Source organism: Oryctolagus cuniculus, chromosome 1 (assembly GCF_964237555.1).
Source record: "Oryctolagus cuniculus chromosome 1, mOryCun1.1, whole genome shotgun sequence".
NCBI lineage: Eukaryota > Metazoa > Chordata > Mammalia > Lagomorpha > Leporidae > Oryctolagus > Oryctolagus cuniculus.
Window position 1 is genome coordinate 160786680 of NC_091432.1, and position 247743 is coordinate 161034422.

The 247743-nt window shown below is 47.6% G+C and overlaps 1 protein-coding gene and 1 pseudogene across 5 annotated transcripts; both read left to right on the plus strand.

The window, feature by feature from the left end:
• The first annotated feature begins 15463 nt into the window (after positions 1–15463).
• On the plus strand, positions 15464–228436 carry APBA1 (amyloid beta precursor protein binding family A member 1). 5 transcript variants are annotated; one of them, XM_051846428.2, is made up of 13 exons: positions 15465–15710; positions 160742–162007; positions 191850–191945; positions 196041–196080; positions 199888–200033; positions 206522–206554; positions 207583–207669; positions 208107–208292; positions 211841–212020; positions 213917–214129; positions 221886–222005; positions 224298–224438; positions 225047–228436. In XM_051846428.2, exons 2-13 carry the CDS (start codon positions 160811–160813, stop codon positions 225116–225118), a joined length of 2511 nt encoding a protein of 836 aa, XP_051702388.2. In that variant the 5' UTR covers positions 15465–15710; positions 160742–160810; the 3' UTR covers positions 225119–228436. The 5 variants fall into 5 exon arrangements, with proteins under 5 accessions (XP_051702401.2, XP_051702388.2, XP_051702393.2 ...); XM_051846433.2 differs by having other exon boundaries at positions 15465–15609; XM_051846438.2 differs by lacking the exon at positions 15465–15710 and adding an exon at positions 93414–105793.
• Positions 228437–229742: 1306 nt separating this feature from the next.
• On the plus strand, positions 229743–232963 carry LOC138846186 (cytochrome c oxidase assembly factor 8-like; annotated as a pseudogene).
• Positions 232964–247743: the final 14780 nt, after the last annotated feature.

Below are 247743 nucleotides of genomic sequence, written 5' to 3' on the forward strand. Positions count from 1 at the left end.
TAGGTGAAAGACATGAACAGAAAGTATACATATAGACCCACACACAAAAGAGGAAAGTGCTTAACATGTCAGAAAAATAGTCTTAACTAGCAAAGGAATGCAAGTTGAAACAGGAATTCAATGTATATATTTCAAGTATGCAAAGGTTTTAGGTTTTGTTTTTACTGACAATATCAGATATTTGCCAGGTTATAATGAAATGAGCACCGTTTCTCATTATTTATGGGAGTATAAGTTAGAAGCAGTTTGGTTGTTTGTGCCAAGAATTTTGATATCCTTGAGTAGTAATCCAACTTCTAGGAACCATCCTAAAGGGAAACCTGAAGAAAGAAAAAGCTTTATGCATATAGATGTTCACTGAGCTTTTTTCATAATAATGAAAACTTGGGAACAGCTTTGCAGAGTTTTAATAGGAAAATTATTAAATATTATATGAAGGTACTTCAAAAAGTTCATGGCAATGTAATGAAATGGTAACTTATTTGCTGCAAAAAGTCTTCAAATCCATGCATAGTTTTTTGGTAAAATGCATTTCTGGGAATCTTTTAAAGACCGCTCATGTAGTCATTAGAATGATGTTTACTGAAGAATTTTTATAATATGGCTAAATGTGCTAAATGATGAAAGCCAGATAAAAATTATTCATAGAACATGGTCACATATTTGTATAAAAGATAAAGAGAATTTTTTAAAAGTACATGCTAATAGTAGTTGCTCTGAATGGGAGGAGCAATGAGTACTTTTCCCCTTTTAACTCTTAACGTGCAAAATTTTCTATAAGACTTTGTTTATATTTTTTTATAATTCTATGACTCATTAGCAATTGTTACTATGTTTAGAGTAACAGAGAAATCTAACGGTGTTTACTCATCATAGGATCCAGGTTTCTGACTTAAACAAAGGAATTCTATGATTTTCAAGCCAATAATAATACTATTCCAATTCCTAGTGGTAGCAGCAGCCATTAGATAGGGTGGGTATATAATGGAAAAAGCTTGGTTGATCACAGATTGTCTTGCTAGCTTCTTCAATGCCTGAAGAAATCCAATGCTTAATTAGGCCTGAGTAGGAAAAATAATCTTTTAGGAAAAATAAAATTCTACTAAATTTTCACTGGCTCACTCCCCAAATGACTACAATTGCTGGGGTTGGGCTTTACCAAAGCCAAGAATGAGAAACTCAGTCCAGAGCTCCCATATGGACTGCAGGAACCCAACTACTTTAGCTATTGCTGCTACCGCCCATGGAACCACATTAGCAGGAAACTAAAGTCAGGAGCCACAGCCAGGGATTGAACCCAGGTACACTGATGTGTGACACAGGCATCCTTTCCAGCCTCTTAACCACTAAACCTCCACCCCTAATTTTTTTGTGTTATTGCTTTTTAAAATGACTTTTTCTATCTGTAAGAATAGTATATTCTAAAATTTTCAAGTGTTGTGAATATTTAATATGGAAAGAGTGACTATCACTATTATAGTTTCTTATACATTACTCCAAAGTTTTGGATGAGTAACATTTTAAAAAACAATAATGGGAGGGGCAGCATTGTGGCATAATGGATTGAGCCTCCGCCTGCAGCACCAGCATCCCGTATGGGCATTGGTTGGAACCCTGGCTGCTCCACTTCCAATCCAGCTCCCTGTTAATGCACCTGAGAAGTTGCAGAGGATGCTTCCTGCACCCATGTAGGAGACCTGGAAGAAACTCCTGGCTTCTGGATGTAGCCTGGCCCAGCCCTGGCCATTGCAGCCATTTGGTGAGGGAATCAGTAGATGGAAGAGACTCTCTCTTTCTCTCTCTCTCTCCATCTCTGTATAACTGTGCCTTTCAAACAAATAAAAATAAAATATTAAAAAACCCACAATAATGGGATCATTACTTTTTGTTACTTTTCAGTAACTATATTATAGACAATTTTCCTTGTAAGAACATATAGGCATTGCACAATTGTTTTAATGATTCATAATATTCTTTTTTTGATATATTGTAACTTGTTTAACCAATAGGCTATTGATAGTCAACTTGGTTACCAACTTATGATCCACAGTGCCACCTTGAATATATTTGCCTTCTGTACTAACACAACCGAAGAATGTCTGAAACACTTGAATGTTTTACAATATGCGTGCATCACTCTTAGTTATTTCTCTATTATAGATTCCTGAAATGAGATTACTAGGGGAAAACTTGTTGCTAATCAGACCTTTACAACTGTTGTTAATACTCACAAGTACTCCATAATGAGAATGCCTGTTGCCTTACATCCTCAGCAATATAGTTTTTATCAAATTTTGTTTTGTCTTATTTGGGCCAATCTAAGAGATGAAAAATATTGACATAGTTTCCTTAATTATTAGAAATGTTGATCATCTCCTCCTAAGTCCATTAGTTGCTTTTCTTGTAGGAATTGGCCATTGTTTTCCTTGACTATATTTTTATTTGTTTATCTTTTCTTGTTGGTTTATAAAAACCTCTTTGTATATAAGGAAATACAACCCTTTATTATGGACTATATACATGATATGATAAGGTTTTATTTTGGCTCTTTTTGTTTTCAATTTTTTAAAGAAAGTCTTTCATTTTAATGTAGTTATATTTACAAATATTTTCTAAATCTAAGTTTGAATCATGCTTCTCTACTTCAAGGTTATAAGTAATATTCATTTATTATGTTTTCTTCAAGGATTGTTATGATTTTATTATTTCACATTTTTATTTTTGAAGATTCTAGAACTTATTTTGCTGTAAGGGTTGAGACAGAAATCCTAACTTTTTCACAAATGGTCAGACAGTGGATGTAATACCAGTTATTAAGTATTCCATCTTTTCCACACCAATGGGAAATGCCACGTTTATGATGTGTGAAATCTTCCTATATTTATCTAGTATATTTCTGGGATCCATTTACCTCTAATCTTGAATTAAGGGCATTAGAAGTAAACATCCTCTAAGAGGAGAAGCAGCATCCTGCTGGTCTTTGGAAATGTGGTTAACATGGCTAGCAAAGTCAAATCTGGCATTATGTGCAAGTCCCTGTGAGCACCACCCTGACTTCGTGTGTCAAAGTAGGATTAATATTGTTCATGTCTCAGTATTACTGGCCAGTGAGTTCACTGAGACAAAATAATTGAATCATTAATTGAAATTCTTGTGTGTGGTACAGGTTGGCAACATCCATTCAAGGTATAGATCTTTCCCTCTTCAATACACTCTGCCTATGAATAGACATTTAGATTCGTATGGAAAAACAGGTAACTAAGAATCCATTCTTCCAGCCAGTGCATCTAACCCTGAGTAGATTTAACCCTGAAAACATTAAAAATAGGAAACAGTGTTTTAGTGTAAGCGAGCATTCTGAATGAGTAGGGTTCACACAGAATCCATAACAAGACTTGGCACTGTCCACGTTTTTGCCATTGTGTGTGTCTGTGTATGTGTAAGACTCTCCTCTTGTCTCTCAAGTTACTTTGCTATGAAGGAAAGAAGTGGCCCTGAACCCCACAACCTCACCACTTGCCACAGAAAGCCAAACTGGGCCTCTGGATTCCATTTTGTGGGTTTTGCGCAGCGACTCCTGCTTATACCTGCCTGAATGGCTGACTTTCCTATTAGAGAAAGTGCAGTGCTGAAGGTCTGCAATATGTTTAGAGACCCCCCAAAATGCACTGGTTTCCTTTAAAATCAGAAACAAAGATAAAATGAACGTTAAGGTGAACAAAAATGTTTTATTGTATAATATTGATACATTCATCTTTGTACCAACCCAGTTATAAAATAAAATCCATAATGTTTGTTTATGGAAGAAAGGACTCCAAAATCTTTTTTTTTTATTTGACAGGTAGAGTTATAGACAGTGACAGAGAAAGAGAGAAAGGTCTTCCTCACGTTGGTTCACTCCCCAAATGGCCGCCATGGCCAGCACTGCGCCAATCTGAAGCCAAGAGTCAGGTGCTTCTTCCTGGTCTCCCATGCAGGTGCAGGGGCCCAAGCACTTGGGCCATCCTCCACTGCCCTCCTGGGCCACAAAAGAGAGCTGGAGTGGAAGAGGAGCAACCGGGACTAGAACCATATGGGATGCCGGCGCCGCAGGCAGAGGGTTAACCACGTGAGCCATGGCGCCAGCCCCAGGACTCCAAAATCTTCACAGAGCTTTCCTTGTCCCTCCAAATATTTCTTACATAAGGTACACCAGCTACTTGTAGTGTTTTCCACGCCTGTTCTCATGGAAGTTCACAATCAAAAGCTCAAAAAAAACCCGTAACTGAAAACAAAAGCCTGTACAATTTTGTTTCTGGAGAGTTCTACAAATTTATTTGATCCTGGAACATTATTTGTTAATCAGTAAGGAATTCATGTTTTTTTTTTTTAATCCAATAGCTGATAATGTCCAGAAAAATCTAACAGTTATAATTGTTATAAAGTTGAACTGTTGCAGCTTGTTCATAGAAACATTCTGACTTAAATTAATGCTTTACAACCTCCTATTTATATTAGAAGTCCAAAAATAATGAAATTTTATAAACTATCAAGCCCTGATTTCTGTCCCTATTTTTCCAATTGTACTCATATCCTTAGGTGCCTTTTGACCGCATGAGGGTGAACAATTTCTCATGTTCAGAACCACCAATAAAAGCAAGAAGAGAAATATATAGATATATATAAACACATACTTTTGTTTTTGAGAATCAGACTTTTTCCATCCTAGTGGATTCTTGAGTTATGTTCCTCACTCATGCCGCCTGCTAACTGAATGTCTTTGCCATAATCGTTCCGCCTTTGGCATGGATAGCGCACAGCTAGGTGTCCTCACACAAGCGAACTAGCCAGGCCTCACTGGCCTCCCGCAGAGCACGAGTAGCTGCGCTCTGCAAGCGTGGATCTGTTTTGAAGTCCTGAGCAATTTCCTATGCCCAGATCCGTTCAGGAGACTTCTGACGAGGAATGATTTCATGCAGTGCCACAGTAGAACGGTACTAAGGAGGATTCTTCCGCTCTGCAGTGGAGAGTACACCATGTGACAGCTTTTGTAGCCAGTGGCTTCTGGCTGCTTTCCATCAGTCATTCATAGGACGCTGGCCCAGCCATGGTGTGGAGACATCCTTCCTTACCTCCCTTTGCCCTCTGCCGGAGCTTGGGGAGCTCATTGTGGAACCACCCTGTCCCCTCCCTCCTCACCTCCTTCCCCCTGGCTACTTTCCCCCAGAGCTAGGGACCCATGGAAGAACAAAAACAAAACAAAAAAAAACAAAACTTGGCTTTCTATTATAATTAGGATCCAGCCTTGATCCAAAGGGCCTATAGCTGAAATCTCTCAACTATTTTTCTTTAAATGCAAGCTGTACAAGAGCCTAAAGAACTAGTCTTTGTTCTATGCAAATAGAATTCAAGCACATACCTTGTGGTCCTTGATCAGCACCCAGCCACACAACCTTACCTGTCTGCCTGGCAAGAAAATTTTACTGTGGCGTGAGTTTCCGATGTGTGCAAGACAGCTCAGGGAGACCCATTTCAGGTCAGCTTTCTTCGTGGGTTTGCAGCAGCTTGTGGATGAAAATAATCCCCGAACGGCAAGCAAGGGTGAAAGCTGCTATCCTGAATCCCACGACATGTTATTCCTCAACCTATCAGGCCTTATTAAGAGTGACTTAAAATCTGTCAGCGCTCAAAAAGGTTTCTCCGGTAACAGATTTCTGGGTTCCATCTGAGTTCCTACAGTTCCCATAACCACGGCTTATTCACTTCAGCAGAGCTCGGCTGCATGCACACTGAAATTAAAACGGGCTTGCAGCATCCAGTCCGTGGCAGAGCTGTCCTCACGTGGAAGCAGCTCCTCGGTCAGATTTAATGAAAAGATGTGAGTTTGAGGCAGGAGGCAGAGGAAGGATAGACTTCTGGAAGAAATGAAAGTAGAATGTTGTGGGGCTTTTTATTTGGTTGTTTTTGTTTTACAGTATATGCCGACTAATACCCTCCTTTTTTTGAATCATTTTTTGATGTTTTAAAGAAAATGTCAAAATCCTTATGGCCTTTCTTTTTTAATGCTCAGAGGTTTCAGCCACGGAGATGATCTCTGTTGTCTTCTGAAAACAGACACAGTTGTCTGCCCATACTGTTTTCAAATACATGTATTTCTCATTTGGGAGAAATGTGCTTAAGGTTGGAAATCATCAGATCTAGGTGGTCATATGTCTCTTTTACAATTAGTAGCAAGACTCCTTTTAATGAGAAAAAAAAAAAAACCAACCCTGACCATTAAATACAGTCTTGACTTCTAGAAGGTAGGGTATTGATTTAATTTTCTGAACACATGTATTTAGCAAAACAGATGCTAGCAGGGGCCGGCTTTGTGGTACAGTGGGTTAAGCCTCCCATCTGCTTGCAGCGTCCTATAACAACGCCAGTGAGTCCCAGCTGCTCCACTTCCATCCCATCTCCCTGCTTTAATGCATCTAGGAAAGCAGCAGATGATGGCCCAAGTGCTTGCACACCTGCCTCCCACGTGGGAGACCCAGATGGAGTTCCAGGCTCCTGGCTTCTGCCTGGCCCAGCCCTGGCCGTGGTGGCCCTTTGGGGAATGAACCAGTGGATAGAAGATCTCCCTCTCTCTGTCTCTCCCTCCATCTCTGTAATTCTGCCTTTCAAATAAATAGATCTTTTTATTTTAAAAAATGACAACAAAGATACCATTGGCCAATACACTTCACTGAAATTGTTTACATGTTGGCCTGAATTTCTTAAACTAAAAAAAGTCTTGAAGAATAAAATTTGAGCTTTCAAATGCCCACTGTAGTGGCTAGCACCTATTAGATTAATGAAGTTGGGGATCTAACTATCTGGTGGCTTTTTAAAAATAGTATCACGCAGGTAACCAACCCTGCAGGAATTCACTGCTGGCCAAGACATTTTTGCTAAATCAACAGTTTCTAGTTCTCATTTAGTTAAAACACAATTGAAAACATTGTTTGAGGGCTGAACATTGTGGCACAGTGAGTTAAACCTCTGCCTGCAACGTGGCCAGGTTTAAGTACCAGCTGCTCTGCTTCCAGTCCAGCTCCCTGCTAATACACCTGGGAAGGTAGCAGAAGGTGGCCCAAGTAATTGGGTCCCTGCCACCCACGTGGGAGACCCAAATGGAGTTCCTGGCTCCTGACTTTGGCCTAATCTAGATCTAGATCTAGATTGTTTCAGGCCTTTGGGAGAGTGAACCAGCAGATATAAGATCTTTCTCTCTTTTTTTAAACTTTTATTTAATAAATATAAATTTCCTAAGTACAGTTTATACATTATAATGACTTCCCCCCCCATAACTTCCCTCCCACCCACAACCCTCCCATCTCCCACTTCCTCTCCCATTCCAATCGCATCAAGATGCCTTTTCAATTATCTTTATATACAGAAGATCAATTTAGCATATATTAAGTAAAGCTTTCAACAGTTTGCACCCACACAGAAACACAAAGTGTAAAATACTGTTTGAGTACTAGTTATAGCATTAAATCACATTGTATAACACATTAAGGACAGAGATCCTACATGAGGAGTAAGTGCACAGTGACTCCTGTTGTTGACTTAACAAACTGACACTCTTGTTTATGGTGTCAGTAATCACCCTAGGCTCTTGTCATGAGTTGCCAAGGCTATGGAAGCATTTTGAGTTCGCCAACTCCAGTAAGATCTTTCTCTTGCTCTCTCTCTCTCTCTAACTGATGCACTACCTTTCAAATAAATAAATAAATCTTTAAAAATATAGTACCATCTATGAGAAATATTCAATCTGTTCATGATTTAATTATAGTCTTATTGCTCATTCAGAATACTGAGACTATGCAAACATATGGAGAAAACTCCTCCAAAATAGTGCTTAAATGAAATAGAAATTAACTGGATCTCACTTATGGTGTATTTGAGGAAGAGTGGGAGAGGGAGAGGGAGAGACAGAATGTGAATATAAATGAATATCACCCTTGACTGACAGAGGAAATGGAGTTCTGATAAAACTGCCAACACTTGTTTTACTATTAATGCCTTACCCAAGGTCCTTATTTTTAATCAGTAGACATGTCTGTAACATTTTTTAGGCATTATTGAGTTCTAAGATAAAAGCAGTAACAAATTAGAGGAAATCCATTTTAATAATTTTATTGAATGACCCAAATGGAGTAATTAGAAGGATACCTTGCAAATATAAATAGCTTACTACAAATAATTCATGGAAAATGGAATTAGAAGATAAATTTATTTTGGTACAAAAACTTGTCAAATCCATGTGTAATCTTTCTCTTTTCATAATATTCATTTCCATGATCTTTTGAAGACTCTTTGTTATGTCTGGATTGAGAAATTTTTTTTGCACCAAAGTAAATTTAATTCCATTTTTCACAAATGTTTTGAACTACCTTATGTAGCATTCAGGCAACAAATATTTGAGGAGAACTTCTTAAGTACTACATGGTGTGCTAGATGTTTGGTGGAGAAAATACCAAGGGACTGTAATTGGCATTTGGTCACATATCTTTCAGGGCTGTGAACTGCTTGGAGAGGTGTGGGTTGATGCTAACATACCTAGCACAAAATCCTGAACAGAAAACACAAAGAGAGCAGTGGCTTTGAATCACGCTTCCATATGTTAGTGCTGTTATAGAAACACCACCTAGGCGGCCTCCTGCCAAAATGAATAATGGTAGCCTATTTTTGGCTGTTGTTTACAAACAGGTAGAAGAAAAAAGTTGGTTGTTAGAATTTTCTCAATTTTATATTTTTCTCCTAGTCATCTTGTTTAAGCTCTTGTGTTTACTACCATTTATGTATTAATAAGATGGCAAAAAAGGTATAATCTTGTAGCAAACACATATTGAGAAAAATATTAAATTGCTCAACACTTATTTTCAGTTTCTTCTTTTCAAGAAAATATACTCCTGGTTGTCACGCCTTATTTTGTGTGGAAATACATGGTCACGTTTTCTCCTAGTAAACGTGTCCCTGTTTGGAGGACAGATTAAGTACATTAATATTTTATGGTATTTCTACCAGATGGACATAACATTCAGGTACTTTACTATTGAAATACACTTGGAAACAAGCAAGTGTCTAAGTAAGTGTTAAACAAAATGAGCAACCAGTGTTATCGGTTTTGTCTGTTTATATCCTGACATTCCATAGAAGCTGAGAGTCTTCTTGGCGTTGCAAACAAATGCGACAGAATGGTATAGCAAATGATATCAACATTAGTATGCAAAAAGCCTTGAAAGATCAAATTTAGAAAAGGTGCTTTAGAAATACAATGTAGGGAGCTGGCACCATGGCTTAGTAAGTTAAGCCCTCATCTACAGTGCCGGCATCCCTTACAGTGCCGGTTCATGTCCCAGCTGCTCCACTTCCGATCCAGCTCTCTGCTATGGCCTGAAAAGCAGTGCAAAATGGCCCAAGTGTTTGGGCCCCAGAACCCAGGTGGGAGATCTGGGAGAAGCTCTTGGCTCCTGGCTTCTGATCAGCACAGCTCCAGCTGTTGGAGCCATCTGGCGAACCAGCAGATGGAAGACCTTTCTCTCCATTTCTCCCTTTCTCTATCTGTAACTCTACCTCTCAAAGAAATAAATAAAATCTTTCAAAAAATAAATAAATATAACGTGGGCACCAACATTGTTGTCTAGCCAGTAAAGCATCCTGTATCAGAGTGCTGGTTCAAGTCCCAGCTGTTCCACTTCTGACCCAGCTTCCTGCTAATGTGCCTGGGAAGGCAATGATGACCCAAGTGCTTCGGTCCCTGCCTCTCACATGAGGAAAGCTAGATTGAGTGTCTGGTTCCTGCCTTTGATCTGGCTCAACCCTGGTTACTGCAGGTGTTTGGGAAGTGAGCCAGCGAATGGCAGAGCTAGTGCTCTCTCTCTCATCTCCCACCCTGCCACTCTGCCTTTCAAATAAACAAATTAACCGATTTTTAAAAAGAAACATAACATGACCTGATAGCTATTTTTATGCTTATCTGGTGGCAACTGTATTAATTTTTATAACCACATTATTAATTTTTTTATTTGAAAGGCAGAGAGAAAAATAGAGAGATTGATCTTCCATCCACTGGTTTACTCCCTACATGCCCATACCACCTGGGGCTGGGCCAGGCCAGAGCACAGAGTCAGGAACTCCATCTGGGTGGTGGTAGGGACCCAAGTACTGGAGCCATCACCTCTGTCTCCCAAGGTGCACACTAGCAGGAAGCTGGAATGAAAAGCAGATCCAGGGTCAGCACCGCGGCTCAATAGGCTAATCCTCCACCTAGCGGCGCCAGCACACCGGGTTCTAGTCCAGGTCGGGGCGCCGGCTTCTGTCCCGGTTGCCCCTCTTCCAGGCCAGCTCTCTGCTGTGGCCAGGGAGTGCAGTGGAGGATGGCCCAAGTACTTGGGCCCTGCACCCCATGGGAGACCAGAAGTACCTGGCTCCTGCCATCAGATCAGCGCGGTGCGCCGGCTGCAGCGTGCTGGCCACAGCAGCCATTGGAGGGTGAACCAACGGCAAAAGGAAGACCTTTCTCTCTGTCTCTCTCTCTCACTGTCCACACTGCTTGTCAAAAAAAAAAAAAAAAAAAGTAGATCCAGGATTCAAATCTGGACACTCCAGTATGGGACGTGGGTGTTCCAAATGGTGTCTTCAGCACTGTGCGAAAAGTCTATCCTAACCACATTTATAATTATCATAGAGAAGGAAGGAGAGACAGAGAGAGACAGCTTCCATCCGCTGGTTTACTACCCAAATGGCTGCAATGACCAGGGGTGGGCCAGACTGAAGTCAGGAGCCAGAAGCTTCCTCTAGGTCTCCCTAGTGGGTGACAGGGGCTCAAACACTTGGGCCATCTTCTGTTGCTTTTTTCCAGGCCACTAGCAGGTTCAGAAGTAGAGGAGGCAGGACATGAACCAGTGCCTATATGGGATGCTGGCATCACAGGTGGCGGCTTTACCCACTATGCCACAATGTCAGCCCCCTAAAATTTTATTTTCTGTGTAGAATTACCATACATGCCCTGAAATACCTTCCAGTGCTTCAGATAAACCGAGTTGATATAATTGTGTATTCCATCTGTATGTTTTAAATCTTGTGGCAATGGGTGTACTGTACAGTAGAAAGGTTACTGAACTAAATAGCAGAACTGAAATCCTCAAGACAAGCCCCCATGGCCAAAGGTGGTTGTTTGTCATACAACCTCAGATTTAGACCCAAAGAGTGAGATAGAAACAAGGTAATCATTAAAGAGCTCACAATCAAGAGTAAGTATCTACTGCTCTCAGAAGGCCAACTTCCACTGTCCAGAACCACATCAAAGGCTGAAAGACACAGTCACACTCCTGTGATATTTGAATGAACTTCACAAATCCCAGAATCTTCACGTCTTTAACAACAAAATAAAACCTAAACGAGGAAAGTTCATGGATTTCTGCCCTCTTGTCAAGTGACAGACAGTGCTTGTCCAAGCAAAAATATAAGGACAGGTCAGGCTGAGGGTGTCTGGGACCCCAGAGATTACACTCACAGGAGTTATCTATGAGCCCGTGGCAGTACACCTGTAATACAAACTTAAAGCTGGCACACACGTGCGCACACACACACTCACGCACACACACAGACTTCTAATCCACATGCAATGCTGGATGAGGCCTTAATTTAGACCCAAGTCCCTTGACACAGTGTCTACAGTATTGTTACCTGCTACAGTGGTGGCAGGTTGCCAGTATGTTATATACTGCCTTGGGAAACATTTAGTAGTAGTGACCCTTGTTAATAAGAGTAGGTAGCAACAAATCCTTGAAACACCTTATAAGAATATCTACAATAAGGTCTAAAAATGTCAGTAAAACAGGCATAGGAAATCTGCCGATAGAACAAGACCACAGGAAGCGGAAAGACAGACCAGCCGTTGTGACCCAGCGGGTTAAGCAGTCACCTGGGAAGCCGACCTCCCATATCTGAGTGCTGCTTTGAGTCTCCGGCTACTTGGCTTCCCATCCAGCTTCCTGCTAATGCACCCGAGAACGCAGTGAAGTTGACCCATGTACTCGGGCTCTTGCCATCCACATAGGAGACCCAGATGGAGTTCCAGGCTCATGGCTTTGGCCTGGCCCAGCCCCAGCCACTGTAGTCATTTGAAGAGTGAAGCAGGAGATGGAAGTGCTCTCTCCATCTCTCTCTCACTCTCTTTCTCTCTGCCACTTTCAAATAAGGTAAAATAAATCTTTTTTAAAGAGACATATACATGCTGTATGAATTTACCCATTTCCTACAAGGATCTGCAGGACTGTGAGAAGGCACAGAGAGTGATGTGAGCCCTCCAGACAATGACCCACACTGTGCAGAAGGAATAGGGACATCTGTGTTTTTCCTGGGCCACAGGGAGGGAGGGAGATTGCCACAGACAGAATATGGCACTTAATACTTTGCAGAGTAATTTCAAAATTTCTGTTAATCTGCAAAAAAACTCATGATAGATTTGAGGGTAGGGGACCAGTGTTGTGGTGCAGCAGATTAAGCCTATGCCTACAATGCCAGGATCCCATATGGGCTCCAACTGGAGTCTGGGCCACTTCACTTCTGATCCAGCTCCCTTTTAATGCTCCTGGGATATCAGTTAAAAATGGACTGAGTGCTTGGGCCGCTGCATCCACGTGGAAGACCTGATGAAGCGCCTGGCTGGCTTCAGCCTGGCCCAGCCCTGGCCGTTGCAGCCATTTGGGGAGTGAACCAGCAGATGGAAGATTCATATTCATTCATTCTCATTCTCATTCTCTCTCTCTCTTGCTCCCTCTCTTCCTCCCTCTCTTTCAGTGTACCTCTGCATTTCAAATAAATAAAAACACATCTTTAAAGAGTTGAGGGTAAAGTATTATTAACAGCAATCCTGGGATTCTCACTCATGCACCTAAGAACCTTGTGTAACTGGGACCACAACCAAAAAGTAAAAAATAAACAGAAGGATGTCTGGGGCAGGAAACCAAATGGCACCGAGTGCATGCAGAGAAAAGGGCCCCTGAGAACCTGCACCTTCTTATGTAACCTGAAATCCTCACAAAATTAATTTCCTTCTTGAAACTCCAGCAGATGAAAAGAAACACAATAGGAACTGCCATGGAGAGGTCCTCTACAAGCTGGTAGAGCAGGTACATAGGGAAGCAAGAGGCAAGAGCCAAAAACAGGAGTGCAGTTAGCATAGAAGCTGAAAACCATAAGGACCCACCAAGTGGGGCAAGCACACCTGCCTCACGGCTCACTCTGTCCCTCTAGGAACCGGCTCTTCACACAGCTACCCCTGAGCTCTTTGGGAAGCTGAAACCTCATCCTGGTTGTCCCCTCCCAACTCTTAAAAAATATTCAGTAAGGCTGGTGTCGTGGCTCACTTGGCTAATCCTCCACCTGCGGCGCCAGTACCCCGGGTTCTAGTCCTGGTTGGGGTGCCGGATTCTGTCCTGGTTGCCCCTCTTCCAGGCCAGATCTCTGTTGTGGCCCGGGAGTGCAGTGGAGGATGGCCCAAGTGCTTGGGCCCTGCACCCCATGGGAGACCAGGAGGAAGCACCTGGCTCCTGGCTTTGGATTGGCGCAGCGTGCCGGCTGCAACGCACTGGCCATAGCGGCCACATGGCGGGGTGAACCAACAGAAAAAGGAAGACATTTTTCTCTGTCTCTCTCTCTCTCTCACTGTCTAACTCTGCCTGTCCAAAAAATATATATATATATATATATATATATATTCCGTGACTTTCTAGGATCATAAAAGAATAGCCTTGTTTTAACTGGCTCACAGTCTCCCCTACAGGTTCTGGCTGCTACTGTCTCTCCGCCTTGTGGCCCTCCAGCCCCAGCTGCTGGGGCCTTTTCACGTTTGCTGTCCTGTCCCTGGAGCGTCTCACTGCTGCCTCTCCTGGGCAACCTGGAATGACATTTCCTTAGAAAGCCTTGACCTAGTCCTGGAGTCCGATCAGGTTGCCCCCGTGCACCTTCAGCGCCTTTGCGGTTGATAACTTATCACGGTTCCTCGTAATGAGTTCTGAGTGTTTAATATCATCTACCCCAGCGAGAGGCAGTGGAACAAAGACCACGGCCGGCTCCTGTAAGAGCATACGCCAAATCAATAGTGAGGGAAAAAAATCGAACAATGTCACAGGACTAGCGTGATACATCTTCCTGGCTTAAAATATTTACATTTTACTAAAAGGCCTTCTGTGGGGGAGGGAAGAGCTCTTGTTTATTAAGGCCACTCCCCATCCCCGGCAGAGGTTCGCTGTGAGGTACAAAGCAAATTGATACGAATTTTAAATTGAAAGGATTTCCAGAAGGCTTCATGCTGTGTGCCCTGCCCCGCTGATATCTCTGCAGGAATGGTGCTTAAATAATATGGAAACACGGTGTGGTAAAAGCTCCGTTTTCCACCGTGTCTGGATAACCAAGGTTCATCGTCATACTAGACGAGAATCCGAGCTTGTGTATGAAGAGGGCTGTGTGGATCATGGGGCTTCATCATCACTGGGAAATGTGTGTCCTGGAGAGGGGGCACAACTGGACCCCGACAAAGCCAATTACAGGGGAGGCTGGCGCCAGAGTGCAAGCCCACCCCCACCGCACCCCACCCCCCGGGACCTGCCTGTCCATCAGCCCATAGCTTCTCATTAACGCACAGCACCTGCCACCCGGTCCCCTGAAAACAGTCCCCTCCTTCCCGAGCTGGGGCGGGTGGCCTCTGTCAGGCTCAGAGACACTGCAAGTTCCGAGCACCCAGAACTGACACGCGAGCGGGAAAACCGGACGTCTCCCGGCATCCTTAACCCAGAGGCTGGCTTTCTGCTCTCCTTGGTCGGACCGGGCAGTTCGCCTCCGGGGCCGCCAGCCGGCCGGCGTGGCTCAGGCGCCAGCCAACGCGCGTCGCCCTCTTGCGGCGGCAGCGCCAGGGCGCAGCGCGTCCGGAGACAGCCGCACCCGCGTTTCGGGGGCCGGGGGAGCGGGAAGCTTGGAGTAACGAGCGAGCGAGTGAGCGAGCACACGCGGCCTGGCCACTTCCTACGCGCAGAGGTTGGCCACAGCCGCTGGTCAGCAAACCGGGGACCCCCTGAGGCTGCCGCGGAGGGGCGTGGAAGTCCCTGGCAGGCCCCTCAGGGACGCAGCCGCACGTCTCCCTCCCTGCCCTCGGCCTGGAGCCCGAGTGAGGGCTGGCGGGGCTCGCCCGAGAGCGCCTTGGGCGCGACGGGCAGCAAGAGGGCGCGGACACCCGGCATGCTCACCCGCGCGGCTGTGGCCGGGGTGCAGCAGCCAGCCGCCCGCCTCGGGCTCGCGCGGCGCGCGCACGCGGGTGGGCGTGGGAGGCAGGGGCGCTACTAGCACGCGGCGAGCGCGCGCGCGGGCGCGCTCCCTCAACAGGCCGGAGCGGCCCGGCCCCGCTGCGCGTCACGAGGGGCGAGCGAGAGAGCGAGCGAACGAGCTGGCGGGCGGGCGGGCGGGAGGGGAGCAGGGGGTGGGGCCGCGGGACCGGAGGGGCCCGAGCGGCAGCTGCGGAGCCCGAGCCGGAGCTGGGCGAGGGCGGCTGTGGTCGCGGCGACGGCGGCGCGGCAGCGGGAGAAGATGGTGGCGCTCGAGGTAGGAGCGGCTGGAGCGGAGCTTTATTCCCAGGCTTGGCACCGACGCTGTCATTAGCGCCGCCTGCTCCCGCGGGCCCGCGGACCCAGCTGTCAGGCAAGGTACCACGGCCGGGGAGGGGTGGCGGAGTGGGGGTGCCCGGCGCGGATGCCGCCCAGACCTAGCCCCGGTGCCCGCCGAAGGGGCAGGAGGAGCTGCATGGAACAATAGTGCCGTTGAGAGGGGACGGCGGGCGACGTCCAGGGGGCAGTGCCTGGAGCCGGCGAGCTCCAGCGAGGCGGGGGAAGGGGGCGTAGTGGGGAGACGCCGGGTGTCCGGCGCGCGCCGAGACCCCGGGGCTTCGGGGTCAGCGCGCGGGCCTGGTGACAGTCGCGACAGGAGTGTGTGTGTGTGTGTGTGAATGTGAGTGAAAGGTTCAGCAGAGGGGATGGGGGTGGCGGACCCAAGGGGTTGGGGGATGACATTTCCAGGAATCCCCGCTAGGATCCCTCCTCTCCTGCGACTCTCCGGGAGCAGGAGCGTGCCTATGGAAGCAGTGGGGCCGGCAGGATGCACTTGGGATGTGAAGTGCGGAGGGAGGCAGAGGGGTAGGCGCAGGTTTGTACAATCCCGTGGAAGCGTGTGGTTGTCTTCTCGCTCCCGGAGCTGCACCCTAAACCCACAGGTCTGCTAGTGCCAGGACTTGGGGCCACCGGCCCAGACTGTGGGGGCAGTGTTTGCTGTTTCGACCCTGCAACTCTGAGTCCTGCGTGCGGATGGCCGCGGGCAGGGGTTCTCACTTCCCCTTTCTCTGGCCCCATGACTTGGGGATGTGGAAGTTGGCATGTCGCGTTGGGGCGCACGCCCGGGAGAATGGTGATCGTGGTTGCACGTTCAGGGCTTGCTGGTGTGCCCAGGTTGGAAGCGAGCTGCCCGCCTGTGACACTGTTCTCCTCAGCCCCTCGACTGCAAGGGTCTTGGACTGTCTCCGCCGTTTCTGTCGTTTATCTCCTGTCTGACCTGAAAGGGGGGAGGGGGCGGTCTTTAATGGTTGCTCTCCCCTTCGCCGCAACTTTGCCAATCAACCAGATCTTCTCCCTCGCGTGGCCAAGCCCTGAAAAGCTTGTGGCTGAAGGATGAGCGGCCTTTGTGTTGGCTCCCTTAGAAGGAACTCTGGAGGTGTGCACAGGGAGAGAGATGGGAGAAGAGTCTTTAAAAAGAAGAGCAAGATCCTGCTGAGAAGTGTTTGGTGCCCTTTTGGCCAGCATCACCCAACCAGGGCGTTTACTGGAGGAAATGGGACACTTTATTTCTTCTGCTGGAGACAGCCACTCTCCAGGCTCTTACAATGGCTAGGTGGTGCCCTGTGTGTCCCTTGGGTACCGAAATATCCCAAGACCCACGGTGATGAGTTCCCTGGTTGGTGAAGTCCCTGCTTTGCTACTGGATAGGGTCCCCCCACCCCCATGGCATTTGGTCAATGTCAGGCTGGGAATAACTCATCCAGCGGGAACCAGGATGCAGAGACGCCTGCAGAGACTGTAGCTGGGTGATAAAGATAGGGTTGTGTAGGGCTGAATGGAGAGAGGGAGAGAGAGGAAGGGAGATGGCATATCCATGTGTGGGTCTGCTGCAGTTTGGCTCTCCGGTGGCCGTATTTCTCCTGCAATGTTCATAGGAGTGAATGCACCTTTACACTGAATACCTTGATTCTTCGTTGTTGAAATGTTGCATGACTAGATTAACCTGCCTAGGACATATTTTAGTCACAGCACCTTAAATTCTGCTGCATTGCTGTCAGAACCCAAACTGGCAGCCCCAGTCCTCTTTGAAAAGCCTATAGCAGTCATGGCTGTAGAACTAAATACATAACGTGTTGACACCAAATGTTTCTTTTCTTTTTTCTCTTTCTAAAATTTTGCTTTGCTTTCTTGGCAAAGATTACACGATATGGTTGTTACCTTGGAAAGAGCAAAATGAAGGCGATCCGTGGATGCTTTTGTCCCTCCCCATTTGTCTTCTCTTAATTAATGATGATGTATAGACCAGGAGCTCTTGAAGCTGTCAATGTAAAGTAAATTTTCCCATGTCCTTCAACTCAAGCTTCTAAAATTTTAATGTGAGGTTGTTGGATCTTATCCAAGATTTAAGGGTAGATTTATAAAGATGAATTTTGAATCCTAGTTCTTTTTTCTCTTATTAGTTCTGCCAAATCTTTCTAACAAAAGTGCTAATGGAATCAAAAAGGCATTCTAAGAGGTTTTGATTTTGGGGGAAAAAAAGCCATCATCTTTATATTTGCAAGTAAAACCAGGATGTAAATGTCTTACGAGAAAGTTTACGAATATTAAGAATTACCCAAGGTAAATGAACTGTTCAGAGAAAGAAGAATTATACAACAGCACAGTTGATGACTCAGGAATTAATGATTTCCTTTCTAATGTAAATGTGGTAATTTCTAAAACGCAGTGCCTGGCCCTTCTGAAGATTGGGCTGGCAAGGTTCATGCTGCAGCTCAAGCCCTGTAATTCAGTCCAGTAAACAGTCGTCTCTTCTGCCCTGGCCCGCAGCAAGTCATTCGTTTTGTGTGGATGCCTTCCCTTCACTTAAAGTAACATTAATGCTTTTCTTTCTCATTTATTGGAGCACTTAAAAGTGTTCTTTTATTTCTCAGAAGACTTGGAAGTAAAAGACATTGAAAATTGACCTATGAATCCCAAAGGAATAAAATGTGGTGCTGTGGGGAGATAGGGTATTTGTCCTACAAGGAAGAGTTCGTCATTGTTGTAGTCTCTCTAAAATGGAGATCATGGCAAGCAGGGAGACACACTTCATTTTCAGTAAGTTGAGTGACGAAGAAGTTGATGGGTCAGAAGAATGACAGAGTAGAAGCAAATGAGCCCCCTTGATAAGCTGAGACGAGTCCAATCCATTGAAAGGCAGAGAAGTTGAAAATATGAGCATAGGCTACAGTGATTGAATGAAGTCTTTAAGAAAATGGGAGGGTACTGGCTGAAGGCAAAGGCAGGACTCTTGGAGCCTGAAACCTAAGAGTTTTGAGGTGGAAAGAGAGAAATTCGGCCATGATCTTCTAAGTAAATTCTTTTTTTTTTTTTTTTTAAGATTTATTTACTTGAGTGGCAGAGTTAGAAACAGAGTGAGGGAGAGACAGATAAAGAGGTCTTCCATCTGCTGGTTCACTCCCCAAATGGCTGCAATGGCCGGAGCTGGGCTCGTCAGAAGCCAGGAGCTAGGAGCGTCTTTCAGGTCTCCCACATGGGTGCAGGGGCCCAAGCACTTGAGGCATCTTCTGCTTTCGCAGGCCACAGCAGAGAGCTAGATCAGAAGTGGGGCTTCTGGAACAGGAACTGGAGCCCATATGGGATGCCGTTGCTGCAGGTGGATGCTTAACCTAGCATGCCATAGTGCTGACTCCTCTAAAGAAATTCTGAGAAGAGGTGGGCAGGTGGAAGCTGGGAGTAGAATGACGAAGGATATTATGCATTGTAGAAACCTAGTGATGAGTTGTTCTTGGTGAATAAGATTATCGCTCAGCTATGAGCCTCCAGAGTTTAAGGAGCCTGAGTTTGTAGTGGAACCAATCAGTCCTTAATAATTAGAGTTTGACAATGACATTGATCACTTTTGTGGGAGTGAGCATATACTGTTGCTAAATACAGTACTTCCCCCCTTAAATGTGATAAAAAGAATGTCTACCTTTAAACTCACTGGAATAAAGGATTCCCCCTGAAGTATTTCCTGTGAATAATCTCTCTTGGGGATATCTGAGTTAAATGTATTAAAACATATCATAAAATAACAGGAAAAGACCATGTAAGTGGTTTTAAAAAGATGAACTTTTCCTGTATATAATTGCAAGATATGGCTTAACAGTGAGGTGTAAAGTTAATTTCTCAAAAGCAAAATCAAATATACCCCCTCACCTAGTACTGTACCCATCATAGATGCTCAGTATGTATTTGTCACATGAACATATGAATAATTTTTTTAGTAAGTGAGGTATAGTATCTGAGATCTAAAATGTCATTATTTTTTCTTTACATAACAGACATTGAATGAGTTATATTCTGTGGCTGTACAGGTTTATGATAGAATTAAAACTGCTTTTTTTATACTTTCTACACATATTGAGGATTTACCCTCCCCCGCCCCCACAAAAAACATTTTTCCAAAATAGTAGTGTGCTCTTTAGACCCAGGAGTTATGTGTTTGTGTCATGATTCCAGATGAGTTTGTGGCACTTCGACTGTGTTCAGTGACAATTTTGATGATTGTGAGGTTCGAGTGATTGAAATGCATTCATTCTTTGCAGAAATATTCATTGAATACCTTCTCTGTGCCAGACAGTCTTTTAGGCGAGGGATGCAGCAGGAAGGGAAACTTCCTGATATTACAGAGCTTTTGATGGGAGGAGATTAAAAATAAATAAACAAATACATAATATCTCAGGTGTTCAGTGCTATAAGGGTGGGGAAAAGAGAGAAGGCAGTGAAGTGTGACAGTGTCTGAGCTGATGTTATTTTGCAGAGGGTGATCAGGGAAGACCCTGAGTAAGATGGCTGAAGACATGAAGGAGTGAGCCATGCACATATTTGGGGCAGCACCCATGAGGCAGAGAGGATTCAAGACTAAAAGTCTCAAGGTGGGGTCATGGACAAGGATGATAGGGGAACCTCGTGGGATCGCCTGTATCACACCTGATAGAGCAGTCATGCAAGGATTCCACAGTCAAGGCGCTTTGTTTTGGATATTGAATAGGCAGCATCCCTAAGGCTGTGTCACCATGTGCTATGTCTGGGGTGACCTGTGAGTCAGTGCTACGTTTATGAGAAGATGGATGTCTTCATCTGTATGTATTTGAATGAGAACACTTAAAGAGTGACTCTGGCTGAGTAGTGGTGAAACACTAGTCAGTTGGAAGTAGTCCCTCTCCTTGGTGCTGCCGTGGTGCTCCTCTGTGGTCTTAGTCTTCTGCATGTTCCGTTTCTCACATGGAAGGTCCTCGAAGCCAGCACTATGCTTTGTCCATCAGGGTACACCCTACAGCACATAGAGACACTCTTTGTGTTAGGAAGGGATAAGTAAGTGCTTCCTGAAAGGAATGGACAAGACATTGCCAAAGACTGAAGAAACTTGGGTGTAAAGAATGAAGGTAAAACTCTACCCTGACTTCTGCAAACAGCTGTTTCTGAGAGGACACAAAGCTGAAGTGGTTCTTGCATGGGGACCATGAGACAAAACCTGGTCCAGATAGTTCATCTGGGAAGCAAGCCTGAGAAGCATAAAAGAGAGAGTGGAGAAAACAAGTTGGGGAAGGGAAGAAAGCCAGTAAGAAGTGGATTAATGAGCAGCTTACCACTGTGGGCAAGTGGGATTTGGTTTTGCTGGTATCATGTAGGCAACATCTTAGCATTTTCCACCAGGCAATGGGGAAATGAGGGTATGTAGCCATCACCTACCTGTGGGATGATTAAATCCCCAGCACCTGAGGGCTGCCAGTGTTAGCCTGGGCAAGCTCCAGAGGTAGCAGAGAAAGCCCCTGGGTACAGTAGCAGAGAAGCAGGCTGAGCTGGCTGTCATGGGAGGCAGTCACTGTGTGAGGGAGCTGTCCGTCAACGTTATAGTTATGTGGACGCACAAGTGGGCTGAAGGGACATGGAATCTCTGCTCTACCTTCAGAGATATCATAAAGAATGGTTAAACAGGTAGGAACTGGTTTGATAACAGTTATTGGTATTTTAATTCAAGGATTTTAATGTGCTGCTATGACTGTGTACAGTTCAGTTCACTTACAAACCAACTGTTGACAAGCCTATTGTCTGAGATGCTGATTGTCCTTTATGCCACATATAAGGTCTCTCCATTATAAAGTCACTCCTAGTTTTCTCACAAGGTTTTTAGAAAGGTTCTATGTCAACTTGAGTTTGTACATTCTTGGTTTATAGGTTAAGAGTGGAATGTCTAATTACATTTAACTTAAAAGTTTACTGGATTATATTTAAAATCATATAATATTAATGATTTAAAAATACTACATCTACTCTCACATTTTATGAAATAATTATTGGAATGTTTCACAAATTTCTTCAGCTTCAGTGTCTGCCATCATTCAGCTGTTCCTGGCATGGTCATTTCCATCTCACCTGTTTCAGACATGGTACGTCTTGAATTTCTTTTTTTTTTTTTTTTTTTTTGACAGGCAGAGTGGACAGTGAGAGAAAGACACAGAGAGAAAGGTCTTCCTTTGCCATTGGTTCACCCTCCAATGGCCGCCACGGCTGGCGCGCTGCGGCCGGTGCACTGCGCTGATCCAATGGCAGGAGCCAGGTGCTTCTCCTGGTCTCCCATGGGGTGCAGGACCCAAGCACGTGGGCCATCCTCCACTGCCTTCCTGGGCTACAGCAGAGAGCTGGCCTGGAAGAGGGGCAACTGGGACAGAATCTGGCGCCCCGACCGGGACTAGAACCTGGTGTGCCGGTGCCACAGGTGGAGGATTAGCCTAGTGAGCCGTGGCGTTGGCCTCTTTTTTTTTTTTTTTTTAAGATTGATTGATTGATTTGAAAGGCAGAATTACAGAGAGCAGAGGCAGAGAGAGAGACAGAGAGAGAGAGAGAGAGGTCTTCCACCTGCTGGTTCTCTCCCCAGGTGGCTGCAACAGCCAGAGCTGCACTGATCCGAAGCCAGGAGCCAAGAGCTTCTTCCAGGTCTCCCACATGGATGCAGGGGCCCAAGGACTTGGGCCATCTTCCACTGCTTTCCCAGGCCATAGCAGAGAGCTGGATCGGATGTGGAGTTCTGGGACTTGAACCAGTGCCCATTTGAGATGCCAGCACTGTAGGTGGCAGCTTTACTTGCTACACCACAGCATTGGCCCCATGTCTTGAATTTCTGTGTGATGCTGATACTGCAAACTTTATGCCAATTGCTGTGTGTCCATTCACATCACACAAGAGCATTTGCTCTTTCCCTTCTTCCCGTAGGTGTTTATCTACAACTCTACAACTCAGAGCCTCTGCCTTATGCAAGGGCATCCAATGCAGGCAATGGGTAGATCCATCCAGTAATAGCTACTTAAATTGATGTTAAAATCTTGGCTTCCTTTACTCACGTGTTCAATCATTGGCTGTGTTTCGGTCATACCATCTCCATAAGCTTCTTCATCTTATGTTGACCAGGCTGTTTTCAGGCTGTCTCAAGGAACCTCTGAAGCCTATGCCCATTGTCATCTTACCTGCACTCTACCAGGCCATGTGTTTTTGACATAATTTTCCCCTTTAAAGTCAGTTACCATCACATCCAGTATTAATGAATTGCTTGATTTCCAATTCCTTTTATTGTGTTAGAAACAGGCTTTTTGGCATTCTTGGGAAAGTAATTAAAAGAATACCCAGGAATATGGGAGACTTTGTAAGCACTCAAACCTAAAGCAACTTTCTCTTTTCTCAAATGTGCTTTTTTGGAGAACAGATATCTTGTCTTATTTTTGTCTATGTAAAGTGATCGTGGGAGGTTGTTGAGGTATGGCGGTGGTAAAACTGTCCCTGGCCACTTAAGCTTCCTCTGCAGCCTCCTTTTATCTGTTCCATGGTGGATTAATTAGTGTACGATTAGTGTGAAAAATAGAACATGTTTTTTTGCATAGAGTAGTTCACTGGCCATCATTCCAAATAATGTAATCATTTATGCTTCTCACTTTTGATAAATTTGTATCTTGAGATCACTTCTGTATTCACTAACAGGCATACCTTATTTTAAAGAAGTATCCCTAACAAGATATGCATAAATCCTTTTATCCCCTGTAAATTGTGGCATATTTTAAATGCAGGGGAAGATCTTGTCCTTTAAAGAATTTCTACTTACCAGGAATAATTTCCACCTAACTTGGCTATTCAATGATTTAGGATTTTAATACTCAACTTAACTAGGGAAGATTATACTATATTGCAATGGTTTTTACACATTTTGACCATGGCTTCTAGGGAGAGTTTGATTTATAGCACAGCCTAGCAATGTTGATTGTGTGTAAACACACACACACATCACTGAAACAAGCATCATTCAACAACTCTTGTGTCTTACCATGGGTGCTACATCTGATATTTCTTATCCTCGTTGATTTTTTCTACTCATTTATTTTGTCAACCCATGAAACTTATTTCCCCATGAATGGGTCCTGCCATGCGGTTTCATACACACTGCTGGGTTGTCCCTCAACCATCAGATGAGTGCTTATTTTCTTATAGTATGAAATGATTTTGTGTCGAGGTGTCTTTTCTCCTCGTTTGTTTTAAATCATTAGCATGCTTGGGGACTTGGTGGTGTGGGTGTACAGTATCATAGTAATCATGAGAAACTTCACTTTGGAATATTCACTTCATTTCTGAAAGAAGAAATTATTCGTGTGGAAATTGGAGAGTGGAGTAAGATGATTGGGTGGGTTCTTGAGCCCACACCCACTGTGGCAGAGATGGTGGGAGGGGGCCGAGTCACCAGGTACCCACCCCTGAGTTCAAGGAGCTGGTTCAGCTGTTGGTGAATCATAAGGTCTCAGCAGCTTGTCACCTGCACTGGGAGGGGAGTGGGGCCAGCCTTGCAACTTGGGTCGGGTCGAGGCACAAGGTCCATCTTCTTTACAGGGCTGATTCCTCATGGGAGTCTCCCTGCTCATACCCCTCACAGCTCTTTCCTGCCCTTCTCCCTTTCTGCCTATCTCCATGGCTGTTGGCCTGTTGCCTCCAGAGTTCTAGAAGTTAACTTCAATTACTTAATTTTTAGATTTTAGCCTAATATACTTCTTTCAAGATGCTAAAGTTTCATACTTTTTTTCCCACTTACTTTTCTTTCCAATAATTTTGAAAATGTGAGAGTCTTTGTTTCCTGAGCTGATACCTAGGTGAGTCCTATCCAAAAGGAGCTAGAAGCTGTCCCACAGATGGGACGTTTCTGTAGCGTTGGGTCGTTTGACAGTCTAACCTGATTCAGGTATGATCATCTCCTTCATGGTTCTCTGGTTGTCTAATGGATGCACCTGTTAATGCCTTTGTAGAAATCTCAGCATTACAAGCACCAAGTGCTGGGCCTTGTGCTCAGTACCATCCATAGCCAGCTCATTCGCTGCTCGCAATGATCTTGTTTCCTCTTCATAGCACATCAGGAGAGAACTTACACGCAGGGCTATACATAGGCTCTCTGAGCTCCTCTCTGTGACAAAGGCACAGGGCAAAGAAAGCTCCTGGCCCCCTTGTTCACTGGCCCAGCAGCAGCCCCACACTGTACCTGTCCCAGCCGGGCTGTCTTGTGGATGCCCTCATCCCACCTGGGATATGTGTGAGTGTGTATGTCTTGCTGTGTGCTCCTGTTGCACCAGCGTCTCTCCAGCCTTTGCACCATGAGGGGGTATGGGCTCAGGATGAGTTGTAATAGGATGCTGCCATAATTAGCCTCCAACAGTGAACAAGTCTCCAGGTTGGGTTGAGCCTTGGCTTCCCCAGCTGTAAGAGGCAGAATAATGAAATCTGTCATTCCTGTGACTTCCCCCACCAGGCCAATGCAGGGTCAAATGAGACATAAAGGACTGGGGAAAAGTGATGCCGTTTGTGTCATTTCCTTTGTGAGGATGTTGAGCAGAAGTGACCCCCTACTCCTACTGTCGAGGGCCTCTTTCCTCTAAACCTGGGATCCACAAGCTTTCTGGGAGAAAGGGAGAAGGGGTAGGGCCTGATAGTGAATAGGTTTATCAGGCCATATGGTTTCTATTGCCACTTCTCTGCTGTGCTGTTCCAGTGTGAAAGCAGTCGTAGACAGTGCGTAAGCCAATGAGTGTGGCTGGATTCCAATAAAAGTTTATTTATGGACACTGGAATTTGAAATTTGTATCATTTTCTCATGTCACAAAAGTTTGACTCTTCTTTAGATTCTTTTCAACCATGTGAAAACATAAAAAACCATCCTTAGCTCTCATGCAGCGCAAAAACCAATGGTGGACTGGAGCTGTCGTGACCCCTGGCGGGAACTCCCCTGGCACTTTGAACTACTTTGAACTCCAGCAGCATCTGATGGTGACCTTTGCATCTCTCTCTCTTGTCCTTCCAAAATATACACCTTACCACCCACATTTCTTTCCTCCCTTAACCCTTGGAAGGATGATGTATTACACTTAACATAGAATGCCACCCCACACACGTGTATCCCATATGCTGAATCAATGGACACAAGAAAATCACTTGCTCTTTGGTATATCCCCTGTTCTCCCATCTTAAAAAGAAATTCTGCCTGTTCTCTGGTAAACCTTTAGGGAAGATTGAGTTAACATTATGTGATTAAATGTAAGGGCTTTGAGATTCTTGCTTTAAAATCTACCACTCCAACCCCCCATGCTATCAACCATAAAAGGAAAAGAATGTCAGGGAAGAAAGAAGGGAAAAACAAACAGACCAAGCAAACCAGCATCTCAGCATGCAAGGGGCTTACCAAAGAATCAAGCCTGGCCGAGGTCCCACGGGCTCTCTGTCACTATCAGGAGCTCTGCACTGGCTGGAGAGCTTTGGAGCTTTGGCTGCCGGCAGTCCTACTGTTTGGTGAGCTTTCCCAACAGTGTAAGATGGGGACCAGAACTCTGTGTGTTTGACTATAGAGATGAGCTGACCGAATGAATGTACTTTCTTCTTTATCTATGTTTCCCTGTGTGTGTGCACAGGGATCGTGCACATTGCCCTGAAGAGCAAAGCCTTGAACACAGCTCCTTTTGTACTTCTGAATAAGAAAAGGCTTGGAGGTTGAATTATTGTGAAATATATAAATGTAACTTTTTAAATCTCAAAATACAATGGGCAGAAACTGGTTGCTGGAATTATAGCAGGATGTATGTGTGCATATATTTTTCCAAACATTCTGTGATAAACACATATACTACTACACTTATAGTAGGGTGGAGCCCTGATAAGTCCATCGTAAGTTGAAAATATCCAAGTCAGCAGAGCACTTAATACCTATAAGCCATGCAACACCGTAGCTTAGCAACGCAGGACGGTGCAGGGCATAGTTTGTTTCCCGCCATGAGTGCCTGACTGCCAGGGAGCTGCAAGTCACTGCTGCTGCCCAGCTTCTCCGGAGACGATCGCACCGCATATGGCGAGCCCGGGAAAAGATCCAGATTCAAAATGTGAAGTACAATTTCTACTGAATGCGTATCACTTTCGCAGCACCCTAAAATTGAACCATCGTCAGTTGGTGACTGTGTGTTACCTGTACCAAGGATATTGTGTGTGTGTGTGTATATATATATGCATGTTTAAGAAAAGACTACACTAGCAAATTGAGACCAAAGTCATGACTACTGTAGACTCCTTATGCAGTGTGTTAAGGAAAGGAACCACTGAGTCCGCTTCCAAGTAAGTACTTAGCTATTTTAGCCTAAACTACATCCCTCTGCCACACGTGTGAAAGGATCCACAGTGCATGGGAAGGAAATGATAAAGTGTGCTTTGACTTGGTTTAAATGGTGAACGTTAGTAGGTGATGCCTGGGCTGGAAAACAGAGCACAAAGCCCCACATTAAAAGTACACCTGCTGGCACCGCAGCTCACTAGGCTAATCCTCCACCTTGCGGCACCGGCACACCGGGTTCTAGTCCCAGTCGGGGCACCAGATACTGTCCCGGTTGTTCCTCTTCCAGTCCAGCTCTCTGCTGTGGCCCGGGAGTGCAGTGGAGGATGGCCGAGGTCCTTGGGCCCTGCACCCGCATGGAAGACCAGGAGGAAGCACCTGGCTCTTGGCTTTGGATTGGCGCAGCACGCCGGCCAACAATGAGCCATAGCGGCCACTTGGGGGGTGAACCAACGGAAAAAGGATGACCTTTCTCTCTGTCTCTCTCTCTCACTAACTCTACCTGTCAAAAAAATTTTTGTAAAAAAAGTACACCTCACATCTGAGTCATGTGAGACACATGCAGGCTATTGGGGGAAGAGTGGAGAATGAGAGGCTCAGGGCTCTGTTTGCTGTCACTTCTGTGCTGCTGGGAGGCACAACATAGCACTTCCTGGCAGAGTGAAGACTGGTTCCAGATCACAGTCAGTGATGGATGCATAGGGGCTGGGCCCCCTGGGAGGGCAGGCTTAGGGAGGAGCACATGGTGTTGGGGAGGTAATTTTATCTATCTGTCTACAGCCTCTCGTGTGAGCTGAGGCTCCCCTTGAGAAGGAAAGAATCACGTGCTTATGCAGGTAGGAGACTCGTTTCATTTCTTACATTATCTGCACAGTGCGCTTACCTTCTTTCTGAGACTTGTTTTTCTATTTCCTACTACCCACTCCTCTTTCTTTCTTCTACTTGGGGAATTGCAGTGGGCTTGTTTACATCTTTTCTGTATTTTGATAACTCCCTTTTATGCTGGAGGTTTCCAGCAAATGGTTATCATTGATTGTCCACTCATGAAGGATGGAGACTGTGAAGCTAGCCAGTCTGTAAATATCTTAGGTCAGACTCCCTAGAAGTGGACATCAAGAAGAAGGGGTGTGTGTGTGTGTGTGTGTGTGCTGCTTTATTAAGGAGATGCTCCCTGGGGAGCCCAGGAAGGGAAGGGGAAGAAGTCAGACAAGCTATGAGCCCAAGGTGACTTCATCTTGGTCCCAGTGGAGCTCTGGAGTATAAGTCAGCCTGCCGCTGTGTCTGCCTGAGGCAGTGGGGGTTGGCATGTCAGACTCTGTGCTGTCAGCTATTGGTTAAGGGCTCCCCAGGAAGAAGGGCATAAATTTTCAGGTATTTTTGGCTTTCCACCTGAAAAGGCAAAGCTAATGCAGCCCTTCCAAGAAGAGCAACAGGTGCTAGCTGTTGGATGGGAAAGCACATTGGCAGCAGGGACCTGCACAGGAGCAGTGACACTGTCCACCTGCAGACCCAGGACCACTCTTGAAGGGGGTCAAGCAGGGAACCTTGAAGTCCCTTCTCTGGGAATCCTCAAACACCACTCCTTTTCCTGAGGGATAGCTACTGGCTCCCAGTGGTTTATGTGCATCTTTCAAAAAAAGTTTGAGGGAAAACAGAATTGAAAGGTAAGTCTAATTAGATGCAAAAAATTGAAATCTATACCTACAACGGATACTCAAAAAGTTCCATGAAAATACATATTGTTTTTAAAAGTGCATGGATTTCAAACTTTTTTGCACCAGAAAGCCCCCTTGTCTTAAAATTCTGTTTGTGAATTAATTTTCTGAAGTCCTTTTTATGTGTGTAGCAACGAGCAGAGGGCTGAGGATTGAACTGTTCTGGTGCAGTCAGTCCCCTGTTTCCTAGCCTTCTCCACCTCTTTGTTTGCTAGGCTTGGGGTTCTCAAGTACAATAATCCCAAAGAAATGTATTGAAATCTATTTGTGACTGTTCTTTCTTTCCTTCTATTTGTGGACTTATACCTGATCTATACCTTTATACTCAGTTAAGTGGGGTCATGCTGCTTTTAACCAGCTGGCTTAAGTAAAAGCTAGAGGGGGACTAAAAGTAGTGACTGCTAGAGTGTGTGTGTGCTTAAACAGCTCTGTCCCTGCAACTTCATGAAAATAGGCTGGTAGTTAGAAATTGGCCAACTTAAGTCTCAACTAGCAAACTGCTAGAGTAGTCTAAATGAATAGTTAACAATCTGTGACAACAATTAGCTGGATATTGGGTGCCTATGCTAGTGTTGATATCTTTGCACTAAGTGAGAGGACTTCTGTCTTCTCCAGGGTTTTTGAATATTAACATCAGACACAGGTCAACAAACTGCTGGTGTCGGCACAAACCATGGTTCCTATGGCACCACATCAGAGTTTAATCTTCAGAACTGAATGGTAAAGAGAAATCCAGAGTAATACATTTGGCAGGCTCAGAAAACACTTATCTTGTTGTTCAAGGAAATCTCAAAGCAGTCACCCTCTGTAACAGGTTTATTGAATGGATTAGATTCAACAGGATGCAAATACAACCGCCTCTACTTCTCTCACCCTCCTTCCTTCCCACTAAAGAGACTTATTTTCTCTTCCTGCTAAAATAAAATCTTAGGAAGTCTCTTAGATTTCCCGTTGATCCTTAGGCAGTGAAAAGTCCAATTCCATTTATTAATCATATAATACAGTCTTGGGCCGGCGCCGTGGCGCAGTAGGTTAATCCTCCGCCTGTGGTGCCAGCATCCCATATGGGCGCTGGTTCTAGTCTCAGCTGCTCCTCTTCCAGTCCAGCTCTCTACTGTGGCCTGGGAAAGCAGTAGAAGATGGCCCAAATCCTTGGGCCCCTGCACCCACATGGCAGACCAGGAAGAAGCACCTGGCTCCTGGCTTCGGATTGGCACAGCTCCAGACGTTGTGGCCATTGGGAAGTGAACCAACGGAAGGAAGACATTTCTCTCTGTTTCTCCTTCTCACTGTCTGTAACTCTACCTCTCAAATAAATAAATAAAATCTTTGAAAAAATCATATAATACAGTCTTGTGTGTTTAATAATAATTCCAAACTCCTGTCTAATTTTTGATTATTAAAACTTGTAGCATGATTTAAATATATAAAGAGCAGAAATACCAAGTTTATAGATTGTTAAATTTTTGCATATCAGGGAACCTGTGTAACTAGTACTTGCACCAAGATACACTTCCTGCCCCCAAAGAGGCTCCCTCATGCTGCTTCTCAGCCAACATCCACCACACCAAAGGTGATCACTCTGCTGACTTTGATCACTGTGGAATAGTTTTACCAACTTTTAACTTCAAATAAATGAAACCATATGGCACATAACTTTTTTTATGTCTGACTCTTTAACATGGTTTTAGCAATTAGGATTATTTTAGTGATTAAGGTGCCACTTGGGACACCTGCAACCCATATCAGAGTGCCTGCATTTGAGTCTTAGCTCCACTTCCAGTCTAACTTCCTGCTACTGGACGTCCCAGGAAGCAGCAGTGATGGCTCAAGTGCTTGGGTCCCTGCCACTTACTTGGGAGATCCAGATTGAGTTCTAGGCCCTGGCTTTGCCCTAGTCCAGGCCTGGCAATTGTGAGCATTTGGGCAGGAACCAATGGATGGAAGATAACTGTCAGTCTCTATCTCTCCACCATTCAAATAAAATAAATAAATACAAAATTTAAAATATATTATTTTAGTGATAACATTCATGTTTAATGTGTATCAGTGGTCCATTCCATTTTATTGCTGTCTTGTCATTCATTATGTGACTATACTGAGTTGATCCATTTTTCTATTCAAGGACATTGGTGTTGACTCACTGTGAACATTCATCTGCATTTGTTTTTGTGCACCTATACTCTGATTTCTGTAGGGTTTGTACTCAGGATGGAATTGCTGGGTCATAGAATTGAGGTAACTCTATCTTTAGGGATACTGCCGAACAGTTTCCAGCATGAATGTACCAACTTATCATTCCCACTAGCAATTTTTAAGAGTTGCCTGCACTCCAGTGTGTGAGCACCTGGTATTCTGCCATTCATTTAGCTTTAGCTATTCTGGTAAGTGTGGGGTGATGTTAAACTTGTCTAATTTTAAGCCTCCTCTCCTCCAGCTCAGGCAGCCTGTTTCTGTGTAGTCCACACTATGACCACAGGAAACACACACCCTGGTTCTGTCAGCAGGACCAACGCCTTTTGCTTTAGACAGCACCCAACCCTTGCTCTGCTAGCTCCTACGAGCCTTTGCATTTCTCCCAGCAAAAGTCAGATGCCCACACCTGGGTCCCCTAACCCCCAGAGGGCCTGTCTTGAAGTTTGTTGTGAAGCTTTCCTTACTTGGTGTATTGGTCTGCTTGGGCTGCCATCATGAAATACCACAGACTCAGGGGGCTTCAACACAAATTTGTTTTCTCACAGTTCTGGAGGCTGGAAGTCCAAGATCAATGAGCTTGCGGGTCTGGTTTCTCCTGGAGACGCTCTCCTTTGCTAGAGATGGCAACTACTGACCTCACATGCTCTTTCCTCTATGTGCTCATGTCCCTGGTGTCTCTCCCTCTTCTTACAGTGACACCAGTCATGTTGGGTAGAGCCTCACTGTCACGATTTCATTTAAGCTTATTGGCCTCTTTAAAGGCCCTGAGTTCAATGCAGTCGCACTGGGCAGGTTAAGACTTCCTCATAGGACTTTAGTGGGGGACACAATTCAACCCATAATACTTGGTTTGGTGTGAACGTGGTGGAGTGTTCTGCCAGTTCTCCCAACAATACGTGATGTAATCAAGCAGCAGTCAGTTTTGTTCAAAAGTACAGTCTGGCGTGATTTAAATTACTAGCTGGAAAGATGTCTTTTTTTAAATAATAAATCTAAAAACTTACAAGAAAGTGCATAAAGTCCACAAGTCTTAAGGGTATAGCTTGGTGAGTGTTACAGATACATCACCCAGTGTATAACCCCCCAGTCAATGTACAGAACACTGCCAGTACCCTGGAGGAGGATTTTGTATCCTTCCCATTCTGTGCCGGCTCCCCGTCCCCAGAAGTAGCCACTATTGTGACTTCTGTCATGATTGAGCAGTGTAGGTGATTCCTAAACTTCATATAAAGAAGATCAAATGTATGCTCCTGTCCAGATTACTTTCCTTGACATGGTGTCTGAAACAAATCCATGTCATCACATCTGTAGTTTGTCTTTGCTCTTATGGCATTGAACTGTATAAGCACACAACAATTTGGTTAGCCATTCTCCTGTTGAGAAACATCTCAGTTATCTGCAGCCTTGGGCTGTTGTGAACAAAACTATGAACATTCTTGCATATATCTTTCTGTTCTCGTTCGTATTTCTTGGGTATATATTTATGAGTGGAATGTCTTGGTGATAGGGATAGGCTTGTGTCCAGTTGGAAACATTGTAATCAACTGTTTTTATAATGCACACCTTTCTTTTGATGTAATCTTAACATATGTTCCTCATAACTCAAAGATAGATGTAGATACACATGCTGTGCTTTGAAGCAGTAATTTATTTTTGTTGACTTTTTCTGATTTTATTGTCTAATTCAGATAACTGAATGTGATTTTGTTTCCTTATATATCAGAGGTAAATGAGGTATGTGCTTGTGAATTCACTGGATAAAAAACAGGTTATTCATGCATATTTGAGGAATGTTTTGTCACACTCTGTTAAGAAACCAATAACCATCCACTAACAGACATTTTGTTTGTTTTAACTGCATCAACAAGGTTATGCTTTCAGAATATTTTCATTAAAAATCTTTCTGATTAACAAACCAGTGCATATTTTAATTTTAACATCTTAGTTGTAAACATTCTAACCAGAATATAAGTTTTAGCCAGAATGCTATAAAGTACCTTTTAAAAACACTTAGCAATAATAAAATCACAAACATTTGTGTATTGCTTACTATCAGCAGCATACGACACTGCTTAAAGCACTTGACTTCCATTAGCTCATTGAATCCTCCCAGCTACTCTATACGTGTACTGTATAGGGTTGTAGTGTATGCCCTCATTTTACAGATGAACACCCTGATGCACAGATGGCTTAAATGACCTGCCCAGCATGGCACAGCTGGTTAATGATTGAGCCAGGGGTTGAATGTAGGTTGCCAAGGTCCAGGATCTGTGCACATATAACCAGTGCACCACACTGCCTTGTAACTCAGTCTCCCAGCTCCCTGTTAATCCATGGGCGAGGAGGCCATGGAAAAGAATAGTCCTGCTTTCTCCTTACGTAGATGTCTTCTTGGTTTAGACTGAAGCAACAACAGTTAAAAACCATCATCATTATTTAATGGATTCCATGATCAGATGCTTAAAGGATGCCAACTTGCTGTCATCATCTTCATCAATCCCACCAGAATAATAACACCCTCCCCTTTTTGCAAGCCTGGAGTCATACCCGGGAGATCTGTTTAGAGGAGACTGTATGTTCTTCCACATCCTGAGAGCCTTAAACACTAATGCTTGTATGGCAAGAGGAGGCTTCTAGGCAAATTAGACATTCACCACTGTGTTCCAGATATGAGCTCCTTCCCAGTGTTACCCTTGGCCATGTCTGTTTGCCTGTCTTTGTTTTATATCCACAGTGTCAGCCCCCTGTAAGGCCCTGTGGTTGATGACAGCAGAGCCCAGGAACTCCCTTTCCTCAGGGACCCTTAGGGTTGACCACAGGAGACAGGCATTTACAGAAAACCACATAGTGTCAATGCCCCTGAGCAGGGCTGGGAGGAGAAGTGGGGCACCAATGTGTGACTGGGAGACAGATTCTGTTCAGCTCAGTCATCAAGGGCTTCTCTCTGGGCAGAAGGAAGAAGGTGTGCCAAGGTCCAGGAGGGAAAAGTGGCCATCATCTGGCTAGAGACGGAGCCAGGACGTGGTCAGGCAGGACTGCTGCGCTGCCTCTGGGGGTTTGCTCTTTATTCTGAGAATAAGAGGAAGTCAGCTTAGCACTTCAAATAAAGGAAAGGCATGCTCAGATTGGTGCTCTTCTGTGATCCTACATTGGAAAGGGGACGAAAGAGAAGGCCCAGGGTTTGTAGACATTTTGCAGAGGGAAGGTGATTCCCATTAGGAGGGAATTGCAGTGCCTTGAGGGGTATGTGGTAGTTGGAAATCTGTCAGCAGTGCTGGAGAAAAATGGGCAGACTGGAATGATATCAGCAGGTGAAGCTATCAGGCCTTGGTGGTGCATTGGGTGTGGGAAGTCAGGAAATTACAAGCATCAGGGCTGACTCCTAGGCTCTCATTCATGCTGCCAGTCATGGATGGGAGGGATGGAAGTGTCTGGTTGAGAGGATGGAAAGAAAGCAGAGAAGCTGTAAACTTGGAGGTGTCTGGGAGACCTGCAGAGAAGTGCAAGGTGGACCCTTACATACAGACCTAAAGGCCCCAGAGGAGTTCTGGAGCAGAGATGGTTTCCATCAAGCATCACAGGTTTAGAAATCATAGTAACTAACCTGGATGGATGATTTGAGCTTTCCCAAGGCAGATGCTTTAACAAGGCAGCATGGATGAGGGCAAGAGCAGGGAACCAGGAATCAGAAGAGAATCATTGGGTTTGCCCCTGTCCAAAGCCACAGACTTCATCTGAACTGCCTCTGGGGCTTACCTTGGAGTCCTAAAGCAGTAGAGCTCTCTCATAGCTGGTGGTGTGTGCTCTTAAATTGAAAACATCTCTATGGCCTGAAGAATAAAGATTTTTTTTTGTCTACTGTTAAGTGAACAAATAGACTGCAAAGAGAAATGGCTTTAGAGATGGTTTCTCAGTTTGTAAGTATTTGCTCCATTTTCATCATAGGTGAGTGGTGTGTTTAAAATGTTTGTAATGTGTCTACATGTGAACATGGCTGCCAGTAAAGGCGACAGGGTCAGCCACCGAGTCACTGGGAACCTTAGTTGGATATGCAGTGCTTTTGGTGTATCAAGGCAGCATATCCAACTCCTTATAACTTTAATGTAAAGGAAAATGCTCTCATGCGTTCTGACCTCAGCTCTAGGATAGTTTTATTTCTTACCCTTTTCTTGTCTGTCTTTGTTTTTCCCTAGGGACACCATTCTTGGTGACACATGGTGAGGCCAGGAGTCTGGTGGCTGCTCCCTGTGAGCAGCCAGCAGACAGGAATTTTAACCACGCCCTTCCCTTCCCAGCAGGTAGCCAGCATTTACCTGTTTGGGGCTGTAGATGAGGACATCCTAGGGGTGACCAGTCCTGCACAGATGGGGCTGGAATGTGGCTCCGTCTAGTTAGCAATGGCCAAAAACTTGAAGCCACACAGCTGTGACCTTCAAGCCCTGCCTTTATCAGCTAAGTGTTCTAATTCCCTGAGAAGCCAGCCACTAAAATCCCAGTCAACAGTCTGCACATTTTATTAAAAAGGACTTATCTTAGCTTCACTGTTCGTTAAGCACCTTTTGTTTGATTTCCTAGAAAACAATACTGCAGGGAACATTTTAGTTGAAGGCTTTTGAATTCTCTATACTGTAGCATTGTTCTATTTTTGCATACTTGCCTGTGCTTGTGTCTTTACATTTCATAGCATATTTTCCAGTGCATTGAGGAAGCAACTTTTAAGGACTGGTAGTTTGAGGAGGTTTGGTTTTCAGCTTCATGACATGTGTATCGTAAACTGTCGCTGTCCTGACCTTGACTCATAACTTAAGAATAAATTTGGGGAAAATACAGTCAGGAAGCCTGAGAAGGAAGTGATTGACTTGGTTATTGTCCACCCTGAAAGCTGTCTGATAGAGATTATGTGCAATATTTGGAATTTGGCCGGCTACTTTACTGTGGGTTTTTAAAGTACTTGCGGTACCCAGCTACTTTGCAAAATGCTGATAAACTCATGGGAAGATGGGTGTGGTTTATAGCTTGATTTTAAGAGTAACGGTTTATGAAACTTAGATGCTGTATCTGAGTGAGTCAAGTCATAATAAAATAGCAGCACAAAACTGCAGACTTGAGATTCCGCAATTTGCTTTCTTTTCGCTGGCTTTGTGAAGGAAAAGGTTAAGATCAATGGATAAGCTTTCTAGGCTTGATCAGAGTGTGCGCTTTCTGAACAACAGCAGCAAGAACCTGTAATCTCATTGAGGTGTCTTGCTGCTAATGAAACCTCAGGGCCCAGCTTCAGATGCTTCATCTGATGGCTGGGGTTTTCCACTGCCATTACAAGGACACTGAACTTGTTGAGGGCTTTCTGAATGTTAAGTAGTGATGCATTCTTCAGCAAGGCTTCAGGCAGAATTGCGAACATGTTAGGAATTTCGCATCTTCTCCCCAGAGTTCCAGGTGATTAAAAAGCCATCCACCAGCCTGTGCTTCCCTGTGTACCAGGACTTTGGCATGGAGGGCACTGAAAGACCCAAAGAAGCAGAGTTAACCACAGGTGCCTGGGCGTCTGGGTGTGTCTGGGACCACCTCCTTTGACTCCCCTTCTGCCTTGGTTTGAATGTCCCCTTGGAAACTCACATTGAAAGGTAATCCCCACCTTCATTTATCTATGGTGTTTGGAGAAAGGGCCTTTGGCTGTAACTGGGATGAGATAAGGCTAGGATGGTCCCCCGGGTGATGAAACCAGTACCTTTCTACGCAGAGGAAGAGAGCTGAGCTCACACACACTTGCCCTGTCTAGCTGTGTGATGCATCTCACCAAGTCACGATGCAGCAAGAAGGCTCCAGCCAGACACTAGGGCCATGCTTTGGATTTCCCAGCCTCCAGATCTGAGACCCAGATAACCTCCATTCTTTATACATTCCCTAATCAGTGGTATCCTGTTATAGCGACTGAAAATGCACTAGGACATCTCCCAACCATGGAACCACATGAGCCATAAAAAGCAGGAGACACATGGAGCCATTGCTGATAAAGCCGATGGGAAACTGTGGGTAGATATGTAGCCACCAGTGACTGTCTGGAGTTAGCGTCACTCATGCTGTCAGCCCTGGCACAGCAGGGGCAGCATGGGCCTTCAGGTGGAGAGCAGACCAGACTGCCCTCCTATGGACAGACAGGTGAGAGAGAGTGGTGGAGGCAGTGAGGAGGGGGGAGATTGAAGCTGGGAATGACCAGGACTCCCAAACTTTCCATGAGGAGGGGTGAATGTCAAGGAGTCAGGTGGAACTGGGGTGGGGCTGGGGAGGTCCGCAGTGCCACTCCCTATGAATCCTTTGTGGGAGCATCAGACCAAGCAAAGAACTTGTCCCGAAAATGTTCCGAGTGTGATCTGCATACCTGCATAGATGGGTTTTCATTTGCTTTAAAAATGACTTTTTACCAAAACATCACCTGTGCCCCATAAAGTTGTACAGTTATTATCCATCAATAAAAAATTATCATTCAAGAATGATATGCACATGGTAGAGAATTTAATCAACTGAATTTAAATAAAACAGGAAATCCATATCACTCATTATCCCAATCAGCCCAAGGTAATGGGGTAATGGCTGTTAATGTTTTGGTGTACTTTTATCCTGTTTATGTAACAGAAGTACTGAATTTATACTATATTGTATCTTGCTTTTTTCACTTAACAATATCATAAATAAGTCTTAATAAATCTAGAAAATGATTCTTAGAGGTCAAAATAAGTCATTTCCCTTTTCAGTTTATATGTTAGAGAACTCACGTTCAGCTGATTGTAAGATTAGTGAATGTGGGGCTGGTGCTGTGGCACAGTGGGTTAATGCCCTGGCCTGAAGTGCTGGCATCCCATATGGGCACCGGTTCTAGTCTCGGCCGCTCCTCTTCCAATCCAGCTCTCTGCTGTGGCCTGGGAAAGCAGTAGAAGATGGCCCAAGTCTTTGGGCTCCTGCACCCACATGGGAGACCAGGAAGAAGCTCCTGGCTCCTGGCTTCGGATCAGTGCAGCTCCGGCGGTTGCGGCCAACTGGGGAGTGAACCAGTGGATAGAAGACCTCTCCCTTTGTCTTTTTCTCTGTCTCTCTCTCTTTCTCTGTAACTCTGACTTTCAAATAAGTAAATAAATTTTTTAAAAAAATATTAGTGAATGGATATAGATGTGTGGGATTCAAAGTGAAATAAAATGTTTGTGATATTCATGTTTATCAGTCAAGGTTCTTAGATACAAGCCCCCAGAAGTGACCAGCTGACCAAGCAGAAGAGCGATTGGACAGCTGGAGAGCCCGGATGAAGGCTGAACTTCCTGGAACAACACCCAGTACTGTGCCTCGGAACTGGTCTGACAAGGGAATGCCACCTCTGCCAGCTCGCGGTGCCATGTGACTTCTGTGTCAGGAACACCACAGCTGGCTCTGCCATCATCAAAGCACTTCTGTGCTCATCCACACGACCCCTGCCTCTCCTACTAGCACGAGAGAGAGAGAGAGAGAGAGAGAGAGAGAGAGAGCATGCCAGAGATATGCCTCCTTCCGGTTTCACAGTGAGAGCTCCCGTCCCCCCTTCTGGGCAGGGTTGCCTGGTTGGCAGAGCTCAACTGTCCCTCTGCCTTTTCCCCAGCTGCAAGGGCAACTGGACAAGCAGCTATTCTAGTCTTTTCCCTCCGGCTTGGGGGAGGTGATCTTGCCTTGCCCCAGTCTGGACTCTCAGCGGTGGACTTGCCAAACACAGACCACAGCAGAGGCAGTGAGGAGCCAGGTGAAAGGAACACATTTTGCCTTTGCTGTGCTTTTGAGTCTGTGCCTTAACTGATGTCTTCAGATAGCTGTCCAACTTCCTGTCTTGATCACATTAGAGACATTGGCTTCCATTCTGTAGATTCATGTAACTGGAACAAGTTAGTCTGTCTTTCTTGCTTATCCTACAGGCCAATGAGTAACAAATACGATGAAAATACATAAAAAAACAATGAAGAACATATGGTTATTCAGCCCCTCAACCAGTGCCTTTGTCCTCTTTGCATTCCAGCCTCATCTGAAACTGTTACCCTGAGGATTATACTCCATATCAAAATAAACAAGGCTGGCCTGTCTCCTTGGAGGCTTCTCACACCTCTGTCACCTCCACCCCTTCCCCTACTCCTGTCCCTACACATACTTCTGGTTGCTTGAAAAAACTGTATGTATCCTTCCCTTCATGTTATTTACTGAGGCTGTCTCTGCTTCCAAAACCCTATTCAGGCCCTTGTCATCTTCTCCTAACAATCACAGTCTGTCAGTCTGCTCATGTCTGCCAGACATTGTCTGCCCCTGCTGAGAAAGCAGCAATGGCTCTTGAAACAAAGCATCGGGGCCAGCGCTGTGGCACAGCGGGTTAAGCCACCGCCTGCAGCACCAGCATCCCATATGGACATGGGTTCAAGACCCGGCTGCTCCACTTCCAATCCAGCTCTTTTCTGTGGCCTGGGAAAGCAGTGGAAGATGGCTTAAGTCCTTGAGCCCATGCACCTGTGTGCAGGGAAGAAGCTCCTGGCTCCTGACTTTGGATCAGCACAGCTCCAGCCATTGTGGCCAATTGAGGAGTAAACCAGCAGATGGAAGACCTCTCTCTTTCTCTCTCTCTCTCTCTCTCTCTCTCTGCCTCTGCCTCTCCTTCTCTCTTCTCTCTCTGTATAACTCTGTCAAATAAATAAATCTTTTTTTAAAAAAGAAACTTATAGCATAAACTCTGTTTCCCCATTTCCAACCAGCACACAGCTCTCAACAGACATCTCCAGGGTCCCCTTCTGGAACGAATGACTGTCACCTCCCAGATGCACCTGTCTCCAGGCTTCCCTCTTATTGGGTCCTAGCCTAGAGTACCTTTCTCCCACCTCCATATTTTAAAACATCAAACATTCTCCACTCTTTTATTTCTAAACTTCTGTTGTATCTGTGGTTATTTCTCCTTTTCCATGCTGTTTTATTGGAACCGTCTCTCATTTTTCTTGGTTGGTCTAGGCACAGGTCTATCTTAGCAAACCCTTTAAAGAACCAACTTGGTTTTGTTATTGTAGTTCTCTAATGTATTGATTTCTACCCAAATTGTTTTCTTCTTTTTGTCCCTTTGGGTTTTCTGTGGTATTGTTTTCCCAACTTTTGGATTTGAATACTTATCTACTTATTTCTAAAGTTTTGTTTTCTGATAAATATATTTAAAGCCATTCATTTTCCTTTAAAATCAATTTAGGATCTCCAGGGTTTTCACATTTAATATTTACATTTTAACCCACTTCTAAATTTTTTTCTTCTCCATTTTTCAAGGCCTTTTAAATGTTCTTCCTCCTTAACATCTTTCCTGTTATACTTGTAGCATCTATGTCGCTCCACCCTCCACGATCTGCCTTATGAATTACTCATATGTGTATATTTTAGTCTCTGCACTTAAGTCTGTCCTTTGGCAGCGGGTAAGGACTGTGGGTCATTCATCTCTTCTGTTCTGACCCTAGTACAGTGCAACGCTAACAGGTGGTCACGTGTCATAAATTACCGAGTGCAAAGGTTTTTTTTTTTTTAATTTTTAGCTTCCATGTGCTGAATGATCAATTAGTAAATACCAATCCAGAATCGTTAGTTAAGTATTTTCTACTTACAAGTCATTGTGCACAGTCCTGTGGATGAGTTTAACGGAGCTTAAATTCTTGACGTTCCAGATGAGAATGGTCAAGGTAGAAACAGGGTTGCTGGACCTCTGTAGGATTTCTTAAAAATGGAGCTCTGTGGTGAGTGTGGGTCTTTTGGAAGGGGAAAGCCAAGTGGAGGCTGCCAGAATGTGAGTGAATGGCTACAAAATAACTGAGTCGAGTGTGCTATTGAGAACCAAGAGTGACATTTTGGGGGATGGGACAAAAACAGTGTTGGCATCAAAAGAGTACAAAATAACAAAATAGGCATGGAGGGAGAGTCCCCCATGTGACATTCACAGGAGGAATAAGTGGTCTGTGATGTGGTCCTTCAGGTTAATGTAAACATTAGCACTTTGGACAGCCAGCACTTACAGAGCATCTACTCTGATGCTGCGAGTCCTAGCGATACAGTAGGGAACGTAACATTTCTCACTCACATGGAGCTTCCATTCTAGAGTAGGGGGAAAACAGATACTAAATAAATAAACAAGTAGGTCTTTTTGATTCTTGTCATGTTTCTCCAATGCTGTGAGGAAGAATAAAGGAGTGTAATGACAAGGAGTGTGATGTAGGGAGTGCCGGGTTAGACATGTAGCCCAGGAAGTCCTGATAAAGTGGGGAAGCCCTGTGAACCTCTGTGGGGAGAGCCTTCCAGGCAGAGGGAGTAGCAAGTGCAAAGGCCCTGAGGCAGGGGCATCCTGAGGGTACTTCAGAAGCAGCAATAAGCCGTGAGAGAAAGTTAAGGCACATGTGTGTAGGGAAGTAGCTAAGGACAAGAAAGAGGGTGAGAAATCAGACAGACGTGAGGGTAAAGAAAGAAACATGAGACTGTAGGGTCTTGAGGAGGAGAGGAGTACCAATTGCTGGTCCCCAGCCTTCCTGAGCCCTGCCCTGGAATTCCATAAAACGTCCACATCCTTGTTGGTAACTTCACGTACACTTACGCCAGCTGGAGAAGGTTCCTGTTTCTTTCAAGCAGATGGTTGCTGACTCAGGCGTGGTTCCGGGCCAGATAAGAGGTATGGAAAGAGGCCACTGACATTTAGGAGGACGACATCATCAGGACTAGGCAGGTGAAGAGAAGACCTCACAGGGGGCCCCTGGGCCTGGACAGTCCACCGACTGTGGACACCTGGGGAAGTGTGTTCAGTTGCAATGCTTGCTGTAGACCCTGCTGTTACCCTCTTGCATTGAGCTGTAATTACACATAATAAAATTGCCTTTTTAAAGTGGATCACAAAGTTAGAGTGTTTTCACAGAGGTATATGTGGTTTTGTGACTTCCACCACGAGGGAGATGCAGAACATTTCCCTTCCGTCCCCACAAAGCTTCCATGTGCCCATTTGTAGTCTGTCCTCTCCTCTCCACTAAGCTTTTGGCAACTTCTGGTCTGTTTTCCATCCTTCCAATTTTGCTGGGTTTTTAAAAATATATATGTGTGTGTGTAAGTGTGTACCTACTTTTAAAGATGTATATTCAAGAGGCAGACAGAGTTCCTGCTACTGGTTACTCCCTGAAGGTTTGCAATACCCAGGGCTCAGCCTGGTCAAAGCCAGGAGCCAGGAGCACTCTCCAGGGCTCCCACATGAGTGGCAGGAACCCAATTACTTGAGCCTTCACGTGCTGCCTCTTAAGGTCTGCATTAGCAGAAAGCTGGGCCAGGAGCCAGAGCTAGAAATTGGAACTAAGTACTCTTGGCCGGCGCTGCAGCTCAACAGGCTAATCCTCCGCCTAGCGGCGCCGGCACACCGGGGTTCTAGTCCCGGTGGGGGCGCCGGATTCTGTCCCAGTTGCCCCTCTTCCAGGCCAGCTCTCTGCTATGGCCCGGGAGTGCAGTGGAGGATGGCCCAAGTGCTTGGGCCCTGCACCCCATGGGAGACCAGGAGAAGCACCTGGCTCCTGCCATCGGATCAGCACGGTGCACTGGCCACAGCACGCCGGCTGCGGCGGCCATTGGAGGGTGAACCAACGGCAAAGGAAGACCTTTCTCTCTGTTTCTCTCTCTCACTGTCCACTCTGCCTGTCAAATAAATAAATAAATAAATAAAAATAAATACTCTGGTGTGGAATGTTGGTGTCTGAACCACTATGCTGAATACTTGCTCCAGTTTTGCCATTTTTAGGATTTCATATAAGTGAAATGATACAATATATAGCCATTTGTGTCTCACTTTTCTGATTTAGCCTAACTTAGAAATTAATCTAGGTTAGAAGTTAATCTATGTTGTTGCATGGATCAGTGTTCACTTACTTTTGTTTGTTTGTTTGTTTTGTTTTGAGATTTTTTACTTATTTGAAAGTCGGAGATACAGAGAGAAGGGGAAAGACACAGAGAGAGAGAGAGAGAGAGAGAGAGAGAGAGATCGTCCATCTACTGGTTCACTCCCCAGATAGCTACAACAGCCAGGGCTGGGCCAGGGCAAAATCAGGAGCCAGGAGCTTCATCCAGGTCTCCTATGTGGGTGACAGGATCCCAGGTACTTGGGTCATCTTCCTTTGCCTTCCCAGGTGCGTAGGCAGGGAGCTGGATTAGAAATAGAGCTAGGACACGAGCTGGTGCCCATATGACATGTGTTGTCACAGGTGGCAGCTTTCTCTGCTATGACACAGTGCTGACCCCTTAGTTCACTCACATTGCCAAGTATATATCATTACCACAAATCAGTTTTGGGGGATAAGCCATTATGAGAGGAATTGCTGGCTCATATGTAAGTATGTGTATAATTTGACTAAAAGCTGCTCTTTATTAAGATTCTCTATAGAAACACTGTGTGTGTGTGTGTATGTGTGTGTGTACAGAATAAACAGGCAGGCTGGAGACCCAGGATGGAGTTACAGTTCAAGTTCAGAGACTCCTTCTGGCAGAATCCCTTCTTGCTCACCAAGGTCCGGTGGTTTCCAATGGACATATTTTGTTAAATTTATTCCTGAGTGTGTCATATTTTGATATTTTCTTCTTAGTCTCAATTTCCAGTTGTTTATCATTATATGGAAAAATGCAGTTGATATTTGTATATTAACCTTGAACTTTGTGACTTTGATAAACTTAATTGATAGTTTTGTAAGTTAGATATTCCTTGGGATTTTTCTGTGTAGATAATTATAGTATCTGTGAATGAAGAAAATTTTCTTCTTCTTTTAATTCTTTTTTATTGCTCTATTGCAGCAGCTAGAGCAATGAATATTGAATAGAAGTAGTGAGAGAAGTGGTCTTTCGTCATTAAGTATGGTGTCAACTATAGGCTTTTTTCCATAGCTTCCCTTTATTAAGTTCCCTTCCATTCCTATTTTTCTAGGAATTTTCATTAGGAATGGGAATTGAATTTTGTTAAATGCCTTTTCTGCATATATTGAAATGATTTCTATGATAGCTTTTTTTCCCCAGTCTTAGACTACTTCCTCTCTTCTGAAAAACAAAGATACTAATATCTGCTAATATCGCTGTTATATATATAACATTCAGTGTAGAACCTGGCATTTGGTAAAAAATTGTCAAAAAGTTGACTCTTCATAAGGTTATTAAGCATACTAAATATTTGGTTTGTCAGATATAAACATGGTATTAATCAAGCTAGTGAAAATTTTATGACTTTCAGCAATTCTAAACTTCCCCCAGGGTTATTGTGCTCCAGACGAGCATTACCATCCTAAGATTTCCAAATTTGCTTTGTTTCCCAAGTGTGAGGACTCATGCTAAGTTTCATGATTTCCTAATTAAAAAAAAAACTCTGTACTATAAAATTGTAATTGTTCCTAGTGATTTGAAATCAACTCTTTGGTTTATATATGCATGTAGGATGTGTAAGTGTGTGTATGTATGTGTATGTGATGGTTTTAGGAAAGGTACGTAGGAGATAATATTCACAATGCAAAATAATGGATTGACATCAAATCTGGATAAAGCTTGTTTTCCACTATCTTTGTCTTCTCTTTATAACACATTTGTTGAAAACTGAAAACTAAAGGTTAATTTTGCTGTAGGATGTCCCTTAGTCTGGATTTTGTTTGTTGTCCCCTGTAGTGCTAACATGCTCTCTCTTCTCTGCATTTTTTTAAGGCTCATAGAAATATCTAAAGGCCTAATCAGACTCAGTTTCGGTTATTTTTGGCAATATTATGTCATAAGTGGTTTTTCTAGATCTATTAGTTTGCTGGGTAGTTTTAAACGATTGCACTCTAATTTTACCATTTCCCCATTTAGTAGCTGTACTTCTATAAATTTCTCCTTGTTGCCTACCTGGTTACCCTGAATTATTATTCAAACTGGCAAAGCAGACTAAATGCTGCTTGATTCTTCCTCTTTGTTGGTTTTTGAAATAAGGTTGATTTGCTTGCATCCTCCAGAGATAGCCAGTGAGGAGAGGCAGTTCTTAATGTTACTATTGATTTCTTCTTCTTTTTTTAAACATTTATTTTATTTATTTGAAAGAGTTACAGAGACAAGGAGAGAGAGAGAGAGAGAGAGAGAGAGAGAGAGAGAGAGAGAGAGGAAGGTCTTCCATCCACTGGTTCACTCCCCAAATGGCTGCGAAAGCTGGAGCTGACCCAGTCTGAAGCCAGAAGCCAGGAGCCAGGAGCCAGGAGCCAGGAGTTCTTCTGGGTCTCCCATGTGGATGCAGGGTCCCAAGCACTGGGGCCATCTTCTGCTGCTTTCCCACATGCATTAGGAGGGAGCTGGGTGAGAAGTAGAGCAGCTGAGACCAGTGCCCATAGGGATGCCACAGCGCCAGCCACCTGTTGACTTCTTAATGGCATAAATTTGATATTTTATTCCATTTTAGTTAAGTTAATAGGAGTCTATTAAAGTTGGCCCCTGAATGCTTTAGACATAATCCTAGTGATCTTTGATCATTCCCTTGCTTCTGGTGATAAGATGTTCTAGGTCTATATTTTATATTGTCTGCTTCAGACCTGGAATTTGCCATTTCCCTTAAGAACCCTGGTTTCCTTTAGTGAGACACTCCAGAGACTCTAATCCATAGGAGCTACTGGATTCCTTGTTATTCTAGGAAAATTTAATGAATCAAGTTAGGAAATATGTAATTTGTAAGTATATTACAAATTCATGCTGATGCATCCCATTTAAATTCAATATGACAGAGTCACAACTCTCTTAAAAGAAAAGACAAATATCACATGGACCCATAAAACTTCACTGTATGCATTCCTCAGTCTAGGGTGGTGTTATAAAATGTCTTTTAATTGTACAGTGTCCCTGCAAAACAGAAGCTTTAGTATATATAACTAGTACAAGAATTTACTGCATGTAATGGGAGCAGAGGATTGGATTATCATGGTCATGAAATCTGTTTACATTCTCCTACGGTTGTAGGGTCCTGAGAATGGTACAGGGACCCTCATGTTTGAGAAGCTGCAACCCAGTCTCTAGCTCTGTATTGTCACAGAGCTATAGTTAGACCTTTGAATTTTTTTCCTGTTAACTTTCTGAATGGGCACCGAGGCACCTAAAAGTTAAAATAGACTTCAGGTTTTTGCTTAGATGAACACTAGAGTATCTTTTCTTAATAAACATTTGCTGTCATTTTTAATCACTTCCAAGCCTTTGCTGACTTGAAACTTGAATGATACTTTAAACTATTTAAACTCACACAGATGCACATGCACACACATGTTCACACATACCAACCGTTTAATTTCATCTCATAGAGGAAGGGAGGTCCCTAGGCGAGGGATTCATTATTCACTTTATAAAGTATTCACTTGAGTACTTTGTCCATAAAGCTAGGTCCCCTACTGCATTTGAAATATGATTCTCTGTGCAAAGATCTGATTTGTATACGGCTTTTCATCACCATATCTCTCGAGTAAATAAAATTACAGCTCATCAGTTGTGTTGTTTTGATAGAACCACCACTTTCTGCTGCTCAGTTGTGGCTTCTGTAAGAAGGCATTCATGGTGATGTCAAGACTCAGGAATCATGTACGCAGTTGAGCAAGGATTTTCTTGTGTTTTCTCCCTTTATCTTCTGTGTCCTGCAGCTCTTTTTGCTTTGTTGAACGTCTCTTATATGGACCAAGGTTTAGAAATTACCCATTTTTGCTATTAAAACATAATTTCAGCATTGAATAGTCACGATTGTGATTTTTTTATAATATCACGCCAATTATGAATATCTTCTCTCATAGCATCTCTGCTCTTCTGTGTTTGGGTCCACATTAAATTGGTAAAAGGGTTATAGAAGACAAATACAGCCTGTGTGCATTCAAAGTTCCCCTTATTAGAAAAGCTTCTGGTCTTGGGTCTGCTTTGTCCACTTTATTCACCTGGGTGGATGGTTTGTCACTGAAGCAGCCGGCAAATATTTATTGAATAGTTTACTCATGTAGAGTCTGATCTAAAGATGCAATTAATGATTAATTCATACTGTAAAGCTGGAAGCTGATGCTGGTGTCACCTTCTAAAATTAAGCTTCTGGTTATAATTAAGCACCACAGCCCTGGGGCATTCAGTATCACTGATGGTTTGATTGCTCACTGGGAAAGTTTCAGGATGTATCTTTTAACTCCAGTTCCACTAGGCCAGCTTGGGAAAGGTGAGGTTGTGTTAGAGAAACTAGCATTTGAACTTCTTCTCAAGGGCATGGTAGCAAATACCTCAGTGGACTGAACGTGGATGGAGAGGAAACTCTGATCATTTGAGAGACTGAGAGCCAGCGAATCTTCTCATCTTGCAAGTTGTGAACAAAAATAACATCTCCCTGAACAGAAGGTCATTGAGGACAGCAAATGCTGAGAGGATTAGAGTCCCTTGCTTTGCCCTCCATGTGAGCTCCCCAGCGCCGATGACAGCAGTGTTTGAGGTGCAGTGCTTTGGGAGAGAGTCCCAGCCTCAGGCTCAACTGCTGTTCTGCGTACATCAAGCAATTAAGGTGCTACCTTCCATCATGTTTTGCATGGCCGTCTGTCAATACACTTGACCTCTGCATCCTGTGGGTCTCAGCAGGAAACAGCTAAGTAATTTGTTAATGAAGGGACTGTTTAAAACCATGTGTTCAGGACTAAACAGAACAACAAGAGAAGGTGAAGCATCCCGGGGCTTGCAGCAGTGAGAAAGATGCCTTTAAACTACTAGGCCTGCAGGGGCCTGGAGCGGGACATTATCCAGCCCAGGAGAGAGGAGCTGTGGCTGTAGCCTGGCAGGAGTGGTGGCCTTTGTGACCCAGCAGGGAAGGAGTTAGAGGAATGGAGACCCAGAGCTCACTGTCCTTCCTCTCTCCTGTCTCCTGCCAGTGCCTCTCATTGGCTGAGCCCAGCAAGCCCGAGGACAAGGAAGCCCATTGATCCAGAAGGTCAGCCTTCTGGAACCCAGAATACAGGCACAGCAGCAGGTCAGGAGAGGCAAACGGATATACCCACACCATCTGTTTCCTGTAATGTATTCAAATGTGGCTCTTTAAAGAAACATTTGATGAACATGTAGCACTCTTACACTTTCCTGGGATGCAACTCCTTTATTTCAACACATGGGGATAGCATGTGATCAAATCAGACAATTTGAATAGGTGGACTGATCACACTAAGCAGTCAGCATCCCCACCTCCTTTCCCTTCCTTTCTGCCAGTTCTCATTTCTTCTTTAAGCAGTTTTTTTTTTTTTTAATTATTTGTATTTATTTTAGAGGTGTGGTGGAGAGAGACTGAGCAAACACTCTCATCCACTGGTTTACTTCCCAAAGGCCCACAAAGGCTGGGGCTGGGCCAGAAACTTGGTGCAGGTGTCCCATGTGGGTAGCAGGGACCCAACTACTTGAGCTTCATCTGCTGCCTCGCAGGGTCTGTGTTAGCAGGAAGCTGGACTCAGGAGCAGAGCCAGAACTCATGCTCTTACATGGGATGCAGACGCCTCGTGTGCTGTCTTCACAGCTAGGCCAAAATGCCTGCCCCTCCTCCACTCCTCTGTCTAGTACATAATACAGCACCGTATAGTGGCCCCACTGCGCTGTGGAGCATTCGACCTAATTTCTTCCACCCAGCTGTATTTTGTTGTTCCTTATCCAACCTCCCTCTTTGCCGACCTCCCCCACCCTTCCCAGTCTCTAGAAATCACTATTCTAAGGTCAGGTGAACATTTTTTAAAACCTTCCACACATGCGAGAGAGCATGCAGTAACATGGATTTCTCTTTCATAGGTAAGTGACAAGCATGGGCAGGTAATCCAGATATCTGATTTCACATCATGAAATGGTTTGAAGTGAGAACACCTATGACGATTGGACTATTAATAATACTAGTTGCCACGCTGTCATCATCTCCCTGTTTACTGGGAGCTTACTGCCTGCCAGGTACTGTTCTAAATACTTCAGTGATATTAACTCACTTAATTTTCAAAACAATCCCATGACTATAATTAGTGCCATCTCACAGCTGAGCAAACTGAAGCAAACAATGTGTGGGTCCTCTGCACACAGTCTCCTGGTGGGAGAGTGAAGGAAGCAGGACTGAAGCCCAGGTCCTGAGCCACGCTACTCTTTTTTTTTTTTTTCACTTAAAGATTGATAGACTGATTGATTGATTGATTTGAAAGGCAGAGTGACAGAAAGAGGGAGAGAAACAGAGTGGGAGAGAGATCTTCCATCTGCTGTTTCACTTCCCAAATGCATGCTATAGATGGGGCCAGGCCAAAGCCGGGAGGCAAGCATTGGAACTGTCACGTGCTGCCTCCCAGGATGTCTTAGCAGGAAGCTGGATTAGGAGCTAAGTAGCTGGGACTCAAACTGGCACTCGGATATGGGACGCAGCTGTCCCAAGTGACAACTTAACTTACTATGCCACGATGCCTGTCCCTAGTGAGCTCCCCTGACTGCCTGCCACTCACTATAGCAGAAGATGTAAAATACATTTGAGGAGCGAAGTTGGTGTGTTCAGTAACGGTTAATATTTGCTTCTGGTAGATAATTAAAGACATATTTTCAAAGATTTGATGTATTTGAAATTTCTTCCCACACTCAGGAATTTTAGGTTTATAAGGCAAATAAAGTTAATTTGCTTTTGAATCATTAATAATGATTCCACCTGGAACACTTTAATGATAGTTTTCTCTCCCCATGTAATGATATTGTTCTTTCCTGTTAGTTACACAAAAGGTGCTTCTCTGAGCCTCAGGAAGACAGGAATGACACAATAGCATCTACCAAGAGATAGACATTGACTGGAGAAGAATTCATTATTTAATCTTCCTAACAGCTGTGCAAGGCAGCTATTAAAATCCCATTTATTTTGGGGGCAGATTAAGCTGCCACCTGTAATACCAGTATCACATATTAGAGCGCCAGTTCAAGTCCTGCCTCCTCTGCTTCTGATCCAGCTCTCTGCTAATGCACCTGGGAAGATGGCCCAAGTGCTTGAACCCTGTACCCCTATGGGAGACCCAGATGGAGTTCTAGGCTGTTGGCTTGGGACTGGCCTAGCCCTGGCCACTGTGGCCATTTGGGGAGTGAACCAGTGGAAGGGAGATCTCTTTCCCTGTCTCTGCCCCTCTCTCTCTGTCACTCTACCTTTCAAATAAATAAATTAAGCCTTTGGTTGTTGTGTTTTTTTTTTTTTTTAAATCTCTATTCTAAGGGAGAAGATTGAGCCCTGGAGACTTGGGGTCTTGCTCAAGGTCACAGTCACAGTGCGAGCCCAGGCAGGAGTCACTTGCTCTGAGGCCCAATTCTCTGCATCCTAGTGCCACTCAGATTAAGTGACTTGCTCTGGGCCAACGCCTCCAAGACAGGTGTATGTGGCTTCGCTTAACCAAAGCCCCCAGACATGTTCTTCACCTGAACATCCTGTATTTGTTCTTGAGTCATTCCCAGAAGAGAGGCTGAGAAGAGGCCAGAGGTACGAGAGAAGATGAGGATGGCTGTAGTGTCCTGAAAGAGGAGAGTGTTTCTAGAAAGAGAGCATGGCCACCCGTGCAGCAGAAAGTCAGTCAAGGACAGGTGTCCCTCAGCTTTTGTGGACATCACTGGTGATTTTCTAGAGCCAGGTTAGGGGAGGGGTCTAAATAGAGTGAACTGAAGAGCACAAGCGGGGACCAGGAGGCAGAGGCAATGTGCCTGGACTCTTCCTTGGAGAAACAGCCAGAAAGGAAGAGATGCAGTGGTGCTCAGGAGGGGGCAGGGTGGTTTTCTAAAGAGGGGAGATACCGGAAGGTGTTGTCTGAAACTGGTGAGTGGCATACTTCTATGGGGAGGGGTCAACACTTGTTGCAGGGAGTGGGAGCCATCGAGGATTCAGGTTGGATTCAGGTTAGACTTCGTTCTCCTTTTTGGACTTCATTCTCTGTGATGTGGCCCAGCCCGTGTCTCTCATTTCTTGACTGTCTTGCCCATCACTCCACTTTTCTTTCTGTCCCTCATGCCAGTGGGGCTTTAACATGGGCAGCTCCCCCTCTAGCTCAGTGTACATCTGACTGCCCCTTGGCATGGGGGTCTCAGCTGAAATGTCACCTCTTCAGAATCCATTCCTGGCCACTCTATCTAGAGCAGTGTGCTTATGCTTACCTCTTTCATAGCACATTGCCTTCTTCCCATCTGTTGAGATGCCATTGTCTTATTGGTGCGTACCCTGACTGCCCTATTTAGAACCATGACCACTGCCCCTCCACATTCAGCCTTCTAGTCACCCTACCACTGCTCTTTATAAATTATAACACCTATCACTTTTTGTATTTGCTGTTTTTTCTTGTCAGTATAATGAAATACCTATAAAGAAAAGATGTTTATTCTGGGACATGGTCTTAGAGGTTTATAGTCCAGCGTCAGGTGGGCCACACAGGTTCAACTCTGATGGCATTCTTGCTGGCACAGAGCATCAACTGGCAAGAGGGATCACACTTGCTCTCCATGTCTGCATCTCCCCTTAGAAAGCCACCAAAATTCAACCCTGGGGGCTCCATACTAATTCCCTAATCCAACCTAATCACTTCTCAAAGGCCCCACCTCTGAACATCATAATTGGATTAAGTCTACACCCGCTTAGCTCATGAGTTTGGGAGCCAAATTGTATTCAAACCATAGCACTTTTTAACACAGTGTGGTGACATCTGTCACTGTCTCTCTCCCTTGGTAGGATGTGATTTCCATGAGGATAGGAATCTGCGACTGCTTTGTCACTAATGTGTTTCAAGCACCAGAGTACTGCCTGGCCGGGAGAGGACCTCACTAATATGTTCATTTAAACTGGCTTGACTCTCTACTATCTGAAATTACCTTGATCAGTTGTTTGCTTGCTAATTAATTATTCATCCCTAAACTAGAATGCAAGCAGGAACCTGGTCAGGCTTATTTACCACTGTACCCTCAACACAAGAGCTGTGTTAACACATGGTAGTGTCCAGTGAATGTATGTGGAGGGATTGAAAGTTTCATCTCTTAATTTGGCTGAACTCCAAGGCTTTAGACCTTGACTTGTTTTTAGCACACAGTGGGTCCAAGACTCTGAACCTGAACTGTCAGTGTCTAGACCTTTGCTTTTCCCTTCAGAAATTTCTGGAACTTCAACAATAGCAATAACACAACATAGGGATTCTGACTCCATTTTTTGCAATTTATTGTCATCTTGTAGATAACACTGGGTCTGTTTATACTTCCTGTAAACTCTTAATGCCTGTAGACACTTAGTACATATTGCTCACAAAATAAGCTTAATCATGAACTATTAGCATGTGAAGGAAGGTTAGATTATTTAAATCTGTACCACATATGATGATTAACTACAGAAAGGAGATAACATTAACATCAGCTTTATAATCATAATGTGAAGTAAAAATTTAAGAACTAAATAGTCGAAGTAGCTAGATAATCTTGTTTATCAGATACTTGATGCTGTTATTGGATAAGTGGAGGAGAAGATTTATGGGATTGGAACATGTACTCGATGTATTTAAAGTTGTATGGTTTTGAGGCAGGAATTTGGCATAGCAATTAGGTTGCCACTAGGGACTCCTACATCCTGTATTGGAGTGCCTAGGTTCAAGCCCAACCCCACTTCAGATCCGGCTTCCTACTAACATGCACCTTGGGAGGTAGCAGATGATGGTTCAAGCACTTGGGTTCCCTGCCACTTACATGGGAGAGCCAAACTGAGTTCCAAGCTCCTGGTTCCAGCCTGGTCCAGTCCTGGCTTTTAGGGCCATTTGGGGAGTAAGCCAGTAGATGGAAGATCTTTGTCCATCTGTCTGACATACATACTCCTTCTCTCTCTGTCACTCTGCCTCTTTCTATTGCTCTTTCTCTCTTCCCCTTCCAAATAAAATGGACATAAATAAATTTAGATAATTTGAAGTCTGATTACAGTTCAGACTTTAATTCTCCTTATTATGTGGGTCACATACTCTAAAGTTAACCTTTATATATTTTTTTTAATTTATTTATTTGAGAGACAGAGTGACAGAGAGAGGGAGAGACAGAGAGAGAGAGGTCTTCTATCCGCTGGTTCACTCCCCAACTGGCTGCAACAGCCGGAGCTAAGCTGATCCAAAGCCAGGAGCAGGAGCTTCTTCTGGGTCTCCCACAGGGGCCCAACCACTTGGGCCATCTTCTACTGCTTTCCCAGGCCACAGCAGAGAGCTGGATTGGAAGAGGAGTGGCTGGGATATGAACTGGTCCCCATATGGGATGCTGGCACTGCAAGCAGAGGGCTAGCCCACTATGCCACAGAGCTGGTCTCCTTTTATATAGTTTCATATGAGCAATTCTGTGTGGCTGATTTTTGAAGTTGTCATTCTATTAAAAAGAGAAGCTATGAATAAATTGTGAAAGGTCTAAGGAATGTAATTAAGAGTTAACATAGGAATAGAAAAGCAAACTCAAAGAATCATAGCCCTATCAAAACATGTTGAAGGTAGAATGTCACATTATATTTTTTTCCTTTGATTTTCTTTTATTCTAAAATGATTATATGGGCTCAGGGTAGGAAGATTTAATGGAAAATTATCTGAAAAAATCATGAGCTATAGGCAGATAAAGATAAATTATCTCTCAGTATTGTGCATTTCCAATAATTTTAAATAAAATTACAGAGAGGTTCCCTGTATAGTATAGTAAGATTTTAGAATCTGTCACTGGGCCCATTGTTTTTCATTATTCTTTGGCGAAGGAGCTTTTCATCGTGGAACCCAGCATCTAAGACGCCAACAGACGGCCTTTGGAATTGTGGCCACAGCACGACTGGCTCTGTTCATCATTCTCTGAATGTTTCTTCCTGTGATTATTTGCAGAGAAGGGGGCTTAGCACAGAACTCTTCATCCAGACTCAGACTGTCTGGGGCTCCCGTTAAGGGTGGGTGAAGGACCTTCATTTCTTCTCAGTGTGTTACTCCTCTGCTCACACACACGTTTGCCCACTTACTGCACAGTCTGTGGGGCAGGAGCAGGGTCTTGTGAGGCTGCGGGCTGCATTTTCATCTGGAGGCTTCAATGGGGAAAAATCTGCTCCCACGTTCATTGGGGTGCTTGATAGATTGTGCTTCCTTGTGGCCATGTGACTGAGGCCTCTGCTCATTGCCAGCTCCAGACTGGAGTCTACTCACAGCTCTTTGCCAAGTAAGATTCTCAGCAGGGCTGCTCACTTCATCAAGCCAGCAAGGGGACTCTGCCCAGCCTTCTAGACAAAGTTCTCATGTATTAGCTATGAAATGACATCTTATTGTCTTTGTACTATTCTATCAGAAGGCAGTCACAGGTCACACCTACAGTCAACAGGAAGAGTAGGATCATTGGGAATACCTTCCCATGCTAGCACCTGCCATGCTTAGGCATCTCATTCCCCACCATGTTTTCCCCAAGAACTATCATATCTTTGGCTAAAGTTGGTCATGGAGCCCTCCTGCCCCATCCCAAAAAGAGGACTTCAGGCCTTATGATTTCTAGTTATGGGACTAATGCGTTCCCTTCTCAGACCTCTCCCAGTGTTGTCAGATCTCTCTTGATCCCTTCAGGGTATGGACGAGAGCCACTGCAGATAATGGAGGGAAAACCGAGAAGTGGCTCTCAAGGAAGGGGAAGTTTGGTTCCAGGATTTGGGGGAAACCATCATGTCTGGTTCTTGTGGCGTCAATACTCTTTCTCCTTGGTTTCTTATTATGTCAACCAGCAAAGTCATTCAGGTTATAACAAACTGACACCCAGCCAGCACACGCACCGTCAGAGGAATCCTACAGTCAGGGTGGGAGCTGGTCCAGATGAACTCAGCGCACATGTCCCTCCCCCAAAGTCTCTGTTTTTGCTATAAAATTAGAAACTCTGCCCTCCCATACAAGCCAGTTAAGGAAGGATGTATCCTCCAGAGATCTAGTTAATGGTAGAAATGTTTTTCACAATCTGAGAGAGAGAAGGAAAAATGAAAACCCTAGGGAGAATCTTACTGCACTCAACTATAATGAACCTAAAGACAGTGCGATTTGATGACCAAAATCAGAACCAAAACAAAAACCAAGCAGCAACCTTCCACTGTTTAAAAAATTATGATTTAGAGATATTTTAAAAATTCCATCTGACTTAAGAATGCTCATATTTCTGTCATTGTTAGGTAACCTCTTTCTGTTTATATTCTTAACTAATGACTTGCTTTTAAAGTGCTTTAAGAAATGCCCACAGAGTCCATTAGTGGAATTCAGAATTGAGAACAGGTCAGCAGTGTGTCGCTTTGTAGGGAGGGTTTTGAACAGTGACTGGAAGGCACTTGAAAGCAAAATTATTGAGGTGGAAATCTGTAAAAGTAAAGGCATTATTTAAAATCACAATTCTGAATTTATCCAAGTTTTTCTTTTTTTTTCTGTAAGTGCTATTTTTCTCCCACTGGCCTTAGGATTATAAGCTTTGGGGACTTTCTGGCTGGCATTTGTAGGTAAATAAATATGAGGAGAGATGCCATTGGCTTTTAAGGCTAGCAGTGTGCCTTAGGACCTGAACAGAAAATCATAATATTTCTTTCTGTTCTTGGACCCTGAAGGCTTATGCCCCTATTCCTTTCTCTCTAGGAGGCTTGGCCAAGTCTTCAAGAGTAAACTCACATAAACAGACAGAAGTTCCAGGTGCTTCTCAGAAACCCAATGAAAGATTAAACAAAACTATCCAGCGTGTTTCATTTTTCTTAGTGTGCAGTTTTTGGGAGATGTTTGCTTATGCAGTTCAGCTTATAGTACTTGCTCACTCCCTGTTTATTATAAAATTTGTGCCTCCTCCTGGTTAATGGGAAGGTGATAGCATGTTAAATTGCAGACAGCTTGTTGGAAATTTCTTCATTGACTGTATCGTTGGCTGTTCTGTTGTCCTTCATAAAGGTAGTCAGAGCTCTCCATGTGCATGTGTCAGAAGACAGCTAATCCTCAGTCATCAAAACCTATGGCTGCTCTTCCTTTCTGGTAGACCTCTGTGGCCGAAGCTCTCGCTGTCTTCAGCATCACCACACACATCACTGCTGTGCACGCTGCTTTTTCCCGACCTCTTGGGAGCTATATTTAGAATCTACCAATTGAGAAAAAAATCACTTTCTCTAAAGGCTTGGACAGAAATTTCAAACCAACCTGTACTTAACAAATTGCTTTTTCCTAGACATTGACTAACATGTAAATGGTAGTTGATGTTTGAGTCTCCCCCAGTATCCAAGCTAATCCCCTTATCAAGTAACTCAGATAAAACCTTTTCAGATGATCAGGGTAGCACTGGATATACTGGCCCAATAATGTGCTTAGGAATTAATCTGCTGAATTTATTCCCAGAGAGTAATTTAGGCAGTGATGAAACTCAAGTCCAGTGACATATGTTGCATTCTTAAATATTCAAGTTGATGGCTGTGCACTGAGTCAAAACTTGTCATAGCCACTAGGATATGTTTCAAACTTTGGGGGTACTTCTTGAATAATAATAGGGTTAATATTACGTTTTACAAGAGCAAACTAATTCTACTTTAACTCAACCCCTAACAGAAGACAGTGATTTAACTAACTGGGTCTGGGAGTGGCACATCTCTGAGTCCTGGGATTTCCTCAAGACTTAACCTTAATCAGGCAACCTCAGTGCTTCTCATATTCACTGAGCCACCAAACATCTGTGGGCCTACTGTGTGCCAGGAATAGTTCTTGACTGGGGGTGCTGCAGTGGTCAATACAGACAGGATCCCTGTTCCAAAGGAACATACATTCCATTTGAGGAAGAAGACAATAAGCAAAAATATAAAAGTTCAAGCAGACTCTCAGCTGGTGATGGGTTTTATGTGGAGAGTTAATGATGGCACTATGACAGCAAGGATGGGACAGGGCCTTTAGATAGGTGATCTGGGAAGGTCTGCTTGGAAACTGCAGACCTTTCACTGAGATCCCAAGGTCAAAAGGAACAGCCCTGGGAAAGACGAGGGGAGGGGCATTCCAGAAGAACAGCTGGTGCAACCTCGTGTGTCCTTACGGACAGGCAAGACTTATAGCTGTAGCATACGAGGAAAGAGAAATTGGTTCAAAATAAAGGCCAGATTGTGCAGTCTTCTGATGCAGGGAAGGGAATTTGAATTTTTTGTAAGCTCAGCTAGGGCCCAAAGAACCCTGGAATGTAGCTCCCCAAAGGCCGTAGGGGGGCAAGAAACCGGTGAGGAGCCTGCCACTGTGGGTATGTTGTTAGCAATCCCATATCTGCAACAGAGACTGCTGTGACCTATTTTTCCTTTTCAATAGGAAGGAAAACCTGGAAAAATGTGTCCCAACTTGACAGTGGAGAAAGAGAATGTGCCATTCTCTCACTTCATTGTCGATGTGTATCTCAAGTCAACTCCACATCTGGGTTTTCTACATTTGTGAAAACTTGAACTCTAAGGCATGCTTTTGCTTTTTAAAACCCTTGGTCAAGAACCAAGTTTTGGTCATGCTGTTGTAATTTTGTTGCAAAGACTGATGTAATTTCTTGGAAATCTGACTTTGGTGGATTGCTCTAAAATTCAGAACCTAGTTAGGCTTCTAGTGAGGCAGGTCTAGGCTCAGGTGAGAGTGTGAACCCAATCCTGCTGATGTTGAGGGCACCTCCCCTGAACTCTGGGGGGTCCTGGTGAGGCCAGCAGTGAGAACTGAGCAAGGCTCCTCCTACTCTCTGAGAAAAACATAGTTTTGTGGGTACTTTTAAAAATAAGTATGAAGAGAAAAGAATCATAGTAATTATTGGGACTATAAAAATTGCATCAAAACTGAATGTGTTTTGCATTTAGGACCTTGGTTTGATCTGAGCAAACCATTTGGTAAAATTAGAACAAACCCAATTTGCTCTGCAAATGTGTGGGGTGTTTTAATCTTATGCATAGCCCTGTCCATATTTATGCTGACTGTGTGCCATGTGGCTACCCATTTAAAATTCACCATATTGTAAATTTATACTGTCCTTTATTAAACTTAAAGACCATTTGATTGTCACGGAAAACTGACTCAGGCTGCACAGAGTCCTAATCTGGGCCTCCGGGAACGTTGTGTTTCATATCCGGAATCCCTCAGAAGCAGTTTGCCAGCATGTTCTAAATGTAGGCTACAAATGAGTGGAAGCGAAAATAAACGGATGCTGATGATTTATGTTTCACATTTTATGTGGCTTTACATCTCTAAAAAGGCGTTCTTCTCACCTACCTCATGTATATCCATATGAGGGAGAGCACAAGCTATCCGAAGATGTGTGCGTGAGAGAGGTGTTACAACACACAGAGGGAGAGTTAGGAGCTGCGGCAGCCTGCTCAAGGTCACCATGCTAACAGCACAGCTGCCCGCCAGTTTTCACTCCCACCTGTGCAGGGTGTCCGGTTGTGTTCCCCGGTGTGGGGGTCAATCCTGTGCCTCCTGTAGGCTGAGAGCCTGTTAGCATCTGGGTCCCTGGCCCTACCTCAGATCCCCTGAGTGAGACCCCAGGTGTAGAGGCTACAAATTGGCATTTTTAGAGGCCTCTGTCCTCACTGATGTTTTAGGGTTGAAACTGAGAACATGTGGTGTAAGGAGCATCAGGTCTTGTCAGGGTCAGAGAGTTCCTGCGACCTGTCCACCTCCTGCTCTAAGCTCTGTTCCTCCATGGCTCCGGGCTTGCTCCCTGCTGTCTTTCATCAAACCCCCTCTGAGAAGAGGAGGTGGAAAAAAAGCTGGGAGTATCACTCTGCCATAGTATTTCTGCATTTCAACAGAGGTCAGTTCAGAGAGTGAGTGAGTGAGTGAGAGTGAGAGTGTGTGTGAGTGTGTGTGTGTATGAGAGAGAGAGAAGAAAGGAAAAAGGAAACTGTGTGGGTGTTGGAGACCCGGAGAAGGCATTTGGGAACGAGAAAACTGACATCCTCCGGAACCTACACTATCACCCTCATGTCATCGGCAAGGACTTCACTGCAGCTCCAGGCCAGTTCTAGGGACAGAATAATTGGGAACCTGGTAGTCCCAGCACTCCCCTGCAAACTGCACATCTGACAACAACCGTAAGTTGGTAATGTAGGTTTCTGGGTGGGATGTTTTGAGCCACTCTTGAACTTGTTTTTCAAACTTCGAGTCTGATTTGGTCATTTGAGCCAAAGGTCGTGGCAGACATTGGCTTGTAGTGATAACGCCTGTGCCTTATCGTTCCAGTGGGATCCTTGGATAGTCTCTGCACAGGCTCTCTGGTTCTGCCAAGGGTGTGGACACTCAAGCTATGAGGTCATCTTTGCAGATTCTTTTGCTGCCTGTGCCGTTCATGAAGACAACACATGCTGTTTCTGGGGACTGTCGTTGCCAGAGCCACAGCAGACAGTAAGCTACTTTCTGAACATTAGAAGGTTTTAAAATTGAGAAATCATATTTCTCATCTCTACTGAAATTCCAGGTAAAAATCTTCAGCTTGGCAGGAATTTAGTTCATGGGCTCTGGACGGTTGTTCTCAGACATACAGAAAAACACATAGCAAGAAGACTCCAAAAACCTATTTGAAATAAAAATATATAAAAACAGGCTTTGGTTTAATTTACCCTGAGCTGAGATACTCTCGTGACTGAATGGCTTCACACATCAGGAACACCTTTCAGTAGCACCTTTCTCTACAAATGGAAGAGACCATGAAAGCCAGCCAGAGCCTCCCGGCTCTTGTGACGAACTAGAAACAGACATGCTCGTATGTAATCACCTTGGACGTGAAGCCCTGGTGTAGGAATCATTTCTTTATTGTTGGTTTCCAGAGATGATTCTGGTGTGAAACAGATTCAGATGATTTAGGTGCGATGCAGGAGAGCTTTGCTTCCTCCTCTGTGATGCGGGTCTCAGTTTTATCAACTTTGACAGGAATGGAATGGATTGGATCAATGAATCCCAAACATGGATGGAATCCCCATTGCACACCCACAGCGACAAAATCTCAGAGTCTGAGTTAGGGCATCTGTGTTTTCTGAGAGGTCTCCGAGGTGATTAGGTGCTTCTCAGGGTTGTAGCCGCTGTCTCAGTTGATCTTTAAGATTCTCTGATGGACGAGGAGACCACATCTATCTATGACAAGGTGGTAACCTTGTCATTGGAGACAGTAGAATATGGTTAGTTGCTCCTTGCAGCCAACAATGGGTTCCAATTGTGGGCTTCATTTCTGCCAAATGCTACAGTTTGTTCACTAGCAGAAGTGGATTAAAGATCACAAAACATTTGCGGAAGAAGCCTGCTGAGCTTGACTCACTCTTGTTCCCCATAGTATTCATGAAAAAGAGTTGTAATGGGGCCAGTCCTGATTCAGTGCTGTGTGCCAGGTACTCTTCCAAGCATCTGATACATGTGCGAACTCACTTGATGCTCAGAACCACTGTCATGGGGCTGTTATTATACCTGTTTTACAGATGTGGAACCGGAAGTCCCACAGTTAATAAATGTCATGGTTCAGAAGTTAATAGTCCCACAGTTAATAACTAGTGGGGTGAAGCAGTCCAACCCAGTGGCCACATACTCAGTCATTATGCTCTGCAGTCTGTCCATAGATAAGAATTTGTCATTGGCTTTTCTGATTTCTCTTTGGATGTTGGCTGGAAGAGAAGTTGGACATCACTCAAGATAGGTCAGCAGAGGGCTGGCGGGTTTGGCAGGGAAACAGGTGTTTGGCAAGTTGCATTTGGATACATTGTGGATGTTGGGAAAAGTTGGGTGTTCGGCTCAGAAGAGGAAGCATGGCTAGAAAAGCCATGGGAGGATACCAGAACACCCTTAGGTGACACAGGAGGAACTGGAGTGTCTGTGCCAGGAGAACCAAAGAGAACAACCATGGGGGTTGCCCCACTGTGGCCCAGATGGGGGAGGAGCCAGGTAAGGGTTAAGGAATAGAGAAGTAAGAGGTGCACCAGAGGGTGCAGTTCCAGGAAACCGAGAGAGCACAGAGATACTTTCTAAGCAAGGAACAATAAGCAGTACAAGTAGAGCAGAGTCGAGCGAGTGGACAGCTAGAGACAGTGGAAGTCATGTGGCAGCTGGGACATCACGGGGAGCGTTTCAGAGGGGGATTTCAGTGATGTTCAAGTACTGGCCGACAAGGTCATGTCACACTCTTAATGATCTAGGATACCCCAGAAAGTCTGTGGGGAAAGTCAGGTTAAAGATATTTATTTTGGTACAAAAACTTTGAAATTCTTTCTGTGAGGAGTCTTCTTTTACTTCTCTTTTTGATGAATTATTCAAAGTACCCTCATACTATATTTAATTCGTGTAGTCTTACATGAAGCACCAACTGTGGAGTGAGCACTTTAAGAAAGCCCCACTTACATCCAGATGTCTGGGTCATGCGGCACTTGGCACACTTAAGGCTTCACTGTCTTTAAATTGCCTTCGCTGGTGAAAATAAGTATCATTCAGGGGCCAAGTGCTGTGGCGTAGCAGGTTAAGCCTCTGCATACAGTGTTGGCATCCCATATAGGCACCAGTTCTAGTCCCAGTTGCTCCACTTTCGATCCAGCATCCTGCTGATGGCCTGGGAAAGCAGTGGAAGATGGCCCAAGTGCTTGGGCCCCCGAACCTACATGGAACACCAGAAGAAGCTCCTGGCTCGCGGCTTCGGATCGGCCCAGGTGTAGCTGTTACAGCCATTTTTGGAGTGAACCAGTGGATGGGAGACCTCTCTTTCTCTCTCTCTCTCCCTCTTTCTCCCTCCCTCTCTCTCTCTCTCTCTCTCTGTGTGTGTGTGTGTGCCTTAACTCTGCCTCTCAAATAAATAACTATTAAAAAATAAACTACCATTTGATCAGTGCTTGCTGCTTGCCAATCACTGATTTTTACCAAAACCTCTGTATACTCCCATTTTACACATCAGGAAGCAGAAGCACCAAGATGCTATGTAACCTGCCTGACATCTGGCAATCAGTGCAAGACAGGATGCAGGTTCATTCCCAGCTCACAAGCCTTTGGATTCAATGCCCATTGCAGTACCGCCGGATTCTGGAATTTCACTGCTGTTTGTCTCTGAGCTCCATGGGCTGGCCAGGCCTGAGCCTGCACACATAACACCTCCCCCACTGGCAGTTGCCTGTTGAGATGTACTTCATAGTTTTTTTTGTTTGTTTTTTTTTTTTTTTTTTTTTTTTTTGGACAGGCAGAGTGGACAGTGAGAGAGAGAGAGAGAGAGAAAGGTCTTCCCTTGCCGTTGGTGCCTGTTGAGATGTACTTCATAGTTTTTTTTTTGTTTTTTTGTTTTTTTTTTTTTTTTTTGACAGGCAGAGTGGACAGTGAGAGAGAGAGAGAGAGAGAGAGAGAGAAAGGTCTTCCTTTGCCGTTGGTTCACCCTCCAATGGCTGCCGCGGCCGGCGCGCTGCGGCCGGCGCACTGCGCTGATCCGATGGCAGGAGCCAGGAGCCAGGTGCTTTTCCTGGTCTCCCATGGGGTGCAGGGCCCAAGCACTTGGGCCATCCTCCACTGCACTCCCTGGCCACAGCAGAGAGCTGGCCTGGAAGAGGGGCAACCGGGACAGAATCCGGCGCCCCGACCGGGACTAGAACCCGGTGTGCCGGCACCGCTAGGCGGAGGATTAGCCTAGTGAGCCACGGCGCCGGCCAAGATGTACTTCATAGTTTTATGACCACTGGGACAGGCACCTGCAGCCCCTCTCTGACCCCGGAGGTTCTCAGGGCCTGCTGTAGAAGGAAGCTACGGTACTGTGTCTTGCTTACCATAGTGTCTAGGGCCAGACTTTCAGTGTCACTGCCTTGCTGGGTACCTCCCATCTTCTTAGCCTAACATGTGCTTCCGGTCTGGTCAGACCAGTGTTCATTGGGGCTAGAACTTATGTCAGACTTTGCCCTGGCTTACAGGATACTAATACTAATACTAATACTAATACTAATACTAATACTAATACTAATGTCTACTGGATTATGCTCAGGAGAGCTTGGAAACCCCCAGTACTAACTGCCAGACCTAACTCAGTGAGAGAGAGGAGGCAGTGCTGACTACCAGGATGTAGTTTTCCAGACGACAGACGGGGCTTTGAGACCGAGATGGCAAGAGAAGACTGCTTGTGGCTGAGTATTCAATTATTCGCTTATGAGTTTGGGAAGCCCTTTTCCCTTCTAAGGGTCTAGAAATTTCAGGTGACTTTTCACACAGAAACTCAGAATAAGGATTTTCGTTCTCAATCTGAAAATGTTGTTGCCTGTGCACTAAGTGGAACATTGCTGTTTCTGTCATTATGCAGAATATAACTCTGTGTGTGTGTGTGTGTGTGTGTCTGTCTGTCTGTTGCATGTGCAGGGTTAGTCCACGTGCCTCTGTGAGTGTGAATAAGTAGGTCGAACTACATCTATTAAAATTCAGAATTTGAGAGGTGACTGTGTATCAGACTTGAACTTTCTCATAAAGCAAATTCTGTGCATGTAGATAAATTTTCATCTTGCTTCTCCCACTTGTTGCAATCTAAGCACAGGGGAGCTTCTGTCTTCTTGATTGAGAGATGTCTCTCACACTCTGAGACCAGGCTAATATGATGCTTTTCTCAAGAATCTGGGGAGTGTATTTGAGTAAAGAATATGGTCACCTCTGTTGAAATGAGAGTTTGGTGTTAGGAGATTGTCCTCTGGGCATTCTGAAAATAATGGTGCATTTTGTTTTATGTTGATTCTGTGTTGTATTGCTACATTTAGCTCATGTTTACCTTATTAATAAAAGTCTGTGTTGTAGAAAAAATAAAGCTGCCTTTCCTTTATGTGGTTCATGGCAGATAACAGAGCTCATCCACACACGTAATTTTGTGTGAGTCTCTTAATAGCTATGTGAGATGGACAGGACAGAAAGCAGTCTGCTCTTTGTTGCTGAGGGAATAGAGAGTCAGAGAGGTTAGGCAATTTGCACAAGGTCACACAGCTAACTAGCAGGGCTGAAAGAGCAAATGGGTTGTAGTGCTTATTAGCCTCATAATTCTTCCCCTGATTAATAGGCTCTTTCTAGTTGTGCAGTAGTTCTCCATGCCTCCCTATTATGTACTCACCCAGTTTGTTTCAAAGTATGGGCTCTTTTTCATGAATATAATTTCTTTTCTTATGACATATTAAGGACATATATGTATGTCCTACTCTTTACCACCAGATGAATTCATTGAGAATGGAAACTGAGACTTAAACTTCCCCAAATTGCCTCAAAACGGCAAACACTGCTTGTTTCAGCAAATGTTGACTGATATACTATATTACAAATGTAGGGGAGGTCTTTGCCACAGCCTTTATGATGCCACTTTGGACACCTGCTTCCCTTATCAGAGTACCTGGGCTTGAGTCCCACATCTGCTTCCAATCTCAGCTTCCTGTTTATGCACATCCTGGGAGGCAACAGGCGATGTTTCAAGAACTTGAGTCCCTGTCACCCACATGGGAGACTCACACTCAATTCCAGGCTTCTGGCTTCAGCAGCTTTTGTGGACATGTGAGGAATGAACCTTAATACATAATTCTTTTTCTTTTTTTTTTTAAAAAACACCAAAATGTCTTAGGTACTTCCCCCTATACTGAATCCTTCCTTAGCTACTCTACAAACTATATCTTGATTAGCTTTCATACAACCCATCAAGGTAGGCATCTGTGTCCTGTTTTGGGCATAGGAAGTTTGGAGACACTGAGAAACCCAAGATTCCCAGAGAGTAGGTAGAGGGTTAAGAGGGAAACCCAACTCTTCCAGCTCCAATACATTTATACCCTTTCCTTTATGTAATATACCTTTTAAAACAAAGGTTGAGAATATTTTGCTAGGAATTTCTCATGTGAAATCTTGAACCCTAGCCTCTCTTGGTGTCAGTGAATCTATTCAGGCCAGGTCCTTTTCTGGCCTGAGCCACAGATCCATTCTTTCTACCTGGATCTGCCTACCTATCACCTTTGCCTGATTCTGTTTGTCACAACCCTGTGATTTTTCATAGCCCAAATCTGCCTCAGTTGGCTATATGCTGGCTTTGACTTCTTTCATACCCCATGGTGTTTGTCTCTTTCATAGAAGGTATCCTATCCTTCCTCATATAACAATTATTCAAATACCTGCCTTGACCTCTTTCTACATTGTGAGGATCCCAGGGGTTGGAACTTACCCTACTTACCATTCTGTCATTGCAGTACCTAGAGCAGTGTCTCTTGCACACAGAGGGATCGTACAAAATGTTGAAAGAATTCATTTGAGTCAAGAGAAGCCAAGTGGCTCCTAGACAAACATCTGGAGCTGGTTCTAGTCCAGCCATTAACCCAGCAGCCTCTGAAGAACTTGGGGAGGGCTGGGGACACCCCACAAAGCTTTTGTCAAAGAGCCTGAGCTCTGTTGCATTTTTCTGGACCTGCCCTAAGAGGACAAGGACAAGGTGATAGATTTGCAGCATACATCTGCCCTCACCCCACCCCACTCCCACAGTAAGCATCACTGTCCTGTCATGGTGCTCACTCTTCCCACACGGCCCTCCACATAGATGTTACTAGGGAAGGAGAGCTGATGTTTAAGAAAACGTGTTTGCTCTTCCTGGGTTCTCTGTTGAGAGGTATGTGAGTGTGTGTGAGTGTGTATGTGTGAGTGTGTGCGTTAACTTTGGTGGTAAAGCATTGGGAGTCCAGGACTTTAGTTAGCACTGCCATGTTGACATATGTCAGTAAACACCCAGACTGGATGGTCTCACTGGCAAGAAAGCGAGATCTGAAGGGGGGTATAGTTGAGCAACCATATGAATACCCCTACACTGTACTCCTAAACATGATGAAAATGGTAAACTATCTGCTACACATATTTTTCTACAATTTTTTTAAAAGAGGCCTAGCTCTTAAATGTTTGGTGTTGACAGTTGCATGACTAAGGAATAGAGATGGGGAGACTAGAGAGGTAGCCCCCCCTGTCTTCTCCATGGCATCTGCATAGTCTCACTCATTTTCCAAGCCTACAGCAAATCTGTATCATGATCTGGGGTGAATTTATCACTCCACAGAATGGCTGGCTTTTAAGGTGGAGCTTCACAAGCAGTAGTCAGGAAGTATGTGTTAATGGTGGTAATGGCCAAATCCAGGCTGGATACACATGTAGAATCAGATAGCCAGTGTCTCGGTGTGTTTTGTGCCTCTGTAACCAAATACCAAAGACTGGGTTATGTGTAAAGAACAGTAATTTGCTTTCTTACAGTTCTTGAGGCTGAGAAGTCCCAGATCCAAGCAGCAGCATCGGATGAGGGCCTTCTAGTTTCATCCTCACCTGGCAAAGGCAGAGGGCAAATTCCCCCGTCAAGTCCTTTCACAAGGGCACCTAATCACACTCCCAGGGAAGGAGCCACGTGAGGAAATCAGCTCTCAAAAGCCCGCCTCTCCATGCTGTCCCCTCGCCCGTAGTGGAATTGTGGAGAGGACACATTCAAATGATGGCAGCCATGCTCGTTAACCAGGACAGTACCATTAGTCAGTGTCTACACTGTGTTGTCCTGGCAGTAGAGGACTCCTCCTCCTCTGACTCAAACACCAGACTGTGAATCTTATGATTTTTTAATTTGGCATCATTCCCTTGCCCTACTCCCCAGTACAATACCCAAGCAAAATTAGTGGACACATTTAGAAAAAAATGTTGAACAAACAAATAGAATTCACTTATGGTTTGCTTTTATAATTGTTATAAGTGCCTAACCCAGCCAATTACACATATAGCAAATGGCACTGGTTGAGCAGATATTTTAGATTAAAAACACATCCAGTACCACTTTAAGTATCACCTATGTGCACATAAAAAGATATGATTAAATATTAATGATCATTATAAGAGTCTAGGAAACATTAATGCTGACAGAGCTGCACAGAGGAGAAAACCCACATCTGTAGTGGAGGAGGAGCAGCGAGAGAGGGAAGCAACAGAAAACCAGGGTCCAGAGCAGGGGAAGTGTGCTTGATGGGAACAGGACCAAACCCCACACTCTCAGGAGGGTGCTCGTTCATACAGCTCGCTTTAGGTCGTTGCATGCAATCATTTTTAGGTCTGCATCGCTGCTTCCAAGCAGAGCAGAACCTGAAAGGGGCCTCCTGAAGATAAGCGTGTTTACAGGTGTCCTCTTTTCCTTGGGCATGTTGAAGTATTGTGTCAGAAATACTGTCTTTAAGGGAGCTGGTGCCCTACATAAATAACACTTGTCCAAGCAATGGTCCCTGTTCACTGCACAGTCAGTCATCATTCATCTTGGAGCCTTCTTTCTGATAGCACTGAGTACTGGTTACAGTGCTACCCCACTCCAACTCGTCCCCCTTCCCTTTTGAGTGATTTTGGATTCAAAAATTCCTTTCAATTAAAAAAAAAAAACATGCCAGATGGATTGAGATGAACCTGATCTGGTGCAGGAGCATTCATTTATCAGTGTGGCAGTTTCCACCTTAATCAACACTTCTATTTTTTACAACCAGGTTTGCAACCAACAGTGTTCATTATTATAATTAAAAAGATCCTGTGATGCCTTTTCCAAACATGATACTAAGTGTTCTTGGGGGAATATTGTTGCAGATAAAAAAGGTGAGTTGGAGGATAGTTTATGGTATCATGCACTTCCAATTAAGTCAATGTGATAACCTATTGTGATCAGAGCAATCTAAAAATAGTATATGTGGCCTATTTCTACCCTATGCCATCTTGTCAGTGCTAATGTTTTATAGCCATAATCTAATAACAGCAACTAACATTTGTTCAGCCCTTTTTATGTGGCACGCTCTAGGATAAGTGCTCTACAGGTGTGACTTCATAAAGGCCCTTGGAGAGAGCTACTGGTAGTAGCCCCATTTTACAGATAAGGAAACTAAGGCTCAACCAACTTCAGAACCTTGTCCAAGGTAAGGCAGCCAGTAGCAGATGGCCTTGAGATGGCAGCCCGGGCAACATGCCTCTGGAGCCACAGCTGGATGTCAACACAGGTTAGTCCTGCCTCCCACAAGCTACCACCTGGCACAGACAGACCAGTTGGGTCAACAGTTAACACAAACAACTTGAGAGAGAAATATAAGAGAGTGTGTGGTTTTATTTAGGGATGGACACTTCAGTGTGTTATTCGAAGTACATATGGTAAATCTTAGCTTTGAAGGTTAGAGGAAGCTTGGAGTAAAACTTCAATGTGGTCATTCCCCAGTCCTAGTAAAATGGTGGATGCCACTGAACTTCTTGTTTTTCAGACTAATAAAATTCTGGCTTGGATTATAGGGATTTCTTTTTAATTGATTTATTTTACTTGAAACCTAGAGTGACTGAGAGAGGGAGATACACACACACACACACACACAGAGAGAGAGAGAGAGAGAGAGAGAGAGAGAAGGGGGGGAGGAGAGAGAGACAGAGAGAGATTTTCCATCCATTGGTTCACTTCCCAAAAGGCCACAACAGTCCAGGCTAGGCCAGACCAAAGCCATGAGCCTAGAACTTCATCTGGGTCTCCCACATGGTGGTGGGGGACCAAGTACTTGTACCATCTCTGCTGCCTTCCCAGGTGCATTAGCAAGGGAGCAGCCATGCACTCTGATATGGGATGCTGCCATCACAACCAGGAACTTAACCTGCTACACCACCACATTAGCCCTGGGAGTTTCTTTAGCAAAACTTCTGCTGTGACTCATAGAAATAAATAGGACAGTATAATTGTATTGTCTAGTGCACCTGTCACCTTCAGGACAAGACCTCTCATCATCTGCTGCTTCTTCTCATTGCTTTCTTGCCTCCTCATGGCCATTCACCACATCTTTTAGGAAGCAGCAGGGCCTGAGAACAGTGTGAGGACCTTAGCTGGACAAACCAGTGTTTGAAAACTAACTCCCTTATTCTCTTGCTGTGTCCACCTCGTTTGGCTTCTCTGAGCATCAGCTTCTGTATCTGTTAAAAAGGAAGTGCTCCCAGGAGCCTACCTCACAGAGCTCTTGTGAAGTCGGAGCTAAGCAGCAGGTGTGGAGCTCACGACTCAGGCCATGCTGGCCTGCAGTAGGCGCTCATGTACTGCGTTCTAGTTGCTCCTCTCTCCCACTGCTTCTGTCTTCCTTCTTTGTAGCACCATTGGCCACTGTTGGGTTTGTTAATCAAAGGCAATTCTTTACTAATGACAGAGGATGAGGAGCCCCCTTGGGCCACATTGATATTATTTCTTGCCTCCAGAGTGGTTTTCTTATAAAATCTAGTGAGTATGAGAGTGAGTTCCTTCAGGGGTGCATACAGTTGTTAAGCCTATTGGAAATTCTCTTTGAGAATTTCCCATTCATTTACTAAATCAGTAATTCATTGAATTAATACACTTTGACTGCTTGCTATCACTAAGTGTTCTGCTAAGTCCTGGGAATACCACAGTCAAGAAAACGGACCCACATCTCTGATGCCGTGAAATGTGCAGTTCTGTTAAAGTCCAGTTTGATGATGATGTAAAAAAAAAATTCATTATAAGTATGTTCCTAGACTCTGTAGGTGGACAGCTTGGAGCTAAATGCTGCTGTTAAGTTTCAGCATCTGCAATGACATGTGATTAGCGCCCTGGCATCAAATGGTCTTTCTTCAGTAGTCAAAGGCTCAGAGGACAGAGGTGAATATAATTATAAATGATGGCTGCCAGCTAACACAGGCCAGATGACAAAATGGGGCAGCATTTGTGACAGTGAAAGCTGCAGGTAGACCCTGAATAGAAAAGGCTTGAGTCATCCATCACACAACAGACAACAGAATAGTGAGGGAAAGTCAAAGAACCAGGCCACAGCGTTGTAATCTGATTTCAACAATAGATTACATAGCAGATTAATTAATGCAATTCATTTAGATTTTATTGGCTTTGTGGGTTTGTTTGTATTATCTGTTATAAATTTGTACTGATTTTATAGCTGTGTGAGAGCCTGAAGCATGAGGTATTTGTAAGCATACAATGGGGTTTCTTTAGTTTGCTCTGGGGAGGCCGGAGGTACATGTTTCAGCATGAAAGAGGTCAAAACCATTCTTCATGTGCACACACCTTGTTCCCGAGCAAGCTGCCCTGCAGGTGAAGTTCTCCGTAACTATGAGTGAGTTAGCAGCAATGAGTTCTAGCCTTGATTTATCAGCAAAATAAAAAGCAAAAAAAACCCAAATTGTTTCACTTTGTTTTGCAGATGTAAGCTCTTCATTTTATGTTAGTCTGGACTGTGTTGTCATGTGTTTAAGCCTTTCTCATCAATTTTCTTTTTTTTTTTTTTTTTTTTTTTTTTTTTTTTTTTTTTTTTTTTTTTTGACAGGCAGAGTGGACAGTGAGAGAGAGAGACAGAGAGAGAAAGGTCTTCCTTTGCCGTTGGTTCACCCTCCAATGGCCGCCGCTGCAGCCGGCGCACCGCGCTGATCCTGGCAGGAGCCAGGAGCCAGGTGCTTTTCCTGGTCTCCCATGGGGTGCAGGGCCCAAGCACCTGGGCCATCCTCCACTGCACTCCCTGGCCATAGCAGAGAGCTGGCCTGGAAGAGGGGCAACCGGGACAGAATCCGGCGCCCCGACCGGGACTAGAACCCGGTGTGCCGGCGCCGCAAGGTGGAGGATTAGCCTATTGAGCCACGGCGCCGGCTCAATTTTCTTTAAAGACAGAAATCACAGCCTCTTTCTTCCTTGCCGTGCCTCTCCAGTACCCACATGAGTGTGCACATGCACACACATGAACGCTGCCCTGCGCCCTCCCATTACTGACCCAGGTTTGTTTGTGACCTGTCATTATGGCCTGCTGCTTTGTACAGGGTTGAAAGTTTTTTTTTGAAAAAGTGTTTAATATTCAGGGTAACTTAGACCTATCAGGGGTATTAAAGGATAATCAGAAGAGCCTATCTCTTTGTAATAATTAATATTTTCTTTCTTAAAAATGTATTCATTTATTTGAAAGGCAGAGGGAGAGGCAGGTAGAGGGAGGCAGAGACACACAGAGTACTCTCACCTGTTGATTTGCTCCCCAAATGTTTGCAATAGCTGAGGCTGAACCAGAACTGGAACCAGAAGCTGTCAACACAATCTAGGTTTCCCATGTGGGTGGCTTGAACCCAGTCACTTGAACCATTTCTGCTATGTCCCAGAGTCTGCATTAGCAGGAAACTGGAGTCGGGAGCTAGAGCCAGGACTTGAACACAAGCTCTCTGGTGTGGGCTGCAGTTGTCATAACCATCAGGCTTAGCGCCTACCCCTAGCATTTTCTTCAGTATAACTTAACATATCTCATCCCTGGATTCCATGCTGTACAACAGGACTGAGGGGCAGTTCTCTGGTAGGCCTGCATGATGCCTGTTCACAGAGTGACCATACATCTAGCTTCACCTGTCTGACATGCTTCAGCTTCACGTGTATAGTCTCAGCTCAGCTGTGTTAATGGTGCTCCTTTTCACTCTCAAGACTATGTCACTTGGCTGATACATCATAAGGTCACCCTAGTTGCATGGAACAGTTTGATCTTATGGTCCTACTAGATCCAAACTAAGAAACTATTCCATAGACTCACTTTAATCACTTTTTCTCTCTCTCTCTTTGCTGTTATAGATCTATGTTTGAATTTATCCAGTTGAAAAATTCTTATGTATAAGGAGATGGTGAAATTCATGTACTTTTTGTTATGTCTCTCTTGGGATCCCAGCAAGTTTATAATAGAAATGACGAGGGTGGATCCCTGGCAGCAGTGATTGTCTGAGCTCCGGGAGGTCAGAGCTGCAAATCCTGCTGCAGTGAAATTCTAGGATGTATACACGTTCTTCCTTCAAAATAGTAAAAGTATATTGGCCGGCACTGCGGCTCACTAGGCTAATCCTCCGCCTGCAGCGCCGGCACTCCAGGTTCTAGTCCCGGTTGGGGCACCGGGTTCTGTCCTGGTTGTCCCTCTTCCAGTCCAGCTCTCTGCTGTGGTCCAGGAAGGCAGTGGAGGATGGCCCAAGTGCTTGGGCCCTGTACCCGCATGGGAGACCAGAAGGAGGCACCTGGTTCCTGGCTTCGTATCGGCGCAGCGCCAGCCATGGCGGCTATTTGGGGGGTGAACCAACGGAAGGAAGACCTTTCTCTCTGTCTCTTTCTCTCTCACTGTCTAACTCTGCCTGTCAAAAAAAAAAAAAAAAAGTATATTATTGACTAGGGCTCAATAGTTTTTGTTGTAGCCTGCCATTTTGGGTGATGTCTTTACTTTTGTAAGCAACTTGTTTTTGGTGTTAAATGGTGTTTTAAGCCGGTGGCGGGCTGAGATGGTAGATTTTGGTCCAGGGCATGTGAACACAAGGTGAGAAATCCCCTGATTGCTCTAGAGCTATGTGTCCCATTTCTCTCTTGCCTTTCAGCTCTTTGGCTGTATCTTTCCAACCCTCACAGGGGGACCTGAGGCAGAAAAAAGAGAATTCCCACATACTGGTTTCCCAGGAAAAGCCATTTGACAGGAAAAGATGATCAAATCGGTTTTGCATATTTTCATGATGCCTTGTGGATATGTCTTTTTTGTTTTCCAGACTGAACATATAGCTGTCCCCCTACCATTATCTGTGTGAGATATATTCTCAGGCCCCCACTGGATGCCCGAAACTGCAGACAGCACCAAATCCCAGATTACACTATGTGTTATCCTGCATCTACATAAGCATGATGAAGATTGAGTTGTAAATGAGTCGCAGTAAGAGATTAACGATAACTAGTGATGAAACAGAACCGTTGTAACGATATGTTGTCATAAAAGTTAGGAGAAGGTATCTGTCTCTCCCAAAACATCTGACCATGCTGCACTCGCCCTTCCTGTGATGATGTGAGATGAGCCAATGGCTAGATGATGAGGGGAAGTGAGTGGGAGGATGAAGCCCTTGTCTTCACTGTAGCCATAACAATTGCAGTTTGAGGTGTGAACAGGAATAGCATTAGTTTCTTTTTCCATCTTCACAACTTCATAGATAGGAAATTCCTTCATTATACAGTAGGTCTTAGCAACCTCAGCATGCCATTTCTTCTATAAATCGAGAATTTTCACCTATCCCCTTAAAAAAATAACTTTATGACTTCTCCATTCATATTCAAGTTGCAAGCTTCACTGCTTTTGTGTTTTGGGGCCATTATTAAAACAAATAAGGGTTGTTTGAACAGAAGTGCTGTGATACCTAGCAAGCAGTCTGATGACTAAGTTGGCTACTAAGTGACTAGCGGGAGGGTGCTGTGTACAGCGTGAGTACACGGGACACAAAGATGATTCATGTCCTGGCTGGGTAGACTGAGATACCATCACACTACTCAGAATGCTGTGCAACTTTAAACTTGCAAATCGTTTCTTTCTGAAATTTTCCATTTAATATTTTGGACTACACTTGACTACTGAAGCCTCAGAAAGTGAAAGCTTGGATAAGGGAGTGACTTTTCTATTTTCGGATGTATTTCAGTATCACTAAATATGCAGCATCTTTCCTTTCCCGAAATGCATGTAGTCACTGGAACAAAAACTCCACGGGGGAAGGCCCCTAGCCTGTTTTGTTGATCAGTCTGCCTCTCAGTGCCTAGTGCAGTGCCTGTTACTGAGCAGGTGCTCAGAAATAGTAAGAATGAGTGAATGCCAGAGACTGAAAGAAGATGTGTTTTTACCTGGGCTTGGGGAACAACAGGAGTGACATTAATGGGAACATGAGTTCATTTTAGGATGATGAATGTGTGTTACCATGAGGAGATGGCATTGTCTGCACAACCTTGTGAACATACTAAAAATCACTGAATTGCACATTTTAAAGGGTGTATTTTATGGAATATCAATGACATCTCTTTTTCATTGAAGAAAAGAATAAATGAATTATATGTTTCACACATTGTCATAGCTGGTGGTTAATAGCTATTGGATGAATGAATGATCGATTTTCTATACCGAAAAAAAATTCTCTCAAAGTTTGATGAGAGTGTCACTTGTTATATAGCCTGGTAGTTATCTGGTTAAAAACATTTGAGTTTAGGAAGTCTGAGCTTTGTGGTGGAGACTGAGAATTGTTGGGGACTGGAGGACTTGGAAGACACTTTGAAAAATGTAGTAGCGTCTCTCTGGGTGGGTAGTTTTGTTTGTGAGGCAGAGATAGGAGTAGCTGCCTGTCTGCTGAGATTGTTTCTGGCACTACCGAAGGAGACTGCAATGGGATGCTTTCTGAATATTTTTTTTTTCTGATACTGAAGAAGAGAGAACCATGTCAGAGGTAGCCTCAGTTCAAATCTCTAACTCTTCTGGTCTGTGTTCTTATTAAATCAGTCTAAAGTCCCTGTGCATCTATTACTCTTCAGAGAGCAAAATCTATCAAAACAGATTAATGTCATCACCAGAAACATTCAGCTGTGCCATGACAACTACTCTGGAAGGCTGGATCTGAATTCGTGCAGTTTAGCCAGTTAATAGTTGCCCACAGCGGGAGCGTAGCCCTGCCTGTCGGCGAGGGCAGGTGAGAGAGGTGGGGATGATTTCGCATCCTCTGTGACCCAGGGGCACATAGAATTGTAAAAATAGATCTTTTCACATTTCCAACGATTTTCTTGTGTTATTTCTTCTTTCAGGTAATAGATATGAAAATAGTTTGTGCTCTTATATGAGTTTTTTTTTTTTTTGTTTGTTTTTTTGTTTTTTTTTTTGACAGGCAGAGTGGACAGTGAGAGAGAGAGACAGAGAGAAAGGTCTTCCTTTGCCATTGGTTCACCCTCCAATGGCCGCCGCGGCCGGCACACCGCGCTGATCCGATGGCAGGAGCCAGGTACTTATCCTGGTCTCCCATGGGGTGCAGGGCCCAAATACTTGGGCCATCCCCCACTGCACTCCCGGGCCACAGCAGAGAGCTGGCCTGAAAGAGGGGTAACCGGGACAGAATCCGGCGCCCCGACCGGGACTAGAACCCGGTGTGCCGGCGCCGCAAGGTGGAGGATTAGCCTATTGAGCCGCAGCGCCGGCCACATTTGAGATATCTTAAGGCATGATTTTTTTTTTTAAACTTTTATTTAATGAATATAAATTTCCAAAGTACGACTTATGGATTACAATGGCTTCCCCCCCATACCGTCCTTCCCACCCACAACCCTCCCCTTTCCCACTCCCTCTCCCCTTCCATTCACATCAAGATTCATTTTCGATTATCTTAATATACAGAAGATCAGCTTAGTATACATTAAGTAAGGATTTCAACAGTTTGCTCCCACACAGAAACATAAAGTGAAAAATAATAGATGATTTTTTTTTAAATGATGATGAAATCAGAGCAGACCTATTGTCATGTTTAATCCCAGTGAAAGTCAAGTTGGGAATTGATAATTTCTTTTCTTTTTTTTTTTTTTTTTTACAGAGGATCAGTTTAGTATGCATTAAGTAAGGATTTCAACAGTTTGCACCCCCATAGAAACACAAAGTGAAATATATTGTTTGAGTACTCGTTATAGCATTAAATCTCAATGTACAGCACATTAAGGATAGAGATCCTACATGAGGAGTAAGTGCACAGTGACTCCTGTTGTTGACTTTACCAATTGACACTCCTGTCTATGGCATCAGTAATCTCCCTATGCTCCAGTCATGAGTTTCCAAGGCTATGGAAGCCCTCTGAGTTCTCCGACTCTTATCTTGTTTAGACAAGCTCATAGTCAAAGTGGAGGTTCTCTCCTCCCTTCAGAGAAAGGTATCTCCTTCTTTGAAGACCTGTTCTTTCCACTGGGATCTCACTCGCAGAGATCTTTTGCCAGAGTGTCTTGGCTTTCCATGCCTGAAATACTCTCATGAGCTTTTCAGCCAGCTCCGAATAAGGCATGATTTTAGGAGGTACACCATGTGCTGTGTTTATAGTATCTCATTTAATCCTCACAGCAACCTGTGAGATGGGAGATGTGTAATATATCTATTTTAAAGATGAGGAAACTTGCCTAGGATTGCACAGAGCTGATAACCAACAGAGCTAAGTTCCAACTCATTGTTGGGCCACTTTCTCACAAAGGGCTCTCATGAGTGGCTTCAAATATTTCATGAGAAGATGGAACTGAAAGATGAGTTTATTTTGGTGCAAAAAGATTTTGATATCCCTGCAGTTATTTTCATGATGCACATTTTCATTAATTATTTGAAGACCCTTTGTACATTTTCTCAATTCTTCACAAAAACCCTGTCACCTGCATTTTATGAATGAGAAAACAAAGGCTCAGGGTCACCAGCTAGTAGGAGACAGATGCCGGACCCGAAGGGAGTCTTCTGACCCTCAAATCTGGTGCCATTTGTGCAGGGTGACCTTGACCACAGCTGTGCTCTGTGGGCTCTGCTTTGCTCTTGCAGGAAGATGGAGAAGGGGCAGCCGGCACAAGTCCTGATTTTTATGGTGGCCACAGTTGTGAAATATTCCCTGGTCCTGGGCACCAGCAGAGAGTCAACAGATTACATACCAAAGGGGAGCGCAGAGCGCTGCTCCCCCGAGACAGCCGGAGGGTCCCTGTGGAGGGACTTGGGTCTTGTTCCCTGGCAGTGACGTGAGGCTGTTGGGGGAACAGATATTTACAGAAGTGCCCCCGGGCAACGTGAACTTTTACCTGACTTGGCAGTGTTACCCAGAAAAGAAACTCGGATTGAACTTCCAGGGAGAGTGCTGGTTCCTGACATTTGGGGAGGCCAGACCCTTAGAGTGGTGGTTCTCACACCTGGGGGTCCCCTGGAGGATTTGGGGAAACATGGAGTGCCTGGCCCACCCTGAGAAGTTTTGACTCTAGATATCTGCACAGCACCCATTGATGGTGTTCCTAAACCGTCTCCATAGAAAGCAGGTTGGTAGGAGAGAGTTTCTGAGTTACCGCATGCTGAGAGGCTGGTCTGAGTGGCTAGGTACTGGAGGGAACATGTGAGGGCGTGTGTTACTGAGCGACTTGAAGGTGATTCGGTGAGTCAGTTAGGAACGGCACCTAGGACAGTGTGGGAGGAACTCCCACGGGACCCACAGGGGCCCCGACTGGTGGCTGAGTTCTGAGAAATGCTTAGAAACCATTGCTAGTATTTGCCAAGTTGTCATAGACTATGGCTGAAACAGTTTTTCAATATTGACAGTTGGGATGAAGCACAGTTCTATATATGTAATAATATTTGAATCAATTTTTAAAATTGTGATAAGATTATATATAATATACCGTTTACCACCCTCGCCATTTTTAAATGTGAAGTTCAGTGGCATTGAACGTGTTCACATTGTTCTATGACCATCCCTACCACCTACCTCCAGGAATTCATCTTGCCAAATTGTACATGCATTAAACTCTACTTACCCTCCTTCCAACCCCTGGTAACTGCTATGCTGCTTTCCATCTCTGTGAATCTGGCTGTTCTGGATACCTCATGCAGGTAGGATCACACGCTATGCATCTTTTTGTGATAGTTTGAGGCTAATTTTTGAAGAGACCTTGAAACAGTTATGAAATGTAGTACTGGTGCGGGTGTTTGGCACAGTGATCATGTCACATCTGCGATGCCCACATTCCATGTTGGAGTGCTTAGTTCAAGTCCCAGCTATTCTACTTCCAATTCCAGCTTCCTGCTAATGTGCACCCTGGATGGCAATATTTCTATGATGTGCCAATACTTCCAAGCCTTAAGCAGAGTGTGCTGAACATAATGTAACCTTTCCTCCATAACCAAGGTCTATGCTGCACTGTAAATATTGATTTGATCTTCCACTAAATGGCTCGAAGCTGGTGCATGCAATTGGGCAGCCACTGCTGTTTCAGCTGTCACTTTTCAAGGTGCCTTCACACTCTTTCCCAATCTGCTGGCTCTAGGAATATCTAAGGAGAAAATTAGATTTTCCAAGTTTTGAACCATCTCACTGGACTGCATGTAGATTGTGGCAGAAGACAAATTGTGTGTTTTGGTAACTGTTCTCTACTTCTAGATGTGTAGAATTCCTAATTCAGATGATCCCCGATTTCAGTGGCTCAGCTTACAACTATTTGATTTTCCAGTGATGCAAAAATGGTATGCATTCAGCAGAAACTATACTTATAGTTTTGAACTTTGATCTTTTCCCAGGCTATTGACATGCAATACAGTACTCTCTCAAGATGCTGGGCATTGTGGAACAGTGGATTAGGCCACCACTTGGGTTCCCCTCATCCCATATCAGAGCGTGTGTCAAATCCCAGCTCCTCTGCTTCCAATCCAGCTTCCTGCTAATATACCTCAGAAGGCAGCGGGAGATGCTTCAATTGTTTAGGCCCTGCCACACATGTGGAAGACCCAGATGGAGTTCCAGGCTCCTGGCTTGGACCTGGCCCAGTCTGAGCTGTTGCAATCATTAGGGGAGTGAACCAGCAGATGGAAAATTCTCTCTCTCACTCACTCTTACTCTCATTCTCGCCCTCACTCTCTGTGTGTGGCTGTCTCTCACTCTTTCTCTGTATCTCTGCCTTTCAAATAAATAAATAAATAAATAAATAAATAAATGATTTTTTAAAATATCAAATAGTTAAATCTTTGGAAAAAAATGCTATGGGGTTGATATTGTAATGGGGCAAGGTAAGCTACTACCTGTGGTGCTAGCATTCCACATCAGAGTGCTGGGTTGAGTCCTGGCTGCTGCACTTCTGATCCAGCTCCCAGCTAATGCACCTAGGAAAGCAACAGAACACAGCCCAAGTGACTGGGTCCCTGCCACCCATGTAGCAGAATGGAGTTCCTGGCTTTTGTCTTTCACCTTGCCCAGTCCCAAGCTGCTGCAGCCATCTGAAGAATGAAGCAGAAGATGGAAAGTCTCTTTCTGTCTCCCCCTCTATCTCCATCACTCTTTCTTTCAAATAAGTTAACCATTTTTACAAAAAGACTCAGGATAACAGCAGGGAGCTATAGCTCCCAATCACCCATGCAGTCATGAGGGCAAGTAACTGATACTCTACAGTGTACAATGTTGTTAAGCTAGGACGTTCAGTAGGTTAGGTATATCAAACGGATTTTGGACTTACGTTTTCCCCTTATGATGAGGGTATTGTAAATCCATCATAAGTCAAGGAGTAACTGTATTTAGGTGGCACCAGAATAAGGAAAACTCCCTTTACCAGCCTCCTTTGCAGCTATGTGCAGCTGACATGACAAAGTGCTAATGAGTGAGAGGTAAACCGAATGTAGCTTCTAGGAGACATTTGAAAATGGTATGCACCCTTCTTTCTAGTGTGCTTGGAAGAAAGATGTGATGGCTGGCATTCCAGGTTAGACCATGAAGATAAGGAAGCTGTATTTGTGGAAGGTGAAGCAGAAAGCTTGACAGCTCCAGCGTCACATAACTGGTACTACCAAATCATCACGATCTGAATTTTTTTAAAAAGTGAAATAGATATAAATGTATACCTTGTTTATTTGCTGTACATTTGGACTTCATTAGTTTACTTGAAGCTAAATTTCTGTCCAGTGTCACATAAGTGGTACTATCACATTAGGTACAATCTGGGTTTTTTCAGCAAAATAGAAATAAATGTATATCTTGTTCATTTGTTGTGCATTTGTATCATTATTACATGTAACTAAATTTCATCAAATATGCAGACAAATCTGATGAAGGAATTTAGAAGCTTGGAAAACTGAAAAAGTTATTTTTTTTAAGATTTATTTATTTATTTGAAAGCCAGCGTTACATAGAGAAGGAGAGGCAGAGAGAGAGAGAGAGAGAGAGGCCTTCCATCTGCCGGTTCACTCCCCAGTTGGCTGCAACGGCTGGAGCTGTGTCAATCTGAAGCCAGGAGCCTGGAGCTTCTTCCAGGTCTCCCACATGGGTGCAGGGCCCCAAGGACTTGGGCCATCTTCTACTGCTATCCCAGGCCATAGCAGAGAGCTGGATTGGAATTGGAGCAGCCAGGACTAGAACCGGCGCCCATATGGGATACTGGCACTGCAGGTGGCAGCTTTACCTGCTACGCCACAGTGCCGACCCCTGAAAATGTTCTTTATCAGTGGTTTTAAAATGTCAGCAGAATTCCATCATATAAAAAGATAAAAAGCAAGTTGCTCTGAGTGGAGAGATATCCAGCATCTACTGGCTTAGCCTCCCCGCCCCTCCACCAGGGCTCTGATGAATTGCCAGTGAACATAGTTTCACCACTGGTCTGCATGAAGTTCCCTTCTGGTGCTTAGGTCCTGAAGGTAGAGAGAGCCATTTCTCAGATCTCCATGATTGTTGGGCCCCCCTTGGTATCTCCTTTGGCATTTTGCTATATCAGTTATCTCCAGCCCAGTGGACACAAGGTGTCTAATTTCAGCACAGATATGGCTAGATATAGCCATAGCCCAGAAATAACCAGTGAATTCATAACCTAACAAAAAGTACCCTTGAACGCAAAGAGAGGCTGCTATCACCAAGCCCCATACCTTTTGTTGCATGGGAGATGTGGAGCCATCCTCTGACTGCTGGGAATGAACACAAAATGATGTATGAATTAGAGATCCACTAAAATAGGTCTTTGGAGAGTGACCTGGCCCTAAGACCAGAGGATAGACAGAACTAGTCAGTCTCAGGTTTTTGCCCTCCCAACAAACTGCAACCCTGTCACTAAGCAGGAAGATGGAAGGAAATTAAAAATACTAAATCCCAAGTATATCTTTGACTTACTGCCTGCCTGCTTGGTGTTTAGCATTAGACCTCAGGCTGAGAGACAGCAATGTAGGCATTACACAGCTATTCAGTGGCAGCTTCCACCCTGTGGAGCTTAGGTGAGCCTTCGTGTTTTATGCTCTCATTACCAGAGTCAAGAGTGCACTGTAGCAGTAAGTGTGTATAGAAACTTATCTTCTTGTAGGTGGAAAACACTTGCCATGAATTGGGAGTTTACATTGTGCCGGCCTTTGTCTTAGGTTCTTCTGACCACATTCCTCACTTAAAATTCATATAATTAAATGTTTTTTTGTTTGTTTGTTTGTTTTATTTTTTGACAGGCAGAGTGGACGGTGAGAGAGAGAGAGAGACAGAGAGAAAGGTCTTCCTTTGCCGTTGGTTCACCCTCCAATGGCCGCTGCGGCCGGCGCACCGTGCTGATCCGAAGGCAGGAGCCAGGTGCTTCTCCTGGTCTCCCATGGGGTGCAGGGCCCAAGGACTTGGGCCATCCTCCACTGCGCTCCCTGGCCACAGCAGAGAGCTGGCCTGGAAGAGGGGTAACTGGGACAGAATCTGGCACCCCGACCGGGACTAGAACTCGGTGTGCCGGCACTGCAAGGCGGAGGATAAGCCTAGTGAGCCGTGGCGCCGGCCCATATAATTAAATTTTAATTATTATTGTGTCATTGACAGGTGAGGACATTGATGCCCAGAGAGGTTAAGTGAGCCGCCTGACACTAGTACCAGCAAATCATGATTCTGGCCTCTTGATAGACTTCAAAGCAGTACTTTTAGCTTCTGCTTCATGAACAGAAGTATTACGTGACTGGTTTGGGTAGAACTGAAAATGTTGGCTGGAAAGCATTTCAGGGCTCTTGGGCTGTCTGTCAGTGAACTTTGTTTTTAATAGCTGATTCATATTATTACTAGGAGTCCTCAATTGTTGTATCAATATAGGTTACTATAGCCCCAAATCATATCATCAACATAGGATTATAGTCAGTTCAGCCACACTTCTTCCATAATGGCATCCAAGTAATTTTATAGCATTCTTCCCTTCTCTTGTGTGCAGTTCTCCTCACATTCCTTAGTTTACCTTTCTTCTGATCACCTCTTTTGTGGCAAATAGAAACTCTGCCAGACGGACTGTCAGTTGAAGGACTTGTTTGTCCTGTTGGCTCAGCAGAGGAGATGGGGGCCTGAGAGCTTGTTTATGTAGTTGGTTCCTTGTGGCTCAGGGTATAGTGTATGGATCAGAAGCCTGGGCATCACTTGGGAGCTTAGTAGGGATGCAGACTTGAGGGCCCTGCCCAAACCTACTGGATCAGAATTGGCTTTTTAAAGACCCCCAGTTATTTTTTTAGGCACATTAAGGTTTTGAGCAACATGATACTTGACCATGGCTAGAGTCAGGATGTGGCATGGATAATAGTCTCAGAAGGTGTTTACAAGGGAAAAGATGGACAGACCCAACAGGAAGCAGGCCCAGAAACAGGGATTATAAGGCAAGGGGAGGAAAGAACCAGGCTTTTCCTTAACATAATGAATGACTGTAGAATCTGACACAAGATGACCCAACACCACCACTGTTGCAAAGATGCAATGAAAACATGCTAAGTCCAGTTTAGAAACTATGCCAAATTAAATAACAGTTGGGTAATCTAAGTCTTGAAAATCGTTTAAGAGAACTCAACTGAACAAATTTCCTTAGTGATGAGTCCTTGCGGGGATGAAAAAAAAAAAAGCTGATAAAACAAAGTTTCCTTTTTTTAATTTTATTGATTTGACAGGTAGAGTTAGACAGTGAGAGAGAGAGAGAGACAGAGAGAAAGGTCTTCTTTCTGTTGGTTCATCCCCCAAATGACCACTATGGCTAGAGCTACGCCGATCCGAAGCCAGGAGCCAGGTGCCTCCTCCTGGTCTCCCATGCGGGTGCAGGGCCCAAGCACTTGGGCCATCCTCCACTGCCCTCCCGGGCCACAGCAGAGAGCTAGAGCAGAAGAGGAGCAACTGGGACTAGAACTGGTACCCATATGGGATGCTGGCACTGTAGGCAGAGGATTAACCAAGTGAGCCAAGGCGCCGGCCAAAAATTTCCTTTTTGAAAGGTAATTTTGTTTATCAGCTTAATTTTGTTTTTAACCCCAGCCCTCTTACCTTCTTTAGTTAACCCTGGAGTCAATAAGAGTGTGGAAGAATTGACCTCATTTGGAATTTCCTTTTAGCAAATGGTCAAAGCTTTGTTTTCTGCTCCATTGTTTTCTAAACTAGTGCAGAAAACCAATGCTGTGCTCCAGGCCTTTCCCCATGCACACAGCACATCTGTTCTCTCCTCACTCTCCCAGGTCTCCTTCAAGCTGCTTTGACCCCTTGTCACTAGTGGCTTGATAGTTGTTAGAGATATAAGTCTTTGGATGTTTTCTTCTTTTTTTTTTTTTTCCGGGCAGTGACTAGATAAGAGCTATGCAAATGGGATCTGCATTTTTCCTGTCAAAGAGCCCTGTACCATATATGCATGATAGTGCAGTTGCTGACATAAAAAGAAAATTATTGAAGAAGAACATGCCCTGTTTCCCGGAAATTCTAAATGCACATAGATAAGCCTGGTCATCTGCACAGACATCAGCCTCCAAGTATTCTGATAAGAAGAAAGAGTTTGTTGTTTGATTTTCAATGAGTAAATCTATTACGCATGACAGAAATACCCACTCTTGGCTTTGTATTTTAAATGCATTATCTTTGGAAAATATTAGGAGGGTCAATACTGTAAGGCTAAAGGTTAAGTCTTCTTACAGATCATTATTCTACAGTGTTTGAGTGACTAGTAAGTTTCCTGTTTGGCATTTTGCAACACTTGTGTTTGCAGACATCTTTATCATTTTATCTCATTTAATTAAGCTAATTTAACTTAACAAAATAGCATTCTTATGTATAGACAACCTCACCTCTTATTAATGGAGCACCGTCATATTTACAGTTCAGTTTCCAGGTTCAGGAGTTTTATTCTTATCTGTATGAAAAAAAGCTTATCTAAGAAACCGCTTTCTTTGGCACAGAGATGATAAGTTTCGTGATGCATAAGAATGAAGGCATCATAAAGCATTGTGGTGCCATGATGTGGAGGGGTGTCAGCTTCCTGTCCAACATTCTAAGAAGGGTAACTTAGTTAAATGACTTTCTAATTATCAAAAATAATGAATGCATTTACAAAATAATCACTTTACAAGCAAGGAAGTGTGACCCAGTCAGAATACATTTGGAGCACAGATTTCAGCAATGACCAGGTCCAGTAAGGTAAGGACTGATTGTTGTGATTAAGAATACCCGTGCCATGCAGATCAGTGAGCAGATATGTGCTGTGTGCATGCTGTAGGTCTAGCTTGATGCTGGCCATGTGTTTGTTGACAGAGTGTTGGGCATTGAAAAAGCACGACAGACCTGTCCCATGGCTTTCAGGGCTGAACTTAATTGAAGAAACAGCATCCTGTACATTAAGACATTTAAGAATGTTTGTAAACCAACTATATTTGAAAGTATATAACATTGTTCCATGGGAAGAGCTTTGTATGGATTTGGATTCAGGACTCTACAGCAGAAGGCTAAATAGGGAAAAGACATAGAACTAAAGAGAAGAGGGGAAAGGCACGTGAAGGGAGGGGGAAATGCAGTGAGCTGGAAAGCATCAGGGCTGCACATCAGAGCCCCTCTCTTGAAAGCACTTAGAGAAATGGAATCTAATAGACAGCGCACCCACCCTCCCTCTGCCTCGGGAGGGAAGCAGAGCATGCGGTTTTTCACCTGCTCTCACAGATTGAGACCGAGGTCCAGAAGCCCCCCTGGAGTATTGGCAACAAAGACAAAGGATTTTTCTTCACAGGTGTCTGCACCTTTGCCTTTGACCAGAAACTTTCTGCTGCAAGCCACCAGCTTTTTCTTAGGATTTTCCTCTTACCATTGAGTTTTGAACCAGATCGGAAGATTAAAACATGCAGAATATTCTCTGTGCTGTTTGGCTGTCTGCAGCGCATACCAGGGACCAGAAACCCAGAGTCATTATGTACCCAGCCACATCCCCTGCCCACCCCACCCCGGAGTTAGGCTGAAAACTGGAAGCTAGGGAAAGCACACTATCTGCATTTGGCCAGAAAAAGACTGACACAATTAGCAGGCATTAGGACACTGTTCTCGGTCTCAAAATTGAGGGTGATTATTTCTCCTTCATTGTGTGCAGCATCCTTTTGAGATTGTTCAGGGAGGGATTTTGTCAGATTGGAGGGTTGTGATTAATGGTGATGGCCTTGCAGAGCCAGCCAGCGTGAATGCCTTATCCTCAGTTGCTTTCCCATCTGCATGCACAGATCCCTAAGTGCCAGAGCTGCGAGGCCTTCCCAGCTGAGCCGGTCCAACCCCATTATTTAGGCTAACAAAGAACAAACACAGAGAAGGTAGAGGGCTTACCCTGCGCAAATAAGGAGTTGGCCCAAAGCCATTACCAGAACTAAGATTCTGAGATCTCCCATGCCCACAGGATGCTGTTTCTCCTCTCTCACACCGTGCGACTCTGTCCACCATTCAATGCAACAGTGATTTATTTGAACTTCACTGTGTATGCCAGGAACTGAGGTAAGCCCTAGGGTTTCTAATGTTAGGACCTGGTCATCAGGCACCTTCATGCTCTGGGAGGAGCTTATCTTTTTAAAAAATTGAGACAGGAATGAGCACAGGCATAGAATGGAATGGAGGAGCTCGGGGGCCATCCTAGGGGCACTGGAAATGGTACCATTTCAGCTGCAGCTTAAAGGACTCATGAGGGGAACCCAGGCAAGAAAGGTGAAAGGGGGCTCCCAGGGGAGCAAGCCACGGGAGCCTCACCCTTGTGCATCCTCTAGCAAACCGATTCTTCTTGTTCCTCCCTTGAGAGGCAGTAGAGTCTTCAGCTTTAATTCATTACTGTCATTTCTCTGAAAGTCACAGGTGGAAGACACAGTGAATGTTTTGAATTATTCTCTTTCTAGTTCATAGAGTGGACGATTGACCTAAGACATGTAGCTGGAAGGAAGTAGAAAAGCCAGTCCCAGTCTGAGTTGCTTGAATCTGATTCCATCTGGATCTCATGTTTTTCTTCTCAGGATTTCAGGTCTTGTGGGGAGCGGCCGTAATTTGGGGAGAACACAAAGTATTGGCTTTAGTATACTGAAGACCACCCCAATAACCTGAGAAGAGACGCTAAATGACATACTGAATGGAAACTGGGTACTGAGACCCTCACTCTTCCTTGCTTCTGGTGACTTCATGCTCCAAATCTTGTGATGACTCACTGTCCATGCCTGGGTGCCGTGTGCAGTGCTCCAAATGCTTGTGAAAGCGGAAGGGGAGCCAGTAGGCTGGCAGTGCCATGCAATACTGCAGTAAGGAGTGAGGAGACGGAGGGGCAGAGGAGAGAGAACTCGGCTTGGACCTGGCTTCCCGGCTCTGGTCTCTGCCCATGAGCTTGAGCCTCAACCACTGCTTGAGCATGATCTGGGTACCAAGCATTCGGCCTCATGCTGGGATTATAAAGAATGGAAAGAGCCTGTCCCTCCCCTCCAGCCCTTTATGTGACAAGGTCTTGTGCTGTACACGGTAGAACTCTACCACCTATCTGTTGGTAGCCACATTACTGGTGACAAGTAGGCAAAGACTTGTTTTCTTCACTACGAAATCCTCAGTGGCTGAAAGAATGTCTGTCACATTGCCGATGTTCAACACATTTGTCAAGTAAACAAATGTGAGTAAATAAACAAGCAGTGAACATTCAAGCCTAAGGGGCTTAGCTAGGATTATTCTGTCCACAGACACACTACACTCAAGTGAGATAACTCAGAGTTGCATACTAAGTTATCACAGGTCCCTTTAGATATTTTAAGCAAGTGATAACTGATTCATTCTGACCCATTTCTTTGTTCTTTTGGATACTCCAAGAGTAATTCAGATTTTTATGTCAGTTCAAACTTGGACCCTTTGTTCTCATTTTCCTAAGGAGAAGAAAATGACTTTTGCTTATTTGTGTTTATAGTCTGTGAGACAGATCTTTGTAGAAATGGTATTATTTTTCATTTAAAATGGACCTAAGGTGGTTTACTAAAATTTGCTGGATTTTTTTTATTGTGTATCTGGTACTATTATAAGACTTTTTCATGTTTCAGCTCATTTTCATAATAAGTGCATGTGATTCTTGTGTCATTATTATTACTGTTCATAGTCCCATTTTGTTTACATTAGAAATTAGGGTACAGAGAGGTTAAATAACATGCCTAAGGTCACAGTGCTAATAAATAAAGGGAGCAGGAGCATTCTCAGCCATCATATGCTACGGCCTCCCCTGTACATTAGTAAACATCATGTGTGTTCATTTACTGAGCCAACAGAGTATGAAAAAGATAAATTGACCACCTCGTAGAATGTTTGTGAGGATCAGATGGGTTAGTACATGTAAAACACTTTATCTGCCACAATACACAGTAGCCATAACCATCCACTAGTCCTCTGTTGCAACAGTGCAATTCACAGTCCTCTAAAGGAGACAGGCTTGCTATTAGTACATGAAGGAATTCCACAAAGTTCTTGGGAAAAAAATGCAATCCAAAGATAAGTTCATTTTGGTGCACAAAAGTTTTTAACTCCTTGCATAGTTTTTTATAATATGCATTTTCCACAAACTTTTTGAAGATCCCCCACATATGCTTAATAGAGAGAGGTGTGTGTGTTTATTTATATGGATGGAAACATATTTTATTGGTTTTTTATTTGGGGCTGGTCAGCTGGCTGAAATTTGGAGAAAAGAATCAGAGCTGGTGACTTTAAGTGATGTTTATTTTGCAAACACACAAGAATACATGTGAGCCACTACCAGAGAGATTGCGAGCATAGCCCTTCTTCACCGACCTGCAAGTAGGACAACATGGGTGACATTTACTCAGCACAATGTGCTGGACGTTATGCTAAGCACTCGATGTGGGTTATGCCCTTGAATCCTCACCACAGCCTTTCAAGTTACGAATTGGTATCCATATTAGTGCAGTGAAGAGATGGAAACCTGGGAAGATTAAGTCCTTTCCTAGGTTCTCCCCACCATCCATACACGCCATGCAGTCAGTGCTGTTAATGATTCTGCATGGGGCCAGCGCTGTGGCATAGCGGGTAAAGCTGCCGCCTGCAGTGCCAGCATCCCATATGGGTGCCAGTTCGAGTCCTGGCTGCTCCATTTCAGATCCAGCTCTCTGCTATGGCCTGGGAAAGCAGTGGAAGATGGCCCAAGTCCTTGGGCCCCTGCACCCGCATGGGAGACCTGGAAGAAGCTCCTGGCTCCTGACTCCTGGCTTCAGATCTGTGCAGCTCTGGCCATTGCAGCCAATTGAGGAGTGAACCAGCAGATGGAAGACCTCTCTCTCCCTCTCTCTCTGCCTCTCCTTTGCTCTGTGTGTAACTCCAACTTTCAAATAAATAAATAAATCTTTTAAAAAATGATTCTGCAACACCTCACATTGTAATCTCAGGACTGTTCATTAGGTCATGCAAACTGCTACTATCTTAAGGCTTTTCATGAAACACAGGGTGTGGCTGGGATAGAAAGCCTGGTAATTTTTTAAACGATGTAATTAGAAACCTCTTTTAAGATGATTTTTTTTTTTGTCTTTTAAATCCCATTCATTTGCTGGATAATTTTCTTGAGCTACCTCTAATAACACCATTTTGGTATAATTACTTGAGATATAGGAGCTTAAGATAGAATTCTTAAGAACAGTGTCTGCTTGATGAGGGGTAATTTTGTAGCAGTAATAGATTTAAAATAAATCCCAGTTGTCGTATCCATGAACACTTAGCATTTCTATATGTGCTGACTGTATTTTTCTTCATTCACTTGTGTCATTCATTCATTCATTCATTGTGTGCCTACACAGGATTTGTTCTAACAATGTGACAGCTTCCAGCTTGCATGGATCTCACCTCACTTTCGTAGCTAAAAGAACTTGGAAAGTAATTGAAGGCAAACAGTAGAGGGTAAGTGGGAAAAGCTAAGACCTGGTTAGGTGAAGGAGCCACTGGTGGTGAGGGGGGCTGGTGAAGTGACGCCAGCATGGGAAGAGTCTACATGAGAAGAGAGAAGCCAGTGAGGTAGAAGCAGAAAGAGTGGTCAAAGCAGTGGTATTTTCCCTGCTTTCCCAGGAAGGAAAAGGGGCTCTATCCACATTGAGCCAGAGAAGACACTAGAAGAAGGTGCTTGACTAAAATCTGCCGAAATGCCCGGCTTGTCCCTTCACTTGTCTTCAAGTCTAGGGTTGAGTGTGATAGGTGATTGCATCATCCTGCTAGTAATGCTCAAGAGTGCAGAGCCACCTGCCCTCCCAGGGGAGGCTCAGCTAGAGAAAGTCAGGGGTAAAGTGCAAGCGCTGGCCCCCGGAAGTGCCTAAAGGGGGTGCTGACCTACCAGAGAGCCTCCCGCTGTTTGTGTATCTTACTTGGTATCTGATCATTTCAATCAGAAAACAAGCTGTGGTTCTCCTTGATGTGTTGGGTGCTCCAGGTTAGATGCCCAAGGCCACTTGAACAGGAGCAGCTGGGAAGTAAGCAAGATGGGATTTGATTCAGATTTCCCGTTCCTCAGTGCAATGGTCCTTTCTCTGTGCCCTCCTTATTCCCTCGGATATTGTCAGCGAGGGGCATTCCTGCTATAGAAGCCCTCCTCCATTCGTTAAATATTTATTGAGCACCTACTGTATGCTGCCACTGTTTTGGTCTGATCATTGTCTCCATCTTCTTGTTCTGAAACAAAATTTCAAAAGGCAAAAATGTGAGAGTGCTTGGGGCAGGTCTTGTAGCACAGTGGGTTAAGCCACCACCTGTGACTTTGGCATCCCCTATGAACACCAGTCCAAGTCCTGGCTGCTTCATTCCCATCCAGCTCCCTGCTAATGGGCCTAGGGAAAGCAGAAGAAGAGGGCCCACGTGCTTAGGCCTCTGCCATCCACATGGGAGACTTGGATGGAGTTTCAGGTTCCTGGCTTCAGTCTGGCTGAGCCCCGGCCATTGCTGCCATTTGAGGAGTGAATCAGTGGATGGAAGATTCTCTCTCTCTCTCTCTCTCTCTGTCTCTCTCTCTCTCTAACTCTACCTTTCAAATAAATAAATATTTTAAAAGAGAACAATAAAGTTTTTGAAGTGTGCAAATTTCATGCAGGCAGCCCTCTCCCCCCACCCCACAAACACATCCTGAAAGCAGTAGATTTACCTGCAAAATAACTTGTAGCTTTGCACCATCTCTCTCTCTCTCTCTCTCTCTCTCTCTGTCTCTCTCTCTCTGTCTCTCTGAAGGAGACCAGACTTGTTTCATTTGCCTTGCTTTTCCCTACCCTTGAGGAAGTGTCATGAGCTCAGCTTCCTTTGTGCACAGAGGTAAATGTCAGGGATGCTTCCTCAGTGACGCTCACCAGCTGATCTTATCTTGACTCACAACAGAGATAATGGCAGTGGCCATGCTAATTTAGAATCCCAAGGTGAGAGGGGAAATGCCTGTTGGCACAATTGCCTTTTAAGTGGCCTGTCATGAGCCTGTTTTTTATTTCGGTCAGACTTACCAGTAAATTACAATGGCAGAATGGCTGCCTGGGGATGATGTTATTTGCTGGGAATATCTGTGATGTCACTAGTTGGGGCCACCTTTGATCCCTGTCACCACCGCTGCTCAGGAAACAAATCACAATAGATCATTTGAGATATTAGAAACTCATAACAAAGTCAGATCAGGATGCCCTTCAGGAATCTACAGAACAATGCGGCTGTTCAGTTTAGGGATAACTGCTGAGCTCCTGATAGGTCTTCATGTTGTTTAACTGCTTGAGAGCAGCCCCACGTGGCTGCCCTGGGTGGCTGGAGTGGGGAGGGGAGGCCCGTGCGTGGGGAGCTGAAGGCACTTTGTGCAGCCGGCAGGAGTCTGTAGGCTCCCTCCGTCTGTGGCATGTGGAACACCGCTCAGTGAGGTGAAAAGCATTTCACGCTTCTGCTTTTCCAAAGGAGGCCTGTCAGCAAGTTTCCTATGGCAGAAAATAACTCTGCCATAGTTGAACTTCACTAAGAGTCCTGTCCAATCAGATAATGTCAGACCACTATGAGGAGGAATTTAGAGCTTTGCTAGAATAATAGGACCCTGATCACTGCCAATAGGATTTGTTAGCACAGGCGGCAGGGCTGGTCACGACCACCACCAGGTTTTGTGATTTTTTTTTTTTAGTTATGTCCTTTTATGCTCACCCTCTGGCCAAGTCCACCTTCCCTTCTGAGTGCCTGTTCTGTTCTAGGTTCAGACTGCTCAATGCCGAGGTGTCTACCACTTAATTTGAAATAAAGCCATTAATATTTAAGAATACACTCAGTGTTAACACTGAAAGCATTCAAATTATGGTGCCCTTGGCAGACATTGCTAATCGACAACAGTGCTTATTCATTAAGCCTAGATTCAGGCTGGAAATCCTGGACAGAGGGCTCCTGGCAACTGCAGTCAGTCGAGGGGGTTTGGCAAGCAGAGCAGCATGTGGAGCCAGCCAGGTATTTAGAGGGATTTCCTCAAGGACAGAGACCACAGCTTCCCTCTTCTCGCTTGTGCTGCTCAGGAAAGCTCTGTTGTTAAATGAGACCTTGCGTTTTGGAGAAGAGTATCTGCAGGCAGATGTGAATGTATTCTTTTAAGGAAATGAGGGACAATCCCTACAGGACCTCGGATAACCAGAGCTCCGGGTCAAAGGCTAACTGATAAAGTTAGGTGTGTCTACAGCTCTAACAACCACTTCTGCTAAAATGAGCAAGCATCGATCAGATTCACTCCCGATTTGACTGTGTTCCGTCTTCCCTCCTCCCCTTCCTCTTCTCCATCGCCCTCGTTTTCTTCTCTTACTTCAGTTATGACATGTTTACAGCCATCAGGCAGCAAGTGAAACGGAGCCGCCACTTTGTCTGTGAGCACCATGATGTGTTTGGCACAATGCTTCAGAGTCGTGGCTTGAAAGTCAAACCTCCTGGGCTTGATTCACCCACCCTTCCCAGATTAGCTGTATGACCTTGGCCTCAACAGGGCTAAGACTTGCATGGGGCTATGGTGAGGATGAAAAATGCGTGACTATTACACAGATGAATGGACAACACAGTCCTTGCTTCCACTTTCATTGAGGAATTACAATAGTAGGAAATAAATGAAGTAGAGAGATAAGCAGCATTCCTTCTGTAGTTGAAGTTTCCAGAAAGCCCACTGATATGTGAGAGTTCGGACTTTAAGGAACATGCTGTTGTTTATGTAGCCTCTGCAAAAACAAGCCAACCTTGCCCAGGAATAAGCACAAAACAAACAAACAAACAAAAAAAACAGACAAAAACAAAAAACATCCGCACCAGGTGTTGCTCAGTGGCGTTCTGTGTGTGTCTGTGCAGAGTGGTGCCGCAGTATGTGGCGCCCGTGGTGCTGGTGCTGGTCCCAGGCACCATAGTTGGGACAATGGGGAGACCCTTACTCTTGAGCAGCAGGTCAACAAACACTAAGTTTTCTTGGTGGTTATGAGATTTTTTTTTAAGTTATGTCCTTTTATCTACAAAAGCCTCATTGAAATTTCTGTAGGGAAGCAAAACTCTGCCATTGTTTCAACTCCCTAATCTTTTACCCATAGAAAAAATGGTTTTTCTATAAAGTAATTTTAGTAGCCCAAGATTTCTCTTTCGTCTATCCATTGATCCGTCCAACCTAGAAATTTGTGCCTACTGTGTACGATCATGGTACAAGGGCCTGGCTACTTTGGTGTCCTCATGAAGCCGTATATCTGCAATTTGTGAAGTCCTGATACAATCACACTGGTTAAATGCCGACATCCAATCACGGCAGAGAGACTGTGTGTGCTAGGCTGGACCATGAAGAGTGGAAGGGAAAGGGAAGAGATGACACCATTGCTGATGGGGGTCAGGGAGGCAGGGTGGTTCCCTGTTTCCATAATATCCACTATGTCTCCCCTTCTATATAGTAATAGTCCCAATGATGGGCTATTAATTTCTCTCTCTTTGTAAAGTACAAAGAAAAGCATTTTCAGAAATGTCATTTTTTTTTTTTAATTTAAAGCACATAAATGAAGTAAAAAACAATGTGCTTACTTTAACCAGATTATCACGTCAAGGCCCAATTTCTATCAAGAGACTCCAGGTGGCATTTAGAGAGAGGAAATCTGAGAAAACCCCAATAGGGGAAGTTCTGTAGGCTGAACTTCAAAAGATGTTTAAGGGCAAGCGTTGATGTCTTAAGCATTTGGGTCCCTGCTGTCCACTTGGGAGACTTGAATGGAATTCTAGGCTCCTGGCTGTTGTGAGTATGTGGGGAATGAACCAATGGATTGAAAATATCCCCTCCCCCCCACTTTCAAGTAGATTAAAAATCAAGTTTTTCTTTTTTTTTTTTTTAATTTGACGAAAACCCTGGGACCTTGGCCCTGGTTGCCCTAGGCTTCCTATTCCCGATAAGCATCTGCTCACCCAGGAAACCATTGCTGCTGAGGCCGGGATGCTCCAGTGTGGCTCAGTTGAGTTAATCTCTCACTCCAGAGGAAGAAAGAGCAATCACTGTTTCCTAATTTTACCCCAGATGCCTTTACAGTTATCCTCAACTCAGCCGATCTAGGTGGCTTTACTGTAGATTGGCCAACGGGGACAGAGAGTTTTCAGGGTTGCTCAGGACAAAGCTTTTCTGCAGCTGGGCCAGTTCTGGGGGTCCCCTGGTTGCTACCACCTAAGGCTGTTGTGGGGCAGTTTAGAGATGTGAATTACTGTGTTTCCTCAGGCAAGTCCCTAACCTCTCTGGTTTTTTTTTTTTTTTTTTTTTTTTTTTTTTTTTTTTTTTGACAGGCAGAGTGGATAGTGAGAGAGAGAGACAGAGAGAAAGGTCTTCCTTTGCCGTTGGTTCACCCTCCAATGGACGCCGTGGCCAACGCGCTGCGGCCGGTGCACCGCGCTGATCCGATGGCAGGAGCCAGGTACTTATCCTGGTCTCCCATGGGGTGCAGGGCCCAAGCACTTGGGCCATCCTCCACTGCACTCCTTGGCCACAGCAGAGAGCTGGCCTGGAAGAGGGGCAACCGGGACAGAATCCAGCGCCCCGACTGGGACTAGAACCTGGTGTGCCGGCGCCGCAAGGGGGAGGATTAGCCTAGTGAGCCGCGGTGCCGGCCCTTCTTTTCTTATCATCTAAAATCTGAAAAACTTAAATAAAATAAAAGTGTCTCACACTGATCAATGAGATAATTTTAAGTGATTGAAGAATGAGCATTCCTTATTTACTAGTTTATACATACTTACTTTTCATGGCCAGGCTTCATTATGTTAAACAGTACTAGGTTTTATAGTAAGGATTTTTTTAAAGATTTTATTTTTATTTTTTTATTTATTTGAAAGAGTTACAGAGAGAGGTAGAGACAGGGAGATAGAGGTCTTCCATCCACTGGTTCATTCTCCAGATGCCTGCAACTGCCAGAGCTGCGCCAATCCGAAGCCAGGAGCCAGGAGCTTCTTCCAGGTCTCCCATGTGGGTGCAGGGAACCAAGGACTTGTGCCATTTTCTACTGCTATCCCAGGCCATAGCAGAGAGCTGTATCGGAAGTGGAGTAGCAGGGACTAGAACCAGCGCCCATATGGGATGCTGGCACTTCAGATCAGGGCTTTCATCCACTGCATCACAGCACCGTCGCCCATATAGTAAGGATTTCTTCTAAAAAATATTCAAAGTGACTTCAAAAATCTCATGGAAATGCGTAGTGTGAAATACTGGAGAGCAGGGGTTCAGCCTGGCAGTTAGGAGTCTGCATCCCATATTGAAGTGTTTGGGTTCGAGTCTGGAGCCTGGCCTCTGACTCCACCTTCCTGCCAGTGCAGACCTTGGGAGGCAGTGGTGATGGCTCCTGTGATTAGTATCCTGCCTCTCCCATGGGAGACCTCACTAAGCTTCCTGGCTCCCAGGTTCAGCCCCAGCCTAGCCCTCGCTGTTGTGAGCAACTGGGTAGTGAACCAGCAGGTGGGAGACCTCTCCCTCTCTCTGCCTCAAAAATAAAAAGGTGTGTGTGTGTGTGTTTAATATATGTGGATTTCAAATATTTTTTGCACCAAAATAAATACATCTTTTAATTCTGTTTCCCATGAACTTTTTGAAGTACCCTCAGAAAGTTGTCTGCACAGCATTTTCCTTGTGTGATTGCTTTGCTCATCAGCTGACCACGGCTTAGCCCATGGCTCTGACCATGAACTCTCCAGCCTCCTTCCCAGTGCCTTTTCCTGTGGCCATCAGGTTCTCTGTGGTCTTGAGGGAAGCTGTGTGCTGGAGTGGGTCCTTGTTAGAAAGTCAGACAAGGGGCTGGCACTGTGGCACAGCGGGTTAACGCCCTGGCCTGAAGCGCCAGCATCCCATATGGACGCCGGTTCTAGTCCCAGCTGCTCCTCTTCTGATCCAGCTTTCTGCTCTGGCCTGGGAAAACAGTAGAAAATGGCCCAAGTCCTTGGGCCCCTACACCTGTGTGGGAGACCTGGAAGAAGCTCTTGGCTCCTGGCTTTGGATCAGCACAGCTCCGGCTGTTGAAGCCAATTGGGGAGTGAACCAGTGGATGGAAGACTTCTCTCTCTCTCTCTCTCTCTCTCTCTGCCTCTCCTCTCTCTGTGTAACTCTGACTTTAAAGTAAATAAATAAATCTTTAATAAAAAAAAATCCGACGAGCACTTGGGTTTCACACCACGTGAGCCTGGTCCAGCCCAGGGCTCCCTGGCCTTCCCGTAGTCTCATGTCACCTCCATCACATTGCCATGCCTGTGCACCGCATCATCTCATTATGATGAAATGTTGCCTCCTGTAGACTGAGTTAATGTTTTACTCAAATGAAAGAAGCTGTCAAGTTTTTGTGTTTGTCATCTTTCCTAAAATAATAGTAAAACCAGCCCACCAACTAAAGAAATACAGGATCTCTTTCCCCAGAGTTTCAATGAGATCAGTAAATTGATTTGCTTTGTGGCAGGTTATCCATATACATCAAGGCTTTTCAAAAATGGTAATTTATTAATCTGAGCTTCTTCTTCATTTTTTAAACGATTTATTTGAAATGCATGGTTAGGCCGGCGCCGCGGCTCACTAGGCTAATCCTCCGCCTGCGGCGCCGGCACACCGGGTTCTAGTCCTGGTGGGGGCGCCGGATTCTGTCCCAGTTGCTCCTCTTCCAGGCCAGCTCTCTGCTGTGGCCTGGGAGTGCAGTGGAGGATGGCCCAAGTGCTTGGGCCCTGCACCCCATGGGAGACCAGGAGAAGCACCTGGCTCCTGGCTTCGGATCAGCGCGGTACGCCGGCCGCAGCGCACCAGCCTCAGTGGCCATTGGGGTGTGAACCAACAAAAACAGGAAGACCTTTCTCTCTGTCTCTCTCTCTCAATGTCCACTCTGCCTGTCAAAAAAAGAAAGAAAGAAAGAAAGAAAGAAAGAAAGAAAGAAAGAAAGAAAGAAAGAAAGAAAGAAAGAAAGAAAAAAGAAAAAAGAAAAGCAGGGTTAGAGAGGGAGAGGCAAGGGCACTTCTGCTGGTTCATTCACCAAATGACAGCAACAGCCAAAGTAAGGAGCCTGGAACTCCATCTGGGTCTTCCTCGTGGGTGGCAGTGGCCCAGGCACTTGGGCCATCTTGTGCTGGATGTGAAGCAGAGCATGCTGGACTCGAACCAGCGCTCGCATGGGATGCCAGTCTCACAGGCAGTGGCTTTACCTGCTGCACCATAACACTGGCCCCAGATCTGAGTTTCTTCTGTTGGCCAACATTTTTAACTCAGAGTAAAGCAAATAAAGTTGGTAGGGAAGAGAAGGTATACGGGAGAATGTGTATTCCTTTAAAACTGAAGGAAGGAAAGATTCCTGGTTGGGGAAGCAGTTACCGCATTACAGCAGAACAAAAGGAGGCTCTATGGTTGTGGCTTACAAACCTTGGCAAGCTCAGAACTGCTGGGGACCGTGTTCAGGAACTGATGCCTGTGCTCACTCACCAGGTGAGGGTGGGCCCCAGTGGTTCTTACGCAGGTCCAGGGTATGAACCACACTTTGAATTCACCCTCTTCATGTCAACCTTTACTGCTTCCAAGACACTTGGTGAGGGGGAGATTTTTGTTTCACTAATAAGACATTTATTTGGGGAGACATAAAGATGCATACATGTTCACACACACATACACACACATATACAAATAGAAAGAAATTGTTTTTATAGAACAAGAATGCTTGAATATCACCAATTTCCTATTACCTAAGAAAACAGCGTTTGAACGGAATGCTCAGAGCTGGCATGGAGAAGACATCTCACTCACCGAGCAGGAGCACGGTGAGCCCCAGCTTGCATCTCAGTTGTGCTGAGCGCAGAGGCTCCCGACTTATAGCCAGCCCTGGCCCCTTGGGCAAAGGCTGAAGACACTGAGCAGCTTCTTGGCTGCCTTACCAGGTGTGGGTGCACACGGCGGGACAGAGCCCGGGCTCAGCGGCTGGGACTCCGCAGCAGACTCGGCGGAGGACCTTGTGCAGGGAGGCGGTTTTACAGGTGCAGACCTTAATGTCAGCCACTTCATGCATTCATTCGCAGCACTGCAGCCAGGGACACACAGCCCTGAGACTGGAATCTAAAGCTGCCAAGCCCTAGAGCTCAGTGGTCTAAAATTTGAGTGTTAAGACGTCCAAGGATAACAATTCTGGGCTGTAAAGACAAGACTCAGGGGTAAGCATTGGACCCAGCAGATGTTTTATTTTGTTAAAGAGTTTTATTTATTCGAGAGGTAGAGTTACAGACAGAGAGTGGGAGAGACAGAGAGAAAGGTCTTCCAACCACTGGCTCACTCCCCACATAGCTGCACTGTCCGGAGCTGAACTGATCCAAAGCCAGGAGCCAGGAACCTCTCCCAGGTCTCCCATGCAGGTGCTTGAGACCACATTGCTTTCTCAGGCCATAGCCAAGAGCTGGATGGGAAGAGGAGCAGGCAGGACACAAACCAGTGTTCATATAGGATGCCAGCAAGGCAGGCGGAGGATTAGCCTTACTACACCACAGCGCCGGCCCAACCAGCAGTTAGGATGCCCGTTTTAATATGCCTGTATCCCATAGCAGTGTGCCTGGGTTTGATTTCTGGCTCTGGCTCCCTATTCCAGCTTCCTGCCAATGCAAGAACCTGGGAGGCAGCGGGCGATGACTCACGTGGTTGGGTGTTTACCACCCACAAAGGAGACCTAGGTTAAGTTCCCAAGCTGCTGGCTACAGCCTGGGATCCAGCCCCTCTTTTGAAGATATCTGGGGAGTGAACCAGTATATGGGAGCTCTCTCTTTCTCTCACTGCCTCTCAAGTAAATAAGTAAATAAGATCTATGTAGTACTGGAAGTTTGCTATAAATATCTGTGATACCCCCTCTCCAAAACAAGAGACCAAAATAAAAAGAAAATAGTTAAGTAAATCATAGAACCTATAACACCATGAGCTATTACACAGTACAATATGTGAAGGTGACATGGTAAAAATAATTCTGGCAACCAACAGCTTGAGCATCTGTCTGTCAAACCCTGTGCCAAGGGCTCAGGATGGAAAATCACAGGTAATTCCAGGTTGGTGGAAGAGAGAGAGAGAGACAGAAAGAGAGAGAGAGAGAGAGAGACAGGTACTCAGATGAAAGTAGTATGTACTGGGGCTTGGGGACCCCCCAGGCAGAAAGATCACAACAGGTTGTGTACTATATTTGAGCTGGGTAGGCATGAGTTGGCCCCAATAGAGATGAAGTAAAGGAACATTCTAGAAAGAGGATGGAGGTCATGGAGGCTGGGTAGGGAGATATGCAGCCAACTTCCAATGATTCCTGCAGCTTCAGGTGACTGGGGAAGGAGTGAAGGTGAGGAGGAGACAGCAACAACAGCAACACCCTTATCAGAGTGCAGGAACCCGGCATCCATCCTTGGATTTTGTTTGCTCTCATGATTGTGCTCTGAAGTATCGAAACACGGTTCTGAGGGCAATAGCCCCCTCCACTGCCGACACTCTTAGCTTGGCCCCAAGGCTGGAGCAGGCTGCAGAGGCCAGGTCAATGGCGGCCTCATTTTGCCGGTAAGGCAGTTCAGATATGGAAACAAGGAGATATTCAGTGCATGAGTTATGATAGCCAAAAATGGGAGATGGCCTACATTGCTCACAAAGGGGAATCAAGTAAAATGTTATGTCCATTTAAAAAAACTTTCATTTGAGAAAGACAGACCTGTGGGGAGACAGAGCGCTCATCTGCTGGTTCACTCCCCACACGCCTCTAGTGACCAACTTGGGGAGCTGGGAATTCATGCAGGTCTCCCATATGAGTGGCAGGGACTCAGCCACTTGAGGCATCACTGCTGCTCCCCACGATCTGCACTGGCAGGGAGCTGGAGTCCAGAGCAGAGCTTGGTATTGAACCCACGCGCTCCAGCGTGGGCTGTAGGCATCCTAACTGCTAGACCCAAAAGGCTATATTAATTTACTGAAATATTATGCAAGCATTAAAATGATAGTTATAGACACAAGAACCGTGAAACATTTTAATATAATATTTGCAAGTTTTTCCATGTACACTGATAAATGTTGTCATAGCAACTTTGAAAAATTAAAAAAGAACAATCCTACCATCTTAAAAAAACACTGTTAATATGTTGGTGTTTATATGTGTGTATATGGGTGGGTATGTGTATAGGAGTACTTTCAAAAGTTCATGGAAAATAGAATTAAAAGAGAAGTCTGATTTAGTATAAGAATTTTTGAAATCCATGCGTAATTTTCTCAAAATATACATTTTGCATGAACTTTTTGGGTACTCTCCTGCACACATACATGTTCATAAATAAGAGTCCTACATGATATAGTTTGATATCTTGTTTCTATTTAACATGTTGAAAGCAATTTCAATATATTTAACATATTGAAAGCATTTTCCCAGTCTCAGAAAACACATATTTTAACATTTTTTATTTATTTTCATTTTATTTGGAAAGGCAGAGAGACACATGGAGAGAGATCTTCTGTTCACTGTTTCACTTCCCAAATGCCCTCAGCAGCCAGGGCTGGGCCAGGAAGAAGCCAGGAGCTGGGAACTCAGTCCACATCTCCCACATGGGTAGCAGGGCCCCAAGCATTTTAGTCCTATCTAGCTGTCTCCCAGGATGTGCATTAGCAGGTGGCTGGATTGGGAGCAGAGTGACCGGGTCTCAAGCCAGGCCCTGTGATACAGGATGTGGGTGTCCCAAGTGTCAGCTGCTGTGCCAAACGTCCAGCCTCTGAAAGCGTGCATTTAATGCCTGTATAATATTCCATGTAATAGACAAGTAATTATGTCAGTGGATAAAAAGACAAGGATGCAAATGTGTGTGGGTCCTTTATGGTTACAGCTCCATAGAACTGGCATGTGAAACAGGGCATTAACGCTGGGGTTAGGGGCAGTTTCTTCTCTGTTCTCTTACGTGGCTAGTTTCGTCGTTTTGTTCTTTAAGGATTTCTCAACCCCTGGCATTCATTCATTCATTCAACCAGGGTCCTGTTTTCATCAAGTTACAACCGACAGGCTGAGCGGCTGAATAAAGGCTGCAGCGTCTCACTCCGCACTAGGGTGTGGAGAAAGCACTCACTGAGGGGAGAGGGCTCGGGGCGAATCCTCCACAGCGCCCTGGCCGGGTCCCTGCGTTCGCGAGCACAGACAGGTGTGCGGGGCAGCCTCGGATCTCTGAGGCCTTGGGGAGAGTGCATGTTCTTTCTGCCATCAAGCAGAAAGGCCTGGGTGCTGCCTGGGGGAGTGGCCTCGGCATACCCACCTCCCATCTCCACTCCCCCTGAGTCCTTGTGCTCCGGAATAGGATCAGCAGAGACTTGTTTTCTTAGGCCTCTTTGTTGTTCATGTTGATTTCTTAACCCAAGGGTTTGTTGTTTTTTTTTAAATTGAGGAATGGTGATTTATCCTTTACCCACTGCGGCCTAATTTTTTTTTAAGATTTAATTTTTTTAAATTTATTTAGAAGTCAAGATATAGGAGAGGAAGAGAGACAAAAAGAGAGGAAGAGTTTCCACCTGCTGTTTCACTCCCCAAATGGCCACAATGGCCAGGGCCAAGCCAGGCGGAAGCCAGGACCAGAGTCTTCTTCCAGGTCTCCCATGTGGGTGCAGGGGCCCAAGCACTTGGACCATCCTCCACTGCTTTCCCAGGCCAGCAGGAAGCTGGATCGGAAGTCAGGACTCGAACCAGCAGGCATATGAGATGCTAGCCTCACAGGAAGAGGCTTAACCCCCTGCACCACAGTGCCAACCCCATTAGTTTAAGTTTTTTTTTTTTTTCTTCAAAACATAATAAAAAAAAAACCAAGAGGGACAGATGAGATTCTCCTCAGAGACGTTGGCACTCGATGGTCTGGGAGTGAAACATTCCTCCATGTACACCTGTTCCTGTTCATCTGTCCCCCACAGTGCTTCTCCTTGTACAGATGTGGAACCTAGCCCATGACCGTGAGGATGGGTTGAGCTGGTTGTAGGAGGCAAGGCCGAAACACAAAGGTATCTGGAGAAGGCTGCATCGCCACAGCCTGTCCCAGGGACATTGCCACCATGGCTGTGTGGCAAGGATGGGTCAGAGCGCTGTGGGAGAGTAATTGGGACTGCTGCCTCCTGGGCCAGAGAGGTTGGTAAAGGTGATGCAGAAACCCCAAAAGTTCCTTGAAAGAGCAAGAAAACTGCCTAGAAGGTGGAGTTTCTTTTACAGAAGAATTTACTTATTCCTGTTTTAGGTGAGATCCATCATGTCACATTACATGTTGATAAGTCTCAATATCAGAGAAACAGAGTTGCTTAAAGGGGACCGAGCCATGTTGGGGAAGTCACTCTGAATTTAAGATATAGGATAGTGGGGCCAGCACTGTGGCATAGTGGGTTAAAGCCCTAGCCTGAAGTGGTGGCATCCCATATGGGCACCGGTTCTAGTCCCAGCTGCTCCTCTTGCAATCCAGCTCTCTGCTTATGGCCTGGGATAGCACTAGAAGATGGCCCAAGCCCATGGGCCCCTGCACCCGTGTGGGAGACCCGGAAGAAGCTCCTGGCTCCTGGCTTTTGATCGGCACAGCTCTGGCCACTGCGGCCATCTGGGGAGTGAACCAATGGATGGAAGACCTCTCTCTCTGTCTCTACCTCTCTGTAACTCTGTCTTTCAAATAAATGAAATAAATCTTTTTAAAAAAAAAAAGACATAGGGTAGTACCATAGTATAACTGTCTCATAAATAATCCCCCCTTGGCAATGAGAAGCCCTAACTTCGCACTGTCAGAACTGCATTTATTTCTCAGGTTCTGGCCCATAGTTTCAGCAGTGCTCTCAGCCACCCACACTGGCACACTCTTCCAGGACCAGGGATCCAGCACTGGGCCTCCTGGATGTACTGTGCCATTTCATACCCCAGTGCCTTTGCACAGCAATCACTCCCTTCTGACAATGGGTCTGGAAAACCAGGGAGAGACATCCCCTTTTCCAGGGTGGCCGGAAGAGGGTTTCTCTGAGCTTGCTCTGGGAGTCTGAACACTGGGTTGGTGCCCTTTGACACTATGCCGTCGTTGTGTTGTTACACACCTCTCCAGCCTGAGCCACTGGAGATCAGGGATGGTGTCCCACTCTCATTTTTGTCCCCACTGGCTGGCGCACAGTAGGCACTCAATGCAGTAATGCCCACAGCAAGCAACTCGAAGCCATCTTTAGGTCGCAATTCCATTGGTCTGAATGATGCCTGCACCACCGTCTTTTGAAGCAGGGAGAGGCAGTGATCTTGGTGCCTTGTCAGGCTACTCAGGTCCCTGATGAATATTCTGATTCCCTATCTTGGAATACATGTAAACCTCTCCCTCAATTCTGACCTACCTGGCAGGGGAGCAAGTGTTTACACTATTCCCCACAATGAAGAGTGCCTGCCTGGCAATTTGACTTAATTACTTCTGGAGCTTGATTCATTCTGTTCTTATCTGCCTAGAAGAAAGAGACTGTAGTAGGTTTTTGGCCACTTTTGAATCAGTGTTATCCTAGAAGAAAGCAAGGGATTTTTTTTCCCATTTGAGCTTGGCATTTACCTCTACAGCAGAGTTTGACTTTACAAGAAGGATGTTAAGTCTTACCAGCAAAGTTTTATGTCTTCATGTTAGTAGACGTTGCTGATGTCACCTGCATCACCCTCAGTGACATGCAGGGTAGTGATAGGTACATTTTCCCAGGGTTCCTCAACCTTGGCTCTGGGGACACTTGGGGTATTCTGTGCACTGTGGGATGCTTAGTGGCATCCCTGGACCTTACCCGCTAATTACAAGTAACATCCTCACACACACACACACACACACACACACGTGTATGTGCGTACCTCTAACAGCGAAACCTGTCTTCAGGCAATGGCGGATAAGTATCATGGGATTAGAAGGGGCAAAATAGCCCCCAGTGAGAAGGCACTGACACACAAACTATAATATGCACGTACAGAACTAAATGCATGCTACACCGGGTCTCACGCTCACACAGCCATGGCAAGTCCCACGTGGCTCTCTCATATGGTATGTAAATCACTGCTGGCAATCCTTTCCCATTTAGCAGTGTGAGGTGATGTGGTATGTATCTGTGTGTAAGAAACGCAGCCTGCCTGGAAAGGTGGCCACATTAACTCTCCTTTTCAGTGCGGGACGAAGAGAGGGGAGGAAGCACCATGCCCTGGTGGTCATTGGAAACCCTGTGGGCTGCCTGTCCCATGCTACGTGAGCCTATGGCAAGGGGACAACATTTTTGCTCAGTATTTGCCATTTACCATTTTAGCTCTTTTGGCTTTGTGCGCCCTTTGCCACGGCCAGATTTCAGGGACGTTCACTGCTGTAAGGATTGAGCCCTCTTGTCAAGTCCAGTTTTTGTGTGCTGCCTTGCAGATGCCTCTAACAGGCTTACTGGAAGCAACACGTAGAGCTACTGGGCTGGGGTAGCTTGCTCCAGTCCTCTGAAGAGGTCCCACAGTTCACCCTCCCCTTCCCAGGCCTGGGCCCTGGTGGAGACTGCTGCATTCACCAGACTGACTTTGACCCACACCCTTTGAGGAACCAGGCCCAGAAGGTTGAACACCTTAGCTGTTAGATGGGAAAGCTCACTCTTGACCCCTATGCTGCATTACCTCCCACAGAACACGTGGTTTGCTCACCAAGAACCTCAAGTGCCCACACCATAGCCAATTACAAATTGTAGATGATTTTTCCTTTTTTTTTTTTTTTTTTTTTTTTTTTTTTGCATAATCTCTTCCAATGCAAGTGAAAAACAAGAGGGGCTGGAGGAGTTGAGGAAAGACTTAAAGCTCTCACAGAGGTCATGAGGAACGTGCTTGGGGAAGGCTGGCTGTCTTTATGTGGCACTTACATAGATATGGATGTAGATATATGGTAAAATGCTTGCATTCTGCCTGTGTTTTTATAGTACTTGAGTAGAAGATATAACTTCCTCCTATTTCAAATAACAAATTAGGCTGTAAAATATAGCATGCCTAGTTAGATGACTTCCTTCTCACCAAAGGTACATTTTCAAAGGAAGGGGTGATTTCTCACAGGGCAAAGGGAGGCCCCGGGTCTTCCGTGAAGTCTCCCCACCCCTACCCCTGGCCACTGCTCTTGCTCTGCTGAGTGCTCACAGGGGCTTTGGAGACATTCCACACAGGGAGTGTCAGATGTTCAGAGTCCCAGTGGCTTCCCTCTCTCTTCGCGAAGTGGAAAATATTCCCATGTCTCTCACCAAGGCAGCTGGGAAGCCCATCCTGCCAGAGTATAGACCAACTTGGTCATGTGTGGTTTCTCGTGCTCAGTGTATTTGTTGAGCATTTTTGGCAAAAGCTGTGACTGTACTTTAGGGGAGGGAGAGGCGGGTGGCAAAGGGAATTTTCTGAAAATGAGGTCTTGATGGGAGTGGGGTGCATCCAGCGCAGGCTGGCCCTTCCCGGGGGTCCCAGAGCAAGCCCAAGGTCTCCCTCACTTCTCCAGCCTCCTCCTAACCTGTGGAATGAGGCACTGTCCCTCCCCCACTACAACCCCACCCACCCCACCACGGCTGCAGAATTGATTCTGTGTGAGATACAAAGCCATTGAGCAGGAAAGTAACTCGATTAGATTCATACGTGAGAGTCGCTTTCAGAGCGTGTACTTCATCCTTTATTCAACCAGTGTTTATGCCGGGTGCTCCCACTGACCCCAGCAAGTGCAGATAAAGGACACGGTGCCTGCCTTCAAGAAACGTACAGTGTGGTGTGGACGCAGCAGCACACAGGGTTGATGTCGCCGTGGTCGACGTGGAGGAGAGCTGCAGACCCGGGAGGAGGGGCCCCAGGCCTAGGGCGACAGGAGCAGACCTTCCGGATGGGCGTGTTCCTAAAGTAGGGGTATCCTACTTAATGTAGAGGGCTACGCCATGAAGGCCTGCCTCGGCGTGGGAGAATTACGGAAAAGACCTCTGAAGGAAGTATCTAGATTTTTAGGCTGAGTCTAAAGGATGAGCAGTTGCTGGTGAGGCAGAGTCCACGCGAGGGCCCAGGGTGTGCACAGGCCCAGGGCAGGGGTTCCAGAGCTGGAATGGGAGAGGGAGGATGATGATACAGGAAGAGGAGTCGTCCAGTGGGGCCTGAGGGTGCGGCCTGGAGGCCACGGTCTGTTCTGCTTTGCAAATGCTGGGCACCAGGGCTGTGTACTGGGATAAACAATATGGCAGAATCTGGGATAAACAGAGACGGAGGGAAGATGATGAGTTCATCTGAAGACAGCTTCTGGGAGGTACCCAGGAGGCAGCAGGAGAGTTGGGTGCAGAGCTCCATGTGGAGGCGTGAAGTGGAGAGCGCTGGTGGGCAGATAATTAAGGTCATCAGTGTGGGTGGGGTCACTGAAGACCAGCAGTATTTAAGGACAGCCTAAGGACTGTCAGCAGCTGTGTATTTAAATCTGAGGTCCATGAGAGGTGTTTTAGAATGGGTGTTGGCTGTGGGCACATGAAAGCTGTCTGTGAGCAGATGGGGCCAGAGCCCACACTAACAGGAGGGGCCTTGGAATGGTGGCCGCAGGACCCTGCCTGAGAAGCGCTTGCAGCCGCTTTCCCGTTTTGGATGTTTGGAGGCTTTTGCAGGAGAATAACCAGCCTTGTCTTCTGTTTCTTACTTCAAGATGAAAGTGAGTGTTTTAGACTATTTTCTTCTCTTGGCTTAGTGCCCATGCTACATGAGGAGCCACAGAGGGAGGTGTGCCTTCTCACTTATATACATGAGCAGCAGCGTTTTTATTAAAGGCACATTGGACATGTTTCACATGGCTTTAAAAGGGTTACTGTACTATCACTAAAAATGGGGCTTCCCCATCTGGCTTGTGGCTTCCACTTTGTCTCTACACTTTGGAAACTGTGAACAATGCTGCTACAAACATGGGTATACAGATATCTGAGTCCTTGCTTCCAATTCTTTTAGACATACAATTTCTGAACATGGTATTGCTGGATAATATGGCAATTCAGTGTTTAAGTTTTTAATTTTATTTTATTTCTGAGAGAGAGAGAGAGAGATCTCATCTGCTGGTTTACTCCCCAAATGACTCCACAGCCTTGGCTGGGCCAGGCTGGGCCAGATTGAGCCTAGAACTCAGTCTTGGTCTCCTACAGGTGCAACAGAGATCCAACTACTTGAGACATCACCCGCTGACTCCCAGGGTGTGCATTAGCAGGAAACTAACATTGGGAGAGGAACCTCAACTTGAACCTAGGCACTGCAGTATGGGATGCTGGTTTCCCAAGTGGTATCTTTCCCACTATGCCAAATGCCTGCTCCAAGTTCAAGTTTTTAAGGAGCAGCCGTGTCTTCCAAAATGGCTGCACCACTTTACATTCCTGCTTAGTAGTGCACGAGGGCTCCAGTTTCTCCACAGCCTTGCCAACATTGGCATTTTCTGATTTTTAGAAAATAGGAACCCTAGTGGGTATGATGTCTCTTAGTACTTCCAAAAATTCTGGCCCTCTTCAGGACACATTTTGGGTGTTTTTTTGTTGTTGTTGTTTTTACTTTATTTTAAAAATTGACAGAAATTCTAAGTTTCACTCTGATCAGCTGAAGAAAAGCATAAGGAGATCACTTTGTTACCTTCTACCCCAGTTACAAAAGCAATATCAAGCCCACTTGATGGACATGCACATCCATAGCCTAAGGAAATGTTGGCAAAATGGACCTTTGGGTGGAGTGGGCATTTAAGATACTCTTCTGCCTTATTGGAATGCCTGGGTTTGAGCCTCTGTTCCAGCTGCTGACGTCAGTTCTTTCCACTGCAGGCCTAGGAGGCATGGTGATGGCTCAGGATTAGGCTTCCTGCCACCCACATAGGAGACCGTGATGGCCTTCCTGGCTCCTGCTTTGTCCCCAGCCCAGCCCTGGCTGTGGCCCACATTTGGGATGTGAATCAGCAGATGGGTGCTCTCTCTCCCCTCCTCCCCCTCAAATAAGTGATAAATAATTTTCAGAATTTACAATTCAGAGATGTTTCCATCTTTGTTTTAAAATATTGCTCTGTGATCACTACATAAACATTCATGAAGCTCTTGGAAGGACATTGCCCTTCGGTATCAGAGCCACACTGGTTGTCACTGGGTTTCTGAGTGTTGCTGCAGGGAGTGAATTGACCCTGCTCTTCCAGTGCCCCTCAGATTAACTGCATTCGGGGGAGTTCCATCACTCATCAGCAAGCCTATACTCCTGGATCTGAGAAGCGATTACTCCAAGTACAGACAGTTGGAGGGAAGGCGCTGGAAGGAGCTTCTGGAATTGAGAGTCTGGGGAGCTGCGCTTTATGGAGGTTGAGCCCCTGGGAATAGAGGACACCCCCACAGGAAAGCAGTCCCTTGCTGTCCAGTGAAGGCCACCAAGCACAGGTTACTGAGACTGGACACTGACGAGGGACTGCACTGTTTGTTTTTGCAGTGGGTAGCTTGTATTTCTTGACAATTTATCCCAGTGACTTTTACACTAACAAAAGCCAGTGGGTGCTGTGGAGAGAATGAGGCTTTGCAAAGCCTGAGACCTGCCCCCATCTCCTGCACATCTTAGAGAAAGCTGCTGTCCACCTGAGCGTCAGGAGCGCCAGATCCCGAGCAGCTGATGTGGCTGCTTTGCCGGAAGTCGTGGGGTTCTTTACAGGGATCTGAATCCTGCTGGGCAGACAAGTCTCTCTAGCAAATTCTTTTCTATCAGATTAAAACCAAGTAGCCAACAATTTGGGAATAACATTAGTCAGTATATTCTCTATCAATAGGGGGCCAACCAAGTAGAAAAGGATAATATGTCAGTTCCATGCATACCCAGATTTGATAACCATGTAACCTGTATACAAGGCATCTTCAAAAAGTTTACTAAAAATGTGTATTATGGCCGGTGCCACAGCTCACTTGGCTAATCCTCTGCCTGAGGTGCCGGCACCCCGGGTTCTAGTCTCGGTTGGGGCACCAGATTCTGTCCAGGTTGCTCCTCTTCCAGTCCAGCTCTCTGCTGTGGCCCAGGAAGGCAGTGGAGGATGGCCCAAGTGCTTGGGCCCTGCGCCCTCATGGGAGACCAGGAGGAAGCTCCTGGCTCCTGGTTTTAGATAGGTGCAGCGCGCCGGCCAGAGTGGCCATTGAGGGGTGAACCAATGGAAAAGGAAGACCTTTCTCTCTGTCTGTCTCTCTCTCTCTCACTGTCTAACTCTGCCTGTCAAAAAATTTAAAAAAAATTTTTTTTAATTTTAAAAATATGTATTACGGGGTTGGCACTGTGGCTTACTTGGTTAATCCTCCACCTGCAGCATTGGCATCCCATATGGGCAATGGGTTCTAGTCCCGGTTGCTCCTCTTCCACTCCAGCTCTCTGCTGTGGCCTGAGAAGACAGTGGAGGATGGCCCAAGTGCTTGGGCCTTGCACCTGCATGGGAGACCAGGAAGAAAAACCTGGCTCCTGGCTTCAGATCGGTGCAGCACTGGCCATGGTGGTCATTTGGGGAGTGAACCAACGGAAGGAAGACCTTTCTCTCTGTCTCTCTCTCTTACTGTCTATAACTCTACCTGTCAAATAAATTTTTAAAAAATGTATTATGAAAAAAAATTATACATGTATTTCACAGACTTTTTGTACCGCAATTATTGCTTTTTTTAAAAAAGATTTTATTTATTTATTTGAGAGTCAGAGTTACAGAGAGAGGGAGAGACAGAGAGAAGGGTCTTCCATCCACTCGTTCACTCTCCAGATGGCTGCAACGTCCAGAGCTGGGCCAATCCAAAGCCAGGAGCTTCTTCCAGGTCTCCTATGTGGGTACAGGGGCCCAGCACTTGGGCCATCCTCCACTCTCTCCCAGGCCATAGCAGAGAGCTGGATCAGAAGTGGAGTAGCTGGGATTCAAACCAGCGCCCATATCAGATGCTGGCACTGCAAGTGGAGGTTTAGCCTACTACACTACAGTGCCAGTTCCAGCTTATCTTCTAATTCCATTTTTCCATGAACTTTAAAAAATGTCCGTGTACTAACCCCTTGAGGAAACATTTCTACTTTTTTATTTTGTAAGGATTTATTATTTATTTGAAAGTGTTGTAGAGCGAGTAGGGGTGAGGAGAAAGTTAGAAAGAGATCTTCCTTCTGCTGGTTCACTCCCCTGATGGCCACAAGAGCCAGGGATGGTCCAGGTCAGGCTGAATCCAGGAGCCAGGAGCTTCTTCTGAATCTCCTGTGTTGGTAGCAGGGGCCTAACTGCTCAGGTCATCTTCTGCTGCTTTCCCAGGCGCATTAGCTGGGCGCTTGGGTCAGAGTTGGAGCAGCCGGGACTTGAACAGGTGCTCATACAGGATGTCGGGGTCTGAGGCTGCGACTTAACTCACCACGTCACAAGGCTGGCTCCACTTTTCTACTTTTGAATTCAAAGAAATGTCTTGATTTTCAGAAAACAATTTTGCTAATAGTGGGACTTCTATCTTACAATCATTTTAGGAGAGGAGCTTTGATGATACCTCCTTTGTGGCTGTTAAGAGGATAGGAGAAATTTAGGAGCAAAATCTTTTTAATTTGAAAGCCCATATTGCATAGATGGGAAACACAAGGCATTTTTAACTGAAAAATGACAAGTTAGACAGAGATGCACCTTTTTGTTACCTTTTTTTAGGTATGGTATCACCAAAAGTGTGAGAGTATGCAATCCAGATTTTAAGGATCTTGCACATTTGATGACTTAATGTTTATGGGATATGACAGACTTCTGTGTGGGAAGCATTCACATTATAAGTGGACCAGCCCAGCCAATGGGCTGCTGAGGCTCAGAGCAAAGCTGAGCTGAAGGCTTTCAAAGTTGACTTTATTATATTATATCATATCATATCATATCATATTATTTATTTGAAAGTCAGAGTTACACAGAGAGAGAAGGAGAGGCAGAGAGAGAGAGGTCTTCCATCTGCTGGTTCACTGCCCAATTGGCTTCAATAGCCGGAGCTGCACCGATCTGAAGCCAGGAGCCAGGAGCTTCTTCTGGGTCTCCCACGTGGATGCAGGGGTCCATATGGGATGTCAGCACTGCAGGTGGTGGCTTTACCCACTAAGCCACAGCACCAGCTCCAGGGAGTTGACTTTAAATTCTGGTCACGATTTAGAAAATAATCATTTCCTAAGAAATAAGCTAAATTTGGTAGCCACACCTTTCAGAACTGGTAGTTATGGTGAATGTTAAAATAATTATTTTCCGGGACTGATGCTGTAGCTCAACGGGTTAAAGCTCCAGTCCGCAGTGCTGGCATCCCATATGGGTGTCAGTTCAAGTCCTGACTGCTCCACTTCTGATCCAGCTCTGTGGTGTGGCTTGGGAAAGCAGTAAAAGATAGCCCAAATTCTGAAAGAAGCTCTTGGCTCCTGGCTTTGGATTGGTCCAGCTCCAGCTGTTGCTGCCATTTGGGGAGTGAACCAGCAGATGGAAGACCTCTCTCTCTCTCTCTCTCTCTCTCTCTCTCTCTCTCTCTCTCTTTCTGCCTCTGCCTCTCTATAACTCTGCCTTTCAAATAAATAAATAAATCTTTAAAAAATAATTTTGTTCCATAGTGTTCAAATCTATCGATATAGTTTTATCGTTTTGGTTGTTTTTTAACTTCCTTGCTTTTTACATCGGTACCTCAAAAGATACTTTACATTTTTAAGATAAGAATTAAAATTTTCTATTTGGACAGATCTAGTTTTTTCTCTTTACAGTAGGCCAAGCACCCACAATATGTTGGGGTTGTTTTTTGTTCTTGAATTAATTCTTAAAATTTTGACTAAAGCGGACATTCAAATAGAATCAACAAAATCTGGGCTATTTTGAAGATGCCGGTAATAGGTGCACTATAAAGTGAATTCTCATGTTGCAAATTAAATCTAATGCGTGATTTGGCCTTACGGTAGCAAGCGACTTCCTTTCGAATGTGCATGGCAAGCAGGTCTGCCTTGGAAGGAAGCCACATCCGCTGCTTCTGAAAAACTCCTTGAGAAAAAAAGCATCACCTTCCCACCACCAAAAAAACCGAGGGATTAAATCACAGGTATGAATATTGTGGTAATCGGTAATCACAGTTGCCTTAAAAGACCCTCCCTGGACCCGCCAATGGTTGGGGGGTCTATCTGTACCCCCACATCAGTGGTCCTGGAGACTCCCGTGGACCTCTGAGCTCTGGAGCACACACCGACTGGTTTGTAGTGGACTCTCTTTGATTATATTGCATTATTCGGATTGTTCTCCACCTGTGAGTATTGCTTGGTGCAGGCTGTTAGCACAGGATGGTGCAGAAGTGACCCCAAGGCAGTACCCACCAAGTGTGACCAGTGCAGCAAGTCAGCGGGCTCTTTGTTCCGGCTCCACAGTGGGTAAGGGAGCCTGCAACACAACATCGACCAATGCATGGCGAGCACATGCTGAGTTCACCTTGTTCTCATAGCAACTTTCTCAAGAAGGAAGCAGCACATTGATTAGCACCCAGGGCAAGCCCTTATCTCTTTAGGTTCTAGTACTTCCCTCCGTTCTTCTGTTCTCTCTCTCTCTCTCTCTCTCTTTCTCTTCCTATGTGTGTGTGGGCCTTTCTCTTCTCTCTCTTCTCTCAAAGGATTTTCCACTATTTTGGAGAATTCTCAGAGCTTGGGGCTTTTGCACAGTAGTATTTTTAAAGAACAACTTTATATATCTCACATATGCATAATCCATGTTATCATATTTAGTTATTTAGTTTACTCCCTTTCCATGAAAGATATCTTTTTGTTTCTATGTGGCATCAACTTATTTGTAAGCCCAATTTCTATGTAGGCAAATTCATAAATTGAGTAATGTTGTATGCAATAGTTTTTTTAAATAACACAATAGTTGATGAGTGTTCACCAATGTACTGTGCCAACTGCTGTACATTCATTTGCATGGTTTTCCTTCACAGCAATGTTTTGAGCTAAGAACTTATTTATTCACTTATTTATTTGAGAGGCAGAGTTACAGACAGAGAGAAGGAGAGAGAGAGAGAGAGTGAGAGAGAGAGAGAGAGAGAGGTCTTCCATCCACTGGTTCACTCCCTGAATGGCCGCAATGGCTGGAGCTAAACCAATCCGAAGCCAGGAGCCAGGAGCCAGGAGCCAGGAGCCAGGAGCTTCTTCCGGGTCTCCCACATGGGTGCAGGGGCCCAAGGACCTGAGCCATTCTCCAGTGCTTTCCCAGGCCACAGCAGAGAGCTGGGTCAGAAGTGCAGCAGCCGGGGCCGGCGCCGGGGCTCACTTGGTTAATGCTCCGCCTGCGGCGCCGGCATCCCATATGGACTCTGGTTCTGGTCCCAGCTGCCCCTCTTCCAATCCAGCTCTCTGCTATGGCCTGGTAAGGCAGCAGAGGATGGCCCAAGTGCTTGGGCCCCTGCACCGGCATGGGAGACTGGGAAGAGCACCTGGCTCCTGGCTTGCGACCATCTGGGTGTGAACCAACAGAAGGAAGACCTTTCTCTCTGTCTCTCCCTCTCGCTGTCTGTAACTCTACTTCTCAAATAAATAAATAAAATCTTTAAAACAAAAAAAAAAAAAGAAGAAGTACAGCAACCAGGACCCCAACCAGCACCCATAAGGGATGCCGCACTGCAGGCCAAGGCTTAACCTGCTACACCTCAGCACCAGCCCCTTGAGTTCAGTTGTTATCATCCTCCTATTGGCGAGGAGGAAACTGGATTTAGAGAGGCTAAGTAACCTCTCCAGTGTCAAATAGACCATCAGTAGTCAAACAGTGATTCAAATCCAGGTCTCTCCAACTTCAAAAGCCACTCAAAAGCCAGAAGGGATCAGGCAATGAAATGGACGGGAAAGATTAAATTCGTGCAGTTTGGTAGACAAAGCCCATGTGGAGTCTCTGTTAGCCACAAACAAATAGAACAATTGCCTAAAATACTCCTTTTTAAAGAAATCATAGTAATTGACTTTTTCTTTAAAGGAAAATCACCACATGTGAGACAGGAAGTGGAAGCTCCCAGGAGCTCAGTTAGAAAACTCCGGCTGTGGTCTCAGGACAGAGACCCCTGTGTTCACTCCCAGGTGTGCAGGGACCTCTCCAAGCAGGAGGGAAAGGTATTCCCCATATAAGATGGAGGTCCCCAAGGGTTACTGCTTTCTCGAGAGCGGGGCTTCCGACACTTCTTCCATCACACTCATTCCGGGTACAGCTGGACCGCTATGGGCTTCTCATCCACCCCAGTGATGCAGCGGTCCGCAGAGGTCGCCTTAGACTGAAGAAACACACGGACGTCTGTCCATCGCTCCTCATCACCAAAAACAGATCTGCCCCACAGTAGACGGAAATCCTAGGATACCAAAGATGAAGTGAAATGTCAAAATAACCAGAAAGGGTAAAAGTAATCAGCCAGAGGAAATGCTCAAATTGCCGTTGAAGAAAAGGGATTCAGCTGTCGGCCTACTCCTTTCCGGAAACAGTAGAGATAAAAAGATGCGCTGGAGCTGGCACTGTGGTGTAGCAGGTAAAGCGGCCGGCTGCAGTGCCAGCATCCCATGTGGGTGCCAGTTCGAGTCTCGGCTGCTCCACTTCCAATCCAGCTCTCTGCTGTGGCCTGGGAAAGCAGTAGAAGATGGCCCAAGTCCTTGGGCCTCTGCACCCATGTGGGAGACCTGGAAGAAGCACCTGGCTCCTGACTTCAGATCAGCCTAACTCCAACCATTGCGGCCTTCTGGGGAGTGAACTAGCAGATGGAAGACCTCTGTCTCTCTGCCTTTCAAATAAATAAATAAATCTTAAAAAGAAAAAAGATGCGGGAATAACATGTTCAAAAAATATGAGAGAAAATCTCAACCCAACATTCTGTTAATTCCCCTTTTAAGACTGATAATAGTATGGAATACACAGTGGGGGGGGGGCTGATAAAAATAGTAGTTTTTTGGGCAATGAGGGTATTTCAGAAGGTTTGTGGAAAAATTAAAAGAGAAATTTACTTGGGTGCAAACCTTTCTTGAGACACATACATAGCTTTTTTTCATAATAGGTATTTTCCATGAACTTTTTACAGACCTCTTGTATGCATGGTTTTCAGGTTTTTTTTTTTTTCACCAAAATAAATGTATATTTTCATTCCATTTTCCCACAGACTTTTTGAAGTATCCTTGTATTGCATTAAATGAAAGGAGCCAGACCCAAAAGAGTACCTACTGTATGATTCCAATTCTATGATGTTCAAGAAATAGATTATGTTAGTGAGCAGTGCTGGCTCGTTGATTAGTGGGGTGGCTGTAGACGCTGAAGGGGCACGAGGGGACTCTGGCGTGATGGGAATGCTACAGCCCTGGATGTGGGCGGTATTTGCATGGGTGTGCACATATGTAAGGTTCACTGAGCTACACCCTTGGGAGGTACGCACATTACATAGCTCACCGAATCTGTTTTAAGCCTCCCCCAAAAAGGATGTACTTTTTTTTTCAAAGAGGGAGGCCATAATAAAGACTTTTTAAATTTACTTTTCATAAATATTCACTAAAGAATTACTCAAGACACATTCCTCCAAGAATGAGATATAACCCAGAAGTAGATTTTAATAATGAATCGAGCTAGCGCCACGGCTCACTAGGCTAATCCTCCGCCTTGCGGCGCCGGCACACCGGGTTCTAGTCCTGGTCGGGGCGCCGGATTCTGTCCCGGTTGCCCCTCTTCCAGGCCAGCTCTCTGCTGTGTCCAGGGAGTGCAGTGGAGGATGGCCCAAGCACCGGCCACGGTGGCCATTGGAGGGTGAACCAACGGCAAAGAAGACCTTTCTCTCTGTCTCTCTCTCTCACTGTCCACTCTGCCTGTCAAAAAAAATTTAAAAAAATGAATTGAGAGAAAAGAAAATGAGAAATAAAAAGTGGTTTCCTTTAAACAAACATTGACTAACAAAAAGAAAATGCCTTTGAGGGGTGGAGGTTAAAAGCAAGAGAGAACTGAAAAACTAGATAACCATGTTGGGAGGTGATAAGTGGTTGTTGGGCTTCAGCCTTCTTAGCTTCTGGTTTTATTCTAGAGGAGGCTAAGAACACTGTTTAACTTGAACTTTGAGTCAATGCTAACAATATAAGGTAGGCACAAAACCAACAAGAACAAAGTATCTAATTTTTGTTTTCAATTGATTCAAAAATAGAGTTAAGAAATTATTCAATCTAAAAGAAAGCTGAAAAGGAGAAAAACAGAAATATGGAAAGGACATAGTAAACAGAAAAAAACTAATGGAAGAAGCAGCTCCTGTTAAGTCAGTTATCATAATGTAAATGTAATTTATTAGCAGATAGAACACTTAATGTCGGTTAGAACAGATACTGTACCATGCTGTGTACAAGACTTCCCAAAACATATTATACAAAACAAGAGGAGGTAAAATGTTTAATTAGAAGAAAAACATTAAAAAAAACAAGGGCCCTTGGGCCGGTGCTGTGGTGTAGTGGATAAAGCCTCCACCTGCAGTGCCAGCATCCCATATGGGCGCCAGTTCAAGTCCCAGCTGCTCCACTTCCAATCTAGCTCTCTGCTGTGGCCAGGGAAAGCAGTGGAAGATGGCCCAAGTCCTTGGGCCCCTGCACCCATGTGGGAAACCTAGAAGAAGCTCCTGGCTCCCAGCTTCGGATCAGCACAGCTCTGGACATTGTGGCCATCTGGGGAGTGAACCAGCAGATGGAAGACCTTTCTCTCTCTGCCTCTGCCTCTCTGTATCTCTTTCGAATAAATAAGTAAGTAAATAAATAAATAAACATTTAAAAAGAAACAAGGGCCCATAGAATTTAACACACACACAAAAATTTTCAGATATAATTCAACCAAGAGATAAAAGTCTCAAATTAAATAAAGCAAAAAATATAATAGAACGCAAGGAGAAATAGACAAATTCATAATTACATGGGAGATTTTATGATACCTTAAGCAGTCAAAAATAACCAAAGATCTGGAAGATTTGAACAACACTATCAATGAACTTGAACTTTATTTTTTTTTTAAGATTTTATTTATTTATTTGAGAGGTAGAGTTACAGACAGAGAGAGGGAGAGACAGAGAGAAAGGTCTTCCATCTGCTGGTTCACTCTCCAAACAGCAACAACAGCCGGAGCTGAGCTGTTATAAAGCCAAGAGCCAGGAGCTTCTTCCAGATCTCCCAAGTGGGTGCAGGGGCCCAAGGACTAGGGCCATTTTCCACTGCTTTCCCAGACCACAAGCAAAGAGCTGGATTGGAGGAGGAGAAGTTGGAAAACCAACTGGCACCCATATGGGATGGCCACACCACAGGCAGAGGCTTAGCCCACTATGTCACAGCACCAGCCCCCAGAAAGAGTCAAAAATATCCGAAGATCTGGACGATCTGGACAACACTATTAATGAATGTGAACTTTCAATTTTAGAAAGAGCCCTGCTCCAACAGCTAGGCAGTATACATTTCACACAAAACATAGAGCATTTAAGAAAATCTAATATGTATTAGACCACAAAAGAAGCAACAACAAAGGATAAGCCAAAGTAGAAGACAGCCAGGAGCATTGTGGCTGCAACAAACAGGACAGAATGAACCTTTTTAAGGCAAATGTGTGTGTGTGCGCATGTGCACTGTAGCCTATGGCCTCCAGTTTGAAACTTCTGATTAACAGCCCTTTCCTGAAATTATCCAAGCCCAGGCACGGGCTTCTGCTCTCTTTCTCGCTGGTTGCCTTTGCTCTAATTTTTGACCACTCCTACATAGTCAATGGCTATGCCCCCAGTTCAGACATGTTGGGAATTATCAGACTTCTGATCTGGGGCAATAGGATAGTGGGGGCAGAGGGAGAAGAGGAGGAAGAGACTGTTATTGCTTGCAGATTCTGTGATGCGGTTTGGCTCGCTGTCCCCAAGCTGTAGAAGCTCTGCTGGAGGACAGGTACTGGAAAGTCTGTCTCTGCCCATGTTGAAGACTGCATCCAGTGGCTTCCTTCCTGGGAGCAGCTAGGACCCGTGCACTGAATACACTTCATCAGTACCTACACCTTGCCACGGGTGAAGGAGGTGACCCTAAGAAAACTTGGACGTAGTTTCTCTTTGTGGAGTTGAGTGAGCACAGGGCTTATCAGGATAATTAAAGGAGCTATTCTGAGCCATCTAATTGTCTCACCTCCTTTTCCCGTGGTTCATTAATAATGTCGTTCGTTATCATGGTTACAATACTGTGGATTTGGTATATGTAGCCTCCTAATTCGTTAATCTTAGCATTCTTAACCCCATATAAATGATTTATGCTAGCCTCTCATCTTGTTAGGTCTCCGTGTCTCTCCTGTATCTTTTGCTGACCTAGAAATTCTACAGGCAGCTCCATTTTTAGGCTGATGAAATGCAGTGGTCCCAGAAGCAATCCGCAGTCTCCCACAGGTAAACTTCCTTCAAGCTCTAAATGATTCCATTTATTACCGTGAATCCCTACCCTGGAGAACGTTTTAGCTGGATGTTTGCTAATTTCTTTCTCCATTCTGTCTCTGCACAGTGGCTATCAGTCTGTGTCCTAAAATCTTTCTTTGCTTTCCTAAGCTAAGGCTTTGATCACCAAATTAGGTCTCCCACGGGTGCTTTTGGTTGACACAAAAGGAATGCAACAAGCTGCCACAGTGAATTTTACAGTATAATTGAAGAGCTAAAGCAACTATGGGTGTTAGGCACCATCCTTATCTCTAAGGAATAAATAAAGCATGGGTGTGTGTCCTTCAAGAAATGCGAACTATTGGTCCTGTTGCAAAGACAGGCAACCGTGCTTGTCACAAACTCTGCATTTGTGGAAACTCCGCTGGGCTGTCCCACACACAGGTGCCCACAGGTGTCTTGATGTCTAGGTCCAGCACCTCTCTGGTTTCCTATATCTGCACCTCAAGACTCCAGTCTTTAGTGTGTGGACAGAACAGGATGCTGATGGTGTGGCTTGTTCTTGCTGACCAAAGGAAAACTGGTTTTGTTTAAGAGCCACATAATTTTTAACTGATTGGGTGTTTTCTACTTGATGTGAAATGGGGAGACTTGTGAACGTGACAGAGGGACAGCTTTTGCTCCTCAATGTTTGTGTAATTGCTGTACTTTAAGGGTTCCTGTGAAAAGCCCGGGCCCACTGCATGGAAGTCTCAAGTTGGAGAATTAGATAAATGCTTTTTATCTGATTTAGACTCAGGAAGCAATTCATGCTGAGCTATAAATATGAAAGTGACTTGGTTTTTGTTTTTTTTTTTTCCTTTGTTTTTGGCATTTAGCTGCTTTCTCATTTTGGGTTCATCAGTTTTAGGCTTAGATTAAAACAGTCACCTTAGTCACAAAATTTTACAGATAAATGGATAATATCCTCCTTATATAACTAGCTTATATAATTCTTATGCATAACACCAAGACCACAATAGATAAATGAGCAGAGGATGTGACAATTCCCTGAAGAGACAATCAGCATGGAGTATGAAGCTACAAAACTGTTCAACTCACTGGCAATTACTGACATGTACATTTAAAGAACCATGACATGTGCCTTCTCAACTTTATCTAAATTCTACTTTAATAGGTTACTTATTTCTATAAAAAGTCATTAAAGGTTTTGGTGCATCTTTTTTTTTTAAAAAAAAAAGATTTATTCACTTATTTGAAAGGTGGAGCTACAGAGGCAGAGAGAGAGAAAAAGAGAGAATGATTTTCCATCCTCTGGCAGGTGGAGAGGTCCTCCACCTGCTGGTTCACTCTCCAAATGGCCGCAATGGCCAGAGCTGAGCTGAATTGAAGCCAGGAGCCTGGAGCTTCTTCAGAGTCTCCCACTTAGGTCATCTTCTACTTCTTTCACAGGCCATAGCAGAGAGCTGGATGAGAAGTGGAGCAGCCAGGATTCAAACCGGCACCCATGTGGGATGCCGACACAGTAGGCGGTGGCTTTACCCGCTATGCCACAGTGCCAGCCCCTTGGTGTATCTTTTTAAACTGATCAATCTTTATATATATATACATATATATATATTCACTATATATATGGTGAAATTTTTATTAAATTGTTGTACCATTTCTAGTCCCAAGCATGCCAGTGGATGTGAGGATACACCTGTCTCTCTACACTGCTGTTAACAGTGAGATGATCCATTTTATAAATGTTGCCAATGACCAAACAATGAACTGTTGTACAACTGAATTACTGTGCAACCAGAGGATGCCATGGTTTCTAGCATTAAATGTATGTTTTTGAATATGTTATAGAATACAGAAAAAGTGCTTTTGAAAAAGACAGATGCCATTTTGGGTGCCCCCAGCCCCAACTACTCAAATAATCAAGTAGTATACAAGGGAGAGTGAAAGGGTGTGTGGAGTGCAGCACCCCCAGAGTGCTTCTCTGTTCCTTTTCCGCCCTTGTTGTCCACTCCAGGAAATGTTTAAAGTCTGGATGAGAGGGTGCAGTGGTGTAGCTTGCTTCCTCTCCTGCACTGGAAAATGATTGTGCAACTGTTACTAAATCTTGTTTCTGCGGCTACAGTCATCCACTACTGTTTGGCTGAAGCCTAGACTGTCTCCAAGCAAAACGACTTGAATTATTCTTGTGTGCAGTGCCTCACTTGGTTTGGGACACTAGCTCATGGGAGTGTGTTGTCTTCTCAGGACACGGGCGAGACGCTGGGGTCATCCGTGTCTGCTCTGAGCTCCCAGAGCTTGTTCTCCAGCCTACCCTGTGTTCATGGCCGCCGTGAACTCTTAAGAAACTGCCTTGTGAAGGGAGCCGATCTTCCCGCAGGTGTCCTTCCTACTGAAGCTACGGGATTAGGAAAGCTCTGTGGAAAGGCGCATCTTTGCAATCTGGGAACATCACTCTCTATGTTTTCTAAAACCTCAAAATAACTGCCGTTCTTCACTATTTTTACAGTGTGTGCCTTACTTGAGAGGCAGCAGCAAAAATCTCACAATCAAAATAATTTTATTTTTAAGGTGGAAAAAATGAGAAATGATGAGCTGTTTTGACTGGAGCAGCACGAAAGCACTGAGGCAAGCTGCTCCATGCGCACATCAGATGAGTTTTTGTCATAGAATATTTAAGCTCCCTGCTAGTGCTGTGCACTGATGGGAACGTCTGGAGTCTGTTTGTGTGTGGGTCCCTTTGGAGTGCAAAGAGTAGAAGTCTAGAGTCCTCATCATTAAAAAATACAGATCGCTCATGAGTGAGCCAGTTGCACCTGTATCTAACTTCTTTTTTTTTCTTAAGATTTTATTTATTTATTTGAGAGAGAGAGTTACAGAGAGAGGGAGAAATAGAGAAAGGTCTTCTATCTGCAGGTTCACTCCCCAAATGGCCACAACGGCTGGAGCTGAACTGATCCGAAGCCAGGAGCCTGGATCTTCTTCTGGGTCTCCCACATGGGTGCAGGGGCCCAAGCACTTGGGCTGCCATCTTCTACTGCTTTCCTATGTCATTCACAGAACTGCCTCAGAAGGGAAGCAGCCAGGACATGAATCAGTGCCCATATAGGATGCCAGCGCCAAAGGTGGAGGCATAGCCTCCTATGCCACAGCGCCAGCCCCTATAATTCTTGAAGTATGGAATGTGCAGTGCCCACTAATTGTATAGAGAAGTCCTAGTGTGAGGAGAAGGGGTGGGTTTTGCAAAGTGACACCCTAGTGACAACCTAGTAGTTCAGATCCTACTAGACCTGAAGTGTGTGACCTTGATTTACTGAGTGCCTCTCATTCTGTTTCTCGACCTGCTATGTGGAAAGGAGAAAACTCACTTGGCAGAGTTGTGAGGCTTAAGCTACCTGTGATGTGTAAGAATCAACATCCATCCAGTGCCATTCCTACTCCCAGAGCAAGCTGATTGACAATGGACACAGTAGACAGCTGAGTAAGCTGCTTTTTGAATGGTCTTACAGTTCACCCCAGTTGCATGTGCTGTGCTTTGGGTTAGCATGCTAGTCTGATGAGGAGTTTTCCAGGTGACACACACTTTCCGTCACCTTGGTGCTGGCCAGTGTGCCTTGGCAACACTACTAAGGAGCCCACCTCACCCCTATCCTACTCCTTCCCCCCCCCCAACCCCCGTTGTTTTCTGAGACTTGAGGGTGGAGCTTATCTCACCAGAAAAACCAACAAGCCCATAAAGAAATCAGTGCACACTTACGTATTCATTAGCACTGTGCTTGACCAAATGTATTTAATTGGATGTCAAATAATTCTGATTCAGACACTTTATAGGGTGTGAGAAAGATAGATTCTATTTCTGCCAGGAACCCGTGATGCAGTCATCACAGTCTGTAAAATATTTCTGCTAATAACTTAGAATTCTCGGTTCCTCTCCTACACCCACTGAACCCACTGACCTACTCTATGAGCTCTGTCAAAAAGTGTCCACACTGGAAATGGCCCAGATATCTATCAATAGCAGAATGGATGAAAAGGTTGAAGTCTGTTCCTACAGTGGCATGAGCGATAAAAATTTCAGAGTTGCTCATTGTATTGAGCCAAAGAAGCCAGACACAAAAAGGTTTATACTTGAGGATTTCACTTTATGGAGTTCAAGAACAGGTAAATCTGAACTAGATGAAAGACATAGGGGGGCAGGCGCTGTGGTGTAGTGGGGTAAAGCCCTGGCCTGAAGCGCCGGCATCCCATATGGGTACCGGTTCTAGTCCCGACTGCTCTTCTTCTGATCCAGCTCTCTGCTATGGCCTGGGAAAGCAGTAGAAGATGGTCCAAGTCCTTGGGCCCCTGCACCCACGTGGGAGACCCAGAAGAAGCACCTGATTCCTGGCTTCAGATCGGCGCAGCTCCAGCCATTGCGGCCATCTGGGGAGTGAACCAGAGGATGGAAGGCCTCTCTCTCTGTCTCGATCTCTCTCTATAACTCTTTCAAATAAATAAAATAAATCTTTTAAAAAATACACAGGACCAGAAGTTATCTCTGGGAATGAAGAGGAGACATTTACTCAGAAGGGGCAAAAAGAGATTTTCTAGGGTGATGGGGATGACCTCGTCTTAGAAACACAAGGATGTGGACATAATCACACACACACACACACTCACACATTCCTCAAAGTGTGCACTTAAGATTTGTGCATATACAAAATGTGAGTGATACCTCTATTTAAAAACTAGGGGCAAGCACCTGGCACAAGAGTTGTCTTGCTGTTTGGGGAACCCATATTCCATATTGGAGTGCCTGGGTTTGCACCCCAGCTCTGCTTCGAATCTAGCTTCCTGAAGATGTGCAGAAAGGGAGTCGTCACTTGATGGCTCAGGTGGTGGGGTCCCTGCCCCTCCACAGGAGACCAGGATTGGGTTCCCAGCTCCTGGCTTCCAGCTGCAGACCCTGGCTGTTACAGGCATTTGGAGAGTGAACCAACAGTCAGGAGAGACCTCTCTCACACTCTCTTGCTCTCTTTCCCTTTCAAATAAATAAAATAAGTAAGCTTTTTTTTTTTTTTTTTTTGACAGGCAGAGTTAGACGGTGAAAGAGAGAGAGAGAGACAGAAAGGTCTTCCTTCTGTTGGTTCACCCCCAAAATGGCCACTACAGCCAGTGTTGCACTGATCTGAAGCCAGGAGCCAGGTGCTTCCTCCTGGTCTCCCATGAGGGTGCAGGGCCCAAGCACTTGGGCCATCCTCCACTGCCTTCCCGGGCCACAGCAGAGAGCTGGACTGGAAGAGGAGCAATCGGGACAGAATCTGGTGCCCCAGCCAGGACTAGAACCCGGGGTGCCAGTGCCGCAGGCAGAGGATTAGCCTAGTGAGCCGTGGCGCCAGCCAAAATAAGTAAGTTTTAAAGGAAATGTCTGAGAAAAGGGGCATAATGTTGTTTGCAAAGAGTGAATACGGTAAGGGTAGGAAGAGATTCACTTTTTAAAAGATTTATCTTATTTTAAAGACAGAGTTAGAGAAAGGGAGATACAGAGAGATAGAGCTCTTCCATCTGCTGGTTCACTTCTCAAATGGCCACAATGGCTGGGGTTGGACCAGGAGCCCAGAACTCCATCCAGGTCTCCCCAGTGGGTGACAGGGGCTCAAGCAATTGGGCCATCCTCTGCTCTTTTCCCAGGCACGTTAGCAGGGAGCTGGATCAGCAGCAGAGCAGCCAGGACTCAAACAGGTATGCATATGGGATGCTGGCACAGCAGGTGGCAGTTCAACCCACTATGCCACAGCGCTAGCCTCAAGATTCACCCTTAAAATAGCAATCTTTCTTGGATTTCCATTCTTATAAGCTCTGTTGTTGTAAAAGTGAATTTGTCACTGATCCCTGATGAATAAAAACCATTAAGGGTAAGTTGCAGTACTCAAATAATTGGATTCCAAGTTTTGAAGGTAGTTTTGGCTCTGAAACAGAATAAGGAGTACAAGCAGAATTCACTTTACGGTGAGTCCTATCTAGCCCTGAAATGCTAGAAGGCATCCCTGTTTTGAATGTGGATGACATCGATTTTAAATCCTCCTTGGATGCATTGATATTTCAGTTTGGAGGAAAGAACAAGTCGTGCTGTAAATCCATCTTCCCAGCTTGGGTTTGTTAAACTCCATGGGAGGAACGGGAGGATAAATTACTTAGAGTGTGAGCTTGTGTTTGGGCTCAATGTAAATTGATTTTCAGGCAGGACATCTTCATTTTATGCATAAAGAATGAGCCATTAGCTGCTTACTCTCCATTGGCTCTGCGGTACGCAGTTCCTATGTCTTGAGGAGAAAAGCACAATGCAACCAACCAGGTGGGGGCCTATCTGCGCTCAGCTAAGTTCAGTCGGCTGCAGGTTATGCAGGCCATCCGGAAGCTGGCACCGCCGCTGGCATCCCACCCACCTGCTCCCCAAAAGTCCTTCATGATGGTCTAAAAGCATGCCAACAGCCCCCTCCATTGCCTCCAGTGTCCTTTTCTGGGTCTTTCTGGCCGGGAGCCCCGACTCTCTGGAAGGAGCCCCCTCCCCATCTTGCCACGCCCACTGGGCTGTGTGGTCCTTCTTTCCACTCTGAGCAATTCCATCTGGGCCCCTCAGGCCCTGTCACCTGGCCGCCTGCCCTGTCTTCCGCACCGCTCTGCTCCGACCACAGACCCTGTGCCTTCTGTGGAGCAGGCTGGACGAGTTTCCACACTTAAGGGAAGTTGAGAAAGAGAAAGCCTGCACCCGTGTGTACCGCAAAGATTAAAGGGGAACCTGGACAGTTTCTGATTTGCCATTACACTAATCAAGGCGCCGTGGAAACATGAGCAGCCTGCACACTTCAAATGCTGAGTAATTAGGGTTTTCATCCCAGCAACAGAGAAGGTTACTCTTTTTGCAGCAAAATAGGCTAACACTTGCAGAAAAAATAAAGGAGGTGATAAAAGAGAGATTCTGAAATCCTATAAGCTACATTTTCAAAGGAAGCCAATTATTCCATTGTGAAATATTGATGGCGCCCTGCACGGCCCCCAGCACATCCTGCTGTGTCAGTGTGCAGCAGCACAGCTGTGCCCTCGTCGCCAGAAACCTCTCTCAACATTTTTCTTATCACCCACCAACAAATGGATGTGTAATGAAGACAGAGATGTCTTCCATCCGCTGGTTCACTCCCCAAATGGCCGCAACAGCCGAAGCTGAGCTGGTCCAAAGCCAGGAGCCAAGAGCTTCTTCTCAGATTCCCCCGTGGGTGCAGGGGCCCAAGCCCTGCCCAACCCCAGGCGCATTAGCAGGGAGCTGGGTGGGAAGCGAGGCAGCCGGGACTCGAACTGTCGGTCAGACCTGGGAAGCAGCCACTCAACCCGCAGCACCACAACACTCAGGCCTGCATCTTCCCATTTTAAACCCAATGATGGGAAAACTTAGCTCCACTTTTTGCAACAATCATGAGAAGTCGGTTTAAAAAAGAAAAAGAAAAGCTGGCCTGCCGAATCCTCGCGTAAGCCCCCTTCCCGTGCTGCTACTCACCCCTCCAGAAACTTCTGTTGCCAAAACTACAAACCCCCACCGCTGCAGACGCCACGGGTGGAGTTGGGCAAATGGAACGGTTTGTATCAAGGTCCTCGTCTCTGCGGTTACGCGCTTTGACCACGAGAGGGCGCCTGCGCAGACCCCGCGTGGTGTGAGAAAAGGCAGAACTGCGGAATCAGGGCGCGTGCGGACCGCCCCGTGAGTTCTTACAGGGTGTGCGGCTGATGACTCGTGGGGGCAAGGCAGCAGCAAGTGAGATGTCCGTGTGTTTCAAGACAGCCCTGGACGAGAGGGAGACCAAAGGTGCAGTGGAGGCCGCCGCGGGCTATGCAGCCCTCCAGGTCGTGGGCCAAACACGGCTCTCAGCGCCCGGAACAGCCTCCTTCCACTCACACCCTCCACGTGGTAAAGACAGACCGCCGCGAGGGAGCCCGCAGGACCCGCAGCGAGGCCTGGAGCCGCGTGACATGTGTGCCGCGCAGGCTCCGGGGGCGCGTGTTCCCCCCCACGGCCCGTCTCCCCACGTTACCGTCCCGTTGCTCTGTGCGCCCTCTGGTGGCTGCAGCAGGAACCGACGGTGATCGGGGGCGCGCTGGGGCCCTTCTGCGGGATTTGACTGGCAGGTGCCACGTTGGAAGAGCTTTGGGTGTGGCAGGCACCGTCCAGCTCAGGCCACCGTCCCCACCACAGGGATGGTCATATGAAGGTACTTATTTTAAAAGTTCGTGGGAAATGGGATTTAAAAATGCTTATTTTGGTGAAAAAATCTTTTTTGAAGTCCGTTCATAGTTTTCTTATAAGGCCCGTTTTCCATAGACGGTTTGAATTTTATCCCACATTATGTCATTTACCCACCTGGCCCTGCTCCACCTGTGCGATCCAGAGGCTGGCTGTGTACATGCAAGGGCGTGAGAAATACTGGCCTTGTTATTACGAAGAGGTGTCTCCTAATATCTGGGTACACGGCTGTCCCGACAGCCCTACTGCCTTGTACTCTCTGGGAGCCTGCATCCCATTAATTGGTCAGAAGGTATTCCCAGGCAGGCAAGCAGACGTTCCACGTATCAGCCCGCTGAGAAATAGGACAAGCCTTTCAGAAGAGCTTGCACCCCCCGTTGCTGCTGTAACAAGTTCCGGTGAATGCCGGAACTTCGAACAACCGTCATGTCCCATACCGCACCTCTGCAGAGCAGGTGCTGGTGCAGGTCCCCAGGAGCTGAAATCCGCTGTGGGCCGAGGTCCCCTCTTTCTGGAGGCTCTAGGGGAGGAGCCATGTCCCTGCTTAAGAGGGTTTTGGGCAGGATTCGCTTCTTGAGGTTGCAAGAGTTCCCCGTTTCCTTGGGGGCGGTCAGCCAGGGCCCGTCCCAGTTGTGTGGGTTGCTCGACTTAGGCCTCCTTGGACCATCTTCAAAGTCAGCGATGGCGGGGCCAGGGGGCCAGCCCTCCTCCTGCTTCCAGGCTCCTCTCTCTGACACAGCTGGAAAAGATCCTGCAATCTCAAGGAAGGACTCAGGGCTGGGTTGGACGCACCCCAATAATGCAGGGTAATCGCCCTCTCTCAAGTTCCGTCTCTTTAATCATGTCTCCCAAATCCCTTCCTGATTCTGCACCAGTTCCAGGGACGAGGGCCGAGACAGCTTTGGGGGCCGTTCTTCTGCCGGGCCCAGCACTACCCAGTGCTTGGTTTGCGGGAGCTGCACGTGTGGACTGTGCTAAAAATTGGACATGGGATGTCCTCTGGGTAAAGCTCTCAGCCAGAGATGGTGAAAGCTCGGATCTCATCCTAGCCTTGCAGTCATGACCTGGCCAAGGCTGTGGAGCTTTGCTTCTTTTAGAATATTGCCAGTATGCCCAGCTGAAACGATCCTAGAGGCTGAAAATGAATGCGATGGATTAACCTTTTGGTAATCCGCGTTTCCAGTGACTGGAGTCGCCGTTCTTCCCTAATATCTCACAGAACTTTGGGGAGCGGGGCAGGGAGGTAGCGAGATGTCCAGCCATAAGACAACAGCCGCAGAAAGTCTCTGCAGCTCATGGGGGTCTCTGGGGCACATTTCTGGTGGAGGAGTGGCCATGGAAATCCTGCACGAGGACCCCAGAGAAAGCGCTCACAGAAATGGGCTCTGCTGACACAGCCTTGCTCGCCTGTGCCCGGGAGCAGACTGCCCCCTTGAACTTGGGAGTTGAGTTGGGACAGGCGTGCAGCCTAGCCATTAAGTTGTCCACACCCCTTACCAGAGTTCCCGGCTTCCATACCTGACTCTGGCTCCCTGTTCCTGCTGGTGCAGACCCTTGGAAGCAGCAGTGACGGCTCAAGTCACTGGATCCTTATCACCCAGGTGGAAGACCTGGACTGAGTGTCCTAGTTCCTGGCTTCCACCCAGCCCAGTCCTGGCCATTGCAGACATTTGGGGAGTGTACCAGTGGCTGGGAACTCTCTCTCTCTCTCTCTCTCTCTCTCTCTCTCTCATAAATAAATACTTTTTAAGAAAAGGAAAGAAAATCCATCAAGCCTTAAGGATGGCATATTGGAAAGCCGGAAAGAGCCACATATGCAAATGCCCAGTTCCAGACCACTACCGCTGCACTTCTGCGTCATAGAAAAATCTGTGTGTGTGTGTGGTGGAGGGGGCGCTTGGTTCCTAGTAGCTGATTCTAAGTCCTGATGGTCTCTGATGAGGGAGTCTCACTCTAGACACGATTGCTAAGGCTCAGAAGTGTCTTCTCGCGACAGGAAATAGGCTCTGAGAAATGATCTTTTCTGAATCGTACAGTTAACTCTAGTAAATAGTTTCAAAACAGAGTCAGTTACAGACGTCTCTCAAACGCGTTCACAGCACCATGGCTTTTTCACATCCACGTGAGAACAGCCCTGGGAAGCAGGTGCATCAGACGTTGGCAGTGCCCTCACTGATAGTTCTGGGAGCGCTGTAGCAGCCTTCCACTGAGTGAGATCCCCAGTCCTTATCCTTATCTCTCACTCTAAACCATTTGCTCCCACACGCTCCTTGCTCCCATTTATTCTTGAATATTGTATTTGAGACCAAATACTGATTCCTTATATGAACAAAGTAATTTTTTCTTTTGTCTCTCATGCATACTTAATTAGCAAAAACTATAAAATTATTCTTTTTGAGGTTTCCCTCCCCCCCCCCCCCCCCACTAAGAGCTAAAGAGGAGGTGGGCGTCCCTGGAAGGGAGGACAGACAGGCCCTGGGAACGGAGCTGTGGCCCTGGTCACTGGGCGAGCCACGCCCACTGGGTCTGTGAGCCCCTCCTCCTCTCGTGTTGCTCTAGTTTCACCATGGGAATGCGGGCTGAGAAACCAGAAACAGAACTGTGGGCGGGGCCAGCAGGTGCTTCACAGCACTAAGGTGAACTGGCCCCGTGTGTGAATAACTTCTCTCCTGCCGCGGTGAGTGGTCTGATCAGACGGATTTCAGACCGTGCAAGTCCCGTGGGTTAGCCTAACAGGCAAAGTGCTGATGATTTGTGGTGATGAAGTGGGCTCTAGGCCAAAAAGTATGAATGACACCTCCAAATACAAGTGACCTCTCATTTTCCCATGCTTCCTCCGTGTCCAAACTGTAAAATTTAAATTTGTCTTCATAGTTTTAACGTTTATGATACTTTATAAAATGTATAAGCTGAAGAGGAATACACAGAAGAGTGCCCCCCAGCCAAAGCAGAGGGAGCTCTCAAACGTCCCCTCTTCCTTGGGAGAAGCAGCTCCCTGGGTCTCTCATGGTGTTTGAAAGTCCCTTTGTTGAATGAAGGTCACTCGTTGGTAAGCTAATTTGCTTAAGCACTGTGCCATCTATTTTTTTTTTTAACCTAGAAACATTTTATTTAAGGCATACAAACCATGCATTTCATATGTACAAATTTAGGAACACAGTGATTCTTCCCACACTACCCTCCCTCCTGCCCGCACTCCCACCCTTCTTCCTCCTCTCTCTCATATTTTTTACAAATATCTATTTTTAATTAACTTTATACACAGAAGATTAACCCTACACTAAGAGTTCAACAAATAGTATTAAAAAAAAAACTGTTCCTCAACAGTCGAGACAAGGGCTGTTCAAAATCAACGCATCTCAGTGTCAATTTCACTTGTATAGATTACCTTTTAGATATTCTATTAGTTACCACAGATTAGAAAAAACATATGGTATTTGTCTTTCTGGGACTGGCTTATTTCAATAAGTATAATGGTTTCCAGTTGCATCTATTTTGTTGCAAAAGACAGGATTTCTTTCTTTTTTTTTTTTTTTTTTTTTTACTGCTCTGTTGTAGTCCATGGTGTACGTATACTATAATTTCTTTTTTCTTTTCTTTCTTTCTTTCTTTCTTTTTTTTTTTTTTTTGACAGGCAGAGTGGACAGTGAGAGAGAGAGACAGAGAGAAAGGTCTTCTTTTGCTGTTGGTTCACCCTCCAATGGCTGCCGCAGCCGGCGCACTGCAGCCGGCACACCGCACTGATCCAATGGCAGGAGCCAGGTGCTTCTCCTGGTCTCCCATGCGGGTACAGGGCCCAAGCACTTGGGCCATCCTCCACTGCCCTCCCGGGCCACAGCAGAGAGCTGGCCTGGAAGAAGAGCAACCGGGACAGAATCCAGTGCCCCGACCGGGACTAGAACCCAGTGTGCCGGCGCCGCAAGGCAGAGGATTAGCCTACTGAGCCGCGGTGCCGGCCACTATAATTTCTTTATCCAGTCTTCAGTGGATGGACATCTGAGTTGATTCTATATTTCAGCTATTGTAAATTGAGCTGCAATGAACATGGGAGTATAGATAACTCTTTCATATGCTGATTTCTTTTGGTTAGGATAAGTTTCTGGGAGTGGGGTGGCTGGATCGTCTGGTAGATCTATATTCAGATTTCTGAGGTGTCTCCATACTGTCTTCCACAGTGGCTGCACCAGTTTACATTCTCACCTACAGCGGATTAGGGCACCTTTTCCTTCCCATCCTTGCCAGCATTCTTTTGTTGATTTCTGTATGAGAACCATTCTAACTGGGGTGAGGTGAAACCTTATTGTGGTTTTGATTTGCATTTCCTTGATGGCTAGGGATCCTGAGTATTTTTTCATGTGTCCATTGGCCTTTTGAATTTCTTCTTTTGAAAAATGTCCGTTCAAGTCCTTTGCCCATTTCTTCACTGGATTGTTTGTTTCTGCTTTCTATTTTATTCCTTTATCCTCTAAAATGACTTCAGATTTCAGCCAAAGACTCAAGACATTATAAAATCATCATCATACATGTAAGTTTGTGGCTGACTCCCTTTATGTGTACGTTATAAAACTTGCTCTAAGGGTTGTAAGTTACAGCAGAGGCTGCGTCTTTGCCATTGTTTTACTGAGAATCTACAGGGAAAGACAAACAAAACATGTGACAAATAGTAAGAACAAAAGCCATAATGCTGGGTAGGCGTGTAGTAAGCGGTTAAGCCATTGCCCCTGACACCCACATCCCACATTGAAGTGCCTGAGATAGCGTCTCACCTTCACTTCCATTCCAGCTTCCTGCTAATGTGCACCCCGGGAGGCAGCAGGTAATGATCCAAGTACTTGAGTCCCTGCTACCCACAAAGGAGACCCAGATGGAATTCCTGGCTCCTGGCTTCAGCCTGGCCCACCTCTAGCCATTGTGGACATTTGGGGAGTGAGCCAGCAGATGGAAGGTCTCTTTTACTCTATATCAGTCTCTGTTGTTCTGCCTTTCAAATAAATACAATTTTTGGAAATGTAGTGCTTTCAAAACAGAAAGATGCAATAGTTCATGACTGTTTGCAAGCATCTTCGGTGCTTACTGAAAACCATAGACAAAAATGCAGAAGTTATAAAAGTCATGGTTTAATGTACAGTTATTATAGTAGAGAAAGCTACTGTTCTAATTGCCCATTGCTGTGCCATGAACCACCCAGAAACTAAGTGGCTTAAAACCACAATTTGCTCTCTCTTTTAGTTTTATGTTTGGCTGCTTTTAGCTTGGTAATTCTTACTTGGAAGTCTCTCTCAGGGTTGCAAGCAGGTAGTGGTTGGGACTGATATCACCTGAGGGACGGACCAACTGACAGAGCTGACTGTTGACACTTCCTATGGACAAATGCTCAGCTGGAGCTGACCACGGAATTCCTACAAGTAGCTTCTCTGTGTGGCAACAGAGTCCTCACAGCATAGGTAGTCGGGATTCCTAGGACTCAAAGAGGAAAGGTAGAAGTTTCCAGGTCTCTTATTGTTGGCACATTGGAGAGATGGATAGACCAGAACCTGGAACGAATCAGACTTTTCGACTTCAAATCCCAGCCCCACGGCTCACCAACTTCATGACCCTAGGAAAGTGAATCTTGAATTGGAGATGAATAGTAACTGCTACATAGAGTTGTCCTAAGGATTAAGTAATATTCTAGAGCGTAGAACCGGCCCTGCAACATAGGAAATGCTCTCCAAGTGCTTTTGATGAGCACAGCCTTCCCTGCCTAGAACCTTGTGCGCTTGGTGTGTTAGCACAGCAGAGAGGCTGATGTGAGGGCAATGGGCCAATTCGGTGGGCCAGGCTGGAAAGTTAGCTGGGTACAAAGTTAAGTGCATCCTCAGCCCTGTAATTCCCCATTTTCTTTTTTTTTAAATATTTATTTATTTATTTGAATGGCAGAGTTACAGAGAGGCACAGAGAGAGAGAGAGAGAGAGAGATAACTTCTATCTGCTGGTTCACTCCCCAAATGGCCACAACAGCTAGAACGGCCGATCTGAAGCCAGGAGTCAGGAGCTTCCTCCAGGTCTCCCACGTGGATACAGGGGCCCAAGCACTTGGACCATCTTCTGCTGCTTTCCCAGGCACATTAGCAGAGAGCTGGATTCAGAAGTGGAGCAGCTGGGACTCGAACCAGTGCCCATATGGGATGCCAGGACTGCACGTGGCAGCTTTACCCAATGCACCACAGTGCCGGCCCCCAATTCTCCATTTTTTCCATGGTTTCTAGCCTTCTTGACCCTGACTAGGAGCTGGGGCAACCAGGAGCAGCAGTTAGAGCCAGAGGTGCACTGCAGCCTGGGGAGGAGAGGTGGGGTGGGAAGGTGCAGGTGCAGCCAGCCGCGGGACTGAGGGCCAGCAGCCTCCAGGCTCAGAACTACCAGGGGCTCCCTCCCAATAGCAGCCATGGCCTCTCTCTGGATGGCCACCGTCTGTTTTATAGACACTGAGCCTCATTCTTAGAAACTAAGGAAGCCTAACTAATTGGAAATAAAAGAAGCTGTTGGTCTTGAGAGGGAGGTGCAGTCAATGGAGTTGGCAGTGACTCTGTGCTCTTTCTCCTGCACCAGCCGAGTCCCTGGGCCTCTCCTCCCCAGGAGCGCTCAGAAGATGAGCTGCTCATGTTTCCTTTTGATTTGGTGCAAAGGACTAGAACCACAGAAATGCTGTGGTAAAATTCTGTCTTTCATAGTTCAGGAGAAAAATTATCCATTAGGTACTGTGACCATTTACTTGATCACCCAAACTTGGACAATTTTGAGACTGAAAGGAAGGACTAAACATAGTTACAATTATCTAACTTTTCTTGGTGGATGGTATGGCAATTTCTTAATGAAAATAAAAGTACAATTGCCATGCATACTTTCCAGCAGTTACCCTCCTTGGGATTTATCCAAATGTGCTGATGGCAGATCCACACAGGAACCTATGCATGGATGCTTACAACGTCTTTATTCATCATCACTCAAACTTGGAAGGAACCAAGGTGCCCTTCAATAGGTGAGTGGACAGGGGCCAGCGCTGTGGTGTAGCAGGTTAAACCATTGCCTGCAGCATGGGCATCCCCTATGGGTGCCAGTTAGAGTCCCGGCTGCTCCACTTCCAATCTAACTCCCTGATAGTGGCCTGAGAAATCATGAGAAGATGACCCAAGTGCTTGGGTCCCTGTACTCAAATGGGGGACTCAGAAGAAGCTCCTGGCTCCTGGCTTCAGCCTGGCCCAGCCCCGGCCGTTGTGGCCATTTGGGGAGTTGAATGGACAGATAAACTGTGGTAACACACACAATGCAAGAAGTATTCAGTGATGAAAAGAATAGTTATCGTAGGAGAGTACTTCAAAAACTTCATAGAAAAATGGAAGTAAAAAATAATGCATATTTTCCATGAATTTTTGTAGACTCCTTATGTGCCAAGAGTGAACCCCAATGTAAACTCTGGACTTTCTTTGTCTATGATGTGTCGATGTTGAGTCATTGTTTGAGCAAATGTGGCATCTTCAGGAGACGTTAATGGTGCTGGGGGTGTGTGGGAGAGGCTGCAGGGGAGGGGCTGCTCTCTACTTTTTGCTCAACTTTGCTGTGAACCTAAAACTTCTATAAACATAATCTTTAATTTTTAAAGTTATATACTTTGGGACATATCTATTCATTTTCTTATGAGTTGTTATATTTTAAAATAATTTTCCCAAAAATAAAAATCTTTTGTAACAATCAAATTCTGTTTTGGAAAAGCATGTACTGAGATGGTCCTGGGAAATCAGGGCTGTTTGTATACTTCAGCCCTAACCAAGTACTCGGAAGCTCAAAAGAAAATAAAAGTTAGCCTGCTCATTAATTCAAGAGAACGGGGCGCCAGATTCTGTCTCGGTTGCTCCTCTTCCAGGCCAGCTCTCTGCCGTGGCCTGGGAAGGCAGTGGAGGATGGCCCAAGTGCTTGGGTCCTGCACCCCATGGGAGACCAGGAAGAAGCACCTAGCTCCTGGCTTTGGATCGGCACAGCGCCGGCCGCAACGGCCATTTCGGGGTGAACCAACGGAAGGAAGACCTTTCTCTCTGTCTCTCTTTCACTGTCTAACTCTGCCTGTCAAAAAAAAAAAATCCAAGAGAACATTAATTGGCATTTCTATAGTGTATTTACCCTTTCTACCAGGAATCAATGCTATTTACTTCTCTACCCTTTCTCTAGACTTTCGTTACTAATTTATTGAGTAACCCACCGTGTACCAATACTCTATTAAGTACTTTACATAATTTAGTCCTTACTAAATAGATACTTGTTAATTCACTTAAAATATTTATTGATCTGTAACTCGATTACAAGAAAACAAAAAAAATGCAAAAAAATGGGCAAAGAACTTAAATAGTTCTCCCCAAAAGACAGACAAATAGCCAATAAGTATATGAAAAGATGCTCAGTATAACTATTGTCAGGGAAATGAAAGTCAAAAACCTATTGAGATAACCACCCCACAAATGTTAGGATGCCCACATCAAAAACAGAGCAAACAAAACAGAAAATGTCATCCCTGGAAAGGGTGCAGAAAAATTACAACCTTCATACACCTTTGGTGGAAACGTAAAACAATGAATTCCATCATTGCCAGCTGCGATGGGAAGCTGTATGGAAGTTTTTTTAAACTATTTTAAATATAACTACCATACGATCCAACAATCTCACTTCTGGGCATTTATCCCAAAGCATGGAAATCAGGACCTCAGAGATGTGCTTGCACTCATGTTCACTGTAGCACTATTCACACAGCCATGCTGTGGAAACACCCTGTCCCTGACAGATGAGTGGACAGAGCAAGTGTGGTATGTACAACAGTGAGGAAGTGTGGTGTGTACAGTGAGGAAGTGTGGTGTGTACAGTGAGGAAGTGTGTGTACAACAGTGAGGAAGTGTGGTGTGTACAGTGAGGAAGTGTGTGTACAACAGTGAGGAAGTGTGTGTACAGTGAGGAAGTGTGTGTACAACAGCAAGGAAGTGTGTGTACAGTGGGGAAGTGTGGTGTACACAGTGGGGAAGTGTGGTGTGTACAGTGGGGAAGTGTGGTGTGTACAGTGAGGAAGTGTGGTGTGTACAGTGGGGAAGTGTGGTGTACACAGTGGGGAAGTGTGTGTACAACAGTGAGGAAGTGTGTGTACAGTGGGGAAGTGTGGTGTGCACAGTGGGGAAGTGTGGTGTGTACAACAGTGAGGAAGTGTGGTGTGTACAGTGGGGAAGTGTGGTGTGTACAACAGTGAGGAAGTGTGGTGTGCACAGTGGGGAAGTGTGGTGTGTACAACAGTGAGGAAGTGTGGTGTGTACAGTGGGGAAGTGTGGTGTGTACAACAGTGAGGAAGTGTGGTGTGCACAGTGGGGAAGTGTGGTGTGTACAACAGTGAGGAAGTGTGGTGTGTACAGTGAGGAAGTGTGGTGTGTACAACAGTGAGGAAGTGTGGTGTGTACAGTGGGGAAGTGTGGTGTGTACAACAGTAGAACACCATTCGGCTTTCAGTGTGGAAGAAGCTTGAGGACGTTTTGCTCAGTGACGGAAGCTGCAGGATTCCTCTCGGGTGAAGAACGTGAAGGCCAGGCTGACGGGCAGGGAGGAATACAGGGAGTTGCTGTCCAACAGCTGTAGAGTTTCCGTGATGCAAGATGAGCGAGTCCCAGAGGGCAGCTCTAGGACATTGTGCCTGTGGTTAACACCACTGTTTCATACTGTTGTCCAGGTGGAGTATCCCAAGTGTTCTACCTACAGGTTAAAAAAGACTTCCTGAGCACCTTGAAGGTATCATTCAGCACTCCAGACACTAGGGACGCAGGTGTAGTGGGGGTGGGGGATAAACCATACATAATTGGTCAAGTGAAAAGTGCTATGGAAAAAAAAATGACATAGGCAGAGAGCATAGAGTGTAATATTTTAATTTCAGATAAGGTTCAGAGGGCCTCTCTTCTAAGGTGACATTTAAGCAGAGACAGGGAGAAATGCCAAGAACCTTTCTGGGGAAGAGCCCTTCCAGGCAGAGGGCAGGGCGTGCAGAGGGCGTGCGGATCTCATGGTGGATAAGAAAGCCCATGTGCTGAACACACGGGACAGGGGCGCATGGGGCCAGAGGCCCGAGGGACGGGGAGCAAGCCGAGGGATGGTGGAGGAGGCCCTGGCCAGCCCAACACTTGGGCACCACTGCAGAAGCCGCTGAAATGGTCCCGTGAGAGATGGCAGCGGATGCAGTGGGGGTGAGGAAAAGCATTGAGAAGGAGAGACCAGGAAGCTGCTTTTCTGCATCATTCGAGATGAGATGCCTGTCAGCCCGGGGAGGAGTCAGGAGGCAGACTGTGCCTGCACAAGCCCAGGGGAGTGCTCTGAGCTGGCAATACAAGAATTGCCACTGCGTAGACAGGTGTAGGAGTCATGAGCCTGTGAGAGAGCACCTGTGGGGATAGATGGGGAAGAGATTGGTCCAAGGACAAAGTCTGGTCCTCCAGCGTAGAGAGGCCAGGCAGAGAAAGGGGAACCAGCCGGTGAGACAAGGGAGGAGCCGCCAGGGAGGGGAACCAGGAGAATGTGGTGTTCTGGAAGCCAGGAAAGAGGGGAGAGAGGGACGGAGAGAGGTAGAGACAGAGACAGAGAGAGAGGCTGCAGCAGGTGCTCCCCAGCAGTCGAGTGCAAGTGCCGGATGCTGCAGGATGGAGCTTGTGACCTGGACAGAAGCTGGTTCAGTGGAGTGGCAGAGAAGCGAGCCCAGCTGGAATGGGCTTGAAACAGAACAGAAGGGAAAGGAGAAGTCCAGAGACAGTCTGGAAGTCAGTAACTCGCTCGTGGCAATGCGTGGCGTAGCTTGCAGAGCTAGGGTTCTCCTTTTTCACTTTTTATGTATTTATTTACTTGAGGAGAGAGACAGAGAGGGATAGAGCCAGAGAGACACGGAGAGAGTGCTCATCTGCTGGTTCACGCCCCAGATGCCTGCAAAGGCCAGGGCTGGGCCAAGCCAAAATCCTGAGCTGGGAATTCGATCCAGGGACCCAGTTACTTGAGCCATCCCCTGGGTGCACAATGACAAGAAGCTGGAATGAGGCGCAAAGCCAGGACTCAAACCTGGGTATTCCAATATGGGAGGTGTGTGTCCCAGCCTCTAGGCCAGACACCGGCCCCTGGAGCACGCTTCCTCCAAAGTCTGGGCAATGTAGAGCAGTTTAATCCAGGAGCAGGGCTCAGCGCAGCTCTGACACCAGCTGTGTGACTTGGAGAAACTCACCAGTCAATGACCGTCTCTGAGGTCCCACTGTGTGCCAGGCACAGATGAGTAACACAGACCCCCACCCCCAGACAACAGGTGGGGAGGGAGCTGGCGATAGCTCCCAGAGAGAGGTGGAGCCACCATTTTGTTTCTCCATCTCCTTGTCTCCTAGACAAAAGGGGAGTTCAGACCGGGGAAATTCTCATCACCTTTCTCATCCTCATCGCCCATGGATCTGGGATAAGAGCAGTTCCTTTCACCTACAGTACAGACTCTCCATTCCCTCCAGGTGTAGCACCAAGGTACCTAAAGACTGCGGCCCCTACTTGGAGTTTGAAATGGGAAGGAATGTGTGCCGCCACTTTGCATACCATTAGCACGGTAGATTAAAATCACTTTGAAGTGAACTCACTCCCTTCCCAAACTGTTCACATTGATTTGTGTTTCATCACAGCAAAGCACTCTTCATCTCCTTCATCTCGGCTAAGTGGCTTGACTAAATGAAACGCCTAAGTTTCTCTGCGGAAGGGCAACCATAAAGCCAGTCAAAAGACAATTAGCACACAAGCAGAAAATACTTGCAGCAGTGTGACCAATAGAAAGCTACTGTCTCTAATGTGAAAAATCCTCCCACGAGGGCAGAGATTTGGCTTGGTTGTTAACCCACAGGTTGGGACACCTGCAGTCCACATCGCAGTGCCTGGGTTCGAATCCTGGCTCTGCTCCCAGTTCCACCTTCCTGTTAATGCACACTGTGGGAGGTGGCATCACCATCCAGGTGATGGCTCAAGTACCCTGTTCCCCACATGGGTTGTGTTCCTAACTCCTGGCTTCAGCCTGGCCCAGGTGTGGCCATTGTGGGTACTGGAGGAGTGAACCAATGGGTGAGATCTCTCTCTCTCTCTCTCTCTCTCTCTCTCTTTCTCTCTCACAAATAAATAAATTTTTAAAATTTTTCTATAAATGGACGAGAAAATTTCAGTAGTAAATCAGGTAGTTCACAAAGAAATGCAATGGCAAATAAACCTATGAAAAAGAGGCTACCTTATTATTTGTCAGGAAAACTCAAGTTAAAACATCACCTGCGCCCCCCCCCCCCCAATACAGTGATAGCATCTGTGGAGGGAGCTCCGTTCCTCGGCCTCGTGATTCCTGGGGAAGCCCTCTGGCCTCTCCCCCACTGCCCTCATTCCCTCCCCTCCAGCAGCAGAGTGTGGGTAGGGAATGGGGGAAAGAGGCTGAGCACCTTGGATGGTGCAATCTGAATCTTCCTTCCCATCAGAAAATGTGCTCATTGCCATTGTGCCCATAGCCAGAGGGCTCCCCCAGGGGGGCCCTGCACCAGTGAGGGACACCTGCGGTTGACAAGTGTCCCAGTGATAGGACATTTGTATCTGCATCCGGCTATGCAGAGGTGGAGTGCCAGCAAGACGATGTGGCTGCCAATCTAAAGAGACATCCTGAAATGCAGCTTGTCAGTGGTGCCCTTACATCCCATGTGCAGTTGCTATTATGTCTCATTAGTCCAGAATTTGGGAGAGGAAGGAAGGGATGTGTATGAGGGGTCTTCAAAAAGTTCATTGAAAATGCATTCTTGTTTTAAAACTATACACACATTTGATTTTTTGGGGCACCAAAATAAACTTTTTAAAAAGATTTATTTATTATTTGAAAGGCAGAGTTACAGAGAGAAGGAGAGAGAGTGATCTGGTGGTTCACTCCTCAAATGGACCACAACAACTAGAGCTGGTTCAAGGTGAAGCCATGGGCCAGGAGCTTCTTCCAAGTCTCCCACATAGGTGATAGGGGCCCGAGCACTTGGGCCACCTTCTTCTGCTTTCCCAGGCTCATTAGCAGGGCGCTGGATGGGAAGTGGAGCATCCGGGATGTGAACCAGCACCTGTATGGGGTGCCTACATTGTAGGGGGTGGCTTAACCCACTGCATCCTAACACCAACACCTAAACTTATCTTTTAATTCCATTTTCCCATTGATTTTTTTGAAGCTTCTTCATACTACTTCCTTCCAAGGGAGAAAAAAAACATATCCACAGCTATAAGGAGTTGAAAGAGGATTACTGGGGCCAATGCTGTCACGTAGCAGGTAGAGCTGCCACCTGCAGTGCCAGCATCCCCTATGGGTGCCGGTTCAAGTCCTGGCTGCTCACTTGTGATCCAGATCTCTGTTATGGCCTGAGAAAGTAATATAAGATGCCCCAAGTCCTTGGGCCCCTGCACTCACGTGGGAGGCCCAGAGAAATCTCCTGGTTTTGGATCAGCGCAGCTCCAGCCATTGCGGCCAACTGGGGAGTGAACCAGCAAAAGGAAGACCTCTCTCTCTCTCTCTCTCTGCCTCTCCTCTCTCTGTGTAACTCTGACTTTCAAATAAATAAATAAATCTTAAAAAAAAGGAAAAGAAAGGGAATTACTAAGATTCACTTAGTGAGGGACTCTTTACTTAGTATGGAAAATCAGTAGGTCATTAGCAGGAAGCTGGGTTGAAAGTGGGGCAGCCAGGACATATGGACTGCTGGCATTACAGGCTGTGGCTTTACCCACTATGCCACAACACTGGACCCACAACAGTGTTTTGTTGTTGTTGTTGTTATTTGTGACATTTTTTAGATTTTATTTATTCATTTGAGAGACAGAGCTACAGAGAGAGGGAGACACACAGAGAGAGAGAGAGAGAGAGAGAGAGAGAGAGAGAGATCTTCCATGTGCTGGTTCACTCCCCAAATGGCCACAATGACCAGAGATTAGCTGATCCGAAGCCGGGAGCCAGGAGCTTCTTCCAGGTCTCCCATGTGGGCACAGGGGCCCAAGCACATGGGCCATCTTCCACTGCTTTCCCAGGCCATTAGCAGAGACCTGGACCAGCAAAGCGGCAGCTGGGACACAAACTGGTGCCCATATGGGATGCTGACACTGCAGGCAGAGGTTTAGCCCACTACACCACAGCACTGGCCCCCACAACAGTGTTCTTAATGCCATGTAATTCAAACCTTAAAAATGGTGAAGGGTGAAGGTGTTTGGCCCAGCAGTTAAGACACCAGTTGAAAGGCCCTTGTCCTGTTGCGGAGTGCCTGGGCCCAAGCCCTGGTTCTGGCTCCCAGCCCCAGCCTTTGATCAGCGCACACCCTGGGGGGTAGTAGTGATGGCTTCAGTGATAGGGTGCCTGCACCCATGCAGGTGAGCAGAACTGATTTCTCAGCTCCTGTTTCCAGCCTGACCCAGCCTCTATTGTGGGCATCTGGGGAGTGAACCTGTGGATAGGAACTCTCTGTCTCTGTCTCCCTTTCTCTCAAATAAATAACGAATAAGTGGTTAAGGTGATAAATTTTGTTATCTATAGTTTTCCACAATGGAACATATGCAGTAGTTCATGTGAAATTGTTATATTTCTGAATTTGCTTGAATATAATCCAAGAGGAGGGTGCAGATGGGTAAGGAGCCAGATGAGTCAAGACTGGCCTTCATCTCACCTTATTAGGAGAATAATTACAGTATTCTACCCAGTTTTTCATATGTGTGAAATTTTCCAGAATCAAAAATTGTTGTTTTTTGATTTGTTCTATTTTCAGTGAGCAATCTCACTTTTAAAAATTTATTCCATACAAATAACAGTGTCCACCCATAAGAATATATGTACCTATAAGAATGTTTATTGGCGCTCTATATAGGAGAATATGGAAACAACCTAAGGATCACTAAAAGGGAATGTTGTCTAAACAATAGTACATTATGACACTACTAACCAGAACAAATTAGAGGAAACAATCATACATTTACATCATCAAGGAAAATGCATAGTATCTACCTAGTCCATATTATTTAGTGTTAACAGACAACAAAAATCACCATATTTGTGGGGGGAAGTAACAGCATGAAAGACACCAAGATAAATAGAAAACTTCACTCAGAGGAAGCAAAGACAAACCAGGAAACATCAAACAAATGCTCTCATTAGAATGTTCAGAGAGCTCCAAAAATGCATACCACCCATAAAACCTGTGCTATGAAAACAGACCACAGAGAAAGAACTCTTGGAGATTAAATACAAGTTTGCTAACAATTCAGTAGAAGGCCTTAGAAAAAATACAAAAAACACAACCAGATGAGGAAGTGTAAGAGGTCACAGGGCAAAAAGAGAAAGAGACGGCAACAGAGTTGAGAAGCAGGGGTCAGTCTGGGAGCCCCACCTTCAGCCAGTAGACGCGCAAAGCAAAACCAAAGGGAGCAGGAGGAGGGAGGAAATTATCAAAGAGATAATAGAACATTCCCCGAAGCTGGAGAACGGCACAGCTGCTCAGACCGAGATGTTCTGACGAGTGCAGAAGACAGTAACTGATGCCCACACCAACCCCATGAAATTTCCAAGCAGTGAGGATGAAGCGTGCACACGTGTGTGTGTGTGTGTGTGTGTGGAAGAAAAACTGCCAAGGGACATGAGCTAGGCCAGTGTCAGACTTCTTGTCGGCACCACTGGATGCTGGAAACTTACCATGCAGGGCTGGCCCTCAGCCCGGCAGCAGGATCGTCATGGGGGAGGGGGTTATACGAAGTTAGAATCTCAGGCCTTACCCCAAACCCACCCCCACAGGATCTGCATTTTAACAAGATCCCCAGGTGACTCCGATGCACAGAAAGAGGCTAGAACCCCATGGAGTGTTAACTTCAGGGGATGAGAAAAAAATATGAACTTGAAATTCTAAGCCCAGTGATTAATTGGATCTAGGGGCATAATCAAAGCACTTTAAGGATTCAAGGACTCAAAATGTTTATAGGAAGTTTTTGAGGACGTACTTTAGAAAAAAAATTTAAAAAGCAAACAAGAAATAGTCAAGGGATCCGGGAGGCAGTGTGTCAGGAGTCCAATTAAAGGGAAATTCATCACGATAGCCGAGAAGCTGGTTAGGGCGCAGCTGGTCCATACTGGGTAAACAGCACGCAGAGTCCCCCAGAAAGAGAGCTACTGAGAAAGGGGATGTCTGCTTCCCGCTCAGTTACAGGGAGACAATGGAAGACTTGAAGTCACGGTGAAGCGAAGTTCTCTTTTGGAGACAAGATGAAAGAAAGTCAATGAGATTAAAAATAAAAAATGTGCTGGGTAATTATGGCCCAAATATTAAGTGAACTGCATGCAATACAGCATGTCTTAAGGCAAGCAGTGAAATGTTAGGGTGAAAAATTTTATGTGGCCTTGGGGCTAGGGAGCTTTGTCTTTGACTAACCCAGGATTCATGATATTGGATTTATGAAAACAAAAATGTGACCATAGCATCCCCTTGGCATACTGTGAACATTATTTATATGGTCATAATAAAGTGCTGGCTTTTTACTGCTTTTCATTATTTCAAGTCGGCCTATGAATAGAGTATACAAGAGATGATCACAGTTACAGATCATAAAATTAATGCTATATTGGCAAATATAAAAAGTAGAATTGTGGTTGACAGCAGGTGGGAGATAGAAGGGAAAGATAAAATGGAAAGTCAGGATGATGTGTCATTTATAAAAAAGAAGTCAAAATCCTAATTATAAAGATAGTAGTTAGAATTATAAATGTAGAACAATAAAAATCTAATTATAAAGCATTCCAGAGCAGAAAGAAATAGAGAGATTAAGTAAGCTAAATCTTCACCCCTCATAGCAGGAAGTCAACAGATATTGCCTAGATTAAAACAATAAATTCTGATCTATTCTGTAGAGATGCAGGGGGAACCCCTGGGCGAACTAGAGGAAGCCCACCCAGAAAAGCAGAAACGGTGAAAAGAGGATAGATATTTCATGATACTTGTGATTTTTTTAAAGATTTGTTTATTTATTTGAAAAGCAGGGTTATAGAGAGAGACAGCCATCCTCCATCCGCTGGTTCACTCCCTAAATAGATGCAATGGCCAAGGCTGAGCCAGGCTGAAGCAAGGAACCAGGGGTCTCATCCAGGTCTCCCACATGGGTGCAGAGACCCAAGTACTTGGGCTGTCTTCTGTTACTTTCCCTGGCACATTAGCAGAGAGCTGGACAGAAGTGGAGCAACCCTAACCTGAACTGGCCCTGCAATGGGATGCAGCGCTGCAGGCGGCAGCTTTACCTGCTATGCCACAACGCTGGCCCCATGATTCTTTGTAAAGTTTAAAATTTTTAGCTTGAAAGCTTAAGTTAATGACTTGTTTCCAGGCCCCACTAAAATGTCCCTGTGCATTGATTGATTAGAAAAACATAAACTCCAAAATTTTATTTTAAGTTGATTTCCTAACAGTGGCACTCCAGGGCAGGCCATTTCTGTCCAGGAGGAGAAGACCCTTCCTCCCTCTGCATTTAGCCAGCAGAGAGGGAAAGCAAGTGAATACCTGGTCCAGAAAGGACATCCTCACCTCCACTCTCATTGCTTTGAAGGGAACTAGTCCTGGCTCTACCCAGACACAAGAAGAGCTTGGAAAGGTAGTTCCTAGTAAAAGTTCCACATTATGGAGCATTGAAGTCAGTCCTTTTTCTATTGTCATAATAGGATAACTGAGGCCTTGTCATTTACCAAAATAATAGAGGCTTAGTTAGCAAATGGAAGTCCAAACACATGGCACCAGCACCTTGTGGTGGCCTTGCTGCTGAAGTTTAACATAGCAGAGGGCATCAACGGTGAGCAAGTGCATGTGCAAGACAGAAAAACCTGGCCGAACTCATTCTTTTTTCAGGAGCCCACTCCCAAGATAACTCATCCACTCCCAGGCTCAGGACCTTCGTCCAGTTGTTAGGGTAATGCCCTTGTAATCTAACCAGCTGTTAATGGTCCCACCTCTCTATCCTGTGACAACGACCTTTCATCGGGAGTTTTGGAAGGGACGTGCAACCCGCAGCATGGAGGGTGAGCTCCAAGTTTCCGTGGATAGCAAACCCTTTCTGCCACACCCTGCAGGTCCCCTTACCCCCGCCTCACAAAGGACACACATATGCTGAACTCTGATCCTTTGTGGGTAGACAGGTTGGTGGGTCAATCAGATTTGCTTTGACTTGTTTGTGTATGTTTAGTTCCATCGCCTTCTCTGATATCATTTAACGAAGCATAGGGTGGCATGTCCTCTTTGTAAATGAACACGTTGGCACATTGGAAGGGGAAATGAAAGGAAACCTTGAAGCTCTCCAGAGCCGGCTTCATTTGCACATGTGTGGCTCTGGATGAGCTGTGTACCCTCTACTCTATAGCTCCCTTACCTGTGAAAGAAGGGACTTGCTGGACTTGGCCAATCCTTTTAGTTCTAAAATTTGATTACTTTCTAATTAGTCATGCACTGTATAACCAGTGTAGGTCAATGACAGATTGCCTAATGATGGTGAGCCCTAGACTGTGTCCCCTGGTGCATGGTAGCCGTCTCCTCAAATACTCGGGCCCCTGCCTCACATGTGGGAGACCCAGATGGAGTTCTAGGCCCCAGGTTTCAGTCTGGCCCAGTCCTGGCTGTTATAGCCATTTGAGGAGTGAGCCGGTAGATTCTTTCCACCCCCCACCCCCACAGTCATTTTTCCTTTCAAATTAAGAAATAAATCCTTTTTATAGAGAACACATATAATTTTCATTTATATTTTATAATTACTCTATTTTATTATTAGCTATTGTGACTAATCTCTTACTGTGCCCAATTTATAAGTTAAACTTTACCACATATATGTATGAGAAAATAGAGTATAGACAGAGGCCAGCACTCTGTGGCTTCAGGCCTTCCCTGGAGGATCTTGGAACACATTCCTCAGATAACTGGGACCCCCACATTACTTGGGCACCCTTGTGATGTTACTTTAACTTCATGGATCAGGGAGTTCTTTCTACATTTGCCCGGGGAGAGTGCCCTTTCTGTGTTTTATAGAATTCCATCCTAGGGACAAACCCTAATAGATTTTACCACTTTCCTAATGATGACTTTTCATAGTTTCCCATCAAAACAGCCTCATATTTCAGCCATTTCACACACATGTGAGCAAGCCTAGTTGTAGATTCCTCTAAACAGTAATTTTGACGGATACTTTGAGGTTGCCCTTCATTCACCCATTTTATAGATGAGGAAAGGTTGTAAGAATTAATGGTTGTGAATGAGAGGCTTTGAACAGTCTGCCTGCTTGGAGGTTTGACTTCCCCAGGTTGGACATGGATGGGTGCGAGGAACGCCAGGCCAGAGAGTGCGGTGTTGTGAGCTGAAGCAGGCAGCCGTGAGATGGGCAAGCAGAACTGCTTAACTCACTGAAGCATGAACGGAAATAATGAGGTTGCAGTGTGCTGGGAAGTCACAGCGACAGATGCCAGCCTGACGCTCTCTGCCAATGGCTGAGCAGGCACAGCGTGGGCCAGAAACCCAGAGAGCCGGGACCAGCTCGGCAGGCGGCTGCAGCCACAGCAGTGAAGCACACACAACACAGGGTGGTCTTTGAGTCAGGTGGTCAGGAAGAGACCCTCGTGCCAGACAGGCCACCCTGCCACCCACACTTTAAAACTGGGGCAGCGATAAGAGAATGGCAGAGTTTGAATGGCCAGAATGGCCAATCCATACAATTTTTAAGCTTGAGTGATGGGCAGTTTTGTTAAAGTGGAGCTGCTTGCTGTATATTTTAGATAATGGAATATATATATTTACATATATATACACATTTATATTACACATATTATACTATATATATATATATATATTCTCTGGTATTATATATATAGGATGGTGCTTGAAATAATCGTGGAAAATGGAATTGAAAAGTAAGTTTATTTTGGCCGGCGCCGCGGCTCACTAGGCTAATCCTCCGCCTTGCGGCGCCGGCACACCGGGTTCTAGTCCCAGTCGGGGCGCCGGATTCTGTCCTGGTTGCCCCTCTTCCAGGCCAGCTCTCTGCTGTGGCCTGGGAGTGCAGTGGAGGATGGCCCTAGTGCTTGGGCCCTGCACCCCATGGGAGACCAGGATAAGTACCTGGCTCCTGCCATAGGATCAGCGCAGTGCGCCGGCCGCAGCAGCCATTGGAGGGTGAACCATCGGCAAAGGAAGAACTTTCTCTCTGTCTCTCTCTCTCACTGTCCACTCTGCCTGTCAAAAAAATAATAATAATAATAATAAAAGTAAGTTTATCTTGATGCAAAACATTTTTGAAATCCCTGCTTAGTTTTTCCAGAACATGCATTTTCCATGACCACTCATATGTATGATTTTGAAAATTACTTTTTAGAGCAGTTTTAGGTTCATAGAAAAATTTAACATAAGTGCAGGGATTTTTCACCTACCTTCGGCTCTCCTCCACACACACATACACACCCTCCTCCATTATCAACATCCACACCAGAGTGATGACAGACACATCACTTCCACCCTGAAGCCCGTAGTTTGCATGAGGCCTCATTCCTGGCAGTGTATCTTCCGTGAGTTGTTGAGAATACTTGTTATTCTTTCCTTTTTTTTTTTTTTTTTTTTTGACAGGCAGAGTGGACAGTGAGAGAGAGAGACAGAGAGAAAGGTCTTCCTTTGCCGTTGGTTCACCCCCCAGTGGCCGGCACACGGCGCTGATCCGAAGCCAGGAGCCAGGTGCTTCCTCCTGGTCTCCCATGCGGGTGCAGGGCCCAAGCACCTGGGCCATCCTCCACTGCACTCCCAGGCCACAGCAGAGAGCTGGCCTGGAAGAGGGGCAACTGGGACAGAATCCGACGCCCCAACCGGGACTAGAACCCAGGTGTACCGGTGCTGCAGGCAGAGGATTAGCCTATTGAGCTGCGGCACTGGCCACTTGTTATTCTTGTTAGTGCTTCTTTAACTCATTTACTTCTTGCAATAACCCTGTGAAGTGGGTGCTGTTATTACTCCCAGTTAGAGAAAAGGAAGCTAAGGCACAGTAAAATCAAGTGACTTGCCTGAGGTCACATAGTTACCAAGTGCTGGAAGGCAGATTTGGACCTGGGCAGTCTGACTCAACACATGTTCTTTTTCTTATTATTGAATGCTTTTCATTTATTGAAGACAGACAGACGGGGAACTTCTCCCCAGTGGTTCACTCCCCAGGTGCCCACATGCTACACATATTTTGCTCTTGGGGAGCTGTGAAGCTGAACTGCTAGGGAGGGAACAGTCTGAATTCAGCAGTTTTAGATCATCCAGTGTAAACTGCATGGCAGACTGGAGGCTGGGCCTGGGCTGGGGCCACAACCAGGAACACAGTCCATGTCTTCCATTTTGGGGGCAGGAACCGAGGTACTTGAGCCATCACCGCTGCCTCCCAGGGTCTGCATTAGCAGGAAGCTGAGTCCGGAATTGGAGCCAGGAACCAAACCCAGGTGCTCCACTGTGGGACCCCTGCTAGATTAACCGCCCTTCCCCAACAGTGTGCATCCTTAACCACTAGGCTATCCTGCCTCTGACTTCACTGTCCATCTCTAGGCTTCTCTGTCCCCTTCCCAGCCCTCCTCCAGGTGAGAGAAAATAATTGTCTCTGTTCTTACCTCCCCTGGCTTTCCCTGAGCCTCAGTGCCTGTTGGGAGAACCTTTGAGCAACTCCTCCGGCTCCTTTCAGCAGTGGGGCCCTGAGGGCTGAAGGGCAGGAGTCGCAGGGCCCTGTGGCCGTGTGCCTGGTGGCTATCTGTGAAGGACATGGAAGGAGAAAGGAAGGGCAAGGCCAGCAGGGGCGGAGAGGGGAGAGGAGCAGGAGTCCGAAGAGACCTGATTCGGAGGACAGAAGTGTAGTTTGGGGGAGGGAAGTAGTCTTTGGTAAAGTGATGACCAAGCAGTACTGGAGTTGGTTCTGGGTCACAACAACATTAGTTACTTATTGGTTGACTGGTTACTCATCATCACCTTTTTTTTTCAGATTGAAGGTTTTTTTTTTTTTTAATTTTATCTTCCAAATATAAAGGCAAACATGTAGTATTTGTCTTTCTGTATGTGGCTTATTTCACTCCACATGATGTCCTCCAGTTTCATCCATTTTGCTCCAAATGAGATGATTTCATTCTTTTTAACAGCTGAATAGTATTCCATTGTGTATCAGTAGCACATTTTCTTTAACCATTTATCCGTTGATGGACACCTTGGTTGGTTCGATGTATCAGCCGTTGTGAACAGTGCTGCTGTAAACTTGGTGCAGCAGTATCTCTGACACAATGAGTTCATGTCTTTTGGATATATATCCAGTAGTGGTATTTATGGATCCTATGGCAAGTCGATTGTTAGTTTTTAGTTTTAAAGAAACCTCCACACTGTTTTCCAAAGTGGCTTCACTAATTTACATTCCCACCAACAGCATATGTGAGTTCCCCCATCTTCACACCCTTGCCAGTATTTGTTACTCTCTATCTTTTAGATAACAGCCATTCTCACAGGGTGAGTTGTTATCTTATTGTGATTTGATTTGCATTTCCCTGAAGGCTAGTGAAATTGAGCATCTTTTCATAGACTTGTTGGTCATTTGTATTTTTTTGAGAACTGTCTGTTCAGTGCCTTTGCCCATTCCTAACTGGATTGTTTGGCTTTTTGGTTGTTGAATTTGAGTTGCTGATATGTCCTGGATATTAATCCTCTGTCAGAGAAATAGCTTGCAAATATTTTTTCCCATTCTGTCACAAGTCTCTTCACTCTATTGATTGTTCCCTTTACTGTGCAGAAGGTTTTGAGTGTTATTTAGTTCCACTTGTCTAGTTTTGCTTTTGAACTCAGATCGCTGGATTCAGAGTCCAGAGCGCTCACCATTACACCATGGAACCTGGCTAGTTTTGCTTTTGTTGCCTGTACTTTTGAGGTCCAGATTAACAAAGGAAAAAAGAGAAAAAAAACTCAAATAAATAAAATTAGAGATGAAAAGGAGGCATTACAACCAATACCACAGAAATTCAAGGGATCACAAGAAGCTATGTTAACAGAATGGAAAATCTCTAAGAAATGAGTAAATTCCTAGACATAAACTACCAAGATTAAATCAAGAAGATATAGAAAATAGATACAGACTCATAACATATTTAGAGAATTAGAAAATCAGCCCTAAAGTTCTTAGGGAATCACAAAAGACCCAGAACAGCCAAAATGATGCTAAGAAGGAAAAAAAAAATCAAGGAGGAAGCATCACAATAACTGATGTCAAGGCATACTGCAAAGCTATAGTAATTAAAACAGTATGGTACTGCCATAAAAACCATCACATATATCAGTGGGATAGACTAAGAGCCCAGAAATTAATGCACGTACATACAGCCAGCTGATGTTTTTAAAGGTGTCAGGAAGAGCCACTGGAGAAAGGATAGTCTTTTCAATAAATGACACTAGCAAAGCTGGCTGTATCTATATAGAAAAATGAAATTGAATCCTTAACTCACAACATACACAAAAATAAACTCAAGATGGATCAAAAACCTAATTTAAGGCCTGAAGCTGAAATCACTAGAGGAAATAATCTCCTTTTATTTAGAAAGGAAAATTCTGATCATTGAAGACTCTTGTTTGTGGAACAGGGTGGTGGAATACACTTTTGGAATGGCTTAAACATAGTGTGATTATCCTGCAAAACAAAAGATGAGAGTTCGGGGGAGCCAGCAGGAAGGTCTAGAATGGCACTGCCCAATACAGTAGCCTCTGGCCACTTGTGGAGATCAAATGCTTGAAATGGGACTAAGCTTAAAGGAGATATGCAATCAGTATTAAATATATATTGCATTTCAATGGCTTTGTAGGAAAAAATGTAGACTGAATCAATAATAATTTTTATATTGAGCATATGTATAAATGACAATATTTTTGATAAGCTAAATAAAATATATTATCAAAATTTCCTTTTTTAAACCTTTTTCAATGGGACTACTGGACAATTTTACATTACGTGTGTGGCTCACGATGTATTTTTTCTAGACTGTGAAGATCTAGAAGGAAAGGTGATGAGCCACGAAGACTCAGGACTGTGTAGGGGAAGCTCCTGAGATAAGCTTTGGGGTCCTCTCTGGCTGGTGGCTCGGGAAAATGTAACCAGTGAAGAGTAAGAGATGTTATATGTGATGTACCCATTTACCTCAGTTTTCTCTAGAAAATCTGCAATGAAACCTACCCTCTTTTTTGATAAAGCAAATTTAAAAAGTTTCCTTTGGAAACTCATGTCTTCCCTAGAGGTGGCTAAAAGGCTGTGCATCCTAGAAAATCACATTTGGATTTCACTGGTCTCCCCTTGTTTGAGGCCTAAATGAAACTAGTGACCAAGAGCAAAGGGGTAACTGGCTGCAAGCACCCTACCTCTTCACATTCCAGTCCACATGGCCAACGAATTTTCATGTCTCCAGAACATCTGTGAGTCATTTTTAAGGAAAGTCATTTTTGCCTTTTCCCACAGGGTTTCTTTCCCTGTTAATTTTTTTGCTAACATGATTGAACTGAGAGTTGATTGTCTTGAGAGGTTTTGAATCAGTATGGGGATTTCTGGTGCCTCAAATTCAGATTCAAGTCATCACCATCATTGCTGCCTAATGGTTGCTTAGAGGACTTCGTTCTTAGGGAGATGTGAAGTTGAATTGTTAGGGAGTGACTGGTTTTGGGTACAGCTGTTTTTAATCATCTAATGTAGCCCTTGTGTAGCAGATTTGAGATATTTCTGAAGAAAAATAAAAGTTTGAGGATTATGGTCAGCATGCCCTGCACTGCTTTCCTTTCAGGTAAATAAACAAAAGCTTGGAAACAAGAATTTCCTTGGAAGTTTTGTGATCAGGATTGTGGCTGATAATCTGTTATAAATTTGGGGAAGGAAAATACTAGAGAAAACATGAGGGAATAGAGAGGAATGTGTTAACTGACTTTCTAATGAGCCAAATCATTTGTAAAAATAACAGTAGCTGTAAATTTGAAGTCATGTGGTCTCAAAGGAAAGACCGCATTTTAAAGAATGACTATTCATTGCTCCTTAGCCTGATGCTCCTGTTTCCATCTCCTTTTGCAGTATGAATTAATAAGCTTCTGAAAACTAATATAGCTGAACTGATTTTTAAAGACCCTCTGTGTGTGTGTGTGGGTGTGGGTGGGTGTGGCTTTCTGAAGGTTAGGCATATCAGAAAATGGTCCAGATTGATTGTAACTGTTGATTTAATATCACTGACCTGAGTATAATGTAGCAACAGAGATAATAAATGTCACAGGGAAGAGGGTAGAAAGGAAGTTGTTTGGGGCATAAAAAAAAGAGGGCTGCAACAGAGAAAAAAATACCAAGTTTATGTAGACCTCAATAAATTATGGATTATGTTTGATTTTATACCAGAGGCATTTCACAAAAACTCAGACTTTAATCTACTTTGATTTCTTGAGGATACCCCTTGAGTTTTCTTATAATTTTCCAAGATTTCCCCTCTGAGTTCTTCTGATTGCCTCAAGCTTATTTCACGTATTTTATTGGAATGAGAATGATAAATGAGTGATTTGATTGTTAAAGTGCTAGACAAGAACCAGACAACAAGGAAATCTGCATACATGCAGAAATTTCTGTGTAATCAAAGACTGGGCTGTTATCAGAGCTTCATAGTTGGCACGACTGAATTAATCCAAGTGGATGAATTAATTTTCCTGCCTGGTTAGCATTAGCTGCAGATTCCAAGGTGGAGTGAAAGTAATGAACCTGACTTTGCAGTAATCACACAGGAGTGCATTCATCCAATTGGCCTCTCTCCCACTGTTTCCTCTGTGAGGATAAAGGCTCAAGTTAAACACGTGGCCACTGATCAAAACAGTTTTTAAAACCATCCTTTGGAGTTAACTTCAGAGCTGAACCAGGGTCTTTCTGAATAATCATGGTTTGCACATCTTCATCCGCTAGGAATAGATTTGATATTTGGAGAACATCAAAAAGTATTCACAGCCAGCTCGAGTAAATAAGGTGGTGGATAAATCTGGATGATAGCCTTTGAGGTGAAAAAAAATCCGATAGGACTACATATGGCTATAGAATATTGAAAACGATTTGCTGGTACCTTCAAAGCCTTTACATTAACTTTGAAATCAATTCCAATACAGGAGCGCCCAACGTGTTTAGAGCAAAAGCAGTGCCCTTGGAACATGTGAGGCGGAGCTGCCAAGGTGGCTGTTCTAAAAGGGATTACACCAATTTCGATGTTTGTTTAAAAAAATCAATGGCATTACTTGATGGGCTCAGTGTAATGTAATGAGAAGAACATGAACAGTGAGAGCCAGGGAGCCCTACCTCCACCTCTTTCAGCTCCAAGTGACCTTGGACAAGTTATTTAAGCTGTCTAAGCCTCTGCTTCATAATCAGCACATGGAGATAATAATTCCCACTGGGACTGTCATGAGGCTTGGAAATATAGTATCTCAGGCGCCACATAGCTTGGCCCATCCATAGTTCAAGGTTTGCGATTACTCTTTGATGGATTTACTTTTATCCAGCCTTGTTTCAGAATTGATTAAAAGTAGCTTACCTACTTATTTTCTACCCCTACATGGCTTTATTTAGGAAATGGTAATATTAATAAATGTACCACCATGTGCTCAAGCAATTTATATTTTTAATTTTTCTCACTTTTTAAAAATTGCATATTTATCTGTTAAATCCCAAGTATGGCACATGTTAAATAGCATTTGTAATGCATCAGATCCTAAGACCTTTATATATATTAACCAATATCATCCTTAGAATAAACCAGTGGTACAGATACTCTTATAAGCCCCATTTTAATGTTTTTGATTTTGTTTTCATCTACTTGAAAGGCAAAGAGAGGACAGAAAGAGACAGAGAGATTGTGCATCCAGTGATTCATTCCCCAAATGCCTACAACAGCCACAGCTGGGCCAGTCTGAAGCCAGAAGCCCAGAACTCCATCCAAGTCTCCCATGAGGGTGACAGGGGCTCAAACCCTTGAGCCATCATCTGCTGCCTCCCAGGATGCATTAGCAAGAAGCTGGATCTGAAGCAGAGTAGCAAGGCCCAAACAGGTGATCTGAGGAATGCAGGTATCCCAAATGGTGTCTCAACCCACCACACCACAACATTAAAAATGATAAAAATGGGATATTTTCTGAGGTTACCCAAAATCAAAAGGCTGGTAATTGATAAAGCCAGGATTCAAATCAGGTATTTTGTCCCTTTAGCCACTACAATACCTCACTAAGTGGAGTGGTTGCTAAGATGATACATAAAGGTAAAGATATTTGAAAAATAGTAAGCATCATTCATAGTCAACACCTGTAAATAAGGTAATGGTGACCTTGTGAGGTTAAAATCAAATATAACTAAGTGGAATATTGAGGACAACTTCAAATGCCATAGACTTCAAATTCCATAAACTAGCTTGGAAAGCTGTTCCAAAAAAGGAGTGGCCAACGTCTCCGAGCAGAAGCAGCCCTCTTGAGACTTGTAGGGATACTATTTGCTAAGGACTCATAACGAGGATCAGGCCCACCAGCCTGGGCTGGGCACAAGCTAGAAGGCAAGTTCAGTTGCCTCTGTAGGTGAAGTGTGGTCCACCAGGCAGTCCACCATTTCTAAGGGATGTGGCAGCTGTCACCAAATGGACACCTGACAAGCTATTGGCATTAGTCATCTAAGAAATGGAATATCTGGGGTGAAGAGGCAGCTAGTGCTGGGACAGTCTATCCACAGGGGAAACACTCAATTCACTAGGTGGAAGACCAGGGGCTAGGCACTCATCCTAGGGTAAGGGACGAAGCTAAGATGAAAATTATGATTGGAAAGAGTATGGGAACAGGATGAGCCTGTAGGTGATGGAATAGGCCAGTGGGAGAGGGTCAGGTTGCCTCTGCCAAAGGAAAGGGATAGGTACAGAGACTGAGACACAGGCAGGCGGGCAGCTGTGGGGCTTCTTTTGTCCTGGAAGCTTCCTGTGTGGATTTCTTGGGTCGGGTCCCCACATGCATGCATCCTCAGGTGAGGTGGTACGGCGGGGCTGGGACACAGTGGCGCCTGGCACAAGATTTCCCATCCAGGTGCCACCTTCATGTTTTTCACTAGAGTTGTGCTACTTATTGTTTCACAGTTGTCTTTAAATGGGCTCATTATTGAATTTTTGGGAGTCATCTATAAATCTAAGTGTCACTTTGTTATCAGTTGGGTCCCAGTCGGAAATACACGGGGTATTCAAATTACTTAACATACAGACAGGCAAAGAGTTTGGTAGAGGAACTACTTGCCAAGGCCGACATAGGACCCCATTACCCTACAGCCAACAAGCCTGAAGAGAATGGGAGATGGCCATCATGTGATGTCAACATGGCTGTGTCTCCAGACCAAAGATGTCCTTAGCCCTAGGTGACCTTGTAGGGAGGGAGCTGGGGGTGGGGGACAACCCTAATATTAGTTTCCTCCCTCTCTCTGATATTTCACCAAAGTTCCACACTGGCCAAACCCAGACAGAAGCCAGAGGACCAGCTGTTGATGTGGTTCCAAGAGGCCAGCCTTGCAGGCACAGAGCAGGCAAAAGGGTGCTTGGGGGATCTGGAGGGGGACTGAAGATGTGCAGTCACACCTACGAGGGACAAGGTCAAGAACACAGCCCTGCAGTCTGGCCACAGCGACCTTGCTGTAGATGGAATCTAACCATCCAGCAAGGCTTCTGGGTTCCAGGTGTTTGCCTTGTCCTGAAGTCACCGCTAGCACTGCCTGCCAAGCCGGGCTGCGAAGATTCAAGCACATGGAGATCAGGGAGGCAAGAGATCTGTGTCAGGAGATTTCTGACCATGTGAGTCTATACAAAGTGGAAATGATTTTAGGAAGGAGAAATGTGTTTTGTATGCATCTTGGCTCCCATTATCCCTCAATTTAACTTCCAGATGAATCGAAGGAGATTAAGCTTTAATGGACTCCAGGGTTCATTCTGTCTTCTCTATGTTACTCTTTTAAAAAGATGTGTTGTTTTAAAGAGCTGATGATTCCAGTGGAGTTCTTTGATGTCTTTGGATTCCCTAGTAAATGTTTCACAATTGATCTAATCCATGGTAGGGAAAGCATTTTATAGAGTTGAGAAGATAGATAAGACTACTGGGATATCCTTATTATCTCATCCTTTTAGAAAATTAGAACGGTTAATCACCAGGGTGGGTGTGTGTCCACAGCATCCGGGAGATAATCCTGTTTGGCAACCACAGTTGTTTGTTACTGCGGACACTGACACACTGCCGGCATCTCTGGGACATAGGCTTCCCCTGACTTGGTGGAGTAGTAGGTGCGCAGGTGTATCAGGACAGGCTCAGTCCCCACAAGTGGGGCTTCCAACCACAACAGGGAAGGCGGGTAGCACTCATTAGGGTCACAGGAGGTAACTGTGCATTTTAAATTTATACAAATGTAAAAACTTTTATATAAATGGGCTTCTGCTTGGTTTTCAGGGCAAGGGAAGCTGAGACAGTCTGTTTGCCTTCTTTTCCCACTTCCCTCACTCTACCTTCCTGTGTGTTCCCTGCACCTGCATTACTAGCACTCACCCCAACACAAGCCCCCCACCCCCAGCATCCTCTGGATTAGCAACCCAGTAAGATTCCTTTTATTCTTTTTTCTATTGCATTTCATCTTCAGTCAGACCCTTCTTCTAAAATTGCTTCTGAATATGTTCAAATGGATAGGGTACTGGAAATCCTCTCTATTCATCCAAAATCAACATTGGTCTCAGAAAACATTGAGTTATCTGGATTCACCTGCTGAGTCATGAAATGTTCTAAGTGGTACACTTAGTAAAAGTGGAGTTCCCTCCCTTTATTCACCTTTTCCAACCAGGCTATGGAACATTCCAGAACTAGGGGCCCGAGAGTCACCTATACCTCACTGTAAGCAGCCTGGACACCCGCACTCCGGCAGCCAGGATGCCCTTCTTCATGCTCTGAGAGCACTGCCGAGGGTCTCTCGCTTGTGTCTTCAGGTCAGCCAGTATTCTTGTAGATGGGGAGAGATTTACTCAGTCAGCTGCTCCTCCTCCCTTTGCCCCTGCCCTGCCGCTAGAGGCACATGGTCATAAGCAGGAACACTGATTGTGTGGTGGCATCCCCCCCCCCGCCCCCAGGCCTCAGGGACCAGGATGCTTATGAGCTCATGAATCCACACCCATTCAGAATACAAGCATTGTGTGCAATTCAAACTATGATGTCATTTTAACTCTAGATTCCTTTATATCTTGACCATATTGCTATTTTGCACTTATCACCAGATATTATCATTACTGAATGCATCTTCCCTTGAAGACTCTGTGCTTTAGAAACTTTTGAAATCCCTTTTGCCTACACAGTGCCTGATACATGCCCAATAAATGCCAATCGGATCAACCACCCCCAACTCTAGAAGGCTGAACCACTAGCATTTGGGGAGTACTGTCAACATCAGAAGATAAGGGAGGCTGCATAGGTGGATGAGAACAGCAAAGATTCACGGTGTAAAGAAGAATTGAGTTCTCCTAAGGTGATCACGCTGAAGTCTAGAAGACCCTAACTACTGGCTGAGAGCACACAGGGAATGAAGGTTTTCTTGTGTTTCTTTAATCACTAAAAATTCCTCAACTACCTATTGTGTATCCTCTGTGCTTGGCACTGAGGAATAAAAGACAAATGATGAGACCTTCCTCTTCTCCCCTGAGCTTTATGAAGAATGATTACTCACAATGACAGATGCTGTAATAAATAGACACATACATGCACTCAGGCCTCATCACGCCTCTGCCTGAACTCCCCAGTAGTACAGCACTGCCCTTGAGGTAAAATCCACACCTGATGTGCCAGCCCCCGCCTGATTCAGCCCTTCCCATCTCTCCATCCTCATCTCCCATCACACTGTCCCCTACTCGCTCCACACCTGCCTACAAACATTTCTGTCCCTCAATAGCAGGTCCCTTGTCGCCTCAAGGCCCTTGCCCTCTCCTCTTTACAAGGCTGCCGCTTTCTTGATGGTCCAGACCTCAGCTCACGTGTGTCCTCCTATGCCAGTATCCGCGTGGCACACTCTCTGCATCTGTGCCATCACCCCTGTTGTATTTGCTTCGTTGAATGTTTCACTGTGAAGTTATCCTGTTGACTTCTTTCTGTAATTATTGTTCGTTCCCCTCTCCTTTCCCCATGCATGAGAACAGTGGGCTTCCTAAGAGCAAGGAAGCCTCCCTGGCCCTGGCCACTGCTCAGCCCTGGGACGCCATCTGGACATGACAGGCACCAAACAGATACTTGAGTATGGAGTTGCTCTGGGGAATACAAGGAAGATTCAGCAGGAAGAGGAATAGGTGAAAAATAGCCCAAGAATGGGAGCATCTTGGGAGTTAGTGCCAGGACTTGGGGCTGTTGGATCAGACGGTGTAGCATGAAGTGTGGAGATGCAGCTGGAGGGCTAACGCAGCCCACAGGCTTGTTTTACCCGGAACAGGACTCATGACACCAGACCCTAGAACTAGAGAGCAGGGATCAAACACCAGCACCATCCCTTGCCGGGTGTGCTACCTGGGCAATCCCCCAAGCTCCCAGGCCTCTGTCTCCTCATTTGCAAAAGAGCCAATACTGACCACACTCTCTTCTTGGGCTCAAGTGAGGATTGAGTGAGTTGTTATGTGAAACATGCCTCATTGAGCCTGGCTCATAGTTAGCTAAGCATTTGCACCATGCACTAGAGGGGAATCACTGCAGGGTCAGAAGCGTAGGGTTATGGGATTCAGATTTGTATTTTAGAAAGACCATCAGGCTGGCAGGTGGAGGGTGCAGGGGGCTGAGAAATCTCGGAGTCCAGGAAACAACCGGTAGCTAACACCAAGACAAGGCAACAGTGTTATGATGATCTGAGAGTCGTTAAAGCAATAGTCTCAGCCATTAGCTTGGGGTAGGAGGTGTAGGCTGGAGACAATCCAGTGCGTGGCTGATGGTGACAGTGACCTTTGCAGGAGATATGAAGGGTGGGGGATAGGTTGGGGAGCCAGAGTATGGAGGGAGGGTGGGGAGCTGGAGCTGGTGAGTTTGAGTGCTGCGGGGACTCCAGGTGGAGCTGCCTGTTGGGAAAATGCTCCATCTTCCCAGATGGCAAAGAGGCTAACGTATTTAACAACCATACCTGCAAGTACTCAGTGCTTAATATTATTTGTAAATTTTGCTTTTAAAGCAAATATTATGAATAACATCTCTGTTCATATCAGGTTTTTTTTTAAAGACTCCTGTAAGTGAAATTACTGGGGCAAAATGTATGTTAGCTTCTGCAGACTTTAATTCATCTTGCTAAAGTGCTTTCAAAAAAGGTTGTACCAATACATATTCCCATAGTAACCTGGCATTCTTGAAAACGACATCAGTGTTTTTTTTTTAAAATACAGTCTTTAAATAGGACAGGGGTTGGGGCATAGTCCTCGTGTGTGCCAGCGATGGGCCTGACCGCCAACTTCAGCCCCTTCCTTGGAAGTTACCAGCTTGTCCTAGGGAAATACCTCCCATCAATGTGTCGTGGACATATTGCAGTACCACAGTCCAACCATGTTCTTGAAAGCATGGTGGTGAGCAAGACAAACCACCTATGCATAAATCCTCCCCTGAGGCCTGGGGGCGGGAGGCATGAGGGGAACATACTAAGTGAACAGAAAGCTCCATTGTACCAAAGCTGCCGTGTTTAACAGTATTTTCCCACAGGAGCTTTCTTTACCATGATGTACATGTTCGTGCATGGACATTCCATTGCTTTTGAGTCAATAAGTTACAAGAAAGCCCCATTCACTGGGCAGATATGGTTTTAATCCAAAGAAAACCCACACTTCTTTTTAATACACGCCGCAGTATACTTGGTCAGAGAGAGAGGCCATTTTCACTGAGAGCATTGGTTGGGTCAGTTCCTCCCACGGTCACTGTGAATTGTTGGCCATTCAGGCACTTTTGTGTGGTTGTCACTGCATTTCTCACACTGAGCTCACACAGCGAAGACACCTCAGGGTTGCAGTGCCAGACAAGTGCAGGGTGGGATTGAATCTGTCTCTGTGAAACCTTGTGCTATGTGCCCTCCAGACTTAGATGGGCACATTAAGGAGCCATGTACCTTAAATGAGGCGCTTATCTGTTGTTTCTAGAAAGTTCTTCTAAAGGAAATTTGGGTAGAATTGCCCACGATATTTGTGTTTTGCATAATCCACTGGAAGTGACTTAACCAGAGGGCCCTCAGCTGCACCACGTACCTTTTCTGTTCAAGGTCTCAAAGGTCCTTGCTTTAGGAAACCTCCCTTACACAGACAGCAGAAGCACTGTTCTCAGGGGTTGACGGGAGGAAACCACAATGTTTGGAAAGAACCTGGGTCTGATTTGTATGAAGCCAGACAAAGCCAGACTCTCATCTCTAGGGAAGCAGTAGGAATGTTTGTCTAGTAAACCATGCTTATCTTCTAATTAGGGTCCATCAGGGGATGGGGGAGACATGGTCCTTCTCCTGCAGGTGGCGCTTGTCACTCCAAAGTGGCAGCATCCTTTATGACTGGGATGGCCTAAGCACTAGCAGAGCTCGCTGAGGTTGTGGTGGGCACTTGAGTGGACTCTGGTTCACCCCAATGGCAGAGAGTCAGCCAGAGGCCCCTGGCCCTTCCACACTTGTCTGCAGCTGCTTTCAAGAGTTTACTTCCCATCCACCCATCTAGGTGTAACAGGGGCTCTCCCAAAGTGAAAACGGCAGACACACATTGTAGCATGCACTGCAGATGTCTCTAAATCACAGGGCTCCTGCCTGTTCTGATTCTTTACATCCTTGCTGTCTGTTCATGATACACAGATGAGGCCAGAAGACGAATTAGTGATAAGACAGGAAACCAAATCTCTCTACACATTTCTCTGGAAATAAGTAAAGCAATTTTTTAATAGCCATATTTTCCAGTTTCAACTATAATAGCAACTCACAGATTTTTAAATCCAGAGTCTATGGGGAAGTGAGTCTTAGCAGCCAGCAGGGCACTGTTTCTTTAAGAGTATTTTCCACAACACTGATGACTGGGAAACCATGCCCTGGTCAAAATGTTTAAGAAACCCTGCTTCCTACATTCCCCATCCTTTGAATATTCAACATGAAAAGTCACCTGTGGCCCGGCATTTGCCAACCTTTCTTGACTATGTGGGGTCCTTTGTTCCCTGTGTCAGAGCTGTAACATGCACGCAGGAAACAGGTTCAGTCTCAGTCTCATCAAGGAGGCCGAGAAAAATGAAGCCACGCGCCCGAGGCGGCAGAGCCAGCAACGACAAAGCCGTCCTGGGAGCCCACTGGGGACCCAGCGCCGCCTCCAGGGGGTACTGGTGCGGACAGCAGGGGCTTGCAAAAGCTTTCAAGAACATTTTTGTTTCTCTGAAATTTATTTAAAGAATTCTTTCTAGAATGCTCCTAGGATCCCAGGTCAACTTAGAGTAAATTACCCCTCCGCAGCCAGAACAAGAGTGAATCGGCCCGCTCGGTTTAGTAGTACTCCGTATTCGTATTCATATGCATCAGCCAGGGACCCCGAGTAGTGTGCCTAATGCAGAAAGAAATTCTCAAGAGGCTCTCCGTCGGGGGGGCGGGGACAGGGGGAGGCAGAAAGCCAATAAGCAATTAAACAAGTTGATATGTAATTACAAATTATGACACACGCTACAAAGAGAATGAGCTACGAATGGTCGGATTGAGCTTAAATTTGCAATCATTTTTTAATTGACCCAGATGCAGAAAGGATCTGTAGCAGCTGTTTTTATGGTTATCTTGGTATTCAGCTCAGCACTAGCGTCTGAGCCACGTAACACAGCTTCTCCTCATCTTGTTTTCCCAGCCCAGCGGAGCAAAATGAGAACGCAGTGAGCCGGCCCAGCCTCTCTCCCAGCCGTCCCCGACGCCCACCATGAACCACTTGGAGGGCTCCACGGAGGTGGAGGTGACCGACGAGGCGGCAGGCGGGGAGGTGAACGAGTCGGTGGAGGCCGACCTGGAGCGCCCCGAGGTGGAGGAGGAGCAGCAGCAGGCGCTGCAGCAGCCGCAGCCACACTATGCGGGCCGCCACCCGCGCGGGCGTGCCATCGTCCAGGACCCCCGCGCCCAGCTCGGGCAGCAGCAGCAGGAGGAGGAGGAGCGCGGGGACTGCCTGGCGCGCTCCGCCAGCACCGAGAGTGGCTTCCACAACCACACGGACACGGCCGAGGGCGACGTGATCGCCGCGGCCCGCGACGGCTACGACGCCGAGGACGAGAGCGCCTACGCCGTGCAGTACCGGCCAGAGGCCGAGGAGTACACGGAGCAGGCCGAGGCCGAGCACGCCGAGGCCACGCACCGCCGGGCGCTGCCCAACCACCTGCACTTCCACTCGCTGGAGCACGAGGAGGCCATGAACGCCGCCTACTCGGGCTACGTCTACACGCACCGGCTCTTCCACCGCGGCGAGGACGAGCCCTACGCTGAGCCCTACGCCGACTATGGCGGCCTCCAGGAGCACGTGTACGAGGAGATCGGGGACGCGCCCGAGCTGGACGCGCGCGACGGGCTGCGGCTCTACGAGCAGGAGCGCGACGAGGCGGCCGCCTACCGTCAGGAGGCCCTGGGCGCGCGGCTGCACCACTACGACGAGCGCTCCGATGGCGAGTCCGACAGCCCCGAGAAGGAGGCCGAGTTCGCGCCCTACCCGCGCATGGACAGCTACGAGCAGGAGGAGGACATCGACCAGATCGTGGCCGAGGTCAAGCAGAGCATGAGCTCGCAGAGCCTCGACAAGGCTGCCGAGGACATGCCCGAGGCCGAGCAGGACCTGGAGCGCGCCCCCACCCCGGGCGGGGGCCGCCCCGACAGCCCCGGGCTGCAGACGCCGGCAGGGCAGCAGCGGGCGGCGGGGCCGACGGGCGGCGAGGCCGGGCAGCGGTACAGCAAGGAGAAGAGGGACGCCATCTCGCTGGCCATCAAGGATATCAAGGAGGCCATCGAGGAGGTGAAAACCAGGACCATCCGTTCGCCTTACACCCCCGACGAGCCCAAAGAGCCCATCTGGGTCATGCGCCAGGACATTAGCCCCACCAGGGACTGTGACGACCAGAGGCCCGTGGACGGAGACGTAAGTCTGGGCGGGCGCGCTGGCTGGCTCGGCTCCACTGCGGCGGGGAGGGGGCGAGACGGCTGCTCTGCAGCCTTGTGTGTCACTGGGAGGTGACTTTGTGGGATACATGGTCTGGAGGGGCGTGAAGAATTTTCGGCGTCCGTAAGCCTCAAGCAGCGTGCACCCATAGTGGAGCGCTGTAATCCAGTGTCCCCCATGGGTCCTGCAGGTTTGTTGAGAGATTACTGGGTGCTGTATCCCCAGCGACCCAGAATTTGCCTTTCTGATGCCAACTTGAAAAAAAGACAGTCAGTCCATACTAAGTAAGGAGATTCTATTGGAAAGGGTTTTTGCAAAGCGGAGAAAGTATTGATCCACGAAGGAGAGCTTGCAATAGGAGAGCTCTGGCTTTCAGATCTGCCAGGGTCTTTAGGGTTAGGCAGGAAGGGGTTTCTCTCTTACAGACAGTAAGCAGGGCTGGAAAGATGGGAAAAGGTGGCTCCAACTCGTTGTACCTCGTAGTACCGCAGAGGATTTGAAGCTGAGACAGCCGGTCTCCGGCGGGGCTGTGTGCTGGCTGCAGTTTCCGCACCTGGGCCAAAGAGGGAAGCTGAACCACACTGGGGCTAACAAGCCTGTTGTGATTAATCAGCAGCGCCGCTGATCAGGTGGGATGCAGAGAATGGGTCGGAGGCTCCGTGTCTGCCCCAGAGCCAGGTGAAGCGGGCCGACTGGGAGGAGCCTTTTCTAAATCCTGTGCCCAAGGCTGGGCGGTGTCTCAGTCTTTGCTGTTTTCCAGGATGGCAGGGCTGGGGGAGCTGACTGCTGTGGCTACACATTCCCAGGGGAGCTGCTGGCAACTCGCTGCTCTAACGCAGTCCCTTAGAGATGGGGGTGGGTGGCATGGCCTCTGGAACCATCTCCCAGAAGGGTTCCTGCAGTTTTATTCGTACATCCGGTGGGCTTCGGAATTTTTCCTTCAGGGAGTACTAGCACAACCTTCCCTCTTCAGAAAAAAAATACATATGTTTTCAGTTGTAAACTGAGGAGCTACCCTGAGCTGTGGCTTTATCCGTTGGCATTTTGTTCCATTATTGAAATACCTAAGACATTAGGTAACATGGCAAGCTTGGGTGTCCCAGCCTATTCCCAGTAAATCAAGAAGGCTAACCTTGGCCCCTACTTCCTAGCCATAAAGACTTTCTCCCCATTCCGATTCTCTTGAGTACTTTTTAAGCACTTGCATTTAAATACGGAGCTTGGGTTAAGAGAAGAGTCCAGAGGTTAAAGTCTGTGTCTTTGAATTTTGCATTTTATGATTGCACCGGGCTCTTTTTCCAGTGTACCACTACGCTAAGCTCTTCGTTGATTTGATTACGTGCAAAGGGCTGTGCGGGTCAGAGCGGTGGCGTGCATCTCTTGTTTTATTAACCACCCGTGTTTGCTGGTAGCCTGTTCAATTGCTAGCACTTTCAGAAGATTGGAAACAGGATGGGAAGGAATTGCCTCCTTCCCAGCCAGGGGTGGCATCAGGTCAGTTAATTCAGATGGGCCTTGTATCTCTGTTTTCAGAGCTTCTGAGTCAGTTCAAAACAGGTGCACTCACAGGTGGACTTCTCTTTGACCTCCAGCTGTCTCCAGGTTCCTCCCTGTTTGGGGGTAGTGATGGGGGTGGGAGGAGGGTTACAGCAAGCAAGCGTAAGTGGAAAGGGAGCTGCCGTGAGACCAGCCGCACATCTTTTTAGAACCTTGGAAAGCCATCAGAGAAAAAGCTGCAGGAGCTGTTGGTCCAGGGACGCATCAGCCTCTTCCTCCAGCTTTCTTAGCCGCTCCGGCTCCGTGAAATTTCAGACCTGCAGCTTCCCGAGGAGCTCACAGCACAGCCAGCGGTAGGGGCCCTGTGCGTATGTATTTGGATCAGAACAAGGTAACCCTGTGCCATGATGTTTCATTCAAAAGGTGGAATGATTACAGAAGTTGCAGTCATGCGTTTAAAGTCAGATTCAGCTTGATGCAAGACAGTTAGTGAGCAGAACTTAAGGGCCATGAATAGTTAATTCAAAGCAAATCCAAAAACCTATGCTGTAAGAATCCTCCCATCCATTTGCAAGCCGTTGGAGTGTGTAGGATCTATTGCGTTCTGCAGTGCTGTATTTATGGGGACGCCATCATTTGCTACCACCTCAGCACCAGAAAATATGTAGTGAGCATTTCTGCCATGTGTGCTGTTGGGGAAAATGGATGAGAGCCGTTCAAAGCAGTGTGCTCTGAGCTGTGCCTGGGAGGTGCTTCTTAAAAATGCAAGAGACCGACCTTCCTCTCCCAGCCACCACACCTGAGATGGGGCCTGTGATGTGCTTTGGGTTGCTTTAGTTCTCTCTTGGAATCTCAAATGTGAAAGGTTGAGAATCACAGACTTAAAAGGGGGGAAAAGGTATTATCTGGGCAGGCTTCCCACGGAAGGGCTGTGGATTTGACACTTGACCAAATCCTTTGCTAACACACGTGCAGTTTGAATAAAAGGGGCTATCCGGCTGTGATCACGGTCAGCTGGCCAAGGGAAGGCACCCTGGCATTCTTTTTTTTTTTTTTTTTTTTTTTTGACAGAGAGAAAGGTCTTCCTTCCATTGGCTCACCCCCCCCCCCCAAATGACCACTACGGCCAGCGCACTGCGCCCATCTGAAGCCAGGAGCCAGGTTCTTCCTCCTGGTCTCCCATGCGGGTGCAGGGAAAGGACCTGGGCCATCCTCCACTGCACTCCCGGGCCACAGCAGAGAGCTGGCCTGGAAGAAGAGCAACCGGGACAGAATCCGGTGCCCCAACCAGGACTAGAACCCGGGGTGCTGGTGCCACAGGCAGAGGATTAGCCTAATGAGCCGTGGCGCAGACCCCTGATATTCTTACTGTGAGAGCAGCAGTGTAGCCTCCGAACAGCAGGGTCAGGAACTCCAGGGAAGCAGGCAAGGGCATAAAGCATCTGCACTACCACTCACCACTCGATAGAATCGCTCCCAGCTAAGTCGCTGTAACCCTGCTGGTCACTCCCTCCTGACTGCTGCACTATCCATGTGCAGCAAACTGGCATTTGTTTGCTGGTGACTTGTGCAGATGGGGACTCAATAAGCTAATCCTCCACCTAGCGGCGCCGGCACACCGGGTTCTGTCCCGGTTGCCCCTCTTCCAGGCCAGCTCTCTGCTGTGGCCAGGGAGTGCAGTGGAGGATGGCCCAAGTGCTTGGGCCCTGCACCTGCATGGGAGACCAGGAGAAGCACCTGGCTCCTGCCTTAGGATCAGTGCGGTGCGCCAGCCGCAGCGGCCATTGGAAGGTGAACCAACGGTAAAGGAAGACCTTTCTCTCTGTCTCTCTCTCTCTCACTGTCCACTCTGCCTGTCAAAAAAAAAAAAAAAATTAAAAAACTGACTTACTAGGTGCTCAGCCCTCAGTGAAAAATACCTTTTTCCTGACACTGTGAAAACATACTTGCATATGGTTTACTTGTGGTAAGCAGTCTCTCTCCTAGGTATCGGAGAGTGCCTCCAAACCTCCTGCTTGAAAAATGCTCATACAGAGTGACCACTCTGGAAAATTCCACAGCCTAAGGAGGTCTCTTTTGTAAATATTTTTAACTTTTTAAAATTTTTGTTTACTTAATAAGGAGGGAGAGGGTAAGAGAGAGAATGGAAGGAGGGAGAGGGATGCCCCATCCGCTCATTCATTCACCAAATGCCTTGAGCAGCTGGAGCTGGACTGAGGTTGGAGCCAGGAACTCCTTCCAGGTCTCCCACATGCGTGTCAGGAACCCAGTTATTTATTTTGGCAGGCAGAGTGGACAGTGAGAGAGAGAGACAGAGAGAAAGGTCTTCCTTTGCTGTTGGTTCACCCTCCAATGGCCACCGCGGCCGGCTCACTGCAGCCAGTGCACTGCGCTGATCCAATGGCAGGAGCCAGGTACTTCTCCTGGTCTCCCATGGGGTGCAGGGCCCAAGGACTTGGGCCATCCTCCACTGCACTCCCTGGCCACAGCAGAGAGCTGTCCTGGAAGAGGGGCAACCGGGACAGAATCCGGTGCCCCAACCGGGACTAGAACCCGGTGTGCTGGCGCTGCTAGGTGGAGGATTAGCCTATTGAGCCGCTGCGCCGGCCAGGAACCCAGTTATTTGAGCCATCACTGGTGCCTGCTATGGTCTGTAATAGAAGGAAGCTGGAGGCCGGAGCTGAAGGCAGGCTTCAAACCTAGGTGCTCCCCTATGGGATGCTGGCATTGCCCCATGGCTCTTGACTGTGAGGCCAAATGCCCGTTCCTAATGAGCTCTCTTTAGGCAACAGAATCATTTTGAGTACAGAGCAGAATCAGAGGTTGATGTTAGCAAGCACGTTGTGAATCACAGGGTTTGGGCTTCTTGGAGTGGTGTGTTGTACAGCTAGAAAGGGTGCTCATCTCAGCTGCCTCCTAAAATGCCAGGGAAACAGTCCACAGCGCCAAGACTGAGAGCAGTGAGCAGCAGTGACCGGGGTGGCAGAGGTACTCCCATGCCCCGGTATTTCCAGTTCTCCTTTCCAACACAGTGGACAGCTCTGGCTCCAGCCACAGGAACGTGTGTGAGCGCTGGCATGTGTAGGCTCTGGGCAGGAACTCCCCAAGGCCCCGCTGTTATAAACCCTGCAGCCTCCTATGAAGGCGGCAGGGTTACAAGGTGACTGCGCCTCTATCAGATTGAGTCCCGAGGGCCAGCATGCCCGGGGCTCCTGGCTGACCTGTGTGGGATGTGAACTGTGAGAGATGAGTCAGCCTTTGTTGTTTTAAGCCACAGGGATTTGGGGTTGGTTTGTTACAGCAAAGCCTGGGCAATGCTAACACAGCTTTCTGTTTTCTGTGTTCTGCTAAGGGTCGGTGTCATAGGTCTCCCCGGAAAGGCTCAGGGATTTGAGCCACTAGACCCCTTGGTAGGAAGGAGTGTGGGCATATGGCTGAAAAAAAAATCAGAGAATTGTGTGAAAAGTTGTCAGGGGCAACGTGAGGGTTCCCCCTGCCTGCTCCAACTCATGCAGCTGGAGAGGTGCCTGTGAACAGAGGTGGGCCTGAGGAGCTGGGGGGCATAGCCACCGCTGAAAATGGAGCCAGGTGTGTTGGGGAACACGGAGCCCGCTAAGCAGTGAGACCCCCGAGAGGGCCTTAGAATTCTGAGTTCTCAGTAGCAAGTTTTAGCATTCCTCCCTGGGAAGCAGGCCAAAGAACTCAGAGACTGATGTTTGGGGGTTTCCAGCACGACGGGTGGGCCCTGTATGAACACCTTGTAGTGGAGGTCACTGCCCCTCAGGGAACCTCCAATAAGCTTTTGGTGTACCCCCTCCTAAATACTAAGACAGGCTCGGCTGGCGCCGCAGCTCTCTAGGCTAATCCTCTGCCTGCGGCACTGGCACCTCAGGTTCTAGTCCTGGTTGGGGTGCCAGATTCTGTCCCGGTTGCTCCTCTTCCAGTCCAGCTCTCTGCTGTGGCAGTGGAGGATGGCCCAAGTGCTTGGGCCCTGCACCCACATGGGAGACCAGGAGGAAGCACCTGGCTTCTGGCTTCGGATGGGCGCAGCGCACCGGCCATAGTGGCCATTTAGGGGGTGAACCAACGCAAAAGGAAGACCTTACTCTCTGTCTCTCTCTCTCACTGTCCAAAAAAAAAAAAAAAAAAAAAACTCACCAGATGCTTGAAGAATATCTCCTTTTTAAAAAAGATTTATTTTATTTGAAAGGCAGGATTACAGAGAGAGGGAGAGAGAAACAGATCTTCCATCTGCTGGTTCACTCCCCAAATGGCCACAACAGCCAGAGCTGGGCTGATCTGAAGCCAGGAGACAGGAGCTTCTTCTGGGTCTCCCACGTGGGTGCAGGGGCCCAAGGACTTGGGCCATCTTCCACTGCTTTCCCAGGCCATTAACAGGGAGCTGGATCAGAAGAGGAGCAGCCAGGACTAGAACTGGCGCCCATTATAGGATGCTGGCACCGCAGGCGTCAGCCCCCTCAAAGAATCTCTCTCACACAAAGGACAAAGACATGAAAGAAGCAAATGGAAAAAGACTCTCGGAGAAACATAACAGGGAAAGACCATAAACACTAGGAATCCTCATCTCCAGAAAGTTAGCAGAAGGTAAGAGAGCCATTAAATTAGAATAGGATGTCATTTTTCTAAAAGAACATTTTCTTTTAAACTAAAAAAGAAATGGCAGAAAATTAAAATTAAAGAAATTGGGTTGGAAGGCAGTACGGAGGAAAACATCGAAGCAGTAAACAATGCACAATGATGGAAATTAGTAGGAACATAAGTAAAATGGAGTAACCATGAATAAGTAATTGCTAGAGTCAATGGTATGCCAGTTTCCAGATCAAAAGGTTGCACTGGGTAGCTGTGGAGAGCAATGACATTAAAGAGACCCACAGAAGTTTCAGGAGAGATGGGAGAAACAGAAGCCCCTCTTGGCCTTTGGAGAGTCCCAAACAGGCGGCAGACGACCAGGAGTCGCCGAGGTGGGGGTCTGCACCCAGTCTGATTTCCTATCCAGTGCAAAGGAAGAGTGAGGGTTGCAGGGTCCCAGGCAGTTTGCCTTCCCAGCAGCCTTGCTCAGGAAGCCGCGAGAGAATTGCCCCGCCCAGATGGGAGAATCAACCAAGAAAACATGCATGAGATCTGGGCACAGGGACTCTGACAGGGGAAGGCAGCAGAGGGACTGTGCAGGTGAGGGGAAGGGAGACCCCAGGAGGCCATCGTGCAGAAGGCTGAGGTCACAGCGGGTCCAGCGTGGACTCGAGAGGACAAGACTGCAGGCAGGAGGGCTCCAGAAAGAGAACTGAGATCTGACGTGTTTGGACTGCCCTCTACCAGTGGCAGTTGTAGAGGGGTTTAGCAGAGTTTGGCATGAACTCTTGATGAGCACATAGAAAAGACTAAGCAAACGAAAATCCGCTCAGTCATGGCCCTTAGCAAAAGCAGTAGTCACACGGGGAAGGAAGGCAGCAGCGATGTGCAGGGGCCTGGTGGGAAGGGCGCGTGTGCAGTCTCCAGGGCGAAAGCACTCACCTGCTAACCCAAAACGTGTGACTTTGAGAGGATGCAGCGACATGCCGTGGGAAAGAGGTCCATCTTCAACACGGAGGTAGAAGAAATATTGTCAAAAACTGGAGTGACAAGAGTATAAACATGGTATTTCGGGATATGGGAGTCAATACCCATAGAAAGTGCTGGAAGGGCCAGAAGGGGGATCATGGAAAGTAGGGAAGGGAAAGACCTCCGTGTTGGCAGTGTTTGCTGTGATGTGTGCAGTGTGGCCTCACTTTTCAGATCCAGCTGGGCCTCCCAACAGTGCATGGAAAATGTGTATTATGAAAAACTGCATGGCCTTCAACATTGTTTTTGCACCAAAATAATTGGCTTCTCATTTCATTTTCCAAAAACCTTTGGCCGTCCCCTTGTATGTTCATGTATTTCTTTGGCTTAAATTAAAAGCATAAAGGAGTTGGGACAATTATTCAGAGGTCCTCCACTATAGAAAGGCATCATATCCTTGTTAACTGTTTTCTTGGAAGAAAATCGAGACAGGCAGACGCTTCTCTGTTATCCACGGTGTGTGCACGTTTTTGAGTAAAAGGCCTCCTGATGGGCAGTGTTGTGTGCTAAGTGTTCCCTGTGAATTTCAGGCTGTGTTTCTATTAAGCCTGCAAGTTTCCATTCCACTTTAGGCAGCAGTTCAGGGCGGGGGCTGCGCCACCTAAGATGAAGAACACTAATTGGGAGAGAGGAGTTGCCCCTTGAGGGTGAAACCCATGAAGCATTGGGAGCTTGGGCTGGACAGAGGCTTAGAGTGGGGACCACGAAGCATCTGTGGAAGGGGGTGGGGCAGCAGGAATGGTAGCTGCTGTGGGAGTGGGGCCTGCTGAGGTCAGGTGTGGGGACTCTGATTTCTGCTCAGCTCTGCATCATCGTGTGTGTTAGTGGTGTTCCCTGATGTTGTCGAGATGCCGTCTTTTACCAGGGTGTCTTTAATGGCCCGTTCTGCGACTTAGTCAAGGCCATCACAAGTCGCATCCCTGCCGGTGGGGAGTCACGCTCTAAATGGCAGAACGTCGCTGTGGGTAGCAGCAACAGAAGCAAGCTATTTTTCCACGAAATGTGATGACCTGCTATGACTAGAGTACTTTTTTTTTTTTAAGCTGTAATAATCTGACTGTTGCATCTTCAAAATGAAAAAATGTGACCTTGCAGTCCCAGGCAAAGAGCACACGATTCATTTCAATCATGAAAAGAGCAAAGGGAGCGCTAGGAGAACGTTTGCTGGGGCTCTCTCCTGGATTTGCAGTCTTGTCTCCAATTATCTGAGCTCGCCTTTCGAGCGTCCAGGTAAGCCCTGGAACCTGGCAGGTGCCTCCCCCACTAACATCAGACCATCACCGTGTCAGACTCATGCAAGCAGAGAAGGCAAGCTCTGCAGTTACTTTGTGCTCCATGGAAAGAAAGAAGGTGATGGGGAAGATTGATTTAAAAAAAAAAAAAAAAACCAGAATCCAGTGTTTTCTCCTTGCCTGACCCCATGCCCGAGAGGACTCTCTCCTTTTTAATGACTTCTCTCACCACCCAGCTTGGACATGAAGCTGCATGCAGCAACTGGGAAGAAAGTAGACAGTGAAGCCGGGGAAATGTCCATCACTTCCCGGTTACACCTGCAGCACAGCTTGGGCGTCTGACATGCTCCCCTGCTGATACTCAGGACATCACCCTGGTGTGCAGGAAAACTGTGCCCCCCCTCCCCCCAAGCTGTGCACTTCTGATACTTTCTCTGTGTGGACTGAGTGTATACCCGGGAGGGTGAAAGGTACAGGAGAAGAACAGGAGTGCCCTATATACTTGAATTCCAGGTGGAACCCAGTTAAAATCCAGAGGCCCATGTTGATACAGAGGACCCAGAAATGAGATTTGTCTCTAAACAGGATCATTTTTTAAGTGAAAAACAATTGCATGACAGCTGGCCCCATGTCTCTGGTGCAGAAATGCAGTTCCCCAATCCACGTTTTGTGAAGCCTGTCTTGGGAGCAGCCATGGGAGGGGCTGCAGTTCGGTTTAGATGCAGGCCACTTCCCTCTCCACCCTCTGGAGAGCCCCTCCCTCAGCAGGTGTTCTCCTGTTGCCCCTGTGTGGCGACAGCCCCTGGCTGCTGAGCTGGTTGACCTCGTGGGCAGACCCTGCCAGTGGGTTCTAAAATGTGAATAAATGAGGCTGAGAAGGGATTGGAGAGATGAGGAACCACACCAGGCACTTTGGCCTCTGTTTTCCCACACAGGACAGCTAAAAATCGAGCTCCTGTGATGCAGAGGAGCTGTGAAAAGTGATTTGTCTTTATGTACCATCCCCTGTAAGATGACAAATGCCACTTTCTGCTTATCCAGCCTGGCCTCCATCCATCCCTGGCTCCCATCTCAGTCCGGATCTCATTCACATTCATAAAAGCAGGGCCTCCCTCTATTTTTTTTAAAGATTTATTTAACGTATTTGAAAGGCAGAGCCAGAGCCAGAGACACAGAGATTTTCTACCTGCTGGTTCACTCTGAAATGCCTGCAGCAGCCAGGGCTGGGCCAGGCCAAAGCCAGGAGACTGAAACTCCATTCAGGTCTCTCACATGGGTGGCAGGGACCCAAGCACTTGGGCCGTCTTCTCTTGCTTTCCCAGGTGCATTAGCAGAGAGCTGGATCGGAAGCTGAGCAGCCAAGGCTCAGGTGGAGCTTGGATATGGGATGCTGGCATCTCAGGTGGCAGCTTAACCCACTGCACCACAGCACCAGCCCCTAGGGCCTCCCTCTTTAAACAGGAAAATCTCAGGATTCCCAGACACGCCTATGGGAGTCTCTGCAGGCAGAGTGTCAGCACAGGTATTTCTGAGACCCCACATTGGTAACCACCGACTTACACTGCAGACTGTCACTTCACACTTCCTTCGTATCCTGTTTTCTACTTGTCATACGTGTGTTAGCCTCTTACTCACCGTCAGTCTACTGAGGGCAAAGTCACTGTCTTGTGCCACCCCTCTATCTCTCAGAGCAAGTCGGAGAGAAGCTCAGTAGGTTTCTGTTATAGGCAAATCTGCCTTAGCGTCCACACGCTGTCACTGTCTTGGGTTGGACACCTGCTTTTCTCCTGGGCCTCAGTTACCTCGTCTGTAGGGTGAGTTACCAGACTGCCTTCAGTCTGGGACTGTGAGAGAAGATGGCCTTGCAAGTATTGAGTCTTCTGTGGAAACGCATGTGACAGAGGGAACACAAGGTTGCTGTGTTAGTTGCCCAAGGAAGTCAGGCTTACTTAGCATTGAGGGCGGGTCATGAGCAACCTGGATTAGGGGCAGTTGGCCTTTAGCACCTCTTCCCCACCTTCTCTGGGCTGGAGTTTCCCTCTGCTGCCCCCAGCACTGCAGTCCCTTGTGGGCAGCCCATCTGGACAGGCCCTCCTAGGGACCCTTGTTCCCAGCTCTCCCTAAGCAGCACTGTACCATCAGCCCTTGTCCCCAAAGCCAAGCCAAACCACTGACTCATGAGAATGGAGACGGGCAACATGCACCTTTCCCTTCAGATGACACATAGCCACCATGGGCATCCCCTTCTCCTTTCCAGGGAGCAATGGAGAAAGCATCCGGAGTCAAACCCATTTCCACACTGACACCTCTTCAAAGCCAGTCCCTCTCTTGCTGGAGACAGAGGTGTCCCCAGAATCCCAGGAAGAAGGGCTTGGCGCACACACCTGCCCTGATCGCGTGCATTTTGTGCCCACCTTTGGATTTTCTTGTTGTTGCTGTCAGTCTTGAGAAAGTTGTTGTAAGGAGGGTGGAGGCGCACCCTGGCTGCAACTGGGGCCTCGATTTTCTCTGTGCCCTGAAACCAGTGGGCTGCTGAAATGTATTTTTTTAACTGTTGCTAGGAGACTGCTGACCAGGGTCAAGTGCACAGGCTAATTGATTAAGACTCGTTAGCGACGTCCTGTCCAGTTGACCTTGCAGTTCTGTTGCCAAGCTCGCTCTCAAGGGAAGTGAAAGCAGTTTTGCTGCCATGTGAGAGAGCGAGTGTGTATGTGTGGTAGGGGGCTGTGTGTGTGTGCGTTGTATGTGTGTGTGTGGTGTGGGAGTGAGAGGGAAGGAGGGAGGAGGACACCTGTTCAGCTGTTCTGAGCAGGGAGGCTTCCTCCTGCTGGTCCACTCTGCCCCAGAGTTCGGGCCAGCCCTGGCTTTCCCAGGGTTGAGCAGCCGTGTGGCATTGAAATGGGATCTGAAGTCAACAGAATGTAGGACATCCCCAGGTGTGGTATGTTGAGGGGGAGGGGGCATCCCAGGACAGTTAGCGCCGTTCTCTGTCCAGTGGCCTGAAGTGTCCTCATCCCAGCTCTCCTGAGCCTCTGAGAAAGCATACACATCCCGGCGTGGGCTCGGGAACCAGCGGCTTTCACTGTATGCTGAGGACGGTTTAGGATAAAGGGCACTGTTGGGCCCGCCACATCAGCATCCCAGAAGCATAACTTTAGAACCAACGGAGCTCCTGCCAGGAGAGCACCAATGGGCGCCCGTGTGCCCTGGCCAGGCAGACCTCAGAAAGGTCTGGGAAGCCTCTCTGCGGATGAGTGGCTGGTGTCTGAGGACTGCATTTCTTCTCCTCTGCAGTACAAAGGGCCATCAGCTGACCTGTTCATAGTTCCCTCTGGGTGTAACTGAGCCCCAGGTGCATCAGAACTGGGGCCTGGCCACAGAGCTGCCCTGTTCCTCATCTTGCCAATGAACTCGAGAGAGTTGTGACCCGTGTCCCTTAGACACATATTGAAAATCCATCTTAAAATTGATCAGCCACTCATCCAGCAAATTTCATTTAGTTCTATGGATCAGGCAGTGTGCAAAACCCGGGGGATCCAGCAGCGATGGGCAGAGCAGATGCAGGCTCTGCCCATGCAGGGTGTATCTTGTACCCAGGGCTAGTCCTGGTGAGTCTCCCCTCCCCCCTCCCCCGGAGGCTCACAGCTGAATCTATTTATTGTCTCAGTTATGTAGTCCTGCATAACTGCACCAAAACTTAGTGCCATAAAACTACCCCCGTGTTGCTTGTCTCACAGCCTCTCTACCTCTGGCTCCCTTGGAGACTCTGAGCGAGGTGCCCAGTGGCCTGTAGTCATCTTGGGGCCACACTGCAGGAAGATCTGCTTCCAGGCTTCTAAGCTGCCTGGGTTCCCCAGGGACTGTTTGCCAGCGGCGGCTTCAGTTCTAGTCCTGGCAGGCCCTCTCCCGCCCAGCAGTTTGCATAATAAAGGAGGCAAGAGGAGAAGGCCCAGTGGGACAGCAGACATCCTGGTCTTATGTAAGCCAGTCTCCCAGAGTGACAGCCCATCTCTTAGGATTCTGTGGCTGGTGCCCCCTCACCAGGGAGAGGAGAATGCCAGATCTCCAGGAGATGGGGACCCGGAGGTCTGCTGACCACATTTGGTGTCATGATCTTATGCCCAGCCTAAAACCAAAGAGCACCACAGTTGCCGGTCTTGTTCTCTGCCGCTGACCGTGTCAGCATTTCCAGCACCCAAGCCGTCCTGGTTCTGTTTGGCTGAGGGCGGGCAGCTCAGCAGGTCCCTCGGTGACCCACAGAGAGTGAAGTCGAGTGGCGCAAAGGGGAGTGTGTGTGTGAACCAGCATGGGGCGGGGGGACAGGCCACCAGGTCCCTGGGAGTTGGGAATTGGGTGTTGTCCTTCAAGGAGGAGGATCTTGACTTTGTTCTCAAGGGACTGCCAACATCCAAGGAATTGTCTCTAAAGATTCTCAAGGCAGGGCTTTCCAACCACTGTGCTGAGGACACCCCACCCACACCACTGGACCTCGCGGTGGGAGTGACCTGCGCTGGAGGCAGCTGTCTGGGAGGGGACAGGCCTCGGGGCTGGCTGGCTTCTGGCGCTTTGCTTTCTCCCTGGGGGGTGCCGCATGGGTCTGTTCCCTGTGACCCCATCTCGGCCGCCTGGCCACTGGGGAAGTTTCCCTTCACAGATGGGATCCATTATTGATGGGGCCTGGGGAAGGTGGTGGTGAATAATTCAGCAGGTTTCAGGTGCAGAAAGAACATTACAGGGAAGAAAGAGGGGAAACAAGAGAGCCGGGGAGGGAATTGGGACTTGCTCTGCGCCAACAGGACGCTGTGTATCGATCCTCTCTGGAGCTTTCAGGATGGCCTGCCCGGGGTTTTCAGTGGTGTGTGTGTGGTGGTTCTCTGGCCAAGAACTGAAAAGGCTCCCAGAGCCCCAGTGAGGACTCGGCTTCGGCCAGCCTGTCCCGGGAGCCTCGGGGATGCAAAGCAGAGTGGCTGTCAGGAGTGACAATGGGCTAGGTGGCCTCATCCTGAGCTAGGCAGGTTCAGCTAAGTGGCAGGAGGGTTCCTCCCGGACACGTGAGAACCAACACCCAGAGATCTTTGCCCCAAAACAAGGGCTGGAGAGAAGCAAGTGTTTGGAGAACCACCCCGGATCATGAGCAGGGAAGAGAGGCCACCCGCATTGTGCAGCATTTGGCAAAGGGCTTTGTCCAGTGGCAGCTGGCAGCTCCCGCCATGGCTGCAGACTGACCTGGGTCACGGGAGCTGGGACGTGACTTCCAGCAGGAGTGGAGAGGAACATGAGAGCCAGGAGCCAGAAGGGAGGGCCAAGCCATCATCACTCTGGCCCTGTCTCCACGTTGGCCTGCCCGGTTCATCGATGGCATGGGGAACTGGTGACTAGGAAGGGTGGGTTTTCCATCTGTGGCCCATTCAGATCCCTTTCATCTCTTTTCTGCCTTCTGTCCCTGTCACAGTGCATTAACTGAACAGCTGGGCTCGGAGACAGACCTGTCGGTGTGTCTCATGAGGGCTCCACAGAGGAAGGAGGCTGAGGCCGTCTCTTAGCAGGAGAGCCTGTCACATATCTGGGTCCTTCCCCCTGGCTGTGGTTCACCACAGGCCCATCAGCTCTGGGCTCCCTAGCCCCTCTCATCTTGGGCCTTCAGACCACCCTGCTGCCCGCATTCCCATGAATTGTCCCTCCAGCTCAGCCCTACCTTAGCTGGTCTTGATTGTCCCCTGGCCTGCTCTGGCCAGTGGATACAGTCCAGCCCTGGAGCCTCATTTGGGGTATCTGTGGCTTTGGCGCAAATCTCGCTGGCTGTAAGGACAGGTCTTGTCCGAGTGTGTGTAGCTGGCTGGCAATATACCCCTTACTCATACTGCCAGGCAAGGCTGCCACAGGCACTGGGTGGAGGTGAGTGGGGCCTCCAGGCCCACCCCCCACATCCAGGCGCATGCTGATGCAGGTCCCCAGAGAGCCTTGGCTGCTGACTCCACCCCTTCCTCCCACAGGAGCTGGGTGCATTTTCACAGGTTCTATAAACATAGCAGAGTTCAGAGCATGTGCAAGTTCGGGGTAGCACCTCGGAGGCGAGTTCATTTTCCCCAGAAATAGTCGGCTCCACTGTCAGCGAGGGGAAGGCAAGCCCTTCTCCCAGACATCAGCTGATGGTGCCAGCACCTTCCCGGCCACCAAGGGGTTACTGCAGAGGGGTCAGACGCCCTGGGAGGTGGTCAGGTCTCCTGTTACCACCTGCATTATTGATACCACTGGAAAGAGTCCACGCCGGGGCCCAGGGCACAGAGAGTGGAGCCACTGGCCCTGGCCCGGCTGCCCCCACTGTAGCTGCAGAGATGGAGAACTTTTGGATGTACCAGTTTGAGTGTCACGAAGCAGAGGTAGGTGGACACTCAGGCCGCTGGGCTTGTGGTTCCCTCCTCCGCTCCTGGCGGCCTGCAGGTGGGGCTCTGCGTTTGCCTAGATGCTAACAGTCAGTGGCGGAGGAGGAATGGGGGCTGTGAGTGGGTGACCCTGAGGGATGTGGGAAGCAGAATGGGCTCTGCGTGGAGCTTGCAAGCCTGTACTGGCCTGGAGAGAGCAGAGGCCCTCAGGCCCCCTAGAAAGGGAGCTTGGGACGTGTGCTGGCTGCTGTCTGGCCATTGGCTTTGAGTTCTGACAAGTAGTGACTCTGGGCATGGCAGCCTCCAGCTACACGCTCTCCGTGGCATCTTTGGCTTCCATGAAGCTGGTGAAAATGAGTGGCAGTGGGCGAGGAGCTGGGTGCGGCGTGCCCTCATCCGCTGCAGGCACTCGGGAAACCCTCTGGACGCAGGGACCAGGGCTGTTCTTAGCAGGTGACAGCTGCTGCTGCTGCGGCGGCGAAGCGTCTGTTCCCAGCTGAGTTGGAAGTGACTTCAGTGTCTCCTCCTGCTGGGCTCAGGACCGATGGCTGGGGAGTGAAAGTGTGGGAGCCCATCAAGGAACCCGTGGACTTCAAGAGGGTAATGAACGAGAACCCCCGCTCCTTCCTCCAAGTTGGAGCACATCTCAAAGTGGGAAAGAGGACCTCTGCTGGTGCGGCAGCTTCAGTAGGCAATAGATGGTTTCCCGCTCCCTGGGGACTCTGGCTTGCTCAAGCTTTTGCATCTCAGGACGTGGCTGCGGAAGCTTAGAGCCCCGCTTGTGCACAGTGAGCTATGCGCATGGCCCCGATGATGAAGTTGTGTGAAGAACTTGCTGTGCTTCTCTCAGAGGCAGGAGCCGAGCCCCCGGGCCCCCGCCCCTCACTCGGGCTTCACTGGCTTGGGGCTGGGAACAGGAGGACACCTCGCCTGTGGCAGAGAGAGCAGCAGTATGTAAAGTAGCTTAACTGACGGTTGTCTCCCAATGTTCCATTGGCATTAATTGAATCCATTATAAATGTGTATATAAAACACTTCATTAAGCCCAGGCTATTATCATTTTAATGACATAATTATGCCCTGACAATGCTTCTGCTAACTTTCCTACTTCGCCACATTAAGGAAATACAGATGTGCATTGATAATAGTAGAGTCTGAATTAAGAGTGAATAATTACAGATTTCTTAACCAGCTGTGACTTTCAGAAACACAAACATGTCTCAGGGTAAGAAGAAAGTAGTCATACATTTAGGGGCCTTTTTTTTTTTTTTATCATTCTAATGTGCTTGGGGTTCATCTAAAACAACCGAAACCAGTGGAGGACAGGGTACAGTGGTTTGAGAAGAAGGACGAAGCCGGATAAACCACTAAGCATAAATGAAAAAGCTGTTTGAGGATCGGAAACATGAGAAGCACCCTGACGTCTTAAAGCGGAAGTTCCAGAAAGAACTAGGGCGCCTGCCATGGCCTGCCCCAGGTAACAAATAGGTTCCAAAACCCCACGTGAATGTGCAAACCAGAGTGTCCCAGCTGCAGAGGCATCGGATGAGCAGGTGCTGAGAGTGTGTATGAAACACTGCCTTTGAGAACACTTGCTCACCTGACTGCATCCACTCTGTCGTGATCACCCTTTGGGAAAGCATCATTTGCAAGTGATGTCTGCTAGAGAGGGAAGACAGATGATGATCAAAAACTCCAAGAGGAGGAGTTCTGCATGGTAGCACAGCAGATGAAGTCGCAGCCTGCAATGCTGGCATCTCATACCAGTGCTGGTTCGAGTCCCGGCTGTTCCACTTCCCATCCAGCTCCCTGCTAATGTGCCTGGGAAAGCAGCAGAAGATGGTTGAAGCGCTTGGACCCCTTCACCTACATGGGGAGACCCAGACAAAGGTCCTGGCTTTGGCCTGTCCCAGCTTCAGCCACTGCAGCTGTTTGGGGAGTGGACCAGCGAATGAAAGATCTCTCTCTCTCTCTTTCTCTCTTTCTCTTTCTATAACTCTGCCCTTCAAATAAATAAAAATAAATCATTTTTTAAAAGAAAAAGAACCATAAGAGGACCAGGCATTGTGGTGCAGTGGTTAAGCCACCCCTCGGGACACCTGCGTCCCCTATTTGGGTGCCAGTTTCAATCTTGGCTCCACTTCCAATCCAACCTGATGCTCATGTACACCCTGGGAGGCAGCAGGTGATGATTCCAGTACCTGGGCTCCTGCCAGCCACATAGGAAACCCAGATAGAGTTCTGGCCCCTGGCTTAGCCTGGGCCAGCCCTGGCATTTGAGGAGTTGAATGGCAGAAGGAAGACCTCTCTCCCTCCCCTTCTCCATCTTCTTCTGTGTCATCTTCCCTCTATCCATTTTCCTCCCTACCACCATGCCTTGCAAATAAATAAAAAGAAATTTAAAAATAAACAGAATACATAAAATACATTTTTTAAAAGGAGTGAACCCATGGCTGTGAGTGGGTAACAACCACCAGATGAACACATGTTCACGGGCACTGTGGCACAGCGGGTAAAGCCAATACCTGAAATGCTGGCATCCCATATGGGCACTGGTTCAAGTCCCAGCTGCTCCATTTCTGATCCAGCTCTCTGCTGTGGCCTGGGAAAGCAGTAAAAGATGGCCCAAGTCCTTGGGCTCCTGCACCCATGTGGGACACCCAGGAGAAGCTCCTGGCTTTGGATTGGTGCAGCTCCAGCCATTGCAGCCATCTGGGGAGTGAACCAGCAGATGGAAGACCTCTCTGCCTCTCCTTCTCTGTGTAACTCTAAATTTCAAATAAATAAATCTTAAAAAAAAAAAAAGACACATGCAGGGTGGCATGTGTTCAGAACCTACTTCAACCTAGTCTTCATTTCTGGTTTTCTGTGATATAAGTACCTGTGTACTTTTCCATTTTTTAGCACATTTATTGAACTGTTGTATATTTTTAAGATTATTTATTTGGGAGGTAGAGTTACAGTGAGAGGAAGAGACAGAGAAAAAGGTCTTTCTTCTGTTGGTTCATTCCCAAATGGCTGCAACGGCTGGAGCTGTGTTGATCTGAAGCCAGGAGCCAGGAGCTTCTTCCTGGTCTCCCATTTCATGCAGGGGCCCAAGTGCTTGGGCCATCTTCTACTGCTTTCCTGGGCCACAGCAAAGAGCTGGATTGGAAGAGGAACAGCTGGGACTAGAACCGGCACTCATATGGGATGCCAGCACCGCAGGCAGACGATTAACCTAGTGCACCACGGCGCCGGCCCCGAACTGTTGTATATTTTATGAGGGGCTCTGTATTAGGCACCAAGGGGAGGAACACATAAATTAATCACAAATGTTGCCTTCACGGTACTTAGTCAGATATTGTAGTTAAAGTGGAGTTATCCTATAGTAGTGTATTCTTATAAACTCGAGAAAGTCATGCACTGTAAGAATGGCACGAGCAAAATGCATGCAGAAAATTGTTACAGGAGAGGGATTCCTGTTGCCAAGGAAAGCTGGGAAACAGCACGAATGGGAGAATGTTTGGAAGGGAGCTTTGGAGACTCGGGGACGCATGGAGTTTGGACAGGAGTATGAACGAGGGTGCTAAGCAGAAACACACAGGTGTATACTGGGGGCAGAGCAAAGTGCAGTTTGGCTTGGTGACAGGAAGATCCAGCAGAGGAGAAAAAGTGGTATAAAGTCAAACACTGGTGTGTCTTCAGGCCAAGGCAGAGTCTAGAATTTCTTCCCCAAGTAAAAAGGAGTGGCTAAAGACTCTTGGATTTGCAGGCATCTGGTGCAGCGGTAAAGCCGCCACCTGGGACGCCCACATGCTGTATGTGCCAGAGTGCTTGATTCGAGTTCCAGCTACTGTGCTTCCAATCCAGTTTCCTGCTAACGTGCGCCCTGGGAAGCAGCAGATGACGGCCCAAGTATTTGTATTCCTGTCATCACACGGGAGACTGGATAGAGGACCAAGGTTTGTGACTTCAGCCTGGCCCAGCCCTGGCTGTTGCAGGCATTTGGGGAATGAACCAAAGGATGGGGGCTCTCTTTGTCTCTGTCTTCTACCTCTCAAATGAATAATTTTTTTTAAAGATTGATTTATTTGAAAGTTAGAGTTACAGAGAGAGAGGAGAGACAGGTTGAGATACCTTCCATCCACTGGTTCACTCCCCAAATGGCTGCAATGGCCAGGTCTGTGCCAGGCCAAAGCCAGAAGCTTCCTCCAGGTCTCCCATGTGGGTGCAGGGACCCAGGAATTTGGGGCACCTTCCACTGCTTTCCCAGGCCATAGCAGGGAGCTGGATTAGAAATGGAGCAGCTGGGATTCAAACTGGCACCCATATGAGATGTTGGTACTACAGGCTGTGGCTTCATCCACTGCCACAGCGCCAGCCACAAAGGAACAAATTTTTATAAATTTAAGCTATTTGAATTGAGAAATGACTTGCTCAGCTTGTTGAAACTGTGTTTAGCCAGCGCCGCGGCTCACTAGGTTAATCCTCTGCCTTGCGGCGCCAGCACACTGGGTTCTAGTCCCGGTCGGGGCGCCGGATTCTGTCCCGGTTGCCCCTCTTCCAGGCCAGCTCTCTGCTGTGGCCAGGGAGTGCAGTGGAGGATGGCCCAAGTGCTTGGGCCCTGCACCCCATGGGAGACCAGGAGAAGCACCTGGCTCCTGCCATCGGATCAGCGCAGCACGCCAGCCGTAGCGGCCATTGGAGGGTGAACCAACGGCAAAGGAAGACCTTTCTCTCTGTCTCTCTCTCTCTCTGTCCACTCTGCCTGTCAAAAAAAAAAAAAAAAAAAAAAAAAAAAAAAAAAAAAAACTGTGTTTAAAACAGAAGTAAATCGGTAGTTAGGGCGCGCCGGTGAAGAAGAGTCGTGCTGCTTAGCTGGAGCCATGTGGTTGAGACTCATACAACATCTGGCTGCATGAAACCAGATACCCAGTCTCAGGTTCTGTCAGTTGTCCCATGTATGTGAATCACTCAACAACGCAGTCCCACATGGTGCGTTTTTTAAAGATTTTTTTATTTATTCAAGATTTATTTATTTATCACAGAGATCTTCCATCAGCTGGTTCACTCCTCACATGGCCACAGTGGCTGTGTCTGGGCCAGGCTGAAGCCAAGAGCCAGGAGCTTTCCCCAGTTCTCCCATGTGGGTGCAGGGGCCCAAAGACTTGGGCCACCCTCCACTGCTTTCCTGGGCGCATTAGCAGGGAGCTAGATTAGAAGTGGAGCAGCCAGAACCAGCACCCATATGGGATGCCAGCATTGCAGATGGTGGCCCAACCTGCTGTGCCACAGCGCCAGCCCAACAACTGTGGATTTTTAAAGAATTATTTGCTCCCACTTTTCCTTACAATAAATTTCTGTCCCCAAGTCTCCTGAGGGGGAGGGACCAGCATGTCCTGGGAAACTTGCCAAGGCTGGCTAGAGCTGGCTGGGCTCTGGCACGAGGTGTCCTAATGGGTGGGATCTCAGGGATCAAGGCCACACGTGAGCTCTGGGGAAAGATCGACAGAGGAGTGCCCATGCACTCGACTCTGCCGTGTCACTCAGGCACGCTGCAGCATCACCCTCAACCCGCAGGTTCTGAATGCCTCTTTGGACAGGAGACAGTGTGCCTGCTAGAAGTTGCATGCCACATCGTGTATGTATCGCCCCAGCCCTAGGGTGTACCAGGCTGTTCTTACCAACATACTATTAAAAATGCTGGGGCTTATGAGTTTGTGTGTGGAGTCCTTGTGGTGTGATTTTATTGAGCCTTCTGTTTGCTTGTTAACTTTGTCCATGAATCAGATACTGACGAGGGAGGAAACAAGATGAAAAAGTCCAGGTTTGTGTTGGTCTTGTGTGCACTTCCAGAAGGGTGGAATTGTTTTTCTAACATTGGAATCATAGAAGAGCAATACTGGTTGAATGCCTTGTGCATACCCAGTGTGTGTTGGGAGCGATTCATCTTCATGGCAGCCATGGAGGTGGCTTGGCAGCTGTGTTTTACACTTCCCATAAAGGATGCGAGAGGACGAGCAACCTGCCTGGAGTTGGAGCCTGAGTTCAGACTCTGCTCTGCCGCAAGCTGGGGCCTGAGCATTTAAGCTCATCACTGTCCCCACCTAACAGTTTCCAGTTTTTTCGCTTGGTCACAATATAAAACATAAGCCTCAGAGTCTTTTTGAAGGGAGAAATGTAACTTGTGTTCCCTGTAGCACGCTGTGGTTTTGAAAAGGGAAAATCATGTGGTAGTGGCTTTGAAGACTAGACCCAGTGTCTTAGGTGCTGACCCCAGGTGCTGTTCCAGGGCCTTCTGAGCCCTGGGCACTGTGACAGGAAAGGATTCTGTGTGTCCTCGTCTGCAGGGGTCCCGGTCCAGCTCCCACAGGTGGCCTTCTGCCATTTCAGTCAGGCTCTCTGTCCTTGTCTGTCACGGCAGCTGTCCCAGCACGGCACCATGGCACTGGCTTATCCTCAAGAGTCCCTGTGTAAGTTGCCTTTGAAAGGCAGCTCACAGTTAATTCTGTTAGGGGAAGGTGTTGTGGCACAGCACATTAAGCAACTGCTTAGATCATCCACATCCCATATGGGAGCGCTGGTTCAAGTCCCACCTACTCCTCTTCTGATCCAGCCCCCTGCTAATTCACCTGGAAGCAGCAGACGATGGCTCAAGTACTTGAGTCACTGCCACCCATGTGGGAGATGCCCCTGGGGCTCCCAGCTGTTGCAGCCCCAGCTGTTGCAGCCATCTGGGGGTTAAACCAGCAGACAGAAGTGCTTGATCTCTCCTGCTTCTCTCTCGGTCTCCCCAGCCCGTGTCACTGTGCCTTTCAAAGAAATAAATAAATCTCTTAAAATAATTCACTTAGATGAAATTTTCAAAGTAAATATGAGGAAGAAGGAACTTGATCAGAACTTTACCTTGAAAAACAGTACTGAAAACTATAAAAATAAGCTTAGTTTGTCTTTGGACTAACACCACCTAGGTTATAATTCCAGCTGTAGTAAGATACTACAAAAAGTTGGTGGAAAATGGAATTAAGAGGCAAGTTTTGGGGCAGGCATGTGGTGCACCAGTTAAAGCACCTCTCGGGAGGCTTGTGTACCATATCAGCCTGATTTGAGTCCCTGCGCACTTCCAATCCAGCTTCCTGCTGATCTGCACCCTGGAGGGCACCTGGGTCCCCAGCACCCATGTGGGATACCTGGATTAGAGTCCAAGCTCCTGGTGTTGGCCTGGTCCTGTGCCAGTTATTGAGAGCATTTGAGGAGGGAACCAGCAGTTGAAAAATTTCTTTCAGCCTTTCAAATAAAATGAAAGAAATTTTTTTTAAAATAGAGGTTTCTTTTGATGCACAAAAAATTGAAATCCATCCATAGTTTTTTCTTAATACACATTTTCCATGAACTTTTCTAAGTACCTTTGCATTCAATTTCTTGGAGTAGTATTGGTTTTTCAAGTACAAGTCTTTTCAAAATTCATTGAATCACGCAATTAAAATAGCCATCTTCAACCCTTGTGTGATATTTTTGCAGCCTGATTATAAAGCAAATTGCTTCAGCAAAAGTATTCAAGATCAACTCTGTTTCCTTAGGAACCTGAATTCAGCATGTGCTATTCCAGGTCTCCTTTGAGGCACCTCGGCTAGCATCCTTTCCGTTTCTTCTTGTTGTAATCCATCTGCTGCTCTAACAGTCTCCTGGCTGGACAGACTGTTGAACACAACAGAAGTTTATTTGGCTGACAGTTCTGGAGGCTGGGAAGCCCAGGAGCATGGAGCTGGCCCCTGGGGAGGACCTGCATGCCGTGTTCTAACCCAGGAGGAGGGCAAGTGGGCACGTTCCAGACAGAGAGGAAGGGGAGGGTGGCAAGTGTCCCATCGTGTAACCACCACTCCCACCCCCGTCTGGCCTAACCCCTTCAGAGTAGCCCCGCCCTGTGACCAAATCCCCTAGTAAAGACGCCACTCCTCTGTGCTGCCGATTGGGGATTAAGTCTCCCACTTGAGTCTTCAATGCTCAAGCAAGTGCACTCGCCTTGATTAGCTCATCTAACTCTGCCAGCAACTCCATGATGGGTAGCTGGCTCAAGCATTCTCCAGCTTTGCCTTCCTCAGCTCTCCCTGTGGCCTGAGGACCCCCTGTGCTTGTGACCTGGGGTTCTGTCTCCCATGCTGGCCCAGTGTCACTCCCCCACTCACGGAGGAACGACACCGGACGCTGTTTTCTTTCCCCCGTCCTTCCCGGATTTGCTGCTGCTCCCCCGCCTCTGCGGAGGAGCGCACCGGCGAGCTCTCCACCGACTCTCTCAGGGGCCCACGCAAGTTGTCTCTCTCCCCCTTTTATAGTCCTCTCCCACCAATCCGTGCTCCGCTGCCCGCGTGCTGAGCATGCCGCTTTCTTCCAATCAGAGGTTGGATCAGGAATCAGCTAATTGACGAAGCAGCTGTGTAAGATTTGTTTACTCCCTCTCAGCGCCATATGGGAGATCAGACACATAGAGTTAGTTTCAGTCCATAGTCTCAGTACTTATTTGTCTCCCAGGCGCCCCGCCATGTTGTGGGAGACGGACCCTGCTCCCCACACCCAGGAGCCCCTTGGAGGTTGGGGGTTGGGGAGGGTCAGGGCTCACTCAGATGCTGACTGTTCTTCAGTGTTGAATACATGAATGAATGGTCCAGGTACTTTTGACTAGACTTCCTCTGGGTCTTCTGAAATACCTGCGTGCCTCCCTAAAGGATGGCTTTGTTCTGGAAAGTGCTGCCCAGTCCTTAGATCTCTCTGTGAAGGACCACGTCCATTTCCAAAGAGGCGGGAGCACCCTTCCCCGTAGCTTCCCACCAGCTTTTCCAGATTGCCTGTCGTCTTCTCTTCCCGAAGATTGCAGAGGGTGAAAAGGGTTAAGGGAAAGGAAGAGGGGTGGCAGTGAGAACTCAATCCCTTACTCCTTTACATCTTCCAGTTCAACTGGGGGCACAGTTAGGAAGTGCCTGCAGTGCCGCTTCAGGATGTGAGGCCCCTTCCCAGAAATAGGACCAAGCTTGTGCAGGGGTCCAGAATCCCAGAAGACAGCAGGGGGTCTCTAAGACAGAGGGAGACCCGGAGATGTCCTTAGATGCTCCACAGGAAGCAGTAGATAGCCCGGTGACTCCAGGAAAGCCATCATTTTTTCCGGTTCCATACCCACAGCCCTGTGTTCTGAATATGACCCAGGCAGTTGGGATGCCTCCTCTGATGAAGCGGCAGGGGAGCCCTGTGACCCCCACTCAGGGCACAGTGATGTCCCCACAAGTCCAGGTGGCCTCACAGCTGTGTGAGGATGTGCACCTGTTCAGGTGCTTTCCTGCCTGGGCACAAGCATCTCCCTCTTCCCCAGCTTCTGCCCTGTGCCCTCTGGGCACTTAGCTACATCCTCACCTATGAGTGCCACCATGCATGGTCTCTTCCCACTTTTGGGATGACCCCTGGCTCATCCCCCATCGGGTGTCTGTGTCATTGTCACCCACAGAAAGGCACCTGTGGCGTCCAGCACTGGCTAGTTCGGGACTGGACCTGGTCTCTGCCTGGTAACTGCTCTGTCCCCCAGCCCTGAGATGTGTCTCTGTGGTTTCATTGTACACGTGGGGAACAGTGGCATGATGCACTGTATGCACACAGAGAGTAGTGATCAGGCCAGGGTGGTAACATCCCACCTCTTTACAAATTGATCATTTCTTTGTGTTGGAAACCTTTGAACTCCTGTCTTGTTCTTCATAAAACACATAATGCTTTGTTGTATGCTATAGTTGCCCTACTGTGCTCTAAACACTGGACTTTACTCCTCGTGGCCGATGTATTTCAATGCCCCATGTCCAGCCTCCCTCCTCCTCTTGCCCTAAGGACCTTTATTCTCCCTCTTTGCTTCCATTAAGTCCACTTGTTTTGCTTCCACAAATAAAAATATCTGAAGGATTTACCAAAAGATACTCCCTAGGCAGAGCTGACTGTAATGCCCTCTGGTCCCCAGTGGGCTTTAGCCTCAGGTTTGCACCTGCCAGAGCCAAGCTGCTGCCCCTCTGTGCCTCCTTGTTCCACACGACTCCATGAACACTGCACGTGGTGAGGACTCAGAGAGAGTGGCACCTTCTCCAGGGAGCACTGGCTGACATGTGCCCCACTGGACGCAGTAGTACCCTTACCACCTGCACCTACCAGCTCGCTCTTGCTAATGTCTCCTTCCTCTCTTTGCTGGCCCCGTGTTGGGAGCACAGGTAGGCACTGAGGTGTCTGTTGAAGGAATACATGTGTGTTAATTAGTTGCATGCTGCTTTTCTTACCTATAAGCATAATCTGAGAGTTCCTCAAGCTAGAACTGGGTAGATTGGTCTCACCCCCTACCACCAGCAGTGCAGTGTCACAGGAGGTGTCCAGCCAGCATACAATGAATGATCAGCTTTCCTTGGGCCAACTCTGATGCCTATGCTGTCAGACAGATATAACACTATATCTCTTGTATTAGTGTTGGGGAACCTGAGTTTTGAGGCTAAGAGCTCTGCTTTGTGGAAATCCAGATCGGGGGTGAACTTTGGGTGATAGTCGTGGGGAATGTTCTAGATAGAACATAAGCTATGGCCGGTGCCGCGCCTCAATAGGCTGATCCTCCGCCTAGTGGTGCCGGCACACCAGGTTCTAGTCCCGGTTGGGGCGCCGGGTTCTGTCCCGGTTGCCCCTCTTCCAGGCCAGCTCTCTGCTGTGGCCTGGGAGTGCAGTGGAGGATGGCCCAAGTGCTTGGGCCCTGCACTCGCATGGGAAACCAGGAGAAGCACCTGGCTCCTGGCTTCGGATCAGCGCGGTGCGCCGGCCGCAGCGGCCATTGGAGGGTGAACCAACGGCAAAGGAAGACCTTTCTCTCTGTCTCTCTCTCTCTCTCTCTCACTCTCTCACTGTCCACTCTGCCTGCAAAAAAAAAAAAAAAAAAAAAAAAAAAAAAAAAAAAAAAAGAACATAACCTATAATAGACAAGCTGTCGAGCTTCAAGAGCCCTTGAACTTAAAAAGAATGAAGAGTTGTGGTGGAGTCATCTTGGAACACTGTGTCCTAGAGAGATGTTCTCATCCCACACCTACCTTTGTGACTTCCTGGGTCCACACTCCCTGCCCCTGCTTGTCCTCCTTCTCTTAAAGCAATCTCCATCCAGCAACCCAGAATGCATGAGACTCCAGACAGAGAAATGTGTGATAATTCTTGCTGTCTCTATCCTATTTCATTGGCTAAATTTGGCCTCAGATTTTTTTTTAAAGATTTACTTGGAAGTCAGAGTTACACAGAGAGAGAAAGAGAGGCAGAGAGAGAGAGAGAGAGATGTCTTCTATCCTCTGTTTAACTCCCCAAATGGCCGGAGCTGTGCTGATCTGAAGTCAGGATCCAGGAGCTTCCTCTGGGTCTTCCCTTGTGGGTGTGGGGGCCCAAGGACTTGGGCCATCTTCTACTGCTTTCCCAGGCCATAGCAGAGAGCTGGATCAGAAGTGGAGCAGCTGGGACTTGAACCAGTGCCCGTATGGGATGCCAGCACTGCAGGCAGTGACTTTATCCGCTGCAGCGTAGCACCAGCTCCAGATGTGTTTTTTGAGCATAAAAAATGCAAAGGGTCGCCGGCGCTGTGGCTCAATAGGCTAATCCTCCACCTTGCGGCGCCGGCACACCGGGTTCTAGTCCCGGTCGGGGCGCCGGATTCTGTCCCGGTTGCCCCTCTTCCAGGCCAGCTCTCTGCTGTGGCCAGGGAGTGCAGTGGAGGATGGCCCAGGTGCTTGGGCCCTGCACCCCATGGGAGACCAGGAAAAGCACCTGGATCCTGGCTCCTGCCATCGGATCAGCACGGTGCGCCGGCTGCAACGGCGGCCATTGGAGGGTGAACCAACGGCAAAAGGAAGACCTTTCTCTCTCTGTCTCTCTCTCTCACTGTCCACTCTGCCTGTCAAAAAAAATAAATAAATAAATTTAAAAAAATGCAAAGGATCTTCACAAAGTTCATGACAGACCACATCATGAAATAACGTATGGTGGCTTCCAATTTATTTTTCACCAAAATAAACTTAACCTTTCACTCCATTTTTCCAGTAACTTTTTGAGGTATGTGTGTTGCATGCAATTTCTGCCTTTGCCTCCACTTGTAAGAGTATAATCAAGGTAGAGGACTTTTAAAGCAGACGTTTCGGATAAGTTGGATACAGACACCTTTGCTTTGGCTTCTAGCACTGTGTCCGTTCTGCCTGTTAACTTTGTCAACAGATTTCCACCACCCAGGTCCTCTCTTGGGGAACAGATTTCTGTTTCACTGCTGGTGCCCAGGTGAGCGCTTTCATAAGCAAAGGCCACTTCTCTAAAAATGCAGATTGAGTGTTGTATGCATAGCAGAGGAAGGATGCTGTATTGAGGAAGGCTTTCTAAGTAATAAAGCAAGAAACCAGTGGGTCGATCTATAATACGTCTGCTTCCCATGCCTTTTAGAAACCTAGACCTACATTGGAATTATTCCGTAAACATTTTGCTGAGTGTCTGCTGTTTGTGAGATCCAAGACCAGGGATAGCAAAGATGAGTGAGACAGGATTCCTCTGCCTAAGAGGTCTTGGGGAAAGGATGTGTATTTGCATAGATAATTACACAGTTGTATGGTGACGAGAGCTTGAGCTCAGGCTGATGTGGGCTTTTGAACTGAGCCTTGGGTATAGACGAGGACGAGGGAGAACTCTAGATGGAGGTCTCCTGTGGTCCATGCGCGTGGCAGCAGACTCTGCTGAGCTCGCGCATGTGCAGAAGGTGTCTGAGAGGAAGCAACCCCCTGGAAAGGTTGGTGGGGTTGCCCCCAGATCCTGTGGCAGCGCAGTGCCCTGTGCAGCCTCACGTGTGCCTCCCCCCCATCCTCTAGAACTAGTGGCCAGCTCTGGTCATTCAGCCCTGGCGAGGAGTCTCAGCTCTGCCCAGCCTCCTGTCCGCCGTCTAGGTCACCTGTTTCTGCTCACATCATCCCCAGGTGTTCTGGTGCGTGTAGCATTGTAAAGTACCTATTCTTACAGGATTTGGGCAGAAAACAGAGGTTAGTAACCTGGGAGTCTTGAGGGTTTCATTGTAATGAAAGTGTTACATAGCCCTCCGGCCAAGCCATGCAACGCTGTACTAGCTTCCCCAGGGCCTGGGTCCCTAGAATGTTTGCCATGGAGAAAATCACTTGAAGGGGGGCTAAATCCAGCCATAAATATCCAAGGGGGCTCTTCAAATTTGAAAAACACCTCAGAAATTGGTTTTGAGGCACCCAAACACAGTGCTGAATCAGCAAGTGGCCACCAGGTATCTTGGCTACCCAGTGAGCATCCCCTAAATTTTTTTTTTCTTTTTAAGATTTTATTTATTTGAAAGGCAGAGTTACAGAGAGAGAGTGAGACATAGAGAAGTCGTCCATCTACTGGTTCAGTCTCCAGATGGCCACAACAGCTGGAGCTGGGCCAATCTGAAGCCAGAAGCCAGAAGCTTCTTCTGGGCCTCCCACATAGGTGCAGGGGCCCCAGCACTGGGCCATCCTCTACTGCTTTCCAGGCCATAGCAGAGAGCTGGATCAGAAGAGCAGAGGCTTAGCCCCTACGCTACCGTGCCCCACCTCTCTGAAGGCATGCGAGGCTTTTTTTTTTTTTTTTTTTTTTTTTTTTTTTTTTTTTTTTTTTTTTGTCCATCAGCTCTCATCCTGTGCCTGCCCCCTTGGTGTCGCTGCACTGACTTGTACTTGTGAACCTTAGGGATTCGTGGGGCCTCCCTCCTCACCTCTCTGCCTAGACTCAGGTTACAGATGGACTCACAGTAAACCAACCCGAGCCTCGTGGCCGTGGCCTGGAGCAGCATAGCTTCCCAGCCTGAGCAACGGCACATCCCACTGCATCTTTCTGTTCATCTGGAGCCCCGTCTGCTTCCCATAATGCAAACATGGTGGGGGGTCCGTTTCTCCCTCACAGGGTGCTCACTGAGGTCCCCCGTCTGTACATGTGCCCAACACCCTCCTTTTACACAGAGAGGTGTCTCATTGGCAACTTGAAGCCCGCACTTCCTGCAGATGGCCAGTCCTCAGAGCTCAGACACAGGCTCTGCTGCCCTTGCCCAGGGCTCGCCCAGAGCACGCCTCCCTGGGGGTGTCGCCCAGTGCTGTCCGCCCGGCACCATGAACTGTGGGGCAGTGCATCTGTGCGCTCAGGGGACCACTGCAGTAGGTTTCTGCAGCATCCCTCTGGCTAACCTGTGGCTGCTCTGGGAGCTCCCAGGACTGCAGGAGCACACACAGTGACCCGCTGTCAGCAGGGGAGAGTCTCAGAGCCACCCTGGGCCCCAGCCCCATCCCTGCTCTCTCACTTCCTCCCCTCATTCCCACCGTAGGTATTTATGGAACACATGCTGGGTTCCCTGCCCTGACCTGCAGGCTACCTGTGCAGGGGACACCACACCTGACAGGGACCATGGTCCCCAAACCTATTTTCCTAAGCCTCTGTATTATTTTTTGTTCTGTTTCACTTATTAAGATTTAACAGCTGTTAACAAGCACTTGAAAAGGGAGATGTGAACTGTTCTAAGAGCATCCAAGGTAATATGGTTTAAATGCTGAAGTTTTCCTGACCTTCCAGTCACCCGTGGATTAAATTGGACAACGTGCTTGAAATCTGAATGGATTAGGCAGGTGCAGGAGATGGGGCTTCCTGCCAGCAACCTCTTTTAAACCATGCATTTTGCTTTGGACTTTCCTGTTCTGATCATCTTGGGCAACTGATTTGGTTAAGACATTTGATACTCTGTGTGAATTTTATCAGCAAGAAAAAAAAGTCCAGAGATAGGCTTGCGTCATGCTCTTAGCGCTATTTCTTTCATACTAGAAGTGATATTGAACTTGTCTGTATTTTCTTTGAGCAGTTGACCTAAGCGGGGCAGGGGGGAACATGGCTGGAATTGGGAATCAAGCTGGAAAACCTCCAGTGTTTTAAGCAGTTGATGGGTCCTTTCCAGAATGTTCCTCTGCCCCCTGCAATGCCCGGCAGCAGTGCTGTGCCCTGTGCTGTCCGGGCCAAGTCCCTCCGGTTCTCACACTGTCTGTCTGTCTTGCTGTGTTCTAGTCTCCGTCTCCGGGCAGTTCGTCGCCCCTGGGTGCCGAGTCGTCGAGCACACCCCTTCATCCCAGTGACCCTGCTGAAGCCTCCACAAACAAAGAGGTAGGGTGCCATTTTGTCTGCAAAGCCTTCAACCCGTTGTGCTTTATTCTAACACTGCCCTTTGCTTTCTCCAGCCCCTGGGGAGCAGGTGTGCAGTTAACTGTTAAAGCCACAAGGCATCACTGTTAATGAATTAAACAGGTCACTTCCTCAGCACACTGACCACATGGCCCGTGCTTGGTAGCCACCTGGGATCAGTGGCTACTGCACCACACAGGGTGGACGACAGAGCCTTTGCCTCATTGCTGAAGGTTCCCTTGGACAGCTCTGGACATCAAAAAGTCCCTGTGCTAGCATCCTTCCTCTTGGTGCCACGAACTTTGTGATGCCATCCACGTGTACTGGCTATCTGGTCGGGTCCCAGTGAAAAATCTGCCACACAGGCGGGGTGACTGCTGGTCCTGGTTTCCCCAGGCCATGCTGCCACACTGAAATGCAGAGGAACTTTCTGTGTGGCAGAATATTCTACCCCTGTCCTGTCGGATGGGGGAGCCTTGTGTGCCCACAAGCCCTTGGACTATGACCCGTGGGGCTGAGGAACTGACTTTTCCACTTCAGTCACTTAAATAGCTGTGTGTGGCTACGAGAAACTGAACAGAGCAGCTCCAGAGTGTCCCTTTCGGACATGGCTGGTGTACAGCAGGAGACACTGAGCCATGGTGGAGCGTGTGCAAGCAGGCGGATGCTGCTTGAAAGGGCAGGCGTCTGCTTTCTCCAAGCACCCCCAGCTGTCACCCACACCTGCTTCTGAGCCAGCAGCAGGTAAACACTGGCCTGCAGGGTAATCTGTGGGTGGGCTCAGCCCATTCTAAACAGAGTGTCTCCCTAATCACCTCCCAGGAGACACCATATAATGAGTGAGTGTTTCGCATTCTCCTCTCCTGCTGATCATTTTATGTTAAATGCAAGGGAAGCAAACCATCTATGTGAATGCTTCTAAAGGAAGTCTTCATTAAAATTTACTCTTAAAGTATCATTGGATACTGCATAGATATGAATCATCAAATATGCATGTGGGGGGAAGTACATTTTTAAATGTATTTGATCATTTTAAACCAGGCAAACCTAGACCTGCTCTGATATGTTGATCTCTGGACTCTCTCTGATCTTAATCCTCAGATCCTTAGCCAGTGGGACAAGAGTGACAGCAGTACAGTTTATGCTCATGCTGCCAGCCCACAGTTTGCTTCAGGCTTTATTCATAGCTCACAAGTAGCCAGGAGAAAAGGCTGGCAATAGCCATAATAGTCATGGGAATAAACGTTACCACTGTGTGAGCATTTGTGGTGTTCCAAGCAGCAGGCTGAGAAAATCCAAGGTAGTATTTCACTTACTTCTTGAACGTAATTCTATGAGGTGTAGGTATCATCCTCATTTGGCAGTTGGGTAACTTCCTGAGGTCACAGAGCCCACAAGTGGGTGGCCAGGATTTGAATCCAGAGTTCCTGTGGACCCGTGCTCTGAGCCGCCAGGATCTGCTACCCTGGGCGGACAGTGCTTGTAGGTCATGGCTGCCACTGCAAGGTGGTTTCTTTATTATTACTCCAAGTGTCAGGTCTCCAAGCTCCATACAGGGTTTGTGCAACCCCTGGAAATCTCAATGATGTCAGTCTTTAACTGTGCAAATGTGACTTTATTAATTCTCAAATGTTAAGGGGTCCACTGATGTTCATCTCAGTCCACATGCGAAAAAACAAAGGGCTCATCAGCCCACTGAATATTCAGCATCTGATTATGCATCAGATATAATAAGCAAGGCAAATTTGTTAGTTTCTCAGCTCCTACAAGACTTGGCACATGTTTCTGCATATCCTTAGAAATAATGATGAAAATCCTCTTTGTGTGCAATAATTAGACTCTTTCATTTCACAAAATTCTTTTTAAAGAAAATTTACTACCCCAGAGACTAAAGAAAGCGAGTCCTGAGCTCATGAATAAAGAATAAGTGAATGCATTACATGCCCGCCATTGTAGCTCTCAAGAAAATGGCAGCTTTTAGAGCTATGGACTAAAATAATTCTTTTGTAACTTGTGCTCAAATCTGGTCACTGTCTTGGAGATTAGCATGCAGGAAAGTAGCCTAATAGCCCAAGAAGATGTGAGTGGACTTCTTGGATGTACCTGAAAGCTAAGCCCCACCTGGGCCTAAGGGCAGAGAGATTGTTGGGAAACCATAATCAACAAGTATTTGACCCTCATGGAGAAGCTAGTTTTCATCTACATGCCATGAAGTTAACTGGATGTTTAGACTTAATTGGCTGAGGGTACTCAACTGGACCTGTCTTCTCATGTGGGCCAGTGCTGGGGTTCTCTTTCCTCCTAGCCACACATCCTGGCTTTTGCTTGGTGTGCATTGTTCCATAAATGCAATAGCATGCGGTAGACTTCTGTTCCTGCTCCACAAGATCCTCACTGTCTTGGGCATCTGGAACCATTAATCTCATCTCAGCAAGTACATCTGCAGTAGGCTTACTGGCCAAAGTGCAGTGTGAGGTATATTGTATGGTCAGTGTTGAGTTCCTGTCATTGTCCTGAATTGAGTTAGAGTCTTAAAACTAGGTTTCTTCAACTGCCCCCAATTTCTCATGTTAATAGTTTCAGCATTATTTTGCAAGTGGTAACTCACCATCTTTTTGTGAGTGAAGAGTGTTAAATAGAATGCTGCAGTTTGGAGTTCCCCCATCACAGCCCAGCCCTTACTCAGGGACCTTTCCTCCTCTGGTCCCCCAGGGCCTCCAGAATTTTGGGCTAGCACCCTCAATATATGAGGCTACTTCAAAAATCTTGTGGGAAATGGAATTAAAATACAAGTTTATTTTGGTACCAAAAAACCTGAAATCCACACATGTGAGGAGTCTTCACAGAGTTCATGGAAAACATGCATTATGAAAACACTGTGCATTGGCCAGCGCCGCGGCTCACTAGGCTAATCCTCTGCCTGTGGCACTGGCACACCGGGTTCTAGTCCCGGTCGGGGCGCCAGATTCTGTCCCGGTTGCCCCTCTTCCAGGCCAGCCCTCTGCTGTGGCCAGGGAGTGCAGTGGAGGATGGCCCAAGTCCTCGGGTCCTGCACCCCATGGGAGACCAGGAGAAGCACCTGGCTCCTGCCTTCGGATCAGCACGATGTGCCAGCTGCGGCGGCCATTGGAGGATGAACCAACAGAAAAGGAAGACCTTTCTCTCTGTCTACTCTGCCTGTCAAAATTTAAAAAAAAAAAAAAAAAAAAAAAAAAACAACAAAAAAAAACCTGTGCATGGATTTTGAAATGTTTTTGTACCAAAATGAACTTACCCTTTACTTCTGTTTCCCAGGCACTCTTGCAAGTGCCCTGCTACTTGCTATTCCACATTTGGTCTAGGACAGGACGTTTGCTTTTGGAAGGAGCCTATAGCACGTTTTTCCTCCTCTGAGAGCTGGCATTCAGTCAGACTGCAGGAGCTCTAACTCCTCATCCAGCTCCAGCAGTGCTGTGTTACTTATATGAGAAATTCCAGGCTTTTATATTAAGACCCCACAAAAGAGGAAGTTTGAGGTAATATATGATAATGATTTGTATAATGGAATATTTCGATTGAAGTAAATCTGTAAGAGATGAAAGGAAGAGCTGCTTTTTTTTTTTCTTTAACTCCAGCACACATTTTTAGCACAGTGAGAGATAACTGCAGTGGAGACTTAGGTCTCCAACACAAAAGTCTCTAAGGGAATTCTTAACTTCCACATGCAATCATGGTGTTGGTGCTTTTACTCATCAGCAGTTTTTTTATGGAAATGCAGATTCTTCAGAATACCAATTGTGCCCTTGTTACCTGATTACAGGTTTTGATCTATGGGATACTGTTAAACTGACAGACACTAGTCTGAAGTACAGAATTTTCAGATGATCTAAAATGCGAATGCACTATTCAGAGTTTTAGACAACCCTTAATAAATACATGCATATGTTTATCCATATTTTTTCTAACCAAAAAATGGTCAATAACTGGTTTGTAACTGCCACTGGTGATGCAGTTCCTTTTAAACTTACATGGATGGTTGTGTTAATGCATATTTCACCATGCTGTGCCCTTTTTGAAACTTCTTTGTCTCAATTTCAGTCAAGAAAAAGCTTGGCTTCCTTCCCAACCTACGTTGAAGGTAAGAGCTGAAAAAAAAATAAATATTGAGCATGATGTCATTCCATGAACTTTTTAGCATGACAGGCATTTGAGGCGCTGGGATGTAACACAGTAGTGGAGAAGCAGGCCCCAGAGTCGCTCATTCCCGGTGTTAAGAGAATCAGAAGCTTAGACTGAAGTCCAGGAGCTGCAAACCTCTCAGAAATCCTCCTTCCCTCACTCCTGATGGAGATCAAGACTGGAGGCTACAGGCAAGGCGCGGGCTTTACCCATGGTCAGTAGTGGCCGCGCTGGATCTGAAAGCCAAATCTCCTTGCCTCTAGCCCACTGCACCTCTTCCTTCCATCAAGGACAGTTCAAGTGGGAATGAGCTTCAAGGGAGAAATGTTTGTCCTCTTTTTAAGAAAGGCCTTCCCAGTGATTCCAGCTACTGCATGGGTGAACCAGCGATAGTAATGCTGATCAGACACTTACTATCAGGCAGATGCCTGGGACTATTCTAAGAACTTGCATTTAATAACTAATTAGCTCTTGCGAAGTGGGTTGTTATATCCTCAGGTGACGCATGAACAAACTGAGAAGGGATATTGATAGGGTCCATAACTTGCCTGGAGTTACAGTGTTAGCAAGCAGCAGAGCCAGGCTCTGACTTGATAGCTGGACTCCACAATATATTCCTTGGAACCGGAATTCTCTGCAGGGCTGAGCTCAAAAGGGCTGTGGAAAATGCACATCATCGTGTAATTCCATTCCCCTGCCCCCAAGCTTTTTAAAGCTGCATCATAGTGGTACAGGTTCTTCACTGCACATGGGCACCTAGACGATGCCAACACTCAGTTCACACCATGCATCCCAGTTCGAGGTCACATTGCCACAAAGGCAGCCTCTCCTAGAGGTGACAGCTGTGGTCTACCGGGGGACGGCAGGTGCTGCTTCAGGTAGGAAGGACTGCCCAGGCATGTCTCTAAGTAAGGCCTTTGGAGCCTGGTCCTGAGATACCAGGATTCATCAACCCTCAGGCTTTGAGTCCGAGACGAGCTCATAGTTTTGGCTTAGTTACCTAGCTTGCTTTTTCCAGTAACCTGTAAGTGAATGGTATAATTGGGGGGGGGGGGGTGCAGTCCCCCAGAGAGTGCCCTGGGAGGTCTTCCTAAGTTTGGAAACCTTCCTTCATATTTTCAGTCTCAGCATTAACCCAGGTGTAAGACTCTAATTCCACAGAGCAGCCTGGGGCATCGCTGGAAGCAAAACCCTGTACCAAAAGGCTACAGTGAGACCTGTGCCTCCTAGATGGGTACCACCATGGCTGTCACTTATTTTTAGCTTCTAAAGAATACACTAGCACAGACCCTACATTAACTTTAGGCAATTAGTGTGATACAGCGATATCCAGTTACAGTCATGGCACAAGATCACAGGTCAGACTTAAAGTTTGTTTAGCCCTGGTATTTGTGTCTCTGACCTGCCTAGCATTCATGCGGTCACTTAGTTATTACTTGGATTGCTTTTCAACATACCTGCAGATCCATACTTACTGCAGAGGAATAAAAAGACCTAAGTCAGACATGAATATATGATACTGGAAGTCCCATAGAGAAGGTGTTACGTTTTATTCTAAAATTCATTTTTTTAAAAAAGTGGAACTTTTTCTAAGCGATGTTATGATTCCATTGGGAACTTACAGAAGACTGGCAGTCTTTTATTTTGTGTAAAACATAGTGTGGGGCCACATGGGGCCATCCGCTGGTATAGTAGAGCAGTGCTGCTTCCCTGATACAGTTAAGTGTACTTCCTGAGTCCTCCTCCCACCTCTGCAGTTTCAGGGTGGGAACTGTGGCTGTCGAAAATAATGTAGATAACAGGTATGCAAATGACTGTGCAAATAACAAGGACTGATAAAGAACATATGGTATGCAGTGGACACCGGTTGGTCTTTCGGGAACTTCAAGCATAAGATAAGTAAGGAGTCTCATTGAACTACTACAAAGACACCTTGTGGAGGCCCTTCCTAACACAATGGTCAGTTCCTGCTTAACCACCACTTTAGTTTTAGAAACATTCATCCGTTATTTGAAGTTTGTACCCTGATAAGTAGCTCAGCTCAAGATGAGCTTGATATTATAGGATAAAAATAAAAAGCATTTCAGATTAGCCCTCCAAGAGCAAAAAGCAAAGTATTTCCATTTCAAGTTATCTAATTAATTATCTAATTAAGGTTTTAACAATGGGTGGAAAAAACTATATTCCCTCAGATAAGAGCATTCAACCCAAAGGAAGTACGTGTTTTAGTTACAGATCAAAATGCCTCTTTTAAGATGTATTTATTTGAAAAGCAGAGTTAGAGATCTTCCATCTGCTGGTCCACTCCCTAAATGGCCACAATGGCCAGAGCTGGGCTGGTACAAAGCCAGGAGCTTCTTCTAGGTCTCCTGTGAGGGTGCTGCTTTCCCAGGTGCATTAGCAGGGAGCTGGATTGGAAGTGGAGCAGCCCATATAGATGCTAGCACTGCAGATGGCAGCTTAACCTGCTACCATGGTGCCAGTCCCCAAAATGCCTTTCTTTTGGGCCAATGTGCAGTGGCACAGTGATTTAAGCTCTTGCTTGTAACAGCAGCATCCCGTATCGGAATGTAGGTTCAATCCCAGCTACTCCATGTCTGACCCAGCTCCCTGCTGATGCACCTGGCAAGGCAGCAGCACATGTCCCAAGTGCTTGGGCCCCTTCCATCCATAGCAGAGACCAGGAGTACAGTTCCCAGCGGGCTTTAGCTTGGCCCAGACCCGGCTGTAGCAGCCATTGGGCAGAAAAGCAGTGGACGGAAGGTTTCTCTCTTTCTGTTGCTCTACTGTTCAGATAAATCTTTTTTTAAATACCTTTTTTAATGAACCTGTTGCAGTTCTGTGTTAGTCCCAGTGATGTGATTTCAGGTGAGGCGTAAGCTGAGTCGGTTAGAACTCTATTTAAAACAAGTTTGGTTTAAAAGGTAGGTCAATGAAAACAGAAAAATTTCCTTTTACATCGAGTTGATCGGTGTGTGGGTGCAGCCTGGGAACAGTAGGACCTATAAGTCAGCAAGATTGGCAGCATAGAATCATGGCTTTAGGGTAACCTTATCTGTCTTGCAGAATTGGGGCCAATTACTCAAATGAAGACCTTTCAAACCAAGGCCCCAATTCTCTGATTTGCAACACTTGTTTCCTCCATTATGGATTAGAATGGAGGGAGGGACAAATAAATGGGTGGCAAGTAAGAAGAACCGTGGTAAAACCAAGTCTCATAACAAGACCAACTTCACCTAACCAAGTATCTGCTCAATAGCTGGTGAATACCCACAGCTTGAGAGGCAGAGATGAATAGAATGTGGCGTTTGTCCCCAAAGAGCACAGCCTAACAGGAGACATGACATCTGTAACGTTTCATCCTGACATAAATACTTGCATCATTTCTCACAGTCAATGACTTGAGCAGAATGGGAGACTCAGGGCCTTTGTTTGAAAATGAGGGGTGGGTGAAGGACTACGGAGGCTGCCTTAGCACGGTATGGGAACCCTCAGCCCCTGGGCTTATAAGGCCCACAAGCTCATTTGGCTGGCCCTGCCAAGACAGCCACAGAATCCAGTCATCTACAGCAGGCTAAGGTTTACACAGATAATGTTGTACGACCTGTTAATGATGCTGTAAATATCTAAATGGTGATTGGCAGAACAGAAAGTTCCCCACCCCCGCCTTAGGCTGACAGGTGCACTCAGCTGCCCAGGGGTCTTCTGTGTGGCACCCCTGGCCCTGGGGAGGCTGCACTCACCTCTGCTGCTCCGTGTCTTCCAGTTCCCGGACCTTGTGACCCTGAAGACTTGATCGATGGAATCATCTTTGCAGCCAGTTACCTCGGCTCAACCCAGCTGCTGTCAGACAAGACTCCCTCCAAAAACGTGCGCATGATGCAGGCCCAGGAAGCAGTAAGCAGGATCAAGGTGAGGGGGCGGCGGGCAGGGGCAGGCCCCCACACAGTCCACTGCGCCATCCACACCTGTGTACACAGTCCCAAGTTAGGGGATCATAGTGACACCACAGGCGGTGCTTACCCAAGGCTCCTCAGACCACTCTAAAAGAAAATAGAGTCCCACAGTGTTCTGAGTGGCCAACCTTGAGGAAAAATAACAATGACCATGAACTTGGAAACGTCACTATGATGAGTAAGGATGTGATTTTGAGTCTCGCACGGATCCCTGAATTTCAACCAACTAGCCATCAGTTAGTTGCAGAAGTGGTTCAAATTTGGTGGCATTGCTTTTGAACTAATTGAGCCTGGTCCAGCTAGACTGGACGGGCTTGCTTCAAATAAACCATGAGATCCACTCTAACCTGCGCAAGTCAGTGCTGAGCTGATGCAGTTCCAGCCTGTTTGACACTGTTTCATTGACACTTAAAAAGAACAAGCCCATCTTCTCCAAAAAGAGCTACTTTGATCCCATTTAAGTCACTCACCGCTAGTTTGATCCAGCCCTTCTTTGCCAAAGCCACCGAGAATCCTGGACAGACCAGGAGGACCACAGGGACACATCATTCCATTCCTGCAGTCCAGAGACCACTGTGCCACCAGCATCCAGGACTGTGCACAAGGCAGCCCCCCTGGAGCCATGAGGCCCTTCTCCCTAGAGCTTCAGGCCCGGGTTTCATTTCCAGCAAGTCAGAATAAACTAGGAGTCACCAGAGTGGGCTTCATTGCATTTCAGCTGGTCAGACTCGGGTCCAAGTCAGGGAGGAGCATGTCATTTCTCACGCCTTCCCTCTGCCACCTTCCCAGGTTGCATCTAGGGTGGATGTGGGGTTGAGAAAGGAGAAGCAAAGGCCAGCAGGAGGCAGTAAGAGAGCAGCCTCAGCCTGTCAATCAAAAACAAATGCCTCAAGTAGTTAGGTGTGCAGGGTGGTGCAGTGCCTGTGGGAGAAAGAAAAAACACAGCAACTGAAGGGGTGAGTTTTTTTATGCTCAAGCTAAATAGCACAAATGAAGGGATGAGGAATGAGGCCAGTAGATGCACAGGGTGTGCCAGAGGACCAGAGAAAGGTGTTAGGGCCCAGGTACCCCAGGAAGGTATGGGAAGTCTGGAGAGGTGAGACGCCACGTTCAAAGAGCTGCTTGGTCCAGGCCCCTTGCCTAAGCCAATTCCTGTGATAGTGATGTACCGAGACTGTCGGGTGCTGTGATACAACTCATGTGGCCCTTGATGTCTTTGCTAGGATGACACTGAGTCCCCCCAGCTGCGTTATTCTGCAGCTGCTCAGGATGCTGTGTGGTTGTCCCAGGTCCCCTCTCATTGCTTCCTCATCAAGCCATGTCCATTGCACCTGCTGCTGTGGCCTCCACGTGTTGCTTGCTGCTCTTAGCACTGCTCTGCACCCACAGGATGCACTTCTCTCCGGAGCTCAGAGCTGGCCCTGCCCTTCAGTCTCCAGAGTGCAGACAGGGAGTCTGTCCTGCAGCTTTTCATATTCCTCCTGACAAGTTGGGTATGAGCGTGGAGAAACCAGAGAATAGAAAGGTGGCCTTGGTCCCAACACTGATAGGTGACACCCAGTGTGCAGAGGCCGGGACCTACCAGCTTCTTCACGCAGTTGTCTGCTACATCTGGATGCTCACACACTCAGGACCCTGATGCTGTGGTGGTACGTCTCCTAAATGTAGCCTCTCCCGGGAGGGCAGATGGGACCCTGCTCTTGGCCCCGGCCCTCACCACAAGTTCACAAAAGCATGTAAAAACCTCACATTCATAGCTTCCAAGGCTTTCCAACTAAATAATGCCATGCACAGAACATCACCTGTTCATAGGAGGAGTCTGGAGGGAGTGGGTGTTTGGCACAGCAGTTCCAACACTGCCTGGGATGCCTGCAGCCTGTAACAGAGGGCCTGGGTTCACGTTCCAGCTCTATCCCAGTTGCAGCTTCCTGCTCATGCATAGCCTCCTAGGCAGCAGGTGAGGGCACACAAGTCACTGAGTCTCTGCCACTCACGTGGGAGTCCTGGACTGAGTTTTCCATTCCCAGCTTTGTTGGCCTGGCCTAGGCCCTGCCACCAAGGGTATTTAGGAAGTGAACCGGAGGATGGAAGATAGCTCCCTCTCATCTTCAAAAGGAGTCTTTTTAAAAGTTCTTTTAAAAATGTGTATTATGAAAAAAAAAACCCATGCATGGTTTTCAAGGGACTTTTTGACATCAGAATAAACTTTTTAATTCCGTTTTCCCACTTGCATTACCACCATCCTGGTACTGGTGGTGCTTTACCACCGAGCAGGCACCCGCCCTAGAGCTGACATTGCTATTTCCTAGCAGTAGTTTTAATTTCTATTTGTTGATTGTGATGGCTGTCACTCACAATGCACCGACTGTATACTAGAATTCAACACGGCTTGCTGGATTTACTCTTGACATCTTGAGAACCACTGCCTTCTTCATTGAACAGAAGATTTGATTTGTCTAACAGAGCATTGGAAGCTGTGGTTTGGCCAGGCCCCTTCTACTTAATATGAAAACAAAGGAATTGGGCCCAGAAAGCAAACTGTCCCTAAGCAGGCCCTGTGAGGGACACTTGAGGAGTAAAAGTTAACCACACAGTCCTTGATCTTGGGAAGACTTCCCCCCAGTACAGGGAGCCTCCCAACCACGGGGAGATAGACCGCCTAAGTAGGGGTGACATGAGCCTTAGAGGCTGCCCGGCTACCAAGGCAGAAGCACGCGAGTCTGAACACAGGAGCCGAATCCCAGGAAAGCTATAGTCATTGTTGGTCCTGTGCTCTCTGTTCCGTGTCCTCTCGGCCTTCACTGCCCGTCGCTGTTGAGAAACAATAGTGCCCTTCTAGGAGGCCCCTGTGCACCTGGGGGGTGCCTAGGGCAACGGTTCTCAGAAATGCAGAACCTCGGGCCCCACCGCAGCCCCAGGGAGGAGGGAGCCTGGACCCAAAGGAGGGTAGGCCAGCCCAAGGTAGAGCACTCTCCTGAGGCCGGGGGCGTGTCACCGAGAGGGTTTCCCTGGCAAGGCACTTCCGGAGACAGAGCATACAGGTCCTGCTTTTTGGATGCCTGCCACCTAAGCCATCCCACTCAAAGCTTTGAGAAGTCCTGCACAGAGGTGACTCCCGTCATGATGTGAGCGTAATTATAGGATGTGCCATCCCCGTGTGCTGCCTACTGAGGCCTTGTTGCTAGCTTTCTCCAGAACACGTCTGGGGAGAGCAGTGCCCTTGGTGCTATGAGACTCACGTGCCCTGGGCAGACCTTCATCTCTTCACACACGTTGAGGGGAGCAGGCCTGCCCCTGTCCAGACAGAGCCAAACTTGAAGGCCGCGCTGGCTTCCTGGTCTCCCCTTCTCCCCCTGCATCTCCACTGTTGGTTCCCACCCTCCCTCTTGCTCTGTTCTCTGCTCTTCAGCCTGAGGGTCCGGTGCCCTGGACCACACAGACTGCCTCCTGCCCACGCAGAGTGCTATCTGTGCCTTGTGTAACCACGTCGCAGGTGGTGGTTAGGTGCTTCGTGGTCTCTGTTTGTAAGGACCATTCGTGATAAGCAGATATTGTCATTTTTGTTTTTATGAGACAAGGTATACTTTGGTTATGACTTCACAGTAGAATTACAGCTTCTGTCACGATCACTTTGTCCATGTCATGCCACTGTCCATCTTGCTCCAAGTCTGATCTGTCACGAGGATGTGGACACGGTACAGGGGGCGCTTCACACGCGTTACCTCGTTTGGCTCCTCAGAAGGGTGGGAGCCAGGAATCAGCAGAGAGGCTTAACCCCATGCTCGGTGAGAGGGAGTACCTGGTGGCGACTCTCCGTGCTGTCAGTTCACAGGGTGGTGCCTGGGGCAAGTCAGTTAACAAGTTAACATCTTTGCACCTCCCCTTTCCTCTTCTAGAGCCTCACAGGGCTGTAGTAAGCTTTCACAGCGAAAGGATCCTGGCACCTGTCAGGTGCTGGGGGAGGGGGAGGAGGGTGTGGCTAGAGCAGCCAGCCTAACCCCGGGGTAGGGGGTCTCCCCAGCAGTCGACAGTGCACATGGGCTCCCCACCTGGCCTTGTGGCACACAGTGCCATGCTGGTGTGGAAAGCCCCAGGTGGCTCTCTGAAACAGCATATATGTGGATATCGTCATGTCTTTCTTGAAGGTGCCTGCTTGCCTTTCTGTTTCTCTTGGGCCACTTACTGCCACCTGGGGGTCTCACGGTGGCTCTGACCTCTCACTTCCCCATGTCAGAGCTCAGTTTTTGGTTATGATGCATTGCAGGGCACTTGGCTACCTCGAGTAATGTAAAGATGGTAGTGGTGTGAGTACAGAAAGCATTGTTAACTGCATAGAAGTTATTTCAGAATACCTGTCCTGAAACCCAGTTCACCTTACAGATCTTCTTCCTCATCACCGGTGTCAGGAAAAATAGAAAATTGACAGTGGACTCTAATATTGCAGACATGTGAGCCCAGATGTTAGGTTTTGTTATCAGGAGGTGTGGAAATTCCTCTATGAAGCCACATCATTTCAAGGAAGCTGATAGAAAGCAAGCAGTGAGTTCCAACAGCAGTCACTGATCTAACAGTTAATGACCCGTGCAGGCCAGACCACACCTGGCTGGATTCCAGGGTCCCACACAGACCCGCCGTGCCACAGGGCTACTTCTCAGAGGTAGACACTTCCGCTCACTGTGCGGGAATTAGGGGAACACTAGCAGGTGCTGCCTGCGGACGGCTCACCATGAACTCATTAGCACCAGTCAGAGCTCCGGGGCTGCTGTGTGGGAGTGGGGCTGCCCTAGTTCCCTGGGCAGACCAGAGATGAACCAGGTGCTGTGTGGATGGCTGTCTCGTCCAGTTTCTCTGCAATGAGGCAGTCTAGGAGACACATCTGAGTCCCTAATGAGGTAGAGATGGCTGCGGGGAGCAAAAGAGCTTTCCACCAGGTGAGTACCAAGGAAGGCAAGGCCAGCTGTCCCTCCACCCCACCCCACCCCGCATCACCACCGTAGCAGCCCCAGTGTGGCTGTTGACTCATCATTTGCACAACAGCTGTATATAGCAAGTCTTCCCAGAAGCCAAGAAACTGCATCCTGATGTGGACTGATGGCACTCACACAACAGCAAATGCAAGGACAGTGCTTAGAATGCACCAGACACTGCTCAAGAACTTTGCCTACGTTGTTTCATCCTCACAACAACCCTATGAGCAGTTACTATTATTTTTATCCCCCATTTTACAAATGAAGAAACTAAGGTGCAGAGACAAATGGTTCACTCAAAATGCCCACAATTAGTAGGTGGCAGCATCAAGAAAAACTCGCCCCAAAGTCTTAGGGTTTTATCAGCTGTGATATGAATTATGAGAAGGGTGAATATTGCATCCATCTTTAGTCAGGCATGATTGCATTGGCATCACTCAGGTGTAAGGCAAGGAGCATGACTAGAAAGAGCAAGAACAACCATAGGGTCAGTTCAACTGGAAGACACAGCATCGTAAGTGCGGCTATACCTTATAACATTACCGACCAGACAGATAAAGCACAGATGGACAGAACCAACACACTGCACAGACAGATCCACACAAACAGCTGGGAGTTTTCACATGCCTCTTTCAATAAATGGTATAAAAAAGACCCCAAAATCAGCATGAACATAAAAGATGGACAATACTTTTATACCAACTCAGCTAAGCCAATGGACATTGGTAGAACACTGTTCTCAACAACTGCAGGATGAATCTTGTAATGCCCATGTGACACACTCGCCAACATCAGATGCTGGTCCATCCAGGTGTGTCTTAGCAAGTTTCAAAAGACAAATCATATAGAATATGTGCTCTGAGCACTGATAATTCAGAAATCAATAAAGATAACTAGAAAATCCCCAAATGTATTAAAATTAGTAACCATTCTAAATAGCCAAAGATCCAAAAGACAAATCGCAGTGGACATCAGAAAATATTTTAACGGGACAGCAGTTAAATTTCAGCATACCAAGAGTAGTGGAAATACTGTCAAAGCAGTACTTAAAGGCATATTCATAGTTTTAGGTAACAAAAAGGTTTGCAAATCTTTGTGTTGATTTTCAACATGCTGGGAAAAACAGCAAATTAGGCCTAAAGAAGGTAGAAGGAAACAAAGATCTAGGGTGAAATTAATAAGATAGAAAAAACAGGCATACAATAAAACCAAAAGAACCAAAACTTGATCCTTCAAAAAGATCCATTGCAGTTATGCTGTATCAACACATCCTTCATCCTGCTGCCCCCAGCACCTGCTGAATTCTGAATGAGGAAATCAGTTGTCTTTAGAGTGGGACTTTTGTTCAGCCTGTCTTCCTCCCACGGAAATGCCTTGTGCCACTAATCAGCATACTTTGTCAATCCCCTTTTTGACTTGGAGTCTGCAAGTTCTTTTCTAACTATTCTCCTGTCTCTGTTTGTTCCATGCTAAGCAGATGGCCCAGAAATTAGCCAAAAGCAGGAAGAAGGTGCAGTACCAAAAACTTCATCAGCTTGGTGTTATGCCCGTCTTTTTCATTTGTTTTTTGCCTCCTCCTTATTTTGTGTTTTTGTTTTCTGCATCCAGCAAGTTTTTTTCCCAATTTCTTTTTGAATCGCCCCATAAGCCTGCGTTTCTCAAAACTCAGTTGCCTGAAGCAGCCGTTTTCTGTTGCTCATTGGTCATCTCACTCCAAAGCAACGACAGGGAGCAAACTGGGGCTGCTGAAGGAATCCTTAGGAATGAGGAAGTTGCAACCATTCAGAGCGCTGGTGTGGCAGGGACTTAGGTCTGTGCAATTCCAGTTATGTTTGATTCGTGGACTTCTCAAATTGCTGGATGCAAAAAAAGAACACTCACTAATAACCACTGGTGCGGGGAGTGGAGCCCTAAACGAACTAGGCTGTGCTTTTTGTGGGGCTGTGAGGTGCTTGTGCACTGCTCCCAGGACACTGAAGCCTTGGAGCGCTTTCTTAATGGGGTGGCTCCAGGAGTGGGCAGGTGCTTCTGTGTCGCTGTGCTGGTGTGTGAACCTGAAGACCCTCTTACCAGAACTGCATCCAAACGGCTTCGCTTGCATCTGCTGCAGATACCATCCCCATCAGCTCAATCCAGTGTAAGCGCCACGTTACCCTCCAGGTCCCCGGGTATCAGTCTGTTCCCCTTCTTCCTCCATCGTGTTGGGCTCCAGACCCTTAGCCATCGTCATTCCAAAAGAGCCAACCGTGCTGCAGTAGTTACCGCGTCTGTTGGGAGCAGCAGCCAGGGGGACTCCGCACGTTCCCCCATAACTGCACGTGCGGGCTGTTGTCCATGTGGCCATCCTCCGTGTGGGTCTTCAGCCTTGGCAGCTCATTCCCGGAGTCTGGGGTGCCGTTCTGGTGACTGTGTCTTGGGGCCCCTCTGTGTCAGTGTGTGTGTGTGAGTGTGTGTGAGACTGAGCGTGTGTGAGACTGAGCAAGCGTGAGCTCACCCTGCTCGTGCGCATCTGGGTCAGGCTGTGTTTTTCCCTCTCAGGCTCCTGAGGGCGAGTCTCAGCCCATGACCGAGGTGGATCTCTTCATCTCTACCCAGAGAATTAAAGTGCTGAACGCCGACACACAGGTAAGAGCGCCCTGGCCCCCGGGATTGCAATGCCTGCTGCCAGGCCGGGCTGGGGCCTCTTTTCCTAAAGCTTAGTGGAAAAACGGAAGCACAGAAGTTGTTGATGATTCGCGAAAGTTCTCAACACGGACAGATGAGCCGGTAAGGAGATTTAGTTTAAAATCACACGTCCAGGGAAACAAACAGCGACCATGCCTTCTAGATTTTTTTTTTTTAACTTCCCCAAAGTGCTGTGAAGTATATGGGATTTCTTGCTTCTTTTCACCTGCTCTTGGTTAGCCAGGGAAACGCCCCCAGGCCTGGTCCAGCTGCTGGGTCTTTGCATTGAGCTCCACGCGTGGACCACAGCATGTTGGGCTGCAGATGGGCAGGCTCTCCCGTGGGTGACTGGTCACTGCTCCAGCCTCACCGCCCTCTCCCCTCCCCCCTCCTCCCAGGAGACCATGATGGACCACCCTCTGAGGACCATTTCCTACATCGCGGACATCGGGAACATCGTCGTGCTGATGGCCCGCCGGCGGGTGCCCCGCTCCAACTCCCAGGAGCACGTGGAGGCCTCCCACCCGTCCCAGGATGGCAAAAGGCAGTACAAGATGATCTGCCACGTCTTTGAGTCTGAGGACGTAAGGGTGGCTTCCCCCGCGCTTCCGTCCGGAGACCTGGGCAGCCGCGGGGTGGTCACATCCCTCAGTCTCTCAGCACCTGAACCTTTCTGATTCATCTGTTAAGGAGTGTGTTTATTGAGCACCTGCTGTGCTGGGCTGGAAGGTTGAATCAGAAGGTGGGAAGGGAACAGAAGTAGGTAAATGTACACACTAAGGTGAGGCAGTGGGGAGTGGGACATGGGAGAATAGGACAGAATTAGGAGGAGAGAGGCGGGGCCACGTCACACTGACCAGCAGAGTCCTCTCATGAGAAGGTGACATTTGAACAGAGACCTGGATAAAGCGAGGATGAGACGAGAGCAAGTGCCAAGGCCTCGAGGCAGGGGCCTGCTGCATTGGTCTGGGGAAGTGAAAGGAGGCCACACAGCTGCAGAGCTTGGGATGGGGGAAGCAGGGAGGGGGGACCCAATCCATCCCATAGGAGCCTAGGCCGGTCTCACTGGAGCACCGGGGCATTTGGGGAAGGACCCTTCTTCGTTGTGCAGGACTGTGCTGTGGTCCACTAGGCAGCTGTCACCCCCCCTTCCCATCAGATGGCAGGGACATCACACACACCCAAGCACAGTCCTGTGTCACCTCTAGTCTTGGGGTGATGAGAACGGTGGGGAAAATGAGTACAGGAGCCGTGCTTTGATCACTGGCATTGTCATCAACTGTCAGTGAGGCCACCAGGCTTCAGCCTGCATGCGCACCAGTGCTGCTCCCTGCCCCCACCCCGGCACCAGGCCAGTCCTGGTGACTGCCATCTCCCCTCCCCCGCCACAGCAGCTCTGCTTCACACTGGGAGCAGAGAGCCTCATCCACTTGGAAGGAAATTACTGTGGTAGCCTTGGCGCCTGTAAAGAGCCCATTTTTCTCCAGTAGCGAGTTTATCGAGCTGCAGTCAAGTGCTTTCCTCCAGAAAGGCAGGGGCGGGAGGCAGGCCTGCTTCTCCCCAGGGGAGCGGAGCCGTGCCGGCTGTGCTGCCATCGTCATGGTCCTTCCTGGGCTGCTGCTCCAGAAAGCAGCCCTGGACAAGGAGCTTGCCGTGCCGCCTCCCCGCTGTTCCTTTAACACTGATGCAAGCCGGGAGAAGCCTGCGCTGCCCGTGTTTCTCAGAAGAATGAAAGAAGAGAATTGTGTGCCTCCTGTGGTGTTGCGTGCGCAGTGGGAGTGAGGGCTGCTCACCGTGCTGAAGGGGCCCTGTGGGACCCTCTGCCACCTCCACCCAGCCCGGAGCGCGTAGGGAGGGGCTCTGTGTTCCTTCTGGTTCTTCTGGGTCAGTGGCAGAAGAATGGAGAAGCAAAAGCTACACCAACAGCAGACCCAGGTGTCTTCCCCTGGCCTCCAGTCGAGCATGGACGAAGCACAGGGACTCCAGAAAGGGGACAGTGGGCTTGGGTCCTGCCTCCACGACCAGGCTGTGCAGCCGCTGGGCCCAGGGATGACAGTGCCTCCTCGATGGGCTGCTGTGACTGAGGGCCTACGCCTACGTCATTTGAAGCCCTACACCTGGTGCATGGCAAACAGCCCATAACACTTGCAGCCAGCGTGATCGCCTGGGGCTTCCGGCATAGGGTCGTAAGGCAGGGCCTGGTCACACTCCTAGGTGGACGCTTCCTAGTTCATCTTCCCAAGCCTGTGTCCGCGGAAGCCTCACTCCCCTCCAGTTTCACAGCAGGGAGGAGTGTGCAGATTCTGGGTGTGGCCTGTGGCATGTGAAGTCACCAGATTCTGGGAGCGAGAAAAGCAAAGCATTTTCTTTTCCCCGGGCCATGCAGAAAGGTCCGGAATCGCTGTTAACGAGTTGCTGGTTCCAGCAGTTAGAGAAGGGCAGCGAGAGCTGGCTGGAGGCCAGGATTGCGTGTGTTGAAAGCATCGCTCAGAGACCTCTGGTTTTGTTTTTGTGCCCATCAGAACCTCACAGGGAGGCTGTCCCATGTGGTGGTGGGAGGGTGGGCTCTGCCTTCAGCCCCCAGCCCCATCACCGCCTGAGGGAATGTGGAGCTCAGCCTCTGTTTCCGGGCGTGTGCAGTGGGGCCTAGTGACACAGATCAGCTACTCCAAAGTCTAAAAGTCACAGGAGGGAGGAAAAACGGCTTTTTACAGCCGGTCAGTTTATAAACCTGGCGCATGTGCACAGCCGCGTCTGTCCCACTTTCCGTGAAGGTTAGCCCTTTTACAACAGAAATGTTATCGTGGTCAGCCATGGGGTCCTGGCACAGACCCTAAGGAGCCACTTGGCCACGTCTGGTGTGAGCACCCCGTCGCCCAGGAGGAGCTGTGGACCAGTCACAGCAGGGCCCATCACAGAAGTGACGTGAGGATTCACGCAGTGCTCCTTGGGAAATGCTCAGTGCGGTGTAGGCTCAGCTGCTATCAGCCAGTTAACAGTGGTGCTTTACTAACGCAGGGAGAGCTTTCAAATCACAGAACAGCGAAGGCCACGTCCTCCTCTCGAGAGCTGTGTGACCTTCAGCAGGTTCCTCTGTGGCTCTGGGCCTCTGTCTCCAGCCCTGCAAAGTGCAGGGTGGCACCGGAGGAGGGTTCTCAGCTCCGTGCACCCCAGGGTGGCCAAACACTGCCACACAGCTGTGCACACACGCCAAGTTTATAAGCCGACTGACTACAAAAGCCCCTTGTTCCTTCCGTAGCTTTTACACTTTGGAGCTGTGGATCTGTGTCACTCAGCTCTGTGGGACCCAACACTTTATTTCCCCTACAAGAACTATTTTCCCATACCCCACTAGCATCCTAAAGTAGAATTTATAGATTAATATAATCAACCCTCCCCTTTTGAAGAACCGTTTACCAAATAAAGATAATGCAAAGGAGAAAGGAAAGCAAACAGAAACAGCCCTACCACAGTATATAAATGCTGGGGCCCGTCCATCTCAAAAGGCATCAGGATACAGTCGGATGCTTACACCACCTGATGAGTAAGTGTGGATGTAAAGGAACACAGGATTTGGTGGAATACTTGATACTGCAGATCGAGGACCACATATGAGGTAGATATGGAAACCTGAAGAGTCACCAGGCAGAACAGGGCAGTGCAGGCTGTGAGGGGTGGGACTTGTGCCTCAGATGCCATGACCAGCATTGATGCTGACGATTTTCCATGCTCCTGGTTCCGAGTGTTGGACAGAGAAAACATGACTTCCCTCTGCTTACAGTCTTACCCATGAAACAGTCAGTGTGTCTAAGACCCATGGAAGGAAAGTGTTCGTGTTTTACAGAAGTGGGAGTTGAGTCTTGGAGTCAGATGGTTAGCAGCAGGGGGTGGTGCATGGACAGGAACATCAATGGGATACTGGAAAATCCTCCAGGATGTGGAATGACTCCTCCTGTGGGACAATGATGACTGCCATCATCAAAACATCCCCCACAGTTGTGCAAGTGGCCCCCGGTGGGCAGTGGTGCCCTCGTGTAGAACCGCCGGCTTCCCTGACATCTGGGAGGACCAGAGACCCGGGGCTATGGCGCACAGCACTGACGGTTGTCTGTTGCCCTGGCTGCTGTTGCAGGCCCAGCTGATCGCACAGTCCATCGGGCAGGCATTCAGTGTGGCATACCAGGAGTTCCTCAGGGCCAATGGCATCAACCCTGAAGACCTCAGCCAGAAGGAGTACAGCGACCTGCTGAACACCCAGGACATGTACAATGACGACCTGATCCACTTCTCCAAGTCGGAAAACTGCAAAGACGTAGGTGCTCTCCCAAAGCTGTGTACCAGGCCGGACTGGCCACGGGCAGGGAGGGTGGCGGGAGGGCAGGGCTGCCCTACTACAGGGGTGAAGGCACTGGAGGGGAAAGTGTGGTATCTGCAGCCCACTGGGAAGGGGCTCGCTCCCACCCCTGGCTCCCCTTCATGGGCCCTGTTACTAAATACTGCTGTGAACGGTGCAGACAGAGGCAGCAGATCCTCTGCTCCTGCATTCACAGAAGTTTTGGGTGAGTTTCAGAGGCAGATAAGACCTGAACAAAGCCCACAATCCACCAAAGGCACCAAAAATGTCTACTGATGGTGCCAGGTACCAGCAGTAGCCAAGGTCAGCTGCCGAGGCAGGAGTTTGTTCTAGTAGATGAGACACCCGCATCTTACTAGAGTGCCTGGATGTGACACCCAGCTGCTTCCTGACTCCAGCTTCCTGCTAATACAGACCCTGAGAGGCAGCAGGGATGGCTCAAGTAATTGGGTCCCTGCCACCCACAAGGGAAACCTGGATTGAGTCCTGGCTTCTGGCCCGGCGCCATAGGGAGCATTTGGGAAGTAAACCAGCACAAGAGAGTTCTCTCTCTCAAGTAAAATTTTAAAGAATGCCAACTGCAGTTGGCCAAACATAGCAGGTCGTGGGTTTCAGATGACGAATTCTATGCTTCCCAGGGCTTCAGGCCAGGCTCTCCAGGAAAATCTGGACAAAGATGGGGCCATCCATGCCGTTCTAGGGATCACTTGGAACCCAACGGGAAAGCACAGAGCTGGCCAGAGTAATGGGACAGAAGCTCAGAGGTCAGAAAGCTCTGTGTTTGAGACATCAGGAGGTGGCAGCTCAGCTGAAGCAGGAGGTGGGTGCAGCACAGGAGGAGGAGAGACCAGCCAGAGGTCTGAGCCAGCACCAGAGAGGCTGCAAGTCCAGTCGAAGGGCTTGGACCCTATCTGATAGCTGGAAAGAACCTTTAAGAAGAAAAGGATCTTTTGAGCAGTATGGGTGTCTTAGATTCCCCAGAAGCAGGGCATGAGATGCCCTGCAAGTCAGTCACAGCCTGGGGATCAGCACTTGGGCATAGGAGCTTGGAGGGGACACCATTCAAGGGGTGCCAGGGTGCTTCTCTCCTTGGGCTGAGGATGGTTCTCCAAGGACGGGGCCACCCATGAACTTCAGCAGCTAGGGGGCAGGGGCGCTTGCCTGCAAAAGGGATTTTTCAGGCCCCAGTAGACAAGAGGCTACTTGAAAAAGTCCATGCACAGTGGCATTAAAATATAGGTTTATTTAGGTGCAAAAAATTTTGAAAGCCATGCATTCTTTATAATGTATATATATACACATAACATAATATACGTATGATACAATACATACTTTCTGTGACCCTTCTAAAGCCCCCCACGCATGCGCACTCTGTTGGATGTGTCCACGAAGGGCCTTACCCGCTTTGGCATCTCTGCCAACCTCCCAGGCTGGAGGTGTCAGCACTCACTCCTCTCTCCTCTGCCTTGCCCACGAGGGATACAAGGACAGCACACACTGTGGGCTATTTCTTGAAAACAGAAACACGAGGCTGAGGCAACCCCCACCCCTGCTGACGGAACTTCACTTCCCACCCAGGGGACAGCAGGCACAAAAAGATGCAGACATGTGTCAGCCCACCCCCGTGGCTGTGTCCAGGCAAGACTGCTTATGTGAAGCAGGGGTGCACCACACAGAACAGAATGGGCCTGTGTAAGTGCCACAGACACAGAGAAGATGAATTACCCCGGGGCTGGAGCCAGCAGTAAGCGCCTGTCTCCAGTGGAGACAGGAAATGGGAGCGGCAGTGGTCCCTGCCTCTGCCCCCGCCGCCGTTGCAGCTCGGGGCTGTCTAAGGCTCTCCCCTCCTTTCAGGTTTTCATCGAGAAGCAGAAAGGAGAAATCCTGGGCGTGGTGATTGTGGAGTCCGGCTGGGGCTCCATCCTGCCAACTGTGATCATAGCCAACATGATGCACGGGGGCCCCGCCGAGAAGTCGGGGAAGCTGAACATCGGGGACCAGATCATGTCCATCAACGGCACCAGCCTGGTGGGCCTGCCGCTCTCCACCTGCCAGAGCATCATTAAGGTACCTGGGCATGGGGGAAGGCAGCTGCCGCTGTGGGCCTGAATTAGCATGCAATGAGACTGACAGCCAGTCCTCCATACTCATATACATACTGCAAGTACCAGGCATCGAGGAAGACGCCAACATAAAAAGCATAAACTCGCTCTCAGGCAGTGTGTCATCAAGGTGCTAGCTGCAGATTCTTCACTGGGACCATGTGTAGATCAGGGGTAGTAACTGGAGTCACATACCACCACTGTCCAATGCTGTGCCCATCACAGGCATCACCAATCAATCACAACACTCTTTAAGCCCACATTCAGCCGCGACAGAATTTTCCTCAGCTCAGTACCCCCACTTACAGTCAGATGATTGGCCATCCCGGTTATAATCATGCCAATGCCTCAAGTGTAACAACACGTGGTATGGGTGACCGTGTCCCTGCCATGGCCCTTGGATGGCAGTCCACATGGGCTGTGGCCATGAGAGAAAGGAACTGTTAGAGTCTGCATGTTCCTTACAGCCAAACACAATCACATGGGTTCAACCTAAACTGGTGCTACCATGTAAGACTGAGAAGAGTCACTTAAAGAGAAAAATAAGATGTGACTAGTTGAGGGAAAGAGGTCAGATTTTCTTCTTGGAAATAAAGCATCTGCTGTAGCCCTTTGAGCACACTGGTCCTTGTTGATGGTGTGGTCAAGGTGACCGAGAACATTCCTTCTGCACCACGCCACCAGGGAACCCAGTAGCCCTGCTCTGAGCACTGTGGCAGCCTGAGACCCCACCGCTTTCTCAGCCTCACAAGGGCTTCGTGGAAGACTGCTGGCTAGAACCTAGCTCTGCGAGAGAAGGGGAGGGGTGGACAGAGCAGGGCAGAGGGAATGACCTCCTATGGCAGTCATTCTGAGCCAAAGAAAATCGCAGGTGCCAACATCTTCGGGAAGGGCTGGGGTGGGAGGCAAAGGTGGGCAGAGAGGACACGGGACGGTGCCTCTTTGGTTTCAATGAAACCGGTTAGATACCAATCCTGCATAGCATCCTCTCCCCGGGAAAGGAGTCATCCCCTTTGACCTCTTTTAGTTTGTTAAATCCTCAGATTTACCTCTTGCTTAATGCACAGTCATGCATTGCATAACAACAGGCTACACCCTAAGAAACACTGCTTTGGGCAGCTCTGGTGCTGGGTGAGCAGCACTGACTGCACTCGGGCAAACCCGCATGGTCTAAGTCAGTGGCTCAGCGTGGCCTCCTGGGGCAGGCAGGAGATGCGGGGAAGACAAAATGCACAGGTCTCCTGCTGGTGTGACGTGGTGAACTGTTTCCACCTTTAATAAGTAAACACAGTCAGCCTTTTGTTCTAAGTAAGAGGATACTTTAAAGATAAAAGTATAGTCAATATATAACCAGTAACAGTCATTTATTATCAAGCATTATGTACTGTAAGTGTAACAACTGGCAGTGCGTTTGATATTTGTTTTACACTGACATCACCATAAACACGCGAGGAACGCACTGCGGGACTTTGCAGCTCACTATAATTTCACAGGACGCCCCCTTCTACATGCTGTCCATCACGGACCCAGTGTTGCTGCCTGGCACCGGACTATGTAATAAGATTAGAACATGGAGATCCAGAGAGCTGGGAAGAATGACGCGTGCATGTGGAGGATAATTACGTCACTGAAGGGTTCAGTGGGCCCCAGCAACACGGAGGCGAAAAGCCGGGAGCCTTTCGACAGGGAAATGTTGTGTCATGATGTGCAAGCTGACGTGGGGGCAGAAAGGATAGCAGAGTGGCATCGAGTCCAGGGTGGAGGTAGGGTTCAGCCTGGTCTGAGAGGGAGGGCCTCATGTCTCCATGGCAGCACGGGGAGGCAAAGAGTGGCAGGAGTGGTCCATACTGGGTGTCTCTCTCACATAAGTGAGTTGCTTATTAAACACAGCCATGTGTATGCAGAAATCACCCAAGGGGCTGAGGGCCCAGCGGCACAGCACATAGGAGCCTTGTCCCAGGAGCTTGGTCTGGCAGGAGGACGTGAGGGGACCAACGGCCATGATGACCGACAGCCATGTGCCAGACCCCACTCTGCAAACGCACCCAGATTAGCTTACTGAGCACTCAAGGCAGCCTTCTGCAGAGCGGTTATGCCCACTATAGATGTTGGGAAACTGAGGCACAGAAAGATGATTGCATAGCTGGCCATTGGTAGAGCCAGGTCACTCAGCTCCCGGGATGTTCTGCCTCTAATCTGGAGTCATCCCAGGGAGGGCGTCTGCTCCCCTGGATCCGAGGCCCGGCCCTGGGGTGGCTGGGGAGACCATCCTCAGCTGGGGGTGATCTTGCAGAGCAGGTGGGCACTGCGTGAGGTAGCGCCCTGCAGGAGGAGGTGCTACTGGCATCTCATAGGTAGAGGTAAGGCTGCTGCCCAACACCCTGCCGTGCCCAGCATAGAAACGAGCCCCTGCAGCCAAGAAGTATATCCAGCCCCAGACAGCTGTAGCTTGGAAGTTGTAAACCCCGGCTTCATGGTGTGTGCAGGAGGAAATCAGAGGCAGGCAAGCAATCAGGGAGCAAAGGAGCTCAGTGGGGTTTCTCTGAATCTGGGAAGGTTTGGGGAGAGGGGCACAGTGGAGTGCTCACCCCTGTAACTCGTATATTGAAATTGAATCTTGCGGCAGCAGTATGTGGGAGGGGGGTTTGGAGGGGAGTGTTAAACAGTGGGGAAGTCATGGAGGAAGGACCCTCATTAATGAGATTAGGGTCCCTACAGGAAGGACCCCAGAGAGCTTTCTGGCCATCTGTCCACTAAGTAAGGCCACAGCAAGAAATCCTCTGTCCACAGCCCAGACTTGGCTTCCACAGCCATGAGAAACAGGTTTGTGTCGTTTGCAAGCCATTGAGTCTGTGCAACTTTGTCAGGGTGGCCGCAGCGAAGAGAAGGGGATGACTTGAGTAGAGGAGGGACAGCAAGCCACGCCCCTTGCCCCCCCCAACAGTCCACAAGGAGGGCAACCAATGCCAGGCACAGACACCTCACCCCAGAGTCCAGAGGCACACAGGGCTTGCTAGGGCCCACAATTGGCAAGTCAGTCCCATCCTCCACTCCACTCCTCCCTGCAACTCAGCGAAGGAAGCGACACACAGACCAGAGGAGCAAGGCTGCGAGACCCGTGCCTGCCCAGAGGCCCCACAGAGCCAGGCAGGCTCCCGAGGCAAACCGGGAGGGGAACTTCCAGCCTGCGAGCCATATAAGGCCTGTGAAGTCATTTGGTCTGGCCCTGCCAAGGCAGATTTAGGGGGAATCGAAACCCAATACATCTATAGCTGATGATCTTGTGTGGCCCACGAGTGACGCTATAAATATCCAAATGGCCCTTGGCAGGAACAAAGGTTCCCCTCCATGGCATCCAAAGTAGTACAAAGCCATGTGGTGATGAAAAAGGCACAGACCGATGAAGAGGGAGAGTGAGAAAATCAGCACGTCCCTGGCCACCCTCGGCCAAGGGACCTTGGCGGAGCAGACCCCAGTGAGAACACAGCTGAACTTCTCAGTGCCCAGTACAGCCCCGGCGTGGGCCGCCCTGCTGACAACCGCTGGAATTGCGTGTATCCAGGGCCGCCTTTCAGATGGCTACTGCTGTGTTCAAGTCCTCTAAGCACCACAGCCCTCTCTGCGTGCACCTGGCCAGGGGCTCGGTGCTGGCCTCACCCCCTTGGGCCTGCTGGGCACATGAGGGGCTCTGTCAAGTCCGCCTGTTCTGCGTGGGACAGGCTCTTGGCGGGGACTTGAGCCAGCGCTGCTCTTCCTAATGAGTCAGTATCTCCAACCTCTGGGAGTCACCTGGGCACACAGGCAGGTGCAGATTCCCTAGGTCTGGGTGGTGCAGGCATGCTCAGTGGGCTCCCAGGGCTTGTGACATCGCCTGCCTGCAGGCCGCGGTTCAAGGCACAAGGTTGTCCAAAGCAGTGGGTGCTGCTGCTTGCCACTGGAATGCATGTTGACCTTCCCACCCTCACCCGCAGCTTGCAGGAAACAGAGTCTATTTCTAGAGTTACAGGTAGCAAAATGTCCTGACGGCCTTTCCCTAGCACGTATTTTCCCTGTGGTAACTCATTCCCGGAGCATTACTGCTGCAGGTGCCGCCTGGTAGAGCCTGCTCTGCTCAGCCACCGCCTCCACGGTCCTGCCCTCTGCATCTCGGTCCTCTCTCAAACTAGAGCGCTGCTTCCCTCTCCTTCCTCAGATCCTCTCTCCGGGCTGCAGCCCTGTTGCTATGGAGACCATTCTGGCTTCTTTCTCCCCCTGCCCTGCCTCTCCCTTCCCACCCTGTTTGCTTCATTTGCTGCACCAATCCACTGTCACCATGGGGATGGAATGACCATTTATTTAATTGGCACCTCCAATCCTATGACAGCTCAGAAACCCAAGTTAACAGGAGCCAGCCTGAAACACTGATCGGGAATGCAGAGCCAGCACCCAGCCTGCCTGTTCTAGTGCCGTCTCTCCGTGCCTTGCGGTCACTTTCCGCAGTCTTGAGATTCTCTCGCTGATGAGGCCTCTCAAATCAGGTCACCTAAAAGAGCCCACCTGCGAAGTCTGATGGCTCTAGCTACCACTGAGAACTCAGGGCAGTTCTCTTTGCAGTGTGTTCTGTGAGGTTTTGTGTATCACACGTGCATACCTGAAGGCTCCCAGTGGTTCATGGATGTGAACTTTCCAGGCAGGTAGCTTGGTCTGAAGAGTTGTCACCCTAACTAGTGGCTCCTATCTTCAGCGTTTGTAGCTCTCGTTTGCCACAAGTTTCTGGTCTCTCCGTGATGGCAGAGAAGGAGAGACGAGAAGGAACTGCAGCCCCCGCTGGCTGCTGTGTGCCTGCAGTCTCCACCATCCAGACCCCCGAGCTCCAGGACAGGGCTCACTCCACCCAGCCCCATAGCTAACACATCTCTTGGTACATAGCAACAGAGCAGTAAGAGTTAAGTACAGGAGAAAAAGGACACATTCGCAGTGGGGACAGAGATGGGGGTGCTTCAGAAGGCTAACAGAAAAATGAAACTTAAATATTTGGGGGCAAAACAAAACTGCAATCCATGCACAGTTTTCTTTAAAGTAATACACATTTTCTGTCAACTTTTTCAAGTCCTCTCGTGTATTTAGGGGCTGATTAGGAGAAAATGCAGTGGGTTCTGAAAACCAAGAGAGATGGGATTGATCATGGCTGAACGTGACCCTCAGAGTCGATTGATAGCTCTGTGCCTCAGTTTCCTCTTCTTTAAATGGGGATCATTACAGCTGCCATTTTTTCAGGGAGATTAAATGAGCCAGCTCCTGGTCAGTGCTCAATGACAGGCAGTTATTACCGTGCTCCTGCTGGTTTCATTAGATGGCTCTGATGTGACAGTGATGGTAAGGGTGCTCAGACCAGGGGGTGGCTGTGCAGGGATCAAGCTGTGGAGCCCCTGGTCCCACCAGCTGTCCACCAGCCAGCAGACCCACCCCAGCATTGCTAGCGCCTGCTGTCATGGAGCACAGGCCATAGGTGTGAGTGGTCTTCGACATCTTTGGGCCTGATCAGCCCTTGGAAAAAAATTGCATTGTGCCTTCTGCAATGCCATCTCCACCACTTCTCAAAACTGAGGGTGCATCAGGAGCACCTGGAAGGCTCCTTAGTGCAAATTGTCTGGTCCGCCTGGTGCATTCTGTCATTCCAGCAGTCTAGGGCAGATCCCACAACATGCATTTTTTTTTTTTTTTGACAGGCAGAGTGGACAGTGAGAGAGACAGAAAGGTCTTCCTTTTGCCATTGGTTCACCCTCCAATGGCCACTGTGGCCGGCGCGCTGCGGCTGGTGCACCGCGCTGATCCGATGGCAGGAGCCAGGTGCTTCTCCTGGTCTCCCATGGGGTGCAGGGCCCAAGGACTTGGGCCATCCTCCACTGCACTCCTGGGCCACAGCAGAGAGCTGGCCTGGAAAAGGGGCAACCGGGACAGAATCTAGCGCCCCGACCGGGACTAGAACCCGGTGTGCCAGCGCTGCAAGGCAGAGGATTAGCCTAGTGAGCCACGGCGCCGGCCCACAACATGCATTTCTAATGAGGGGTCAGGTGCTGCTGTTGTGGGGACCTCCCGGTGACAACCACTGGCATATTCTAGTAAAGCCAGAGGAAACACAGCCCCTACCTATCCCTCAGTCTAAAGCAGATCCTTGTTACTTAGAAGGGCTATGGGGCACTTGTGCCCCTGAACAAAGTCAGTTCGACTGCTGCTGCCAGTCCCATTTGCACAGACCCTGGGTCACACTGCTGAGGGAGGTAGAGGCCTAAGCAGGGGACCCACAATCCTAGCCCCAACAAGAGCCCCTGGACAAGGCAGGTGTCATGTACACATCTGTCACACATGAAGCGTCAGTCCTGACCTGCCCCAGAAAAAGGCTTTGCAGGCTAGAAAAGGAGCGACAAGGAGCGGCGGTCCACAGCGACTGTAGAACTCGCACGTTTCTATTTATAAAATATCGAGCAAACTGGCCCCCCTCACGCATGCCTTCCCTGGGCCCTGCTTTCCACCTGCCCTGCCTGCCGTCTCTAGGGATGCCACAGACATGGACAGCCCAGAGCTCACCACCTCCCTGCCCCCCCCAACTCTCTGCTGAACACAGGTTGCCTGCCCACCTGCATAGTGCCAGCTTTTAGGAACAGCTTCTCCCCTTTCCCCTTCCCTTTTGGAGGAGGGGGACTTGCACAGTTTCTCCATCAGCCAGCCTTGCTACATAAAGCATCCAGTTGGACAGGTGCATCCCATTCAAATGCCATGATCTGCTCTGCATGGGTTCTAGAAACCAACCAGGGGCATCAGGGCTGCCAGCCACAAGGAATGAAGGAGGGAGGTCTTCCATCCCCTGGTTCACTCCCCAAGTGGCTGCAGTGACCAAGCTAAAGGCAGGAGCCAGGAGCTTCTTCTGGGTCGCCCAGGTGCAGAGGCCCAAGCACTGGGTCCATCCTCTGCTGTTTGCCCAGGCACACTAGCAGGAGCTGGATCCAGAGGCAGCTAAGACTCAAACCCCTGCTCCTGTAGGAGGTGTGCATCACAGGTGGTGGCACAGGGAGCTGGGCCACAGTGCCAGTGCCACCCCCACCCCGGCCTCTCTGTCCACGACACCAGCTTCCCCTCTAGCTCAGTTCTGATGTTACCAAGGACCACAGAACCATATACCACCTGCCAGTCACCTTTCTTCTTCCCTGGGCAACAGCACCCATCCTGTAGCCCCCACTGCTCTCCCAGGAAGGTGCATACATGAGCTGTGTAAACACTGACAATGGGGAAGTGTGGTGTTGGGACAGGAGAAAAGTAGCCCTGGGAATCGAACCTCGCCCTGCCCCAGACAAGCTTGGTTAGGAGTTGGCCTTTCAGAGACACATCCCTTGGCCCCCTGATCTGTCGCCACTATGAGAGCGCATGTGAACTCTACACACCCGAAGCCAAGTGGCAGAGTTGTCCTCCTCGTTGCCCAGGGACCACTACTGTCAGATACCTGGCAAGTCAGGACCTTGCCCAAAACAAAGCCAGCACCCTCTGGAAACACACCTATGCAGGGTGAGCGGCCCCCACCTCAACCCTGTGGCTTCCGCCTCTGGGACTGAAAAGCCCAGCAGGGAGCCGGAGCAGCTGGGCACCCCACGGAGGGGGAGGAGGGCTCACGTGGACGTCTCTCTGCCTTCGGTGCTGGTCACTCCAGTGGCGGTGACCCTAGCCGCTGTACCTCATTCACGTTGAAGGGCTTAAAGAACCAGTCCCGAGTGAAGCTGAATATCGTGCGATGTCCGCCAGTGACCACTGTGTTAATCCGCAGACCAGACCTCCGCTACCAACTGGGTTTCAGCGTGCAGAATGGAATCGTAAGTGTCACCCCGCCACCTCTCCCAGAACAGTGGCCGAGTAAAGGTAGCGTGGCCTTGGGAGACTCAGGGGAGGAAGGGGACCTGGGAACCAAGGCCAACCTGGGCTTCTCCCTCCAGGATAGAGGGGCTCTGCCTCAGAGCCCGGGCTTCCAAACCCAGGGTCTCAGGGCCGGGGCTGGCCTCCCGGCTGCCAACTGCAGAGAGTAGGGATGGACAGGGTCCTTCTGCCCCTGGCTGCACTTGAAGCCCTGCAGAGCTGCCACAGCTCCCAAGCCTGGTGGCAGGGGGAAGTGCCATAGAGCTCCCCAGGTAATGCTTAGCTGTGCCATGGCCGAGGCACCTTTGTAACCTCCAGCAGCACTTTGGGAGTAAAGGGAGGTATTTTTATCACTTGGCTTAGTTGAAACAATTTGTCTATTTTAAAAAATGCAAAACAGACATAACCTAACATTTCCAGTTTGAGCCTTTTTTTACTTATTTGAGAGGTACAGTTACAGGCAGAGAGAGGGAGAGACAGATCTTCCATCTGCTGGTTCACTCCCTAAATGGCTGCAATGGCCAGAGCTCGGCCTCCCACGCAGGTGCAGGGGCCCAAGCACTTGGGCCATCATCCACTTCTTTCCCAGGCCATAGCAGAGAGCTGGATCAGAAGAGGAACAGCCGAGACCTGAACTGCACCACAGGAAGCAGCTTTAATTGCTACCTCAACAACACCGGCCCCTGGCCATTTTTGAGTGCACAATCCAGTGGCATGAAATTCACCCAGGGTGAATGTGTGTGTGTGTGTGCCGCCACCCCCACTGTCTGCCTTTCCTCATCCCAGACAGAAACGTGGTACTCAGAGCCCCTCTCTCATCCCGGCTTTCCTCCTTCTGTTTCCTCCTTTCTGTTTTGTCTGTAAACTTCCATCTGTGGGTGTTGGGCACTCCCTCCTTCTCAGCGTCCATCCTTCCAGACTGAAGACCTCTATTCTGTTTCCTTAACTTCCAATTTAGAATCCCAGGTGAGGCAAGCATTTGTTCTAGCAGTTACGACACTGGTCACAATGCCTGCGGTCCCATATCAGAGCACCTGGGTGCGATTCTGAGCTCTAGTTCCCAATTCCAGCTTCCTGCCAGTGCAGACCCTGGGAGGTGGCAGGTGATGGCTCAAGTGACTGGCTTCCTGCCTCCCAATGTGGGGACATGGATTGAGCTCCCAGTTCCTGCCTCTGGCATTGAGGGCCTTTGGGAAGTGATTCAACTTATGGGAGCATGCTCTTGCTGCCTCTCAAATATTTTTCTTTCCAAATAACAGTCTTAGGTGATTAAAATTTTATTTCAAGTTAGTTTAAGGTTAAGAGGTACCTACTGGAGCGGTTAAATATCCAGCCCAATTCCCTTTGTTCTTTGCCTCTGAGAACCCTGCTCTGCCCGTTAGAAGAGGAGCTAGGAGTGCTCCTTAGAGTTGTCATCTGATGCCATTTTTTCATCTGCGTACACTTACTTGTTTGCTGTGTTCATATCTGAATAATGTTGCTGGTTGTTCAGGTATTAACAGAGCTGTTATGTAACATGCATGCTACACCGGGGTCCTGCATTTTATTTGACGTGCTCTGGGGCACTGACGGCCCACATACTGCAGGCACCCAACACACGTTTGCTACAGGATGGCTCTGGCAGTCTCGTCTGCCTCGGCTTTTAAATCAACATGCAGCCTGGAATGCAAAGTCAACTCAGGAATTCCCTCTCTTCTGGGAGAACTCAGGTCGCCTTGTGCATAAGCTGGGGGTGCCCCTGTAGCTGCTGCCCACTGCAGGGCCTGGGGGCACCTGCACCCTTGCGAAAAAAAAAAAAAAAAAAAAACCCTCCCTGGATCAGCAGGGCCTCAATGGGCCTCTGCCACCAGCTAGCCCCACTAGGGAATACAGAGTGGGGTTCCTGCCCCATGTTGTCTCATTCAACCACAACCCTGAGAAACAGGCTACTGGCACTCAGGAGCTCCCTGTGGGAGCCCCGCTGTGACCGTGGGAAGCGATGCTAACCTGCATGACACAGGCTGGCAGGTGGCAAAACTCGAGGACAGGCCCCGTGGGGACCCACAGCTGTCAGAGCACAATGTGCGCGGAACCCTGGGGTGTGCCACATTCTTTGCACCACGTGCATGAGGGGGCCCTGTGCAACCACAGAGGCTCCTTCCCGTGAAGAGAAATTACGAGACTCAAGTGTGCAGAGCCAGAGCGGGCAGGGGTCGGGGGCTCCCCTCCCCCCATTGTTGCCTGAGGTGTGACTGGGCCTTTGGCCTCCGCAGATCTGCAGCCTCATGCGAGGGGGAATAGCTGAGCGTGGGGGCGTCCGTGTGGGACATCGGATCATTGAGATCAACGGACAGAGCGTCGTGGCCACCCCCCACGAGAAGATCGTCCACGTCCTCTCCAGTGCTGTCGGCGAGGTAGGGCTGGGGGGTAAAAATCGCTCAGAACCCATAAAACCTTTCCCAGTCCTGTCCCACCGTGAACCATTCCCGACACCCACAATTCCCCGTTCGGCTAAATGTCAGTCCCCCTGGTCAGCGGTCATCCGAGCTGCTCCTGCCTCCACCTTCTCTGGCGGTGTCACCTGCCGTCAACATTCAGACGTGCATTGCTTTGCTCGGGGGCTGCCCAGGGGGTCTCCACTTTGCCCAGCCAGTCACCCTAACGTGTTCTCGAAAGAGGGGCCCTGCACGGGGAGCGGGCTCACTGTCCAGGGCCCAGGGCTGGCCTTGCTCTGCCTGCCCGCAGCGGAAAGGGAGGCGAGAGCTGGAACGGCGCAGCCCTTCTCCCTCCTTTAGTGGTTCCTGGCGAGCACGAGCACGCGGGGCGGGGGCGGGGCGCCTCGGCAGGTGCTCCTCGTTCATTTCCCAGCAACCCTGGACTGCTGAGAAAGCCGGAGTCCAATCCTCCTGGAGGCCACGCGGGGACAGGTCCCCGGTGGGGAGAGTGGGGCATTGCAGATCCCTTGTGAGGACGGGCACCGCCCCTGGCCGCAGCTCCACTAACGCGTGCTCTGTGTCCCCAGATCCACATGAAGACGATGCCGGCCGCCATGTACAGGCTGCTGACGGCCCAGGAGCAGCCGGTCTACATCTGAGCGCGCGCCCGCCTCCGCGGCGGCCTGCATGGAAGACTGTCCTCACCGTGGTTGTGTTTCTTGTGCCACATCCGTGTGTCCGCTGAGACTTCCCCTCCCACGCCGGGCATTCGGTCTTCCACAGCGAGAGGAGACCCCGCCAGGACCTCTGGGCGCGCTCTCTCCCTCTCTCCAGTCTGCATTTTCTTTTAATCCCAGGGAACTTCCCTTTGTGCTCCCGTGAGGACAGAGAACAGCGAGCGTCCACCTGGGGTCCACCTGAAGACATCCGGGGTTCCTGAGGTGGCCGTCACTGCCCAAGAGGGACCCATCCTCCCTGGGGACAGTGAGGAGGAGGCTGAGCCAGCAGTGCCTAAGACCCCATCGCTGATCTCAGCTTGGCTGCCATCCGTTTATGGGATGCGGCCCTAAGGGGGTTCAGGGAGGGGGCAGCCCACACCCCTGATGTCACGCACTGGCTGCCACCTACGGGTGCACCCCAGTGTTATTTCCACCCAGGATATTTGAGCCAATCGCAAACCCCTCCTTTCGCTATTATGTCTTTTCTAATCTGGCCCATCCCACCCAAAGATGAGAGGAGAAATTGCAGCCTTGGACGAGGCCACCAGGGTGTGGAAGAGAGTGGGGCCATTTGTGGGACGTCCCAAGCTTTGCCAGGTTGCCAGGAGATGGTCAGCCATTGGATAAACATGGGCAGGTAGGATCTGCCTGGTCCCCTCTACACAGGTAGCCCTCCCTTGCTGAGCGCCCTCCCCACTCCTCCCCCCACCCCCGACCAGCAGGGTCTCTTGGGGGGGGGGGGGCCTTTCTGTTGCTCAGAGTGTCCTCCTGCTGGCCTCCCCTTGTCACCCCCGACACACCCACACAACCCAGGAAGTCTGAGGAGGAGGAGTGGGTCCCTTGGAAGAAGAGATCCTGGTCCTTGGCAGGAGCAAGCTGCTGCTGTGTTCCGGACCACTAGGCGAGATGTGAGCGCTGAAAGACCAGAACAGTACATGCGCCACAAAATTAAGGGCACAGTGGTGACCTCAGGCTATGCCTCAGAATCCCCAAATGTGTCCCAGAAGCATCGCCTGGCTGCCGTGGAATCCGTGTATCGTTGCTGGCTTCCACTCACATTGTGCAGGGCTTTTAGTCCTCCTCGTATTCAGAGCCAGTTCTCGCTTTTTCCCGGTCCAAAGAGCATTCTGTGGTCCTGTGGGCTGTGTGCTTCAGTTTTGTTTTTGTTTCATTCCTGACCTCAGTGGAGACAGGGGAAGAGAAAGGAGTATATTTTGTAGTATTACCAGAGTCCCTGTTCTCTGCGCCCAGGGTTTGTACATTGTGTCTGTAGAAACAGGAATCCAGTAAGCATCCGTGGGGTAGGAAGCATTTATAAAGGGAACAGAGGCTTTTCAGGGAGGGAAGACGGGAATTAGCAAGATTCGGCAGGACAGGGCTCTGTGGCTTGTCCTGGGTCAGGCTGCCTTCAGAGATTCTTGTGTAGGATCAGGGAAGCCCAGCGCTGCAGAGGAATGAGTAGCTCCATGCCAACGCTGCCCTGATGTCCTGTGTGGGAAGGGGCTGCCGTGCCTCCAGGAAGCCCTGCTGGTTGGAGCCAGGGGAGCCAGGAGTGGGGTGACCCAGGCCCCTGAAGCTGCAGGGAGACAGCCCGAAGCAGAGCCAGGTCTCAGTTTGCCTCTGGTGGAATCAGGAAACAGCAGGGTGTCTGGTAATGTTAGCTACTAAAGAGCCATCAGGTCAGCCACCCCCCTACCCCGCCGCCACCGGCCAGCGAGGGGCAGTGGGCAGAAAGGAAGGGAGGTGGCGGGGCGGGGTGCCGCAAGCATCAGGAGCCCTGTGCGCTCCAGCAGCCAAGACTTGCATGGAGTCGCGAGGCCCGCCCACCATTGGTCAGGGGACAGGAGCTGGCCAGCACGACCCTCTACAACCCCCTAATAACTGAAGTATTTCACCTCACAGAGAGGAGAGAAAATAACTTCTATTCCTGTTACACAGAAGTCCTGGTGACTGAGAGGTGCAGAGAGCGCCAGCGGCGTAGCTCTGCAGGAGGACTAGCGTTTGCGCGGAAGGTTTGTGTTGATAAGGGGCTCCTCAGGCCCCGCCTCCCCGGAGCATGTGGCAGCTGGAGCTGGGCGCAGGCTCACGCTCTCCCTCCTCCCCTGCTCGTGTGGGAGGCAGGCAGCTGGCTCCAGTGCTTGACTGAGGACGAGCCTGACGCTTAAACGGCAGTCACTCCATTCCCAAAGTCCCACGAGAAGTGGCAGTCTCTCTGCCCTGTCCCCTCCCAATACACATAGTTATATATGTAAATATGTCCCTACCCTGGCTCACAGGGAAGCCCACGTGGAGAGCACCTTCCCCTCACCCTGCCTCTGCCTTCCCTCCTGGGGAGCATTCAGGGAGCCACCATCAGCCTTGGGTCCACAAGAAGAAGGATCGCCCAGAAACCAATGCCCGGAGCCCACGTCGCCAGCGACACCCTTGGGCCTCACTGGGGGTGGAGCCCATCCCAGGGGCACCGCGTCGCCGCACACAGGTTTGCTTTCCGACCATTGCCCATCAACACCGGCGTTCAGGGAGCCCCAAAGTAACCTACTACCTCCCCCATCGCTGCTCCTGCCCCACAGCCCCAGCCGCACCCGGCACCCCCGATGCAGCTGGAGCTAAACCCATCCACAGCGCTCTTGTCGGGTCTCCCGAGCCGCTGGTGTAGCAATGTTTACAACCAAGGGCCACCTCTTCTTGGACGTCTTCACACTCACGCTCCCAGGGCCACTCGCCGGCTGGAGTGTCACGTCTGTCTGCTCCTTCCCTGGCTGGGGTCCACGTGCACCCGTGACTCGCATCTTATTTCTCCTTCCTCCTCCGAGGCAGTGTGTGAGGACCGTGTGGGAGTGACATTCCTTGTACATACCTACCACAGCACCTAGCGTCTGAACTTGTACCATTGTCCTGGAAAGGGGGCGCAATAGAGCTTGTCGCAAAGCATCGGGAGAAGTATAGTATTGTATTTGTAACAATATTGTTCTTTGTATACACAAAACTCAATGATCTCTATATATAAATATAAATAAAATATATAAATAAAATATATCTACCCATGAGCCTGGAATGTTGACACTGCGCACCCACTGAATGTATCTCCCCTGACAGTCTGGTCGCTGGTCCCGGCCCGCCCGCCCCTTCTGCATACCGTGGCCCCGGTCGTCTGCTTTGGGGTTGTGATGTAATCCATGTGCTATCTTCCTTTATTTAATTGAACGCTGATGTCTGTATAAGAGTTGCTGCAACAATAAACAAGACCTTCACCTCTTGGCCCTGGCTGGAGTCTCTGTTTCCGGGAAGAGAGGGGCCTTTCACTGACTGGCTAGCTCCTGCTCACTCTGCAGGGACTATATACTGCCCAGCTCCCGGGGCATTCTCTAAGTGGGCCTTGATTCTGGGAAAGCCACTTTAAAAAAAAAAAAAAAATTTTTTTTTTTTTTTACAGGCAGAGTTAGAGAGAGAGAGAAAGGTCTTCCTATCTGTTGGTTCACCTCCCAAGTGGCCACTACGGCCGGCACACTGTGCCATCCGAAGCCAGGAGCTAGGTGCTTCCTCCTGGTCTCCCATGCGGGTGCAGGGCCCAAGCACTTGGGCTATCCTCCACTGCCTTCCTGGGCCACAGCAGAGAGCTGGACTGGAAGAGGAGCGACCAGGACAGAATCCGGCGCCCCGACCAGGACTAGAACCCGGTGTGCCGGCACCACAGGCAGAGAATTAGCCTAGTGAGCCGCAGCGCCGGTGCCACTTGGTTTTAAACAGGAAAGGCTGTGTTCACCCATCACAGCTGATTCTCCAAAGTCTTGCCAGCCTCCATGCTGCACACTGTGAATGGGGACCAAGAACCCTTTGGATTTCAGCTTCCGTCCTCAACTCGGGGAAGGGAAACAGGAATTAATCCCCTTCCTCCCAGCCGTCCCCAGTGAGGGCAGGTGGCCTTGGTTAAGGGCCTGTGTTCAGAGGGGATGAAAGTCCCCTTGAGGATTCCCTTGGTGGTTCCCTGAGAAGGTTCTGGAACGTCTTCTCCCAGTGCTCTTTCCAATTTCCCTTTTCAGAGTTGGCCACCAAGACCTCCCTCAGTCTCCAGCCTGAATTCCAATGCAGAACACCACTCGGGCTTTTTGTCTGAGGATGCGCCTGCCCACCTCTCCCGCAAAGCTGTCACAGCCGCAGGGGCCCTGTAATAGGTCATTCTCGGCATCAGGACAAAACGTCTGGGGCTGGGTAACTTTGCAGAGGGTTCAGAAGGCGGAGCAAGACAGCAAGAGGAGGAAGACCTTCCAGGGGCCGTCTTGCACAACAGCCTCAGTCTGAACAGCTATCCAAGCACAAAGCTGCCTTCACCAGCTCTGTGGAAACCGGGAGAGGGGTCACAGTGCCACATTTTAGCATACTGGTAAGAAAAGACACACCCAAAAAGGCAGGAAGGAATCACTCCCTAGCACTGGCCACCCCTCCGGCAGCCTCAGGCAGCACAAGCACACTTGACTGGGGGAGACGAGGAAGCAGGTAGAAGCCGTCGCTCAGGGACCTCGCTCCGCACCAGAGAGCATCTTGCAGCCCCGACCGCAGGCCAGCGATGGTAGATGAGACCCTGGGGCTGCCCCAGCCCCGGGTGGATGTTTGCAGAGAGAGAGAGAGAAGGGCTACCCCTTTCAGGGACTGCCCAGGCCATCCTGAATCTACTGACTGCAGATCAGAGTCCAACTTGGGCTTGAGGTCCCCTCTAGCACTGAAAGAGAACAACACACCAACCATGGCCTCATGGCCAAGCCAGCCAGAGGGTGCCAGTGCTCAAACAGTGGCAGTGACATGAGCAGCCTGCTTTAATAGTCTAGGGCTGTCCTAAGCCGGATTATGAAGTCTGGGACACAGACCTGCTCCTTCAATGGGCAGCATCACCACACACCACACAGCATCAAGAGTTTTCAGGGAAGCATAACCTCACGTAACAGGAGAAAGCTTATGTGGAGGGCACACAACAGGGGCTGGTGGTGTGTGGCAGCTTAATTCACTGTCCCTTGAGATGTCCACACCCCTTACAGGAGTGCCTGGTTCCCTGCCATGCCACTGTCTTTCTGATCCAGCTCCCTGCCAATGCACACCTTGGGAGATGGCAAATGATGGTCCAAGCACTTGAGTTCCTGCTACCCACACCAGAGACTCAGATGAAATCCCCCCCGCTTCCTGGTTTTGGCGTGGCATAGCCCTGTCTGTTGGGGAGCCAACCAGTGGATGGAAGATCTCTCACTCTGTCTCTTCCTGTCTCTCTCAGTCACTCTGCCTTTCAAATATATATATATATATATATATATATATATATATATATATATATATATCTTTTAAATAAAAATACAAACAGTACAGAAAACCTCCCAAACTTGGAGGAAGATAAACATATCCAGACATGGGAAAGTCAAAGGTCACAAGTCAGACTCAACTCAACCACATCTACACTAAGACATGTCATCACCAAGCTCTCAAAGGCTAAAGACAAAGAAAAGATCCTCAAAGCAACAAAAGAAACCACACATTCAAGTGTTCCAATCCACTTAACTACAGCTTCTAGGCCAGAAGCAACTGGGATTAGATATTCACAGTGCTGAAGGTTAAAAAACAAAAAACTAACAATAAAACCCTACCAACCAAGAAAATAAAACAACAAATCTATCATTTATAAATGATAGATAGGGGCCAGCATTGTGGCATAACAGGTTAAGCTGCCACCTGGGACGCCAGCATCCCATATAGGTGTCAGTTCCAGGCCCAACCACTGTATTTCTGACCCAGCTCCCTGCTAGTGCACCTGGGAAAGCAGCAGAGGATGGCCCAGGTGCTTGGGCCCCTGCACCCCTGTGGGAGAAGCTCCTGGCTCCGGCTTGGCCCAGCCCTGGCTGTTGCAGGCATTTGAGGAGTGAACCAGCAGATGGAAGGTGTATCTGCCTCCAACTCTGCCTTTCAAATATAAAATAAATCATATAAAAAGATAGACAATCCCCAACAAAAAACAAGAACCTTTATCATCACTGGACTTGTCCTCCAAGGTGAATTCTTGAAACTGAAAAAAAAAAAAAAAAATCAGAAGCTACAAAACTCACTGGTGAAAGCAACTACACAGCCAAAATCAGTAGGTGCTAATACCATAAAGACAGTGCATAAACCATTTGACTCTTTGAGGTGAATCCTTAAAATTTTTCTAAATAACATCTATATTGACATGTAAAGATAAACACAGTAAGGCTACCATTTGGCACCGCTGCTTGGGGTGTCTGTATTTGAGTCCTGGCTCCATTCCCAATTCCAGCTTCCTGCCAATGCACACCAAAGGATGCAGGTGTTACTGCTTAATTATTTGGGTCCCTGCTACCCATGTGAGAGACCTGGATTGAGATCCTGATTTCTGGCTTCAGCCTGGCCCAGTCCTAGTCATTGTGGGCATTTGGGGAGTAAACTAGCTGATGTGAACACGCACTCTCCCTGCCTCTCAAGTAATTAAAAAAAAAAAAAACCAATATACTTTTCAAATGTGAATAGGTACAAGAGAGACAAAGCAAGTGAGCAAGCACACGCCCATATAAAAAGATATTAAATAGGCATCAAAATGGAGCACAAGTGCTGAGTTTTTCTCTTTTTGGTTCTTTTCCTATCTTCGTGATAAGTTTAAGTTGCTATAATTTCAAAATAGCTTACTACACTCCAATTTTTTTTTTTTTTTTGCAACCCTCATGGTAACCGCAAAGCAAAACCTGTAACAGACACAATGAAAATAAACAAGAAATCAAAACATTTGACTAAAGGAAGAATCTTATCCACAAAGGTAGACTGTTAGAGGAGAAAAAAAACTACACAACAAAGTAACAAAACCGCAGCAAGAACTTACCTTCAAGGATTACCTTAAATTTAAACAAATTAAACTCTCATTTAAGACATACAATGTCTAAATGCATCCCAAAGAAAACCAAGGCCCAACTATACACTGCTTACATGAAACTTACTTCATCTATAAGCATACATTTAGACTGAAAGAGAAGGGATGGGACAAGGTATTTTCCATGCAAACTGAATCCAAAAGGCGGCAGATGTAGCCATCCCTACATTAGAAGGAACAGGAAGGTGGGCGTGGCCCCACAGCAGAGGTGCGGTGGGCACCTTGGACCCTTATCCCACCCCTCTGCCGGGCCTTCATGGGCGGTGGTGGGCTGCCGGCCCCAGAGCACGGTGCGGAGTGCAGGGAAGCAGTGCCAAGCGGGGTAGAGTTACAGACAGTGAGAGAGAGAGAGGTCTTCCATCTGCTGGTTCACTACCCAGTTGGCCACAGCAGCCGGAGCTGAGCTGATCTGATCCGAAGCCTGGAGCCAGGCCTCAAGATTCTGCCCTCCAAGGAATTCTTGCCATGATTGGGATAAATACTCAAACCTTCGACCTGTTCACTTCTACATCCCAGAAAATGAGATGCCGCTGGAGTGAAGGCTCTGGGAGTTAAGACAAGAAACACAAGAGTGGAATCAACAGTTCTGGGCAGCTCAGAACTTGACTTTCTCTAAGGAGGAGGAGGAGTTTATTCACTCAGACTCAGAGCCAAAGGCCTGGGCCCGAGAACTGAACCAGGTCAGAAAGCGACACTGAATGCAGAGGAAATGGCCGACTTTTACAAGGAATTTCTAAGTAAAAGTTTCAGAAGCACATATATTAAACAGAGACTGGTACAGACGTAACTTGGCCATCACCTTCTTCATGGGCAGAGTGGCCCTGCAGCACATTTGGAACATGCTTAGACGGAGACAGAAGACGAGCACTTAGGAGCCCACCCAGACCTGGACTGACCCGCAGTGGCCAGTGTCCATGGGGAATGGACGGCAGCAGGAGCTCATTTTGAGCTCTAAAAACTGTAAGTAACCCAGGTCCCATGGCTTCCTGGGGAGCCCTCGGCCTGCATCTCTGGGCCACCTGGCTCCCTCCTGCCTGTGGATCTCTTGTCCTGTTGTTCCGTTAGGTGAAGCCCAAGTAATGTGTGCACATTTTCTGTTTTGAATTCTATCAGATCAAAATGGAATAATATACAAATACTAATAAAGTTTTACTTGGAAAAAAAAAAAGGAACAGACCTTAAAACAAAAGCAGTGCAAAGAGATGAGGGTGATCATACTGTAAAGATAAAGGAGCCAATTTGCCAAGAGAAAATAACCATTAATATACATATACCCAATACCAAGCACCTCAATATGAAATAATGTTCGAGAGACAGGCACACTCCCACATTTATTGTAGCACTGTTCACAACAACCAAAACCTGAAAACAACCTAGCTATTTACAGATGAATTCACAATGAAAATGTGGTCTGTAGACATAACAGAATGTTATTGAACCATAAAATGAATGAAATTTTGTCATTCACAGTAACATTAATTGAACTGGAGAACCTTATGTTAAATGAAATACATCAGAAACAGAAAGACAAACAATGCATGTTATCACTCTCATGTGGAAGCTAAAAAGCTGATCTCAAGAAGTAGAAGCTACCAGGACCCGGGAAGGGTCTGGGGGGATTGGGTCAGGGTGGTGGGGGGATGGAGAGAGGATGGTTGATGGGTGCTGACCCGGAGGAAGTAACTTCTAGTGTTTACAGCACAGTAGGACATTACAGTTGACAGGAATTAATTGAATATTTCAAAACAGCTAGTAGAGAGGATTTTGAATATCTGCAACTCATAGAAATGATCAATATCTGAGGTGATGTATGTGTTAATGACCCAGATTTCATCACTGCACATCATTTACCTGTATTAAAATGTCACACTGTGTCCAATACCTATATACAATTACTATGTGTCACTTTAAAACAGAAATTTATTTTTTGGAAAAAAAAAAACTGTTTCAAGATTATACACCACAATCAAGTAGGACGTATCCCAGGGACACAAAAATGGTTTACCATGAGAAAAATCGGTACATGTAGTAAGGACATCAATAGGCTGAAGGATAAAAACCAAATGTTCATGTCAACAGACATAGAAGAAACACAGCACACCCAGCGGGATTCAATATTCCTTCACGGCTGCGCTTTGAAGCAAGGACAACTACGTCCAACACTGCTGCTCACCACAGCCCTGGGGTCTTGGCCATAGCAATCAGGAAAGACAGCTCAATATTAAAAACATCCAAATTATTAATAAGAAAGTCCAATTATTCCCGTTTATAGGAAAAATTATCTTAGACATAAAAACCCTAAACTTTCCACCAAAAACCTTTATGAATTCAGTAAAGTTACACGATACAAAGTCAACATACAAACCACAGTCGCATTTTCTATACATCAACAGTTGATCAGCTGAAAAAGAAATTTAAAAAGCAATCACATTCACAATAGCCATAAAAAATTAAGTATCTAGGAATGAGCTCAGCCAAGGAAAGATCTCTATAATGAAAATTATAAAAGGCTAAGACATCACAAAGGACATCAAAAATGGCAAAATATCCCATTCCCATATCAGAATAATTTGTTAAAATAGCCATACTAACCAAAGTGATCCACAAATTCAATGCAATCTTCCTAAAAATACCAATTACATTCTTCACAGAACTAGGAAAAAACAGTCACAAAATTCATATGGAAGTGCAACAGGCCCCAAATAGCCAGAGCAATCCTAAGCAAAACAAACAAACAAAAAAAAATCAAAGGCAGAGACATCATTATATCTTATTTCTAAACATTCCACAAAGCTATGGTAATCAAAACAGCATGACACTGGCACTGCAGACCAATGCCATGCAGACCAATGAAACAGAAAAGCAAATCCAGACATTGATACACCTGCCTACAGCAACCATTTCTGACAGAGGCGTCAAGTGCATGTGAGGGTACTTCAAAAAGTTCATGGAACTGGGGAAATTACAGGATACGCTATTCTAGGGCAAAAGTTTTGAAACTCGTGCATATGAGACATTTCCAAATATTTCATGGAAAGTGCCTATTACAAGAAAACTATACATAAATTTCAAAACTTTCTTATGTAATAAAACTGATCTTTTAATTCTGTTTTTCCAAGAACCTTTTGAAACATCCTCACACATTGGCTCAAAGACAGTCTCTTCAACACACAAATGGTGGTAGGAAAAATGCATACACCAAAAACACTTCAAACAGAGCTACCCTACGACCCAGCAGCCCCAAAGGAAATAAGAGCAATCCGTCAGCGAGATACACACGTGCCTGTGTTTAATGCAGAACCACTTACAATAACCAAGACATGGAATCCAGCCAGGTGTATGCCGACAGCTGGGTGCACGATGGAAACCTGAAGCCCTATCATTTGCAGCACCATGGATGGAACAGTTACTGCGCTAAGCCAAACAGACCAGGCACAGAAAGCGAACTGCCCAGTGTCCTCACCCATTTGTGGAACACAAAGCAGCTGATGGCACAGGAGAGAGGAACAGAAGTCACTGGGGGTTAGGTAGGAGGGAGGGGGGATAACGGGCACCAAGATGCAGTAGAGGGAAATTAACGGAACAGTTCCAACGGTCCACACCACGTCTACAGCAATCAAATACACACTTCAGGAAAACGGCGTGTGGAGCTCTCAACACACAGAAGTGAAAATGTATGAGGAGAAGCAAACGCTGTTTCCCCTGGAACATTCACCTACGATCACCTACACAGGTGATTCTCTCCGCGGTTAATGAAGCATTTCTCCTTCCTCGCCCTTCTGGGAGGACCGCGGGAAAGAGCTCCTTTCCTGAACCTGCACCCCGACATGGCAACCCTCTCAGTGGCCCTGTGGGTCTCCAGAACCTAGTCTTTGAACTGCCCCCTCTCAGCAAGCCCTGGGGAGACTGTCCCCCGCCGGTGAGGGGGCCCTGTGCATGGGCTGCCCCTCCCAGAGACAACACCTCGGGCTTTCTCCTCTCTGCTTTGATCATGGCTGAAATTGCAATCTGGAGAGGAAAACCCACACAAGTGCCCTGATGGGGTTCAGCGGGAGCCACTTCACATCAGTCTTGCTATCATTTTCACCTGCAAGAGATCTTCAGCGTGACTTCACCCCACCCCCCACCCCCAACCTGATCTGCAAACAAGCGGCTGTCCCGCGGGGGCTGCGTGTCTGGGAACATTCGAGAGGATTTTGGAAAAGGAGGGCTCCTAGGCACAGGAGAGTTACTGTGGGTGGTTGTGGCACCAGAGCGGGGACGCCAGCTTTCCTGGGGCCGGCAGATCCACACCCTCATCAGCTTCCAGACACTCACGATGCCGGACGGGAGCCCCGTGAGGCATCTGTTGCACGCCCTTCTCAGCTCAGCAGAACACCTGCGTGTCGGCTGGACTAGGAGAACACCGCGTAAGCACTGCCGTGCTGGTTTCCACCTGCTCCTTGCTAAGGCAGACCCGGCTCCTGGTAGAAACTGCTGGAATGTCACTGCGGGAGGCGCTCCTGCAAATACAGAATGAGCTCCCATCACAGGTCCACCGACTCACTGACAACAGAGCAGGTAAAAGGCCGGGGGGCATTCTGAAAAGCTAAGTGTATTTGTGGACTTTCAGAAAGCAGTGTTAGAATATCATAACACCCCAGGTAAGAAATGAGACTGGTGAGTGTCCTGGAAGGTGACACAGTTGTCAACTGTGGGGTCAACCACACAGAAAAACACAGTGAGAAGAATCAAACGCAGGGACTCTCAAGGGTATTTGTGCATCCATGTTCATAGTAGCAGCGTTAGAATGGCCAGAAGATGGAAGCAAACCAAGGGCCCATCAACCGACGAGTGGAGAAATGAAATATCGTACACATAACACACACTAGGGTATTATTCAGTCTCAAGAAGGACCAGGGTTTTGGTCCATGCTACATACAACATGGTTGGACCTTGTGCGAAGGACATTATGCTAAGTGAAAGAAGCCAGTCGGAAAAGACAAACACTCTGTATGATTCTGCTTCCAACTGGCACCCAGTGTTGTCGCCTTCCTAGAGACAGAAAACACAATGCCAGTGCCAGCCGCAAGCCAAAGGAGGCAGATGTGTTCCTGAGTTTCAGCACTCGGGAGCAGAGCTCTGAAGTAGCAGCATAGTGTGAACCAAGTTGACTGCAGGCTCGGGAAGAGCAGAGATGATACATTTTATATGTATTGCACTGCAGTTTTTTCAAAATTGTCATGATTAAAATTATCAATTGTGTGTTGTTTTATACCATGGTTTAAAAAAAAATAAAACACGAAGTCTGAAATGCATTTGGGGTGGATGTTTTATGGCGGTTGGACAGAAAAGGCCTTACTGAAAGGAAGTGAGGGAGGACCCTGTGGGAGTGGAAGGGATGAGTGTCACAGCTGAAGGGAGCTGGCTCAAAGGTCCTGAGGCCAGATCCTTCAGGCAGTACCCAGATGCAGGGCTAGGATGTGCCTGGGAAAAGGCGGATCAAGTGCTTGGAGATGAGCTCAGTGGGCAGGAGAGGCGCGAGCAGATGTAGGGGGTTCTAAGGACTGTGGTGTCACCCACAGCCCCCCAGTCACTCACTGTTTTCACGAGGCCTACATGCTATCATATTCCTTTGAGGTCTCCTGGCTACACCAGCTCTGGCTGGCAACACTGAGCAAGAGCGAGGCTTTGGTGCCCTCTGGTGGAAAAGCATGGGAAATGCCAAATCCAGGCGAGCTCCTGAATTCCGGGAGGATGATGAGTGACAGGAGTCCATGTCAGCCCCGCCAGGCCTCTTGGTTTGCAGACAAGGAAGCCAAGTCCCAGACACAGGGCTAGAACTTGCCTGAGGCCACTGTGTGGGGTGGAAACTCACTGCGCTCCTCTGCAGAATTCCAGCTGCCGAGGGCGTCTTTCTATTGGCCAGCCCTTGGAGCCCCTGGAGGCAGGCTGAGCACCCCGCGGTGACCCCAGGCAAGAGGGCCCCAAAGTGGAGGGGGAACAGGCAGCCTCGGCAGTGCCCAGAGCCCCTTCCACAGGGCTCCCCACACGCGGCTCCCACTGCCGTCTCAAGCACAACACAGGTGACCAGCTGCCTGCCTACCTTAACCAGCTCTGTCCTCCACTAATCAGTTCCTTGTGGGCAGGGACCACATCTTGCCCAGCCTTCCAGCCACCGTGAGAGCTAGGAGAAAAGTCCTAGGCAGATCGCATCACAGCTTTGCTGCTACCCATCCTCCCTGTGTGTGGCTGCGGCGAGTTAGCTGAGCCACCACCCCATCACCTGGCCCGGAAGCACTTAGCAGGTGTGAGAGGCGTCCTTGTGGTCAGGGTGCAGAACTAGTCCTGGAGGGCCAGGCTCAGGGGCCCCTGCTAGGGGGGGGGGGGGAGTCTGAAGCGTTCTGAAGGAGCTCTAGGAGTCTCCCAGGTCACACTGTTGAGGGGAACATTCCACTGGGTACCCCTCAAAGCACAGAGAGCCTGCTTATGCCCCACCAAGTGAACTCAAGGAAGCTAGGGCTCCATTTTCTATGATGTGCCACAAGTCAGGGCTGGCCACAGTAGACGTTCAGGTGAGGGGTGGAAGGCAGACATGTGGCACCCAGGGCTGCGGCCGCGTGTGCGAACGGCCATGGTCACACGCCCGCGGCCCGCACCACCAGCCCCCGCTCCTCCAGAAACTGAGTCGGGTTCCCCAGTCCTGAGCCAGGCACGCACGCGTGCGGCCAAGGAACTCCTGGTGCAGGTGCCCAGATCACGGCGCATGGCAGGCTAGCGGCTCTCAGTCCTCAGTCTCCATTTTTGCCTCTCCCCGCTGGCTCCAGCGCTGCCAGACCCCACGGCCCAGGCTTTGCTGGCCTTCTGCAGGGCCTCCCCCAGCTGTGCTGCGCCAGGCCTGGCAGCCTCAGCTCTGCCTCCCCGCAGTGCCCTCTGGATGCCAACACCCAGCTCCCTGAGTGCCGCCCACATTCAGATGCTGTGAGGAAGCGTCATCCCTTGTTTTAGGGATGTGTCCGCGGCACATGGTCCTCACCTTGACTGTGATGCTGGGGCTGGGGCGCAGTGGGTTAAGCTACGCGGCTGTGATGCCAGCCAGCATCCCAAATGAGCGCCAGTTCGAGTCCCAGCTGCTCCACTTGTGACCCAGCTCCCTGCTAATGCGCCTGGGAAGGCAGCAGCAGACAGCCCAAGTGCTGCGGCCCCTGCACCCACGTGGGAGACCTGGATAGAGTCCCAGGCTCCTGGCTTCAGTTTGGCCCGGCCCCGGCTATTGGGGCCATTTGGGGAGTGAACAAGAGGATCTTGCTCGCTCTCCACCTCTGTGTAACTCTGCCTTTCAAACAAATAAAATAAACTTTTAAAAAAAGAACTGTGGGCTGGCGCCGCGGCTCACTAGGCTAATCCTCCGCCTAGCGGCGCCGGCACACTAGGTTCTAGTCCCGGTCGGGGCGCCGGATCCTGTCCCAGTTGCCCCTCTTCCAGTCCATCTCTCTGCTGTGGCCCAGAAAGGCAGTGGAGGATGGCCCAAGGGCTTGGGCCCTGCACCCCATGGGATACCAGGAGAAGCACCTGGCTCCTGGCTCCAGATCAGCGCAGCTCACCGGCCGCAGCAGCCATTTGGGGGGTGAACTAACTCTAACTCTGCCTGTCAAAAAAAAAAAAAAAGAACTGTGGTGGCAGAGAAACTTCTCCCCTTTGAAGACGAACCTCAGATGGAAATTCGAGGCAGGCAAGACGGTGTATCCCCTACCCACACAGGGTCCTCACAGCCACCACCCACATCAGCCCTCTTTCCCCACAAGGAAACAGGTGCAGGGTCTCAGGAGGAGACTTGGGGCAAGAGCATGAAGCTGCAAAGACATGAATTCAGCAGCACCCCATCCGGAGAACTGGGGCGACGCTTCCAGTCCCTAAGGCGGCCGGCGTCATGAGAGCAAGCTAAGCAAATGCACTTGCTGCCAGAGCACACACGGAACTTCTACAGGGGATGAAGAAGTTTGGATTGTCATGGTCTCCCTGGGCCTCAGGGGCTCTCACGGGCCATAGGTCTTGAGGGAACAACCATACCATTTGATTTTGTCTTGTATGCCTCACACTGCCATGGAGGCTGCAGCTGCCCCTTGGTGTGTGATGTCTCCAGCCATTGGTATGCTGGAGCCAGCTCTTATTTACCTACAAGAACAAAGTGCTATGTTTTCAGGAATTTTCTTGTTGAACATGGTCATTAATTAAAAGAAAAACATTCAGAGCAAAGGTAATCGGGCATTCAGCTCAACAGGTAAGGGGCCACTTTGGATGCCTGCATCCCATAATTGGAGTGCCTGATTCAAGTCACAGCGTCACTTCTGTTTTTTTCCCCTAAGATTTATTTATATGTGTGAGGTCAGAGTTACAGAGAGAACAGGAGAGATCCTCCATCTGCTGATTCACTATGGCCTACTCTGCGTCGGGCCAAAGCCAGGAGCCAAGAGCTTCATCTGGGTCTCCCATGCGGGTACAGGGGCCCAAGCACTTGGGCCATCTTCTGCTGCCTTCCCAGGCCATTAGCAGGGAGTGGATCAGAAGTGGAGCAGCCGGGACATGAGCTGGAGTGTGAGATACAGGCATATAGGACGCCGGCATCGCAGGTGGCGGCGCTCCTCACTTCGCCACAGTCAGCCCATCAGCGTCACTTCTGATCCAGCTTCCTGCTGACTGTCACCCTGTGGGACAGCAGGTGGTAACTCAAGTACTTGGGTCCCTGCCACCCACGTGGGAGACCTGGCTTTGGCCTGTCCCAACCCAGGCCGTTGCAGGTATTTAGTGAGTGAACTGGCAGATGGACGATCTCTCACTCTCAATCTCTTTCACATAAAGTGAAGATAAAGAAATTTTGAAAAAATCTAACATGGTAATAAAGCACCAAAACCCATCACTTCCTAGTGACCTCGCTGCACTGACTACGAATGCACGCTGCCAGGGTTCTCTGCATCTGCCATGCCATGTGGTGGCAGCAGCACGTAGCACTGTGCTCCACGTCTCTCCCTAACTGCGTTCCTCCCCCTCACTCCTGTCTCTGTAACTCTTTCAAGTAAATAAATAAATCTTATTTTTTAAAAGATTTTATTTTATTTATTTGAAAGAGTAACAGAGAGAGGTAGAAACAGAAAGAGAGAGACAGAGAGAGAGAGAGAGGTAGGTCGGTCTTCCATCCACTGGTTCACTCCCCAAATGACCCCAACGGCCAGAGCTGAGCTGATCTGAAGCCAGGAGTCAGGAGCTTCTTCCGGGTCTCCCATGCAGGTGCAGGGGCCCAAGGACTTGGGCCATCTTCCACTGCTTTCCCAGGCCATAGCAGAGTGCTGGATCAGAGTGGAGTAGCCAGGACTGAACCAGCACCCATATGGGATGCCAGTGTTGCACGCTGCAGCTTTAACCCACTGTGCCACAGTGCCGGCCCCAATAAATCTTATTAAAAAAAATACCAAGTCGTACTGAAGTTGCAGTGGGTGGCATTTGCCATCAAGAGTACTGAGAGCCGGCGCCGTGGCTCAATAGGCTAATCCTCCACCTTGCGGCGCCGGCACACCGGGTTCTAGTCCCGGTTGGGGCGCCGGATTCTGTCCCGGTTGCCCCTCTTCCAGGCCAGCTCTCTGCTATGGCCAGGGAGTGCAGTGGAGGATGGCCCAGGTGCTTGGGCCCTGCACCCCATGGGAGACCAGGAAAAGCACCTGGCTCCTGGCTCCTGCCAGGATCAGCGCGGTGCGCCGGCTGCAGCGGCGGCCATTGGAGGGTGAACCAACGGCAAAGGAAGACCTTTCTCTCTCTGTCTCTCTCTCTCACTGTCCACTCTGCCTGTCAAAAAAAAAAAAAAAGAGTACTGAATATATTATTATTGCTGATGCTGCTCAACTTGTAACGGGGCTGTGTCCCCAGAATTGCATCATCCCTTGCAAACTGATGAAGTTTAAAATGCGCGCAATGCCGCTAACACCCTGACCTCCGTAGCTCAGCCGGCCAGCACGCCAGGGACAGCTGCTTCCCCTGGTGATTACGACTGTGGCGCTAACTGGGAGCTACGCACACTGCCTCTGCCCGGCATCGCAAAGGAGTGCTGTACCACAAACAGCTAGTCAGCGAGAAGAGCCAACTTCAAAGCCCAGTCTCCACGGAATGCCCTTCACTTTGACCCCATCACAAAGTCAAACAACCATTAAGAGCAACCATTGTAACTCAAGGACTGTGTTTGTAAGTTGTGTGCTTCACATTGTTTTTATTAGTTAACATTATAATGCGTGTGTATGTACACACACACACACACACACGCACGCACGCATGCTGTCTCCCCAGAGAGCTGCTTGCTAAACACTTAGCAGTGCACCTGCTGTAGCCACCAGCTATCTCAAGTCACAGGAATGGTTACTCTGCTTGCTTTTTTTTTAAATGTTATTTATTTATTTTACTGAAAAGTCAGTGAGAGAGAGAGATAGAGAGAGAGAGAGAGAGAGAGAGAGAGAAAGAGGGACCAATATTCCATCTGCTGGTTCACTTCCCAAATGCCTCCAACATTTATCTCTGGGCTAGACCAAAGCTAGTAGCCCAGAGCCCACCCTGGTCTCCCACATGGGTAGCAGGGGCCCAAGCTCTTGAGCCCTGCCTGATGCCTCCCAAGAGGCATTAGCAGGAAGCTGGGTAGGAAGCAGAGGGACCAAGACAGAAACCAGCACTCTGATGCGGACGCCAGCGTCCCAAGCAGCGACTTAACCCACTGCACCACGACGCCCACCCCTCGCAGAGTGCACGCTAGCCTACACATATTTGTGGATGTGATCAACAGTAATCTCTTTTATGGCCAATCGGAGAACAAAGGGGCCAAAGTGTCAGCTCCTGAGTGACCTCCAAGGGTCCCTTCCGTGCAGGGGCCCCAGGGGACCCAGAGGAGGCTGCCGGGCTTGCTGCAGTCGCCCACCGCAGGGGGGGCTGGGAGGCCAGGTGAGCAATGCAAATCCGTCTCGTACTTCATTCCTTCACACGTTCATAGGGAATCCTTCAGAATTCTATTAGCAACTTGCCTAAAACAAAAACCAAAACACCCACCCACCACGAGTGTTGGTTAAGCCCCAGCCAGGCCCACCAACAGTCCTAAGGAGAGCTAACACTCTCCTAGACTCCTGGATGCTGGGCTCACAGCCGCGGGTGTCGCTCCATTTCATCAAAGCAGGCAGGACCCCGTTTTATGGATAAAGGTGTTGGACACAAGGGTGCGCAGTAAATGGCTGATAGCGCAAGGGTGATGGTTCAAGCTCAATCCTGTCCCTCCGTTCCCTCTCCCCTGGGGAGCTTGTAGTCGGGGTGGCACCTGCGTGTGCCCAGGGAGCTGGAACACCATGCAGAATGCTCAGCATGAGAGCAAAGGGACGTTGCATGGAGATGGACGGAACAGACAGCGAAGCAGAGGAGGAGCAGCTGGAATACCGATGAGCGGCCGCCTGGGAGTGGGGGGTGAAGAACATGATGTGTCTGACCTGGGGGCACACTATCAACCCACCAGCTGTCAGGAAAGGTAGGACGGAGCTAGCTAATGGGCAGGGGGTCCACGTTCCAGACTGGATCAAGTCCATTTTGCATTTTATTTCCTTTGATTCCAGTGTTTACTAAAGCAGGGTTCTGGGTGAGCACACACTCGTGTGTGCTGTTGTCAGCTCCCCGCGCCCCCTGCTGCCTTCCTCGTGGCACCCTCTCAACTTCCAAGCCCGGCTCGGGGATGGCTCCATGGACGCCAACCACAACCACTCCTGGAGCTTCAGTGAACAATATCCCGGTCGGTGTCCCCACAGGCACATTCAGAACCGCCTTGCTGGGAGGAAAATCAAGTCTCTGCACCTGGCTCTCCTGGCCTTCGGCAGGCCAGCTCTGACGGCTGGGTCAATCTGTGATACTCTACAGCCACCTGGTGGGCCACAGGGGAACGCGCATGCAAGCCAAGAGGCCCGGTGACTCTGGCCCTAGAGGGAAATGGCTCTGAGAGCTGGCAAGGTCTGGATTTCCTCCGCAGGGATCTCTTAGCGCCTCCATTACCCTCATTTCTCTTCAGTAAGAGGGAAGCAGTCACCTGGCTCCTGTGGCTTATCTGTAGTGGGCGAGGACATGGAATAAAACCTCCCTGTTTGGCTGTGTTGCTCCTCAAGTTACTTCCATTTAAAAACCAAAGAAAAGCTAGCAGACAGGGGATACCAGGCCGGCGCACAGACATGGAAGGGGGGGTGTCCACCAACCGTACCCAATCACGACAGTGTTCTGCACTGGTCAGTGACTCCCACTAGCTGGAGCTTTGGGGGTCCTGGGCAATCTGGTATGGGATGCCCAAGGCGCCATTCTTCACCAGAACCAAGAAGACAGGGGGGAGCCACACGCACAGCAGGCCCCGGGGGTGCGGTTGTCACTGGCCCCAGAGCAGCCTGCTGGGTGGCTGCGGGATATGATGCCCAGAAGCCCAGTGAGGGAAGAAGACATGGAGTGAGAGACCACGTGACAAGAGACAACCCAAGTCGGGTGCGGGACACTGGGGGGCCTTTGAAGTGACTCTAAAAATTCTGGCTTCTGTGCTAAGCAGGGTGGGGACAGAGTGAAGGAGGAAGGTGATCAGCTCGTGGGGCAGCATGACTGGGGGGCTGCGCACAAGGAGGGACTGAGGGTCGGACACAGCCCTTATCCTGGACTCCACCTCCAGCCCACGAGCAGGTTCTGCCTGTTCTGCATCCCAGGTGTGTGGTCTCCTGCCCCAGGTTGGGCCCTAGAAGGCCTCCCTGCTCAGCCAAAGTAGGAAAATCCTTATTTTAAAGAGAGGCTTACTTTTTATTTAGAAACAATTTCTCTGATCACCAAATGAATGCATGTTCATGTGAAAGTCTTCCAAAAGTGAGAAAAGTTGGAAAAGAGAGAAAGGCAACTACATAAAAGCTCAATGCTCAGAGACCCTCTGGGACCCTCTGTCCATTTTCCAGTGCTTGCCCCTTCCATGTAACATACTGTGAACTCTTCCCAGTCATTAAGCATTCTTTGAGGGCCCAGCTTTGTGGCACAATGGGTTAAGCCACCACTATGATGCCAGCAATATATATGAGAGCAGGTTCAAATCCCGGCTTCTCTGCTTCCAACCCAGCTCCTAGCTGAGGCACCTGGGAAGGTAGAGGGGGATGACCTAAGTATTTGGGCCCCTGAAACCCATGTGGGATGGAGTTCCTGGCTCCTGGCTTCAGCCTGGAGGAGCCATGGCCATTACAGCCATTTGGGGAGTAAACCAGCAAATCAAAGATAGCTCGCGCTCGCGCTCTCTCTCTCTCTCTCTCTCTCTCCCTCTCTCTGATTCTGCCTTTCAAACAGCAACAACAAAAAACCTTAAAAAATTCTTTGAAAGTATTTTAATGGCAATGTACTATGCTATCTTATATACAATTTCTTAAAATTTAATGCAAAATATTTGGACCATTTCTCTAGTTGGCTGCTAGGCCTCTGTTGATGTTTCTCTTGCTCTGTTAAGTTGCAGTACAATCACTCCACTAGTTCTTAAGCCTTTCTTGGTGGTGTCAGCGAGGACATCCTACAAAGAGCTCCCATTTCCAGGGTATCCCCCATGCTGCCTCCATCTAGGGCCTCCTCAGAGCACCTAGGATGCTGGCGCATGGCTCTGGCAGGGGTGTTCACAGCCTGGCTCTGTGACTGCTCACTGCTTCTACCTCTGGGCAGAGACCGCCCTCCAAACACAGCAGTTCCATCTCCACGCCTTTATCCTGGGCCCGTTGCACCTGCCACCCCATTCCTGCTGGTAGAAATCCTCCCCCACCCTGTGCCTGCTCCCAGGACGAGCGGCTCTCCTGTGAGGCCCCTAGCGCTTTGCCAGCACTGTGCCCCGCTTCCCTGCTGTCCCATGACTGCCACACGGGAGAGGACAAAGCCTGGCTTGCTCACTTCTTTACCTGTTGCGCCAGCATAGCACCTGCCACGTGGGGAGAGCAGGGGAGTTAGTGGCAAGAATGGCCACCTGTTGGCTAGAAATAGCCAGAAGCATAGGAATGCCCTGGGGTCAATGGCGCCACCTACTGGTCACAGCACCACATCACAAAAAATATATCAAATGCTATGGGGTGTGTGTCAAGCAATGATAAGAAAATCCATTGCACAAAGAAAAAAAAAAAAGGAAAGAAAAAAATAAAGAAAATCCATGGCACTAAAAACTTTTACCAATGAAAATTTTCAAACAAACTCAACTTCCGTCTCCAAATACCATAAAATGAACAACAAAAATAAGCCAAAGGAAGCACAAAAAAATAAAATAAAATAAAATTTAATGAGGAAGAACACAAATAGTAGATGGAATTAAGTTAAAAAATCTACCTTTAAATTACAAACAGGCCATTCAGCAATACGACCAAGAGAAAGAAAAAAAATAAAACAAGAGAAAGCACAAATATAGAAAATAAAAAATGACAAGGGGGGAATAATCATTGGAACAAAGAGCTTTAAAATCTTTGAGAGGAGCTTATGGACTTCTATGCAAATAAATTTTAAAAACTATGTGAAATGGATGATTTCTTAGGTAAATTAGAATTACCATAATTTAGTCGAGTTAGAAAGTTTAAACAGATCAATTCCCACACAAGAAATACAGAAACACCAGGCCCAGATACTTTAATAAAGATTCTACCATACTCTTCAACACCAGATAGCCCAATGCACTGAAAAGGAAACTTCCTAATTCATTTTATGAACAACGCTGACACCTAAATAAGAGAGGCAATAAAAAGTAATATACAGACCAGTATCACTGATAAATACCATTGCAAACTTCTAAGTATTAAAAAAAAAAACAGAATGCAACATCACATTAAGAAAATACACCATACATCAGTGTATTGACTCAATAATGAAAAGGTAAGATTCACTTTAATTAACTTATTTATTTGAAAGGTGTAGTTAGAGAGAGGGAGGGAGGGAGAGGCACAGAGAGAAAAGTCTTTCATCCGCTGGTTTACTTCCCAAATGGCCTCAATGGCTGGGGCTGGGCCAAGCCAAAGCCAGGAGCCAGGAGCTTCATCTGGGTGTCTCACATGGGTGCAGGGGCAAAAGTACTTGAGCCAACTTCCACTGCTTTCCCAGACACATAGGAGGGACCTGGATCAGAAGTGGAGCAGCCAGGACTCGAACTGGTGTCCATATGGGATTCCGGCACCACAGGTAGCAGCTTAGTCCACTATGCCACAGCACCAGCCCTAGGGTTCAATCTCAAAAACCCACTAATATTATACTTAATAAATCTAAGAGAACAATCATATGATTATCTCTAGAGATGCTGAGAAAGTCTTTCATAATATTCCACACCTTTTCATTAAAAAAAAAATACTCCAGAACATACGAGCTGAGGATCCTGACTTCACATGATAAAATGATAAAGCACATATACCTTTGTCCAAAAGGTCATTTTCCCCACGATCAAGAAAGAGGCAAGGTGTCCGCTATCCCTACTGCTCTCCAGCTGTGTACTAGGGCTACCAACCAACGCGATCAGGCGAGAGAAATCAAGGCAGGCGACAAAAACTGGTAAAGGTGATAAAGATTACCTATGAAGATCACGTGAACTACGTTGGTAAGACAGCTCTCGGCGTGCTCCCAGTTGACACCTGTCGAGCTCACC

Excerpts from the sequence above, each read along its gene's own strand:
- APBA1 (XM_051846428.2), top strand. The coding sequence starts at position 160,811 with ATGAACCACTTGGAGGGCTCCACGGAGGTGGAGGTGACCGACGAGGCG. Across the intron at positions 162,008-191,849 it reads AGAGGCCCGTGGACGGAGAC|TCTCCGTCTCCGGGCAGTTC; the intron begins GTAAGTCTGGGC and ends GCTGTGTTCTAG. Across the intron at positions 214,130-221,885 it reads CCTGCCAGAGCATCATTAAG|GGCTTAAAGAACCAGTCCCG; the intron begins GTACCTGGGCAT and ends TTCACGTTGAAG.